Below are 242974 nucleotides of genomic sequence, written 5' to 3'. Positions count from 1 at the left end.
CTAATTAATATTTGTACTAAGAGACATGAAAAAGATCAATGCAAATCACAATTTGGTGGTAGCAGCTGCTGTCTGGCATGAGGCAAACACATTCATATATTAATTATAACTTTAAAAAAAAAAAAATTGAAGTCTCTAATTAATAACCTTGACACAGTATTTTCTGCAACAACCATATATTTACTGACAATGATATGATATCCACTATATATATATATATTCATGTGATTTGTTGTTATTCTATGTATTTTCTGATGGTTGGGATGCAAATATTGGAGTCGATATGGTATACATGTTCTTGGATTTTGATATGTTAATTAATTAGGTAAACCAAGATTTGCAGATAATTAAATAATTAATTAACTTCTGAAACATTAGTTACAAGCTCTGCAATTAGTGGGCAACCTGACATTGTTAAATAAATATTAATATGTTTGAGATTTATGAGCCAAAATTTATTATCTCCTTATTATTAATTATAGGAATTTGTTGTCATAAGCATGTTTTTCTATGGGAACGAGTTATGTTAATTATATATATAATATATAAAATAATTATGTTTTAAGATAGGTAGAGAGAAAATAAAAAACGTGTAGAGAATTATATGCACATTGGTCCATGTACAATGTGTGATGATATATAATTATCTGGCAATCATCTTGTTCATACCATAAGACTATATATTTTGTTGAAAGGAGAAGATTTGACAATTTCACAATACAATTCTTAACATTGCTCACGTGATTTTATATGTTTTATAAGTTTATCTTTTCACATTATTGTTTCTCTCCAACTCTCTTATTGCCTTTTTTTTTTTTTTAAAAAAAAAAAAATCCTTTCACATGCTTATTTTGCATTTGATAGAAATGAAGTTAGCATTTAAAGATAAGGAAACATATACCAATAACGTATTGGTTGAGGTGATAAGCAACTTCAATCCCCACAAGAACACAACTTTGATTTCTAGGAAACCTACTTCTTTGGAAGAGGAAAAAGCTTTTACATTTTACAGCTCGAGGGGGAACAATATATTTTAGCTCACTCCCAGATTGAGTCTAGAGAAATGTGTGTAAACTGTAAAAAAAAAGAAAAAAAAAAAAAAAAAAGAGGAACAAGATTGAATGTCTGTGGACTGAGACCGAGGAGTGAGTTTCTGATCCTGTTGTTCTGAAGCGTTTAGCCTGTAATTTTTATGAGAAGTTATTTTCAGCTGACTTTCAATTTTCTCCTACTGCTTTTAATAATATTATTTTCCCTCGTTTATCAAAAGATGCTATTGTTTCTTTGCAGAAGCCTGTCTCTAGGGAGGAGGTTTGGGCTGCGGTATCTAGTATGGGTTCCTTTAAGGCTCTTGAGCCTGATGGTTTTTAACCTTTATTTTTTAAAAAAATATTAGGATATAGTGGATGATGAGGTGGTGTCCTTTGTTTCTCATACTTTCACTTCTGGTATCATGGATCCTCAGATGGCTAAGGAGTTTATTATTTTTATTCCCAAGGTGTTTGTGCTGGAAGAGATTACTCAATTCAAGCCTATTACTTTGTGTAATGTGCTCTACAAAATTGTTATGAAGGTTCTTGCTTTGCGGGTTCGCCTTTTCATTGATAGTTTGATCAGTTGATAACATTATTATTTCTCAGGAGCTTCTTCATTCTTTTCGGCGCTCTAAGAGTAAGTCGGATCATTTTGCTCTGAAAGTTGATATGGAGAAAGCTTGTGACAGAGTTAATTGGGACTTTCTTCGATTTGTGTTGGTTTCTTTTGGCTTTCTTGGTTTGTGGGTTTCTTTGATTAAGAGTGCCTTGTCTCAGTCTTCTTTGGCCATTCTTTGGAATGGAAGCCCTTCGTCTTTCTTTTCACTAATGCGGGGTTTGCGGCAAGGTGATCCTTTTTCCCCCATTTGTTTGTGTTATGTGTGGAGGGACTTTCGTTATTGATTCATCAGCAGGTTGTCAAAAAGAGTTGGGTTCTTGTTCGTGCTTCCAAATGTGGCCCTCCTATTAGCCATCTGTTGTTTGCTGATGGCTTGATTATTTTTAGGAAAGCTTTAGTGTGGCAGGCTAAGGTGGTTCACGATGTGTTGGCTGACTTTTATAATGGTAGTGGTCAGAAGGCTAATTTGGCCAAATCTTGCATCTGTCTTTCTAAGTCTATTTCTCATGTTGTGCGGCTAAAATTCAACAGTTACTTAGGGTGGCGGTTGCCTCAGATTTGGGAAGGTACTTAGGTGTGCCTTTGTTGCATGGTCGCTCTTCCGTGTCTTAATATCAAAGTATTATTCAGAAGGTGGAGTCTCGGCTCGGTAATTGGAGTGCTCGATTGTTGAGTCCTGCAGGTAAGGGAGTTCTTATTAAAACTTCTATTTCTTCGTTACCTGTTTATGTTATGAATACTATGTGGTTGCCTTCTTTTATTTGTGGGACTTTTGATTGTTTAGCCCGTAATTTCTATTGGGGTTCTTCTGTGGAGCATCGTAAGATGCATTTGGTAGGTTGAAATTGTCTTATTAAGCCAAGGCGGTTTGGTGGGTTGGGATTTTGTAGTACCCATCTGTTTAATATAGTTTTGTTGGGTGAATTGGGTTGGAAGCTTTTTGTTAATGATTCAAGCCTTTGGGTTCAAGTTTTGTCTGAGGCATTCATTTCCTTCAGTTGTGGGAGTTTCTGATTTTAGTACGTGAAAAGGTATTGTTCGTAGCTTTAATATTTTGCAGTCTCATGATAGATGGCGAGTTGGGAATGGGCAGCAGATCAGTTTGTGGTATGATTTTTGGTTATTGATGGGTCATTTGGTGGACTTGTCGGAGACTATTGCAGGGGGTGAGGAGCATTTTAGGGTGGGTGTGCTTATTTAGAATGGTACCTGGGATTTTTTGGTGTTTCGTACCTTTCTTCCGGATGATATTAAATGCTTAATTCAGGCTGTTCCACTTCCTTTGGTGGCTGTTGTTCATGATGTTCCCTTATGGAATTTTTCTTCTAATGGTGTATTTTCTGTCAAAGCAACTTATTCTTCGTTGTTGTATGAGGAGTTATAGGCGGATTCTGGGGTTGGTTCCTTTTCTTGAATCTGGCATGTTGATGGTTTGCCTAAGTTAAGGCATTTTTTGTGGATGATTTTTCATCATCGGCTTCCTACTAATTCTTTCCATTTTTTGCGGGGTTTGGCTGCTTTCAATCATTGTGTCGTTGTGGTATTAGTAAGGAGTCTCTCTTACATCTTTTTCCGAATTGTGTTGTTATGCAGGCTTGGTGGCAGTAATGGCGTTAGCCTCCTAATTTTTTTTTTGTTTTGGCTGATGTTATTTTGTGGTTGTAGATGAATTTATCTTAATGCATGCCTTGGCCTTTTTGGTGTTTCTTGCATCATTGGTTTTTAGTTGGTATTTGGTGGGCTTAGAAAGGAAGAAATTTGCATGTTTTTCAAAATGTTGTTACTCCTTTATCTCAGTTAAACATATATATTTTTAAGGTTGCCTTGGATAATGGGTAATCCTCTGTGTCCTCTGTTGCGACTGTTAGCAGGTACAGACAGATTAGTGTTGCTTGGGAGCCTCCTCAGGAGGGGAGGGTTGGGTGAAGCTTAATTGTGATGGTAGTAGCTTTACTAACCCTGGTCTTACTAGTGGTGGTGGTTTGTTTTGTGATTTTAGGGAGAAATGGATTGGGGACTTTTCTCTCAATATTAGCCCCTCTTCGATTTTGATTAGAGAGTTGTCGGCTATTTGGGCAGGTCTTGTTATTGCCTGGAATCGTGGGTTCGATAGCTTATTGTGGAATCTAATTGTTTGGAGGTTGTGAGGTTAGTCCTTTCGGATTTACACCCTGCTCATCCTTTGGTAGCTATTGTCTTAGATATTCAGAGTTTTTTTTTTTCGTGATTGGCAGTGCTCTCTCCGTCATGTTTACCGGGAAGCCAATTTTGTAGCTGATCATCTGGTTAGGTTGGATCATTCTATCCCTTCCTTGTTATATATTTGAAATTCTAGTCTTGCTTTGTTATCTCTAATTGTTTGAGCTGATGCTTGCCGATTCAGTTTTTGAGATAAGTCTTTTCTTTTCTGCTACTTTATGTAACAAAAAAAAAAAAAAAACTGTAAAAAAAAAATCCCAAAAAAAAGGAGATAAATGGCTTGTCAAAGGCTATATTAGAAAATGAAAGGCGAGAAATTATATTTCTGTTCGGGCCCAATGTGCAACCCAATAAAACCCATGAAAGTACTTATAATAACCCGTTGGATTGATACCGGGGCCAGGTATGGAGCTTTGATACCAAGCCCAGTCAAAGCCTGCTTGCTCAAAAGAAACCTTCTCTTCGAGCTTTAACACGGTAACATCGTTAAACCCTAGACCTTGAAAGTTTCTGAACAGAAATCGGAATCAAAATCAAATGTCGGACAGGGAAGATTCCGATTCGGACGCACCTGAGGAGTTCACATCGGAGCAGGTTCTAACTTTCTCTTCTATAACTATTTTATTACGATCGGCTAAAACTTTTTCACTGCTTTCGTTGAAAAGAGCTCACATGGTATTTTCTGCTTTCAGGGAGTAAAGCAAGATGAAGAGATAAGAAAAGTTCAGAAAGAAAATAAAGCAAGGTAAGTTTTTTTGTGGAGAAATCATTATTATTGTTATTATTATTTTTTTTTTTTTTTGTGGAGAAATCATTCCTTTTCTAGATATTAATTATGGGTTTTTCTTTGAACTGAAGTTAAGGGGAGTGATTGCCTTCCCAATGTTAGAATTATGGATGAAAGTTTGTAAATTTCATTTGTGTTTGAAGTAAAGTATAGAAATGCTTGGTTAACAGCTCCACCTTTTCTTTTCTTGCTTTATTATTATTATTATTATTATTATTATTATTATTATTATTATTATTGGTGACATTATATTTCTCTCCTCTATTTGCTAGTGAGTTCTTGAAAATTTGGGACTTCTTTTAACAAATTACTAGATGACTTACTAGGCAACTGAGTAGTCTCCCTGAACCGCTATTAGTGTTATGTCTATATCTATTATCATTGCATTTTTTGGAATGTAGCTTCTGGATCTTGGCTATTTTAGTTGTTGGAGCTTTGAGGTTTCAAACATATTACTAATAGCACCTGCATTAGGTAAAACAAAATCATAGTAACACGACCATTCCATTCCTCTATTATTACTGTAAGGAGCTCAACAGTTTTTCTCTTGTAGAGTCCTATTTTTGCGAGCATAAGTGCTAAAAAAGGTCTGTTAAAGCCTCAAAGATAAGTAATTATGTCTGACTGGCAAAGTTCATGACGTGGTTAGATTTGTTAGGAAGACAACAGTAAACTCCAATCTCACCATGGAAGTGTCTGGAAGCTGAGAAAAATAATCTAGTTGGGGGGAATGAAGCTACAAGAGTCAACAAGACATCATTCATATAATCTGTGACTCCACAACTTTAACATGAAAGATACTAGAGAAAGGAATAAAAATTTGGATTGTCTATTTGCAGTTGACGCTCTGTTGTTGAGGTTGTATGCATGGTCAGGGATTGAATATTGTTCAGCTGAAACACTACCTAAGAAATAATGACATTTAAGAGGATTTAGCTTTTGTTTTCTGATTAATTATCTTGCAGGCAGCAAAGTATTCCTGCTCACATCAGAAGAACATAGAATTATATGTGAGCGAATATAGAAATGATCATTTGCACTAAAAATTTAACCTTAAGCATATTCCAAGAGCAGCATGCCATTTTTCACAAGTTATAGTACAATGCCTGCAAGTTGTAGCAGCAATCTTAGTCGTTATTGTTAGCTTGCTTTATTTTACTATTTTACCCTTTTAGTATTGTACTGACCAAAGTAGAATCCAGTTCAGTTATATGACACCTTGAAAGGCAATGTTATGCTTTCTTAAATATACTTTTATGCTTAGTTTGTTTTTCAGAAAACATTTTCTGCTTTCCAATATTTCAAGGTGCGTAGTAGAATGGTGAATGGATAATGTTGAAAAGGGAAGGACTGTGAAGTAATTTTTCAAACTTAACAAACTCATAAAGAGCCAATGGGGATAAAATTATGAGAGTTACATAGATTTATTCTTCTATTGCATGGATCACCCTTGGACATCCCTAGCTGTCACTATACATTGGCTGCTGCCAGTAACAAATACAATTTGTTATTAGTCTTATTTTTTCAATTTGTGCAAATGTCGCTTTCAATCTGTTGTAAATGGGTAAAAAATATGAAATTCTTAGAGATCCAAAATTTTGCAATCATAGATTTGTATTTATAAATAGAAGTGGTTCTTCAAATGCCATAAACAATTTCAAACTAATTTCAATGTCATACCCAAAAAATGAAATAAGTAATTATATATATATTGTTTTAAACATTCCATCTCCTGGTAAGTTATTATTTTGCAAACTAATGGACTCTTAGTTTTGCTTTCATGTGCATAAATTCATTGTAACAATTATGTTTACAAATGTGTTTACCTTCTGCTGTATAGAATTTCTCGTGAGGGTAAAGAACGTCGCAGATTATGGGCACAACGGAAAACAGCACGACCATCTAAAGTAGTAGATGAAAGTGTACAAGATGTAATGGAAACTGAAATGGAAAAGGAGCCTTTGGGTGCTGGGGAGATGCTTCCAAATGACATTGTACAACTGCTTGCAGCTCGTGAGAAGTATGCAACCACTCTTTTTTCTCTCTTTTCTCTCTCTCCCCGTCTGACATGCACTCTCAAATGCTGTTTGTTTAGCTTGCACTGGTGTTTTTTATCTTTGCTTTTAAGGATTTTAACCAAGAGGATTGTTTCCTCCAGGAAAGTTTTCTTATCAGACTCCGAAGATGAGAAGGTTGAGACAAAGCTTTCTGCAAGGAAGAAGAAGCCAAAAACTTCTGGGTAAGACTAAAGGAAAGGGAATTCTTGTAACATAACTTTTGAAATACTGTTAAAGCTAATTTTTTGGAATAGAATAATTATATTTTTGAATTGCTCTTTGCAGGATGGAAACTGTTATTTTGAAGGATTTGTCACCTCCTCCATGCTTACAGAACTCCTTGGAATTTCTGAGGAAAAAGAAAATGCAGGTTTCAAGATCATCTTCAGTTTTGAATAACTCCAATCAAGCACTCCGCCTCATTTCTACCTCTGGCGTATTAAGTAAGAAATGACAAGCTTTAGCATATTCCTGTTCACAAGTCGGTTGTGACAACAAACACCAGAAAGCCAATGCGAGACAACTACATTCATGGGAAAAAGGGATGAAATTGTATTTAATTGGAAAACGGGCCTTTATATGGTTAATCCTACATTGAATCTATAGTTAGATTATCTTTGCAGCTTTACAGAAGCGCATTTTTGTAGTGGATGAATTATTTTAAGGCTTTACTGGATTGGTTGTTGATTGTAATGAATGCCCATCATGAGTCTGTGATTGCATTATTGATTAGAAAATTTTGGAGTTGTGAACCTGTATCTTCTCATGAAATGGCCAATAGGCGCTTTAACTATAGATTCCCAAGTGAATCTAAAGTCAAGATTCACAAGTACAAGTCTATCAAAGGCACCACTACTTATAACTATTGGATTCCGACAATGTCTCCTGCTCTTATTCATCTCATTGGTACTAAAAAATAGATGCTTTTTTGTATTCTTTTTTCGTGGGATAAAGGAGTTTAATTATTTTTAGAAGTTAAAAGGAATCACCATATTCTGCATGGGAGTCTATTTCATTGGGAATTATTTAATATTTAGTGCATTGATGACTTAAAATAATGCATCCTGCAATCAAAATGTAACAAAACTTGAGTCAACAGTCGCTTGAAAATTTTTTGCCTACAACAAATTAGTATACGTAGATTTATAAACAGTCAATGAGAATCGTATTTTAAAGAAGTATTTATCAGAGAATTTTTGTTCATTTTCTCACTATTATATTAAGTTGCTAACCGAGTTTATACATTCAAAATATAGAAGATATCAAGATAATAATTGAATGATATGTGGCTGAAGCCATATGTATTTTGAGAATATCTCCTAATGCTTGATATGGCCCATAAAGCACATGAATTTGTCACTTTCTCCCTTGCTTGAAAGACCTAAAATTAACAATAATTAACCGGTTTTCTTTCTTTGCATAAATATATCCGATTAATTATTGTTCATGGAACCTTATTATTATTGAGATAATGAAATCAAATTCTTTTTTTATGAAAAAAAAGGCAATCTTCTACGTTATATAATATTTAAATTTGGAATTTAATACTACAAATGAAGCATAACATTCTCTTTATATTATAGCAAATTAAAAATCACTACATTTTTCTCCACAGAGATATAGTATTGATCATGATAAGTCTGGCATTAAGCATGGTGTTACAATGAAATTATCTAGTTAATTATATTTCTCAAAAAACAACAAGGAGACAGAAGTTCAAGGGGAAGAGAAAGCATCTTCAGGGTCCAACCACCTTTTATGCTCTGAGTCTGAGCTGCTCATAAAAGATTGAAAAGCATTCTTAACCTTGTTCAAGCTTCTATGGTGGCGGATGCGTTTAAGAATAACCTCTTTGTCTAAAGCCTTAGAAGAAGAGGAAGAAGAAGAAGATGATGTTGATTTTATGTAAAGCTGTTTGCTTATAGGACCAAGAAGCTGAGTCTGGTTATCACTGTCTTCTGAGGAGGATAGAGACTGCTGTGTTTGAGGAATCACAAAAGCCATTAATGAATTCTTGTTTGGAGAAGTGAAGAAGTGGGAACTGGGAAGCCATAGACAAATGGGTCTCATATATAAAGAGAAATTGATTGATAATGGTGAGTGGGCCATTAGCCATTTGTTTTTTAGATTAGTGGTTTGTTGGATAGTGGGTACTCCAAAATCAGTGGGTTTATATGAAACTTGTGCATGCATTTTTGGTAGGTGTAATAAGCAACTTTAGCTTTAGGTATTATATATTATTTTTTAGAATTAAAAATTTATTATTTTTAAATTTAGATTAGATTTAGCTATAATGTAATGTAACCTAATAAAATCAAAATGCATATACGTGTATATATGGTATAATGTAACCAGAAGTAGCCTCATTATTTTGGAATTTGAGTTAATAAATTGAAGTTTTTTTGAGAGTGATGAGTTTTTTGGGTTGATAATTTAATATTATTGAGGTGCTGGATTAATATTTCGAGATCTTATATCGTTTATGAAGTGTGTATATAAAATATATGAGTTAGTATACATCGTCGAAATTCTATAATTTTGATAAAAACGTATTTTTTATTTATTAAAATCTAATTAATAAAAAAAATATGAAAGGAAAACATTTTAGAATTGTCATGTGTTGTTGGATGTGAATCATGACAGCAATCCCCACTTTTTATTTATTTATTTTGGGATGGAAATGTGGCATTTGAAGGATTAGTGGGGAATTTAGATTCATATTCAAATGTTCTATAGTTGAATCCCAATATAACTAGGGGAGAATTGTATTTTATTAATCATTATATTTTAATTTTAATGGGCTTTTTGTGGATCACTAGGATGTTAATAGAATGCAATTTTTGTTTTCCTGCCCCCATAAACTTGAGATTGAAAAGTTATTTCCTCATCTTCCTCCTCTCTCTTTGCTTAAATTGCAATTTCCAAACCCAATTCTGAAGTCAAGTGCACAACTTTTTTTAGTACCAATGCTCCATGAACCAAGAATCCATGTGCTTGTGCTGCGAGCTTTCCAAATCCATTGTAAGAAATCTCTATCAAACCATAACAAAGATAAAAGATTTTTTTTTTTTTTTTTTTAAGGTTTTGATTATGTGAGTGCAATACTATGTACTGTGGTATTATACCAACTAGCAGCCAAAGCCTTTTTATGAGGGGCCAACAGAAAACTTTACATAAATATTAATTTTTTTTAATACATATATATCTACACTTAAATCGGAATAATATTGAGATAAAAATACTAGAAGCTTAGACAAATACTAAAATTTTAATATTTTGTCATCTTCGTCCATAGATACGTATTGGTCAGCAGACCAAAGAATACTCACTTTTTAAATATGAAAAAAATCTCCTCGCCCAGAATGAAAAACAAATTGGATAATGACAATTCTATGTAGAATGAATAAATCATTAATTTATTAATTCATGAAACTTGACTTAATTTGCCAGGATTCATTCTAATTGGAACCAGTTTACAGACATAAATGTGGACAAAACTCAATAGATATATAAAATAAAATAAACTCTAAAATCAATCGAAATAAATTTAATCTTGAAGAAGAGGAGAGCTTTATTTATTTTTAAATGAATAAATGTGGGGACAGCCTCATATGTCGGGAAGGTAACTTGATGTTGATGGTATTTTGAAGTACTAAAGTAGCAAGGCCCCAGCCCAAGCTAAAAACAATGGACGATTCATTAAGTTGAGGAATAAACCAGGGGCGCTCCTTTCGTACTGTCTTCTGTTTTTTAGTTGAAAACAGATGATAGAAACGTGACTTCGCAGCTGACCTAAATAATGTCACAGCTACTTTTTTTGGCGTTTCTACTGAAATATATAAACCGAGGCAAATTCAGTATTTCTCAATCCGCAGTTTCTACACTTGGATGATGTAAAATCCAACCTGATCTAGAATGCAAAATAGGTAGATTCATCCTCTGCAAATAAACTTTATCCACAAAGCATATTGCAAAATAACAATAATAAAATGACATTGATGGTGATAACTCATGACACGCTCACCAATTCGTGGATTTTGTATCAGAAATTGGCCGATTCTGGGAAATGTAGGAGAAAGAAAAATAATAGCAAACTGAATATAATAAATAAATAAACAACATCTATCATAGCGTTTCATTATTTGGTGTCACTTCTATCAAGAAAACTTAACAGATAACCACTGACAATTCGTCGGGCTATAGGATTAGGAATACCGCGACATAAACGCCCATCAATATATGCTAGAATGCCTGAAAACACAAACTTACCGATTCCCCATTTCCAGATGAACTTCACCTTGTGCTCCTGTTCACTGGTGTCTGCGGGGACTATAGCTCTATCATCTTCCACCTCTGTTTCTTTTTTCCACTTGATGTTAGCCACTAGCTTACCAGTTTGCTCTCTCAATATGCGTATTGCAAAACTCACAAACAGGTGCTCACACAATGTCATCAAAGTTGGTCCGATTTTCCATTCCTGTGGAGAAGATTTCACATTTAAGGACTCAGCAGTGCCAGAGTGATAAGCAAATGATAAGTTACATACCAATGTACATGCATAGGCCCTCCATCTCCCTTGAGGTGGGGCTGGTGTATTCATATTTGAACTTATAGTAGTAAGGTGAGATTATAAAGAGAAAGTTGGTAGATACATTTTCAGCGGTCACTTTCTTTCCAAAATCTCATGGCCGAAAATATACAGGCGAAAATTATCATATGCAGATTTAGACAGCAGTATATTAACATTGATGATCATGGACTTAACGAAATAATTAAACTGAAAGCCATAAGAAATGCAACTACTACAATTGGTTTTATGCACAATTCATTGGGTCAAAATTACCGACAAGATAGACATTTATTTACTGCAAGTTAGAAGTTTGGCTTTGGATGGCTATGTAGACTGAAGGACATCTGTATTTGTTATTTGGCTCTAAGCCAGTAGATCATCCAGTTTAAAGGTCAAAAATACGTCACTATAAAGGGATTCAATAACAAAAAATGTAATACAACAGGGTAAGTGAAGTTAAAAAGTTAAGGCCACTTACACTTTCTCCTCCAAGATGGCGCAAAGGGCGAGAAGAAACTGAAGAATCTCCTTTTAACAATGCCTTGTTTATAAGGAAACCCTTCACACGATCCATGATCTCATCTATGAGGGCACTGTTTGGGGGTAGGTTTTTGAGAAACACCTAAGTGAGCAAGTATAAATTAGTAAATAAAAAAAAATGTTATCATCAAAAAAGGATAGCACCAGCACTCGGAGCATAGGTAGTTTGAAAAATATTTGAGCATGTGATTTCCCAAATAGGAAAGGATAACTTGTAGCACATTCATCAAACCCATGATTTCACATCACAAAGGACTCGTGGCATTGGAATAAAGCAAAATCAGATTAGTATTATCAAATTAAGGTTTTAAGTTGCAGTTTCACAGTCTTATCAAATGTCAAATATTGATTCATCAGACAGGAGACTTTTGAGTTCTTACTCTTAGGCTAAGAGGGGAAATATGAAAGGAAAGGGAATAACTAAAGAAAATAATAAGGGAATGCTATTTTCCCTTGTTTAGGAAGAAGGAAAATAAGGACCGGAAGAGAAATAAAATTTGTTTCATTCCAAAATTCTCTCTGAATTGGAAGAAAAATAGAACAAACTATGACAATAAACTAGTGGAGGGAAAATAGTTTTATGTTCCTCCTATATCCAAACACAATGAAGAAACATAATTTCCTTTTCAAAATTTCCGTTTCCATCTTATTTTGCTTACTTAATCTCTCTTATTTCCTTTCCTCTCTAATCCAAACAAAGCATTAGGGGAAAAGTAATTTTCCCTTGAGAAATATAATATAACAAAAGGAGAAAGAAAAAGAACCATTGTTCATGCAAAGACTCATCAGAACACGCACCAATAAAGCATGACCAGGGTGAAATATAGACATTTTGATTATGGACGTAGTTATCCTGCAGAAAAATTATAAATATCCCCCTTCAATAATTACCTGATCATCTATCACTCTGACTCTCAGATACTCCTGCCTGTACATTGTGTCCAACATAGCTTGCAGGTAACCTTCAATATATAACTGCATATTCCAAACAACCAGTAGGACTAATTAAAAACATAAAAATAGTAGCATGTGCTCAATAAGGCCTTTAACAGTAAAATGCATATCAGAATACAAGAAAACTTCATTTTCCAATTGTAACTACTATTGGAAAAGGTGCTGCTTAATTTATAGATGTCACTTATACTCTCTCTGTGCACCAACACATTGATAGTTTACTAGCTTCATAATGAAGTGACTAATTCACACAAAGAATTTGTCTGCTATCTTCATCAACAAATAAAGGCATATCAAAACAAAAAGTGAAATTTCATACATCAATGAATTGCATGTCAAAGATAATTACCTCATCAATGCCAGGACTTCTATCAAGCTTGATCTTTCTGTCTGGGCCACCTTCCATCAGAGCAGTTCCCAGCAGTGATGGCTCCATAGCCAATTTCATTATTCCTTGGTGAAATCCACTCACCTTCATGATAAAATGCAAAGCAAAAATGTCAATGTTGAAAATTCCAGCATTAATCAAATACTTTTCTTTGTTTTTTTTAGCATTATTAGCATAAATATAACAATAATTCACAGGGAGAATATGATTAGTACCATTCCATCAAAACCACTTCTTTCTGCTCCCTTCACAATGGAGTCTGATATTTCAGTGACAGCAGCAAACAACACATTTGATCCCACAGTTCTCAACTGCCATGCAATTAATGTCGTTAGTGAGTGGCATGGGAACTTTTTCTTTAACTAAAAGAAATGCACAAAACATACAGTTTTTTCCAGATCCCCAAAGTAGCGTTTTGTGCCTGAGAACCCTTTACCACCAATAGTTTTACTGATGAACTTGAAGGTGTCTGTCCTTAACAAGCAGAAACAAAATCAAATAACAGAACCAAGGAAACAAATATAATTCAAGCATGGTACATTTAGATTAAAAGTCATCCATGCTCTCACAAACAGCTTATAAAAACAGAAAATTAGACAAAAAGACCACTGCCACCACCACCCAATGACAGTACAGTATCAATGTTGGTACCTTTATTTAAATTCTTTTGTGCATTGCATACGGCTTCACAGTAGAATTTGCTTTTACCTTTCATCGAAGAAAAATTTAGAGTTTTTGAAGAGATTATATGACTTAGTTGAGCTATTTGTGCATCCCTTGTGCAATAATAAAAGCTACACCAACCTAGACATATAGGATAAACTGCACTTCCCCATTATTTGTCAGTATTTTAAGAGACTGGATCTCAGGAAAAAGTGAAATGAGTTAAATGGGGAAAGCATTTTAATTCCCCAAATTTGGTTTCAACTTATTATCTTGATGACAGTTATTCTGATTGGCTATCATAATATAGTAGAACTTCCAATGTGGAAAGGGGAAACCAAAGCTCAATCTACAAATAAAAAAGTACATTGATATATTCTACGTTTGTAAAGAAGAAGAAATACTGCCAAATTATTACCTAATGTAAAGCCAGGAAGATTAAGCAACCCTCGAGAAGGGTCAAAGAAAACATCAAGAGAAGATGAAGCGAGGTCATCAAATATGGACACAAAAGCAGGTGGAAGCAAGGGACTTCCTTTTGCAATATAAATGGCCCTCATTGCATACCTGGATTATAGAGTGAATTTCAGAACACGCTTTAAAATTCTATTTATGTAAATGAAAACATATTTAGGAAGAGGCTTACCAGGAATAATGTTGTGCGCATCTGATGAATAATTCTCGCATGGTTATCAAAGCATGAGTAACCAGGACCCCGTTGAGCTCTACAACCATATTTTTTATGGGAGGAACCTACAGAAGAACAAGTAGGGAAACGAGAACTCATACAATGAAATCACCAATATAAGCTTTGAACATCTAAAATTACAAGGAGATTAAGTGCTTCTTTCACATTTATTGGAAAAAAATATTGAGAAAGAGTTCGTCACTGTTATGGCGCTGCTTGACTTAGGGTAGTGTTATTGCTATTTAGGGTGTTTTTATTTAGTTATTCAGTGTTTATCATGTTATTATCAGTTTCTTTGTTAGTGGCTATTAGTGGGGTGGTTAAGCAAGTAACTTATTGTAATGGGTAGTTATTAGTGGGTAGTGGGTAGTTTTAGCTTTACATTTAGTTTTTTAAAAGGCTGTTATATCAGGAAAAATGTAAGCAGAATTTTATGAAAAGGTTTCAAGTTCCTAAAACTCAGAGATTGTAGAATTCTCTCTTAATGAGCTCTAGGAGATTGCAGATTCTCTCTAAGTCTGTCACCATTGATAGAAGGAAGAAAACTCCTTCTAAGATACCCATCTCAAACCTGATCCCTAATTCAAAGACCCATAACTAGATCCAAATTTGGGACAGTAACATTTGGTATCAGAGCCTGGTTATGGGCGACTCTATTCAACAACAACTCAATAGAATTTTAACATTATTCCTAGAGGAGCAAGCTGCCAACAAAGTCCGACATGAAGCACTAAAATCCAAGTTAGATGCCCTCACCTGTGTTTTTTCTGATTTAAAACAACATCAACAATGGAAGGGAGCAGCCATAGTCAAGCACCGAAAGCAAAGGGTCCAATAGGTTCAGCCAGTCTAGAATCTCCTAGGGGCACTACAATTGTTTGGAAATTCACAAAGTTGGATGTTCTTGGACCACCTATGAGGAGTAATAATTTAGGAAAGTTGGCAAAATTGGAACAACCTAAAACTGCCGCAGAGCGAATAGTTTTCCAGCAAATGTTTCAAGTCTCAATAGTTGTGTGTACAGAAGATAGAGCGGAGCAAAAGAAAGAAATAATCAAACATCAATTGTTAGCACAATTAGAGGGTCTTGCTTGTGATTTGACAGCCTCTAAATGGGAAGGGCGTGGGAAGAAGCAATTCGAGAATGACATAGAGGAAACATTAGAAGAGATATTTGATCCAGGAATATTAATTAAATATAGAAGCACAATAAACAGCTCCTTATTTGCAGAATAATAGAGGGTGATAAGGATTTTGTTTGCATCGCATTTTCACAAGTTGAAGATTGCATGTCATCCATCCTTTGCGCTTGAGGACAAGCACTTTTTCAAGGGGTGTAATGTTATGGCGCTGCTTGACTTAGGGTAGTTTTACTGCTATTTAGGGTGTTTTTATTTAGTTATTCAGTGTTTATCATGTTATTATCAGTTTCTTTGTTAGTGGCTATTAGTGGGGTGGTTAAGCAAGTAACTTATTGTATTGGGTAGTTATTAGTGGGTAGTGGGTAGTTTTAGCTTTACATTTAGTTGTTTAAAAGGCTGTTATATCAGGAAAAATGTAAGCAGAATTTTATGAAAAGGTTTCGAGTTCCTAAAACTCAGAGATTTTAGAGTTCTCTCTTAATGAGCTCTAGGAGATTGCAGATTCTCTCTAAGTCTGTCACCATTGATAGAAGGAAGAAAACTCCTACTAAGATACCCATCTCAAACCTGATCCCCTAATTCAAAGACCCATAACTAGATCCAAATTTGGGACCGTAACAGTCACACCTTCACCACACTGTGCAGCAATGACCTTAGAGTCTCCTGAGCTGAATCATAGCTTGAATATGAATCTCCAGGGAGAAAGTTTGTAATAATCTGCAGGACATCGCAAACATAGGTCAGATTGCTACTAACAGACAAAAGTGAAAGTGAAAAAGCTTCTAAGGTAGACCAGAAAAGCATCAAACCTTTATTGGATGGACCTCAAAATGATCAAAGTAATACCGCTGACTTGGAGCACTCGAGTCACTGAGAGATGTTCGCCAAAATGAGGCAAGTCTTATTAAAGTCTCCTCATCAAGGTTCAGATCAATTGGCTGTGCAACAATTGAGTCAAAATTAGCTACAGAAGCCCATGCATGGATTCATTTATTAGTATCTAACTTGAGGTGTTTAGAAGCATATACAAAAACTATATTCCTCAGGCACCATAGGAATATCTAACTTGAGGTGCTTAGAAGCATATACAAAAACTATATTCCTCTGGCACCATAGAAAAAAAGCTAGAGCAATGCCTGATTGTACCTGCAGAATAATGGACAAGTATTTAACTTGTCTAACATTGGAGTTGTTTGAAAGAAGGATGAAGACAACTTTGAGTACAGGAACATTTGAGTCAATGGAGTCTAATTGATGTCTCCGAAGCACTGCTGCAAAAGGAGCACCAGTCCACTTCTGATCAATATTTAATGACTGCATTTAGTTTAAAAAGACACATTATCAGTATATGATTGTATGGAACTTCCTGCCCAATTCTTACTATAACATCTTCCACAATCAAAAGATCATATGCATATGCTATAGTCATTTTCCAATTCATTATTCATAAAAAATGCGAGATGTATAAAAGCTACTACCTGCAAACTAATCTGATTATATTTCTGCTGATCAGTAATGATAGAATCCAGATTGATGTTGCCAAGCCTTGCCACTATAAATGGTGTATAGCATGGTTCCTCATTGTTATCTAAATCCTTCACAAACAATAGCATTAGATCAACATAAAAATGAAGCCATTGCATCAGCCACTTCTTCAACTGATATTGCCAAGCTAGCCTCACATACAAAATAATTTTCACTGGGAAATCCATGGTGGTCTACTAATAAAAGAGAAACCAAATAAAGAAGCAAAATGAGATTAGTGACGAAATGCATAATGGGTAAAATTTGTGGATCTATAAAGAAGGTTCAGGAAAAACACCAAGGAATTAGATAAGAGAATGAGTTCCATTGACAGAATATCCATTGAGACTGACCTGCTTTCCATCTTCAAGTAGGTGGATTGCAAAATGATATACTCTTAGTTGGACTTTTGCACATGACTGAACCACTATGTTCTCTTTCTGACTGCTGGAAAACTCACAAATACGCAACACACGTGTGGGACCTTCTGCATATATTTCATACCCGATGTTTACAATATCCGTGCTTTTCAACTGACCAAAATAATCTTTTTGGTCTCTGGGCTTTTTGTCAGAAAGCGAAAGAGACGCCAACCCTCTGTGTTGTTTAAGTTTGCGAAAAGGTTTCCAAGCCCGCACCTTATCCAAGTTAATTTCACGTAATAGGTGCATATCTGCATGAAACATGTCAGTTATGTCATATTATTTAAAATATGCATGAGAAACCCACATGCTTAAATATATGAAAAGTGTATGGCATATAATGAGAAAGGTGAACCAACCAAAATGCCTAGGCTATTTTGTATTAAAGGTAAATGCAGCCCATTATAATTTCAATTATTAAATGAATCATTAATGATATTAACTAATTACTCCTAGGGCCCATATTTAACAATGGTACCATGGCATGGGACCAAAATCCATGCTGCATGAGGAACACTCTTGAGCGGGTTGTACCCTGATCAACCTGTGTCAGGCCATCCTACGCTTCTCAAGTTCCCCAGTTGCCACTTGAGAGGGAAGTGTCAGAATATGTGTGGGAATCCCACAAGTGTACAGTATATGATAAGGAAGGTGAACCAACCAAAAAGGCTTAAGCTGTTTTGTATTAAAGGTAAGTCCAACTCATTATAAACCCAATTATTAAATAAATTGTTAATAAATTTGACTAATTGCTCCTAGAGCCCAGTAACAATATCAATAACAATGAAGTTCCCAAAACCAGTATCTTATGATGGGGGATGGTTATTTTACACATTGACTTTGTTACATTTAATACTGTAGATTTAATGTGGGAAAATATTTTTCTATATTTGATTCATCAATAGGGACACATATATATACACATACAAGATATTATAAACCTATTTAGAATCTAACTCCTAATAGAGTTCTATTTACAACTAATCCTTAACACTCCCCCTCAAGTTGGAGCATAGATATTAATCATGCCTAACTTGTTACAAAGATAGTCAACCCGGGGTCCGTTTAAAGCTTTTGTAAAGATATCCCCTAACTGTTCACTTGTTTTAACGTGTCCTGTAGAGATAACACCTTGTTGTATCTTTTCACGAATGAAATGACAATCAATCTCGATATGTTTTGTTCGTTCATGGAATACTGGATTTGATGCAATGTGAAGAGCAGCTTGATTATCACACCATAACTTTGCAGGCAAGGATGACTTGAAGCCAATTTCCTCTAACAACTGACGAATCCAAATTAATTCACAAGCAGATTGTGCCATAGCTCGATATTCTGATTCAGCACTCGATCGTGAGACTACATTTTGTTTCTTGCTCCTCCATGATATCAAGTTTCCACCTACAAAGACACAATATCCTGAAGTTGATCTTCTATCAACCTTCGAACCTGCCCAATCCGCATCTGAAAAACATTCAATGTTCAAATGCCTATGATTACTGTAAAGCAGGCCACGACCTGGATTACCTTTCAAATAGCACAAAATCTGTCCTAAAGCTTTCCAATGGATAACAGTAGGAGAAGACATAAACTGGCTCAAGACGCTCACAGAGTAAGCAATATCTGGACGTGTTACGGTAAGATAATTCAATTTGCCCACTAACCTTCTATACATCTCAGGATCATCAAATAGCTCACCACCAATTGAAAGTTGCATATTTGGAGTCATTGGAGCACTGCATGGCTTGGCACCCAACTTTCCAGTTTCCTTCAGTAAGTCAAGGACATACTTCCTTTGAGATAAGAAGATGCCTCTCTTACACCTAGATACTTCAATACCCAAAAAATACTTCAACAGTCCTAAGTCTTTTGTCTGGAATTGGGTCTGGAGAAATGATTTGAGTGATGTAATGCCGGCTGAATCACTCCCTGTAATAACAATGTCATCAACATAAACCACAAGTAGAATCAAACCAGTCTTAGTACTTCTGAAAAATACAGAATGATCAGAAGTACTCTTCTGCATGCCAAATTGATGTACCACATTGCAAAATCTACCAAACCAAGCTCGAGGACTCTGTTTTAGGCCATAAAGAGATTTTCGAAGTTTACACACTTTACCCGACTGCCCCTGAGCAACAAAGCCTGGTGGTTGCTCCATGTAAACTTCCTCCTGAAGATCCCCATGAAGAAAGGCATTTTTAACGTCCAGCTGATGTAAAGGCCAGTCAAAAGTAGCTGCTAATGAAATAAATAAACGAACAGAAGACAATTTGGCAACAGGAGAAAAAGTATCAGAATAATCAAGGCCATAGATCTGAGAATAGCCCTTTGCAACTAATCGAGCCTTGAGACGAGCAACAGTCCCATCAGGATTCACTTTAACGGTGAAAACCCACTTACAACCAATAGCTTTCTTATCTGCCGGGAGAGGCACAAGATCCCAAGTACCATTAGTATCTAAGGCAGCCATCTCCTCTTTCATTGTTGCACACCAACCAGGATGAGACAAAGCTTGGACAACAGTTTTAGGAATAGAGACAGAGTCTAAGTTACTTACAAAACAACGAGATGAAGAAGAAAGATGATCATAACTAACAAAAGAGGAAATAGGGTAGGTACACTGGCGTTTACCTTTTCGAAGAGCAATGGGAAGGTCAAGGTCTGACTGGAGAGTGGATGGCACAGGCTCAGGTTGAGTGGAGAGAACCGGATCTTCTGTTGAAACGGCAGGTGGAGGAAGTGAGTCAAGAGTCCCTAGTCTCCTGGAATAAACCTGTTCAAAACGAGGGCGTGTAGATGCTGGTGCAGGAGTGGGCATAGGAGCAGCAGACACTGGAGTAGGAGCAGGAGCAAGGTCAGGAATACGAGCAGGAGCAGGAGATTTATGAACTTGCTGGATAGCATAGACTAAAAGGTCATCATCCTCCCCCTCACTCTTATGTATAGAAGAAGGAAAAAATGGAGTATTCTCAAAAAATGTGACATCTGCAGAAATAAGATAACGGTCAAGATCGGGAGAGAAACAACGATACCCTTTTTGATGCCGAGAATACCCAAGGAAAACACAACGAAGGGACTTTGGATCTAATTTGGAAACCTGTGGACGAACATCACGAACAAAACAAGTACAACCAAAAATACGAGGTTCAATGGGGAATAAAAGTTTAGAAGGAAACAAGACATTATAAGGAATTGCACCATTAAGCACAGAAGAAGGCATGCGATTAATCAAAAAACATGCAGTAGAGACAGCATCAGCCCAAAAATGTTTAGGGACCTTCATTTGGAATAAAAGTGCCCTAGCAACCTCAAGAAGATGTCGATTCTTTCTTTCTGCAACCCCATTTTGAGGAGTATCAACACAAGACGTTTGATGGAGAATACCATTTTGTGACATATAAGATTGGAAGGAACTAGATAGGTATTCTTTAGCATTATCACTGTGCAATATGCGAATAGAAGTATTAAATTGAGTTTTAATTTCAGCACAAAAAGAACAAAAAATAGAGAATATCTCAGAACGAGTTTTCATTAAAAATAACCAAGTAACACGAGAATAATCATCCACGAAAGTTACAAAATACCGAAAGCCAGTTTTAGAAATAACAAGACATGGACCCCAAACATCAGAATGAACTAACTCAAAAGGGGATGAAACCCGTTTATTGACTCGAGGAACTAAAGGTAAACGATGATGTTTGGCAAATTGACAAGATTCACATTCTAAACTTGATAAAGACTAAAACTGCGGACACAACTTCTTTAAAGTAGACAATGATGGATGACCCAAACGACAATGAACCTCAAGAGGAGATAGAGCACCAGCACAAGCCAGAGATAATGAAACGTGTTCATCCAGAAGATAAAGGCCACTAGACTCACGTCCTCTACCAATAATCCGCTTCGTCAAAAGATCCTGAAACACACAATAAGTAGGATAAAATTTGACACAACAATTCAGCATACGAGTAATTTTGCTAACAGATAATAGATTAAACGAAAAACGAGGCAAACAAAAAACAGAAGACAATGGAAGAGATGGAATGAGATTGGCAGTGCCAATACACTTGACAGGAGATGTGGACCCATCAGCTAGAGTAACATGACGATTAAATTGTTTAGGTTCTTTTAATGAGGATAAGAGACTAGGGTTACCTGTCATGTGATCTGTGCAACCTGAATCAATGACCCACTCTGATGAGGTAGACATAAGACAGGAAGGAGGAGTACCTGAGTTGGCAGCAGCAGCAATTGAGGAATCAGTAGACTTAGAGGAACGGTATCTAGAGAGCTCAGCATACTCCGCAGCAGAAATTGTTACATTGTTGTCAGAAGAAGTAACTGCATAATCTTGATGTGCCATATTTACCCTTGGTGGCTTATTTATTAGTTTCTTGCAATACCGTTTAGTGTGACCAGGTTCATGACAATAATGACAGATAAGAATGCTTGTCTCCCGAGTGATTGGTCCATTACCACGGTTATTTCCTCCTCTTCCTCTGTTCCTGGCTGTCTAGCTACTTGATTATGACTCACAAGGGCACTATTATCAGAAGGGGAAGGTGTATGAGAACCTTCAGTACGTAGCAATCTAGCAAAAGTCTCCTGAAGAGAGGTAACATCACTGCCTGAAAGAACTTGTGATTTGGCAGTTTCAAAAACTGGAGCAAGACCTGCAAGAAAACTCATCACAGCCATTTGTTCTCGCTGCGTTTGTTGAACCTTAACATCGGGACTAAAAGGCAATAAAACATTAAGTTCCTCGTAAATCTTTTTAAATTCCATGAAATAAGCTGTAAGGGGCATATCTCGCTGGTCAGCCTGATAAAATCCTTTGCAGACCTCATACATACGAGACAGATTACCTTTTCCCGAATACAAGAATTCAAGATATTCCATTAATTCTTTAACAAACTCACAATGATTGATTAATCCAACTACTTCACTGTCAATAGAATTGCGAATCAGTAGGAATAACTTAGCATCTTCCCTGAGCCAACGTTGCCTAGTGTCATCAGTTGGTGGATCATCAATTAGATGATCATCTTTTTCAACACTTCGCAAATAAATTCGAATTGTCTTACTCCAATCTAAATAATTATTTCCTTTCAATTTATGTTCTGTGATCTTATTCATTGCTGGGATCAATTCAGTAATAGTAGTTTTAGAATCTGTAGTTGGAGGATCCATTATTAATAAAAACTAAATCCCCTACCAGCAACGCAGAAACAGACACCAAAAAAATAGTCTTTCAATGCAAACAGGAGCGAAAGGTAACCTGAAACGCCAAATTGACAAAACTGAGTACGCCCCTACCAAAATGTCGCCGGATCCGAAAAACAACCACCTGAGTAGACTGCTGACAGAAAAACGAAGCCAGAACACAATTTCCGATCGCCGGAAACAGCTGGACGCGCCGCCACGCGCCGGCGCGTGGTACTGTAGCAGAATCTTGTATCGCCGCGTGAGGCCCCCGCGCAGGGAATCCGGTGACCGGATTCTGGGGAAAGACCGATCGGCAGCTGGAGCAACTCCTGGAGTGGGCGGTGAGACAAAAAAGTGACCCTAGAACAGTCACCAACACTGACAGCCACCACCTGCAGGAAATCCGGTGACCGGATTTTGAGGGAACGCCGGAATTTTCTATGCAAACGGCAAAAAATCAAGTTTAAAGAGCCACAGGCTCTGATACCATGTAGATTTAATGTGGGAAAATATTTTTCTATATTTGATTCATCAATAGGGACACATATATATACACATACAAGATACTATAAACCTATTTAGAATCTAACTCCTAATAGAGTTCTATTTACAACTCCTAATAGAGTTCTATTTACAACTAATCCTTAACAAATACAATGATAATTTGAAAACCAAGTTTCCTTTTGCACATCATTCTGGCGTTTACATCAAGAACACTGAATTGAAATGCTACTCTGCTAAAAGATATGGTTCCCTGATGCATTCCATGTTTTCATAGAAAAATTAGTGGTCAATAAATGATAAACTCTTGCAGGGTGGAGGAACTTAGCACCAGGTATTCCAGGAGAGAAACTCCAATATGGAAAATGTAATTGGACTTGTTGGGGACTCAATTACAGTTAAGAAAAAAGAAGGAACACTGAGTAGGTGATTACCATTTATTATAACAACCAGCTTATGTGGAAGAACCAAATCATCCCAGACATAATGAGCAACAGAGTCAGATCCAAGAACCTCTTGCTCTGATGAATCCTGGAAAATTCTCAACAACAAATTAGAATTGTTACACATAATAATTTGACATAAGAATGTCCAACTGGAACTCATAGATAGGATGAAGGGAATAACAGCACAACCTTTTGATAGTAAGTGAGAGATGCATCACGTAAATGATTCTCAATCCGATATGGTAGATTAACATTTGGCGGTTTATAAAAATGCAACCCAAGGCTGGAACCTTCTTCTATCACATGAACAGAAGCAAATTCTGTTGTGTTGTTACTCAAAGCTTGAACTGGATTTGATTGTTTCCTGAATTTCAGGAAAAAGCATCCCAGTGAAGCAATGCATAATGGCCCTGACCAGCCTGATTCAGAATCATTCAGTTGAAACTGTATATATACTGATGAAGTATCAATATCATGCCTATGCTTCCTGATGACATTCTCAAAAATACTGAATTCCTTGCTCTTGCCAATACAATTCTGCAGTCGTAGTATTTTTCTCTCTTTACTGTTGATGTAGCTCATGTGTGCCATTCCGTCCTTTTCAACAGGAAAGGTGGTGAAGGAGAGAAAAAGGAGTAAGAGCACAAGTTATGCAAACTCACCAAACAAGTTGAATGAAGCACATATCTGTAACTGAAAGAATACCTCCACATAGCATTGACGGATAGTGATAGTTTCCTCTGACTCATTATATATAACATGCCTTGGGGTCATAGTTACAATTTGTGATGGAACTTCCACCACACTTGACGATGGTCCAATAGAAACTCCAAACTTTGTTATAAATTTGAGCCCAGATTCTTCTATTATCTCTAAGCTTAGCTCTGAGACTCCTGATAAAGCATCCAAGTCTAACAGCACCTCAGATGAATGGTCCTCCAACAATTTGAGCTGCATCTTGTGGGATCTGGTAAATGAAATTTTAAAATCCTATGAGATGATATCAAAACCTATAAAATGTATATACAAGGATGAACTTGACAATTATATGGCACTAAAAAAGGTATATGTATCTTACTTTAAAAACCATGACCTTATCGAATTTGGGGGGCAAAATAAACCTAATTCAGGAGGAATGCTGGAACCAAGATTTCTGACCTCACCCCTGCAAATAGCCATTCTTATCACGAACACAAAGGACAAACAAACCATGCTTAAAAGGTTCATTTATCATGCTTGGTAAGTACCTAGACAGAGGCTTCTGATTAGGAGCGCAGAAAAAGAGGGGAAAATCGGTGTTATTTCTCAAGGAATATGGTGTAAAAATAGCAGCCTGAAAAGGTTAAATAGTTAGTTTTACACCAAGATGAAAAACCACAAATGAACAGCAATCCAACTTATTTTAAGTGCCCTTGGAACTAGTGCACATAAAAAAAACAGTGAAGTTCATGAAGCTGTAACAGCATAACAACCTCTAGTGTGCCTCTGAACCCACGAGACAATCTCAGCAATGCAAAGTACTTTCCACCACCAAAATCTAGATCAATCTCCAAACAGTGGACATCATTTTTGTTCTTAATTAACTTCTTGATCCAATCACCACTATTCACTGGTTTACAGCTTGATCTAACAGCAGTTAAAGTGATTGTAAAATATATTAAGGCAGGATTAGCATAAAAATCTGCTGTTGATCCACATGCTATAGTTGCTTCCTTTCCAATATTGTCACTAACAGAGGTGGTATGCAGAGCTGCACCAAGATAAAAGTAATGAGTAGTGCTATTGCAAACAGAAGAATGATTGCTGCAGAACATTTGTCATTACCTGTCTCAGTTAAAAGCACATGTATCTCTGAGTGCAATAAATTGGACACTCGTACTGTAGGAAGAAGAAAAATTTCCTTTTGCTCCTGTAGTGCTACTGCTGAATTTATACCTTCAGAAGAATCACTAGACTTATCAGGATGTATCATGGGAACATCTCTTCTAATGCTTTGAATCAGAAAATGCAGGTTGTTGATAGAAGCATCTTCAGATCTGAGAGTACAATATGCAGTGCTAAAGGAACATTTTATCGATTCAGCGGATAAAGCCCTTCGAACTTTATAGCTCAACTTATCAAAAATTCCAGAAAGACAAACCGCCTTTCCACCTTTTAGCTCATCTGACCATTCCACTGAAAGTGCTCTCTTGGAATTTGAAAGGTCATCTGATATTTCAGGTCTGAAAGAAAACAAGAAGTTACCTGCAATTCAGTTACCAAAAACATAAGTCCCAAGAAATGTCAGAGAAAGACAAATACACATATCAAGGTTTTCAATTGTGGCTGCAGTGTCAAACAAATTCTAAATGTCTCATTTGGTCCAACCATGTTTTTTTTTTTTTTTCCTTAGCTTGCAAATGAAGGGAGTATAAAGCATCATGGCAGAGATTAACAACTAAAAGTTATGGTACATTTTATGCTGGCCTTATATGGAAAGCACATCCCACCTGGATCTATGGACATGAGGTTTAGGCCGCCGAGCCTTGAGTTTTCCAAGACTTTAGAAATATATTTTCATATAACATTTAGTACTGAGGCGAAACAAACACTACATGGACAGACATTCTTGCAAACAAGTGTAGACTTGTAGCATGCCCTTCACTCAGTAAGAAGTGCTTTTCTCGTGCACTGGGCAAGACCAACAGTGGGGGTTTTACCAAAACAACACCAGCTAAGATTCAAGTTGGAGATTTTGCTTACACCTCCATCCCACCCCCAACATGTGTATATGATTCCAAATTATTGAGAATTTTACATCTATATTTTGTTTTTTTTTTCCCACCTTGAATAATCTGGTCCTTATCATTTATAATTATAAAATTCCTTACCCTTCAGAAATTATGATAAAGTATGACATACTTTAGTCCCTCGCCTTTTCGGGTGAGAAACTTTTATTTCCCATGTTTGCAAAAGAAATAATCATTTAATCCCTAAAAATTTGGACTACATGAGCAACAAATCAGACCTCAAGGACAAAGTAGTTAATCAAAAACTTAGGGACCATAGTGTATACCATTCTAAAACTCTAAATAGAGGAGTAGACTATAAGGAATATAAAAATTCAAGGACCATGTTTAATTTGAAAAGAAAAAGAAAAGACCAACTATCAATATTGCCTAAACTTAGAAAGGTTTTGTCATTTTCCAAAAATAATAATACTTGAAACGTATCCATAGAATGTTCAAATTGATTTCATTAAGCTGTGGAATTACCAATGCTTAAAGACATTAATGCCTTCTTTGATCCACCAGACAAATTTATAGCGTCAAATGTTGCCATGGAATCATCAATTGAATCCCCCTTCTTCAGCAACATAGAAGCAAATACATTCTCATCTTCTTGAGGTCGTCGGAATCGTAGCTCAACGGAGAATTCAGTTCCATTATGTATTCTGGTTAAAGGAGAAACGGCAATAGACAAACCATCCTATAAAAAATGAAAATATGAAATATCATCAAGATAGTTTTGTTTTTCAACCTAAGGAAATCAAGCAGCAACTGGGGAAAATACCTTAGATTTTCTTGAAATATCAACAATTACAAATGGTCCAGGGTAAGCTCTTGAATCTGTTCAAGGAAGAAAAATGTTAAATGCAACCCTTAGAATCTACAAGTTTTTCATAAGGTTATAAATTGACCAAATCAGGAAAAGGGAAAATTTGATTTCATTTTAGATAAGGATAATTACACCAAGAAAACATATTTTAATTAGGATTTTTATTTGAGTACTAACAAGTTTTATCTGGTATCATGTATATAATTAAAAAAAAATTGAGCACTGACAAAATTTTATTTGAGTACCAACAAAGCATCACTTTTATTTGACCATCAATCAAGAGTTGCTTTGATGGCAAATAACAATGCACAGTGGATGTCTACAAGCTGAAGCACCATATGGAGTTATGAACAAAATGTTAAGTGCTCCTGAGTAGGTCACATGGCACACAAGTGATGTTTAGAAATAAGGTTGAGCAGCAAATGACAAGCCTGTGAAGCTGCTAAATTGAAGGTCATTGATTTCACTTTGATTTGATATATTTTTTATATGAAGTGGCTTTAAGCATACAAGGAATTAGTCAGATCACAAAAGGGTTCAAACTAATAAATCTTAGAAGGATTCAATGATTTAAACTCAGTTACCAAAACCAAAAATCGCAACTTAACATGACCAACTTAAGCATCCTAATGGAATACAGTTTCAATAAACTGTCAAATTTTTAAGTTTTTTAAAAAATGAACCAGGTTTTGTCATAGTTTTAAATTGGTACTTTAATCTTAGTTTCTCTTATAGAACTTCTTCATTTCTACAGATTTTACTGTGCAAAAGAATATGGAGAAAAAGAAAAGAGTCCATTTGGATAGCAAGTCATTTCAAATGATTGAGTATCTGAAATTCGGTATCAGATATATTATTGGAATCGGAAACAATTTCTGAAGCGTCTGCATGACCCCAATCCCAGCCTGATTTTACCTGCTGGAGGTTGAAGATGAATAAGACTTCCGATGCTGTCCTACGTTGTAACAACTAAGCCTTAATTCCAAACTAGTTGGAGTCGGCTATATGAATCCTTTGCTTTCATTCCCACTCTATTTCAACACCCATTCTGCCTTCTGTTGACAGAAAAAATTAATAATTCTCCTTCTCCAACAGTTTACAGAGGTAATTTACTACTCTGTTAGTTCACAAAGTTAGTTAAGCATTTTAATCCATGTCAGATTGGATGCCCCGTTGATACCAAGTGACTAATATACTAGCACTAGAAAGGAAGGGTTGTTTGTGTATGCCACACATAAGCTTATCTGTTCCTTTATTTAATTTTTCAACTACTTGATTAAGAAAAAACTTTGTAGGACTTGGAAAGATATTCATAACAACTGCATTCCCTTATGCTCAAAATATCCCTTTTGAATATGACAAAAAAGGAAAGTCCTTTTTCTTTATAGATAAAATAAAATTATGTGAAGAAACTAGAAAGGCATCGATGACCCACAAAGAATAATTAATGCCCCATTGAGAGCTAACATACCTGAAACTGACACTATGCGTGTTCTCCAAGCAAGCGTTTGAGATTTTAAAAGAGAAAGATGTAGTGAAGAAGTTGAAAAAGATCCAAGATTAGAAAGTTGAACAGTAACAAATGGTGCACCTTCTGGAGGTTTGCTTGCTAATACAGGCTGCCTTTAAACCACAAAATAATCATAGGTTATTGATCAATCATATATTAATCCACAATACATATACACAAAAAACAGCATGCATGTAATTTTGGACATTGATAGATCACCTCCAGGAAAAAGATTTTTGGAAAAGATCAACATGAAAGTTCAAAAACCACTGATTTTCACATGAGATATGAAAGGGTTAATCACCAAAAAAATGTAATGAAATTTTCTCCAATTTGCAGTAATGGCCTATGCTTTAGGAATTCCCAGTTATATCCTATTGTTTTGTTGTTGGATGCAATCATGGATAAACCACCCGAATAATTGCATGTAAAATTACTTTCAGATGTAATCATTAGGTAAGGACATATCATCAAAAAGATAAACTTAGTGCACTGAATTTATTAGCATGTTTGCTCAATTTACTCCATTTATATTCTGAAATTCTGGAAATATGAATGAAGATGCTTCTGGCCTCCCTGGCAGTACATTCATAATCAACAATTGATCAGCCTCAGGGTGAGTTTGAATTAAGGAATTGATTACAAGATATAGTCATTCCACTACAAGCTAGGATTAAAGGGGACAATAACTAATTTTATATTCCAGTTTTCACCAAATGGAAAAAAAGGGGAAGAACATGCAGCTGTGGTAGCAAATTCACAAGATTATAATTTATTTGTACACATAAGTTACCTTAAAAATACAGAAGCAGACTGTTTTCTGGCTATTGTCACACTTTTGTTATCATAGAAATTGCAAAGAAGATTTAAACCTGTCTGATTTTCCACCTGCCATGAAAAAATAGTTGTAAAAAACTTTTTGCAATATGCTAGAGAAAATATCACTATAACATAACAGAAGAGGAGAGTTGACTAACAGAAGAAATGAAGGGAGATAGAACAATAATAGAGAGTGTAGGCTTTCGGTTGTCAATAACAAGTGTAGCTCATTAAAAAAGACACTTAGCAAATGCAACAGAAACTCTCTGCCTGAAATTAAAGTTTACTCAGATAGCATAAATAGCACCAACTCCAACAGTAAATGTTCAAAAGAATCTCTTGAAGAAACATATCAGATACCAACATGCTCTCTGGCAATGTTGAAGGTATTCCATAGTTGGATATGAATTTAACCTACTCTTTTTTTTTTTTTTTTTGGAAAAAAAAAAAAAAAGAAGGAAATTCCATCGTGACAAGCAGTCTCACTGGCCCTTAATTATCAGTCAAATAATAGGAGGTCCCAAGATTTCAAGCTCCAAAAGGGATTCTCTGATCTAATGGCATATTGAAATTGCCAATGTTCCAATGCTTAAGCAGAAAAAAAAAGAAGTGGTGAAAATAAGTATAAATTAGCACATGGAAATATTGCAAACAAAGACACAACAGAAATGGACAGGAGTGGGATAAGAAGTAACAAAGGAAGTACAAACCTTGCAGCAATTGGCCGATATCAAGGAGTTCCTCACTGAAAACGGACCAGCCAAGTTTAATTCCCCAATGACAAGAAGTAGTATATCCAGCGAAACCTCAGTTAGAGATATGTCCCACTGTCAAGAAGCCAAAATGTAACTTGTATATTGTGAGAACCAAACCAAAAAAATTGTCAGAGAAATTATTTTTTGCGCATATGATTATTGCTGACCTCCTTAGTTCTGCAATAGACATGAACTGGTACTCCACGATGAACAGTTTCCAAACTTAGAATCTGAGAACTTGAACGGTAGAATATACAAATTTTAACTGGGCGAACAAGTTCTCTCCTACAATGCACAGGAAAAAGGGAAATAAAATAGGTATTTTCCCAAACAGTAATCAGTTTTAATGTAAAAGGCAACTAAATAAGAACATCAAACTAGTTATACTAGTCTTCCCAGAATAAATACTCACCAAGAATTTCTTTGTGCATAAAAATAATATAGAGAAGCACATGATGTACTCATAACTCTGGTTTTATAAGACAGAATTTGAACATTGATTTCTGCACTTTTTATGCAACCACGAAGGAGAGGAAACCTGTCCTTTGAATCTTGAAGTTCATTAACAATGGTCAGATTCAAATTATCAATCTCAATTTGAACACAAGGGAGTTTTCCACTCTGATAAGAAGTTCTGTCCTCCTTCTGCACCCTAGAATGCAGGTTGACTCCAGAAGTCTCCAAAGAGTACCTATCTGAAGTAATAATATTGTGACTCAAAGTATGGTCCTGGAATAGTTTAAACTTGAAAGGATTTCCAGGCTTCCTGACAAATTCTGGAATCCCATCGATAAAAGCAACAGCACAGTCATTCTTCTTATTGATCAGGTAAAACTTATTCCTAACCAAATTATTATATGGCTCCAATTCAACATCACCCTTGTAGCTTTCAGGCTCATTAGAGAGTGCTCTCCAAAGAGACCATCTGTTATCATTTGTGCTGGAGATGTCAACAACAACTGACCCAGGACGATAATTCAATCTCAAGGGTTCACCAGAATCATTCTTGGCATGCAACGAGATCAAGGAGAACCATAAAACTGATGAACTCCATATTTTTTGTTTGTGGTGTTTGACCTACAAGTAAGTTAGAAAAGAGGTCATAAAGTAAAGTCCAAAGTGATGAATTCCAAACACTTAAGAATTCTTTTCCTTTTCAAATAGAACTATTGTCACAAGTGACAGTGAAATGCTTTTAGTATAATTCAGAAGCATCCCTGTTGTGGATCCCTTTGTGGGCCGATCCTATGTTAGGAAAGGCAATTAATTTTGGCTGTTGTTTAGGGCTTGGCTGTCACTTTAGGATTAGTATTTTAACTCAAGCTGTCTACTCTCCTTTAGTATAGGAGTTGCATTTCTCTCTATTTTTAAGGAGCCTAATTTATAGGTTTACTATTCATGTAGTAAGTCTAGTCCTATTTAAAGGACAGTCAGAATAATAAAAAGTGAAGTCAGAGTTCCACTCAAACACAGAGATCTGGAGCTCTCTCTCTAACGAAGTCCAAGGTTTTCAAGTTCCCTTTGAAGAGCTTGAGTTAATTATCACAATCGGTCGCAAGAAGAATCAGGACAAGGGGAAGTTAATAAATCGCCCTGTGACACGACCTATTCTCGTACTCTTAACAACCCCCCTCTTATTGAAGAGGGTAAGAGAGTGCACCGCACCACCTTAGAATCTTAGATCAGTCATGTAAATGTCACATTAGATTCTATACAAATTAAGCCAAATAGACACCTATTTACTATATTATGTTCAGAAATTACCATGTATGAACTAAAAATTTTGCCCCAGAATGTTATAACATCATGACAACATGGATTAGAATAAAGCTTCTTGAACAAACTAGAATTTCAACTACACAAATAACTGGACTTCTTCACCTTCTCACGAGATTGAATTTGAACAGAGAGAGAAACAAGTCATGTAATTAATATATAGCACATACATTAATTAACTACGTGAGGCAGCCATTTTGATACCATAAGACAGACCAAGAAGGATGGAAAACTAGAATTAAAGATCCATGATCTGCTTATGCAACATGGTGATGCCATGGAAAACAGAGCACAAAAGAAAGCACAAAGAGTATCTAGTCTCCAAAAGGTGTCCTGTTCTGCGACAGGATCAGGCATATTGAAATTTAGTTTCATAACACCCCTTTAAAGTCCAAAACTGATTCACCAGACCGGTTCCAACATTGGCTTGCACATGGTTATAAGGTTTATGGAAGAAAATCAAAAGTTGCCAAAGGTCATCAAATATCTTTGCACTTAAAAATGATACCCCCACAACCAAGAAAGAAGGTGCAGGGGTAATTGTTCCCAAACCTACTTTTATTTCTTCTGCAATCAATCAATCAATAAATGATTACAGATCAAAGGAGGGAACAGGGAACAGGGAACAGGGGACAGGGGAAAAAGTCATTTGCAAGGTCCATTGAAGTACAAAATTAAGCATCTGAAAAAGCCAAGATATGCAATACCTACAACATCAAGAAGTAAAGCTTTTAGTGACAACCACTGACGAAAGGAGATCTCCAAAATAATTAAACAGACATGTCACATTTACTAATGCAAAACCCCAAAGCCACTACTAAAAATATGCAAACTATTCCAATTAGTCTACCAGTGAAGTGTACAAAAATTACCATGTCTGCATGCTGTGCCAAGGTCTTCAGATAGATAACAATATACACACACTTGTAAATTCTTTAAGAATTTATGCTTCCCAAAACTCAAGGTTGATGTGTTGAATGAAAATAAAAGTAATGGTGTTTGCTTACCCTAAAAAGAGCCTTTTCTCCAACAAGAGAATAATGGATTACACCAACCAAAGTATAGTTGTTTTCTCCTTCAACTGCAAAGTACATGTGTTCATGCACATCTTGAATTGCCACAATTGCACCTACACATGTCAAGAACAAAGTTTATTTCAAGTTCCCCCAAAATTTGGGATAGAGACTATAGACTTCTTGAACATGCATACCATTAGGAACCATATCTTCTAATCTTTTCTCTGCTTGGTTACTGGACCAGCTCCTTTGTTTGAGATCATTGGTTCCCTTTTTGTTGTATCCACCAGAGAAGGATGGAACGATTGATGAAAACATCTGACATGGTAGCCAAAAACAAGGAACAAACATGCTTTACTGACGGGACTAGGAAAGCATCAACAGCATAAACAATTGACTAGCAAAGCATCCACGGCATGAAAAATTTAGCATAATACAGGCCTAGAAACTTTAAGAGAAAGAGAAGCAACTAAATCACTTACCAATATTTCAGATAGAGAAATTGTCATGTCAAAACCTGAAACAGAGCCATTGCCAATCCAAACGTGATCAAGTGGCAGGGGCCCATTCTTGGGCTTCGCAGCTGATATGGAAGCAACTAATTTATTCAATATATAATTCCGAGGATTTGCATGACTTCCATCCATATGATGAAATCCCACGGCAGGATCTCTGGCTGTAAAATGAGATGATGACTCATTTGACATGGCAGAAGAAAAATGAGGAAATTGATTTTCATTTTTGGCAGATTCTTGAAGGACTTGAGAAAAGATTGACATGCGAGAAAGTTCAAATGTGAACCTCCTTTGCACGTTTATTGATTCAAGCTTCACAAAGACATCAAGCTCAGTCACAAGTTCCTGAAAACCACCTGTACCAAATGACTATTATGTAAACACTATATACAGCAAAATTATCAAATTCAACAGAAAACAGGATGTATACCAGAATCATTTTCGATAAGGAGAATAAGAGAAAACTGAGAGACATCTACAGTGGAAGTCTCAGGCATTTCCCAGCAGGATTGTTGAGTTTCCTGTGGTATCTCTTGGACATCATGTTCAGCATTTTCAACTTGTTTGGCAGATATTTTTACAGTTGATAAAACACTTGTTAAACAATGAAGATACAAAGCAAAACACCGAGCAAATATCACCGATGCTGTAGTTTCAACAAACAGATGACCACCCTGCTCAACAGTATAATGTGTGATTCCCATTAGAAAACAGTAAAATGCTGTAGATAATATCATAATGTCTCACTTGTTCCCCTCAGCTGAATCTGGTGAAGTCAAGATTCATGTGCAGAAAATCCAAAAGCACAAAACTCATTGTGCAACATTGCAATCATGTAGAAAAGATAATAAAAAGTTTCCTCAACAAATAAATTAAAAAGGCATAAAAGAGATAAATCAGTTTCCAATTAACTAGAGATAAAAGTCAGCACCTGTATTCTCCAAGAGATTGTCTGAAGATCACCACCTACTGAAAGCAATGATGTAAACTTATTGACCTGCCGTGCCCCAATCACAACATTCTTTATTGAGTGCCTCCCAACAAATATTCCGCTCAGTGAAACATTTATAAGAATCCATTGGCTAGAGGTTGAAGCTGAGGTACTTGAAGCAAAACCCAAAGTATGAGACTGTGCACTTGAGGTTTCAGAATCAGTTATCAAATGGGAGTTCTCCTCAATATTTAATGAGTATGCATCACCACCCAAAGTAGAATTATTTAATGAGTTGCTCATCCTATCATGAGGATGGCCCAACCCCAAAGATAATGTGAAATTAGACAGAGATAATTCATATAACCAATAATTAGAGTGTCGCTGCAAATTTCTAACTACAAAGTGATCAAAACTTTTTCCCATGTGATCTCGATACCTAAATATAACGGACTGGATTCCTAACAAATCAAAGAGAACTTCCACTTTCCTTTCTTCATAAGACATATCCACACCAGCATGATGAACAGAAAACCATATTCCATAATCATGAAAATCATGTGCATACAATTTTTGATGACTAAAAGTATCAAATACTTTTTTCCAATTCTCCCCCTTGTCACATAATCTAGAATTCTGAAGAATCACATCCACCGTCTTGAAATGAAAGGTAGCATTAACTGAAAACAAAGTACTATTATAAATCAAAGGCGCTCCCTCTGCAGTACTCTCGTCATTGTCAGGTTTTGGCAACACCTTACTTTGCCTTATAAAATCTCGAGGAGGCATATAACCGATCTTGTGAAAGCTATCAAAAGCATAAGAAACCACTGAAAATAAATATGCAATGACCTGGACAAAACATAATATCATCAATTGATGAAAATAAACTAACATGTGCTAGAAACAAAGAGATCTCCATAAACTGGTTTTTTTAAGAAAAGAGAAAACGGAAAAAGAGAAGGAAAGAGGGGAGGGGAGTGATAACAAAGTGCAAAGAGTTTAAGTATAAAATTTTCCCACTCAACTTAATTGCTGCTATTTCAAAGAGAAAACAATGGGAAAACATAATATTAACCCAGGAATAGATATGGAAATTTTGGACTTATGCTTTTTCTTTGTCTGTCGCACTATAGAGTCTTTGGATGGAGAAATATGTGTGTATATTCAAAACTCAGAATTTGTCCTTTAGTTTGTTGAGGGAGGAAGTGGTACTTTTTGGCTTCTACACATGCACAGGCTTTCTAAGCTTTTAGAAGGTTCTCTTAAAATGTTATCCAACTTCTTGAGGCTGTTACTTTCTTTAGCTTGCGATTTCTCGTTTATAGTTGCCTTTGAAGTTATATAGGAATGGCATCAAAAGCATTATTATTGTAACCCTTGCTTTTGCCGTGTCAATGCATACTGCATTCTCGTTTTCCACCATATATCAAGGTGTGATCAAACACCAAACGTTTATCACTGTCATGTGGCAGATAATATTAGTTGAGAAAAACTGGTTATAAGGTAAAATTATGGCTGACATTCTACCAAAACTTAAAAATAGTGATTTTATTGAAATAAAAATATTCTTAATTTGGCACTAAATAAGCTGAAATTAAAGATAAGTCCAATGGCAATTGGTTGGCTAATTCATAAAAAGATTATTATATCATACAATTGAATTTGGTTTGCTATTAAATATTATGCAATTAGGATATACTTTTATCATCTGTTAATACTAAAAAAGATTTTGCAAAAATGCACAATGCTTTGGCTTGTTAGAATGAAATGTCAAAATATTTTCTACAGAGGACCTCAATCTGCTTTTCGTCAAATTCTAGTGGAAATATTTAGCAAGGAAACAAAGTCACAATCACCTGAAACAAAGCATGCAACTCATCCATATGTGAAATGACTGTAAATCCCGAAGCCCTCCCACACAAGGCTGCAGAGAAAGCCGTGATCGTACTACTAAATGAATGAACACACTCCCTGAAACAGGTGCAAAATTTGTTCTTCATCAAGATAGCATGCATAATTTTTCAGTAAAATATAGAGACATAAAGAAAAAGAACTTTTTACTTAAACAATTCCATAATTCCCAATATATCATCAACGTCAAGAACGTAGTGGAGGTAAGATGGGCAGTTGGTCAGATCTAGTATGGATCATACACGGACATAATAATAAAAGTAGAGAAGCTTTTGTGACCACTTTAAGTTATAAATGAAATAAGAAAATGTGTACCCAATAGAACGAAGGAACAAAACTGACAAGCATGAAGTTATCTAAGAGGTAAGTTATGACTTTCCAAAAGAGTAAGGAAAGAAATATCGTTCTGCAACATTAATGTATCTCCAAATAATAAAAGTTCAAAAAATGTAAACAACTCATGGAAGAACAGAAGAAAACAATCAAGAAAAGATAAAATCAAATCTTGAAAAGCATTCCCCATTTTACAACCTCATTATGCTCGCTTGTCAAGTTAATTACTTCACCCTTTGTATGCAAAGTATCAGGCTCAAAAGAGAATTGCGTGGCATATGACAAAAGAAATTAATGAATGAACAGTCTTCTTAGAAATGGTTGATAGCTATGATGGCTACAAGCTAGTTTAACTAGTAAATCTTTTGCATTGAAACTAGCAACTTTAGAACCCAATACACTCAGATTTAAGGTGGAAGGGACAATGGGTGAAGGACTACCTGCTGTTGACTAGCTCAGCAACTGATCAAAAACCAGGAAAAAATGTTCTTGCCCAAAAAATATGAGTGAAGAGTGAAAGGAAGATGCTCCTAAGGAAAAACATATGAATATTTACACCTCAAGCAACAAAAAAGATGAATGAAAGAGAAATTGGCACTGTAAAAGCAAGTTGTGAGAATTTATATTTGCAAAACCAAAACAGAAGCCCAAAATTATCCTACCTGAAAAATGACAACTGAAAAGCTATTGGCTTCAATATGAGAATCTGGCTCTCCTGTATGTCTGTCGAATCTCCCATGTAAATGTTCAAACCATTGACCCTCAGGTAAGACCTGAGTGAAACACAAATTTGAGAAGCATACTTCTCATTATCTGATTTAGGAATTTCAATTATCTTAGGCTCTCGCGACCTATGGCATTCTGTTTCTGCATCAGCAAATCCTGGCAATTGAGTTAATGCTAAATCAGATTTTGAAGTTGGCCGAACAACAGCCTCAATATTCTGGATATCAAATCCAAGGTTAATGTCATCCTGGCCAACTGTATAATGCATGTTTTTTTTCCCATTCTTCGACTCAATCTTTCTCATTGACATCTGGATGTGAGGACCAGTTATGAATACACCAAGTTGAATACTTTTCCCTGGAAGCATTCTAAGCAAGTTCAACTTCAGTCTAGTGACAAAGCCCTCGTATTTACCTTCCCAACTAAATTCTTCAGTGGTTGGAGTTGGATGTGAAAGAACACTTCCTCTTCCATTGTCCTCAGTCCATGTTAGAGCATGCTTTATCTGCCCAAGCAGGATAGCCATTGATATTACTGATAAATATCCCAGAGCTACATTTAATTTTCCTACTACCAAACAGCATTTCCAAAACCCAGGATCTGGACTCTTCGGGCCTGTATAAATCAATTTATTTTTTATCTCAAATAGAAGCCATGGCTTTTGCAAATACTCAATCTCATTCTCCTCATATTTGGTGTGAGCCCTCTTCCAAGCTGACCACATTTCTCCCAGCAAAATTTTTAAATGTGGACTACAAGCACTTTCAGCTTGACCCACAGCACTAGTTTCACTAGATTGTGAAGGGGAAAATATTTGTGCAGGCTCACCCCAAAGAACAGTTTTTAAATTATCAACCCTCCTACTTCGATTTCCTTTCACAGAACTAATATGATGTTTTAAACAGCTGTCCATGATTGTAGCCCCAATAACAGAAAATGACTTAACCTTTAACTGCCCACAGGAAATTGTCAAAGACTGTCCAAAAATTTCATCGACATACACTAATAATACTGCATCAATTGATAGACAGAAAGAGTGTACATCAGAATGAGGAATCCCAATGTTCAATTCCATTTTTTCATCAATATTCTGCATTTTGTTAGCTGGGGAAAGAGTGATTGAGATTTTTCCAAAGTTTAGCAAGAAACAATATTGTGGACAATGATCCTCAGAAATGATTCTCTTATGCCCATCAAACTTCTGTTCTTGAAGGAAAAACTTTATTGACAAGAAACCATGTACAATTAAGAGGAATATTCTGCATATAAATTTCCAAGTGATTACTAGAACTGAAAGGATTATGGAGAAAATTTTGAACCAACTATAGATGGAGGATTCCATATGACCAGATTGATCATGTTGAATGTTCAAAGCCGCTCTGTATCGGGCTACTCGCCGTGCCTGGGCAATCGCTTCCACTGGTAGCTCCTTCTCAATACGAGAAATCAACTCCCAATTGTGAGCAACTGAACTGAGATTGTCTCGGAAAATCTCAACAGCAGGCTTTTTCAATGTGTTGACTGTAGAATATCCAATGAAGGAAAGTAAATGCTCATAAGCATTGAGATAACGTAGCCACAGACAAACCAATTCAACTAAATTATGCAATGACAATCTGGGAGATGAAATCACATATCCTAATCTGTTTGCAGCTAGTCTCCAAAGATGTCTACCATTTCTGGTACCTTTTGATTTTTTTGATAGTAGATTTTCAAATGTTGACAAAACAAGGAGATCAAGTGGAGAAAATGAAATATTTAATTCTGGAACCAGGATACTGAATTCTGCCAGCTGAAGATCATTCAATTCAATGCATGACGATAAGTCTGTGGAAGTAACAAGAGAGTTCTTCATATTTTCCACCTCATATCCAATTCCAAAACCTCCAAAATTGATAACAATAGTAGTTTCTTTTACTGGATTAAAAATCGCACCAACAAATCCTCTGAGAATACATCCATGCTGAAAATACTGAGATTCACCATTAAACTCCTTTAGTTCAAGCAAACATACTAGGGCATCGTTTAAGATGGGAACTTGCACTTGCAGATTGGTACTAAATATCTGTAAATGGCAATGTTTGAGAACAAGGTTCAATAGCGAAGTTGTAAAACGATTTCTTGTGGGAGTGGAGACCAAGATCCTCTCCAGCACATTATGCAAGGCGCTACCCTAGTACATATACAACAAAGTTTCAGTAATTCACTCAAGTTTAGCCAATAATGTAACTAAAGAGGTCTTCAATCTTCACTTTCTCAATGTGCTTAGCAGAAGTAACTGTTAAAAATAAAAGCAAACATGTTTTCCATCTTATAGAGTTAATTTTAACCAATCAATTATTACCACATCTCATGTACTGACATTGCATACTATTATAACAGCTGACACAATCAAAATAACAATCATAATCTGTTAGCATTCAGTCTTTGGTACCAGCATTTATTGAATTGAATCCCATCGTCAGGCCATAGGCATAGTTTCTATAAACATAGTTCATGATCCAGAAACTTGAGCAAATGTACCATTATCTAAACAATATAAAAATACCTCAGGATCAATCTCAGCAACAGCCTTCTTTTTTTCCTCATAAACCTTCTCACTCGATTTCCTCGAGCGCATTGAACTGCTCTCCTTTTCTTCCCTGCCAAGAAAATAAACGAGCAAATGAACTAAAACTCAATCACAAGGAAAATGTAAACACATACAGTGGCAGTATTTTACTATTTTTTTTTACCCTGCCAGCAGAGTGACACTGAGGCCGCGAACTTCGATTTTGAAGGCAGGGACAGACCAGTTGGAGAAGCGAACACTAACCTCTTCAACACTGACCTCTTTGAAGGAGAAGCGAGAGGAATCGTCGAGGAGCCGATTAAGAGCAGAGGAATCAAAGCTAAGGTTCTTTGAGCTTATTCTAGAGTTTATGAGGCCTAATTCCAGTTCAAACTCCGGTTCCTCTAACAGCCATGGCTGCAAGAGTGACGCAATTCTCCGCCTGACTATGCCGTGGAAGAACATCGGCGAATTGGGCGATAGCTTCAAGTTGGGGAAAGGAATTGTGGTTTTGGCATTCGAAAATAATAATAATTGGTATCGAATCTTTCTCGAGAATCAAACGGGTAAGTCCTTTTTGCCCTAAGCTGCGATCGTGGAGTTTCTAAACATGATCACCGATTTTGGCAGACCCAGGCGCGGGAACTTAACTGACAAGCATGTATCACACGAATGCACACGCGTTGGTATACCGATAATTGTCTCATGGATATTTTTTTAGCTTCACTTCGCATGTCACATTTTTCCAAATCCTTTGCATGTCCTTAAGTTGTTATCGGAATAATATTCATCCATTGCGAATTATGCGTGGTGCTGTTAGTCTTCTCGAATTCTTTAAAACATTTAAAATAATAGATTTTTGAAACTACAATCTCGTAACTCATTTGTAAGTAAGAAAATTTTTTTTTTTTTTACATTTAAAATGATAGATTTTTGAAACTAGTAACTCCCTTGTAAGCAAACATTTTTCTTAAAATTACTATGCTCAATTTCAACTATAAGAAAATGTTTTCCTTAAATTAGTAGGCTTAAAATTTGCTTAATTGATGTCAATGTCTTTTATAAAATAAGAAATATATTTTTTAAAGTATATATTTATTTTAAAAATAAGTTATTTTCTGAAAAAAAAAAGCTATATTCACGTTCAATATTATTAGTTTTTTTTGCTATTAGTTTTTCTTTTTTAGAATGATGATAGGGAGAACAAATATTTTTTACCATCATCTTATTTTATTTATTTTGGATTTTAAGAATAAAATACATATAAATTTGTTAAAGCCAATCACGTGTGATTTGGCTTATTTACACATTTAAACTCTATCGACCATAAAATTTTCTAATTTATTAGTGAATTAAATAGAAGATTATCCCTAGTGCTACTATCAAGCCTCCTAATAAATAAAAAATAAATAGATTTGTGTTAATTAATAGTAAATAATAATCAATTTGAAGAACTTACAATTTTCTTCGGTGTAGCATGAAATATAGAGTAGGGAAATTTGTCATATTAATCTAAGAGGAAACACTTACCTATACGTGATGTGTCTCTTATATATAAAATTAATGAAAAATAAGTTTTTATTGTAATAAGAATATTTTTGACAATTCACTCGAAAAAAAATAAAAAATAATAATTTAGAACATATTTACTCATTGTATGGACTTATCAGTTTTGGTTCAAAGATGCTATTTAAGGGGAAAAAAAGAAAAAAAAATGAAAACACCCATAATGCCATACACTAGTCTTGTCCTAATCTAGTTATCATTAACAGAACCTTCTTCAAGTGGGATAGAGGCTTTCCTTCTTCAAGTGGGATTGGAGCTCTCCAATCTATTTATATAGTTTGGTCTATAAGGTTCTAAATTGTAAACAAATTAGAGCCTATTGAAGAAGTCAAAGGTCAGTTCACCTGTTTCTTCTCAATTCCATTTCCTTTTTCACCTTTTTTTTCTCCGTTCATTAAACCTTACCGCAGAGCCTTTACCGGTTTCTCCCATTACACACCCAAAAATAGGTTCAATACACATACACTATAAGTTAGTTCTACAGATCATATAATCCCTTTGCCAGCTTGTTGCCCCAATCTTTGGCCACCTCAGCCACGAGGAACATTGTTGTAACCCGTGAAAATTATTCAATCCACGTGGCATAACATCATCCCAAACCACAAGATGGTTAGTTTTGATTGATGATTACTGTCCTTAAAAAAAATTTTCCAGTAATATTAAAAATAATAACAAAATCTTTAATAATGGGTCGTTGGGTAGTTTCAGTGTCGTTTTTACCCAAAGACCATCTGTTCCCTTCTTTGGCTTTCTTGTTCTTTTCTTTACTTTCCGTTCCCTTCCTTTCCGGTTTCCCACTTTATTCCTTATTGTTATCTGTTACGGATTCAATTTTTAGTTTGCTGTATTGTTGTTCTTCGTTAACGTTGTTATTCAAGATTAATAGGAATATAAATTCTTCAATGAAGGGGACGACGATAAGGAAAAGAAACAAAGCAGCGGTTGATCGTTTATTCTCCCATCAGGAGAAAAGCGTCACCGGCCCCTGCAACTATGGACACCGTGTCATTAACTCAGAAGGTGACGGTTCCAATGTTTTAAGCGGCCAAGATTTTTCTTTCTTTGATTTCAACTTAGGTTCTTTTGCTAATGATTTTCCTTCATCCCCGCTAAGTAAGTCGCCATGGTCGTCTCATTTTAACCTAGACTTTGAAGGGAAAGAAAAAGAAAAAGGTGATCGCCAAATAATAAAAGTGATTTCTTCTAACGTGCTAATGGGGTCATTAATACGTGAAGAAGGACATGTATATTCAATGGCGGCTTCCGGCGATGTTTTATATACAGGTTCTGACAGCAAAAACATTCGGGTATGGAAAAACCAGAAGGAATTTTGTGGGTTTAAATCAAATAGCGGGTTGGTGAAAGCAATAGTAATAGCAGGAGGTAAAGTATTTACAGGACATCAAGATGGGAAAATTAGGGTATGGAATATATCATCCAAGAATCCAAAGATTCACAAACGAATTGGAACACTACCAAAATTTAAAGATTTTGTTAAAAGTTCAATAAAACCAAGTAATTACGTCGAAGTTAGACGCAATAAAAATAGAGTTTGGCTTAGACATTTTGATGCCATTTCATGTTTAAGCTTAAACGAAGATAAAACACTTCTTTACTCATCTTCTTGGGACAAGACATTCAAAGTATGGAGAATTTCAGACTTGAAATGCCTCGAATCAGTAATCGCTCACGATGATGCTATTAACTCTATTATAGCAGGATTTGATGGTTTAGTCTTTACAGGCTCAGCAGATGGAAAGATAAAAGTTTGGCGAAGAGAATTACTAGGGAAAGGAACAAAACATTTCTTTTCACAGACATTACTAAAACAAGAATATGCAGTTACAACAATGGCAGTAAACCCTGAAGCAACAATCATTTACAGTGGTTCATCAGATGGGTTAGTTAACTATTGGGAAAGGGAAAAAAATCTTTCACATGGCGGTGTTTTAAGAGGTCATAAATTAGCTGTTCTTTGTTTAGTAACAGCAGGAAGTCTTGTTTTTAGCGGATCAGCGGATATGGGAATTTGCGTTTGGCGAAGATTAGGGAGTGATCATGTATGTTTATCGTTGTTAAATGGACATACAGGACCTGTTAAGTGTTTGGCAGTAGTTGGGAAAGATCACGAATCAATCTCCGGCGGAAAACGTTGGATTTTATATAGCGGTAGTCTTGATAAATCGGTGAATATATGGCAGGTATTGGAAAATGCTCCACCTGTGGCTTGGAATGGGTGTGCTAGTTCCATGCCAGTATCTCTACCAGCAGCTCCAAGCACTAGTCATGAAAGAATGAGGCATTTAAGACATTAGAGATGGGAAAAAAAGGGCTTTTTTATTTTTTTAATTTCTTCCCTGTGATGGATACATGTGCATATGTGCTAGTCTTGCATGTCTTATTTTTACGAGGGATTGATGGTTCATCTTTGTGTAATTGTGACAGTGAGGGTAATTATTAATTAAACAGGGCAAATTGTAATGCATAGGGCATATGAGTAAGTGAATTGAATTTTTAACAAGATTGTTCGTGTTATTTCCTTTTTCATTGTCAAAGGTTGAATGCAAGGATGTGTGTGGCCAGCACGTTTTTTTATTTTTTATTTATATATGAGAGACAACTTTCGTGATATAAATGACTCAAAATTAATACCTTTTTCTGTTCATATTTTTCACAAGATGTAAAAAAATCATATTCAATAAATAAGTTTTTTATCTTTTGACCGACCAGTGAAAAGAGAAAATAAAAGTCTCGCCTTATTCATGAAGATAGATGGAACCATTTTAGCTTCAAAAGGGAAAAGAAATAGTATGAAAGGAAAAGATGTGAAAGATAGCGAATTATACAAGTTTATCTCTAAACTGCAAGAGAAAATTTTTTACATATAATATCATTTTAGTGGAAAATGAAATTACAAATAAAGGGACTCTTAACATATATATGAGAAAGTATCAGCATCAAAAGTCTAATTATTATGCATGTGTATTTGATATTTATTTGTAACTAGTTGGTAGAAGGTTTCTATCTTGACTTTTATAATTGGACTTAGAATAATCCACTGAGCTCAAGATGCCTATAGGAATCAGAAAAGATGACAAATAAAGAGAAACATGCAACAGTTATTATTATTATTTCAAAACTTTTAATTGGGAATCCATAGTTTTGTTATTCTTTAAATGGAATAAATCCCTAAACCATAATGCATGTACGAAGTTAAGGTTAGTTTTTTTTTTTTTTTGGATTAAAAAATTCCTAAATATCACTCTTTGCATCCACTATTTTTTTGTTTTGAAATTTTTACAAAAAGAATAAAAAAATAAATAGTATTTTCTGATTCACCCAATATATGTTATTAGTAGTGATTTGCAGTGTAGTTTCCTTTTATTTATAACAATAATTATCATATTAAAAATAGATAACGATAATAACATATATCGCACTACCCTTTTATTATTTAGTCATAAAATAAAAATCCATATTACTTGAATAAAAATTGATAAATCGACAACAAAAACGCATGATTTTTCTTAATTTCTATCCCAAAATTATGTTGAACTATTATCATGAGATAAAAATTAAAAAAAGAAGCATTTTAATTATAACTTTTAACTGTACAGTAACAAAATCCAGAACAAGCCGGTAAAAATGGTTCAGAAGTTGCAGTCCCTGATGGGTCAAAATACTAATCGTTATACTCCATATTTACTGTTCTCACGGAATCCTCGTGCTGTTGTTCATCTTCAATTCAAAGATAAACAAAACAAAGCAAATTCCCTGACACAACGTTGTGGTCCCCACCACGGTCCAAAATCCTATTTTATTTTATATATATATATATAATATATATAATATATATCCTCTGATTCCTCCACCAATGTAAAAAAGACAAAAGTTCCTGTCCCCACCATACACATGCCCCACCTTCACCTTTCATCCAACAACCCACCCAAAAAAACTTTTTTTTTTGAAATAAAAAATAAATCATCCTCCTTTGTAGATTTCGCTGTAATTAGTCCGTCTCCAAAGCTCCCTGTTTTTCTTTGCTGTCACTCCTCTTTCCTTTTCCTTTCTTCAATCCCATTTTCGTCCTTCCCAAACACACCCATCTTTTTTACTTTTTATTTATTTATTTTTAAATTTTCTATTTTCTCCAAGAATTTGTAAACCATTTTGTCTTCTCCTTGTTAGATACTTATAGCTACTTAGAAAACCAATATTTTCTTTGTCTCTTTTTGTTTAATTTTAAGCTTAAGCCAAACCCAATTTCCCTCTACTTCCAAGCAAACCCTTATTCCATTGCCTTTTTAGTTTCACATCTTTCTTTCTTCTCTTTTTCTCTCTTTTTATTCTTTTTTTTTTTTTATTACCTGTAAACAAACCATAGGTTACTCTTTACTGTTCATTTCTAGCTAGCTAGATGATTGAGCTATTTCCACTTTTGATTCAAATTTGAGCTTAAAGAAGCAATATAAAGTTACACGGCTTCTTCTCTTTAACCATGGTTCTTGAATTTAGGGTTGCAATTTAACGGTTCTTGGATTAAACAAGAAACAAAGTAAGTGAAAAAGAATGCCACCGGAGACCGAAGAGGGTGTTCAGTACTCCTTCGCTTTGGAATATAATGGCCCGCCGTTACCTTATGATATCCCACGCGCTGTTCCTATTAACGTCAACAAAATCCCGGTAGCCGCCGTCGTTTCTCAGCTTTCTCTCCCTGATAAACTCTCTTTGCCGGTCGTTAAACCGCTGTTACCTGCCGATCCAGGAAAAAACGTTTCTAAAGAGTTAAAATCTACCGTCTCTCAAAATGAACCGGCATCCGATGTAGCGCCGGCGACAGTTTCTCCGACTTCCGTTATCGAGAGAGCTACAGAGAGTAATCAAGATTGTGGATTATCCGGCGAGCTTAGTAGCTCAGGTGCGTTAGAGTTTTCTACTGGGCGTTATGGGTCGTCTTCTATTAGCAACGAGCTATCAACTGAGTTGATAAATGGGGCTAGAAGCTCCAGTACTACGGAGTTCTCTGATAGTTTTGATAATAAATCGCGGGAAAGTTCATCTAGATTGAGGGTTTCGCATGAATTAAATCAGGACTGGGGGTCAAATGAATCGGTTTTGAGCGTTGATTACCCGTCTTCGCGGGTTTCTAGTCTTAAAGCATCTGGGGAGTGTCATAACGAGATCAACGGGGATGTTAGGCGCGCTCAAGTTGTTACCTTTCGGGATGTTGAATCAGATAGTGGTGTTGGAGTTGGCGCTGTTGATGATAATGAAGAGTTTAGTGAGGAGGAGCAGAGGTTTGTGCGGGTTAAAAGAGAACCACAGAGTAAAGGAAAAAAAGGGACTTGTTATAGGTGTTTTAGGGGGAACAGGTTTACTGAGAAGGAAGTGTGCATTGTTTGTGATGCAAAGTATTGTGGTAATTGTGTGCTTAGAGCTATGGGTTCAATGCCTGAAGGAAGGAAATGTGTTACTTGTATTGGGTATCCCATTGATGAAACGAAAAGAGGGACTTTAGGGAAGTGTTCGAGAATGCTTAAGCGATTGCTGAATGATTTGGAGGTTAGGCAGATAATGAAGGCTGAGAAGTTGTGTGAGGCCAATCAGTTGCCTCCAGAATATATTTGTGTGAATGGAGTACCTCTTTGCCATGAGGAGTTGGTTGTTTTGCAAACTTGTCCAAACCCGCCAAAAAAACTGAAACCTGGAAACTATTGGTATGATAAAGTTTCTGGTCTTTGGGGAAAGGTGAATATAGTGTATAATTTTTAAGAATTACGTTTTTTTCACAATTCAATTCAGTTTCTTGTGGCACTATGGTGCTTGATTATTGTGTTAATTTAAATTTGATAGGAAGGACAGAAACCTTCCCAGATCGTAAGTCCTCATTTGAATGTTGGCGGTCCTATTAAGCCGAATGCTAGCAATGGAAACACACAAGTATACATCAATGGACGGGAGATCACAAAAGTAGAGCTTAGAATGTTGCAGGTTGGAGTTTATATGTTTGCCTCTTTTTGCTCCTTGCTCCTTTGAATGTTGATCTGAAGAGGTTATTAAGATTGTTTGGTTGAACGTTGCAGCTTGCAGGAGTTCAGTGTGCTGGAAACCCTCATTTTTGGGTGAATGAGGATGGGTCATACCAAGAAGAGGGGCAGAAGAACACCAAAGGTTACATTTGGGGCAAGGTATGGTGTATGTGTGAATGTGCTTCTTGAACTAGTTTTTCACTTTTCCAGTTTTATCTGTAACAGGTCATTCATTTATCTGTTAAACTAATTTTCAGGCAGGAATGAAACTAGTTTGCACTTTCTTATCACTTCCAGTTCCTTCTAAATCTTCCAGTTCTTCTGGAGAACAAGTTAACAGTGTATTAAGCAGAAGTGTTCCAGATTACCTTGAGCAGAGAACGCTTCTCAAGATTCTTCTAGTTGGATATAGTGGATCTGGGACCAGTACTATTTTTAAGCAGGTAGTTTGGTAAGGGAGACTTGGGGTGATACACTTGCAATTCTTCCTATTTTATTTGTACAATGGATGACCTGTCTTTGCTGAATTCCACGTATGGTTTCTGTTTACTTATTTCTGGCATTTTGAGGATTTCATAAGTTATTAGGTGCACATTTTTGCTGGGCTTCTCATAATGTACTACTTCATGTTTGAGAGGAAATTGTTATAAATGACCATTCTCTAAAATTCTAGCTTAGTATAATGGACCTGTGGATGCATATTGTTTGGGTTTGTCTTGGTTTGTTCAATTACTTCTTGGGGGAATATTGGTCTTAAGGTGTTACTTAATCTTTAAAATTTAGCGTGCATATGTTCTAACTGGGAGGTTAGGAACACAATAATATCATGCTTGATTTACTGAAATCTGAAATGTCTTTTTCCTTGAAGGCCAAGATTCTTTATAAACCTGTTCCTTTCACTGAGGATGAGCGCGAAAATATTAAAATGACAATTCAGAGCAATGTGTATGGGTATCTTGGTATACTCCTTGAGGGGCGTGACCGTTTTGAAGAAGAAAGTTTGGCAGAAATAAAGAAAGAGCATTCTGCTGATAAAGCTGACCCCAATGGTATGTATGCCTTATGAGTCTCTTCTATAGTTATATTATCTACCTTTTGACCTGTGCAGATGCGAACACATGCAGGCCTGTGTATACATATTTGAATGTGTCTATGCATTGAACACTTGATAATGTGTGGAATTGTTCATTGCATCCTTCCTCCTTTCTGATATGGACTTAACTTTAAATGGACTGAGCAATAGTGCTTATTTTTGCCTAAATTCAGTAATGAACTGGTTTATCTGTGGCTTAAGGTCTGCTAAGGACCTGAAACAAAAACTTGATTGATAACAGGGGCTACCGATTGCAAAACTATCTACTCAATTGGTCCTAGGCTTAAAGCGTTTTCGGATTGGCTTCTGAAGATTATGGTGTCAGGAAACTTGGAAGTGATTTTTCCAGCTGCGACTCGAGAATATGCACCATTGGTTGAAGAGTTGTGGAAGGATCCAGCCATTCAGGCTACATATAAGCGGAAAAATGAATTGGAAATGCTACCTAGTGTTGCTACTTATTTCTTAGAAAGGGTAAGATCATGTTTGAGGTTTCTTTGCTTGGTTAAATGGTGGTTATTTTTTATTATATCTATGCTTCTTTCATTGGGACCTGAAGTGCTTTTCCCCCAATATGATGGTAGTGAGTTGACTTTTTGTTTGACAGTGGTGTTGAAAAATTACCTAGAAAAGAGTAAAGGATTGTGATTTAAAGAGACTGAGACTCTGTAGAACACAGACTCCTTTTGCTTTGATCTTTTATGTTTACCTGAGTGTGTCATGCGTGTTGGTAGTATGTCATCAAAGGTCTAGAAGTTTTTGGGGTTTGTGATGTTGTCTTTGAAGCTGACTCTACTGAGCCAACTGCAGCTTGAGGTTGGGCCACATGACAATATTTGGGCTAAAGGATGTGGTTGATTAACTGTTAATGATCCGTTGTCAAACTGTCAAGTAGTATATTAATCTCAACCTACATTGCAGCAGCAATCTTCTTGTTTCTATTAAACTCATGTGGATGATGAAGTCTTGCTGTTGCTAAAAACAAATTTTCTTTCTCCACAGGCTATTGATATATTGAGAACGGATTATGAGCCCTCAGATTTGGATATCCTATATGCTGAGGGAGTTACTTCATCAAATGGGCTTGCTTGTTTGGATTTCTCATTTCCCCAGTCAGCATCTGATGATAAATTTGATGGTGATGATCAGCATGACTCTCTGCTCAGGTAGGCGCCACTGTTTGGTGCATGTTGCATGCATTTTATAAGAGAGGTGAATTAGATTTTGCTGGTCTATTGTGCAACTTGTATATGTGCAATGTTTGTGCTTCTGTGACAATATATGCTCATTTTCTGACGGATTAAAATTAGTGATTTGGTACAATATAATAAATGAATTTATCTTATTGTTGTTTAAAATGGTTTCTTTTGTCATATTTTTGTGCATTTCGTGTGGTTGTTCCTTAGGTACCAACTGATTAGTTTACATGCACGGGGACTTGGAGAGAACTGCAAGTGGCTTGAGATGTTTGAAGATGTTGGGATGGTCATTTTCTGTGTTGCATTGAGTGACTATGACCAGTATACAATTGACGGCAATGGGTGTTCTACTAACAAGATGTTGCTGAGCAGGAGATTCTTTGAGACAATTGTTACTCATCCCACATTTGATCAGATGGATTTTCTTTTGATACTAAACAAGTATGATCTGTTTGAGGAAAAGGTAGAACGGGTACCATTGACTCAGTGTGACTGGTTTGATGATTTCCATCCTGTGATCAGCCGTCATAGATCCAACAGCAACAGCAATAGCATCAATAGTAACCCTTCACTTGGTCAGCTGGGTTTCCACTACATTGCTGTCAAGTTCAAGAGGCTTTACGCAGCACTCACAGGAAAGAAGTTGTATGTTTCTATGGTTAAGGGGCTGGAACCTCGTAGTGTTGATGCAGCTCTTAAGTATGCAAGGGAGATTTTGAAGTGGGATGAAGAAAGACCTAACTTCAGTCTGAGCGAGTATTCATTTTATAGCACTGAGGCAAGTTCTTTTTCCCCTTAATTGGTAAATCAAGAAGAAAGGCTTGTAAATGGGTCCTATCTCCAACATTTTTCATTGCCAATGTACATATAATGGCATGTAAATGAACAAGTGAAGATGCTTCTTTTTCACAAGGCATTGCAGCTGTAGAATTCTCTTAAATCATCCAGGAGCTACCTCTATCACGCTGCTATAGTTTGTTTCCTAGATTGGCGCCACATAGTTAGGATTAAACATTATACAGTGAGGTAACCAATTGATATGGTGTTTTCTGTGTTATTTTACTTCTTTTGTACGATGCGTGTAGTTATTCTATCTTTGAAATGGGATTCAAATATTCATTTTGTAAGATAAGATTATATTACATTTGATCCAGGTGGGGTGCAGCTTATTTTGATCATGATCTGGCCTTCTCGGATGTGACATTTTTTGGTAGAATTGCAGTGCAGTTGACACCTCTAAATAGATTGAACTTTTATACCAAATTACTCTTTTTTGAGTTATGCAATGGTCCATTTGGCATTCAGGTTTAAATTTTCTTTTGGAAAGTATCATTTCAAAATCTCCTTAAAAAATTTATACAGTAAGTAAAAGGTTACTGACAAAATGAATATCAACACTTATTTGATCTGGAATATTTTATATACTGGATTCATCTTTCTTTTGCTGAATAGTAATATGATACAATCATACAACAAAAAACAAATAAGATAAGATTACAGGTGTTTATTTTTTTTTCTTTTACTTATTTCGGAAAACTGATCCCCAAAACTCCCCACTGGTCTAAGGAAGAGCCGCCTATAATTTTATAGGAGTATACCCGGATGTTTGATTGCTCAATCATCTACAAAGCTGTACCTAGCCTGCTCCTCTGCACTCAGCAATATGTTCTTTACAGCCCAGCCCAATTTTGACATTTGATCATCTAATGGAGATAAATTCCTTTCTGCTGATCGCTTGCTATCCTCAATCAGTTTAGTCCATTCCAGAACCGTGTCCGCAGGATCACTAGCCTCAAAGATGGTTTCCCACTTCAAAAGCAGGGCCTTTCGAACGTAGCAGGCCTACATCGTAACAAATATGAAAATTATTAATGCAATTGGATGTGGTAAGCAGTACGAAGACTTTTATCGGCCAAGTTCCTTTTACCTGCAACAATCCCATCATAATTTCAGCAGTGCCAGCCCCCTCGCGTAGACATAGAACTATACCTTGCTAGAAATTCAAGGGATAGGAGGAAAAAGCGTGAGTTGAGTATTACAGGAGAAGTGCTTCATAATCATAGAAAAATCCAGGATAAGATTTATATATGCATACTTGTTTAGCTCTTGCCGGACCTATGTAATAGTTCTCCATGCATATGAAGTAGTAATCCTCACCACTTAAAGACTGCATTGCCATCATTGACAACTCAGGCATTTGATCCTTGGTGCTTAAGCTCCCTATTCTAATGGGCCACATTTCTTTGCCTATCAAGAAATCAAGAATAGCTTAAGCTGCATTACTAATGATGCTAGGTTCAATAGCTGCTCAAATTAAAGATCTAGATCACAGCTGTGATACTTGGGAAAAATCTTACCTTTGCTCCGGAGAAAATCAATTCCTTCCTTTTTACTCACTTCTGCAGGTGAAGGCACATGCCCCAACTCAATCCATGAATTTAATATAATTTCAAGCCTATCCTGGATAGAGGGAAAAGGAGTTTGATGTAACGTCTTTTTATGAGAATATTCCTCCTGTGTGTTTTAAGAAACACACAAGAATACTAATGTAAATCTGCTGATATGCAACAGAGATGATTTTCATTTTTATCAAAACAATATAGCAACAAGCATACTGAAGCTTGGAATGCCAGTACCAGTATATCAAGCTCCTTACTGATCCCACTTGTAAAGAAAGTTGAGTGAGCTATACATACCTTAGTTAATGTTTGTAGATGAACATGCTTGAGTCCTTGATATATTCCAAAAAGGTCTATAGCTGAGAAAATGGGGTAAACAATAAATGGCAAACCTGCAAGCAACCTTGAATATGGACAAGAAGTTAGGAGTAGAAGATGGCATAAATTTCTGCAAACAATTCCATGAACACATCAAGCACAGGTTTGAATAGCAGAAAATGCTCTCTCCAGGAATTGAGGTCTATAATTTTATTTGAGTAATTTAAATCCCGCTTCTTTCATCATATGGCATGAAACAGGGAACTAAAATACAAGTAAACAGTGCTGAAAACCATCTACTGTTTTATTTGAATACCAAAGGTGTAAGTTCAACAACCCCCCCCCCCCCCCCCCCCCCCCCCCCCCCCGCGGGGGCGGGCCTCTTCTTTACCTCTGTTTTTCTCCTTTCCACAACACCCCCTTTCAACTTGTTAATTCCAATCTTTTTCCAACCAATTTTCAGAGCCCACAAGAAGGCAGAATTTTTTTTTGAATAATAATTAAAATTTCCCTTGATGGGATATGGAAAATTTGCCGCAGTTTTTATTTGGACTCGAGAAGTTCAAATCAAAATTTTGCAAGTTGATGAGATTGAAAATAAGAGATTTTTGGTTAAAGTACCTTTCGACGTCCATCCATTTTTACCTACAACATGCGCAAACAGAAGCGACATACATGCATCACGACATTAAGTATCATTAAATTGAAAAGAAAAATTGGATTTACAATGTGGACAGCTTACAAGAGGCAAAAGGGAAGGGGAAACTAATTTTTAATTGCTAAGCACAAAAGTTTCACCTAAGGGCATTACAAGAGAATGAGATTGAGGGGAAAACCTTTGGTTGTTCTTGAACAGCATATTCAAAAGTGCAGCAAGCATGAGGCCGAGGTTATCAAAGCATACTGTTTGTATCTGAAATCCATACAAATTATCAGGCTATGGTCCATATGAAAAAGGTATATAGACATGAGACACACAAAACACAAGCTAGGATAAATAAGAACCTGTGCTTTTGCTGAAAATTCACCAAGGTTATCTGCTACTGCAAAGCTTCGATGAACAGCAGACTGCATATGGAGCGATAAAATTAGCAAGCTACATCAAAGTATAAATCCTAATTTAAGTAATGGATTCTATGAAAATAATGATCAAACAGAAATAGAAACCATCCATCAATCTACACATAAAAGACAATAAACAAAAAAAAAAAAAGGACTACCCGATGCATGAAGCATCAATTCACAAGTGAGGCAAAAATTTCAATAACATTGTCAATGGTGGCCTAGGTTGAAATTATTCTGAGCCAATACTAGATTTCTGCAAGATTGGAACTTGAACTAAACGTACGCACCTTACAATCAAAGCTGTATTTGTACTACAACATTCAGGTACACAAACTCAAAATATCATGAATGCCTTGTGTTGAAACAGTCATGCCAACAAGAAATTAAAAATTAAGATAGCTTTATATAAAGGTGAATATGTTTTGTAATAAAATAATCTTACACCAGTTGCCAAGTAACAAGCAAGGCTTATTTGTTTCGCAATGTTGGCTATAGTTGCAAGAAGTAAGAAGTGCTGAGGAAATGCAGGAGTCAGAAGCTCCACTCCAATGCTCAAACTGAAGAGAACAGATGTTGAGAACCTAACTCTCTACATAGAAGACAATACAAAAAATATTATTGAAGCTGAAAATACAAACTCTCAGCAGTGTATTTTGCAGCTTAAGGATATTTTCCCAATGCCAAAAGATGGTGTTATTAGCTGCAGAACTTTCAGAAAATCAATGTGAATGAATAAAAAACAGGGTCTGAGAAAGCACAAGACAAAAATCTAATGGAGCTAGAAGCCATACCTTCAAATTGGTATCAAAGGCAGATGCCAAGCTAGCAGTATAGATACACCTACTCAGCCGTCCGAGCCCATCCTTTAAGACCCAGTTAAGAGCAGCTGCTGAAGGGAGGGAACGAGAATACCCAACCCCTATAGCCCGAAACATGGCCTACGACCGAATCATTCTCAATAAGTAATCACACAAACAGTAATACTTTCTCTAATCAGTCGGTCCAAAAATTTGTTTTATTAAGTTTTGAAATCTTGTTATCAATCAACCAACAAAAATTCACTAGCTTCATAAAAGAAATCAACTATCTATATGTTCATAATCACTGAATTCAATTTGAGCTTGTTACAGCTCACACTGCGCAACTTCATTGAACTTCTACGAAGAGAAAAATAGACAAAAGAAGAATCTTTTATGCATAGTTGCAAAATGCAATGTATACCTGAGTAGCAAGAACCTGTAACGCAGAGCTAAAAACGCGGTGCAAGAATTTCCATTTCACATAATCCATATAATTCTCAGGTACTTGCTTAGGAATGAAGAAATTCCTAACAGCCAAACTAGAAACCCGAAGCAAATTACGAAACCCATCTTCAAAATCAAGAGAAAACGACGTCACACCACCATCAACACTCACCAACGTCAAATTACTACCATCCCACATATACCTGGAGACTCGACCGGACTGCCTAAGTACCACCGGTAGACGCGCCGGCAAGATAGGTAGTTGTTTAGGTCCCTCATTTAGACCTTCTTCGGGCCCATAATTAATGGAGGTTCTAAGTGAACAGGTAAGGGTTATGGTTTTCGGTGACAATAATTTGAGCTTCCTCGAAATAGGTTTCCTGGATACAAGATGAAATTCTTGGGATTTCCATGGGAAATGGCATTGGCGAGAATTGGTAGGTGAATATAAAGTGGATTGCATGAAAAATATTACAACTTTGAAAGTACCAGAGTATTTCTTAACTTTTTCGCGCCAATATTGGTTTCTAGCTTCAAAAATTGTGAGCTTCAAGGATTAGAAGGATGTTAATGTTCGTAATACGCACATCGGTACAAGATAGAGAAGAGTGGGTGGTGGCGGAGGAAGGGAATTGAAGAGAGAAGATAACATAAAAGGTGAGTTGTGTGCGGCAGCGAGGCGAGCTGCACCCTCAGCCTTTGAAAGTGCAGAAGAACGTTTCCCCCTGTTCTCTTTTTCCACTTTATAAGACAATGGTCGATGTCGTTTTGTGCTATTAGTTCGTTAAGATAGGTCGTTTTGAGTACAAAAGTTGTGCGTCCAGTTCATGTATATTTTTCTTATAAGGCCTTGAGAAAATATAGATTAATAAATCTGATCAGTTACAAGTACTTAAGAATATAGTTAGAGCAATTTACAAAGCTTCCGTCTTCTATAGATCATAATAAGCTACTTGAAAGATAATACGTAGTGGAAAAACTCAAAAATTTATCCTTGTTACTACTAATCTGTGATGCAGAAAGGAACTATCTAACTGCCTCTATATCATCATCTTCAACCCCGAGGTTGTTCGAGTCCTTCGCTTCCTGCTCTATAGCTTTCACAACTTCAAAGAAGCGGCGTCTGGATGTTGGCAGCCTTGACAATGTCAAACAAAAGCCTTGCAACCTGATTTTAACATGTAAAGATTAGTTTTCATGCATAAACCAGAATTAACAAACAAAATCACATAGGACAGAAATGAAAACATTAGCAGTACCTTCTACTCATACCCTCCAACTGAGCTCTTTTAATCTTATCTTGTGGGGGGATGCCACCGTTTAGCCAAGATTCAGTTCTTGCTGCATCACCACCATAGAGGCAGTGCTTATAAAAATACAACTCCTCGGTTTTGTTTAAATTTAGACTTTTGATCTGTTCTTTCATGATACACATTGGCTCATAAAGCCAATCAAAAACTCGGCCTTCTGGTCTATTCAGATTTGTTATCTCAACGTTATCACCTGGACAAATGATCAGAGTTGAACTTTAATATTATTTCATGCCAGATCATGAATGGATAGAGAGGTTTGCATTTTGTAGACATAATTAATTTATAGATATCACCTTTTGGGAACCCAGTACTAAAACAATGCAGAGAAACTGAAGAACAAGAATGAAATTAGGAATAGAATATTGATTTTTTGGGATCATAAATCCAAGAATTTTCTCTTAAACATTTGTATAAAATGGACAGTCATCACATTAGCACATCACAAGTACAAATGGAGTTCTTACGAAGGATAAAGCCGCTGGAACTACTCTTAATGGAGTGGAGGAAGCACTCAAGAAATGCATATGCAGGAATTCCAATGTTGATGATACTCGATTTTGAGTTTCGCCAGGCATCCAGATCTGAAATTCCTATAGCTTCATCTCTAAGAAGCTGTTTCCCTATATCTTCAAATGATTTAAAGAAGCTATCCCATATCTGGTAAACGTAATATAGACAGAAACAACTAATTAAGCAACATGAAAACAAACGAAAAAAGAAGGTTTGAAGTAACATAGAGAGAGGAAGGAGAAGGGAACGAGAAAAATATGCAAAAAGAAAAGTATCTTAAGATACAAATAGCACCTATTGTGTTATCTCTCATTCCCTCTCTTTTTTGCACAAGAACATGAATACAATGTCAAATCGACAAAATTAAGAAGCACAATGCAAAATGTCTTAAAATGAAATCTTCAATGCTAATTTTTGTAGACTAAAATCATCCACATTCTTACCACTGCAGTCTTCAGTGTATTAACTCTGTCAGCAGGAGCCCTTATAAACGGTTCGCCAACACGAGCACCATCAAGCTGTTCCTGAAGTCTCGTCACTGGAAGTGGAAGCAGTGAAGAGATGGAAGTAACACGCTCACGATATTTGGGTCTGATTGCCAATAAAAGCAGAAGCAATCAAACAGTTTACTCTAAGCCTGTGAAATGAAAAATAATAAAATCCATTCCTATATTAGTATTTCAACAGCTGCATGTATACCTGGGGAAGCAGGAACCTTCTTTCAGGTAAAGCAAATCATTGGTGTACTCATCAAATACAGACACAGAAGCGATCACATAAAGCAATCCCCTCTTAGTAGATGTTTCCTAAAATGAACAAAAGTAAAATTCTATAAGAAACACACTGCAATAATCATACATGCAGGAGGAATTCAATGAAATTTCAAAAAGAAAAGACAGCAAGTATAATGTGCGAGCAAGATGTACCTGATATGCAATAATTGCAGCATAGCAGCCAAAACCAAAACTTGACAATATGCCTGCCAAAGTTGCCAGCAGAACCACAATAGGCCAGAACAGAATCCAAAAACCAGCAAAGGGAACACAAACGGTTTCAAAAAATGGCCCTGCCCTCCCAATAAGATCTTGTATCAACCGATGCCATCCTTTGAGCAGTAATATAGGCGCTTTGAACAAAACTATTAAAGTAATAATAGGCACATCAACCAAAATCCCTGAAATTGCTGCCACAATGCACCCAGGTATCTGAGTAACCCTATCAAAATACCAGGAAAGAGTGAATTCATTGTTCCATCAAAGTATGTAAGCTAAATATTTTTCTAGAATATCAAATACAAGATGCATGAAACTGAAAGATTAATACTTCAGTTCAATGGGTTCCTCCTCCTTTGACTTGAGCAGCTCATCCATAACAGAAAAGTACGAATGAAACGAAAAATCAGCAAAATCACGAACAACGGTGCAGGCTCCCCAAACACAAGTCCAAGTACCATCCTGTGAAGGTAATAATAGAACCAGTGACCCACATTGCATACTCAAATTCAAACAATTATTGGAATATCGAAGTAGAAAAGGCTATAAGAACATTACTGTAAAGCAGCTAAACAACTTCATGTGAATTGGACCTTCCTTGCTGATAGCCCTAAATGTCTCCATTATAGGCCAAATGAAACCATATCCAGCACCCATAATTGCACTCCCAGCAACTCCAACAACAGTCCATATTGCTATTGGTATTGGGACCAGAAAAATTAAGAGGCATTTCATATATGGGCCAAACTTCTTTGTTCTGTTTCGAGTTTTGAAAGAACAGAAAGAAAAAAACGGAAAAGGGTTGTTCTAGTGTCAATGCACAATGAAAATATTAAAAAAATGACCATATGCTCTTCAAAATATCATCATCTTTTACTGAAAACTGAAAAGAAAGAACAAGAAAATTACTTGATTAAGCAGTAGATACTCCAAACAAGATGAAGTGGCCATAATACTATAACAACAGCAGTATCTCCAAAAGCAATGACTAGAAACACAAAGGGACTGAAAATGGCACCTGTTTATATTGTTTCATGATTACTGACAACTGATAAAAGATTAACAATGATTCAGATATAATGAGCAGAGAAAGAAGGAAAATGGCTACCTTTGATCATTCCAAGAACGAATAGAAGCACAAAAACTGGAAGAAAGAAAATAAAGTAACAAAAATAGCTCAAGAGTCCCTTAGGAACTTCCATTTTCACTTTCAAGTTTACTGCATTTGAACAATACAAAAATAAATGCAGAATTCTCAATTATCTCCGATACTGCATTTGTTTAGGCTCTTGATTTGGTTGGAGAGAATGGGAAGCAAATAAAAGTGAAAAAAAAAAAGGATTTTATCAAAACCAAGCCTAATGGTGTGAACCAACTAAACCAATAATTTTTTGATGCTATCTTCCTTGCCTTTTCTTAGCAAACAAAAGGAAGCATAATGGAAGAGCAGATGTCACATGCCTACACTGTAAGCCTTTTTTTTTTTTTTTTCTCTCCTGATTTCTCAATCTTTATCAGTACGGAGAAAGACACAGAAAGCCGAAGCAAAGACCATGAAGCCAAGCCTTACTATAAAGAAAGAGAACTCAGTCAAAGATTGATTATTGCTGCACCCGGTTCTGAAAAAGCTAGATTTCACGAAGGCAAACCATAGAATCTCTACTCTGTAGCATGCAAGAGTAAGACAGATAACAGTCCCACGTCATTAAGGACAACATAGAAGTGGAGGGTCACTTTTCTGAAATGCTCCCTAGTTCCCACGTTGGAAAAAAAAGAAAATAAAATACTAAACCGGTCAAACCCAAATAAAGGATGCTATGGCATCTGTGGAAAGAAAAATTTATTGGTACGTATGCAAGTTCCAGTCAAACATCCCGCTTTCAGGCGACTGGAGTTAAAAATTCAGTATTAGTGTTTGACACACAGGTCAAAGTTGGAATCTTCATATGAGAAGATTTTGAAAGTAAGACATTCTTATTGGAATTGAAAACAATTTAAAATTTAAGTAAACAGTTAACAGAAAGGTTAAGGATAATCCAGGTCTTTAACGTGATACGTTTTCCGTTTACTTTCATGTATATTGATTTTACTTTAGGCAACCAAATATGCTAAAATTTGCCCCATCTATCTATGAGCTAGCAGCAATTCCTGAAATGTGGATAATGAACCGTCGGCTAGATGAATGAAACCATGGCTATTAAGAAACATAAATTAACTTAAGAGTAGGAGATGGAATTCTAGTAATTTCCTTAGTAATTAAAGATTATTCTTGAAACACCAGTTCAACAAAGAAGCTGTTCTTCCCAATATAGAACGTGCCCTGATGATATAAATAAGTTACATTCAAATTCAAACAAAGGGAGCTTACATAAGATAGGATTATAAACTTCATCAAAAACATCAAGACGGGTAAATATGATCAAAACTTGACCAGGAGAAAATAAGTCAAACGTCTGAAAATGAACTTCTATTCACTGTAGCTTCAAAGATACAGAAAGGAGCCCGTAACAAGACCAAAATCACACTTCCCAGGCAAAAGAATACGAGTCTTTTGCCATCCTTACTGATGATCAACGTCGGACCAGCTCTGATGCCTTCTTGGTCTGGGAGTCACCTGCTTTTTATCAATTACCACCTGTATTAGATTGCATAAGTTATTTTCTGTGGGCATCAACTCAAAAATTATCTTGTCCCCCATTGCCACATTGTGCTTCCTGTGAAAATCAAGCCATCCGTCATTAATTGTGATTCGGCCATCCTTCTTGTAATTGACTTTCACAGGCCATAACTTCCCCCTCTCATCACGAAGATTTGTATTTTCCTGCAGTTTAATTTTGTGTACTTTCAAAACTAACCTGTGAACATACTGCAACCAGGAACAGTTTCATAAGAAATACGCTATGCGGCAGGAAAAAAAAGGTTCTTCATGTCATGGGACTAAATTTAAAATAGCTAAGACAAATAATGGAGAAAGATCATGCAATGGCATCAATGAAGAAAGACAACCTACCAAATGAAAATGAGGTGAATAGGTAAATTGCAGCATATAATACAAGAAAAACTTACCACTTGATATAATGCGGTTCGAGTCATAAGTACCACAAAGTATGGATTTTTTGGTTTAACAAAGGCCGGTGCTTTATCCATTTTGCATTCTTGATCTGGATATTTTGTTACAGTAGAATGTCTCGATTTGAATTGATTTCCTCCAGATGAACATGTAGCTCGTCTCCATTTGGAAACACTTCCTCCAGATCGCCCTGTAAACATAAAAAATTCTAAAACAGTGTAGAAAGACAATAAAAGAAAAGAAGCAATGCTGCAATATTTTGATATATAAACCGTTAACAACAGTAACTGACTGATCTTCGAGTTCTTTCAGCTGCCATTTCTGAAAACTTCCGCTTGCAATCACTAGTAGACTGAGTTCTATTTTTCTCTTCTTCTATTTCTGTTTCTGTTTCCTCCTTCACATGAGTGCTAAACACTTTATTATCCTTAGGTTTTCTCTTTTTCAATCCATTTCTACCAAATACTTTGACATAAAATTCAGAATTCCCATTGTACTTGAAAAGAAGGAAGTCTGCATCAACTAAAGAGTGATGATGTACAAATTCTTGCCAACCTTTTCCAATAATCAATCCTGTTTCAGTCTTTTGTAAATGGACATCCCAAATCTTTCCAGTATAATCTTTAAGAGTAGCATTTTGGGATATAGTTTGATTCACTCGCATAACAAAAGCTGGAGGTAAGCTCTGAAACATTGAAATACTTGAAATATATAAGGATTGAATAATAAAGCAACAAAATCTTTAATTCAAATTATACTGAAGCAAAAAACTTTGTCAACATAGAGTACTACACAAGTAAAACCAATATCCAAATTATACATAAAGCCCAAACTAATTTCAATGTCATGGACTTGAAGCTCAGTTCCATTGAGTTATGACAAATCTAACAAATCATCAATCTCCTAAGTAATAAACCCACGTGACAAGACCCCACCAGAATCCATATTTCTATAATGAAAAATTATTCAACCCCCCCTATTTCTAGGAAAGGCTAAACTAAGGTAGAGGACATATGATGGATTCTTGAAATAACTAAACTAACAATCAATCACAAAATAGGGTTACACCACCCTTTTCCCAAGAGCTAAAACTAAATATTCCTTGTAGAACCACAATCACCCTTCCCCTATGAACACACACACCTCCAAAAAAAATAAATAAATAAAAAATACAACAGACAGGAAAAAGAAGGATAATTTTTTCACCGTGAAATCAGGGGTGGAGTTTTCTCCTCCAAAATCCGAAGGTTCATTAAGGGCTAAAGTCGCAAAAATCAAATGATCTCTTTGTCCAATTCTGGTACCTAAGATTATAAGTGGAATTGGAGAGTGATCGACGTTTTGATCCAAAACCAAGTAACAAGTGGGAATATATATGACACAAAAATGTAAAACTTAATATAATTGGATAAAGGTACATATGTTTTTGTTGTTTGTCAAAAATTAAAGTGTGCACATACATAAACCGAAAACAAAAGAAGAGAAAGAAAGAAAGAAGAGAGAGAAAGAACCAGTTTGCAGGAGCTGGAACTGGAGAGGAAAACTTTGAAGAACTCAATGGAAGAAGGGAGCTTTCTGCTAGCTTTCACCATATTTTTCAAAACCCTAAAATGTTTCTCCAATTCAAAGAAATCGAGTAGTATTTATGCAAAATTGGACTGGGAAACAGATTGATTTACCTCGAAAAGGTCATGAAAGAAGAGTTATTGTCCATTAATTCAGATGAAATTCGTCAACTTGGCGTGAGTATGAAAGTTATAACTTACAAGTCAACCAGCTGTACATGGCAACGAGTTTCTATGCAATGTACGTTACGTCTACGAGATTACGAGATAAAAGCACATTCTCAGCACTCTATACATGGAGCTGACAGTGAATAGAAAACTTGATGCTCCTAAATTGATTACATTACTGTATATTATCAAATTAAGGTTTATTATGTTTAATAATAAAAAATCATTTCATAGATTATTTAAAGTCCAATAAAAACTAATTTTCCAATAAATTATAAATAAAAAAATTATAATATGTATATATATATATATATATATATATGTTGTATAATTACCTCTTAATTAAAAGGATAAATTAATTACCTAATATGTAACCGCAGACAGGCATTAATTTATATTATTTCCAAATATTTTGTTGAGAGGAAAGACCTCAGATCATTTTAATTAATTATTAATTAATGAATGAATGAATGAAATATAACTAACATGATTCAAATTTAGAACAAAACGACATAGAATCACTTTTAATTAATTAGCAATTTGAACTCCTTATTCCTCTACCTTTTCCAGATTAATTAGATCAATAAAAGTCCAAAGATAGTACTATTTTACTGATAATAACATAATTAGTGACTATCTAAGACAAATACAGTTTAAAAAAAAAATTAATTTTCACTTATAGAAGTTGACACTCTCAGCACAAAGTTGCTCCTATCAATTAGTTTAAATCTGCAAACATCTCCCTCTTGCAGAGAATTTTCCCTTGCATATGATGCTGTCTGCAGAAAGTAAAATCTGAAGATCATACAGCAATAGTAAGCACAAAACAGCATTGAGAAATCTTCTGTATACACAAGTACTTACTAAGTTTCAACAAAATTTTATGTTCAGTCAAAATTAAACAGGATTGAAAATTGAAAATTGAAAAATGGTATTTCATTACGTTACAAACTTCAGAGAATGTAAGTGCCCTCATGCTCCAATTCCTGGTCTTCACCTGCATTACATGATTAACACAAGGATATAAATTTATCCCATTTCCTATTAGTAAGTTAAAGATAACCGAATATGGAAAGTTTCTTCCTTGATGGTAGAATAAGATTCAGTTTGATTTTTGTTTCTAAACATGGAAAGAACTATAACAGATTAGCATTCCTAGAGATAAATCATCACATTCAACTTCAGAAGCTCTAAAAATTAGTAACTTCAAATATAATCTTTTTTCCTTTGATCCATTCAAAGACACAAATATCACCATTTTCCAAGTAATTGTCTAGTGCATAATTTTTCCAGCCAGCAGACAGTTTTCTTCTTCCTCGACCTTCCTTAATGTAAGTAACTGTCTAAGTTTTTCCATTCAAAACTCGGAGGGTCAGATTACCTCCATCTTAATTGAAATATTTCTTGGAAAACCTTGTAGGCATGTTCTGCACATAGAATTTAACAAACATACAAATGCAGGAGAGATTTTCAAGTGAAGATTCTTTCTTTTTTCGACTAAATTGCATTGACTACAAATTTTTTGAAATTACCAATTTATAATAATCAGGAGGGAGATATGATGACCGCATAGGGATAAAAAAAATAAGGATTTTTGGAATTGAAATTTCTAGCTCTTTTAAGAGGATAAGCATTGCCATGTACTTTCAATGGTTTCACACTCTCATCAACCTTTATTTGCTGGCATTTCTTCCCAGAACAAATAACCCCATCACCTGGACATACAATTCAAATAAAGTGGTCAAGTTACAATCAGCAAAATCTTTTGAACAGTATAAATCATATAATTTCTTGATTTGATTCAAAAATTAGGGATTAATGACAGAAAAAGTCCAAATCTTTTCAAGAAATTATCGTTATTACCCAAATCTCCCGAAAGAGCTTACAAGATTAGATCAAAAGTTAAATATATAGACAGAAAATTATGGAAATTATACATATATCATCAAATTTTTGTCTGGAACGGCCTAAAGTGGCCTTTCTTTCAGATTTCTCTTTCCTTACTTGAGGTTTGTTTTGTGGGATCACGTTCAGTGGTTTTGATGGTCTTTGAGAATTTCCAATTACATCAATTTTCATCCTCTTACGAGGTGGAGAACAAGATGATTGTGATTTTCCTCTCTTTGTGGGTTTAGGAGAATTGACATCAATGCTTCAATAGGGACATCTTCAGTGGGTTCCTTAAATTTGAAGTCTTGATTAGGCCCTATATGATGGGTTATACAAAGTGAATAATCAATTTCTGTAGCAGTTTTGTCAAATATGACTATAGAAAACTGTGAATTCCCCTTGGACTCAAAAAGCATTAAGTGCCCATGTCTCATAGAGTACCCTTCAGCAAATTCCGGCCAACCATGTTGCAAGCAAATATCATCACGATCCTTAAATAATTCTACTTGCCACGAGGCACCATCTGCAGGAACCCTAAGAATTGCTGTGCTTGATAGTTCACTTCCATATTTTTCTCACAAAAGCCAGAGGGATCTTCCATTAAAAAAAAAAAAAAAAGTAAGGAAAAAAATAATTTAAGAACATGTACACACGTAATAAGAAGAACAGAACAAGATATACACATATATTGGCCTCAGTTATTGATCAAAGCCAAGATACGAGGAACACTTGGAGTACCCAATTGACCATAAATAGCAAAAGAAAAATTAAGCTTAAATAGCTTCATAGAGATGCAGGAAGCAGAATGGTGTCTCTATTTAACATAAATCCCAAAGAGAAAAAAGAAAAGTACAAACTTTCCTAAACAACACTGATACCCACACAGTATATACAAGAACAAGCTACAAACTTTTTCCTTAACAATAAACTCCTATAAACCCATTTCTTGAGTAAAAAAATCCCAAGAAAGAAAGAAAAGAGAAATACTTACAAGTTTTTTTATCACTGAGAGCTTGTTCAAGAGCTATCTTTAAAAAATGAACTGACTTTATTGTAAACAAAGAATGCTTGTGTCTCTGGACAAGAAGCCGTTGTAGGGGCTTTTGTCTTCTATAAGTTTCAAGTTCTATCTTAACGAGTGTCTAGCCACTATGTTCTAAGGATGGGAGCTTCGAGTGCAGAGTGGTTCTAGTTTTCACACACTTCCTGACTGATATAGGTACCATAACCAGAGTGCAGATTTCTGTTGCTTGCTAAAGTTGAAATGGGAAGGGGATGCTACCCTCACTGGTTTGTTCTCTCGTTCTGTCACCACCAATTTCTTTTTTCCTGTAAATAAAGAATTAAGAACTAAAAGACCAAAAAATATTGTATTATTATTAATTCAATTTCAAAACTGAGAAGCATCTTTCGCTTTTTGGTGATTGGCAAACGGGAAACTAAAAAACTGAGAAAAAAAAAATCTGTTGAAGAGGATTTTTTTTTTTTTTTTTCTCGTCAGACGAAATTTTATCCTTATTAAGTGGATTTTTCCTTGGATTTTCTTTTGCTTATTGTTTTTTTAATTTCAGTACTCAGCGAAATAACCTCCCCTTTGGGGACATTGGCACTCCAAAGGCAATGTTGTTGGCACTCCAAAGGCAATGTTGTTTTGAGTTGAAGCTCCATATTAAAAAAGATTTTGTGGTTTTAATCCTATAAAAAGAACTCTTAAAGCAATTTTAGGTTCACCTTTTCCTTTTTAGTACCCTGTGTTCTACGATTCCTTATTAATTCAAAATAAATGAGTCTATTCAAAAGGACCAAAAGCAATCTAGCTAATATGTGTTCAACTACAATGAAAAAACCAGAAGTAATAGCAGATGACCAGCTGTTTAATCGCTACATCTGAAAATGCATACATTCAGGACCCTACTCTCAATCAGCTCAAACACACAAACATCTCCTTTCTTCAAAGAATTTCCCCTTTCAAATGCAGTCCAACCAGCACCAAACTTGGTTAATCTCTTATCATAATAATTTAACAATCTCATATGCCAACATCTATCAGCAACTCTTAGTGTCAAATCCTCCACTTTATGCCAAAAATGCTCACGACTGAAGCTATTTGGTATAACCTGCACAGCATTGTATTTTAAAGCTTAATGCAATATATATTCCTATACACTATCAACATCAAAGCAAAACATTAGAAATTTATCTGTTTTAATTTAAAGTGAATGTGTTCAAAATGTACCACAGTACAACGCCTCAAACATTCTACATTCACAACAGACTTGAAGGATGGATACTTCGAAATGTACTTATTTGCAGCTTCGTGAGCTTTGGAAGTACGTGGGCATGAACCCCTTATCGCCTTCAGAAAAGAATTCTCTTTGGACAACCCTTTGTTGAAATTTCCTACATGAATTCAATTAAAAAAAGTATGAAAATTGTTTCTTGTCATAAATTTCTTTGGTCAAAGGTTTGATTCTCTGATTGCAAAATGATTTTCACTATAACTACTATGGGGCTTGAATTTATTTTCGAGTTAAGAGCTGACATATAAGGACATCATAAAAATTATGAAATAGGTTTAAGACATACCTCCAAAATCTCTCATGGAAGAATATGGATTCCCAATTGTGCTACCACTAGATGGGGAATCATGATTGCTAACTGCAGTATCTGTTGTCTTATTAGCTGCAACAGTTCTCATCTTCTTAGGAGACAGAGGACATGGACGTAGTGTTTCCCCCCCTCTTTTCAAGTTTGACGAGGGATAATTCAATATCTCAACAGAGCTGTTATCTTCATTTTCTTCCACCTTAGGCTCTTTGAGTTCTTCATCGAGATTCCGGTCTGCAGTACAGATCCTCGCGCATGGGTACTCTATCTCTGTTGCACTCTTATCAAATATGATTACATAGAAATGACAAGGTTGCTCATATTTAAAAACTAATAAGTGTCCACATTGTAAAGAATGATATTCTGCAAATTCTTGCCAACCCTTTTCTAACCAAACTTCATCATCACAATTCAACAGTTCTACTTGCCACGTAGCTCCACTGGGGACCTTAAGTGTCACTGGACTTGATAGACCATTACCATACTTCCTCAAAAATTTCTCTGGGATTTCCTATTTACCAAGATTAATGTATTCACAAAATTCATTAGAATATACAGAAAATGAAATGCATACCTGCATATACAAGCCAAAACATCTGCACACACTCAAAATTGTGATTTTGCAATCATAAACTTGAAATGCTTTTGAGCCTGTTATTTTATATTGGCTATTTGGCAAGCAACACAGCACATCTTAACTGCAATGGATTAGTCATTTGAGATTTTAGGAGTACATTTAAAGGTTAGCGTCTCTGTCCTCAAATATTATCAACATTAAAGTCACTACTACCATCCCTCTTTGGTCTAGTACATGTTTATAAATCAATAAAATTTCTTAAAACAACTAGAAATTTATTAAATGAACTCCTGGCCGTATTATATTTATGCAACATCATGGATAAGTCACATATGCCTCTTTTTCACTAGCACAAAATCTATTCAGTGGAAAAAAAAAAGTCAAAATATTTTATATTTACAAATAAAAATAATATTTAACTAATTATGGGCAGCTCAAAATCGTATTTCAAGTAACCCTTATGGAAGTATCGATCATAACCAAATTGAAGCAATTTATTGACATAAGTAACACCTATGGAAGTATCTCCCAATTTGCAACCATTCTAAAGATGTCTCTGCAAGAAATAAGCTTAACTGGTTCACCCTATCTGCTGAAGAAAGCATAACCTTTGTGTTTACTTTAGAACCCAAATAGCAATCCAAAGAAATTGAATCATAAAAGTTTTTATATTTATAATTATTTAATAAAAACGAGTCTGTTTACCTACAGTTTATGTTGGACCAAAGGTAAAGGTAAAGGTACCAAGAAACCCTCGACAAGAATGCCGTGAAAGAACACAAACATGAGAAATAACTTAATATTTTGAAGATTAAAGAGAAAATCAAGAAAGTAACCAAAGAAACAGAAAAGCTTACAAGTCTTCCATGGCGGATAACATCACCAAGAAGTATCTTGAGAAAGTGTGGTGAATTTTCCATAATAATGTTTCTTCAAGATCCCTAAGTGGGCTCGAGAAACTATCGCTAGGCTACTTCGATAGTATGACTGTATGCGAGCTACTTTACTTATTGGCTGGCAGTTTGTCTTAACAGTAACAGAGAAAGAGCATGGCAGAGCCAATTCTCCACGTGGCAGAGCAGTTTGACCTCACTGGTTTTGCTAAGGAAACCAAGACCGGTTCTAAAGCAGGATAGAACCTTGCAATTGCTCTTCGGCGCTTCTTAAAACGATTTTGGAAGCACTGATTTTAAATATTTTAACTAATTAGAAGACTAATATTTTTATAAGGAAATATAATTATTTAGTACATGGGATTTTATAAAATTAATTTTCTCATTTTCATATTAATATATTTTTATATATTACGTATTCTCGTGTTAATATATTTTTATATATTAAATATTTAATTCTGGACGTTTGGTTCCGTCTCGTTATCCGAAATTCATGTTTTTTGCCGTTAAAAGGGTATTAAAAGACAAAATTACCCTGGAGCAGAAAAAAAAAAAAAAAACAAAAGCACTCCTCATTCAAAGAAAACCTTAGCACAGATCTGATTTATGAAATGTAACTTATCAAAATATGCCCAAAAGAGATTTTTCTTCAGGAATCCAAAAGAGTTGATTTTGCAAATAATCCATAACTGAGAATTTTCATTTAGTTCCAAAGATTGAAAAACAAGTAAAATTGAGTTGATTTTTGAAATGTAATTTATTGAGTCAAACCCGTAAAAGATTCAAAATCAAAATCAGAATTTTTAGCAAGGTTTAAACCCCTAAAAAGAATAACAATTAGAAATATAAATTCATAATCATGATATTTAGGCAAAAGTTGCATTATAACCGATAATCAAAACAGAAAATTGCTTTGAAAGGAATTTAGAACTAAGATTAACTAAAGCTAACTGAGAATTAACATCCAATAGAATTGAAAATTCTCAAAATGAATAATTGGGTCCCAATTTACAAAAGAGTTCAGTAATAACATAATATCAATAAATAGCAATAGTGAGCCACAATAAACAACAACGAATAACAATGGTAGCAAAATTTTATGAACCAGCTGTAAATAAAAAAAAAAAAAAACAAATTGCAAGTGCCAGAAATTACAAAAAAAGTGAGCAAAATTACCAACAAAAAAAACCCAAAAAGAAATTAGAAAGAAAACTCACCTGAAGAATGAAAATAGGAGAAGAATGAGAGAGAGAAAACAAGACAATCGCAATAGAGAGAGGAAAAGTGACAATCGCTACTGTGAAGCCAAATAAGTTCCTTCTATGATTTTCGGCAAGAACTTGGTCGGCCAAAGTGGATTAGGTGAAGCATGTCACTGGTTTGAAAGAGAAATCGAAAAAGGAAAGGGTTCGAAATTCTAAAGACAATCGTTTTAGTAATCAACGAGTCGGCAGGTCCTACCGTCGGTGTTTGCTAGTTGATTGGCCGGAATTTGATAGAGAAGGTGGCCGTTGTTAGGAGTCTAGGAGGAGCGATTCCATACCGCAAATGAAGTAACTTGGTTTAAGTAATATCTAAATATTTTTTCCTTTTTTTTCTTTTTCATTAAGGGCATCTTTGTCATTAAAAAATTATCTTTTGTCCTTTATTTTGTCTTTTTGCGCTCTTTTAACGGCAAAAACAGTGGATTTTGGAGAGACGTTTTGATGAGACGGACTAATATACTAAAATATAAGGATAAGAAAATCAATTTTATAAAATTTTAGGGATTAAATAATTATTTTTTCTTTTTATAATTTATTATTATATATTATTGAACTAAAAAAAAGCTGAATTCTTAAAGATTTTATTGGAATATAGAATATTTACCTCATGCTTAATAGCATAATTAAGAAAACATTATTAATATTAGCTTCTAAGATTTTTTAGAAATATAGACAGTTTATAATATTATATAATAAATTAAAAATTAATAAAGAGTTATGTATTATAAAGATCAAGAACAATTGCATACAATAAGTACAGATAAGTTAAAAAAAAAAAAAGTTAATAATAAATGGTTGTTTACAATGTTTCTGATATGGGGGAATGGTTTCTGTCATTACGGCGGAGAGGTGATCGGAAGCAGGTTGAAGTGGCGGTGATGATTGCTTGGGAGATTTAGAACTCTAGAAACCGTGTTGTTTGGCTGCAGAAGGTAGGCAATCCATGCCAAATAATATGTACAGCAAATCAGTTCTTGGGAGAGTGGCAGGCCGCTCAAGTGGACTCAGTCTCTAACACAATCCCAGCTGGTGTTGTGGCGAGATGGCATCCGCTTCATGGTGGTTTGAAATGTAATGTAGATGCAGCATATAATGAGACAACTGGAATAGCAGGAATTGGTATGGTGTTGCGTGATTAGAATGGACAAATATGGTTGGAAGGTGTTTGTCTTTGGGTAGGGTGCAGAATGCTTTGTTAGCAGAAACAATGGGAATGCGTGAGGCATCAAGTTGGTTGAAGGAGAATACATTAACTCACAGTTAATAGTTGAAATAGATTGTTTGATGGTAAAGCTATCATTGGACAGTACTGTGCTGCTTAATTTCTTATTTTGCCCTTTCTAACAATGATTGTAAGTCACTTGCTACTGAATTTACATTATTGTCGTTTTCTCTTGTTAAAAAATAAGGATCCAAAGTCTGCCCATGAGTTACAAGTAAGCTCGAGCCACTGCTTTTATGTCTGGTTTGATGAAATAGGATGATGTGCCTCAATCTTTTATTCATGATGTACTGCTTTCTGATAGTAATAATATCTGAGCAGCAGTATTTTGTTAATAAATAAATGGTTATTTAAAGAAATTTTATTTATTTCCTTCACTGTTGATTTCTGTAAATTCATTTGTTACTGTATCTTTCCCATACGGTTATGCTTCAAGTTCAGCAACTCCATTCTTAACATGCCAATGACTTGGGATAGAGAAATTACATAACTAGTTACATTAACACCTATCGATCCAGTCAAAAGGACAAAAGACACTGCTCAATGTATGTGTCCAGCCATTACAAAATCCTTCCAAAAACACCAACAAGCAGAAGTGATAGTATCAATCACTTGACACATCTGAAAATGGAAACTTTCAGCAGTTTCTTCTCAATTAGCTCGAATATGCAAACATCTCCATCTCCCAGCAAATTTTCCTTTATAAATACAGGCCAACCAAAAGTAATTCTACCTGGCTTCCCTGGCGCTCTTTTGACAAACTTCACAGTCCACGATCTATCAGAAACCTGAAGCGTCAGACTGACTTGCTGACCTTGAACATAACTCCGACTGAAGCTAATCGGCACACCTGGATGAAGTTAAATGGAATACTATCATTATGAGAGGATAAAAAAAAAAAGAAGAAGAAAGATATAGAATCATGGATATATAATTCAGGTCAAAAACTAACATGAGAGTTAAATTTTTTAAAGAGAAAAGGAAACTTTGAAAGATATAGAATTATAGGTATAGTATGATTCACAATATATAATTGAGGTCAAAAGCTAACATGTTTTCTTCATTGACAAACTCAAAGAAAAATAAGAAACTTTTTTAAGGCACTTATGAAAGTATGCTTTTATGTATAAAGTAAAATATACTGATAGCCTACAAATAGAAGGGCAACGGGTATTCACAACAGCCTTGAAGAATGGATTTTCAGAGACGAAGTTGTTCACAGCTTCAAGAGCTGATGAAGTACTCGAACACGAACGCCTTTTAGCCTGTTGATCTTGCTTGAGATCCCCTAAATTAAATGAATAAATAAAGGTAAGAATCGGACAATTAGTATTATTTTCCAAAACCAGCTATGCAATGTTTAAGATAGCACATTCAGCTTTAAATTTCCTTTGTGAAAGTCAAGGTTCTTGGGTTTTAAATTGGTAAGGACTAAAATACAACAAATAATCAATACAACTATCAGAACAGCATGAAAATTTTGAAATGAGATTGTATTGGTTCAGAATAAATAATCAAAACATACCATGGCCATGAGCACTAGTACATGTAGGCAAGTTGCCAGACAATGAAATGTTTGGTGTTTTACTGGTTGAATCAATTCGTATCTTCTTCAGAGACTGATCATCCAATGCTTCAACAGAAATGTTCTCTTCATTTGCTTGTGCCTTTGCCTCTTGGAAGTCCCAATCATGCTTTGGCTCTGCAGCACAAACTCTATCATATGGATATTGTATCTCCACAGCACTCTTATCTAATATCACTACTTGGAAATTGGATTGTCCCATATATTGGAAAACTAATAGATATCCATATTCTAAGGAGTAGTATTTTGCAAATTCTCCCCAACCCTTTTCAAACCAAACCTCATCATCGCCCTTTAACAATTCTACTTTCCACACGGCACCACAAGGAACCTTAAGAATTGCAGGACTAGTCAAATCATTTCCATACTTTCTTATGAACTTCTTGGGAATACCCTGATTAAAATGACAATGAAGTTATCCACAAAATGCAGTAAAAGATATGAAAGTCACTGCTGCAAGCAAGCAAGGGTGTACGAACAAAAAATATGTCACTTTTTCTGATCAGGAGCACTTCTTTCATGCAATGGAATGATATTGTTATTCTGATCCCATTTAGGTTATTAAAGATTAGCATATACATAATGATTTCTGATTTGAGCAGTATATTTTAATTCGATCTTGGGCAAACATAATGGGTAGACCTCATGAGCACCCTTTATCTACCAAATCATCACAACTACAAATTACTTCAAATACAACAATGCTCAAAATCTTTACTGACTTCTTTAAGTGTCAACAAATGTAAGAATATTTGCAGTTATCCACCAAGTATATTGGCTTTTCTAGACTACATTGAAGCAAGGGATTTATGAATCATGATAACAATTTCATGATAGTGGCATTAAGTATAAAGTTCCATGCCTAATACATGTAATTGATGAAAGAATTAGGCTCTGTGAAAGTTGCAATCACAATTAAGAAACAAAATTTTAAGTGCTTAATTGACCCTAACAACCATTGTTATACATTCTGCTAACAACGATTAGTTACAAAAGAAAAAAACTATCATTTAGTCATATAGACTTCTAAGAACTTTGGTAAAGTTAAAGATTGGAATACAAAGCAATCAAAGCAATTTTGTAATTTTCAAAGCAAAATAAAAATATATGAATATTGCAAACATAATAAGGGAGAAATATATAGGAGTTTTATCATTTTTTCTTCAATCTCCAACCTTATTATTTGATTAAAATAATTAACTTCTTGTTGATTTTAGTGACTAGAAACAACAAAATCTAATTTTCCCCACTTGATTCCATTGAGCTCAGAAAAATACAAGATTCCCCTGTTTAATATTATTTTGTTTCGTAACTTTGCGCACAAGATTCTAAAACTGAAGCAAAGCTAAAACTTCACATCATTAATTAATAAAATAAAATAAAATATATTAAAATTGAAAAAAAAAATTAACATCAAGGGTTTTTTTTAATATATATTAGCTGCAAAAAGAGCAAATGCCCCCTCTTTCCGTCCACTCTTCCCGAAGTGAGCGAATTGCATTCTTCTGGTCGTGGTTCTTGCAGCTACCATGAAAGTTCAAATAAGCTTGGAAGCGCAGTTGGTGGCACTCGAAGACAACCCATAAAGAATTTGGATTTTCTCAAAAAGCAATATTCTTGTTTAGGATCCAACAGGATTCCAAAGAAATTGACATTCAGAAATACAAATTTGAACATATTTGACCAATCTTTGTCCAGTCAAACGTGAAGCAAGCAAGAAAACATGGAAAAATATGCATAAAAACTACCATGTTAATGTTACAAGTAACCAAGAAGAAGAAGAAGAAGAAGAAGAAGAAGAAGAAGAAGAAGAATCAAAAGAAACAAGAATGCTTACAAGCTTTCCCTCCCGTATAGCATTATCATGAACTATCTTAAAGAAATGTTCCCTCTTATCCATAGTCACTACTCTTTCAATTGCTTCCTTCAAGCTTTCTTTTTTTCTGGGTTTTTGCTGGAAAAACCTTCGATAGTCCTGGTTGCTCCTTCAGCTGTAGTTGCCGCGTTCGTACATATCGCAGTAGTCTTGCTAAAACCCTGAAAAGGTAGGGCTTAGCCCCTCTAAAGTCTAGAATAGATTGTTTTACACGCTAAGCCAAGCTAACTCCTTCTATAGTTATATCCTTTGGTCTCAGTCCGAGAATATAAAGGCTACCTTTTGGTTTCGGTGGGAGAATATAAAAACTCGGATTTTTATTAACTATTTACTACTAAGTATACGTGATTTAGTAAAATTAACTATTTAATCCCTATTTTGGAAAAATATATAAATGTCTTTATGTGATTTGTTTCTTTGCACTAATAAGTCTTTTTAGCTAAAATTTAATATTTTTTACCGTTAACCTTTTATAAGTTTTTCTGTTGTATATTTCCCATGCTAAAAGCAAAACTTTTTTTAAAAAAAATAAAATTGAAAGAGAATAGAATGCTAATAGTTTCAAAGTTATTGAAAAAAATTGTGACTGTTTTTACTAATATGTATATATATATATATATATATATATATATATATATATATATGGAGGGCTTTTCATTTTTTTTTCATCAAAAATTAATGACAAAATATAAAATGTGGGCGAAAGTATTAACGTTTAAATATTTTAAATTATATATATCCATTTGTTTATTTTTCAAAAATATGTGTTAAATAGTTAATTCATCAAACTAAAACAGCTGAACAATAATTATTTTATATATTTAATTTTTCAAAATCTACGAACAAAAATAGGAAAAAAAAAGAAAAGAAATTTAAATTTTCACTTTGCAATAACTAAAATTTCTCATTCGTTGTTACTGTTTTGGATAAAATTCAAAAGCGGACAAAAAAAAAAAAGTTAATGCTAAGCAACAGTCAAATAAATAAAAAAAATACTAATGATTTCAAATTACAAATCAATAAGAAAATTATAAAATAGCAAGCGCTTCTCAACTCGCAGAAGTGAGAAAGAACAGGCTGGAGAGAAAGGGACAATCTCGAGGACTGTAATTCTATTTTTCTATTTTCAAGTACATTTCAGCTCCATACTTATATATATGCCTGAGACTTCAACAGAAACATCGTTCTCAGTTTCTCTCTTGGAGGCTCATGATTTCACTCCACAGCGCAGATACTGTCATGGACACGTTATCTCTGAAGCACTCTTATCAAATATGACGCCACAGAAATGGCCATCACCTTCATATTTAGAAACTAATTAGACTTGAGTTTGAACAAATCTAACCCATCAAGAACACGGCTTTCTGAAACTAATTAAGTAATAGATTGATTATATGAATGGCACTTGTAAACTAGCAAGAAGGTTTCATTAACTGATGGTTTATATCAGTTCAGATTTAACTGATGACAGTGACTTAGCTGGTCCAGTTCTAACACCTCTGACTCCTTCTTTATGAATCTCAACTTCAATTAGATTACCCTTTTCTGCTATGAAGTGAAATACACAGGTGTCTCCTGTAGCTAGCTCATTAGCTCCATAGAACTGACTCCAACCCAAACCGAAGCGCACCTGGCATCCTCTTTGAACCACTAGTATGTTCACTTTAACTGGCCATGACCTTCCTTTTGGATCCTTCATTACAATTTCCTCCTTGCTAACAAGCTTTGTCTTGTTTGCAAAATCTTTAGGCATCACCTAGCAAATAAATAAACAAAGATTTTTTTTTTTTTTTGTTTTTTTTGAACTAAGTAGAGACAGAATATAAAGGTCAGATGAATATGAAAAAGTTACCAAATTGTATTTTTGGTACTTCTTCAACACTGCTACAAAATATGGATTCTTCCGCTTCAAAGATCTTATTGTTTCAGTTACTTTGTCTTTGTCTAAGAATGAAACCAAAAGAGTTTATTTCAAGAATTATATACTTTAAACTCCAAGAAAAACAGAAAATAATTAATCATTGATTAATTACCAGCTGTTCTTGCAGAAGCTTGAGGCGTCTTGAACCTACAGGGAAGAGGGCTGCCACGTCTTTTGAAACCTTGTTTCTTGATCTTGATTTCTTCTTCTGCAGAAGAAGCAGAGGATTGTGAACTATCATTGACCCTTTCATTATCAGAAGCTACTTTCACATCCTTCTCGCAGCCAGTTCTACCATAAATTACGACTTGAAAAGTTATCTCATCAACAAGATTGAAAACAAGAAAATCGCTCGTTTCTAAACCTTGATTTTTCACGAATGTATTCCATCCACGCTTGAAAAAGTAGCTATCGCCTTCGTTAACGATCGTTACCTCACAAGATTTTCCTTCGTTTGGCTTTAAAGTTGGTGCCTTGGGCATGATTTTCTTGAATTTTTTCACAAAAGCTGGTGGAATTTTCTGCCAAACATAAGAAGTTAATTCGATGCAGTAACTAATATAACAAAAAAAAAAAAAAAAGGAAGCAAAACCCAGATCATTTTTTCAACAATGTAAAGAAAACTTACAAGTTTCTCCATGAAATCACTAAGCAAAACCTTGAAGAAAGTAGGAACTTGCTTTGGCTTCCTAGCCATTTTTCTTTTAATGAAAACAATTGGCTAACAAGTTGTTGTAAGTTGATGCACAATATTCTTGGATTCTGCTTCTTATAGCCTTAAAGATTTTGCTTCTATTGTTTTGAAAATAAAGATGGCAATTGACATGTGAAAAGGCTGGTTCAAATCTTGAACTATAAAAAGAACTAGCTAGTACTAGAGCCACGCAGTAAATCATGGAAAAAAGTAAACGATGTAGAAACAAATATAGTTAAAGGGACAAATAGTTAATGGACTGATGGAAAATTGCCCCACTTCTCTGTATGGCAACTTCGCCCGTGGAAAGCACGATGGGCATTGACTGGACAGCAGCAAGGTCAGATATTATTTCTCTTTTTTTTCTATTTTGGACTAGCAAATTTAAGCTAATGTAAGTAGTTGCTGCTGACATTAATGGTGGTATGGAATCCATTATCAATCATTCAAACTTACTGTATGAGTTTTTTCTTTTACTGTATGACTTCCTGTATTATTGTAATTTCTCAAGTTAAGGAAGGATTTCGTTGTGATTGAATTCCTCAATTATAATGTTGTAATTTTCGTGTCTCTGCATTGCACTGCTTTACTGGAGAAAGTAAAAAAAAAAAAGTAATTTGAAACTTTTGCTCAGCCACTTCAAAACTACGAGATGGAGGGAGTAATAAAATAAAGATAAAGATAATTTTTTTAAAATGGCATCAGTTATTGGGTTGGTGACTTATACTAGGTAAGCAATTTCCCATAGGTGGGAACAGTAAAACTCTGTCCACTGCCCTCTGCTTAAACCCCAGAAAATTCCTCCGGACACGTCCAACAAAACCCCAGTTAAACCCCAAAATCATGCGCCACCTTCTAACGGCCGTCCGGCGTCGCCACCCTTTTATCGGCACATTCCTCCTTGTACGCCAATATAAACCGTCAAAACAACCGACCCCATCCGCCCCACCAAAACCTCCAAAACCGCCGCAGAAACCTAAATCCTTCACATTCCATGACGCCACATGGGAGGACCCATACAGCTGGATATCAAACTTGAATGACAAGGTGGCGATGCGCCACATGGACGTGTACATGGAGCAAGAGGAGAAGTATACAGAGGCCGTAATGTCTGATACTGAGAAGCTACAAAGTAAGCTCCAGTCTGAAATGGCCTCCAGGATGCAATTTCACCTCTCCACCCCTCCCATTCGCTGGGGCCCATGGTAAGTGTCGCCAAAGTACGTAACTTTGTTTGGCTGTTGACAATAGAAAAAAGGAACGATCTTTTTCGTTGTTTTTTTAATTATTTCAAGGTGGATTTAGGTTTTTCCTCGCCTCAGGTTATACTATCGAAGAGTTGAAGAAGGAAAGCAGTATCCTGTGCTATGTCGGAGATTGTTAAGCTTAAATGAGGAATTCATTTCTAATAAATCTCCTTTTGGTGGATTTGATTTTACTTCTGGGAAAAGAATTGAGCAGAAGCTGCTTGATTACAATCAAGAAGCAGAGAGATTTGGAGGTATTGAGAAAAAAAAAAAGAACGATGTTAACTTTTCTTTTTCCAATTTTTGAGGTTGTTTTGTTGATTTGAAATTGAACATTTTTTTGTATAGGCTATGCTTATGAAGAATTATCAGAAGTGTCACCTGATCATCGGTTTCTTGCATATACTATGTATGACAAGGACAATGACTGGTTTAGGTTATCTGTTAGGAATCTCAATTCTTGTGCACTGTGTAGTAAGCCTCAAGCAGATAGGGTTTCGAATTTGGCTTGGGCCAAGGATGGCCAGGCATTGATTTATGTTGTTACTGATCAGTATAAAAGGCCTTGCCGGTTAGTATTATATTGATGTTGTAACATTTCAATGTGCTTTATCTTGTTGTAATGTGTTTTCATGTATTTAACAAAATTGAGTTGAAGTTCTTTTCTTTTTTTCCACCAGGATATATTGTAGCATGATTGGATCGACTGATGAAGATGTTTTGCTTTTAGATGAACCCAACGATGATGTTTTCGTTAACATAAGAAACACAAAGGACTTTCAGTTTATAACTGTCAATACCTTTTCTACCACATCTTCAAAGGTATCATTTCCAGAATACTTTGTGGTGCACATTTAATACTGAAATTGATCTTTAGCTAAAATGGTATAACAATCATGACAATGTTTTAGGTCTTTCTGATAAATGCAGCTGATCCTTTGTCCGGTATGACATTAGTGTGGGAGTGTGAAGGTCAGGCCCACTGTATAATTGAACATCATCAGGGGTATCTTTATTTATTTACTGATGCTGCAAAGGAGGGCCAGTTGGTTGATCATCACTATCTTCTGTGTAGTCCTGTCAGCAGTTCTTCCAGTTCAAGAATATGGGAGGTAGGTATCCAACCCAAATCTCTCTACATGCATGTGCAATTATACCTTTCTGTGGTTCTCTTCCAACGAACCTCTTTCAGTTCATTATATTTTGGCACTATCTGTCTGCTGCATTCTCCTCTCTACCTTCCATTTCCACTAATTTCTAGATGCAACATTATTTCTTTTGCAACTTTCTTTAGTTAGTAATGGGCACATGGTTAATCAGCCCTTATATCTTCATGAATCCACTATCATTTATTGCAGAGTGTATTCAATGATGACCAAGATTTGATTGTTGAGGATGTTGATTTCTGTGATACACACTTGGTACTAATCATGAGGGAAGGTTGGAACTTTAGGCTTTGTTCAGTTCCTCTGCCTTTGCCTGCTGGGAAGGTGAGAAAACAAACATCATCATCTCGGCAAATCCATGAAGTTAACTAATGGTGGCCAACAGTTTCATTTGAGTATGTTCATATCATACTCTTGTGTTTTTCTCATCTGCGCTTCTCTTGTTGTTGCAGAAAGGTTTTAATCTGGAACAGCTTAGTCCCAGATTCCTTCCTCTTCCAAGATATGTTTCTCAAATTTCACCAGGACCAAATTATGACTACCATTCATCAATGATGCGCTTTACAATATCATCACCTGTGGTACAAGTCATTTTGGCCCTAACTTCAGTAAATGTTTTCTTTTAGCAACTTATATAATTCTAGTTTGCTGTATTGCTCAAGAATTTTTACATGGATCCTGCTCTAGATAATAGTTGCAAGATATGAATGGAAATGGGTTAAGTGAGTTACTTTTTCCTGTATTACAAAACACTCTACCTTTTCCTTTTCAGGTTGTATTTTTAGACCTCGGTCTGCTAGGATATTATTGTCAAATAAATAGATTTTATTTTTGTTCTATTGTTGCCCTCAGCTGATCAACTCAATTCATGTGGTTCAGAGGCTAAGGTTTAGAGTCCAAAGTTCTTTTTGTATATTGTGTGTCTTGGCTCTTCACTGCAAGCATTAGGGCCAGTTCTTTTGTCATGTGACCAGATATTCAATTACATAAGGAAAAACATTTAGTAATTTTTCTCACTTATTTGACTTATCATGTGTTTGTCTATGTGTGTATGTGTATTATTGCATGGGTGCTTTTTCCTCTATATTTTTGGTAAAAGTGTGCTTTTCTGGTTGAATCGTGACCCCCAAATTTCATACAGATGCCAGATGCTGTTGTTGATTATGACCTATCAAATGGGAAATGGAACATCATTCAACAACAAAATATGCTTTACGAAAGAACAAGAATTCTGTATGGTGCAGCCTCTTCTGTGAACATCACAGATAGCCCCTTGAAGGGTCAAAACTATGGCTCTTCCAATGAAGTGAAATCTCAAGATGATAACTTGTGGCATGACCTCTCTGAGTTTTATGCATGTGAACATCATAACGTTTCTTCATATGATGGGGTTTTGGTTCCTCTAACTGTTGTATACTCACACAAAAATAAATATGGAAATCAAAATCCTGGGTTACTTCACGGGCATGGAGCTTATGGTGAGTTACTCGATAAACGATGGCGTGGTGAGTTGAAAAGCCTTCTTGATCGTGGTTGGGTTATTGCATATGCCGATGTCAGGTTTGTTTCAACTATACCACTACCATCTGACTTTGTTTTTTTTTTTTTTGGCCACAGCTTGCTGTGTGTATGCAGTTGTTTGATTCATCTTATAAAATGATTTCTTTTGCTCACTCTATTTAAAAATTTGAATTTCTATAGGGTATTTGTGTGTTTACAACTTAACAAAACTGAATTTATTTGTATTTTTGCAGAGGAGGAGGTGGTCAGGGTAAGAAGTGGCATCATGATGGCAGACGCAGGAATAAACTTAATTCCATCAAAGATTATATATCCTGTGCCAAATTCCTAACTGAAAATAAAATTGTGGAAGAAAAAAAGCTTGCTGGATGGGGATATAGTGCTGGAGGACTTTTGGTTGCTGCAGCCATCAATTGTTGCCCGGATTCATTTCGTGCTGCAGTTTTGAAGGTATATATTAATCTCATAATCTCATAATCTGTATGTCTTTTTTGGTGTTTCTCATTTTTCTTTTTAATACCCTGATCATGTAAGTGTTCACTGCTTTTACTTGTCTTAGTTTCTCAAAATTTTAAATGAAGCAAACAGTAAGATGGAGGTTGTCATTTTTTTAATAATTAAAATAAAATATATATTCTCGATATACTCATTTCTATGTCTGTCCATATTCTTTATCTTTTCCAGGTCCCTTTTCTAGATCCAACCAACACTCTTCTCTATCCCATTTTACCGCTTACAGCAGCTGATTTCGGAGAGTTTGGATACCCTGGGGATATTGATGATTTTCATGCGATACTGGAATATTCTCCCTATGACAATATTCAGAAGGATGCTGTTTATCCTGCTATATTGATAACCTCATCTTTTAACACACGGTAATTTGCTAGCACACTTTACTGGCTATGCCTATAATTTGTACAAACACAGCTGATCATGAGTGAATGCAAACTAGTTGGATGGTGTTAAATTAAATCACAAACGACTTTTAGTAGACATTTTCTAAAACCTAAGGATAATGGAAATGCATGGGTCAACATATTAGAGAGTATTTGTAATTTTGAATAGTGGTTATGAAGTGTCAAATTGGTAGAACCTGAAATTGAGGCAGCGAGTCTATATTGTATATTGGAAACTTATTAACTGTTCTTTTGTGTTCTTTTATTCTATTATTTAACTTGACATGCTTTTTGCTTGATGATGATGATGATAGCATTTTTTTTTTTTTGGACGAGTCATATGCTTATGAATTTTGTGTTTGATGTATTTCAGATTTGGGGTTTGGGAAGCCGCAAAATGGGTTGCCCGAGTTCGTGAACACACTATTTATGAAACCAACCGTCCAGTACTCCTTAATTTAACAACAGAAATTGTGGAGGAAAACAGATATTTGCATTGCAAGGAGTCAGCAATGGAAACTGCATTTCTTATCAAGATGATCGAATCATGAGTTTGATTTTATTACATTGCGCTCCATAATCCGTCCTTGAATCTGTTTTTTGATCTTTTATGACAAGTAGCAGAAAAGGCTGTCTTCAAGATCTGATGCACCTTGGTTGCCAAGCAGGTTTTTCCCACTTAAAACATTACTTGGTGGTTATAGCATTTCATGAATTATGAAATCTGCTTGATGAGGACATATCGCTGATCTGTCCCATTTAGCTGGTTCAACTTGCCAAAGCAGCCAATAGAATTAGGACAGAAAAACTTTACACTGTTCACCAAATGTTGGTTATTTGTTGCTTTGCCATATTGATATTGCAAGTTAATTATTGTATATACATATGTCTATCTGATATGCTCATTATAAAATTTTGAAATGGAAGAAAACCTTTTGATAATAGCTTTTAAAATTTGGGAAGCTTCATAATGCATTTTTGCTCTTCTTTTGTTTTTGTGAGTACCATTTCCTTAATCTTGTGGATTAGGACATGCCAAATCTTAGAAATCTAATAGTTAATTATCCAATTAGGCTTCAAAATCTCTCATCGGTTGAAATAAGTCAAACGTGTCCCTATCACCAACCACCACATAAAGTTCCTTTTAGAAGACAATTTCCCCATAATGGCTCTCAAAGAAGTTTGTCAAACATGAAACCATTATTATTTCTCTTTTGTTATCTTTTTATATAGTACTGTAAGATTTTCCCATCTGAAATGGTGGAGTATTTTTGTAGTGAGGGGTAGGGGATCTCTTGTTTTGTATCCTTTCAAGGAAAAGCAGGTTTTGATCATCATTATTTGGCTTTAAAAAGAAATTTGCGTTGCCATGTCCAACCCAACTTTATGAAAAGGAAGCACTCAAGCTCTCATGGATTATGGTATAGATACATATACATCCATGAATATTTTTCATGGGAAACAAAACTCAATGGGTATGGCCCAATTATAGTAATTGCTCTGAGAAAAGATACCCTCAATGCCTTTGGATTAAGCCTAATATTGATGATGAGAATTTGCATTATACTAAAGGAATATATCTATTTTCTGTTTACATCAAATCACTGTTCATTGCGCATGATTTCTCTCCCTTACGCTTTGCTTTTCATATTTTAGAGGGAAAGTAGCTTATACTTTTCTTGAATTGAGATTTGTCACAAACAGAAAATTGGGTGTCTTCATGGCAAGAAAATGACACCAATTTTGGTTGAGGATTTCAAATTTGCTTCTTGGCCTAAGATATCAAGTTGTACGAAAGAATTAGAGAACATTTTTTAACCAGATTTGTGCAGTATTAAATCCAAATTCATCCAAAACAGAAAAGAGTTCCAAGTCCCTCCAATCTATCCAAACATGTCCATGTTCTGCTTTTTGTTTCCTTGTAGTTGGAGACAACCCCATCAAAGTGAAAAGGAAATTCTTGTACGACTAGTTGGGTTTTGTTCTAACAAGATAATAATTTTTCCTCGATTATCCACTGAAATTTAAAACATAAGAGTCAAATACTTCAGCCATGCAATTTCCAATATAAGCAAAAGCAGTGTTTCTGCCACTGAATTGTATTTATATAGACTACAACAGGCAAAATAAGGTCAAGATTTTTTACAGGAGCAAGAAATTTTGATTTTGTATAGGCCAAAAGCAGAACGTTTTGAGTGGTGAAGTCCCATCCATATAAGTCTGCTTCGAGGTCAACATAAATTTCCGAGATGATACAAATTCTAATGCCACCCTCTACAATAACCCAAAGGAGAAGGGAAAAAAGGATAAGGAAAAAAATCAAGCAAACAAGAATTAACAAATTCACCCGTTGAATCAAAGAGTCTCGAGGAAGAGCAAAAGGACCTGTGGCCATATCACCTTTGAGTGCTTCTCTGTAGCTTTTGATCTTCAGCTCTGACTCTCAGATTCGTACCCCAATTGATTTTCCATGTTCACAAAAATCCATTTGTTTCTTCTTGGAAATGTACTATTGATCGCCATCCCAAAACTCATGTATCTGACCCCTCTTCAACTGTTGGAAGACTACCCTCTTTGATAAAGGTTGGATTGAGAAACTTGGAAACAAAAGCCCATAATTTGTAAACATCTTCGAAGTTGGTAAGAAATCCCAGAGATGCAGTGACTACTTCCACCCTTATGAACCCACTTTTCCCACTATGGTGCCCATTTTCCATTGGCCTACATAGAGTAGTATCTTCAAGATTCATAGCACCACGCTGCTGTTTTGGGCTATCCAGTATTCGTATGTGACTAAGAAAACCAATGCCAAGGGAGATACCTTCTCTTTCTGCCAGCTTCTGAACAACTTCAGGATTTATCAGTCCCCGGTTTCTATCTCTAATGTTAAAAGCTACAGCTGCACCCCTTTCATATTTTATTTTTGGACCGTAAATGTGAACAAGATTTTCCGTTCTTTCCCCATCTGAAATGGGTAACCTTAGTTGAAGTAATGAGGTCACAAGCCAATTGATCAAAAATCGCAATCTGAGAGTGGTTTTATTGAGACCCAACATATTCACATGATCCAAGTGCCGACAAATTATCTCAGGTTCCCTCCTATCCCACTCTTGCCCATCACCATATTCGCCATCACTGGTGTACTCTTCATCATCTAGGCTGGTTACAGATACCTCTCCAGGCTCCAGAGTATGACTTAGCTGTTCTTTACGGTTGTCCTCCATGCTAAAGGACACTCTTCTTCCCCTGCTTGGATGTTCATTCTCTTCCAACCCAAAAAACCGACCACCTGCATATCTATTCCCTTCCCTTCTTCCCAACAATCTGAATTCACCTTCTGTTTCTCTTCTTATAGCACTCTCTTTCATGTCTGAGCCAATTGCAGAGGTTGAGCCATTTGCTAGGCCATTATGCACAGCAGATGAATTATTGAATTGGGATTTATATGTGTCAAAATTGGACAAAGAACCGGCTGAAAGTGCATTACTGGTTCCAGGTTCTTCCTCAATCTCATTAACATGAAGACGATTTGAAACCTTTTTACTATTTCGTGGAGTGTGGTTTGTTTCAGTGTACTGTTCTTCTTCTGGAACCTCCTTAACTCGATCCAATTCCTGTGAAACAGACATAACTGCAGCATCAAAAGAGAGCACATGGTGGTCATCATGTACCCCCTTGTCGTCATATAGTGGGCTGCCATATATCTTTGACGTTGGTTTTGGAGAGAGTCGTTTGTGATTCCTCTTGCCAGAAAACCAAAAAGGAGGCAGGGGAGAGGACAATTTCTGTTTGTTTAACTGACCTGCTGCATCTGATCCCAATGGACTTTGACCCAAATCAATCCAGAATGAGTTGTCTGATGATTCATCTTCACTAAATACCGGGCTTTTCATCACTTCCCCAACTGAAATACTCTCTGTTTCTTCAAATATGGTGCTTGTCCCATCCCTATCAGAACTGTTATCCTGTTCCATCTCAGTCTCAAAAACATCCCTCACCTGAGCAGATGTGAATGCACCAGAAAAGGCAGGCAACTGTGTCCCTGGACGAGTTTCTGTGGTTGTTTCAGCATTCCCAACAACTTCATCATCTTCAATGCAAACCAATCTGTCTAGACCATCAACAGAATCACTCAAATACAAAGGATATTCAGGTGTTATCTTTACCATTCCAGACCCTGTACTCCCAGACTGATTTTGAAGGCTTCCCATTACAGATTTCTTGATAAGAAGACATCCAAAACCGGTTGGGTCGTGCCCAAATACTCTGTAAAAGGAAGTAATAATAAAATCAGGCCGAAACAAGGACAGCCCAAGTGAATCCATATCTTTGGGACCCAATGAGCCAGCATCAAGCAAGACATGCCAATTGTTTTGCTGAGCAAGTGCCATCCATTGATATGAATACTTTGCCCCAGTAACTCTAGACTGCACTGGAAACACGAACAAGCCCGCTGCAGAATCCTTCTTCCGCCTCTTCTTACTTGAAATTTGTTTTCTCAAATCAGTAGAACATAATTTAAGAGTTGGCCATTTAAACCATGCACTATAAACTTTTGCACCCTTTTCTTTGGCACTTTGAACCATCCAACTCACAGACTGGCTCTCATAATCAAACATTGTCAACAACTTCTTATTAGTATGAAAAGGGTATGATTCTGCCAGCAATTTAAATGCAGACCCTCTACTCACAGTGAAAACAAGGCCATATTCATGCTCAGGGATATTCAAATAATCCATAATTCTGGCCTTTATGTCATATTCCACAGTGCCTTTCTCAGCACCACCATAAAGAGCATGGTTACTCAAATTTGCAGTTATTTCAGATAAGCTAAACGTAGAAGACTCCCAATAATGCAAAGTCTGAAGGTATGAAAAAAGCCCATATCCACAATAATCAAGGCATACCTTTGGAGACAAATGTGCATATTCATCCAACCTTAGCTGATCAACCTTCTCTGAAGACTGGTACTTTGGGTACATTGTGAGGAACTTGGAGAATGCCTCGTGGAGTTCAGGAATGGATTCTTCATTCTCAAATATGCGCTCTGCAGCTAAGGCTGTGGCACGCAAGAATTCGCGCTGGGCATTAAGTCTTGCTAAGGATCTTGATCTCCCAAGGCTCTCATCTTGGTTTCCAACTGACTCGGACTCCATATCTCGCGATTTGAAGAGAGACCCATCTTCAGATGCCTCTTCAAGAGCCTCTCTAAGCTTATTTTCTTGCAATTTTCGAAGAATTGATGGGTTTTTCCTGATTTCATGATTGGATTCAGACCCGTCTTTTTTCCTGCTCTTCTTGTCTAAGATTAGAGCAGCACAATGAGATATAGGCTTCCACAATGAAAGATGCATTAAAGCTTTTGACTTTACAACCAATCTAAGAAGAGAATCAAAAAATATAAACCCAAGACTCCAGAAAAACAGTTGGGTTCAGTTGAGTTCAGGCGTTTAGCCCACATACAAGGAACAGAGAAGGGTCCAGTTTCAAACCCTAGGTGCTAGCTATAACAAGAAAGAAAAAGGCCCGACTCTAAAACCAGATCAAGAGAGCTCTAAATTAAGATTTCTTCAACAAAGAACCTACAAAAATGAAAAAGAAATTTACAAAAACTCAGAACTAAAGAAGTCAGCTCAGCTTCAAAAAATTTTCAGGTGAAAAACCCATAGAAATCTACAACCCAGAATTGAAATGACTCAATTCAGTAAAGTCAAAAACCCATTAGAGTGAAAATTTAAACAAAGAAAACAAGTTTTTGAAGAGACCCAAGAAAGATAGAGAAAGAGAAACAGAGAGTCAAACCCTAGACACCAAAACCCAGATCCCCAAATTTTGCAGAGAAACTCGCATCAAGCAAGACACTAAGAAAGAAAATTGGATAAAAGGGTTTCACATAACCTAGTTACTGAGTTTTGAAAGAAACCCTTTAAATCCTTAAATGTGAATAGGAGTCAAGACTCCATTAGCACACCAGAGAGAGCTCAAAAAGAAACTCTCTTTCTTTAGTTTCTCTCTCTCTTCACTGCAGCACGAATAAAAGCAGGCAAAGGCAAAGCAAACCCCTCTCCATATCAAATGCTCATTTTACTTTGTGAATAGTAAATCCACAGCAAAGACAAACCAGTTTTTGATAACCCCACTTTGCTCTCTCTCTCTCTCTCTCTCTCTCTCTCTCTCTCTCTCACTCTCAATTGACTCTCTTTCCAGTTCCACAATCTTCCACTATAACCTCCCTTAACAAACAGTGAGAAGGACATTGACTTTTGCAAACCAAATGTAAGTCCTGTTAGTTTTTTTCTTTTCTTTTTTTTTTTTTTAACCCCTCTGCCTCTCTCTTTAATTAATTAATTAATTAATATTATTAAATTTATATATTTCCAATTAATATTCTATTTTTTTATATAATTTATGTGCTGTATGGGACCCGTCAGAACCTTTTCTACTATTGGCCATAGCTAAAAGTCAAATAATCTGCTAGCTCTCTTAAAAGCTGTTTTCTGTCCAACTTGGCACAAATGCAGTGAAAACCACCACCAAAGTCCAAAACCTCCAACCTGAATCTTGATTGTTAATCTCATTTTTTAAGTTTATTTAATTTAAAATTTGCCCAGACTAACCTGTAAATCACAGTTACTAAACTAATTTATTGCTTAAATATTTATTTTACAATGTAAATATAATTAATGAAGTGAGTATTTATTTAAAAATATAAAAAAAAGTTATTCAGGACATAAAACATTTTTTTATCATTTAAATTAAACAGTTATTTTTATCCGACGCTTCTAAAAAAAATGACAAAAAAAATTACAGTACAATTTATGTGGTTTGTAAAATACAACTAATTTATCTCTGTCTTTTAGAAAATAAACTATATGTTCTTATAGTTTATTTTCGTCAGATTACGAGGGCCTTTTATTCAATTTTTATATCTTTTCTGTTAAGTATCTTATGAAATTATCAAAATATCATTTTATTTTTAAAATCACAAGGACAAATCAATTGTATTTCTCAAACCATAGGGACTGCACTATAATTTTTTTTTTGTATAATATTTTAGTATATATCTTTTGACCTCTTTGTTTTCTTACTGATTTAACGAAAAAGATGCAAAAATTGAATGACTTAATAGTGCAACAGAAGCAAAATATAGGAACAAGTTATTATATTTTAAAAAAGACAATGATAGACTAGTTGAATTTCGCAAATGACAAAAATCATATTGTAATTTTTTCCATTTCTAATTTAAACATATATATAAACAATTATCAGCTAATCGTTACTGCAACACGTAACAGCTACTAAAATAGTTAATTAATATTATCAAACAACACATAACAACTACTAAAACAACTTATATTACTGAATAACTACTAAAACATATAATATTAGCCAAGGGACTCTAAAACTCAAACAAGAATCAAATAAGACGAGAAATTTTTGAATAATTTAGAAATTATAAGCATGAAATAGTGCTCTACATGCATTCAAGAATGTCTAACAATGGGAAGATGAGTATGAATGTTATATTTCCAATTTTAAAATCAAGCCATGAATGTTATACGTGTTTTGAGCTTTTGCCATACTCAGACAAGGTCCAAGAAATATAATTAACTTCTCAATTTTTTAGAAAAAAAAAAAAAGAAAAAGAAAACTTGATTGATGAGAAGATCAACGTGGATTAGTATTATTTTAATTTAATATTAATTCACATCTCATGAATCAATTTTACGACTATCACTATAAAACGACATAATAGTCAACTTCTAGATGTGAATGATTTATTAATTATAGAAAAAAAAATTCAATAATATAGTGTTTTGTTCACTATCAATGTTTGCTTCTTTTGTTTAATATATCCAAAAGATATTAACCTAATAAAATACATAATTCAACAACTCCCAACTGGTATATTCTGTTAAATTTGCAATTTTATTTTTTTTTTCCATTTAATTTTTAATTATCAAGTTGATATCTTAGATATACATCACTTTCTTTCTTTTTTTTTTAATTTTTATTTTCATAATTTATTTGCAATTCCCATAAGTTATAAATAAATTTAAAAGATAAACTTATGTCTTGGATTAAAAAATTCAATGGAGTGCTGAGGCAAAGACTGAACCTGAAGGGCACAGCTAACCCCTTAGCAGTTAGCAATAAAAATTATTTAATAAAAGAATTTTTTTTTTTTTTTTAATATCAAGAATTGCTTATATTAATGTTTGTGGGCATGACATGTGTATTAAAGATGTTAGGTGTTGTGGGGGCTCCTGTCCCTAATATGTTACAGTATTTTATCTGCATTGTTGAAAACCTGTTATATTGGTTAACGGTTGATAGGGTAAAAGAGTAAATTTGAATCATAAAATTTTCAATTTTAGAAATCCTTTTTTTTTTTTTCTATTAATACTTTATATTATTTTTTAGAAATTGAAATAAATCAAAACTGAGGAAGGGTTCCTTAGGATTCTAATATTATGAACTAGTAAAGCTCAAAACCCCAGAAAAGGCCGACTTGATAATTACAGTTTACTTTGTTATTTTAGAAAATTGACTAAACCCCACCACACTTTTTTTAAAGTTGGATCCACATATCGATGTTAATTAAACAGTTTAGTCCTGATTAAGTTGTTGATTATCCAAATAATTAAACAAATATATATTTTTTTTGTTTAAACCAGTTATTTTCCATTTTGTTCTTTCACTTTCCTATTTGAATTGAACCAATTTCTTCCCTTCAATTATTAAGAAAATGAAAATTGAATCTCAATTTTTCCAGATCTATTAGTAAAATTTTTAATTCTAGATCTAAGATAGTTTAATGATCGGGTTCATAAGTGTTTTTTTTTTTTTTTTTTTTTTGGTATGATCAAAAGATTTAATCCCTCTCAAGCCGTAGAATCTAAATGTTTTTGGCACTTTTAACTAAGTATCTCACTTTTACGCGAACTGAAGTCGCTAATCCCTTGACTAATATTTATTGGTATAAGTGTGATATTTTGATAGTGGGATACTAAATAAAGAACGGATAGACTTAGAATTAGTTGAACCGTAGTTGTTTCAAAAGACTTACATTTTATAGATATTACTGAAAATTTAACTATAAATAGGGAAAAAAATTGATTTTAGCTAATTTGGAATTAATATTCAATTATTGTTGTGGAAAAAAACAATTATAAGAAAATTGTCTCTCATGCAAATGAGAAACGAGAAATGACATTAAATTGGAAAAAGATAAAAAGAGTGCCATATTGACTAAAGTACAAATTGCTTAATCAACTAATCAAAGATAATTATATTAATTAATTCAATAGTCAAAATTATGACTTGAAAGAAACAAACAAAATGTGAAGTCAAAGAGATTCAAAATCCATGAAGGAGAGGAACATATACAAATACAAATACATATACATATACATATACATACTTATTCTGTCAAATCTTTTTCTATCTGATAAGAGATATACTGTTGCTTTCTTAGCGGCCAAACAAACAGGGCACTGAGAAATTCATCTCTGGACCTGCTATCAATTATCACATATGATTGACGTGGAGAGCACGTGCATCACTTTGGTTAGTCAACTTTGTTCCATTGTAAAGCTGAAATAACACTTTTTTTTTTTTTAAACATTAACGTTGGTGGAAGAAGTCAATTACGTAACAATAAGAACGATGAACTCAATCACGTAATAATAATAATACAAATCCGATTTTTAGAAGTAAACTTTGTAGAAAGATAAAAAAATTTTTACATTTGAATTAAATTACTAATAAATGCATATATTATTTTGTTCAATTCTCCTCTTCCTGAATATTAATATATATATATATGTAAAAATATGAAAATTTTAAATTTAATAATTTTTCTTTTTAATTAAAGTAATATTTTTCAAAATATTAAATGATAATATTGCATTACCAGTTTTGTAAAAGTTAAGAATTTAACTTTTACTGTGTCCCATTGTTTAAAAAAATTCCCAGTGTATTAAAGGAAAAAGGCCAGACTAACCTTGGTCAACACATAAAAAAAGGGCAAAGCAAGTGCAAGAATCATTTTTAGCATTCAAATATAGAACCCAATTGTCTTGATCGAGCATCTTATCGTTTTGCTCGTACACAGATTTGGGACCGAGTCCCTAATTGTCTTTGAAATTTTTTCCTTGAGTAAATAAATATTTTTTTACTCTTTCAAAAAAAAAAAATATATATATAGAACCCAATTGATAACAAAGCTCAAATCACAAGGCAAAGGAGTAGCAGCTAAGTGGTAAAGGGCTTCTTTAACAAGAAGACAAAAGAAGAAATGGCTTCTACTTCTGCATTGTCTCCCACTTTGCATGTCAATCAAATGATCAAATGTAAAATAAAAAAAAAAAAAAAAAAAAAATTAAGTAGCAGAAAGACTGGAAGACAAGACTAGCTTTGGCAAAGGTAAGTTTACCAGGAACTGCCTCATTTGAATTGAAAATAATGAGTAGCAGAAAATGATTTGATTGTCCTTTTCTTTTGTTATCGTTATTTTATTATGTCATTTCCTTTATTCTTGATTCTTCTTGTTGCTTTATTAATTTTTCTTCCCCAAGTTTCACTAGAAAGTGTGCAGGTGACTTTCCATTCTGAAATGGGAGCTACAATTTTTGGCATTTTATGGGAAGATGCCTTCAATGGCCATTTACCAAAAAATGTCATTATTAAACATACCTTGACAAAGAAATCAAACCCACTCTTTTAATTAAGTCCATGTATGCATAGTTTAGCGACACCAAGCTTCAATGATCAGAATTTTTGCACCAATGCATGAAAGTGCTATTATTATTCTGATATTATGGAGTCCCATTCTCCACAAAACAGATTTGATTGATTAATAGTGTGTAGGGCCATTTAAGGGTGTTGGTGGGCTATTTATGTGTAATGGGCTCAGTTTTGGGTTTGTACTATAGTATCTATTATTAGGATTTTCAGTTGGCAGATAAGGTCATTTAAGTAAATAATTACCCATAGCATATGTTATTGGTTCAAATCGTTATCCCCTCATTAATTAACTTGAAGATCACCAAGACTAAGATCCTGAAGTCTTTAATTCACACAGAAGGTACCTAAACATGAAGGGATTTCTCGCTACTTGAGAGCATTCAAGGAATGCTAATTTGCCAAAATGCAGCCTAATAAAACAAGGCCTGAAACCAAAATCTAGTGTAGTGTCTAAAAAAGTTCCCAACTCAGCCTACCTGACACACAAAATACAGAAACAAAAGAGCCCTTCATCTTCCTTTTGGTATCCCTGCTTGGCCTTCAATCTTCTAGCAAACTGTCTTCAGTTCATGTTGACTTCTGCTTCCGTCATTGAGGAGAGAGATACTGTTAAAAAGCTTGCACTATATCTGAATATTTTGCACATTTGCCATTGATAATTCACCATCATAGCCTTTGTTCACTCTACGCCTCTGTCTTAGTCTTCCACCAATACTGTCCAAATTTGGTTCAGTAGCTGCAGTCTTCTTCTTAAGCTTTGCACAACTCTCCACTTTAGAAGTACTATCAGCAATTTTGCCATCCCCAACATGCATTTCCTTCTCTTTCTTCACCTCCTGATTAGAGAGCAGATAGTTGTTTATAGACTGCTTGACATCAGAATTTTTCTCATTTATACCACTTAATTCTGAATCAAGATGGTCATTGGTTTTCAACTGTCCCAGCCTCAAGCTCTCAAGGATAGTATCATGCTCTGTAGATTGCAATTGCATTGCTTCCTCACTTTTAAGCTCATTCTCTCTTTTTCCTTCAAATATAGGCATTGACAATCCAAAATCGACATAAACTTCCTCATTGGTCTTTGTAGATACCATCTTCTCAGGCACTGCTTCACCATCCGGAACAAGGAGATTTCCACTGTAGGACGGTTGCTCTCTTTTCTCAATCTTTAAACCACTTTCTCTCTCATCTCTAAACATAGATTCTGGTAATCCAGGATGATAATGCTCCTCATTATTGACCTCTACAGATTCCATATTGTCATACCGTTCTTCACTGCCTGAAAAGGGTAATGACCTCTTTGTTTGACAGTTGCTGGCCAGAATTTTGCTATTCGGCTCAGTCGTAGTCTTTAACTCATCATGAATTGTCTCTTCATATTCAGGCATTAATGGCCTAATTTCTTCATTGGTAATCTTTGATGGCTTTTCCATCTCTGAAAAGGGCAGATACCTTTTCACTGAAACTTGATTGGCAGTCACCAATTCTTTTTCTACTGTATTTTGTGAGCGTCGGGTTTGGATCAGATAGTGTGCAACTGACTTGTAACCCAATCGTGATATCTACAAGATAAACAAAATGCTAAACTCAATTTATCTCCTGAAAAGTTGAGCCAGCTCTTCTTTTAGCAAAGAGTTTACCTTCTTGTAAAGAGGTCCGGTAGGAGCCCATCCTTTTGCTTGCCGGCAAAAACTGCAGTTGCAAATTCCACGACAGGGGGGACATATCCAATTTGGATTTTCTATTGCTTCCAGTACATGTTCTCCATATCTGCTTTCTCATAAAACAAAAGGCTTTAAAACATTAGATTATTTTAAAATTACAGTTAAAAAAGCTCATGAAAGTATCAAAATGCAAAGCAGATAAAAGCAAATGGAGAATCTTTCAAACAATTATACCTCATGTACAAACAATCTCCACAAAACTGTCCTTGGACCATCTTGCATTTGCTGCAGTGGGTACGATAACCAAGAGTTTTCTGCCTGTTAAAGACCCTTTCCTTCAGTTAATGATAGACACAGATACCATGAAGAGCACGACTTAAGAAGCCAAATGCATATAACATAACAGCTATATAATAAAGAAAAAGAAAGAGACTGAGGAAACTTCGTTCTGAATATGTATCTGTGTAATGCATTTTCAAGGTATTATGTCTAGCTGATTGTTGTCCTATATTAAAACTACCCGCCTCTGTTGCTATCACATGACCTCCAATTCACCGAACTATCATTATTTCTTCATTCAACTGTGATAACACAGTTGCTGGTCCAAACTTCAAAACTACTTCCACAGCCTTGCCAGGGCTGCTAAGCTAAGCCATTACCAACTTGGTCACCACTCTGCGTTACAAATCGTCTGCCTCATTCAATCCGGATAACACATATCAGCTCCAAAACCACAACTACATACTGATAGAATGAGGCACCTGCTAACAGCATCTAATTTCTCCATTATGTTCCACCTTCATCAATTCTCTTACATTTATAAGCAACTCAGTTAGTTACACGGATCATGGACAAGCATGCACATTTAAGTTTTTCAAATGCAAAGCATTTTTATGCTATGAGAATATAACAATAACAACTAAGCCTTAGTCCTAACTAGTTGGGGTCAGCTATATGAATACTTTGTTTCAAAATATCAGCTTTGATCAAATGAATATCAAATTATGCTATGAGAATACAACTTCTAAAACATATTACAGGCAAATGGCATGAAAAATTCTTGTTAGCAACTTCTAGATATAGCAGTTCTAGTGACAATACTTTGGCAAAGGCCGACAGACTACACAACAGGCGTTACGCATGCTTATGCAAACTAAGAGGATGTCAATCATAACCAGCAATTTTACACCATGATCAAGTCATGCACGCATTGTGGTATTTCCTTGTTAAATTAATATTTTTTTTATCACAGACCCTCAAATAATAATCTTTTATTGAAACCTCAAATAATAATCTTAGAACTCAATAATCAAGATCATTATCATACCTACGAGGTTAAAAAGTGGACTCACCTGCATTGATGGCAAGTCTTTCCCTTAACCTGATCATAAATCCGTTTTCCATCTTTTCCATACCCATCTACAAAAAATGTCCAGCTCCTGTCAGTACTTCCCAAAAGCTTCTCATGCTCTTCTGTGTAAACCTCTGGCTTTGAACCCACCTCTAGCCTCACATCTTCATCTTCCAATAAACCATCCTTCTTTGCTAACACCGCTTCCGAGTAGCTAACAGGAGTAGCATTGTGCAACCTAAAAAACCCCGCAAAGAAATTTAAAACGAGAACACTCAAATATTAATCAGTCAACAAAACTGAATATAAATAAATAAAATTGTCTAGATAATAAAATTAAAAAGACATTAGGCGTATAAAAGAAAACCCAGTCCATTAAAGATAAAAAGAAGCAAATCAATTGATCAATCAAGATTGGTATACAGAGATTATGACATTACCTAGAGGAGCGGCGAAGAGGTCCAGGTGACTTAAGAGGAGAGGGACGTTTTGCTGGTGACGGGTTATTTCTTTGGGTGCGTTTAGGAGCTGCAGAAGAGTTGAGCTTTTGAGATAGGTCAAAGAGACCAAGTTTCTGCATTCTTTCAAAGTTTGATTTGATTCTCTCTTCTCTTGATTTCTCATACAGTGACATTTTTGGGGTTTGATCATCGTTGATTTCTGGAGTAGGATTTCCGTTGCATTCTTCTGCAGATTGTGATTTTCTGGTTCCCATAGTTGGCAATCTCTGAGTTCTGTCTTTTTCTGTATGAAGACGGTAAGCTTCACTTCACTCTCTCAACGGTCGACTTTTGAGGTTAACATGGCAAGTGGGAGAGGGAAAAGGAAAGTTGGGCTGCGGACTTTCTAAATGACATTGAGGCCCTTCTACCAGTTACAAAAATTGATGAGCATGTCGTTTCGTCCAATGACCGCCTGAAAAATTCTTTTCAAAAGCGTACTGGGCCTTACCGTCCATATATGGGCCTTAGCCCAATATGAATATTTCAAGTTGACGCCTTCCTCACGACCTAACCCCAAGGATCTTCCTCCCCAGAACATTCTCAATTCAATTTTTTTTTTATTTTTTATAATTTCCGTATGCGTCACATTTATTAAATTAGTTCAATCTCTTTGAACTAGAAGAGAACCATTTTGCGTATAGAAAAAGCAAAATCATAACCTTCACAACACGCAGAGAAATTTGCACCAATGTTGATAAACTACCCATTTGAACATTTTCTTCTTTAATAGAGATAAATTAAAAGGTCATACCAAATTCAACAATCCAATAGAACAAGCTTGCAAGTTTCACCTATGGATTCTTTGTTTATCTTAAATACTCCTTTCTGCTGCATCTAGTTTCAGAACATCATAATCTTGTCCACTTTCAGAAATTTAGAAGCCATGGCCTTAAAGGTTACTCAAACCTTGGCCTTGTTGGTTGTTTTTGTTACTTTGAGTTTTAGATTTCAATATTGTAATGCAGCTGACTCTTCTGGATTGGGAGCTTCTTTTATTTTTGGTGATTCTCTAGTTGATGCTGGAAATAACAATTACCTACCAACTTTGTCTAAAGCAAATATCAAGCCTAATGGAATTGATTTTAAGGCTTCCGGCGGAAACCCAACCGGCCGGTACACCAATGGGAGAACCATTGGCGATATAATAGGTAAATCTAATTAATTTCGAGCTATGTTTTCTTATATTTGTTAATTGATTTATTGATAATTCGTTTACAATTCTTGTACTATAAGATCGACCATATACCAACTAGCTTATTGCTTAATTTTAATTTATGCATTTGTTTCATTTTTGTTTTAGGGGAAGAACTAGGGCAACCAAATTATGCTATTCCATTTCTAGCCCCAAATTCAACTGGGAAAGCAATACTGTATGGTGTCAATTATGCTTCAGGAGGAGGAGGGATTTTGAATGCAACTGGAAGACTATTTGTTAGCACTTAATAATTCCCATAATTATTTTTAAAAATCATTTACATAATTAATTATCTAATTGAATAATAACACATGAATAATATTGTTGCAGGTTAATAGGCTAAGTATGGACATTCAAATTGATTATTTCAACATTACCAGAAAACAATTTAATCAATTGTTAGGTCCAACAAAGGCAAAAGAATATATTAGGAGGAAATCCATCTTCTCCATCACCATCGGAGCAAATGATTTCCTGAACAATTATCTACTTCCAGTTTTATCTGTTGGTGCAAGAATCACTCAAAGTCCTGACGGTTTCATCGACGATATGCTCAGTCACTTAAGAGAACAGCTTACTGTAAGTAAATTTTAATTAGAATTAATTAAAATTGCGTTTCAATATGTTCATTTACTAACTCTTTGGTGGCCACAGAGATTATATAAATTGGATGCTCGAAAATTTGTAATTGGAAATGTCGGACCGATAGGTTGCATACCATACCAGAAGACTATAAATCAATTGAAAGAGAATGAATGTGTGGATTTGCCTAATAAGTTGGCAAATCAGTATAATGCTAGATTGAAAGATTTGCTGACTGAATTGAATGAGAATCTTCCTGGAGCTACCTTTGTTCATGCCAATGTCTATGATCTTGTCATGGAAGTCATCACGAATTATGATAAATATGGTGAGTTATATATATATATATATATATATATATATACAATTACGATAAATAATGACCTAATGCAAAAATTTGACCCTGTATTTTCGATGATTATCCTTGTGGCCTCCTAAATTTTACGAGGAACCCATCATGACCATACACTTTTACATTTCAATAATAATTATGCTACTCGCTAAAATAAAATACAGAAGAGTAGGTTTATAATTGAATTTTTTGCAAAGTTTACGGGCCACAAGTATAATTAACCAAAGTTTCAGGGTCAAATTTATATATTAGGCCGATAAATAATGAGATATGTGCATATGATTAGAGTTAACTGGATGTGAATATTTTTGCAGGGTTTACAACAGCAACAAGAGCTTGTTGTGGAAATGGAGGGCAATTTGCAGGGATAATTCCATGTGGACCTCAATCTAGTATGTGCGAGGATCGTTCCACGCATGTGTTTTGGGATCCTTACCATCCAAGTGAGGCTGCCAATCTTCTACTTGCCAAGCAATTGCTTGATGGAGAAAAAAAATACATTTCTCCTATGAATCTTAGGCAACTCAGAGATCTTTGATTTTCATTTTTCATGTGTAATGATTTTCTTTTATTGAGCAAAATCTAATTTCTTCCTCCATTAACAAGATTTTGCTCTATACCCTTTTTACCTTTTTCTTTTGTTTTCCTCTTCTTTGTTTCACATTTTCATTCTCCTTTCATGTTGCCTTGCAATATGGTTTGAGAGTACAATTTTAAACAAAAAAACTTAATAATTAATTTTTAATAGGGCCAAATTAAGGCTTGTCTCTTTGTGTTTGCATGTGCTCCGATCTACAAGTGTGATATTTGGCAATGAAGGGTACTACCGGGAGAAGAGATAGACCTAAACTATGTGAAAGGAAGTTATTCCAAATGACAGATTTAGATATGAATATTTCAGTATAGAGATAAATGATTCATATAATTAATCATAATTAATTAAAATCATATTAAGGGATTTAATTAGGTGATTAATTGAAACCAGAGCTAGCAAAATAGTTTACACCAAAATCAATTTTATCGCTAAGAAAGTAAAAATATTTAACAGAAATATAAATAATTATTGCTAAAAGATTAAGGTACCTAGGATTGTATCCACGGAATCTTAACTCGCTTTAAAAGATATATAATTAAAGAATTGACTCATAGAAATTTTGCATTGAGAAGATTTGAACTCATGACATTATGAGTCCTTCAATCTCTTACATGCACTTAGCTACTGTGCTATCCATGCAATTTCCTTTATTATTTATATTGCTTATTGCCATTAATATTTATATTAATATTTGAAAATAAAAATTATAGTATTATAAAATATTTTCACCCATGAAAATAATGGGAATTAAAGAGAAGGAATCAGAAACGAAGAAGAAGAAGCCAAAAAGAAAAAGAAAGAGCAGAACGAGGAAGAGAAAAAGAGAAGGGAAAATTGTCAGGTATTATGGACGACCGAATAAGCAGACAATGGGTGCTGACTGAGTGAGGAGGTTCAACAATGTTGTCTTGAAAGCGACACATGATATTGTCAAGTAGACATTTAGATGGCTACTGAGGCCGCGCGTGCCACTGTAAGAGAATCCCCACCTCCATCATCCACCGACACCTCAGGTCCTTCACTGACACCTGTCTCTGTTTACCGGACCCCACCTATCTCTTTCCCCTTCCTACTAGTCCTTGACTTCTTTTCTTCACTTAAATATCTATATACCAAAAAATTAAAAAAAAAAAAGATTTTAGGCGATAGAATTCCAATTTTTTAATTCTTAAAAAAAAAAAAAAAATCATTTTGGTTGGTTTTTATTTGTTTTGGTCCAATTGCAGTACAAATTCTGGTCTAGTATTGGTGAGGCAGAGCTTGTATTACTTGTTTAGGAAGAGAGATAAAAGGGTGAAAAAGACTTTTAACTTTTGTTGGAAAATTTAGTGAATCTACTTTTAGCATGAGTTAGTCTTCCTGTGATATCTGCTAATCTGTACTAGAATTTACAAGAGAGAACAAAAAAGAATTAAATTTATTTATTTTCCTGAATTTTTTGATAAAAAAATATAACCATAAAATATAAATATTCAAATTCTAAATTTTAAATTTCACGTTCTTTGAAAAAATTATTAAATTTATTTAAATTACAATAAATTATCGAGTAAATTGACTATATTGTTCTTAATTTAATACTAATTCTTTAAGAAACCATTATATTGAATTAATAATTATTGATAATATACAAATTGTAAATATGAAAAAAAATAAATTTTATTACTCATTGAAACCATAAATGTGACAAATATGTTAAAATAAATTATTTTCTTAAATGCGATAAACATTATGAAACGGAGAGCATTTGATCGGTGATATGTGAATCATGAATAATGTTAGGAGGTTGATTAGTAGTATGAACTTAGGGGAAATTAGTAGAATATTAAGTGAGTAGTTGATAGCTTGTGCATGTTAAGTTGAGAATTTAAGTGTTTAATTCAAGAAAATTAAGTAGAGGACAAGAGATTTATGTTACCATAAACGTGCTATTCAAAATGAAAAGACATGGACCTTCCATCCAATGACTTCAACGTTTGTTTATGCGTGCTTTGCATGGGTACCACACGCACCTATTAGAAAAATAACCTTATCCTGATCAAAATCAACGAAAATATAAATTTTTATTAAAATAATAATATTTTTGATTATATATTTTAAATATTTTTTTATTAGTGAAATAAAAATTTGGCCCTTAATATTTTTTTTAATATTCCTTTAACCAAATTTATCCCTCTTTACTATAAATCATACTCTGGTTGAAGATAATTTAATTAGGGCATTTTTTATTAAAAAAAAAAAAATTATTGTAGAAATAACAAGATCTTATAATGTTAATAAAAATTCTCATAATAATAAATTATATTGCCACAATCAATCATCTTGGAATGGAAGGATTCTTTTTCAAAAAAAACACACACACACACACACACATTGGAAGAGTTATATGCAAACATTGACTAATGACAACGACAGGTGTAACATAATGTGACATGAGGAGTACGTTTGAGTGGAATAACGTCCGTGGGATTTAACATTAACCAAAAGAAGAAAGGAATCGACGATGAGGATGGAAGGAGAGGAGAATAGTGTGTCCAAAGAAAGGAAACAGTGCTGTTTGGTAACGAGAACAGTGTAGCGAGAAATCCGGGAAGAGATTGGAGATGGGGCAGTACGGAGGAGGAATCTGATGCGGACATGACGCGTCCGAAATCAGAGGGAAGACCCAATTATTGCTTCCCACGCTGCCCCGACATCTATGATTCTGTCGGTCCTGTCCCACCTCAGACACCCCCTCCCTCTCTCTAATAACCACCGCTGCTACCACCACCTCCACGTCTATCACCACCACCACCGCTACCACAATCCATCAGTCCGTCTCACTCTCACATTCTTGGCTTCTTTTGCCGCTCAGCTTCTTCAAATTTTGGCTCTCTCTCTTTCTCAGTGCATTAGACATGATTCAACCTCAACTCACAGTATATCAAATTTTGAAGAATTTAATCAATCGAATTACATTCTTTTCCATAAAATAAAATTCATAATACGATCTACCAATAATGGTGAGTATTCGATTAATCAAATTGAATTAGCTCAATTTCGATTTAATTTAGTATATTTTTATGGCATTCAAATCTGAAATTAAATAATATAATAATCGATTCAAATAGAATTAAATTGATTTAATTCAATTATTTTAAACCAAATAAACAATTTTAAACTTAAAAATAAATTCGTTTAATTACGTATGGTAATCGAATTTCTAAAATAACAGATGAAAATAAGCATTGTGTTTGTGTGTCCATGGATTTATCTAATAATGGGTTTGAGAATGATTTAAAAGTGAATAAGTGTGTATAGGATCTTGCGTAGCCCACAAAAAATCTATGCATTTTTGTGTTGGAAGCATGGGTGTATGTATTTTTTGTATGTTCTTGTGATTAGTATATTAATCAATGAATTAATTAATTAATTAATGGCACAATCTATGCTTTGAAATTTATTAGTTTTAAATAGTCTATGCATGACTAGGGGAAGAAAAAGAAACTGATACTGACACATCAATTGCACAAATCTATTTCAAATGATTACACTTGTATGACAATTTTTTAATCTAAGTTGGAATTTCAGTCACATGGTGAAGAGATTGCTGTGAGCTGCAATCCACTAGTATTATTCATTAATCATATATTAAAAACATTATTTTTCTTCAATTTTATTTTAAGCATAGCCAACATTGGAATAAAAACTTTATATAATCCACCATAATGACTTTAGAATTAACGCTTAATTTATAATAAAAATTTAAGCATTTTCTATTGAGAATACTTCATAAAAAAATATAAACATTGAAACCGTCCATAAACTTAATTAATTTCTGTTTATTCTTAAAGGTAAAAGTTTTAATTTAACAAAATTTACATAGTGAAAGATCACACTCATAATCTAAATTACGACGATCGTCCTCGCAAATATCGTTTGATGCTGAAACTTCCCATTCAGGTTTGTTAAGATGGATTATTCTAGTCTGTAATTGGGAAGACTAGTACTGGTTGGTTAATTGATTAAGGACAATCTAATTCTAGTATATAAAAAGAATGGAAAAAGGGCAGGCTATCTGTCTCTTAGCATAATGGTTGTATTATTGGGATTTGGAATGTAGCTAGAGCTACCTTTGTTTGCTCCAAATTCTACTCAGTGCAATCCTTATCTAGAGCAGCCTCTCTCTTTCTAATTAATGGAAACAAAAACGAAGTGACATAATGTGTTTTCTTTTTGGTTTTTCTGTTTTACTTTCCTTCTCAACAATATGAAAATGAAATAAATATAACAAAATGTGTCCTTTTTTCTTTTTTTTTTTACTTGTATAAAATTAATTTGAAGAGTGTTATTGAAAAGGAAAAGTATTCATGTAATGCAATTCAGGAACATATTAGCAATTATGGTGATGTAGACAATAAGTTTTAAATTTAGAGTATTAGTTTGAAGAATAATTCTAATTATCACTTGGACTATAATTAGTGACCTATGGGCCCTTGTTTTGATCAATAATGCTAATGCCTCTACCTAACTTATCACATCCTTCCCCACCACCATAGAAAGATTAGTAGATAGATAGAGATAGATAGAAACTATCTATTCTAATTCTAAATGAAGAAATTAAAAAAAGAAAAATAGCAATATCATAAATTTAACTCTGAACTTTGACTGATGATTCTCTAGATTTTGAAAAAGTGTTGATTCGGTATCTTTCTTTTTCACATTTTATTTTATTAATGAATATAATTATTATTGAAATTTAAAAATTAAGGGAATTACAAGAATAATCGATGATACGAGATTCAAGAAATCAGAAGAATAATGAACAAACACATGGTCAAATTTATGCATTATCCTCTATATTTCAATTACCTTTTTTGCTTTTATCTATGCACATTCATACATACATACAAAACACGAGCCGCATACCCTAGCTGATTAATTAATAGCCGATCCATTCTGGAGCCGACTGAAATGTCGTGCCTAACAGAACACTGAAAAGCTGCACTCTCTCTCTCTTCTCATATATCCCTCAGAACTCGTTTCAGTGTCCTCCAGATTCTCTCTCTCTCTCCATAAAAGGCCCATCTCTGCTCTTTTGCCACCCACACAAACACAAACACAAACAATCCATACCCAATTCCACATTCTTCTTTGCTGTCCATTTTCTCAACTCTTTTAATCTTTATCTTCTTCTTTCTCGAATATTGATCATAACTAACCAAAAGCAAAGCAGAACAAAACAAAGAAGAACGAAACCTAAATTACCCACTTCCCATTTCCCAAAATGCCATCAGACTCTTCTTCCACTGAAACTAGAAGATTAACTAAACCCCATAACACAGGAGCTCCACCGCCAGACCAAGAACACCTTCCATGCCCGCGCTGCGATTCTACTAACACTAAGTTCTGCTATTACAACAACTATAATTTTTCCCAGCCTCGTCATTTCTGTAAGTCTTGTCGCCGTTACTGGACCCACGGCGGCACCCTTCGTGACATTCCGGTTGGTGGTGGCACTCGGAAAAATGCTAAAAGATCACGCACCACTTCTAGTGGTTGTACTGTAGTAGGTCCTATGACGGCCAACACAGGTGACCATAACCTTCCATTACCGGCTACACCAGTACTGGTCCCACTTATGGCCAATCAAGCAACTTCTATACAGTTTGGCTGCGGTGGCGGTGATGGGAAGGGTAATGTGTGTGGTTCTAGTGGTAATTCTACAGTATCTGGTAGCTTTACTTCTTTGTTGAATACTCAGGGCCCTGGATTTCTAGCATTGAGTGGGTTTGGGCTTGGACTTGGATCTGGGTTTGAAGATATGGGCTTTGGGCTTGCAAGAGGAGTCTGGCCTTTTCCCGGTGTAGGAGATGGTGGTGCTGGCGGTGTTGGTAGCAATGGCGGTTCTGCTGGAGGAATGAGTAACACGTGGCAATTTGAGAGTGGTGATAATGGATTTGTAGGTGGGGATTGCTTTTCTTGGCCAGATCTTGCTATTTCAACTCCAGGAAATGGTCTTAAATGAGATATTGTTCTTTTAGTAGTTCTTGTTTTTTCTCTGATGGGTTTAGACCCAATTCTAGGAAAAAAAAAAAAAAAAATTAAAGAACCTTGTTTGATGGGTTTAGTTAATTAATTACTACTTACTATTAAGTGTTGAGAAGATAATTAGGTTTGAAATTAGAAAGAAAAATATGTAACTTTTCTTTACTCTATTTCATGTGATTTTGTTAGTTTGATGTACCTCTTTTTGTGTAGTTTTCATATACATGCCACCCTTTAAATTCTCTTTTCCTCTCTAGCAAATTTTTAATACAAACTTTTTATTGAATGATTATGGACCGACTAATCTTAATTTAATATGAAATTCACATTTTCTTCTATTCATTTCATGAATGGGTACAAATGGAATTTCCCTTTTAGAGTTTGCAGCATATACTTCAATTTGTATTTAATATATAATAATTGACTGATTTGATTTTTGAGGCCCACATTTAAATTTTAATTCTTAGTATAATTTATAATGATTTGCTAGTTCAACATTAATTGAGTGCAATCATTCTCATTGCATAAGCATCACCCAATTTCTACTCTCCTATCCCAATGCATTACCTGCTCTACAGAATTCTGCAATTGAAGTTTCATATGCCAGGACCCACAGAGTTGGACCTCTAGAACCTCAGCCTAATGGTTAATCAAATTGCAAAAATTATATTTTCTTTTATTTTGCAATTATTAAAGGAGCATTTACATTAATTATGAGATAAAAAATTAATTATGGTGTCGCTTGGTGTTTATAATTAAATTTAACTTCAATTTTCATATCTTTTTCATTTAATCAGATATTTTGAATTCAAACCATGAAATTTAATTAGTAAAAAAATTATATATCTTATTAGACCATTTTTATCGTTGAAGATACAATTATTTTCTTACTCTCGTAACCTACTTGATACTTCGTTAGTAACAACGTTTGCATTTTTTATTGAAAGTGACATATTATCTTAATATAGGGTATATTAGAAAAATGCAAGTAAAATTTAATATTATTCTAATAATATTAATTGCTTTGCTTAATCTATGTAAAAATAAAAATAATAGTATCTTTTTAGGCCAAAGAGAGTAATATAATAAAAAAATTAAATTAAATAAGATAGTGTTATTTTTCTTTAACATAAAATAAAAAAGTTAAAGCCAAATCAAACTAAATTATATATGATAGACATTATATATAAAAGTACGAGGATATTGGGTTCCTAAAATGCGCCGCTAAATTTTCAAATTGACAAAAATATTATGGATCGAGAACTTTAATTTTATTGGTTAAAAAATAAATATAGTTTAATTTTAATTGTTTACGTTAATTTACTATTTGAATCTAAATTTTATTAAAAATTTTAATCTAATTTTAAATAGAAAATTTTCTAATTTAGTCTCATTTAAATTTGGATAAAAATAAAATAAAATATTATTATTTGGAAATTTTAATTTTATTGGTTAACTGATTTCCTATTATATAATGATTTGCTACATGTAAGGGGAAAAAAAAAAAAGGATTACGTTATATTAATCCTATTATACTACTTTCTACATTGAAGGAAAAAAAAACAACTGACTAATTTCTTTCTATTATATTCATACCTTCTATACGTGGGTATATATATATTCAAAAAAAAAAAATATAAATGAAGATATTATTAATATAAATTATTATTAATTATATATATATAGATTTTGTTTTATATATGAGTTTGAAAATTAGCTTGTTCGACTCAATTAGGACTATTAACTCGATTAGGAGTAAGAAATTAGCTTATTCTACAAATTATATGAAATCAATTATTTACATAAGCTAGTGTAAAAAAATTTATAGTGTTATCAAAATCCTTAATTATAGCGGTATATATAATAAATCCCTCTTAAATTTTAGGGTGTCACAATTTTTTTTTTAAAACTTATAGGTATTAATTTAGATATTTGGCTACATAATTAATTATTTCTTCTATATGTTTAGATTTTGATTTGATAGAATTAGAATAATAAGGAGATGACTACAATAAATTGAATTTTTTTAAAAGAAACCGAGCAAAGCTGAAATTTGTTTAGAACCAAATCAAACTAATTTAATTAAGCTTAGTTTGATTTACCTTTTTGATTTTTCCTTATTTTTTAAGATTTTTATAACTTAAATAGGTTTAAAAAAAAAAGAATTTTTGATTTTTCTGTGTACACTAAAATCAAACTGATAAATTTTAAAATCAAATTCATTTGATTCGATGGATTCAGTCTATTTTTTCAAACAGTGCTCAACCTAATCCAATCGATGAAATATGGTATGGATATAAAAATTTCCATTTAAAATTTTCAAGGAAAATTTCTTTTCCTAAGATAGCAGATATCTATTTACGTTAAATTATATATATATATATAATCAGTCCATCTTATATTGTCAAAATCATTGCAAATCATAAATTCATAACTAAGTGCTCGTTAAGATTTTCCATGGCTCGTCCTATCTTTAGCATTTTAGTAGCTTTTTTGCTTATTATCAAGTTCCATGATTTTGCTGGTATGTTATATTATTATTATTTTTCTGAAAAATACTATCATATTTGTTTATTATTATACTTTGTATAGATTTTTTTGAGTCTGTTGGGTAAAATTAACTGTTTAAGTGGTTAGTTATTAACTGTTTGAGTAGTCCTAAAACACTACAAGCTAAACATTAGATTAGTTATTTTTTTTATAAAACGCTGCCTTAACTTCTAAATGAATTGGTTACACAGTTTAAACAAAATTTTTTCATCCCTTACTTCTTATTAAGTTACCCAGTTTTTTCCGAATGCTAATTTTGTTGCCTGGTAAACCACCATTGGTGCTATGCAGGAGCAGAAATTGGTGTGACCTTCTCAAGACTAGCAGACAACTTTCCACCAGCACAAGTAGCTGTAAACTTTGCTGAATCGAAAGGCTTCAAAAGAATTCGTCTTTACAAGCCCCATCACGATGCTTTACAAGCATTGAAAGGTCAGGGCATACAAGTGATCTTAGGAGTTGGCGACGACGAAGTTGAAGCAGTAAGTAAATCCGCTGCACCGAAATGGGTCAAAGACAATGTTGTGCCATATGCAAATCAAATAACCATTATAGCCATAGCTATTGGACATGATCTAATCCCTAATAGTAAATTAGCAGTTTACGTTCTTCCTGCACTGCAAGCAATGAAAGAAGCACTGGAAGATCATGGGCTTACTCTTATTTCTGTAACAACGCCATTTACATTAAATACACTTCTTACACATTTTCCTCCATCCCATTCAACTTTTGATCCGCAAAAGATTTATCTTATTAAACCCATTATCAATTTCTTGGCAACTCACAGTCCTCTTCTTTTATGTGATATTTACCCTTATGAAGCTTATCTAATGGACTCTCACCTTGTTAGTTTAGATTATGCTTTGCTTAATAAGACAAATGTTGAGGTTCTAGATGGTCCATTCGAATATACCAATATGCTTGATGGTTTAGTAGATGCTTTTTACAGTGCAATTGAAAAACTTGAAGCAGGAACTGTTAAGATTGTTGTGAGTGAAACTGGGTGGCCGTTTTCTGAAAAAATATATGCTTCTGCTCAATATGCAAGAGCGTATGCTTCAAATGTGTTCAAACGGGGACAAGCAAATACAGGAACACCGAAGAAACCTTTTTGGGCATTGGACGTTTTTGAATATAACTTGTTTTTTCAAAATGATGCTCCTCTAGATAAGAAACCATATGCTTTATTTTACCCTAATATGTCTGCCATGTATTAGTTAGTTAGGGTTTGCATTGGATATTGTAAAATCTTGTCACTTTTTTATTTTATAACTTATTGTGTGTAAGAATAAATGTGAAATAATTTATATATTTTAAGATTTGCTGTTTGAAGTTTTCATATTTTCCAAATTCAGTTCAAAAACAATTCCTTACAAATTATATTTTGCCCACTCAAAATGTTAAAAATTAATATTTCACAGCATTTGTTTCAGCCCTTGAACTTTATTTTCTAATTTCACCCGACACTTGATAATGCATTTCTTTCTTTTTCTTTTCTTTTTTTTTAATTTTTTTTTGTTATTTGTGTATACTTATCAATGCTGGCTATAATGCAAAGTAAGAGTTCATTGAGATAATAAATATTTTCTATGTAGATTAGGTTAAAATCTATTGCATTTAAATTAAGAAAAACATTGCCTACTCCTTGCGTATATCCAGTTATCCATTCATATGCCAAATCAATTAAAAAAATGTTTTTGGCTGTAATGGGATGTTTTTGATCATTCATTGAAAAAAAAATGATAGAACAATAATAAATTAAAAAAATCTCTATTGATTGATTTGTGTACGATAAATATTTATTAGAGACTTAACTGTAATTTATATATAAGACCTAATTATATTTTGTGAACTAAATATTATATTGTGCATAGAATTTGATTACGATTATTTCTAATCATTCTTCGACACTCAATTGATGATCAATCACTCCAAAATAATTATTCAATTCGTATTTCAAACACTTATTTAATAAGGATTCCAACTACAACTTTAATCAATATCTTTCTACCAAACTCTCTACTCAGTTAGGCAATATCTACGCAATAGGCAACATAATATCTATTTAATTGGGATTATTTATTATTCTTTTACTAAGTTAAGAATCAAAGTGGTTATTTGAAATATCCCGAATTTTTATTTTCGAAACTTTCAAATTTAATTTAAACCAAAAATCGAAAATTTTTACTATGTGGACTGTAATTATAATACAGTTCCAAATTCGAGCCCAAACTTTCCGAATTGGCCCCAAGCCCAAAAGCAAATTATTCGAAATCTTCGATTTGAAAACACTTAAAATTTTTGAGAAATAATATGAAACTCCGGTAATTAATTTATGATGAATATATATATATATATATATATATATATATATATATATATATATATATATATATATATATTGTTTTATATATATATAGAAATCAACAAATTTCTATAAAATCAACAAAATAGTAAAATCTCACATGTTTAAACCTTACCAAATTTCTCAGTCAAGTAAAAAAGAATTTGTAAATAAATTAAAAGATCAATTAAGTAGACTTCATGTTAGTTCTGCGACTATTCGACAAATAGCTCCTGACACTCCTCAAGCATCTGTAAATATGATAGAAGAAAACACCAACTCTAATGTTAGTGAACCTGACTCAGAAAATATTAAACAATTTGAAATCAATCCTATAAATCATCATAGAGAAATAGTAAACAGAGCACCAGACTTAGGAATTATTGATAAACCTAATACTATATCTCAATTTAAATATAATGCTTCAACAATTTATGAATGGAACATAGATGGTTTAAGTGAATATAATATCTTAAGTATTTTACAACAAATGACAATGGCTGCAAATGCTTATAAAACACAGTCAATCATTTCTGATAAGGCTATAGCAGAAATCTTAATTGCTGGATTTACCGGCCAACTTAAAGGATGGTGGGATTATCATCTCACTGACCAACAACATTTAGAAATCCTAAATTCAATTCAAATAGATGATGAAGGTGAACCGATATATGATGAAAATGGTGAAGTAATTCAAGATGCAGTATCATCTTTAATTCTCACTATTTCACTTCATTTTATAGGAGATCCATCTCACTTAAAAGATAAAAATGCAGAGTTACTTAGTAATTTAAAATGTAAACATTTAGGTGATTTTCAACATTATAAAACGACTTTTCTCACTAGATTAATGTTAAGGGAAGACTCTAATCAAAGCTTTTGGAAAGAAAAGTTTTTAGCTGGATTACCTTATTTCTTGGGAGAAAAGATTAGAAATCAAATTAAACAACAACATGGTCAACCTATACCCTATAGTAAATTAACCTATGGACAATTAATTAGTATAATTCAAAAGGAAGGTTTACAAATATGTCATGATCTAAAACTTCAAAGAAAGATAAAATATGAAATGCAGAAAACTAAAAAAGAATTAGGATCTTTTTGTAAACAATTTGACTATAGTATAACTTCTCCACAGAAATGTGAGGGCCAATGTTCTAAAACAAATAAACCTAAAAAATATTATAGAAATAAATACTATAAAAAACAATATAGATCTACACCTAGTCAAGATAAATTTTATAGTAAAAAGAGAACAAAATCTTCTTATAGAAACAAAAATAAACAACCTTCTAAATCTACAACTAAAACTTCTTATAAAAATTTGACTTGTTACAATTGTGGTAAAAAAAGGCATACATCTAAATTTTGTAAATTTAATAAAAGATTACATGAATTAAATTTGGAAGATAATGTTTTAAATAAAATATATGAACTATATATTGATTCAGATTCTTCGGAATCTGAGATTAATGAAAGTGAAAATCAAATTGATGAATTAGGAACTACTACAAGTTCTTCCAGTTCATCAAAATTTTCTTTAAACATGTTATCTAAAGATCAAAGTAATTTATTAACAGTAGTTAATAGAATTGAAGATCAAGAAACTAGAGCTAAACTTCTTAAAAAACTAATAAAAAGTTTTGAAGACGAAGATGACATAAAAAATATTACTCCTAAAATTCAGTCTAACACTTATGATTTAACTTCCATTTTAAATAAAAATAAACCTAAAAAGGTCGATGCGGATGAATCTACTAAAGAATTATATAAAGAAATTAAGATGCTAAAAAATGAAGTAAAAGAATTAAAAACCCAACTTCAACAAAACTCTAAAAAAATAAAAATACTAGAATCTCAACTTATTTCTAGTTCTTCCTCAGAAGAAGACGAACCAGAAAATAATTTAAAAATAAATGAATTAGATGAAGATATAGACTGTAATTTTCTCAATTTATTACAAGAAATTACTTCACGAAAATATTTAGTAAAAATAAACATTCAAATAAATGATTTTATGATAGATGCAATTGCACTCTTTGACACAGGTGCAGATTTAAACTGTATAAAATCTGATCTAGTTCCTAAAAGATATTGGTTAAAAACTAGTGAAAAATTAAGTACAGCCAACAAATCTAAACTTGAAATTATAGGAAAAACAGATGCAATAATCATAGATCAAGCCTTAGAAATAAACACAGTATTTTTACTTTCACATCAGATAGATTATATGGTAATATTAGGCACTCCATTTATAAATCTCATCATACCATATTCAGTTAAAGAGGATTGTATTAAATTTAAAATAAAAAATTGCAAAGCTCAATTGGAATTTACGGAAAAACCTAAAAAGAAACAATTAAATTTGTTAAAAGCTCATTCTATTAAAATGTTAGAAATAAATTCTTTAATCAAATCTAAAGAAGAAGACTTAAAAGATTTGAAAAATAATGCATGTTTAAATAGAATTACAAACCAATTAAATTCTGATTATATCCAAAATAAAATCTCAACTCTAAAAAATTTTATGGAAAACAAATTATGTGCTGACCATCCAAATGCTTTTTGGGATCGTAAACAACACATAGTGGACTTACCATATGAAAACGATTTTGATGAAAAAACTATTAAAACTAAAGCTAGACCCATTCAGATGAGTCCTGAATTAATTGACCATTGTAAAAATGAAATTCAAGATTTACTTAATAAAAAATTAATTTCTAAATCTAGAAGTCCATGGTCTTGTGCAGCTTTTTATGTGAATAAAAACGCTGAAATAGAACGAGGTGCTCCCAGATTAGTAATAAATTATAAACCATTAAATACAGCTTTAAAATGGATTAGGTATCCTATTCCAAATAAAAAAGATCTATTAAAGCAACTCTATAATGCAAATATTTTTAGTAAATTTGATATGAAATCTGGCTATTGGCAGATTCAAATTGACCCTAACGACAGATATAAAACAACATTTACAGTTCCATTTGGTCAATACGAATGGAATGTAATGCCTTTTGGATTAAAAAATGCTCCTTCTGAATTTCAGAGGATCATGAATGATATTTTTAACCCATATTATAAATTTTGTATTGTTTATATTGATGATGTGCTTATATTTAGTACAACTCTAGAAGATCATTTTAAACATTTAAAAACATTTTGTATGATCATCGAGAAAAATGGCTTAGCATTGAGTAAAGCTAAAATGGATTTATTTAAAACTAAAATAAGATTTTTAGGACATCATATAGAACAAGGTAAGATTCAACCTATAGAAAGAGCACTAGTATTTGGTGAAAAATTTCCTGATGAAATTTCTAATAAACCCCAATTACAACGTTTTCTTGGTTGTTTAAATTATGTAATTGATTTTTATCCAAATTTAAATTGCATGATAAAACCTTTACATAATAGACTTTGTAAAAATGCTGGTCCTTGGACAACTCAGCATACTCAACTAGTAAAAAAGATAAAATCATTAGTAAAAGAAATCCCTTACTTATATATTCCTGATCCTAATGCTTTTAAAATTGTTGAAACTGATGCTTCTAATATTGGTTATGGCGGCATTTTAAAACAAAAAATTAATAGTAAAGAAAGAATAAACAAACTGATGCTTCTAATATTGGTGGTGGTGACCTTGCAACTTTCTGGGCGGTTTCACTTTTCCGTCCACCGGGCGGCGGCGGCGGCGGCGGTTCGGGATCGGCCGGCGAGACTCCGGCGAGACTTCAAAAGGCAGAATGCTCTCCTCTTCGTGCGGATCATGGAAATAAAATCCGATTTTCAATCGGTACATTGTAAGGCTTAATTGTCCATTTTTCGGTATAAGGTTTACAACTTGAATTAACTAATTAATTGGATATAAGATTAATTGAATTATTAAAAGTTGGGAGTTTTATGAAATTAAATTGCAATTTGTGAGTAAATCCCAAATTTAATGACTTAATGAATTAATCGAGTGTCAAGTGGATTAAATTGAATATTATAAAATGTAGTTCATGAATATTAGTTATAATATCGACTTTGAAATATGAAGTTTTGCTAATAATTATATACGTTAATTTTTGGAATTTAATAAGTATAAATTGGAGAAATTATAATGTAAGGTATAGATAAATAAAATTCATGATATTATGGAAATTAAAAACTTATTGGTGATAGAATTATCAAGTGCCTATGTATGGTGAATGACTAATAAGTGATGTTTATGGTGGACGGGATCGGTTAATGTGAGTTGCCCGATGGATGGGCCGTGTGTTGACATGTGAGAAATATAAAATTGAGTAGTATAGTTTATAAGGGAAATGCCGTCGAAATTTCGGTAAAACACTTAAGAAAACTCTTAAAAGATAGTACGATTAAAATTATTATCGTTATTAATATTATGTTGTCACCCGTATTATTATTATTATTAGTATTATTATGACTATCAGTATTTATAAGAACATTACTTAACGAATGACCAAACGTTTTATATAAAACTAATAACTTTGAAATAAATATATAAATGAGGAAAACCCAACATATATGCACATATAATAAATGAATTAAATGGCTGGTAACCAAAACTAATAAAAGAATGTGAAATATAAGTTTTCGAATTAAAATTTTTATTTAGAATTTTCTTGTTTATTTTAAAGGTTTATAAAATACCAAAATGCGAGGACAAAAGCTGGAAGCATGTGGCTAAAAAGGCAGTCCTTTTAAAGGACAATAAAGAACTGTGAGTAGTGTTAGATAACTAGTATCATCCGCCTGCATTCATGCATTCACAGCTAAATGTTATCATGCATTATTGCCATATTGTGATGCATTATTTGTTGATATTAAATATTGCTTGATTACTTGTGATGTGATATTGCTGTGCTTTGTGTGGAATTGGGATGAAGTGGGTCACCATGGGTTTGTGAGACTGAATCTGTTATATGGATCCTGATTCTGTTTCTGATACTGATTTTGATTTTGATTCTGTTATATGGATCCTGATTCTGATTTCTGTTAGCCGGGTAAATGGGAGATCGGCGCCCCCGTGTGCACCTACTGTTCTGATCTGTATGTTCTGGAAAACCACATGATGGCTTCTTGTTGTTGGCACCTGATAATCTAGATTTGATTGTAGCCCGCAGGGTGGCCTCCTGTTGTGAGCACTTGATGATCGAGATTGGATGGAGACCACCGAGTTGCCTCCTGTTGGTATTTTTTTTTTAAACAAAAAAAAAAAAAAAAGATAGTGAGACTGGAAAAATAATCAGAGGACCGACAGTGTGAGGATTATACCGGTCAGCCAGAATGGGGGATTGGCTCCCTGGTGCACATGTGAGTGGATGGGCCATGTGGGAGGACGGCTCATCGGGTTTCAGTGACTCCACTGACTAATTTCCACGTGATATGATTATATGAAGGTGATAATACTTGTGATTGCTGTTGTATTGCCATTTGTGTGACAAACTGCATGATCATAAACTTCAACAGTGACCAGATAAAAATATTTTAGCATCTGTGTGACTGTGTGGGGTGAGAGGGTTATCTAACCCTACTCATTGAGTTTGGCGCTCACCCCTGCCTACTTTTTTTTTTCCAGGTAATAGAAAGAAAGGAAAGCCCTATGGAGTTGAAATACTTATTATAGAAGACTTTTAATGATAGAAATAACGATGTGAATGTAAAGGTAGAGTTCCGCAATTGTATTCCAGTTGGTTTGTAAATAAATAATAAAAGTCCATATTACATATATGAACTGTATTTTGAATGCATATGTATAATAAGTAATGGGCCTGAATCCATAATTATGAATAGAATGTAAGATTTAAATAAGTTAGGCTTACTACGGGCTTTGGGGGCCTTAAGCCCACCCAAATCCTAGTGCCGGTCCGGCCACGGAAATGGTTCGTGACATTACTGACTTAAGAGCCGCTCTTTTCTCTCCCTTCTCCATCCATGTCTTACAGATTTCTATATCGGTGTATTATGGATAAATTTTTATGAATATATCACCTGTAAATGCTAGCTAAAATGCCAAGCAAGAGTTGATCGAGACTTTTCTATGTATTTTAGGTTAAAATCTATTGCATTTTGGCAGAAATAACAAGTTAATTAAGAAGAGGCTTCTAAGTTAAAAGAAAAGAATTGCCTACTCCCTAGTGTATATCCACTCACATTCTAAATCAATCAAAAAGATGTTTTTGACTGTAATGAGTTATTTCTGTCTATTCACTAAGAAAAATATAAAACAACAATAAATTAAAGAAAAACCTTTATTTTTTTAGAAGAAAGAAAATATCTATTAATTGATTTGTCGTACGAAATTATCTCATAGTGTAAGTATAGGCAAATTTTATCATATAAATTATAGGTCAAAACGATGAGATATTTTAAGGATACAACATCTCCTTTTGAAATTCACCACTTGGAAAAAATGAGATTCCCTCCCAAATTTCATTAATATGAAAATCTTTTTGTCTCTAATATGAATTTTTTTTATTATTTAAATATTTTTTATCGAAACCATTTTAATGATTCTTAACAAAATACTATATATTTGCTTACTTTTCACTAATCAGTGATTACATTCTATATTTGCACCAAAACCACTAAATCAATTACTTGTCTTAGTGAAATAGCCATTTGGTTATTTAAATATCTGTTGATATTGAAATCATTATTTATTCATTTGATTTTTCAACTTTTTATATTGCAGCGAAAACATCGATTGACATTATAGTTTTAGTGCAACAGACTCTCTATTATAACATGTAGTAAATAGTTTCCATTTTGAATCAAATTGGTAAATAGTTTTTGAAACAACATTATTTTTGTTAATGTCTTTATCAATGGCAAGTAAAAGTTGATTGAGATAATTTTTTTTTTTTTAAGTTAAAATCTATTGCATTTCAAAAAATAGCATTTTGTTATAAATAATAACAAAAAACGATGATATATAGCAAGGACATGAAATTTCCTTTTAACTCATCAGAATAAAAAAAACGAAAATGATTTTTCCTTCCCAAACTTTTTTTTTATATGTATATATAAAGTCGGTTCATCTTGTACTGTCAATATCATTACAAATCATAATCAAGTCCTTATGGTTATGACTCACTAGTGTATCTTTACCCTTTTAGCAGCATTTTTGCATAGTATTGAGCTCCATGACTTTGCAGGTATGATATATTATTTTTTTTTTTTTTTTTTTGCAAACTTAATTAACTGAATTTAACTACTTACAAACTATCATTTCTCTGTGCAGGAGCTCAAACTATTGGTGTTAACTTATGGCAGAGTTGCTGACAACCTTCCCCTTCCTCATCAAGTAATACTGTGTGCAAATCCAAGAACATTCAAAGAATTGAAAAACGAAACCTAAATTACCCACTTCCCATTTCCCAAAATGCCATCAGATTCTTCTTCCACGGCAACTAGAAGATTAACCAAACCCCATAACACAGGAGCTCCACCGGCAGACCAGGAACACCTTCCATGCCCGCGCTGCGATTCTACTAACACTAAGTTCTGCTATTACAACAACTATATTTTTTCCCAGCCTCGTCATTTCTGTAAGTCTTGTCGCCGTTACTGGACCCACGGCGGCACCCTTCGTGACATTCCGGTTGGTGGTGACACTCGGAAAAATGCTAAAAGATCACGCACCAGTTCTAGTGGTTTTACTGTAGTAGGTCCTATGACGGCCACCACAGGTAACCATAACCTTCCATTACCGGCTACACCAGTACTGGTCCCACTTATGGCCAATCAAGCAACGTCTATACAGTTTGGCTGCGGTGGCGGTGATGGGAAGGGTAATGTGAGTGGTTCTAGTGGTAATTCTACAGTATCGGGTAGCTTTACTTCTTTGTTGAATACTCAGGGCCCTGGGTTTCTAGCATTGAGTGGGTTTGGGCTTGGACTTGGATCTGCGTTTGAATATATGGGCTTTGGGCTTGCAAGAGGAGTCTGGCCTTTTCCCGGTGTAGGAGATGGTGGTGCTGGTGGTGTTGGTGGCAATGGCGGTTCTGCTGGAGGAATGAGTAACACGTGGCAATTTCCCTTTTATAGTTTGCAGTATATATTTCAATTTGTATTTAATATATAATAATTGACTGATTTGATTTTTGAGGCCCACATTTAAATTTTAATTCCTGGCAAAATTTATAATGATTTGCTAGTTCAACATTAATTGAGTGCAATCATTCTCATAGCATAAGCATCACCCAATTTCTACTCTCCTATCCCAATGCATTACCTGCTCTACAGATTTGCAGTTGGACCTCTAGAACCTCAGCCTAATGAATAATCAAATTGCAAAAATTATATTTTCTTTTATTTTGCAATTATTAAAGGGGCATTTACATTAATTATGAGATAAAAAATTAATTATGGTGTCGCTTGGACACACTCTACATTTATAATTAATTTTAACTTCAATTTTCATAAATTTTCGAATAGAAGAAGAGATGACAATGATTTTTTCTCTGTTAACTAAATATGTTAACTAAATATTTTAAGTTCTAACAACAGAATCTAATTAGTCAGAAAAAAAAAAATACTCTCTCTGTCTTATAAATATATATTTACTTTATCTTTTTTTTTAGACCACTTTTATCACTACAAAAAAAACGGCATTTTGTGACCGACCAATCGGTCGCAAAATGCCAAAAAATCGGTCGCTAAATCAATTAGAGACCGATTTGCGACGAATACTGTCGGTCGCAAATAATCGGTCGCAAATCAGTCGCAAATCGGTCGCAGAAGTTATTCCTAATTTTGAAGCGCGCAATTTTGCGACGGAATAAAACGTAGTCGCAAATCGATCGCAAAATCGGTCGCAAATCCGTAGTACATTAGTCGCAAACTGAAAAACAAACTCCCGAGAATTTTTAGCACTACAATTAGCGACTGTTTGTCCATAGATCGCAAATCGATCGCAAAATTGCGACTGATTTGAATCGATCGCAAATCGGCGATTTTTTTTGTAGTGTATCGTGGAAGATACAATTATTTTCTTACTCTCGTAACCTACCTGATACTTTGTTAGTAACAACGTTTGCATTTTTTATTGAAAGTGACATATTATCTTAATATAGGGTATGTTAGGAAAAATGAAAGTAAAATTTAATATTATTCTAATAATATTAATTGCATTGTTTAATCTATGTAAAAATAAAAATAATCGTATCTTTTTAGGCAAAGAGAGTAATATAATAAAAAAATTAAAATTAAGCTTGACATGTATACTAGAATGGATTAAATTAAATAAGATACTGTTATTTTTCTTTAACATTAAATAAAAAGTTAAGGCCAAATCAAACTAAATTATATATGATATATATTATATATAAAATACGAGGATAATGAGTTCCTAAAATGCGTCGCTAAATTTTCAAATTGACAAAAATATTATGGATCGAGAACTTTAATTTTGTTGGTTGAAAAATAAATATAGTTTAATTTTAATTGTTTACGTCAATTTGCTATTTGAATCTAAATTTTATTAAGAAGTTTAATCTAATTTTAAATAGAAAATTTTCTAATTTAGTTTCATGCAAATTTGGATAAAAATAAAATAAAATATTATTATTTAGAAATTTTAATTTAATTGCTTAACTAATTTCCTATTATATAATGATTTGCTATATGTAAGGGAGAAAAAAAAAAACGATTACGTTATATTAATCCTATTATACTACTTTCTACATTGAAGGAAAAAAAAAACAACTGACTAATTTCTTTCTGTTATATTCATACCTTCTATTCGTGGGTAATATATATATATATATATAAATATTAATATAAATATAGAAATTATTAATATAAATTATTATTAATTATTAATATAAAATTATATATATAAATATAGATATTATTAATATATATAGATTTTGTTTTAAAAATGAGTTTGAAAATTAGCTTATTCGACTCAATTAGGAATATTAACTCGATTAGGAGTAAGAAATTAGCTTATTCCACAAATTATATGAAATCAATTATTTACATAAGCTAGTGTGAAAAAATTTATAGTGTTATCAAAATCCTTAATTGTAGCGGTATATATGATAAATCCCTCTTAACTTTTAGGGTGTCACAGTTGTTTTTTTTTTTTTAATTTATAGGGATTAATTTAGATATTTGGCTACATAATTAATTATTTCTTCTATATGTTTAGATTTTGATTTGATAGAAATAGAATAATAATAAGGAGATGACTGCAATAAATTGAATTTTTTTTATAAAAAGAAACCGAGCAAAGCTGAAATTTGTTTAGAACCAAATCAAACTAATTTAATTAAGCTTAGTTTGATTTACCTTTTTGATTTTTCCTTATTTTTTAAGATTTTAAAACTTAAATAGTTAAAAAAAAAAAGAATTTTCGATTTTTCTGTATACACTAAAATTGAACTGATAAATTTTGAAATCAAATCCATTCGATTCGGTGAATTCAGTCTATTTTTTCAGATAGTTCTCAGCCTAATCCAAATGATGAAATATGGTATGAATATAAAAATTTCCATTTAAAATTCACAAGGAAAATTTCTTTTCCTAAGATAGCATATATCTATTTACGTTAATTTTTTTTTTAATCTATAAAATCAGTCCATCTTATATTGTCAAAATCATTGCAAATCATAGATTCATAACTAAGTGCTCGTTAAGATTATCTATGGCTCGTCCTATCTTTAGCATTTTAGCAGCTTTTTTGCTTATTATCGAGTTCCATGACTTTGTTGGTATGTTATATTATTATTTTTCTGAAAAATATTATCATATTTGATTATTATTATACTTTGTACAAGTTTTTAGGATTTGTTGGGCAAAATTAACTGTTTTAGTTGTATTTGATTGTTAGTTATTAACTGTTTGAGTAGTCCTAAAACATTACAAGTTAAATGTTAGATTGGTTAATTTTTTATAAAACGCTACCTTAACTTCTAAATTGAATTGGTTAGACAGTTTAAACAAAAGTTTTTCTTCCCTTACTTCTTATTTAAGTTACACAGTTTTTTCCAAATGCTAATTTTCTTGCCTGGTAAACCACCATTGGTGCGATGCAGGAGCAGAAATTGGTGTGACCTTCTCAAGACTAGCAGACAACTTTCCACCAGCACAAGTAGCTGTAAAATTTGCTAAATCGAAGGGCTTCAAAAGAATTCGTCTTTACAAGCCCCATCACGATGCGTTACAAGCACTGAAAGGTCAGGGCATACAAGTGATCTTAGGAGTTGGCGACGACGAAGTTGAAGCAGTAAGTAAATCCGCTGCACCGAAATGGGTCAAAGACAATGTTGTGCCATATGCAAATCAAATAACCATTATAGCCATAGCTATTGGACATGATCTAATCCCTAATAGTAAATTAGCAGTTTACGTTCTTCCAGCACTGCAAGCAATGAAAGAAGCACTGGTAGATCATGGGCTTCCTTTTATTTCTGTAACAACGCCATTTACATTAGATACACTTCTTACACATTTTCCTCCATCCCATTCAACTTTTGATCCAGAAAAGATTTATCTTATTAAACCCATTATCAATTTCTTGGCAACTCAAAGTCCTCTTCTTTTATGCGATATTTACCCTTATGAAACTTATCTAAGGGACTCTCACCTTGTCAGTTTAAATTATGCTTTGCTTAATAATACAAATGTTGAGGTTGTAGATGTTCCATTCGGATATACCAATATGCTTGATGGTTTAGTAGATGCTTTTTACAGTGCAATTGAAAAACTTGAAAACCTTGAAGCAGGAACTGTTAAGATTGTTGTGAGTGAAACTGGGTGGCCGTTTTCTGAAGAAATATATGCTTCTGCTCAATATGCAAGAACGTATGCTTCAAATGTGTTCAAACGGGGACAAGCAAATACAGGAACACCGAAGAAACCTTCTTGGGCATTGGATGTTTTTGAATATAACTTGTTTTTTCAAAATAATGCTCCTCTAGATAAGAAACCATATGCTTTATTTTACCCTAATATGTCTGCCATCTATTAGTTAATTAGGGTTTGCATTGGATATTGTAAAATCTTGTCACTTTTTTATTTTATAACTTATTGTGTGTAAGAATAAATGTGAAATAATTTATATATTTTAAGATTTGCTCTTTGAAGTTTTCATATTTTCCAAATTCAGTTCGAAAAGAATTCCTTACAAATTATATTTTGCCCACTCAAAATGTAAAAAATTAATATTTCACAGCATTTGTTTCAGCCCTTGAACTTTATTTTCTAATTTCACCCTGCACTTAATAATGCATGCATTTCTTTCTTTTTCTTTTCTCTCTCTCTTTTTTTTTTTTTTTTCCGTTATTTGTGTATACCTATCAATGCTGGCTATAATGCCAAGTAAGAGTTCATTGAGATAATAAATATTTTCTATGTAGATTAGGTTAAAATCTATTGCATTTTGGCAGAAATAACAAGTTAATTAAGAAGAGGCTTATAAATTAAGAAAAGAATTGCCTACTCCTCGCGTATATCCAGTTATTCGTTCATATGCCAAATCAATTAAACAAATGTTTTTGGCTGTAATGGGATATTTTTGATCATTCATTGAAAAAAAAAATGATAGAACAATAATAAATTAAAAAAACTTCTATTGATTGATTTGTGTATGATAAATATTTATTAGAGACTTAACTGTAATTTATATATAAGACCTAATTATATTTTATGAACTAAATATTATATTGTGCATAGAATTTGATTACGATTATTTCTAATCATTCGTCAACACTCAATTCATGATCAATCACTCCAAAATAATTATTCAATTGGTATTTCAAACACTTGTTTAATAAGGATTCCAACTACAACTTTAATCAATATCTTTCTACCAAACTCTCTACTCAGTTAGGCAATATCTACGCAATAGGCAACATAATATCTATTTAATTGGGATTATTTATTATTCTTTTACTGAGTTAAGAATCAAAGTGGTTACTGATCTAAGAGCCCCTCTTTTCTCTCCCTTCTCCATCCATGTCTTACAGATTTCTATATCGGTATATTATGGATAAATTTTTCTGAATATATCACCTGTAAATGCTGGCTAAAATGCCAAGCAAGAGTTGATTGAGACTTTTCTATGTATTTTAGGTTAAAATCTATTGCATTTTGGCAAAAATAACAAGTTAATTAAGAAGAAGCTTATAAGTTAAAGGAAAAGAATTGCCTACTCCCTAGTGTATATTCGCTCACATTCTAAATCAATCAAAAAGATGTTTTTGATTGCAATGAGGTATTTCTGACCATTCACTGAGAAAAATATAAAACAAGAATAAATTAAAGAAAAACCTTTATTTTTTTTTAGAAGAAAGAAAATCTCTATTAATTGATTTGTCGTACGAAATTATCTCATAGTGTAAGTATAGGCAAATTTTATCATATAAATTATAGGTCAAAACGATGAGATATTATAAGGATACAACATCTCCTTTTGAAATTCACCACTTGGAAAAAATGAGATTCCCTCCCAAATTTCATTAATATGAAAATCTTTTTGTCTCTAATATGAAATTTTTTTATTATTTAAATATTTTTTATTGAAACCATTTTAATGATTCTTAACAAAATACTATATATTTGCTTACTTTTCACCCATCAATGATTACATTCTATATTTGCACCAAGACCAACAAATCATTTGTTCGTCTTAGTGAAATAGCCATTTGATTATTTAAATATTTTTTGATATTAAAGTCATTGTTTATTCATTTGATTTTTCAACTTTTTGCATTGCAGTGAAATTACTGATTGACGAAGTAGTTTTAGTGCAACATTCTCTGTATTACAGCACACAGTAAATAGTTTCCATTTTGCATCAAATTGGAAAATAGTTTTTGAAACAACATTATTTTTGTTAATGTCTTTATTAATGGGAAGTAAAAGTTGATTTTTAGGTTAGAGTCTATTGCATTTCAAAAAATAGCATTTTGTTATAAATAATAACAAAAAACGATGATATATGGGAAGGACATAAAATTTCCTTTTAACTCATCAGAATAAAAAAAAGAAAATGATTTTTCCTTCCCAAACTTTTTTTTTATATGTATAGTATTGTCAGTCCATCTTGTATTGTCAATATCATTACAAATCATAATCAAGTTCTTATGGTTATGGTTCACTCTATCTTTAGCCTTTTAGCAGCATTTTTGCTTAGTATTGAGCTCCATGACTTTGCAGGTATGATATATTATTTATTTATTTATTTTTTGCAAACTTAATTAACTGAATTTAACTACTTATAAACTATCATTTCTCTGTGCAGGAGCTCAAACTATTGGTGTTAACTTATGGCAGAGTTGCTGACAACCTTCCCTTTCCTCATCAAGTAATACTGTGTTACAACAACTAAGTTCTGCTATTACAACAGCTATAATTTTTCCCAGCCTCGTCATTTCTGTAAGTCTTGTCGCCGTTACTGGACCCACGGCGGCACCCTTCGTGACATTCCGGTTGGTGGTGGCACTCGGAAAAATGCTAAAAGATCACGCACCACTTCTAGTGGTTGTACTGTAGTAGGTCCTATGACGGCCACCACAGGTGACCATAACCTTCCATTACCGGCTACACCAGTACTGGTCCCACTTATGGCCAATCAAGCAACGTCTATACAGTTTGGCTGCGGTGGCGGTGATGGGAAGGGTAATGTGTGTGGTTCTAGTGGTAATTCTACAGTATCTGGTAGCTTTACTTCTCTGTTGAATACTCAGGGTCCTGGATTTCTAGCATTGAGTGGGTTTGGGGTTGGACTTGGATCTGGGTTTGAAGATATGGGCTTTGGGCTTGCAAGAGGAGTCTGGCCTTTTCCCGGTGTAGGAGAAGGTGGTGCCGGTGGTGTTGGTAGCAATGGCGGTTCTGCTGGAGGAATGAGTAACACGTGGCAATTTGAGAGTGGTGATAATGGATTTGTAGGTGGGGATTGCTTTTCTTGGCCAGATCTTGCTATTTCAACCCCAGGAAATGGTCTTAAATGAGATATTGTTCTTTTAGTAGTTCTTGTTTTTTCTCTTATAGGTTTAGACTTAGACCCAATTCTAGGAAAAAAAAAAAAAAAAAAAAAAATTAAAGAACCTTGTTTGACGGGTTTAGTTAATTAATTACTACTTACTATTAAGTGTTGAGAAGATAATTAGGTTTGAAAATTTTAATACAGACTTTTTATTGAATGATTATGGACTGACTAATCTTAATTTAATATGAAATTGACATTTAAATTTTAATTCTTAGTATAATTTATAATGATTTGCTAGTTCAACATTAATTGAGTGCAATCATTCTCATTGCATAAGCATCACCCAATTTCTACTCTCCTATCCCAATGCATTACCTGCTCTACAGAATTCTTGAATTGAAGTTTCATATGCCAGGACCCACAGAGTTGGACCTCTAGAACCTCAGCCTAATGGTTAATCAAATTGCAAAAATTATATTTTCTTTTATTTTGCAATTATTAAAGGAGCATTTACATGAATTATGAGATAAAAAATTAATTATGGTGTTGCTTGCACACGCTCTACGTTTATAATTAAATTTAACTTTAATTTTCATATTTTTCGAATGGAAAATGAGATGACAATGATTTTTTTTTTCTCGTTTAACTAGATATTTTGAATCCAAACCGTGAAATCTAATTAGTAAAAAAAAAAAAAATACTCTCTCTATAGTACAAATATTATTCTAATAATATTAATTGCTTTTTTTAATCTATATAAAAATAAAAATAATCGTATCTTTTTAGGCCAAAGAGAGTAATATAATAAAAAAATTAAAATTAAGCTTGACATGTATACTAGAATGGATTAAATTAAATAAAATAGATTTATTTTTCTTTAACATTAACTAAAAAGTTAAGGCCAAATCAAACTAAATTATATATCATGTATATTATATATAAAAGTACCACGATATTGACAAAAATATTATGGATCGAGAACTTTAATTATATTGGTTGAAAAATAAATATAGTTTAATTTTAATTGTTTACGTTAATTTGCTATTTGAATCTAAATTTTATTAAAAAGTTTAATCTAATTTTAAATAGAAAATTTTCTAATTTAGTTTCATGCAAATTTGGATAAAAATAAAATAAAATATTATTATTTAGAAATTTTAATTTAATTGCTTAACTAATTTCCTATTATATAATGATTTGCTATATGTAAGGGAGAAAAAAAAAACGATTACGTTATATTAATCCTATTATACTACTTTCTACATTGAAGGAAAAAAAAAAAACTGACTAATTTCTTTCTATTATATTCATACCTTCTATATGTGGGTAATATATATATATATATATATATATATATATATATATATATATATATATATATATATATATATATATAGATTTTGTTTTAAAAATGAGTTTGAAAATTAGCTTATTCGACTCAATTAGGAATATTAACTCGATTAGGAGTAAGAAATTAGCTTATTCCACAAATTATATGAAATCAATTATTTACATAAGCTAGTGTAAAAAAATTTATAGTGTTATCAAAATCCTTAATTATAGCGGTATATATGATAAATCCCTCTTAAATTTTAGGGTGTCACAGTTGTTTTTTTTTTAATTTATAGGGATTAATTTAGATATTTGGCTACATAATTAATTATTTCTTCTATATGTTTAGATTTTGATTTGATAGAAATAGAATAATAATAAGGAGATGACTGCAATAAATTGAATTTTTTTTATAAAAAGAAACCGAGCAAAGCTGAAATTTGTTTAGAACCAAATCAAACTAATTTAATTAAGCTTAGTTTGATTTACCTTTTTGATTTTTCCTTATTTTTTAAGATTTTTAAAACTTAAATAGTTAAAAAAAAAAAAAAGAATTTTCGATTTTTCTGTATATACTAAAATTGAACTGATAAATTTTAAAATCAAATCTATTCGATTCGGTGAATTCAGTCTATTTTTTCAAATAGTGCTCAGCCTAATCCAAATGATGAAATATGGTATGAGTATAAAAATTTCCATTTAAAATTCACAAGGAAAATTTCTTTTCCTAAGATAGCAGATATCTGTTTACGTTAATTTTTTTATTTTATATCTATAAAATCAGTCCATCTTATATTGTCAAAATCATTGCAAATCAGAGATTCATAAGCTCGTTAAGATTCTCTATGGCTCGTCCTATCTTTAGCATTTTAGCAGCTTTTTTGCTTATTATCGAGTTCCATGACTTTGCTGGTATGTTATATTATTATTTTTCTGAAAAATATTATCATATTTGTTTATTATTATACTTTGTATAGGTTTTTAGGGTCTGTTGGGCAAAATTAACTGTTTTGGTAGTGTTTGATTGTCAGTTATTAACTGTTTGAGTAGTCCTAAAACACTACAAGCTAAACGTTAGATTGATTAATTTTTTATAAAATGCTACCTTAACTTTTAAATTGAATCGGTTACACGGTTTAAACAAAAGTTTTTCATCCCTTACTTCTTATTTAAGTTACACAGTTTTTTCCAAATGCTAATTTTGTTGCCTGGTAAACCACCATTGGTGCGATGCAGGAGCAGAAATTGGTGTGACCTTCTCAAGACTAGCAGACAACTTTCCACCAGCACAAGTAGCTGTAAAATTTGCTGAATCGAAAGGCTTCAAAAGAATTCGTCTTTACAAGCCCCATCACGATGCGTTACAAGCACTGAAAGGTCAGGGCATACAAGTGATCTTAGGAGTTGGCGACGACGAAGTTGAAGCAGTAAGTAAATACGCTGCAACGAAATGGGTCAAAGACAATGTTGTGCCATATGCAAATCAAATAACCATTATAGCCATAGCTATTGGACATGATCTAATCCCTGATAGTAAATTAGCAGTTTACGTTCTTCCTGCACTGCAAGCAATGAAAAAAGCACTGGTAGATCATGGGCTTCCTTTTATTTCTGTAACAACGCCATTTACATTAGATACACTTCTTACACATTTTCCTCCATCCCATTCAACTTTTGATCCAGAAAAGATTTATCTTATTAAACCCATTATCAATTTCTTGGCAACTCACAGTCCTCTTCTTTTATGTGATATTTACCCTTATGAAACTTATCTAATGGACTCTCACCTTGTCAGTTTAAATTATGCTTTGCTTAATAATACAAATGTTGAGGTTGTAGATGGTCCATTCGGATATACCAATATGCTTGATGGTTTAGTAGATGCTTTTTACAGTGCAATTGATAAACTTGAAGCAGGAACTGTTAAGATTGTTGTGAGTGAAACTGGGTGGCCGTTTTCCGAAGAAATATATGCTTCTGCTCAATATGCAAGAACGTATGCTTCAAATGTGTTCAAACGGGGACAAGCAAATACAGGAACACCGAAGAAACCTTCTTGGGCATTGGATGTTTTTGAATATAACTTGTTTTTTCAAGATAATGCTCCTCTAGATAAGAAACCATATGCTTTATTTTACCCTAATATGTCTGCCATATATTTTAATTAGGGTTTGTATTGGATATTGTAAAATCTTATCACTTTTTTATTTTATAACTTATTGTGTGTAAGAATAAATGTGAAATAATTTATATATTTTAAGATTTGCTGTCTGAAGTTTTCATATTTTCCAAATTCAGTTCAAAAAGAATTCCTTATAAAAAATATATTTTGCCCACTCAAAATGTAAAAAATTAATATTTCACAGCATTTGTTTCAGCCCTTGAACTTTATTTTCTAATTTCACCCTGCACTTGGTAATGCATTTCTTTCTTTTTCTTTTCTTTTTTTTTTTTGATTGAGATAATAAATATTTTCTATGTAGATTAGGTTAAAATCTATTGCATTTTGGCAGAAATAACAAGTTAATTAAGAGGAGGCTTATAAATTAGGAAAAAAATTGCCTACTCCTCGCGTATATCCAGTTATTTGTTCATAGTCAAAATCAATTGAAAAGATGTTTTTGGCTGTAATTAGATGTTTTTGACCACTCACTAAAAAAATAAAAACAATAATAAATTAAAAAAACCCTCTATTGATTGATTTAGGATATGATAAATATTTATTAGAAACTTAACTGTAATTTGTATATAAGACCTAATTATGTTTTATGAACCAAATATTATATTCTGCATAGAATTGGATTAGGATTATTTCTAATCATTCGTTGACACTCAATTGATGATCAATCACTCCAAAATAATTATTCAATTGGTATTTCAAATACTTATTTAATAAGGATTCCAACTACAACTTTAATCAATATCTTTCTATCAAACTCTCTACTCAGTTAGGCAATATCTACGCAGTAGGCAACATAATGTCTATTTAATTGGGATTATTTATTATTCTTTTACTGAGGTAAGAATCAAAGTGGTTACTGACCTAAGAGCCCCTCTTTTCTCTCCCTTCTCCATCCATGTCTTATAGATTTCTATATCGGTATATTATGGATAAATTTTTCTGAATATATCACCTGTAAATGCTAGCTAAAATGCCAAGCAAGAGTTGATTGAGACTTTTCTATATATTTTAGGTTAAAATCTATTGCATTTTGGCAGAAATAACAAGTTAATTAAGAAGAGACTTATAAGTTAAAAGAAAAGAATTGCCTGCTCTCTATTGTATATCAACTCACATTCTAAATCAATCAAAAAAATGTTTTTGATTGTAATGAGGTATTTCTGACTATTCACTGAGAAAAATATAAAATAACAATAAATTAAACAAAAACCTTTTTTTTAGAAGAAAGAAAACCTCTATTAATTGATTTGTCGTACGAAATTATCTCATAGTCTAAGTATAGGCAAATTTTATCATATAAATTATAGGTCAAAATGATAAGATATTATAAGGATACAACATCTCCTTTTGAAATTCACCACTTGAAAAAAATGAGATTCCCTCCCAAATTTCATTAATATGAAAATCTTTTTGTCTCTAATATGAAATTTTTTTATTATTTAAATATTTTTTATTGAAACCATTTTAATGATTCTTAACAAAATACTATATATTTGCTTACTTTTCACCGATCAGTGATTACATTCTATATTTGCACCAAGACGGCCAAATCAATTGTTTGTCTTAGTGAAATAGCTATTTGATTATTTAAATATTTTTTAATATTGAATTCATATTTATTCATTTGATTTTTCAATTTTTTGTATTGTAGTGAAACCACCAATTGACATTGTACTTTTAATGCAACATTCTCTCTATTATAACACGCAGTAAATAGTTTCCATTTTGAATCAAATTGGTAAATAGTTTTTGAAACAACATTATTTTTGTTAATGTTTTTATTAATGGCAAGTAAAAATTGATTGAGATAATTAATTTGTTTTAGGTTAGAATCTATTGCATTTCAAAAAACAGCATTTTGTTATAAACAATAAAAAAAAACGATGATATATGGGAAGGACATAAAATTTCCTTTTAACTCATCAGAATAAAAAAAAGAAAATGATTTTTCCTTCCCAAACTTTTTTTTTATATGTATATATAAAGTCAGTCCATCTTGCACTGTCAATATCATTACAAATCATAATCAAGTTCTTATGGTTATGGTTCACTCTATCTTTAGCCTTTTAGCAGCATTTTTGCTTAGTATTGAGCTCCATGACTTTGCAGGTATGATATATTATTTTTTTTCTTAAAATTATAATTACATTTTTTATTAATTAATCTTTGATATCTAAACTTGTAACCTCATAGCCATGAAGACCATTTCAATATCATATATTAAGCAAAAATTCATTGGTTTTTTGCAAACTTAATTAACTGAATTTAACTACTTACAAACTATCATTTCTCGTGCAGGAGCTCAAAATATTGGTGTTAGCTTATGGCAGAGTTGCTGACAACCTTCCCCTTCCTCATCAAGTAATACTGTGTGCAAATCCAAGAACATTCAAAGAATTCGCCTTTACGACCTGAATCCTGATGCTTTAAAAGTACTGGAAAATTCAGGAATACAAGTCATTCTTGGAGCTGTAGACAATGATCTTCCAACATTAGCCACAAATCCTACATTTGCCACAACTTGGGTACAAACCAATGTAGTCCCTTTTGCAGCAACAGTAAATTTTCGATGCATAGCAGTAGGAAATGAGCTATTTCCCAGTAATTTAGCATCTTCAGTCCTTCCTGCAATGCAAGCCTTACAAAATAATTGCAGCTAACCTGACAATTCCTATCTCAACTGCAATTTTCCAACAAACATTGTCAGTTTCTTACCCTCCATCAGCAGGATCCTGGAGTTCTGATGCATCTCCTTATATAATACCTGTAGCACAATTCCTGCAGGCTAACAAGTACCCTTTGTTATGCAATGTCTACACATATTTTTCATATCAAAGCGATCCTGAACACATTAGGCTCGATTATGCCCTTATAAATACTTCTGAAGTGACTGTGCAAGACGGGTCGTTGGGATATACAAATTTGCTGGATGCATCAATTGATGCCATTTATGCAGCACTTGAAAAAGTTGGAGCTAATGATGTTGAAATCATTGTAAGCGAAACAGGATGGCCTTCTGGAGGACCAGATTCTGCAACTACTATTAATGCACAAACTTATAATAATAATGTGATTGCTAGATTAGCCAACGTAGGAACTCCAAAAAGGCCAGGACAGGTGCTTGAGAGTTACATATTTGCTTTGTTTAATGAAGATCTCAATTCTGTTGGGATTGAGCAGCATTTTGGACTGTTTTATCTTAATTTGACAGAGGTCTATCCTGTTAATTTCTAGCTCAAGATTAAAACAACCAACATAGAAAAGATTGTTGTTGTTAGTTCTTATTGGCTAGATTTTAGATTATCAAATTGTACACAGTTTGTACGGCCCTTGAAATAGAAGAGAAGAACAAATCTTTAATAAAAGATGATTGAATGATCAGTGAGACATTTTTATCGAACATCATGTATGCAGAGTTATTAATCTGACTACTGCTGTATTCTGTTGTGGATGTTATATATTTATGCTGTTCAAATGGCTTAAGCAAATGATTATAATGTTCAAATGCTTATATTTTCTATCATATTAATTTCAAATTAGGTAGTTTATAATTTTTATTGTTTAAATGATATTTTAATGTTAAGAAATTTTTTTTTTTTTTGAAAATGAATGTTAAGAAATAGTTTAAAATATTAGAAGATATAAATAATTAAATGTTAACCAAATATAACAATTTTCATAAAAAAGATGTTATTTTTTATTTTTTATTTTTGAAATTCATCAGTTAAGTTAACAATTTCAAGGTCTTATAATTTTTTTTTTGAGAAAATTTCAAGTTCATATATTTTTTAAAAATATTTTAAAATAAACTTAAGTTCGGTTCAACATATTAAATTTATCGAGTGAGTTTTTCTCAAATTGGGCCTCAAATAACTAACAAGCAGTCCGGTCGGTTTGGTTCATTTACGACCCCAACTGCAAATAATTCTAAAATGTTTCTCTAATGAGCAAACATTTAGTGTTGCTCAGTAATTGCTACAAAATAGTCATCCAAAGGCGGGTCTTTTCCCTATTTCCCTCTCTAGGGTTTTAAATAGGGTTTTCAAATTTCTAAAACCCCCAAATCCAACTCAAACACACCAGATGCTGAAGCAAAAGCTACAACAAAACTCTTCTCCCCGACGAAAATTTTGAATCAAAATCGCAAATGTCGTTTGCATTTTCAACTCCCCAACAGCAACCCCAGTCACTGTTTCAGTCTCAGCCACAGCTCTTTCAACAAAGCAGCCCTCTTTTCCAGCAACCGCAACAGCAACAGCAGCAGCAGCAGCAATTCCTGCAGCAACAACAACAGCAACCGCAACAACAGCAGCAGCAGCAGCAGCAGCAATTGTATCTTTTCACTAATGAGAAGGCTCCTGCGAATTACAGCACCAAGTGGGCAGATCTCCACCCCGATTCCCAGAAACTTCTACTCCAGATTGAGTATGTTTCTTTTTAGATACTTTTTTTGTTTCTTTTTTGCATTTTCTATTTTGAGTAAGTTGCTTGTTTCCAAGAAAATGTGGGAAAGAAATAAGATTGTGGAATATTTGAGTAAGTTGAGGATTCGCTTTGTTGGCTTGGTAGAGATGGCATTGTTTTGTCTTCCTTTCCTTTTTTTGGAGACTGTGAACTACTTATAGTTAAAGTTTTCTATTTATTTCTTCTGCAAATGAGTAGCAAATGTAGCTTAGTGCTTGTCGACTTGATCAGGATTTTATAGATAAGTTGTATTTTGCATCACACATTTCAAGGAGCTGGTTGATTTGGGAGTCATGTCCCTTAGGCTATTCTGTTTGTACCACCAAAAATGTGGTTCTTGATTTTTTATTATTGTAATGCATTTTTTTTTTTTTCAAAACAATTTATTTGAAATTCGATTAATTTGATTGTTGGTTTTGGTTTGGATACGACTTTCTTTTTTTGTTTTTGTTTTTTATTTTTCTGAAGATGTTCATGATTTTCCTGTATAGGGAGCGGATACTGGAAGACAGGGATGAGAGCCAGAGGCTAGATCAGTGTAGTCGCCTTTATGATTCCTCAATATCTAATGAAGGGTTTGAATTTGATGCAGGTCGTGTAATTCAGGTACTTCTGTTTTCTATACCACTCATTGGTTTTTTCTGCATTGTGATAAGTGAATTGTATGTGTTTGTCTTTGATTTGTGTAATTTCTTTCTGCTTCTTCTTCTTCTTCTTCTTCTTCTTCTTCTTCTTCTGCTTGAATTTTGTTAGGTTTTTATTTTCTTTAACCCGGTTTTGTTAGTGCACCTGGCTATATCATTTATGGTCCATGTGTAATTCAAACCAAATGCTGGATAGAATTATTGGAAATTATAGTTGAGAAAGCAAGCAAGGCCATTTTTAAGTCCATTTTGTCGTATTCCTTTGTCTAATCATATATTGAATATTTATAGAGTTGAGATGGATGTACAGTGTGATATCGAACTTTTGCTACCTTTCATTTCTGCTTGGAGTCTGTGGTAAGAAGTTTTTTAGTTGATTTCCCAACTGCTAAATCACTTCATAACATGTGACGTGCACATAAGATTAAGGGGCACTGCGTCTGTGTGTATCAGAGATATATACTCTTTCACATTTCAAAGATAACTGTTCGATGGCAAAAGTCATTTTGTACTGTTAATTATGGTTGCTTCCTTGGTCATTTAACTACATGAGTGATACGTTTAAGCCATTAAACAGGAACTTGGTGGGATCAGTACTGCCATGGAAAGACAGAAGGCTTTACTACAGGAGCTTATGGTCAATGTTAAAGACATGCTGAGGAACACAGAGATGGCAGTACGTTCTTTTATGATTCTACGCCCTAGGTTCTTTCATCCGAATGCTGGAGGTGCTTCAAATGCCACTTCACCATCCCAGCCTTCTGGAGCTACAGGGACACCAGGGTCTAGTAGTCAACCAACATCTGCCTCCATTGTGCCAGTGTTTGATTTCTACAGTGGTGTCCCTAAAAAACCATCACCATTTTTACAGCAAACAGTTATCAGATTTGAAAAATATTTGGGTGAATGTCGCCAATGGATTGAAGAGTTAGAGCAACTTCTTCTCTTAGATTCGGGCAGGAACTCTTCTCACCCTGGATCCTCATTATTGCAGTCTCTTCCAAAAGTTATGTCAAATGTGCATGACTTTTTTGTTCATGTGGCTTCTAAGGTAAAACAAGATGATTCTTTAAGTCTCAATCTTTCATAATTTATGGCATCCCAAGTTGGTAATATCATATAACGAATTCTATTTTCCTACATTGGTTGTTTGCATTCTGTGCTCTGTAAGCTTACATGTGAGCACAAGGTTTTATCAGTGCTTATCATTGAATCTAATGTCTAACCTCTGGAAACAAATTCTCCAGTAACCAATAAGAATGGAGATGGATGTTTTTCTAACCTGTGGACAAAAAAGTTTCTTTTTCCTACTGTTACTAGATGGCTATAATGACATTTGTTTAAGTTCAGTTTACAGCTTGTCTGCACAAAGCTAAAACACTGATTTTTCTTGAATAAAAAAAGTTTGTAATGCAGTTGAAATACATATCATATAATGATTTGGATATACCCAAAATGCATATAAAAAAATTATTCACCACTTCAGTGATCATATTATTTGATGCTTCTTATTATTGGTAGAGTTATTCTCATTTAGTCTAGGTTCTTGGTTTTGATTTATGTCATGCAGGTTTTTCCTTGAACATGCACACACAAGCACATTGCATGCAAGAGCATGGAGTTAGTTTTTTAGGCTATGATTTTTTAATGGAGTTATTTCTTCATATTCCCTAGGTGGAGAGTATTCATCAATATATTGAATCTATGAAAACTGCCTATCTTGCTGATCAACGCCGTCGAGGGGATGTGAATGATCCATTCCTTGAGGCTGATCGACGGGAAACAGCAAAACAAGAAGCTGCTGCTAAGCGAGTACATCCAACTTTGCATTTGCCTGCAAGTTCACAGCCTTCAACACAAGTTGTTGGGTTGTTTGCAAGCTCTGCAACTCCTGGAGCATCAACTGCTCCACAGACATCTGCAGCAACAGTATCAACCTCTTCAGGAAGTGGGTTCTCTCTTTTCAGCACACCTTCTGCTGCAGCTGCTTCCCCTTTTTCATCATCTTCTCTATTTGCCACACCAGCAGCCTCTGCTCCAGTATCCTCCTTGTGGTCTTCTGCCACGCCACAGTCTTCATTGTTTGGTTCATCATCAGCATCATTTCTTGGTGCTGCTTCAACTCCCTCTCTGTTCAGTAGTGCTGCTACAGCTTTTGGTTCTACTGCTTCTGGTGGTGGTTCCCTATTTAGTACACCGTTTGCATCAGGTCATTCTCATCTTGTATATCAGCTTTTATTTTGCCCTTACACTAAAATTTTTGAGCAATGATGGCATATTTCCTGGCTGTACATTTGATTTTTTCCATGTTGCTCTTGGTATTTGGCAATGCCTTGTATTACTGGTGGTAAATTTTCTTTATCTCAAAAAATTTTATGAAAGAAAAAATGAAAATTCCCTTTGATTTTCTTAATAATTTTATATGATTCTGTTAATTATGGTTAATGTGCCTGTCTTTTGACCTCTCAATTACTTGGCATGCAATCCTTGGCTGCTGTAGCTTTCAGAGGTGGAAGCCATATGTTTTAGTTCCTAAATATTTTGAAAGCAGATGTTGTTTGGAAATCTCTATAAGTTTTTACTTATTGACTTCCATATGTATTATGTCATCAATACATGAAAATTTTGATCCAATCTGGATTATCAGTTTTTTTTGGGAATATTTTTATGCTGCTTGTCTGAATAATTTCTCAATTTTTTTCTAGGCGCTGCAACAGGATCTGGGGCTAGCTTCGGAACATCATCGGTGAGTAATTTGGATTTGCAGCTTTCTAATTTATTTCTCAAAGAATTAAGCTCTATCCTTTGTCTGCTAAATATTTTCCACCATAGATAATCTTGCAACTGTGTTCCTTTAGAAATTGGTCAAGTAGAGGGTGTTAGAAAAGCAAAATATATCTGATTTATAGAATGCTTAACCTTGTTCCCTTCGTTGATTTATGGAGTGGCCTACTGTAATGTTTCTCAAATTTTATCAATGAACTAATATTTCTTTTCTATTGCTTTTTCTATGCCCTTACAGAAACCAAGGCCAAAAACTCGAACTGCCCGGCGCTAGTCTCATTGGGTTGAAGTGATCAAAATATTACAGATGACTGCATATTTGCCTAACAATTTTCACAAAGATCCTTAAATTTCATGTCAGCCTTGATTTCTTTCCCCCAATATTGCCTTCTTTGCGGCTCCTTTTAATCTGAATACTCTCTCCGGGTCTAACAAAAAACAACTTCATGGTTCATATGCTGCTGCAACATAGCTTTCCAAATCAGAGTCATCCACTTGGGCCATCATAAAAGAGCTGCACGTTCTGTGTTCTTGTAACATTGTACAACACATTTTCAACGTTTGACGCTTTCAGATATATGTCCGAATAGAAATCTAACATGCTAAGACATCAAACATGTAGAATTTTTACCAATTGTTGCTTGGATTTTGCTTCCCTTGACTGTAAGTTTGATAATGTACTTGCAGCATTCAACTATTGAGCTTCCCATTTACTGATATTTTCACATTCCTTTTTTTTTTTTTCAAAAGAAAGCTTACTTTGAGGGGAAAGTGTTAGTTGATACCTTATAGGCAATCAATAACAATAACTATTTCGTTGTGAGTTGATACCTTGTATGTATACAATCTTTTTTCAGGAATCATTGCATTCAAGTTTACCATAAATGAACTTCAATTATGATTGGTTAAATTTACATAAACAAATTTCCGCCCGATGTATATAAAATATCAAACATGAAAACTCTTTATGAACGAATTGTACTAATGGAATGGATGAATTTCATTTTCACATGTTTCAAAGTACATCATTAACCAATTATTACATGCACGAAACATTTACAAATGAATATAACAAGCTAAACTGACAACTTTAAACAAGAGAGAGAACTAAGATAGGCAAACTGCTTTCCTCAAACGATGCAAAGTTACAATCAGTTTGATATTATTCATTTGATTTGCTTTTCATAGGTGTACAAGTGAGTTTCTTTGCTACTTCAGTGGCTATGAGCGCATAATCCAACCCTACAAAATCCAAGCTAATCTAACCTACATTTCAATGCTTTAGCTATTGAGCACAGAAACCTCAAATTAACTGCAGAGTGTTTATCTTCTGTGTGGTTTAATGCTAATCCTTCTCAGGCAGACTTGATGGCCTATGTAGAATATAGACTTGCATCAAATTCATATTCATTTGTAATTGATTTAATCATGTTTCCTTGTAGTTTATGTACTTCAGCTTGAGCTTCATCGGTCAATGGGTTTGATTGGTCGTCAGAAGAGAATACCTGAATATCACTCTTGGATTCAATCCAGCTTATTCCAGGGTCTTTTTCTAACATCAACCCTCTTATTTTCCTCCTCATTTCTGCAACATCATCCCATCTCTTAACAGAAGCATAAAGATTTGAAAGTAAAATATGTGTTGCACTATCTTGTGGATCTAACCTCAACACTTGTTCTGCTGCATGAACTCCTATTTCCATATTTCTTTCCTTGACACAAGAGCTTAGCAAAGTTCTCCATAGTTTTAAATGCTCTTCACTATAGGTTGTTTCAGTAATAAGATTTTCTGCCTCGTTTAGCAATCCTGCTCGACTTAATAAACTTACCATGCAGCTATAATGCTTAGGGCCAGCAGTAATTCCATTTTTCTTCATATAATTCCACAAGAACTTCCCTTTTTCAACCCAGCCACTATGGTTGCAAGCAGACAGTAGAGACAAAAATGTTACTTGATCTGGGCTTATACCACGCTCTAAGACTTCATTAAAGAGCATCATTGCCTCCTCTGCCATTCCGTGATGACTATATCCACCAATCATTGAATTCCAGCACTTCAAATCAGGATTGAGAACTTGGGAGAATATCAACTGTGCAGCTTGAAGATTGCCGTTTTTAGCATACATATCTACAAGACTTCCACAAACGGACATTTCAGCATCACAGCCTGTCTTAATAGCAAGGGTATGAATCGTTTGTCCTTGCTTCAAAGTTGCAAGATCAGCACAAGCACTTAATGCTCCACTAATAGCAAAACTATCACTCCTATGGCCTTCCTTGCACATTTTGCAAAATAATTTTATTGCAGTTTTCCCATCATCCGATCTGCAGTGACCCATAATCATTTCTGTCCACAGAACAACATCCTTATCTTTCATTAACTCGAAAACCCCTCGAGCAGATTCCGTGTCACTGTTTCTGAAATACATTGACAATAGTGCAGTTCCTATGAAGACACTCCGCTGCAACCCTGCTTTGGTAACTTGGGCATGGAGAGGTTGCCCATAATCAGTAGCTGGAAATTCACTAGTTGCAGAAATAACCGCAGTAAAAGTATACTGATCTGGTTTAGAAATAGACAGTCTAAGCAACTTGACCAACAGCTCCATAGCTTTCTTCCCCTCTCCATTTTTTGCACACCAGGAAATCATTGAATTCCATGAAACTAAACTTGGGTTCTCAATTCTATGAAAGACACTAAACACAGCTTTGGAGTCACCACAGCTGGAGTACATGTCGAGCAAGGCATTCTGCAAAGCTGGATCAGCTACTATATTTAAAACAATGACTTGGGCATGAATTACTCGTCCACAACTATAATCACCTGATTTACTAAAAGCATTCAATACCATAGAGTAAGTGAACTGGGTAGGAATAACACCAGACCTCACCATTGCACTGAATAGATGAAGCCCTTCCTGTATCCTATCATTCTTCAAGTTCCCAGATATCATAGAATTCCACAAAACAACATCCTTGTCCACTACATTTTCAAAAACCTTACACGAGGACTCCAAATCCCCACAATTTGAATAGGTTCCAAGCAATGACGTCTGAACGCAAACATCATTCACAAACCCAAATTTCAAAACTTGAGCATGAAGCAACGAGGCCAAAAGCCAATCCTCAAGCGAACAACACACTTGCAGTAAGCTTGTGAAGGTTGCTCCATTAGGCTTAAGGCCTTGAATTCCCATATCTGAAAGTAACTTAAAACTCAAAATCTCATAATTAGGATCTCTAGAATATGCTGCAATAAGAGCATTATAAGAGATGCTATTTCTTTGATGCATTTTGTCAAACAGCCGTTGCGCATCCAAACGAGAACCACAATGCGCATACATGGCAATGAGGTTGTTGTTGAGATATGGATGTTGTGCATAGCTAATGCAGGTTGTGGTGGTTAGAATTAGAGCGTGGAGTTGACGCGCTCTTTTAAGAGAGGTAACGGTGGTGCACTTCTTTATCAAATTCTGTAAAGAGACTTCACTGAAGGGTAGCATTAAAAGACCAGAATTCTGTTTCCACTTCACCCGCCAAAATTGAACAGCTTTTCAAAGACATCAATACGCACCGCTTTTACCATTTCTGAGGAACTGAAGGTTCAAACGCTACGTTTTATAGCCGTTTCGCAGCACCATCGCCCCCATTTTTGAAGCTTAAAGAGAAAATTTTCGCGGCAATAACCAGAACGAAAATGCCTAATGATTTGAAATTCTCTCGTCTTTGCAATCTAGTCAATGATTCTATTCATCCGTACACCGTAAGTTTCTTGAATAATCTTTTTTGTTTCAGGGTTCCCTTTTCTTGTTGAATTCAATATGTCATCCGTTTAAAAATCTTAGCTTCTAATGGATCTGCAGGAGGCGGAAGTGATTTCTTTAACCACAGGCAAGGAGAAGGATCTTCTAATCTCTCTCTCAGAGGTTTGGAGAGAAATTCAGCTTATGAAACAAGAACTTGATTATGATTCCGATGAAGCAAGTTTCTTTTCCCCTGTCTTTCTCTTTAGTTATTTTGAACTGAAATTTGGACTGGTTTGAATAATTTATTTATTTATTTTTGTAAATTTGTACCGTTGAACAGGAAGCGGCTTGTGAATCTGCTCGTGACAAGAAATTTTCTGGTGAATCAGAGCTGCATCATGAGGATCATAACTGTTTGTCCAAAATCCTAGCTGATTTAGTAAGCTTTCTCAAAGTTCTCATATTAGTTAATGGTAGTAGATGGAAGTTCAAAACCGAGTTTTAGCGTTAAAAGGGCACAGAGAGTGGATCATATGGGTTCTCTTGGTTAGTGCTATGTGTTAGTCCGAGGTGCATTTTAATGACAGTTATTTACATATTTTTGTTTGTAATGCAAATCTGCAAGACTTATATCTATACCGTGCTCTCTGCAATATGTTTTTGGTGTTAGATTCTTGCTCTTTTCTCTGCTGTTGTGTTGAAGCTGCTCAGTTGGTTGGCACTTTTTTAGTTACTGTTGTATCTACTCTTCCGAATTTGACTTTTTTCTGTACTTTGTTCTCTTTTATTCATTTGTTTATTTGTTTTGGCTTGCAGATATTTCTTTTGACAGTCGAGAGTCTATTTGTACATCATCTGGTGGGCAACATTCTTGTTGTCATTTCTGAGTTTTTGATGGCATCTGTAAGTTAATATTTACTTCCATGATGTTTTGTTGTTTGCAGCATGGGACTTTTATTGTGTTTCATTTTCTCGATAAACATTTTGCAGGCAAGTGAGTGGGAATCTTTCATTCATTCAATGTTCATTTGTATGGAGTTGGCAATTAGCAATGTGTCATCTCACTCTCTGGCAGCTTCAACTAATGGAGCTAGGGACTCAAATTGTGATTCGTCAAGTTTTGTTGTCTTAAAATCTAGACTGCAAAATGCTAACTGGTCTACAGCAGCTACAATTATTCGAGTTTTACGCAACACTTCAAAATATTTGAAGCAAGAGGATGATAACCAACTTCATAAAACATTCTTGGATTCTGTCAGTTCTTTTCTTTTGAATGTACCTTGGGATTTCATGGATCAGATCCAAGTTGGTCAGAGTGGTGGCACTAAAGGAAGCAATTCTGGGAATAGCCATTTTGTACGTACTATATTTAGAAATGTTGATCAGAAGGAGACAGAGGTTGTGTTTCTTGGCAATTTTATTCAGTTCCTCTGTTCATTGGTTGAGCAAAGCTGTGCTGTAGAAACTGAGATTGGTTCACAACATGATCATCCAGTTCTTTGTATAATCATCAGTTCTGTGCCTAAACTTTTCTGTTGGTGCCTTGGCGAGCAAAGGAACTGTGCTGAAATGCCCATCTCTCAGTACTTCAGGCATAAGTTGTTGGTAAGGATATGCCATAGCTATTTGCTTCATGCATGCAGAAAATGGAAAAAGTCTTTGGATATATTTCTTAGGACAGCCAGATTGATGTTTTTGAAAGTAATCTGGTTTGTTTAGACAACAGATATAACAGGAATAATCCCCAATAAATCTCCTCTATTTTATTGGTTAATAGGGTCTCTGTCATTTTTTTGAAATCACATAAATATTTCAGTATATGCATTAAATAATGATCCCACAGCCATTCAGTTGTCATATTTCTACATATCCATTTCAGTTACATTTGTATTCGCTGAAACATTTTTTGCAGATGTTGATGCTGAGGCTTAGTTATCAGACTTGTCTAGGTTGCTCCACTCTCATTTCATGGTTGCGACTTCTTAATAATTATTTCGAAGAGCTCTTGTGGAAACCCATAATCGAACTTGAGTTTGGTCAGGATGAATCCATTGAAGGTTCTCCATTTCTATTGAGTCTTTCTGATGGAGAAGTAAATGGAGTCAATTCTGATCACTTAAGAAGGTGGGCTATTCTCCTTTACCTGAGGTGTTGTTTTGGTTTGATCAGCTTGACAAGGGACAGTAATGAGCAATGCGCATGTGGTACTTGTAAATCTTACTTGACTTTCGACTCAGGCTCAGACCTGATTTGTTGTGGTAGAAAGAAAGGTTGCTTAGAGCTTTACAAATGGCTTCAAGGACATCTTCCAACTGACGTGTTTGTGGACCATGAAACTAATCTTGTAAAGTGTGTTGGCTTTGCCTTATCTTTTCTCCAGCTGTATATGCATGAGGTTTGTACTCAACCTTTCAGAAGCCAAGTGTGGTCAGCTCAACTCAACTAAACCTTAATCTTAATCTAGTTCTGGTCAGCAATGGTGATCATTTTCCTGAAATTTGCTCTGTTTACATATTTAGAAAGGTCTAGAGCTGCTCCCTTTACATAACTTTTCATATCACGTCATCCTAAGAATGCCCCATCTTTTTCTTTTTTCTCTCCTGCAGCTTCAGCTTGCTTGAACTTTTGTGCTGGTAATTTTTGATGGTCTATGCTTAATTGCAAACCATCTCCATCACCTCATTTTAACTTGTCTTCAATGCATGCCATTTTCACCTTCCTACTAATGTATTTTATCGAATTCTTCCTCTTCTATCTCTATACATGCTTCTTAATATCCTCATCCCTGTCTCCTAATTTTGTTCAAAATGTCCTACATCTTAAGGTTGTATTTATCTTGAAAGCGTACTCAACCTTGCGACTTACTTGCTTTAGATGCTACATGACTGGAGTTCATTTATTTTCCTATCACATACTCTCTTCTTAGACTTTCTACTCCATATACTTGTTTCCTTAATATACAGGATGATGTATTGTTCAAGGTGCTTTTACAACTGCTTAGCATTCAGTCCTGTTTAGATCAACTGTAAGCACAGAACACTCCAGTTAGCTATATATAGTTGTTAAATCTGAAATGTATTGCTTTGGGAGTATAATGTTGGGTTATACTTGTATGCAGGTCACAGGGAGGAAAATGGACATTTGAGGATGTTAAAGAAGATTTTGCTTTTCACTTTACAAGCATTTTTAATCCTGTATACCTGTTCCATCTATTCCTTGCAGAGGCAAGTCTTAAGCATTCAGAAAGTTTGATATTTATAAACCCCCAAATACTAACACAGACAAGCCTCTCCTGCCACAAGAATTGATCAAACAATAACAATTTCAATTTTGTTATTTGGGCTTAATGATCAAACTTTTACAACATTACTTAAGTGAATCTTCTTCTCCTGCAGTTGCATTATGATCACCAGGTGCTTCTTGATTACCTTATTTCTAAAGATACAGGAATCAGCTCTGCAGAATATCTTTTAAGGTTTGTCTTTGAGTCGCATTTGAGACATGCTAATCCTTTACCTTAACTTTTGAATGCTAAATTTTCAGCCAAGCTTGTTTCAAATTAAGAGGTTGGTTCTTATATATACTGGGTGCATTCAAACATTCTTGGCTTTATAATTTCTTGCCTAAGCTGCCTTCTTTTTCTCATTACAGGACTCTGGCATGTTTCTTATTTAGTTTTATTCACATTGTTCCTTGCAGGTGTTTGCGTATAGTGTGCAATTCGTGGCAGTTGTTTGTAACATTTTCCATGCATGAGAAAGTTGTAAATCATTCATCTTGCAAGAAAAGAAAAATGGTTTTGCATGGCTCTAATCTTCAAGTGGAAGCATCTTCTACACCAATAAAATACATTCCCTCAGCAGTTGAAGAGAAAACAAAGGAAGACTTTAAATATAGCCACAAGCATTGGAAAAACATAAGTCCTCTGTTCAAGAAAGCCGAAAATTGTTTGCTTTCATTAAAAGGTGTTATGGAGAATCTCCATCGAAAGAACTTGTTTCCATATAATCCTGAAGTTCTGTTGAAACGGTAATGTTATATTTTATTGTTATGCTTTTGTCTAATTAAGATCGAAGTTCTTTGTGCTTCCGCTAAAGGATTTATTTTTCACTACTATTTCCCGCATTAGCATAGTTTAGTAAGGAAGTCTTATTTTCATTTTAATCCTTTTTGCATTAATCTGGGAAAGGACTGCACTGCATAGTCCTTGAAAGCGGTCAAAACCCATTGGAAATTGCATTGATAGCTTCTAAAAGAGCATACCTCATTCCAAGTTTATTGAATGTCCCTGAGGACCTGAGATAACTCATTGGTAACTGCAGTTTCATTTGAAATTGTATCCATCCATGGCTTATAGTGCCAGACTTATTATTTATACATATAGAAGCATAATGTATCATGGTAATCTGTTTAAATAATATGGCTATAGGTTCAGTACTCTAGTCGGCAGTTCCTGAAGAACTACAATATGACAGTATATCCTTTTATGTAATAATTTGAAGACTGAATTTCGAGACAATTCTTTTATTGTGCTGCTCCTTAACTGTTAAAAAAATTAAAATTCTTTATTCATGGAATAACGTTCTAATGATTATTTCCTTTTGGCAGTTTAACAAAATTTCAGGAGCTATGTTTTGATTAAGAGAATATGGCTGTTCTTTTACTTCAGTTGCAGTAAATTTTGCATCTTTTGCTTTAAAATCAAATAGCAAATCAGAATCCTATTGCTCTAACCATTCTGGAGGCATCATGGTATAGAATACATGTAAAGCAAACTATTTACCAGAGTAGGTGGAAGGGCATGGCTGGAAGAGTGCTTCAGCACCTCTTGAGTTCATCAATCAAAATGGTTGAGGGGTACTTGTTAAGTAGTGTCAACCATTTGACAGTTTGATTGAAGCCCCGAGTAAAAACTAGCTGCCTGATGGGATTATGTGATCGACTAGAGGTAATTTGTGTCCTGTGTAATCTATTTGTTTCAAATGTTCTTTTCCTCATGGTAAAGGAGAAAATAATTGTGCCAGTTATTTGAAATTGGTTTTACTTTTCTGCTTATGCAGCACAACCATCCTTTTTTAGATTCCATCATGAAACTAAAAATTAGAAAAAAAAAAAAAAGAAAAAACTAACAGCAAAAGAACTCAGAAAAAAAAAAAAAATTCTCCACCATCTAGCATCAGTAATGGAGGATCAGAATCTCTATTATGTCTTCTCCCTCTAATTTTGGTCCAGCCTACCAGAACTACTTTGGATAAACCAGAATGATGAGATGAGAAGACAGTTTGCTTTGCTTTGCTCCTGAGGAACGTGGAGAGTGAATGGGTAAAGTGGAATGTTTTTGCAAGTGGAGACTTCTAGACACTTAATAAGACTTTTATTCTCAAACGAAGAAAGTGGAGATAGATTTTCTCATTCTTTCTAGCTGGGAATGCACCTTTTTCACCTTTTTTTTTTTTTTTTTCTCATTGAAAACAGAGATTGGAGGCATATATTCTCACTCTCTATTACTAATTTAATGACTCGACAAATTTGCCCTCATTTCTATTAAGCAAAAACAGTGGTTAGTGGACAGAAAAACGTAAAATTTGCTGAAGATATGTATTGTTCAAAGAGGTCACTTGTAGCAGTTCTCCCCAATTGAGGTGGTTCTTTTCTCTCTCCCACTGAATTCTTTCTAGATTTGTTGTATTATTTTTAATTTTCCATACGATTGGACAGCTGATTTATTCCCTTTTTTAATTAACTAGGATTTAATTTTGGCATCGTCAGCCATTTGAACAATCCTCCCCAACAGAGGTGATTCCTTTCTCTCACCCATTATGAATTATGTCTAAATTTATTTTATTATCTTGTTAATTAGGATTTAGTTTGACAACATGAAATAGCAATTAGCAAGGAGAAATATGGCAGACACATAATTTATGCTTAGAAGTGAAATATGTATGTGTTTGTTATAATGCAATTAAACACAAAGAATTCAGTTCTCAAAGTCATACTTAAAATAATTATAATTATATTTCTTAAAATTAAATATATTTACAGAGTTTTACGTTAAAAAACAATGGCTTCTTTTTCTTCTATTTTCAGCACAACAACTCTCCTTCCCAACTCTCTATCTAACACATTACTCTCTCCCATTTTCTTTGACAAACGTTGCTTTTATAATAGCAAAATACAAAATAGTCAATAATACTCGCTCTCCTAAAATTGATGAAATTTGTCTCTTTTGTTTTATTGCTAAAATTAAGCTTTTCCACAAGTTGGTATACCAGGCTCATAGCAGCATATGTGACATCACATCTCAACAAAAACATGGAAAAGTAATTTAAATTGGATGTTAAACACGTTTTAGTATTAAAAATTGTATTACTCGCCTCGATTTGGTACATTCGTTCTGATGAAATGAATCTACAAATTAATTGAGGTTGAGCAGTAAAGAATAAAAACTGGCATCAGAAGAAATTGTGTTGTTGTTTTCAGTTTATTCATATTCTTATGAAGATTATTGTGTCCCAAGTTTTTAAATAAGAGAATTTGTAAGAGTGTGAATGGAATTGGGTTGAATCAAATCATGTCAAATTATATCAGCCACTTTGTTTTTCAAAATTAGTGGCTTAAACGAATATTAGATGAAGAATTTAACTAAATATCTTCTTTCCCAAGGCATTATGGCCATTACAGCCCTTAATACGTGATGAGAAACAGCCAATACAATTTATACAACATTGATTCTTTGTGATTATAGCTGATACATCTCTAATTCTTGGTGATTTCCAATCGCCTGTATTATAATGGGGAATATTGTATTGGTAGTTTAACACGTAATTTCCATTAGATAATGGCCAACGCGTATCTGCTGAAATTAAAAAATTATCGTTACATTATTTTTTTAACTTGGAATATTCTTCAATTTTCCTGAAATATTGATTAGACAAGATATATGTATGCTCATTGCAGGAGGGGCTATCTCTACCATTTGCTATTTATGGCCAGCTTGTACTTTATATGATCAAGATGCTGCCAATCAAAGGTGGTTGATAGTACATGGAGGAGAAGAAGAGGCATTTTGTGTTAATCCACGGGGCCTGTCATGGAGCATGGTGTTGGTATAAGGTAGCAGCATTACTTAAATCAGCTGGTCACAAAGTTACAGCTTTGGACCTTGCCGCTTCTGGAGTACACACCAAACAGGCGAATGATATCTATTCATTCCTGGAATACTTTGAGCCATTTAATGAATTCATGACGTCTCTGCCACCAGAAGATAGAGTGATTCTAGTAGCACATAGTTTTGGTGGACTTGTTATATCTGTTGCAATGGAAAGGTTTCCTGAGAAAATTTCTGCCGGAGTATTTGCTGCAGCTTTAATGCCAGGTCCTGACCTCAATTGCATGGCTGTGAAAGAAGAGGTGCGATTTTCTCCCTCCTCAGTTGCCCTTTCTCTCTCTCTCTCTCTCACATACACACACGATACCCCACCCTTGGTTATCTCTGTAATCTAGAGGAAAAGAAGAAGGATGTGCTCTCAAATTGATAAAATCCTTGTAGCTATGAATATTTGCTAGTTTTCTTTGTTGCATATCATTTTGTTCAAGTATTAAATCCATCTTCTAATATATCATGCTTGAGAGAGCCAATGGACACAAAATTGGTTTTGTTTTGATAAATTTTCCTTGTCCATAAATTAAGGCTACCTATTTTTCCTTCTAGCTTTGATAATAATTCTGGATTATTTTATTATTTTCTTGCCCATAATCTAGTTTTGACGTGTGGTGATATCTACTTGTGAAAAATATACAGCTCAATAGACAACTCGGCTCCTTCATGGACTCACAATATACATTTGATGATGGGCCAAGCAGTCTCCCGACCTCTATACTTTTTGGTCCCAACATCACGGAAACCAAGTTGTACCAGCTCTCTCCACCTGAGGTAATAGCATTCTTTTTACCTACTATTGATTGTGTAAAAATATCATGCCATTCAATTAGATAGCTGATTTGTTCTTTTTATTTAATTAAGCAGGACCTAGTTCTAGCTAAACTCTTGATGAGACCTCACCCTCTCCGTGACAATGGAGCTACACAAAATGTAGTGCTCACTAAAGAGAAATATGGATCGGTTCCTCGAATTTTTCTTGTCTGCGACCAAGATTGCATGATAAAGGAGGATCAACAAAGGTGGATGATAAAAAACAATCCAACAGATGAGGTAATGGTTATCCCTGGTTCTGATCACATGGTCATGTTTTCGAAACCAAAAGAACTGTGCTTTTGCCTCCGGGAGGTTGCCAAGAAATACTTGTGAATTCACAATTGCCTGCAGGCACGTTTTGGTTTGCTGATGCAGCACAAAAAGGAAGGATAACCTGGAAAATAATGTAATTTTTATGTTAACCATTGTCTGATAATATTAGTTGAACTGCTCCCATTAATAGTGTTCTAAAAATGCAGTTTAATATCTTTTCCTTAATATGTCAAGATGATCTTACCTGATCAGTTTTCTAAATTCTATTCTACCATTCTGTCACTAGTGCTAGTTGATAATGTTGTTGAAGCTATTTACTTGAAGGAACTAACACTAACTGCAGAGGTGATTACTTAGGAAATGAGTTGGTGTTGTGTTACTTCTGCTTGTGCAAGACAATTCCCATGAATTCAAGTGCAACCAGAATTTAAGATTTTCTCTCTTAAAATTATAAACAACAATATCTAATTATTGAAACGAAATTACTGCACCTAAAACTAAGAAAGAACAGTCGGTGTACTTTGCTTCGCAATGAAGCTTGTAAACCAACTTTAGCATGGTTGTCATGATTGCTTGTGCAATCAGTGAGATCCTAAAACAAAGCTTTAAGCAGATCTTATTGGCTGTATGCAGTAAGGTGTGGTGGCAACAAAAATTCAAGGCATCGGTTTAACGCCTATGCTTGGTATTTTGCTTTTTTGTCTGGTTCGAGATCACTATCAAAAGATGTCCATTTAGAACTTGAAATTAAAGATTGTAGGCCCATTCTAATATATTTAGAATTTGAGAAATGTGAGAGCTTTTTGGACATATATGTATAGCGTCATCTTGGAAAAGCATAGATAGCTGGAATTCTGTGGATTGAATAAAGTCTGTTTTGTTTTTGCTCATTCTATATAGCAAGACTCAGCCAGACACAAGGAAAAGCAAAGTTGGTTGGACAGGATATGGAGGACAAGGAGCAGAGGCATTTTGTGTTGGTCCATGGAGCCTGTCATGGAGCATGGTGTTGGTATAAGGTTGCATCTTTGCTGAAATTGGCTGGTCACAAGGTTACAGCTTTGGACATGGCTTCATCTGGAAGAAACCCTAAGCAGGTGAAGGATGTACATTCTTTCTCTGAGTATTTTGAGCCATTAATGGAATTCATGACGTCTCTGCCAGCAGAAGAGAAGGTGATTCTTGTAGGTCACAGCATGGGTGGTCCTTGCATATCTGCTGCTATGGAAAGATTTCCTGAGAAAATTTCTGCTGGAGTATTTGCTGCAGCTTTTATGCCTGGCCCTGATCTCAGTTACTTGACTATAAAAGCAGAGGTACCATTGTCTCTATCTCTCACACAAGCACACGCATACCAAATTGGTTGGAATCCATGCAGTTATGCATATTTGCTTCTGGTTTAATCATGATTCTTGTGTTTCTAAATCATTTTTTTAATTCAAACTGTGTATTGATTTCCTTCAAGAACTGCAAAATTCTGGAATGGAACCATCTGTTCTGAGAAACCTTGAGAAGCAAACTAAATGACAAACAGTAATTTGACGAGTCGAGCAAGAAAAAAAGATGGTTAGACTATTAAGAAAGTGACAAGAGTGTGGCTTGTGGGTCTTTCACATTGAATTTATCGACACAGTTGTTTAGTTGCAATAGAATACGAGTGCTGGCCATTACTTGAAACTTACCTCCATTACCATGTCATTTTCTATCGAGTCAGTTCAGGACAAACAAAAACATTTCTTATCTAAGAACATCGTATTGCATACGTCTTTTTATCCTTTTTTTTTGTATACTGAGAATTCCACAGGAGTAGTGCCATTGATGATGGATCCAGAAATTTGTGTAGTTGGATGGCAAAAAGACACAGCAATTTTCCTAACCGGTGTAAACATGAAAGATAAGTGTGAAAAATAGGTTCATCTCCTTTGGACAATTATTTTTAGAAAAAAATGAAAAAAAAAGAGATTAAATTAAACTAAATTAACAAACTATCTATAACAGAAATTATTTTAAATTAACAAGTCAAAATATAAGTTTAATTTCAATTCAAATTTCACTAATTAATTAGTTTTGAACCTCATCAAAACAAATACAAAATCAAACCTCTGATATATATCTACTTCTGCAACAGTATGATAAACAAGTTAATGACTATCTAGACCCAGAACTAACTTTTGATGATGGACTAAACAACCCTCCAACTGGTTTTCTCTTCGGACCCAAGGGCTTGTCAACTTTCTTGTATCAGCTCTCCCCCAACGAGGTAATACCAATACACTCTGAACCTGCTATGTACTTCTCTTCTCTGTGTTATATATGAATTTTTATTCTGCTCTGTTCCGTTTCTTTAACTAAGCAGGATCTTGTTCTAGCTACACTCTGTATGAGACCTGTCCCTTGCCGTGATCTTGGAGGTATACAAAATGTGGTGATCACGAAAGAGAAATATGGATCTGTTCCTCGAATTTACGTTGTGTGTGATCAAGATAAGATAGTATCAGAAGACCTGCAGAGATGGATGATCAAGAACAATCCGACAGATGAGGTAAAGGTTATTAATGGTTCTGATCACATGCCAATGTTTTGTAAACCACAAGAGATGTCGTCCTGCCTCCTGGAGATTGCCAAGAAATATGTATGAACGAATAGAATAAAGCTTGCAAAATGAAGAATGTAATTTGGATGTTAAAGTAACATCTTTGAATAATATTATCAACTTATATATTGTTTGCTTCAAATTGACTGCAAATTGTAGTGTTAGCATTTGGTGAAAAGTATAAAAACATCTCATCATAAAAATTACTTAAATCATATGATATATTCATATAACTAATGACATGGACACAACATATATTTGATAATGGGCCCAACAACTCTCCAACCTCCCTATTATTTGGGCCTAGCTACATGTCAAGCCTATTGTATCAACCCTCACCACCTGGAGTAAGAATATTTTTAGTTTATATTAATTAATTTAATTACTATTCTTTCTTCAAAATTTTCTTGTTATTTTCATTCTTTTTCTTTTTTTTTTAAAAAAAAGGATTTAACATTTGCAATGATGTTAATAAGATCCTATCCTTTGCATGTTATTGCTGCTGTACAAAATGAAGCAGTATTAATATTAACCAAAGTAAAAAATATGGATCAGTTAGTAGAATTTTTATAGTGTGTGGCCAAGACAAGGTTTATAATGAGGAGTTGCAAAAATGGATGATCCAAAAAAATCCACCTAATGAGATGATGCTTATCTCTGATTCTGATCACATGCCAATGTTTTCAAAACCATTGGACTTTTGTTCTTGCCTTGAAGAGATTGCCAAGAGATACTTCTGAATCTTATTTATTAATTTGCTGCATATAATAATTGTATTCGAATGTATGTTTATGATCTTATTGTATCCTTAGTGCTGTGTACCAACTGATGTTAGCTATTGATTGCCAAGAAATACATATGAACTCGTCACATGCTTGTGTTGGGCTGCTTACATAATAGAAGAAAGCTTGCAAAATAAAGAATGTAATTGCGACGTTGAAGTAACATTTTTGAATTTCAGCAAATTATGTAGCAAATTAAGAAAAAAAAATTTTGGACTAGGGATACTTTCTAAATTTTAATTAACATTTTCTTTAATTGAAATAAATTGCACATTAAAAAAAATTCTTCTTTATCAACTAAGTATTGATTAAGGTAGTAAGCAATCTCAATCCTGCAAAGACAATAATACAATTTCGATCCCTACCTTTATGTATCTTTTCTCGTAAGTTCTGTTTAATCAGAACTTTTTGAGTTAATTAATTTAATATTATTGATTTATACCTAAAACATCCATAATTATTTTAATAATTATACCTAAAACATTGACAATGATTTCAAACTATACTGAAACATTTTAAACAAAAAAACCAAGATGTGGGCTCCTCCAAAACCTTTTTATAACCCGTAAATTATATTTGATCATCTCTTATCTCTCCTAAAAACTCTCTAAGAGATTATCTCTTATAGCCTCTGTCATAGTCCAATCCCAATTACGTTTCACTCACATAGTAACCAAATAGAAAACGGAGGAGATGAAGCAGAGGCATTTTGTGTTGGTATATGCAGCCTGTCATGGAGCTTGGTGTTAGTATAAAGTAGCTAGTCTTTTAAAATCAGCAGGTCACAAAGTTACAGCTCTAAACATGGCTGCATCTGGGGTCCATCCACAGCAAGTCAGTGAGATTCAATCAATATCAGAGTATTTTAAGCCGTTATTGGAATTCATGATGTCTTTACCACAAGAAGAGAAGGTGATTTTAGTAAGTCACAGTATTGGTGGTCTTAGCATATCTATTGCCATGGAAAGGTTTCCTGAGAAAATTTCAGCTGCAGGTTTTGCTTCAGCTATCATGCCAGGTCCTGACCTCAGTTATACTACTGCAAGAGAAAAGGCAAGTCTCTGCAATTATCGCGGATTTATCTTTGCATATTATGTTAAATTTATTTATTTAATTTTATTAAAATTGGGTCATACTTTATTAAAATTAATAGCATTTACCCTATTAATTCCATTTTGAATGCAATCAATTGGTAATATTATCTTTGGGAAAATGTGCAGTATAACAAGACAATTGATTACATGGACACACAATATATGTTTGATAATGGTCCCAACAACCCTCCAACCTCCCAATTATTTGGTCCTAACTGTATGTGAATCCAATTGTATCAACTGTCACCACCAGAAGTAAGAACATTATCTCCATTATATTTTATATTTAATTTAATTACTAATTTCCTTATTCTGCAGATTCTTTTTTCTTTTCTAAACAGAATCTAATGCTTTGCTATAAGATTAATAAATCTTACCTTAAAAATCCTACCTTTATTTTTATTTGTGATCTTTTGTATTTATTACTGTTATTATTTAACTTGGTTAAGATCGATAGTGTGGATCGCAAATGAGAGTGTTTTACCTACCAGTATGCCACATCCGATCCAAGCACGGTGACACGTGTGAAAAGACAAAAAAAAAAAAAAACAAAAATCTGACCAATGAAAAGAAAACTACTAAAAATAAATTGTAAAATATCAGAATAATGTCTTAATTAGGTAATGTAATAAAATCATTATGCTTCCATTACTGTTAACTTTTCTGCCTACCCTGTTTTAGACAACTATAAAAAGTTATAACAGATTACTGAAATTCTGTGGTTGAACTTGAAATAGAGAATGTAGATGCTTTGTCGCTCAATGTGTATATCAAAACTCAGCCAAACACAAGGGAAAGCAACGTTGGAGTGACAGGATATATCTATGGAGGACATGAAACAGAGGCATTTTGTGTTAGTCCATGGAGCCTGCCATGGAGCTTGGTGTTGGTATAAGGTTGTATCTCTGCTTCAATTAGCTGGTCACAAGGTTACAGCTTTGGACCTGAGTGCATCTGGAGTAAACCCTAAGCAGATGAAGGATCTACATTCTATCTCTGACTATTTTGATCCATTGATAGAATTCATGAGGTCTCTGCCGGAAGAAGAGAAGGTGATTATAGTAGGTCACAGCATGGGTGGCCTTAGCATATCTGCTGCGATGGAGAGATTTCCTGAGAAAATTTCTGCTGGAGTATTCGCTGCAGCTTTTATGCCTGGCCCTGATCTCAGTTACTTGGCTATAAAAGAAGAGGTACCATTCTCTCTCTCGTTCTCCCTGTGGCATTTTCATCTATATCATTTATGAACTTGTGCTTGCTACTCTTCCCTAAATCTGCATATTTTGCTTTTGGTGACTGACGATATCTATTTCTGCTAACAGTTTGATAAAGAAATTGATGATAAACAAGTGGGCGTAGAATTTATTTATGATAAAAAAATTGATGACAAATCTCCAATTGGATTTCAATTTGGACCCAAGTGCTTGTCAAATATGTTGTATCAGCTCTCCCCGAACGAGGTATACCATTCTCTTTTACCTGCTATTTGAGCTTGACAGTGACAATGATACCTAAGTGCCCCAACTTTATTCTATTCTGTTCCATTTCTTTGATTAAGCAGGATCTTGTTCTAGCTACATTCTGTTTGAGACCTTTCCCTCTCTGTGGAGGTACACCAAATGTGGTGATCTCCAAAGAGAAATATGGATCGGTTCCTCGAATTTACGTTGTGTGTGATCAAGATAAGATAATACCAGAAGGCCTGCAGAGGTGGATGATCAAAAACAATCCAACGGATGAGGTAAAGGTTATCAATGGTTCTGATCATATGGTCATGTTTTCCAAACCACAAGAACTTTGCTCTTGCCTTCAGGAGATTGCCATGAAATACATGTGAATTCCGCTGATGCACGATGGAAGATAAGAAATTAAGATTGCAAAATAAAGAATGTCATTGGGTGTTTTCCTAAATTAAGTGACATCTTTGAATAATATTACCAAACTGTTTTCTTCAATTTGATACACTAAACGAGTTGTAACTGAAATTTATTATTATTATTATTATTATTAAGATGCAATATCCTTTTCTAACCCATGAGCTGTCCTTCATCACCACTACTGTATTTATATCCCAATGTAATAATTTCTCTAATAGGTACGCATGGCTACTGGTTCGGTTCGAATTAGAATCGAATTGTACTTTAGATAAACCGAAATTGGCGGTTTAAAATTTTAAACTGGAATTGCAGTTTAAGGGCCGGTTAATGTTCATATGAACGTTAAAATATGAACTTGAACCGGCGGTTTCAATCCGGTTCGAACCGGATGTACAAACAAAATTGTAGCTTAAAATTTTTTATAAAAAAATTTATATCACTTGATTTGATTTATGGTGAAAAAAAGTACACAATGGTACATATTTTATAAAAAGTAGTGAAAAAAATACACATGATTTGACTTAATTTGTAGAAAATAGTGGTACATGAATAGTTAATTTGTAAAAAAAAAAAAAAGTGTATAAAAAAGGAGTTACATTTAATTCAAATAGTGTAACGGGTAATTTTTTAATATGATAGGTGACTTTTGATTTCCGGCTCATTAAGAGCGACTAGTAGCACCGATGACTATAATAAATTGTAATAATTGAGAGGTTATTTTTCATTGTAAAAAAAAAAAAGAATTACGTGGGTTTTGATTTCTTATAATTCCTAAAAGGATACGTAGGAAATTAAATTAAAAATTAAAAATTTTAATTTAATTCAAGCCCAAAATAAAAAAAAAATTATAATTTTTTATATTAGTGAATTAGCAAAATTTGTAAAAATTTAATGTAATAATAGTTATAAGTTAGTTAATAGAAGTTTTTCTTTTAAAATTTATAATAATTTATTTAGTTAATAAAGTTGAAATATTTTAAAATTATTATTTATTTATGAATATGGAATCAAAATTTTATTAAATTTTTAAAAAATATGTTTAATACCGGAACCGAATCGGAATCATAGTTTGAACCATCAGTTCGTCGAAACCGTGCAGAACCGGAACATGAGGTTCAAATGTCAGTTCCGGTTCAAAATTTTAAACATCTTGAACGGGCAATTTAGTGAACCGAAACTGGCAGTTCACTGAACCGGCCATGCCTACTAATAAGGACTAAATAGAAAATCGAGAACCAAAAACCTTCTCTATAACTGTATTGCACCTTCTAATTCTATCAAAAAAACAAGTTCCCACAATTTATGTTTTCAATATGATTTATAAAATAATATTCAATCGCAAACATCCTTTGATGTGATAAAATTTAAGTAAAGAAATAAAATAATAATTACATAATTCGATTTAGGAGTGTACATCCAAAAAACTACGGGGTGAGAAATGGACAATTCTATTTTAAACGGTATTAAATCGGAGCAAATCGAGCGAAATCAAAATTTTAACTAACTGGTTTGAAAAAAAAATAGTATTTACACCTTAAATTTCTTGGAATTATTTTTTTTACGCCTCTAATGGGATAAGATAAGCAGACAAACTTTCCTTTTCTCTATGGTCCAAATGGCATATTTTGGCATGTACAGCTGCTGAAAAACTAATCCAAAGATATAATTTAAAAAAAAAAAAATCTATTTGCGAACTGGAAATGCTCTACAATTCTCTCTCTGTTTCTCCTGAACCAATCTCTTTTGGTCTGAAGACAACAATCAATAGCCAAGAGAAAGTTTCCATTTTAAAAAACCCTAACAAATTCCAAAGATTTCCACCAGCCAAAGTAGCCTCTACGCAGAAGTTGCAGATTGCCGATGAAAAATTAAAGAAAAAAAGGCATTTTGTGCTAGTCCATGGAGCTTGTCATGGAGCTTGGTGCTGGTACAAAGTTTCAACTCTGTTAAAATTACAAGGTCATAGCGTTACAGCTCTAGATATGGCTGCTTCTGGTGTACATCCAAAGCAAGTACACGAGCTTCGCTCTTTCTCCGATTACTTTGAGCCATTATTGACATTCGTGGCGTCTCTGCCAGTAGAAGAGAAGGTGATTATAGTTGCTCATAGCATTAGTGGCATTGGACTTTCTATTGCTATGGAAAGGTTTCCTGAGAAAATTTCTGCTGGAGTCTTTGCTGCTGCTACCATGCCTGGTCCTGATTTTAGTTACAAAACTATAGCACAGAAGGTACTGTTTTGCTTATCTTTTGCTTAGATGATGGTGCTTCTTCTATATTGCAATTCTAGTACATTGGGATTTTGGCATAATTGTTGATTGATTGTAAAAATTTACAGTATTCCAAAGCATCCATGTCCTCCTCTATGGACACTCAATATATATTTGGAAATGGCCCTGATAATCCTCCAACTGCTGTGCTACTTGGCCCCAACTTTTTGGCATCCAACTATTACCGCTTTTCTTCACCTGAGGTAACAATCTCATATTCCACTTTTTGTAATTCAGTGTTTGTTAGATTACGTTAGCTATTTTAGTAGCCGTCAGTTTTTGACCTTAGTGATTTAATTAGCTGAATTTGGAGAAAAAAAAAATCGATATGGTTATAAAAAAATTTAATTAAAAGCTGAACATTATAGAGTTAAACATTTCATAAAAAAAACTCCTTCAAACTCTATAAACTATGTTCTTGAACGCTAAGATAGTTCAAACGCTAATTCATGGCCATGATAACCATTGCCTATTAATACTTCAAAATTCTAAATCGCTTTGTGGCGGGCATGTGTGTAAGATATATGAGTTATAACGTACTTTGTCAAAATTATCATGATTCTATTTGTTCGATCCTTATTTGATGTATGTGTTAAGTGTTCTCTCGTGCGAATTCTATTATAATAATTCAATAATTGGCTGTTTGATAATAAAAACAATTCATATAATTTTTATTTTTTGATGCAGAATTTGGCACTGGCAACATTGTTGCTGAGACCTTTTCCTGTGTATAGTAAACCAGCAGCTCAAAATGAAATTGTAATTACTAAAGAGAGGTTTGGATCTGTTAGTAGAATCTTCATAGTATGTGATGAAGAAAATGATGATGTGCAAAGATGGATGATTGAAAATAATCCTCCAGAGGAGGTAAAGGTAATATCTGGCTCTGATCATATGGTCATGTTTTCTAAACCTCAAGATTTGTGTTCTTGCCTACGTGAGATTGGAGATAAATATTATTGATTTTACCGTTTGTTGATATGTTATGAATAGGGAATTCTCTGTGCCTAACACACACAAATAAAATAAAAACAAAAATAATAAAAAGAAAAAGAAAAAATGATATTAAACGTTAGTTGGTTTGGTGCTTTCTTGACAACTACCTATTTGTCCTATCTAACTTAATTTATAGTGCAACCACTATTTTAAAAATATTAGGTTGAATTTGATTTTCAGTAGTGCATCTTCATGACATGTTGTTGTAATTAAATTGTTTAAAAATGTATTAGAACATAATAAACATAAATTATGGTAGGAATATTGTTAATAATTAGAATACCTAACAAGAAAAAATGTTTTATTGTAATTTTCTGTGAAATTTTGAAATTCCTAATGTTTATTGGATTGTTCATTAAAGAATTATCAACATTTTTTTTCTATCAGAATGGTCAAATGCAGGCTACACAATAGGAGTAGTCCTCCCCTTAACTTACCAAATTGGTGAAAATAACTGTAATCAAGAGAACTCGAACTCGAGACTTCTCACTCCTCACATAAATGAAAAGACCAACCATATCACCACCTAATTGGCCAAATTAATGCCTCATTGCTAGATATTGTTGAATATTATCTCATTATGCTATTTTCACAATGATAATTAATTAGTCCCATTGGATAGAAACATATTACATACTTACGAGTCTATTCAGTAAAATTAACTGTTTTTGATTGCTGTTAGCTGTTTTAGTATCGTTTAGCTGTTCGAGTAGCTAGCAGCTGTTTGAATAACTTTTCATAAATACTTAATTATATAGTTAATTTTTTTATAAAACGTTACGTTAACTTTTAAAAGATGGTTTAACATTATATTATCCAACACTATAAAAATAACATTTTAAAAGTTAAAAACTACTTAAAAAGTTATTGCGAAATACTACCTGCTTTTGCAGAATTTCACTAATAATGAAAATTTAAGTAGCTTGGATGATAATGAGCAGAGCTAAGGGGAGATAAGAATATTTTATAATAATAATTTGACCAAAAAGATATATTTAAGCAAATTTATGTGCCGTGTCTAGTAGATGTTGGGAGAGTTGCTGTGGCTTGGATGCCATTGGCATATGATCTGAACCGTTGATCTCAATAACATCTTGGATCCCACTGTACTGAATGACCCAGCGTTGGAAGTCCACTGGTACCACTTTGTCACCGTCGCAGATGATATAAACTCTCTTAACAGATCCATATTTTTCATTGGTCAACTTTTTGGCCTTAATTAAATCTGCTACGAAAAATGATGATGGTCTATATAAAATTTTCCCCAGCGCAAGATCCTTCAATTATGCATTAAAAAAAATCATTAAGATAATTAAATTGAGTATTAAATTATTAAAAATCATTAATCAAATATTATGATATAATGTAAAAATCTGCTCCTAATACTTAAAATCAAGTAATTAATGTAAATAAACTGCAATTCTATATGTACCTCAATGGGGCTTTGATCAAAGATCATAGAGGCCAAGAATTTGGGACCAAAGTGTACCCATGCAATTGGTTCAGAGCTCGTTTCTTCCCATGAAATTTGATTATCAACTCCTGCATCTTCTGGAGCTCTCTCATGTAGCTTATTATGAAAAAAGAAAAAAATAATAAAAATGATAATTCAGTGCATGAAATATCCCACATTAATGGATTTTAGATAAAAATGGTAACGGATTAGGTATCCGCTTAAAATGAACTATTGAATCCGTACGGATAGTAAAAATACTATCTAAATCTATTCTAAATCCACTTATTCACTATTTGAATTCGCTAATATCGGATTGAATTGAATCGGATACCCGTAGGTCGGGTAAAATTATCATCGCTAAGTTCCGGAACGACTGATGCATACAACCTTCTTCCTATTTTTGTTGAGAGATTGATCATACAAAAAAAGGAAATATTTACTCTGTTACATTATATAGTAGAACATACCTTCTCAAAAACATAGGATGGTTGGTGCAAGGTATCCGGCAAAACAGCTGTTACAAAAATAGCAACAGAAATCTTTTGTGGGTATTTCTCCATAGCTAAAGCTAAATTCATGCCTCCTAAGCTATGACCCACTAATATAACCTTCTCATTTTCTTCTAATAAGGCCATAAATTCCATTAGAGGCTCATTATACTCATTAAATGTATGAACCTCTTGGAATGCCTTACGGTGCATCCCTGAAGCTGCCATGTCTAGCACCGTGACTCGGTGGCCGTTCGCCTCAAGGCGTGGCTTGACCTTGTACCAAACCCAAGCTCCTCCTCCTGCACCATGGACTAGAACAAAATGCTTCCCAATTTTGTTAAATTCTGCCATTTATTCTTTTTCCCCTCTCTGAAAAATTATGTTGCACTAATTATCATTAGCCCTTAATATGCAAAGTCGACAGAAAGTTGACTTTGGATAATTAAGCTTATTAATACTGAATTTTCATTTTTTTTTTTTTAAGGTTAAGCTATTTGTATGTATCCACAACTTGACAGCAATAATTAATTAATAAAAAATTGATCAACGGTGTCCATTATAAGAATATAGACTAAAGAGATTAAACTTATAATATTAATCTGAAAATTGGTTAATAATTAATATGGTGTCGTCAATTTTAAATATATATATTGTACTGTATTGCATGTGACGTGATGTGAAATAATAGTTTATTAAACCAAGAAATTTAAATTATTTCTCAATGTATTGTCGGTTCATTGATTCAACAACGAATGGTTTTGCAAGAATCAGATTATAACCCTAGCTAGTAATAAGCCATGATATTATCTTACAAAAAAATATATTATTTTTCAAGAGCACGTAATGTATAAATTTTTGAAATTTAAGAATCAACTTTATGACTAGTATATTGATAAAAAGTTTTAGTCAAAATATGAGCTTTTACGTTGACTTGTCAACAAATTTAACGAATAAAAATATCGTTACGACTATAAAGAAAAGTCTTACATCATTGATAATAATACCCAACTCAGAATAATTGTTTCCTGGTGAGTAAAGGGCATAAATGACTGTTTGTGAATCACAAAACGTAGAACCCGGGCCTGCCATGTGAGCAATAGCCCAAGCCAAAGTACTTGTCAAAGCTGCTGTCTCAATCAAAGTGGAGTCACCATAAAGTGAGAAGCGTCCTGATCGTGTTGTAATAAAATTACCTTCTTGACATTCAAAAATAGCACCAAACCCAGACATTCTTTGATTTGCGATGCACCATCAATAAAACAAAACCATGAAGCCATATCTGTTGCAATTCTTGATGAAGCATGATGACCATGAAGTACTCTAGAGGACAGCCCATGAAAACATGTAAGGTCCGATTTTATCTTCTCCGACATGTCAACATTTATGTTTTGAATTCTATTTCCATAGGCTCTTCTATGTTTGGTATGGTTGCTGAGGATTGCAAAATTCTTAACCGTAGTAACGATATTATTATTAAGACACGTACTTTAGTTTAAGCATCTTATCGATATGCTAATCTCAAAAATTTAGATTCCATTCTTGATTGTATTCCGTCTTTATTTTTATAATAAAATTGGTATTACATTTCAGAAAGAAAAAATTCACACAAACTAGAAAAAAAATAGTTTTAAAAGGATTTTTATAATAAAGTTTTTAATCATGAGACTAACCACTTTCCAAAATTTCATGGAAATAGTTGAAAAGTATATTATTTGTTCTCCTCCTGACTTGCGTCTTAGCATTCCAAATGGTCATCGCTGGCGGCTGTCAACAATTCTTCTTCTAAATTGTACATATACACGTTTTATGATATCAACAATTTGGCTGATTAAAATTTAAATTAATTAACAACAATATCTAATGATACCAACACGATATTTTATGATAACAATGTCTAATGATAACAACACAATGTTTTATTATAATGACCCTAATTAATATTTAATAGTATTAGCATATAATAATATTAAACAAAGGCTCTCTAAATATTTTTACGCATGTTTATCAGCAATTTGAGAGAGACTGTTACACAGTTGCTGTGGTTTGCAAAACATGGGCATGTGATCTACTCCTTCCATCTTGATCACTTCTTCAACAGGATTATTTTCAATCATCCATTCTTGAAATTCTTTAGGTATTGCCTTGTCTTCTTCGCATCTAATATACACTTTTTTAACAGATCCATATCCTTCACTTGAGAATTTTTTTGCCATTGACAAATCATGTTGAAACAATGATGATGGCCTTGTCAAAGTCTTTGCCAACTCAAGATCCTTCAAGAAAATGCAAATTTTGAAATGTAATTAGATTTTTGGCCTTTTTAAAAGATATGGATAGAAGAAAACATGGACTCGTAACATAAAAACAAAAGAAAGAAAGAAAGATAAGACAGAAAGAAGAAGTACCTCTATCGGTGTCAGCTGATAGAGCTTGGAGGATAAGAATTTGGGGCCGAAAAACATTGTCGAAAGATGCGGTAAGGAGGTGCTATAGGGCAGGAATTGTGTGTCCAACCATGCCTCACTTGGGGTCCTTTCATTGTACTGTATTTAATCAAGAAACAAACGTACGATGAGCTCAAACATATACGAGAAACCTAGCTCTGGTTTTTGTTTTTTTTTTTTTTTTAAATCTTACTAAGATTGAAAATAAGATTTAGCTTCCTTTTTCAGAAAATTATGCAACAAGAATTTCTTGTCTGTCTAATGAACATGGGACAGAGAGTTAAAATCCTAACAGCTCCGACGCCTTCTAAACATGCCAATTAATGAAACACGTATACCTTTTGCAGGACAAATGATGGCTGGTGGACTGAATCCGGCAAGAAAGCAGTCAAGAAAACAGCAACAGAAATCTTTTCTGGAAATTTTTCCATTGCAAGAGCCAAATTCAGACCACCAAGGCTGTGACCAACAAGTATAACCCTTTCATCTGATTGGAGTGAAGCCAAAAACTCTAACAAAGGCTTTGAGTAATCACCAAAAGTCTGAATTTCTTGAATTGCCTTCATGTTGATGCCAGAAGCCGCCAGGTCAAGCGCCGTGACACGGTAGCCAGCGGATTCAAGACGTGGCTTCAACTTGTACCAGCACCAAGCTCCATGGCATGCACCGTGGACTAGAACAAAATGTTTTTGTTTCTTGGAACCTGCCATCTTTAATTGCTTAATGTGTGGTCTAAGATCGCCATTTTCCTTACATTTATAGTAATATGAAAGAAGGTGTTAACGAGAAAACTGTCAGGAAATTGTAAGTCCACTGTCTGAACATTTTCCACAAGGCAACAACTAGCTCTAATTAAATTTTCTTGATACAGTTTTATTAGTAAAAAATCAAAATTGAAAATTAGTTGGTGGGAGCTAGCTGTTGTTTGCTTTCCAAATTGAGAGGTGGGATTTGAAATTTCAAACATAGGAAACGTATCACCGACAACTCACAACAGTGAGTCAGTGACTAAAAAGTAAAAGTAATTGATTTTTGGAGGCAGTCAATTATTGAATTTCGAACAAAATTTGATTTGGGTAAGTAAGAATTGGACGTTATAGAAATTTCACATTGTCAGAAAAATTCAGGAAACTTCATTTCTATTTTTTTTTTTTTTTTCATATGTATTAGAATTATATTTTTTCAGTTCCAAAGAACAAAAATAGATTGAAATCACATAAAAATTTAAATAATATCAATATTTTTAATCATCTTCTTTAAATATTTTTATTTTCACTCAAATATAAATAATTATAATTCTTTCTAAAATTTATTTATCGGAAAAATTTGTTAATCAAAATATTAAATGTCGATTATCAAATGGCGTAGAGATTCTGAAAAAAGATTGTGAAGTATTTCATAATGTTTTATAAACATTTTGATTATTACTTTTTTCATTCCTTTTTTATTCTTTGTTTTTTTTTTTTTTAGTTATTGCAATATAATCAGGTCTAAATTGTTGGATGCAAGTCTCAAGATGTAATTATTAATCCGGAGAAAAAAATTTTAAAATATTTTTTAGATTAAATCACTCAAATTTATTTTATTATATGATTAGGAATAATTGCTCACAAAGTTCATCATATATCACTTAATTAGTCATTCCATCACGAGCCCTTTTTTTCATTCAATTTTGTTAAAATTACTCATCTTTTTTCTATTATTATTATTGCTAAATTCAATTTGATGTATATATATGAATCCAATGTTTTAAAACTATATTTAAAAGAAAATTAAAATTCCAACAGAAATTAATCAATGAAAAGTAATATGTTTCCTTCTCTGACTTATGACTTAGCGTTTCAAATGGTCATCACTGACGGCTGCCAACAATTTTTCTTTTTCTTCTTCTTCTTCTTCTTCTTCATTGTATACATACAAGTTCTTCAAGAACATATGCAATATTCAGTATTACTACAGCTAGAAAATTATTATAGGGGAGGGTGAAAAGTTAGATTACAGTAATTACTGAACCAAATCTTGACAAAAGTTAAATTAATAACAATATCTAATGATACCAACACAATCTTTTATTATAATGACCCTAATTAATATTTAATAGTATTAGCATATAATAATATTAAACAAAGGCTCTCTAAATATTTTTAAGCATGTTTATCAGCAATTTGAGAGAGACAGTTACACAGTTGCTATGGTTTGCAAAACGTGGGCATATGATCTACTCCTTCCATCTTGATCACTTCTTCAACAGGATTATTTTCAATCATCCATTCTTGAAATTCTTTAGGTATTGCCTTGTCTTCTTCGCATATAATATACACTTTTCTAACAGATCCATGTCCTTCACTTGAGAATTCTTTTGCCATTGACAAATCATGTTGAAACAATGATGGTGGTCTTGCCAAAATCTTTGCCAACTCAAGATCCTTCAAGAACATGCAAATTTTGAAATTCGATTAGATTTTTGTGGCCCTTTTATAAAGATATGAACAAAAGAAGACATAGACTCTTTAACATGAAAACAAAAGAAGGACAGAAAGAAAAAGGCCTCAATCGGTGTCAGCTGATAGAGCTTGGAGGATAAGAATTTTGGGACCAAAAAACATTGTCAAAAGATGTGGTTAAGAGCTGCTGTAGGGCTGAAATTGTTTGTCCAACCATGCCTCACTTGGGGTCCTTTCTTTGTACTGTACTTAAAGAAACAAACATGTGGTAATGAGCTCAAATTTTACTATCAAAAACAGAAAATGTCTCAACTTATTTATGGAGTTTGATACTCTATGTGGAGACTTCTGTCCAAAATTGGTAGTTAATGGCTTTCTCTTTAAAAATTAATTTCTCTCTTCCATAGTATTTTTCACGTTTAGAATTTCACGTCATTTAAAAAAATCATTAAATTTATCTAAGTTATAATAAATTATTGAATAAATTGACTATATTACATTTAATTTGATACTAATTGTCTAAGAAAATCATTAAATTGAAATAATAATTATTGGTCATATACAAAGGGTAAACATGGAAAAAATTTTAGTACTCCTTGAAATCACAAATGTGGCAAGTATTTTGAAATAAACTATTTTCTCAAATGTGATAAGTATTATGGAATGGAGATAGTATATAGTTGTGTTGACTTAGCCAATATATATATATATTTTTTTTGATATGCAAACAAACAAAATTTATTAAAATTAAAGATATCACGAAAAATTTAGTATTTTCAAGAATCTATCCCAAATCAATAATATTATGGTTAATATTAAAGTAGTAAAGTAAGTAGTTTAGTTATGTTTAGAGGAAAATAAGAGAAACAAGCTAATCCATTTTCCCATCAACTTATCTAGATTTTGCCCATGATGGAAACAACAAAAAATATTTTTTTCTTTTTACCATTTAGTGAGGAAAAAAAAAAGATAAATTGAAAACAATTTTAAAATTTTTTTATTATTAGTTTGGTCCATAAACGAGCCATAGACAATTGGATTTGTGGGTTTGTGATTACTTTGAATATAATAATAAAAATATTTTTATTGGTGATTTGGTACAGTGAAAAATGACATGTTCTGGGTATATCCATGATTAAAAAAGTGAACCACCCATAAATTGTATTCTAATTTAGTATTCATGGGAACTCTAATTAAGGGAGAAATTATCTATATCATTCTATCTCACTCTTTGTACAGTTAAAAGAAACAATTGATTAGTGCCTATCAATTGATTATTAGACCTGCTCTGTTTTATGCCCAAGCAAATTATGCAATAACAGTTATAGGATAGAGAGTTAATGTCCTAACATCTCCAGCACCTTCTACGCGTGCTAATTAAAGAAACACGTACCTTTTCCAAGACAAATGATGGCCGGTGTACTGAATCCGGCAAGAAAGCAGTCAAGAACACAGCAACAGAAATCTTTTCTGGAAAATTATCCAGAGCCAAATTCAGTCCACCAAACACTCTAACAAAGGCTTCGTGTAATCACCAAGAGTCTGAATTTCTTGAATTGCCTTCATGTGGACGCCAGAAGCCGCCAAGTCATTGGGCTGTGACACGGTGGCCAGCGGATTCAATGAGTGGCTTCAACTTGTACCAGCACCAGGGATTGTTTGGCCAAATCTTTCGAGAACTACCCATTTTACTAACATTTTTTCCAATTCCAAATCATATATTCAACAAACAATATATATTTAATTACATATATAATATATAAACACCATATAGGATCTTTTTCTTTTATAACTTTTTATGCCTATCACGAGTCAATTTTTCATGAAATCAATGGAAAATTATCAGCAATTTGAGTGAGACAGGGCGACAGTTGGGTCCTCCAATCTTGATCACTTCTTCAATACGATTATTTTCAATCATCATGTCTGAATGTATGTAGTCCCACATGGCTTTACAAGTAGCACATTTTACGTAGAAGGATAAGTGATTTGAAAGGGAAAGATGTATATATGTGGGCAGTGGAGATGGGCATTCATAATTTAGACATGTGCGATGTACTATTGAAAATAATAGTTGGGATTTCAAATCCCAGAGTTTGTCTCTCGTTGTGTCGGAGCTTAGCTCCCACCCTTTTGTAACCAAACGAAAAATTAATAGCTTTACAACCGCTTTGTGTCTCATACTCCATTGACAGTAGCTCTATCAGTTCTATTCCATTCTACACAGTATTCAATTTGATTTAATTACATTTAAAAAATTTCAATCTATTCTGTTTATATAGGTTCGATTAGATTTGAGACTAATTCTGACATCAGAGACAAACACCTAACTCCCTTTTTCTACATTAATTAATATTTGTAATATTGCATTCTCAATATCTTTAACCTTCTTTGGTTAAAATTGAGTGTTTTGAAAAAATCTGTCGTTTTGAATTTAGCTCTTGCTGGTCCAAAAAGAGTAGCGTGAATTAATAATTCATTTTCTTGAATATCGGCCAAAGAGAAGAAATTCTGCACTCACCTGTAAATGACAATGCTGATATCATCAAAACAGAACTCCCAACTCCAACACCAACAGGGAATCTATTGGTGTCCACTTGAAGAACTGACTGCCAAAAATTGAAAACCATATTGATTTTAATGAGTATAAATAAATTTTGTATTTTCATATTTAGTGTAAATAAAAATATTCACTTCATTTCTAAAAGCTAAATTTTATAGATTTAGTATAAATTTTATTGGTTAGGATAATTCTTGTGCGAATTACCTTTGGAAGAATTCTTCTTCTTTCTTTCGAAGTATCCTTTTTCTTTTAATAATTATCTAACTATAATTTTTAGTTTTTCAACTTAGAAAAAAAAAAAAAAGAGTAATTTCGAAATAAATGGAGATCCCGAAAAAAAAAATATAAAAACAATTTATTTTATCATTTCAAAATTATTATAATTTTTTTTATTATGACCCAATTAAAATTACTTTCCATGGGTAGAGAAATGCCCATGCCTCCATAACTATGACCCAGTAATATCACCTTCTCTTCTTCTTCTTCTTCTTCTTCTTCAGGCAAGGAGGCCACAAAGATCCAGAGCTGTGACTCTGTGACCAGATGCATGCCTTGAGCATCTCAACAATCTTGAACCAGCACCAGGCTCCATGGCAAATCCCATGAACCAAAACAAAGTGCTTTGATTTCTCCATTTTATTTCTCCGTATTTCTTGGTAGCATCCATGATTATATCACAGTTGGCCTCGCTGTCTGCAGATATAATTATTGTAGGGTAGGTCAAAATATGGCAGCCGTGTATTTTCTTTCCTTTTCACATGAAACACGACTTCCACAAATTTTTGGCCTTTTGTTATGAACTTACCTATGGTAGTCTTTTATTTCAAATACCTATTACATATCTCTCTCATGAATAAAAAAAAAAAAAACTATCAAATCATGAACAAGGAAAAGAAAAATGAAGGATATAATAATAAATAATATTCTAATTGCATCTCTGATACTTGACTGCAATTTCTTGGAAAATTTTGCATAGCTCTTGTGTTTTGGAGAGCATGACCATATGGTCAGCTCCATCAATAATTTTCACTTCATCAGCTGGGCTGTTTTCAATCATCCATTGCACGAATTCCTCTTTCATCACTCTATCTTCCTTGCACAATACAAAAACCCTTTTTATGGATCCATATTTGGCTTCACTTAGCAAAGATTCTTTGGCTAAATCTTCTAAGAAAAATTTGAAAGGCCTGATTACCATTTTAGCTAATTCCAAATCCTGCCGGAGATTAAAGAATTAATTACATATTATATGTATATATATGATTGTGAAATGCACATTTTACAGCTTTAGATACTTGCAAAATGCACATTTTATATTATAGCTTTAGATACTTGCCTCCGGTTGGCAGTTGTGATACATCATGCTTTCCAAATATTTAGGCCCAAAAATAGCTGAGATTAGTAGGTTTTCTTGGCCTTCCTGGAAATTTAATTGGCAATCTAAAAGTGATTCTGCTGGTGTTCTCTTGAAAAACTGTTTAACAAAAAGAAAACCCAAGAAAAATATATAATTGTATTAGTCTAATAGATTTTCAAGAATCCAAAAAAATTAATGAAAAAAGATCAAGAATATTTTACTTCTTGTACTAAAGTTGCAGGTGGATCAATAGAATTTGGCAAATATGCAGTTACAAAAACTGCAACCAAAATTTTCTCTGGAAAATTCTCCATTGCTAAAGACAAAGCAAGGCCGCCATAGCTATGACCAACTAAGATAACTTTTTCTTCTTGAGGAAGAGAAGCCATGAATTCGAATAATGGTTGAATATAATCAGAAAAGAAGCTGAGGCCTTCTATTTGCTTAGTGTTGATACCGGAAGCTCCAAGATCTAAAGGAGTAACTTGGAGGCCAGCTAATTTTAGAAGAGGCACAAGCTTGTACCAGCACCAAGCACCATGGCAAGATCCATGAACCAATACGAAGTGTTTCTTGTTAGTCTTCATTCCTAGCTAACTATTTTTATGTTGTCTAAAAGACTTGATCTTTTTTCTTCTTGATTAAAGTGGAATGATTTAACGGAGGTTAGAGGTTATTCGCTAGAAGTATATAAAATATATACAGAGGCCAGAGGCTAGAAGTATATATAAAATATGTTGAGTCTAATCTTCAATTTCACCTAATCTTTTAGAGCAGTAATAATTTTACTGTAAATTGACTTTTATACTCTGATCATCCTGAATTTGTCAGCCTAATGATATAAAGTTAGAGGTGTCAAGTTATTCATTGAATGAAGTAAAGTAGTAAACATAATGTTTTTTTTTTTTTTTCTCTCACTTTTTCTTCCTTTCTTAACTTTCAACCTCTTAGTGACCTTTCCATGTCAGGAATTCCTAACACTTTGTCACTATCAAACAGAACACATGGAGAGACTATTTTTTGTTTTACAATAGTTCCTTTCTTCCTTTTCTCTTCTTTCGAAAGATGTGTGAATATATTTCTCTAAAAGAATAAAAAAAAAAAAAATCAAAATTATCTGAAATATTAACAAAAATTAATCAACTGATATTCCAAGATTTGAAATTGAAACCACAAGAATAGAGAAATCCTCGTTAAGACCTTAATTAAAAATTTTGTGTTAAGTAAATTTGTCTGCAATATCCAATAAACATTGGCAAAGTTCTTTAGGCTTAGAGAGCATAACCATATGGGCAGCTTCACTAATAACTTTCACTTCATTTGGTGGGCTATTTGCAATCAACCACTTCTGAAATCCCTCCTTCATCACCACATCTCCTTCACAGAACACAAAAATCCGGTTTACCGATCCGAAATTCGCTTCGGTTAAATCAGACTCCTTACTCAAATCATCCCCAAAAACCCCAGTAGGTCTTACCAGCATTTTGCCTAACTCCAAGTCCTGTATCAATCATTAGCATCTCAATTTTTAGTAATTAAAATGCTGAAAAAGGCCTTTTTTTTTTTTTTGTAAATGATTGAAACACCATTTGGTATTAGGAAACTTTCCTCTTGTGGACATTGCAGATAGAGCATGTTGGTCAGGTACTCTGGCCCAAAGGAAGAGGAAGTTGGTGGGTTTTCTAGGCCATGGGTGAAATAGAGCCGACAATCATATAGGGATTCCACTGGAGACCACTTGAAGAACTGGTTTCAAAAGACAATTACTAATTTAGTCAAAACTACAAAAAAAACTACCTCAAAAGCTGTTGCCCAACATGTGCTACACGAAACTTGTATGATAGTGGTCAGCTTTCAAATTATCATCAATTGATATATGAGCAATTAATATCAAGAAATAATATCTTTTGACAAAACTCAATTATAATATCAAAACTATAGAAATATATCGGGAAATTTACTTCTCCTATGAGAGTTGCAGGTGGGTTTTTACAGTTAGGCATATATGCTGTGACAAAAACTGCTACCAAGATCTTCGCAGGAAATTTCTCCATAGCAAAAGAAATGCTAAACCCACCAAAGCTATGACCAACCAAAATAATCTTCTCATCTGAAGAAAGTGAGGCCATGACCTCCATTAGTGGTTTCACATATTCAGAAAAGGAGGTAACCTCTTCTAGTTTCTTAGGGTTGACCCCACAAGCACCAAGGTCCAAAGCAGTGACTTGGTGGCCATCTGACTTTAGCAAGTGCGCTATCTTGTACCAGCACCAAGCTCCATGACAAGCCCCATGAACCAAAATAAAGTGTTTCTTTCCCTTTTTCTCCATTTCTACTCTTAATTAATTGTGAGTTGGAATAATCTAACGAACAATTTTTATATTGGTCAATTTCCCATAGTTGCCAGCTAAAGATTTGTAAATTTAAAAAAAAAAAAAAGTTTACTTCATTATTTTATTTTATGATTCCATTTTCTTTTTGCTTTGATTCCTTTATTTTGACATTTTGTCTTATTTTGCGATCTCTACCCGTTAGCCACCATATTAATATTATTAATTTTTGTTTATTTATTGTGAAAACAAATGAGTCGAAACGACAGTAGGGTAAAAACTATTGGAATCGAGGAGATTAAATTCAAAACCTTTCACTCCTATCGAAAATGAAAATTTTAATTTTTCCACCACTTGATTGACAATATTATTAATTATTAGTATATGATATGATATAGTTGACCAGAAAAAAAAAATGCAATTCAAGAAGAAAAAAAATATATACTATATAATACAAAATGAGAGACTTTTCAAGATTTTTATTTCACAAATCCTAATCAATTATCTAACCCTGGCTTCATATGTAGAAATTTAATCATCTCTCATACTTTGTCAAAAAAAGCTAACTCAACTTGCTTACTAGTTTTATTTGTATAATCAACTGATTTGTTCTCTTCAACTCTTTCTTCTCTTAATATAATTAATACAAAATGAGTCTTAATTAGAAAAAAAATGTTATTAATATTATTGTGGAAAAAAGCAAATAATATCACTAATCGCATGTTATTTGCATAACATATGCTTTTCACTCTCAGCCTATTTACAGCAATTTCCTCCAACCATAGACAAAACCTCCTTAGGCTTCGAAAGCATGACCACGGCACCAGCTTTCTTAACTCTTAAGGTTCATATTCTTAATCAAACATCTTGCCTAGTTCGAGATCCTGCAAACCCACATCACTATATTTAATTAATTAATCTGAAAATGCTTTAATTGAGATTGAACAGAAAACGAATAGAATGAAGAAAACAGTATATTTCTTCTTGTATCATGGAGTCTGTACAATGAATACTATTTATATTTACAAGTGTGCTGTATTTGCTTACTCTAGAGCCTACTGTATTGTATACTGACTGTTGTAACAGAATCACAGCTGTACAATTTGGGTTAATGGGTTAGTTGGGTTTGTTACATGGGTTTGGGTTAAGTGAAACGGGTATGTGTATGGGTTTAATATAAATAGAAAATGTTGTGTTCTATTTTTAGGGTTTCTGCTTTTGATTAGGGCGGCGGCTTCTCGATTCTTCCTTCTTGCTTTGCTGCTGATGTTGGCCCTGGGGCTGTTCATACTCGTTCAGAGATAAACTTGGCTTTAATTAATTACTTGCCTCTGGTTTTGTGCGCTTGAAAATCTGTGATTGAAGAAGGAATCCTCTTATCTGTATTCTCCTCGCACATAAATATATTTCTTGTTCTGCAGATGCATTAATTAAATATTCTTCTTATTAACTTACGGAGGCACTTAACGGAGATGAGTGTATTATTTTCTTGAAATGTGGGTTCTTCATGGCTTTGGTTCGGTTGTCGAGAGCAACGGAAAAGATCAAAACGAGAGGAAATCTTTATTTCTTCTCCACAGCCAAACCTTTTTCTAAGCCATAGATTATCTCTTTCTTTTTTTATTTTTTCCTGGGTTTACGAAATGGTAGAAGTTCAGCTTCGGCAAGACTAACGACCCTGTCAACACAAAAGAAGTCTTCGTATCCCAAGAATTTCTCTAACAGGAAGCCAAATAGAAAATGGAGGAGATGAAGCAGAGGCATTTTGTGTTAGTACATGGAGCCGGTCTTGGAGCGTGGTGTTGGTATAAAGTAGCTACTCTTTTAAAATCAGCAGGTCACAAAGTTACAGCTCTAGACATGGCTGCATCTGGTGTTCATCCAAAGCAAGTCAGTGAGATTCAATCAATATCGGATTATTTTGAGCCGTTGATGGAATTCATGATGTCTTCACCACAAGAAGAGAAGGTGATTTTAGTTGGTCACAGTTTTGGTGGTCTTAGCATATCTATTGCCATGGAAAGGTTTCCGGAGAAAATTTCAGCTGCAATTTTTGCTTCAGCTATCATGCCAGGACCTGACCTCAGCTATACCAGTGCAAGAGAAAAGGTATGTCTATATTGTACAGAGATTAATTTCAGCATATTTTATTAAATTTATTCTTCAATCTTATTAAAAATAAATCATCCCCAATACTTAAAAAATATATATAAATATTCTTCTTAATTATAATTATATAAGTGGAAAAATCTGCAGTTTAGCAAGACATTTGATCCAATGGACACAAAATTTAAGTTTGATAATGGGCCCGACCACCCCCCAACCTCCCTATTATCTGGGCCTAACTGCTTGTCAACCCAATTGTATCAACTCTCACCGCCAGAAGTAAGAATATTATCTCCATTATATTTTATATTTTGTATAATTACTATTTTTCTGCTAAATTTTCTTACTCTTTACATTCTTTTTTCCTTTCTAAACAGGATCTAATGCTTGCAATGATGTTAATAAGACCTCATCCTTTGCATAATATTGCTGCTGTACAAAATGAAGCAGTGTTGACCAAGGAAAAGTTTGGATCAGTTAGTAGAATTTTTATAGTGTGTGGCCAAGATAAGGTTTACAGTGAAGATTTCCAAAGATGGATGGTCCAAAAAAATCCACCTAATGAGATTATGGTTATCTCTGATTCTGATCACATGCTCATGATTTCAAGACCACAGGACTTCTGTTCTTGCCTTGAAGACATTGCCAAGAAATACTTCTGAATCTTATTTATTTGTTGAATCATGTTTAGAGAATAATTTCATACAATTCTGTTTACATGTGGAAAATAACAATCAATAATAACTGATTTATTATCACTAAGCAAACATTTTTGGTATATAGAATTAGAATCAATCTAGTACATAAAAGGGCAACTTAAGCACCACAAGAGAAAAAACAAAATGGGTAAATGGGGGTCCCCAAAAAGATGCAAAAAGATAATATTTACAAAGATATGCAACTGAAAATGCACCTAGCTGTCGCTTTTTCTCAGATTCAAATCAAGCTTTGATCCCCGTGTAGCTTCCTTCTGCACAAGGCCACTAATATACAGGTATCAAGACAACATGAATAGAATAACCCCCTTGCCAAATCTTAGAGTTGATGAAATAGTTCAGGCGCCAATAATTGTAATCAGCTGAGCATGGTTGGATGCCCTGTCTGTAGCATCCTCTTAATCATGTCCATCCCAAATGCAGAATCCGATGAACTGAGTAATGGAAGTATAATGTTAACTCAGCAGTCTAATCATGAGCTTCAGAGAATTTTCCTAACAGAAAATAGCGACACAGCAATTTCTCATTAACAGAACAAGGACGTCAAGGGTAGTCAAACTACCATACTATGCAATTAGCACACAAACAACTTTAGCTTATTACTAAAGGTGAAACTAAATGCTGTGATTACAGGCTTAATACATCTCCCTAACGAGTCAACTTGCTAGCTCAACTAAAAACGGAGGTTAAATAGTTTTGGTTAGCAGGTAAAGAGTGGTAGTAGGTCTGCCTTTCAATCGTTACTTGTATGATTTGCTTGTTCATAACATACATTAGTCAGTGTCCCCTTGTATCCCATAATGATCTATTGGTCAAGTAAGTTTCGGGATGGCTTGGAAATTGAAAACTAAAACTTCTTTTAAGCCAGCAATCACGCAAGGAGAAAGATCCAGTGAGCAGAACATAAAAAGCCTAAGCATTAACCACGCTTCTGAAAAGCACAGACACTAGATGATGTTATAAATCCTACCATTCTCAGAAGCCTTTTCCAGGTCGGTTTTCTTGAAGGTAATCCAACAGTAATTTGGTGGCTATTGGCCATGTTATAACACTCGATTTCACTTCAAATTTCTAAGCCTCAAGCCAAATTAATGCCTCTTTTCATTCAACCACATGAAAAGCCATATTGATTTAGTTATGACTCTTTCAATGGCGCATCGCCATTGACTGTTCATCCCACGCACAAGATAGCATCTCAATAGCCCATCCCACCCACTGCCACCTCCATGTACGCATTATTACTTAATTATTTTAGGTATTGTGAAGCACTAGGTTACAATACTTTTACCATCAATTTATTGTTAATTGGCAATGTGTATTTACTTTATCAATTATGATGAAAATTACATTTCGATTTCAGATTTTGATATTTTATATATAGTTTTAAATGTACAGATATCATTTTTAATTGATTTGGAATCCTGAGAATATTGAATCTTATGATCAATTGATTCTTCATTAACAAATCATGATTTTGATTCACGCCTCGAATCTTGATTAGACAACAACGAACGACTGACACAAAATTTCCAACACCTAACTACTTTAACTTGGCCAGCAATCACAAAATTAACGAACTACCAACAAGCAAAAGCAGCAAACTTCTAAAGACTACCAAAAATGGCTTCATCCAACACAACATGCACTGTCAATTAACTTGACGCACCCAAGATTAATATGCATTACAAGGCGAGAACAGAATTAAGAATAACTGACCTCGGAATGGTAATTTCATAAGGAAAATATATGACACCGTCAGATATCGGGGGGACATGATCTTTTTTCTCATTCACAAATTTTATTATCTGGAACAAAACCTCACGAAGAGAGGCTTCAAGTGCTGCCCTACGAACACCCCTCTCCTCGGACACACTCTCTATAAGATAAAGTGAAAACATAAATATCAAAAGAAAATAAAGCAAGGAACTTTCGCTTTAAGATGGTTAAGCATGTGCAGCATAGATATTACCTTCTGGATCAACCGCTCCTTTAGAATGATGGGACTTTCCAGAATGTGCTTTTCGGTGTTGAGTCACATTCAAATTGACATACCACTGTTCCCAACAAAGCCGTTCAATTTTGTTTTTGAACCACGAAGGCTGTTTGCTTTTCACTTCATAAAAGGATAAGCATATCTGCATTGTAACTCAGACGTGAAAAACAAGACAAAAATCACATAAAATTACAAAATTGCTAATTCACCGAAAAGATCAAATGACGGTACATAAAACAATTATGAAAGTCAAACATTACCAATCATGGCTATGCACAAGATGAAGCATGCTAAAATATGCAAACACTGAAGTTTTGGTGCCATTGCGATGCTAAAAAATGCTTAACGATAAAAAAAGGGCTGAAATGCTAGTGTCCTTGCCATGTAGGAAATGCAGCATAACTCAAACGAACATCCTAATCTTGTTGGAGTCAGATTATATAAATTCTTTTGCATACAGTACAGCATACAACACCAAGTGCTAAACATATTCTGTAAAACATATGAGACTGAATATTACCACTCACTGTCACCATCACTTTCCAGCCCATGGATAAAAATCCATATACTAACAACCTAAATGCCGTGTTAACTTAAAAAGTATTTGGCAAAAATACCTGGCTTTTCTTATTCGGATGTTTCTCAACCCAACTTATGAATTGCTCAATCTTCTCATCTATTTTCTTTTCAACTTCGAAATCCCCACATTGCACCTATGCAACAAGAGAAAAAGACAGCAGTGACAAGAGACAAACATCAAAAGCTGTCAACACTAGAAATATGACATAAAAAGTGCACAATGACATCCATGTAAGCTGCACTTTCTCATCACTAGTACTCCTATCAACACATTATATTTGAGAAATACTATCATTTGAGAAACACTAATAACTGTTTCCACCTAACGATAATATCCAGCAAAGAAATTCTAGAATCACTTACATATGTAATGTCAAAGAGTTCCAGATCAATGTCCTTTGGACGGACAAGACCTAAAGCACGATGAAAGACAATTGTATGTAATATGCCTGCAATCCATTTCATCTAGTCAATTAAGAAATAATAAAAAAGATAAAACAGAAAATATAATGAACTACGTAACACAACAAAATGCCAACACTTATAGAAACCTAATCATCCAACTATCAGCCAAACTTCACCAATGCTTGTATAGAAAATTTAAATTGTCCAAGCATTCTTTTTCAATTCCCCGTCACTTGCAATCTTTTTTAGTCACTTAACCTCGTCAATTGAACTGAATTTTGAAGATTAAAAAGGTTTCAATGATGCGCAGCAACGACTCTCTTCAAAACCAACCTTGATTAAATATATTTTAGACCAAGCAACAAAGCAAACCAACAGTGACTACTCAAAAAGACATAAAAACTATATTATTAATGTCTCTTGAAAAATTCCAAATTTGGAAAGCCCAATTTCGAATTTTTTTTTTTTTTTTTTCACTTACAGCGTAGAACTTCTCGTATCTCAAAGTGCTCCACCTCCTACAAACGGTTCCCGATCAAAATCTCTAATTTAACAATGAATTGAAAGCATAAATATATAAATTGAAGATAAAAGTATAGATAGAGCTATGATTTACCAGTTCTTTCAGTTGGCAGATTTCGCAGTTCATGATGCTTTTTGTTTTAGAAAAAAAAAAAAAATGAACAAAGAAATATAATAGAGAAAACAGAACCCTAGAAGAGCTTCTTTAAGTGAACGGTATGGTAGTGACCTTCCCCTGATCGGAATGTTAAGCTCCAGCGTAATATTTATACAGCATCTGAATTGTCTTGAAAATTGAAACGTAGCTTCTTTTTAATTGTGGAAACGGTGACTTCCTTCTTTCCCCTTCTTTTGTTGTTTTATTTATTTATAATGGGTGTAGATTTTTAAATTTTTCAATAATACCATTTATTATTTTTCAATTGCCCCACTTGACTATATTGAGCTAAAAAGGTATATAAATTTGTAATGTTATAATTAGGGGGTGTAGAGCCGAGCCCGTTCAGTTCGGAAGCTATTCGAGCTCAGCTGGAAAAAAGTTCAAAAAATTTTGGCTCAAATCGAGCTTGAGCATAATGATATTTAATTTGAAAGCTCGTCGAGCTTTTATATATAAATATTATTATTTTTATTTTAAACTTACTTGAGCCTTGAATCTTATGATGAGTCTGAATTCAAAATTTTTCGAACTGAACTTGAATATCAAGTTGAGTTCTAGCCAAAAAAATATTTAGACTTGTTGATTTTCAAGCGAGATTTGAGTCTGGTCGATTCAAACTTGGCTCTGCTTGCTTACACCCCCTAATTGTAATATATTATGAGCTAGCTTTAGAGAAACTTCAAGGGATCCAATAAGCTCACGAACTAGTTCAATAAGTTACTAAAGGGCAACCGTAAATTGTACCCCTATTTATAGTTCCAAAAGTTAAAGATTAAATTGTTATTGTAAAAATTTAAGTATAACAAGGGGTTAAGTACCAATTAAGTCCCTAAGTTTTTTTTTTAATTGATTCAATAACATTCATGAGATTTTTGTTTGTCTAATTGATTTCTTAACTTATAATTTTGAGTAATTAAACTCAAACATGTCCAAAACTTAAATTGAAAGGTACATGCACATAAATTGAATCCAATAAAATATAAAAAAAATAATAAAACATCACATCTAATTATAACAGTGAAATCTCGTTTTTGTATGAACCTTTTAGAATTTCTAATTTAGGCACATTTAGCTTCGGTCTAGTGATTCCCTTTTTTTTTTTTTTCCAGTTTATGCTTACCTTTCTTTTTATTTTTTAAAATATACATTAAACAAAAGAAAATTAACTATTACAAAAGCTAAAATAAGAGACACGAACAATATTATAAAGCAATCAAGATTGAAGATCAACAGAATTTTGTTGAAGAACATGAAGATCCAGATTAGAATAATAGAATGCAATGGTTTACAAAATAATTATTAATTATTAATAATGAATTGATAATAAAGTACTGTTTACTACTAGTTGTTGATAATTGTTCTCAAATATAAAATTAAATAAATCAATATTTTCCCCAATTTCAATCATGATTGATTTGGTTCTAAATCATCCAGCTTCAAAGTTCAAGTATTGATTAATTTCAACACACACATCAATTACATAATATACACAAACTCATACCAAGTAGTGTTGAAAGACACTAAACTGCTACAAGCAAATGCTGAAAGATGTACAGTGTTCTTCTTTTGCTACCAAGGTTCCCTAGATTGTCCTTTCTCACTTGCATCATCAAAGCTAGAACCTGTGATCCAAAATTCTCTTTTCTGCCCATGACCCCAAAGCTCATAGCTTTCATCGACATCATTACCGAAATCACAATCAAAACCTACATCTTCAGACTTGAACACATTGTCAAAACCATCATCATAATCAACATCTGCTCCATTGTCATCAAATTCGTCACTACTGTCATCATCAGAATCTCTGATGTTACTGTTATTCATTACTGTACCATTTTTCCTCTCTCGTCTCATCCTCTTTGACTTGCTAACCAGCTTCATCAATTGATCCTTCATAGCAGAAACTTCATCTTTCTTCAAAAGCATACCCTTGTCATCATAGCCTTCAATTAAGAATACAGAATTCCTGAGGCCCTTCAAACTCACATAGAACAACTCGGGATGCCTTGCAATCATTCCCCTTAACTGGTTGGGAAGTCCAAATTCCTTTCTGAAATGTGTTAAATGATCAATTAAAGTTCTCCTTTCAACTGTCATCTCCAACACCTCTCTTATTACTGCACAGGCTCTCTTTTCTGCCAGAATTGACTTTTTAGAAAATTCTTCCAAAGAGGTCCTATAAGGACACACCTCTGGCAATTCTTCGAACTTGATCAGGAAATCTTGGTGACGTCTTTTCAAATTGTGCCCCTTACGAAGTGTCAGGTGCTTGAATTTCAAAGGTCTATCTACTATCAGACCAAGTGAAACATCAGGGCGAGATAAAGGAATAGCTAGTTGTGCATCCCATGATACAAGCTCAAGTGCACGGCCATAGGAAGTGTCAACAGTTTTGAATTTGTCTGGATGGTCATTGCAAAGGCGGGACCGAAAATTAGGGGGGAGGCCAAGGTCAGGTGCAAGGTGAACCAACTTTGATAAGATAAGCCTGCGATGGGAAGAGAGCATGAGAAGTTTCTGAAGTTTAGCAGCCAAGCTGTTGGAAATCGCTGATTGGAGTTTCAATTCTTCGGCAGCAAGTGCTGCTGCAGGTGGTGTTAAACGAACACATAATTGAGAGTATGGTTTTGTTGCATTAATTGGCAAAGGTGGTGTTGGGATTGAGAAGAGTTCAAAAATGGAAGGATATCGATGGATCATGGACCGGATAGAACGACGATCAGGGAGGGAAAGGTAGGATTTGCATTTTGAAAGAATGTGGAGTGGGATGTAGTGTTTTGGTTTAGAAAGTAGTAGTGTTTTAAGCTTTTGGACAAACCTAATCTTGTTTTGCCTTACAACGTGCCTGTCAAGCTTAGAATCACGAACTATTTTTAGAGACGAACAAGAGATTGAAAAAGAGATGTTACTGAGTTTTTTAACAGTTTGAAAATGATTGCTTGATACCTTAAAAGGATTGTAAGGTAGAAAGCTGGTCTTATTGGAGGAATAATGGTTTTGTAAAGGGAGAGATAGAGAAAGCGTCATTTTTCATAATTTCTCCATCATATCTGCTCCATTTCATAAAATCATCTTTTAGCAATCAAATTTATGATGTTTTCTGCTACCATAATTAAAGCATCAAATTTAAAGCATTATAAAAATATACAAACAAAGTCTCTTAGACTTTATAACAAACATATGGTGTGCGGGCTAGAAACAGATGCTTTTCACCGAAAATGGAACAGTATAAACAAATCAAACATACATCAAACTAGAAAAGTATAAATCTAATGTAACTATAAAATAGAAGTAGAGAAAAGTGAATTTCTAGAGCCTAAGCACAATGACTAAGAGGGATGTCATACTTGATAATTCCAGCATAAGCAAGATAATATATTACCTTAGAATGAGATATATGAGGCACGCCGGTGAAGTTACTCCGACCTGAATATTCAATTTTTAAATAGCCAGTGTAGCTTGCGGCTTAGATTTACAGTGTGATTGAACGATGGGAAGCTGAGTGAGGGTAAGGAAGGATTAAAGATGAAATGACAGCTCCAGATTTGGCGCTGTTAGTGACGAGGTCGTTTCTTCGAAGATGTTGGGACGTTGCATATGTTCGTCCAAAGACAAATTGTCGTTCGTATACGGTATGCGGCATACCGTATGTCTTGCTCGATAATATCAGACAAATAAAAGTAGCCTCTTTCTCACCTCTAAACGACCGCTCGTTTAAGCAAAAAAAAAAAAAGAGGAAATAAGAAGTTAAAGAGGATAAACGGCTCAAAGCGGGTAAAAGGCGAGCAACCGGCCATTGAAACGAGAAAAGGTAGGCAACAGAACGAAAACAGCAGCAGCAGCAGCCATGTCGTTCATGAGAGGAGATCTGCTAACGAGAACTAGAAAGCTCGTCAAGGGCTTGGCCAAGACCGAGCCTATTTGGCTTAAGGCCATGGAACAGTGAGTCTTTCTATTTTTCTTCCTTTCTATGATAAAAAGTTGCCATTGAATTTTTATTCATATCTAAATTCTTAACCCTTTTTCTCTCTTTTCCCGATTTGATTTCACCGATTAGGGCACCGCCTGCGACATTTCCTCGGGCGGATGGAAAAGTTCAGAAGATTAGTCTACCTGAGGATCCTTATATAAATAAGTTCTTCAAGAAGCATCCAGATGCCAAACTTGAAGATACTATCAAGTATGTATATTCTGTTCTGTTTACTATTATTGTTCTTTTTATGAGTTTTAATTTTATCTAGTCCAATTAAGGTTTTTTTTTTTTTTTTTTCAATGCTATTTTAGTTTTACAATGTGCCAAAGTTTCAGCTACTATAATCCTCAGTTTTACCTTACTAATTTCAATTTCATATGGGTATATGCTTTTGAGCTGTTGCTTGCTATTTTGAATTTAATAGTTTGGAATTTGTATTTTTCCCTATTGCAACAACTATTCTTGGATTTTCAGCCAATGTAGAGACACATTGTTTAGAATTGGAACTCTTAATTTGAGTTTGGAGTTTCCAACCCAGATCAGTTATTAGAGTACTTATTTGATTGTGTTGTTGGATGATGTCTGGGAATGATAGTTAGTATTATATGATGTTTTTGAAAGAAACTATTAAACTTTTGCATTTTATCATTTTGCTTTCTTCTGATAATTATTAACATTTTCAACTGCTGAGACTTGCTTGTTTTCTAACTCAGCTATACTTCGAAATTGACACTGCCTTATTTAGTATAGCTTCCACCAGACACTTTGAGATTTTGGCTCTGTCTGTCATCTACATAACAAAAATTAAATCAGAACAAAAAAGAGTTGAGCTTTCAACTATGCTTTATATCTGCCCAGGGTTTGTGGTTTTGATCCGTCTCCAGCACGTGTATTTGGTATGCGGGTGCTTGAATTGAAGGAGCAAGGAGTTCCTGAGGAGGAAGCTATGGCTTTAGCTAATGTACGTTTTTGTGGATTCTTGAGTTTTACTGTATCCATGAAAATGTCTATCATATTCCATTCTTTTTCCCTTGCCTAGTTTTAAATCTTTTATGATATTTTGGTGTTCAGATGGAATATGTGGAAGAGAGAAAGGCAAAAAAGAAGGCTTATGCACGATTGAAACAAATTGCTCATATTCAGGGCAAAAGACCTCCCCGTAATCCATATCCTAGTGCCATTAAAGAAATACAAGCTGAGGAGAGGAAGTTTGTTCATGACCGTTTCTTCAATCCCTCGACCCGGCAAATTGTTAACAGGCTGAAAGAAGAGAGGTTCGCTGAAATCCAGGACAGACAAAGAGGGGGCTGGTAATACTAGAGCGGCTTTATCTTTAGCTTCCTATAGCGTTGCTTGCAATAATTTATATGAGTTGGCGAGCGACAAGAGATATTATATCTGACTTTATGTTTTGCTTGATTAAATCTTTTTAGACTTGCATGTTTTACATCCCCCTCTCCCCTCCCCCCCCCCCCCCCCCAAACCACTGTTTTTTAGGGGGAAGTATTGGAATATCTTGTTGCTAGATTAGAAACAAGTTATCATGATCTTTTGTTAAACTGCTATTTGATTCTTTATTTCTTTTCGACATTTGCTTGTGCTGTTATACTGAAACTATTTCAAACCATGGATTTATACTAATAAATCCATGGTTTGAAATATAAATCCATGGTTTGAAATAGTTCCCTTTTTTAAATTGGCATGGATATAGTTATGGTAGCTTACTAGTTGGTACAATTTGAAGTTTTCCACATCTGAATCAGTTTACAACAGTCTCAACCAGAAATCAGTGGAAGTGAATATCACACTAAAATTCCCTACATGCACGGCTATTCAGTAGACCTCCATGCTAAATATTCATACAACTAAAGTTGCATGCGAAATTGGTGAACTAATGGAAATAATAATGGCTACTATAACCCATCATGACCATCAGTTCCCTTAATTCTAGAGTTTCAGAAGATTCTCAATTTTCTTTAACACACTGATTTATGGAGTTAGATTTCTTTCATCTGATTGAATTTAGATTTGGAAGACTAAGTTCTTTCCAACTTCTGCCTTGGGCTTGATGTGTTTTTCAGAAAGCATGGAGTAAAAAATTTGTGTTAAAGGATTTATAAGATAAAGGAAATCAACTCTTAACTTGATACTAATTTACAATTCCTTGTGAATTTGCTTACTGTGCTTGGGTGTTGCAACTATAAAAGTCATCTCCATGGATTTCTAAAATGGAAGTATATAGCAATTTTGATAGAGGTTGAAGGAGGTGGGAGGATTTTAATATCTCTTGAGAAGTGCTTGCTTCATAGTTCATGGTTTTGGTGGTCAAGTTCTTTGGACATCCAAAAATAGGAGAACTCCTAATTCGTTAAGGGCATAGCAATGAGTGGAAACATTAAACATGAGTTCAGAGGAAGTATCCAATGATGTGTAATAAGATTGTAATTTCATGGAAAGAGAAGTGCTTTTCTTTTTTTTTTTTTTTTTTTTTGCCTATTTTGCTGGAGAGTTGGTGCAAACTTCTTCTTGTTATCAAAATTTCTATGTTTCGTTTTTTAGACTTATCTAAGATTTTATGGCACTTCAAATTGAATTGATTACAGTTTTGTGGTTGTGTACATTTTAATACTTCATCAGGTATGCTATCACTGAGTATCGTACACCGGACCGGATAAACAGAAAAATAGAATCTTACTTTTATCAGTGACACACTAAGTGGATTCAACATGTTGTATCAGATAATTCCAATGGTGATTTTGGGCCTAACACAAAATTATGCATTCTCTCTGTGAAATAGATGTAGGATGAATAAGATCACATGGAGTATGCTCAATAGGTTCATAACCAAGTTTATTAATTAATACTTCTATTTTCTGTGCTATATTGCATGCTGAAAACTATTCAACATCTTCAGCATTCAGAATATTGATTGCTTCTAAGTGCGGGCTCTCTTGTCATGATGTTGTGACAAATCAAATTACATCTCTTCCTCTCTTGATATGAAGAAAAGACATAATTTACTTCAACCACATCTGCATTGACACCAATCCACTTTCTTGCCATAAGCTTCGTGATAAGAAAATGCCATAATTTGATAATGATAATAATGATCTTCATACTGATTTACTGAAAGGGGCCCTCTTGAGATTTTTTTTATTTGACCTAGCTGCGAGCTATAAAGTGCATATGCAAACGTTTACATGCCAAGTGCACTGTTCACAGTTTGCTCATTAAGGACTAATTGTTATTGATAGTGATTTTCTCTAGTTAGATAATTGTTTTCTGGATACTTCATAAAATTATGAGTTTGTTTGTTTGTATGTAGGATGTTAAATGAATGGATGTTCTGAGAGAGAGCCATTCTCTGTGGTCCATAGGGATTGTGAAATGTCAATGCAGTCACACTTGATTCATAGGAATAATAAATTTCCTTTTATCTGCAGACTGATTTTATCAATAATCTTAGTTATATACCTTTTGGTCCTTTTTTGCCATTGTACGTATTTAATAATTAGGCATTTAATAATTAGGCTCATTTTGGGTCGTAAGCATTCCCTTTTGACTTTCAAATTTAAGGGTTAGGCTCAGGTTGAATGATGCTTTATTCAGTCTGTCTTGCCTGGATGGCAATATCTGACTATTTTGCAATATTCTTGTATCACTGAATTTCATTTCTGCTTGATAATAACAATAGAAAATCTCTACCCTGAGTTGTACCCCATAGATATGTTTTAGGTTATTCTATGAACATTGTGTATTATTTTGTGATTTTGAAGATTGAATTATGGATTGGATAAGACAAATGCAAAATTATGATTTAACATCTTACTATTACTGATTTAGATTAAATTAGATCATGTAAACTACAAAAAGTCAAATTTTACTCCTATAATTCTATGATCCATGGTGCTGCGATTAAGATTGATGGATGGAGATGCCTCAACTCCTTTACAAGCACATTTGGTGATGGACAGTTAGAGTAAATTAATTTCCATATTCTACAATCCATATGTGTTATGATTAAAATGATGTATGGATAATACCTCTGCTACATCATCCTCTGCCATTCATTAGATGTGACTAATGTGAGGACTGATGGGGAGTGATAAAGGCATTTTTTTTTCTTTCTTAAGAAAAAATTGTTTGAGAAAATAGACGAAAAAGCCATGTGAGACAGTCCCCATTGGATTCCATTGGTAGCTTATCTCTTTAACAACTCTGATAGATTGCAAAAGGATCTCACTGGTCAATGTGATCATTTGTGTGTTCTTGACCGTTATTTTAACATATTTGATTGATGACTCTAGACATGATACAGTAGGTTTGAAGATGTGATGAACCTAGAACTGCTTGGCAAAGTGACAGAGAAGGTAATTGAAAGAATTGGGTGTCTTCATGGTCTCATAGCCTAGAACTGCTTGGCAAAGTGACAGAGAAGGTAATTGAAAGAATTGGGTGTCTTCATGGTCTCATAGCCTAGAACATGTATTTGTTTTATTTATTTATTTGAGAAATAGCAACCTAGGCCATTCAAGCCTCTAAAAAATAGAGTCTGGAGCAAGTTAAGATACTCAACAAGGGTTATATTCAAGGGACTTAAAAGTAAAAGGCTTTACTGGGTATACTGCTTATTTTTTTGTGAACTGCAATACTGTGTCAAGATTATTTGCTCAAATTTTAAATCCAGATGTGTTTGTACTAGTCAATAACAGAGTAAAGATCGCAAGTATGGCAAACAATGACGGGTCTTCCTAGAAGAGCAGGTCCAGTTTTGATGTTATTGAATTCCTTCCCGGTTAGTTATTGGTGTTTCTAAGTTGTTAAAACTCCTGTCATCTAGGATGCAGCCAGTACATTGAAGTTTAACTGTGTCCTAGTATGATTTGGATGCCGAAAATGAAGTGAATGCTTTTTTTTCACTTGATTTAAAACTCAGCTTATGCTGGATATAGTATTTCCTCTAGGCTTTTGATTGGTGGTCTTCACCTTTCTAATTCTTTCATGGTTTTGTGAACATTACCCCGATGATGATAGGTGGCAATGTTGCAGAAGCAAGAAATCTGGAATTCGACTCAAATGTTGAAGTTGAAACCTAACCATAAGCAGAAAACTTGGTGTAAGAGAAAAAATAGTTATCAATTAGTTTCAATATTATCATTTTGAAGTGAGAAATATGAATAGGCAAGAGATGGTAGGCCCATTCCAGTCAAAGAAATGAAATTTCGTAAATAGTGGAAATAGATTAGCATGAGAGCCAAATGAATTGCTAGATCATGTTGAGATCCACGTTAATGATCACATGGAAACTTGGTCCTCCATGTAATTCTGTCTTCTCTTGACATCAAAAATTAATGTGGGTTCCATATGTCATTGTGTTAAAGTTTCACCACCACTCAGATTTGTTTGTTTTTATTCTACAATTTGAACTATGCTGTGTTAATATACGTCTCTTGCATTACCATCTCATAAATTTTGTCATGTTTATCCATGTTCACATCATGGCAGGTACAATAGAAATGAAAATGACCTGCACATACTTTCAGGTGCCAACAAGAAGACCCTTGCCTTTATTCTATTTAGACTATGACCTGATCTTAGGTATTTGTATACTTAAAGATTAAAGTTTTCATTGTTCGTCCCTGTAAAGTTCCAGGTCCACTTTTCGACGCTTTGCTTTCCAATTGATTGTAGTTTTATGTTCATTGATGCCTAGATGTAAAAGGATTTATAAGACCATTAGCTCACTTGTTGCTTTAATTTACATCTGTTACATATAAATAATAAACAACTAACTCTTAGTCACAAATTAATAAGTGTGGCTATATGAATCTTTGCTACCTTGCATCTTGATATAACTGGTAAAATTCTTCTCAGTTGTTGAAAAAAATAAAATTAACAGAGCATTGGTGGCTATTGTCAATTACATACAGTCTACGCTCTGATATGAACTTTATACATGTGGTTGATGTTGTATATGGTTTCTGTGGGAAATTCCACAAATTATGCCGCTAACATCATTATGTGATGCCACGGAATGACAGAAGAAACTTAGGATATGGAACTTTCTTTTTCCTATGGGATGGAATTGTACTTGCCATCCTCTTGGGTCTAATATTTATTTTAATGAACTATATCTGATGATTTTGTTTTACTTCATTTTGAGAACTTGCTAAGTAAAAATAAACGCATTAGAATGTATACATTTTTGTTTTCATGCATATTGTAGAATCTCTAAATGATCAATGATCTTATCTTTTCCTCATTTTCTGGGCGGAGCATGGATATCCTTCAGGTATGATCTTATTTTAATTTTGGGTACTCTCAATATTCAGCAAATTTTTTTTTTTTTGTTCGTTTGCTAAAATTTTCACACCACAATAGAAAGACCCTGTTCTCACTTGGTCGAATTTTAGAAGAGATGCAGATTAACCCGACACTTAACTTGTATGCCATGACATCATAATGTTCAAATAATTTTGAGTAACATTCAAATTAGGATAATATTTGTATGATCATGAGAAAGGTGAAATACATAAAAAGTTTCTCCTACAGTTTCTTCTACATAAAACGTTACATGCAACATTTAATTTAGCTTAGAATGAATGTTCCATAGTAGAGTCTTTTGGTTCAACTATAGTTTATCTGGCATGGTTTCCAAGACATTCTTTTATATATGCTACATTATAGACAAACACATAGTACCCACTTTCTAATTTTATGGTTTCACTTCTTTTAAGAACATATATTTTGATTAATAAATCACATTCCACAGTGCAATTTCCCATAATGTTTGGGATCTTCAATGTAGATCGTTCTCACTAGAATGGTTTAATCACATGGAAACTGAACTTTGAATCTTATTAAAATGTAGCAAGTAAATATGTTAGTTTTATCACTGAAGCCTGCATAAAATGCAAACTTCCATAGAGAACCAAATCTATTCTTGGTAACAGATATTTTGGATTAGCATGGGAGTGTTTGTGGAGATGTCAGTTGAGAAATTCTCTGCCAACAAATTCATTATCTTCACCCAAACCTTTTGTAAGTCCACCTGCTCCAATAAGAAACAACCCACATGCCAACTTTGTCCACAGACATAATCTGTGTGCGACTGCAGGAAGGATTTTGTCCATCTTAGCTTTTGTCAGGTTGAAACTCTTCGTTGGAATTCCCATTGTAGGTGACCTATTGAGATCTATCTATTGTATCACTCAAGGTAGGGGACCCCTTCTTGCTATAGAATATAGTAATATATTAAGAACCATCCATTTTTCTCCTTTCAAATAGTAGTACCCTTGCTGTTTTTATACACTCTTTGATCAAATTGAATGCAAGATACAAAAATGTCCTGCATATGACACCCCTAAGGTTCTTCCAAACGAGATCCAAGGATCCCCAGAAATAGAGAATATCCAAACCCTAACAAACAAACTGAACCCTCCTCCTGGATGCTAGCTACTTATTGGAAATTTGAATATGAACAAAAGGGACATGCTTCTTGTGTTTGAATGATTGATTTGGACAATTATATGGTCTACACCATAAGAAAGGAGGACAATATTATCTGGTTATATAGTGCAATCCACTGACAATGCATGCTTGGGGTCCACACTCTATCTAATTAGCTATGAAAGACATCATGGTAGTGTTTAAGTGATTGATTATTTGTTTTACTTATAGTAAAAGAAATTAGAGTTTGAATTCTTCCCCTTTAAGAATTTATTTATGCCCATAACAGAATATTAGTGTACATAAATATATATATGGACCACATTATCACATTATTTGATTTCAAATAAGGAAATTGATGTGTGGTCCTTTGTAAAATAGGGGAAATCATCTACATGATAGTGCTAAAAACAGAATTCTTTTGGGCAGCTAGTTTTTTTTTATGATTAAGAATGTCTTATAGAATTGCTTGAATAGTGACAATCTTAGGTATGTAAATGAGTGAGACCCACCCAATTCCTACTATATGTCTAATCTAGTGATATTAGGGAATTTAACATTAATGAATGCATATATGCATACATCAAATCACTCACACATGTATTATCCATGGATTTAGTTAGGTTAGCCATTAGTTTTGTGCTGAGATAAGTGGAAATGAGATAGATATGAAAAGAAAAGAATCATTTTGAGAGAGAAAGGGAGTGGGTGAAGGTGCAAAATTTACCAATTTGCATTATTGATAATAATAATAATAATACAGAAAAATAAGGCAAGGAAGGAAGGAAGGTAGCCATCCCACTAGTAAAAAAGAAGTGAGAATGAGATTGAGAAACCCTAGAAAAAAAGTAGTATTGCCGCGTGAGGGGAAACATGAAGCGGGGCCCTCTTATACAATGTGGGGCTCTATCAAATGTCATGCATGGTTGTCATGTCATATCATTCCTATGCATGGGAATTGCTATTGCTATTGCTACCCACTCTCTTTCAATACTCACCGTTTTATTTGCTCACCACTAACTGTAACTAGCAATGGCGAAGCTAGAGTTTAAATTTAAGGGGCAAATACTTAAACATGTAAATTAGGCCATGAATGTGTGTTACAATTTACTGAAATGCCAGGTTTAATCCATGTTATGTTAAGTTATTTTTTTAATTTTTTTTTTTTAAGAGAAGCGGCAATTGTCCACCTTCTCATTAACGTGGCTTCGCTCATGGCAACTAGCATTCTTCACATATACGAGAATAAATTTTCTGTGATTGATTGAAAATATAATTCTATGAGCAAATTGATAAAATAAGAAAATTTTGTTTTACTTGTAAATACAATTTATTCATTATGCTTGAGATAACTAAATATTGCTTTTTTTTTAATATGAATTGTCAACATAGATAAAACTAATATCCAATATTAATACAATGGAATAGTCGGTCAAAGGCAGTCAACATTAATACAAGGAAAAAAAGGCAATCCACTGTACTTTTTTATATTTCTAAAATAATAATAATAATATCCTTTGCTTTCTATTCCTGTACTCAATGATAGTACGCAATAATTGAACCGTTAAATTCTAGAAAAAAAAAAAGAAATTAGGCGGGAAATAATAAATCATGTAAAAGAGAAAGCATTTGACAGTGACGTACCACGACATCGAGAGCCCCAGTTATCGAGGGAACTCCACCCACACAGAACCTTGACGGCGACTTGATTGGCATGCCCGTGACCTGCCCGCCAAAGTTTATGATAGGCTCATGTCGTTTTCCGCTGCCCGGCCGAATCAGATAAAGTCGGGCAGAGACTAGACCGTCCTGTTTCGGTCTTCGGACAAGTCTCGCGTTCCGGACGGCACGCGCGGTCAGGTACACATCTCTCCTCTCTGTTAAACTATATATGGTAGTTTTTTATTTTCTAAAATAAACAGGGAATAATTTTTTTCAAGAAAAACAGAAAATGATCAAGAAATAGGTAAGCGAAAGTGCTAAAATCCGGGGAAAATGTCGCCAGAAATATCATGATCTGGCTAAACAAAACATGGGTTTTCTTTTGCACTTCATTTTATCTGTCCTGTTCTGTTTTTCTGGTTGCTTCTGGTTTATTCCATGTGACATATGGGGCTCTCTCCTATTTTACACTTTAGTTCCCCAAGTACAGTGTCTTTGGAAAAGGTACACCCCAAGTATAGAGACATTACCTGAAACCCACTTCAAAAAGCATCTTATTTCTGCTATTAATTAATTTGAATCTTATCATCTAATGTTTAGTTATTAAAATTTAATTTGTTATTAGTGTGCTACTATTCAAGAAGTCAATATAATTGATCGGTCATGGAAAGATTCAAGTCTATCAGTCTTTTAGGATGCCTCACTAGCATAACGCACTGTTAAAATAGTGAATTGTTACTTTAGCAACCAACCCTAGCTATGAAGGGTAGGTTTGTTTCAAGTCAAAAGACCCAAGTACTTCATAAAAATTACTTTAAAGAAATCTATTTGTCTAGTTAATTCTAGCTAAATTGGTGCTTACCTAGCTAGGCACACCACATATTTGCTTCTCTCTTTGATTCTAAGATACTCATCCAACAACCAACCAACCAACTTTCTTGAATTAATTAAATTAATTCACACCAAAATAAGAGTTTCAAAAATAAATTATTTAACTTTGCATGTACTATCATTGAAGTATGTTCATGGACATCTTCATAACATCTGATTGTTTGAAGGGACAGTTTCTTTTCCTAGCTCTTCATGAAGATGAAAGAGAGAGAAAGAAAAAGAGAATTTGATTGGGTTTGAACATGACCGTTACTATGTTTTTAACAATAGAAAAATGACAGTACAGGATTGTAGTAATTAATTTAAACCCATGTAGGCCAGCAACTGTTAATTACTAATTAATTAGTTAATTGAGGCACTCATTGAGTCAATGACAGGTTTGAGGTAATGTGGACTTTACAATATAATTATATTTAATAATGGTTGGATAATTATAGAATATAAGTAATTATAAAACATTGGTCACTATATTATCTTGTAATGCAAGTGATAAAGTCACTAATTTCTATATATCCAATGGTGATTGACAAATGGTTCCACAAATATCAAACATGTAGACCCCTTCTTTCCCTCTCTCCCAACATCATATCATATCTCCTTCCATTTCTCTATCTTCTCTTATTATTCTTCGTCTGTCTTTACTTCCCATTTCACACAATGTGTATATATTTATCTGGTTCACACTGTCATTATGTATGTTTATCTGTGTGGCTGAACACATTCTTTGTCAATTCATGCTCCGAAACACCAACTTTTGGAGAAGCAAACAGATTTGGGAGATTATCAAATCGATTTGCTATTTGTCTTATGTGTCTGTTATTTGGTAAAATAGTGTTAAAACTTAGATGCTAAACTAATTAAGCATTTTGTGTATACACAGTTCAGAATTCAAAGTCTTTAACAAGGTCTCCTACCTAATTACTTTTGTACCTTTTATGAAGCTTCCTTATGAAATTCCATACACTGTGCGAACCCGTTAAGTCAATAAAGTAGTCAAATCCATACTCGTTTCTGTAAGAGTAAAGGTTTTTTGACCTCCAGCAAAATGCATTTTTTAGAGTTTGAATTTGTGTTTTTACTTTTATGAAAATTGAGGTCGTTTAATTCCCAACAAACCGTTGTTGATAGAAAATTTTTTTTGTTAGGTAGAAAAGAGCAGTAGATATTAGTATGATGATATGGGCACCACCTACCCATAAAGAGTTTGAGCACAAAATAAATATGTTTCCAATTTTTGGTCAATAATATTGTTAATTAAGGTTTAAAATATGGGTCTTAACCATGTGTAATTGATAGTGATTAGGGAATGTTCAAGCTATAGGTTGAATTGAATCCACACACCATATATATGAATAATGATTCATGTGTGAATGATTAGGGTTTGGATTTAAAATAACTCAATGTGAAGCACACGATGGTTATGATATCCTGATTCCTGCAAGTGTATGTGGGGAAGGCTAAATTGAAGCCATAAGTCTCGGGCAGTAGCTTTATAGTTGGGGGTGGAGCCATCGGCTTTACACGTATTTCCATGTGATTTCTCCTCTCCTAATGATGCTTCTTCAAAACAGCATCTTCTGCAACAAAAACACCAAGCTCCCAACAAATATTATTCTTTCAGAAAACTTGATTACTATAATCATTATAAATTCTCTGCTCTTTAATATATCTATATAAACATTAGTGCCAATCAAATTGTATTTTAGACATAATGAGACATCACTAGGAGGCCCCATTTTCTTACATTCACTAATCTAATTACAACATATAGTTTCACCAATGTTGGTCCTCCTGCCTTAATAATCCACAACAAGGAAAATGAAAAATTGATGCTTCTGAAATAATTGATTTAAAATGCTTAGATGGGAAGATATGAAATTCATCATGAACTTTAAGTAATATAGTTCTAATACATAAAGGGGAAGAAGATGATTCAGAAGTTGTGTTTCCATTTCCTGTTTTGTGGTTGCTATTAGACTCAGATGAAGAATTTAATTATAATTTCTTGAGACTGTAGTTTGAATATTAGGGTAATAATGGGGTCTTGTCAAATTTGATTTTTCATGAGAGAGAGTATATATAGGGATCAGAAGGGCATATTGGGAAATAGAGAAAAGACCATTTACTTCCTCTAAAATCCAAATGCAGCAAAATTCCAAATTAAAGAGCACTTTGTTGTTTTGTGATTATAATAATAAGTGGCTGCTTTCACACTGTATGTCTATATTAAAGCTTCAAATCATCTATCTCTATTCCTTTACACCCACAAACAACAAAGCCTTTCAATTGAACTTTCAAAGGCAAGCCGATATATGTCTTTCACCTCTCTCTCTCTCTCACTCTCTCTCTTTCACATTGATCATTGCATACTATAATACACAACAAAACCTACTTTCTTTCTTTTAGCTTTTCCACTAACTCAAAAAGACTCACCTTGCTTTGCTTTTCTTGTTTTGGATTGTTGTAGATCTTCAAAGAAGAAAAAATGATTCAAGAACTCCTAGGAAGTGCTGGCCTTATCGGAGGAGAGAGGAAAATTTCGATCCGTGGTACCATTTTAGAAGGAACACCTTCTCCTTCTCCTTCATTATCTCCTTCTTCTTCAACTACTACAACATCAACAACTTCCGCTGCTGCTCCTACTACTGCAACTGCTGCTAATAATTCAACTTCAGAAAACCTGAGATGCCCTCGATGTGATTCTTCAAACACTAAATTCTGCTATTACAACAACTATAACCTTACTCAGCCTCGCCACTTTTGCAAGACTTGTCGCCGGTATTGGACTAAAGGTGGCGCTCTTCGGAATGTTCCAATTGGAGGCGGATGTAGAAAAAACAAGAACACAACTGTATCCGCATCAGTTGGAAAGTCAAGCGCTAGTAAGATGAAAACTATGGTATCTGATATTGGAAGATCAAGTTTTGGAAATGGATTTGATCATCACGAACTTTCTTCAAGTCCAATTATGTGGGCTTCACCTCAAAATTCTCATCTTTTAACCTTATTGAGAGCTACCCATAATCCTAACCCTAGTTCCAATACACTATCGAATTCTCTTCCTGTGAAGGAGGAGGGTGTGATGGGAACCCACTTGCTAACTGAGCAAACAACCGCACTAAATCCTCGTACTCTTGGCTTGGACCCGCTTACCCAAGTCCCTTCTTTAGGTCTTTGCACCCCTTTTTGGAAAAACAGCCAAAACCAAGCTCAACAGCATCAACAGACAGCAGTTGGTGAAGCTCAAAATTCAGGAATACAAGAACTTTATCAGAGACTCAGATCATCAACCAATTATTATACTGATAATAACTCCCATGTAATTCTAAGCAATGTGGGTTCTTCTTCAACCTCAACATCTTCAACCATTTTGGAGTCTTCTCCTGTTGCTGGTGGTGAATTGGGTTATTGGAATCCAACATTTTCATGGTCTGATCTTCCAACAACCAACGGTGCATATCCTTGAGAACCCTTCTTCTCTACTTCATTTTTAATTTCTACTATTTTTTTTTATTTTCATTTTGTTTTCTTTAGTTCAGAGATTTCCTTCATTTTTCTAGGGTTGTTTGTTTGGATTGTGGTATATGGATATGGTAGCAGATTAGTCATCAGTTTCTTTTTGATGTTTATTAATTATGTATGTGTGTTTTGAGGTGTGTTTAACATTGTACCAAGAAGTGGTAGAAATGGAAAATATATATTAGCTTCTTGTAAGTTCCTCCTGAGCGATGAAAAATCTCTTCTAATCATATAATAATCTATTATAATACTTAAACCTTAGAACTTAGATTTGTGGGTATTTCTTGTATTCTATGAGAGTAAAATACATACTAAAAAATTCTCACATGACATGATTAAATATTTATCATCTTGGTTAACTCGAAAAAAAGAGTTTGGTGTTCCTTTTCATATATAGTGAGAGGAAGTGGTGGTGGAATGAGCTGTTGGGTGGAATATATATGAAGATTCGTTCATATTTATTTATTTATTTTTGTTACGAGAAAGTGATGAAAGAAAAGAGTAGTAAAAAGCAGCCTTTGGAAAGAGTCTCCTCAAACAGCAATTTGATTCTCGCAGTTGGGAAAAGGAATTCCATCTGCAGCTTTGTTGTCTGTCTGACGTTCTCTGCTTCTGATAAAGGATTTGCTTTCATTCCATTTTAATCAATAACATACCCATTTCTCTCTCTCCCTTCCCACATGAATGTCTGTCGTAGATAGCTTTAATTTGGAGTTTTAAGCATGTCACGCTTCTTCCAAATGATATTAATTAGGGTTTCTTAGCAAATCAAAATGGGTTTGATAAAGAAATATAATTTCATACAAAATGTTTTTTATGGATTAATAACCTTTATGGCTCTCAACACTTGAAGGTAGGTTTAAGGGTTGGGTTAGACACTACATTGGGAATTCATATTGATGCTTAATTAAATTTCTTCTTGGTTATTTTAGTTTTTGAATCGAATTCGAGTTTAATTTGAATTCTACAATTTTTTGAAATTTGATTAACTTATTAAATTTTCAATTGAATGAACTTAAATTTGTTCAGAGTTTTAACTGAATAGTCAAATGTAATTAATTTTTATTATAATATATAATTTTTTACCTCAATGTCCACATTCTAATTTCTTTTACTTTTTTTTTTTTTAAAATGCAAAGCCTTTCCTTTATTATTTATTTCATGTTAATTGATTTTATGAAATATTAAGTAAAAGGAAATACTTTCAATAAAATGATTAACAAAGTTATAACATATTTTTTACAACTTTATCTAAAAAATTGACCTAAAAATACAAAAATTCAGCCTAAAAACAGGGAAAATATACATTATCTAGCTAGAGCATAACATAATCAAGAGATATTTATTATTTTTTTTTTAATGAACACCTTATACATAATTTTTATTTGATTTGAAAAAAGAAAACAAGTTTATCCGGTGGAGCTTGTCCTGAGTAAGAGATTTACCATGGGAAATGAAGAAGGAAGTGCCAAAAAAAAAAAAAAAAAATCAGTTCTATTTTTAAAAATTTTTTGATGTGATAAGAGGATACAGTATAAAACATTACTCTTTCAACGTATAAGTTTTGCCAATAACATGTTGGTTGCTTAAGCGTTTTTAAATTTGATTTTCTAAAAATGTACTTACTGAGGGAGCGAAAAAATTTTTACGTAATACGGATTGAAAAAGAATTTATCCATAGTAAACTAATATCATGTTTTGTTTTTATTGATTAGGCTATGATTAAAATTCTAAAATTCTTATTACATATCTCATAATCTAGTAGATAATTAAATAAGATTTTTCTTCATATTGCACATTTTTTGCTTAACTATTATATTTACCGTAAATATGAATTGATATTTGCATCTCTCACATTTACCGACAATGTCGTCACAATATAGAAAGAGAAAAAAATTTAGAAAAACATCATAGATAAATCAAATATTAATCTTAGGGAAAATGTTTATTACAAAGTAACGTAACAGGATTCAATGTTGCACCATCTTCAACTCTTTAGGAAGAAACCTCGCACAAACAACAATGGAAAATTTCTCCTCTTCTTTCTTTTTCTTTTCACTCTTTTCCAACCCTAATTCCCCGATTAATTTTCCTCTTTTAACAGTAACAGTTACACCCTCGTAACTGGTTCAAGAAATCTCAAAAAAAAAAAAAAAAAAAAAAGGGAAAAAAAATAAATCAAAGATTAACCCTAGAAGTTACACAGAAATAAAACAAATATAATCTATTTCTATGGCCGTTTAGCCAAGCCACAGAACAATGCATTTTCAGGGATGTCAGTTTCAGTGTAAAGGCTGTGTTCATCATTCCAAACCCTAATATATAGTTGTTCCCCTAGATATCTCCTTGACCAGATTGCAGACCTCAAATTCCACATACCCTTGTTGTCCAATGACACAAGCACAGCACTCCAAGAATTGGGATACACCTATCATAAAAATAATTTTATAGCTTAAGTTAGTCTTCTTTTGTTTTAGCATTAAGGAAATAATATATTGGCTAGTTTTCATTCTTAGTTCAGAGCAAATGTCTTCGAATTACCTGAACAGTGTGTCTAGGAACGCCATCATTCAAATTATAAAGCTTCTTTCTCTTCCTCACATCAGGGGTCCATACACCAGAGCCATATCTGCAATTTTTAGAGAGAAAAATAATGAAAATGTTAATATTATTATTTGTTAAGCCAGAAAAAGAAGAGCTTGATAAAAGAATTAACAAAAGAAATTATCTATCAATCCCTGATAATCAAAAACTTTATCTTTGGCATAAGATTAGAGGTTCAAGTCCTAATAGTTTCCTTCTTTCTAAGAATTTACAATACATAATAAGAAAAAGAAAGGTAATATCCAATTAAAAATGAAATTAAGGATCACCTACCCAACAACATAGAAACTATATCCATCAAGATGCCAAGATTGGGTGGTTGTTTCTGTGTTCTGGAACACAATTTCAACAAAGTCATGAAGTGTTGTTCCAATAACAGGATTTCCGAGGACAGCTGAAGCATTAGTAGGTGCATCCTTGATTGAATTCAAGGTAAAGACACCAGGAATGTTAAACCAGTCAGCAAGCTTCAATGGGGTTTTTGGATCCACATAGGATATGCTGTTAACAGCATATCTTAGCTTGCCTCCAATCTTTGCTTCTGTATTAGCTAAAATAATTGTCCTCAATACTTTTATGGTTCCATAATGGAATGACCCTTGAGGGTTAGGCCTAGCTGCATTTGCAGTCAAATTCAACCTGCACCGAAATTTAGTAAAATCAGTATTAGTTCAAAATACATCTATAATTAAGAAAATTAATAATATGGTAGGGTTAGATGAGTACCTGATGGTCCTGGCTTGTTTCATAGACCAATGGATGTGATAAGTTGGGCCAATAGGCAATGGGAGAGAGGGTGGAGTTGTGGAGCCGGCGTACCGGAGAATTCCGGTAGTGGTGAGAATGGGCTTTGTGAAACGGGTAGAGGCAACAATATAGTAGTCTCTGGGCGAGCCATTTAATGTAACCAAAACAGCCACAGACTGACCAGGATGAACATCAAGTGACTCATACGCCTCTTGCAGAGTATGAGCTCCTTCAACTTCAACAAGGGTCATTGTGTGGCCTTGGATTCTGAAGTTGATTGAAGTTGCAATTCCCACATTTGAAACCCTAAACTTGTAAGTTTTCCCTAGAAAAATGAGAGAGAATATCAATTCGAATCTCTTAATAATCATAATATCATTTTCAGTTTATATTAATAAAATAAAAGATCAAATAAAAATAAACTAAAAATAAGGATCGTACCTCTATTTTGGAAGAACGGACTAATTTTTCAAAGTATGATAATAAATCTAAAGCTTGATTACATATCTCATAATGCAGAAGGTTATGGATTCAAATCCTAGTAATCTTTTTTTTTTTTTCGCTCTATGAATTTTCATTTTGCCGAAAAAAAAAAACAGTATATATATAAAAAAAAAAACTAGCTAGACATAATAAGAAAAGACTAGGAAAAACTTGATATTGTTAGCTGTTAACTACCTTTTTCACCAGTAAAGGTAGCACCTTTATTGATCCCATTAATAAGAAGAGCATCAGGGAGAGGAAGAGCAATGCCCTGGTCCAATTGCTGTTGCAATACCTGCAAATTAAATGGAATTTCTATCATTAGTACGTAATATATATTAGTTGTTTTCCCTAGGAAATTGGGGATTTTCGGTAACCAACCTTGAAATCAGTCTTGTACCAGTCACTGATAAGCAAGGTAAATTCTTCAACTGGAATTGGGTATGGAATTGCAATGACAGACCTAGATTGAACATTGAAAGCTCCAAATCCACCAGCAGCTCTTTGCAATCCAATTGAAGGGAAGTAGTTAAAAGTTCCAATTTGATCTTTATTTTGGAACTTGTATGTCCAATTTGAGTTCGAAGGAATTGGACAATTTGTTCCTAAAACTCCATCTTGCCATGTAGTCCTTCTTTGTTTAATCCCATTCCTAAAATTTCACACCAAAATGATTAATTTCAAAATCTAGATAATTGGACACACATCTCATTACTCGAGTTTTTGTCGCATAATATAAGAAGTTCGAACAAGAGATCCAATTTTGATATTATCTCTCTCTTTTATAAGAATTTGAAGTATACCAAAAAAAATCATAAGAAACAGCAAATATTTATTGCATTCAACACTAACCATGTAATGAGGAAAGGTTCATCCAATTTGTTAATCACATTAACAATTATATTGTCATTAGTAACAGCATCAATAGTTGGGCCAGGAAATTGTCCGTTAATAAGGATACCCTGCAACAATTATATAAGAAGATAAGGACAGGTCTCAAAAAAAGAAGAAGCATATGATAATGTTTATTCAGGGCTAATAACAATTTGAAAAGTGAAGTCTCACCCTTTGAGGAACACCAAGAGGAGAAATTGTTCCATATGTAACTGTCCATGTAAAATATCTATAGGGATCTTCTGCTTTTACCGAAATACCACTGAGCAAAACCAACAATCCAAAACAAAAATACAGCCTCATAATTGTAATGCCAAATTTCCCCCAATTTTCAAATATCTGCCACATAAAAAAGATAAATATTAGTTAAAATGATCAAACTCCAGAAAAGAAAATTTAGACAATAAACATTGAACTAAATTGAATACATTTTATATGTATATAATCACATAAAATTTATAGATATTAGCGAATCAATGCATGAAACATCGTATATATGTGGGGCCTGGAGAGATTTAATAAACTCAGCATTTCCTTTATTTTTTTATAAAAAGGTTATTTCTATGACTCAAACTCATAACCTCCAGATCATAAGTAAAGTAACTTTACCGTTATATATTAAAAACACCCTTAATTAAAATTCTATATTAACAATAATAATCTTAAATATCCTACGGAAGAAGTTTTATTTATGTAGTCAAACTATTGTAAATACTAATATCATATGTATACATCAGATCAAAGAAGCAAAAGCAAGTGAATTTTTTCAAAACCTTGAGAAGAGAAATTGTACCTAAGGGAATTGCAATGCAATGCAATACCCAGTTGAGAAAATGGTATTGAAAAGAAGAAATAAAGAGAAGAACATGCAAGAGTGGACTTAATCTTTACATGTATATATATATATATATATGAATTTAATAACTAAGCGGGTGCTAGCATATGCATAAACGAAAATCCAAATTCAATTGCGGCGCACTTCATGCTAATTCTTCCACAGCTCACTGCTTTGTGCTTATAAAAATACTATTAGTTGACTAGAATTTCTTGATACATTAAATCTTGTTATATTTCATTTCTTTAAAAGCAAAAACAGATCAGTCGGTGGTGGCGGGAAGGAACAAAGAAACGATCTAAAGAAGCGAAAGCGGCGGAGCCGAGTTCGGATCGACCATTAATGGCACTTCTTAGCTTTCTTTTTAAGTATTAATTAATTTACTATTGTCAAACAAAACGCGTAGAGACTCTTAAACAAGGAGATGTACTGTACAGTTTGGCCTGGATTTGCTCTTTTTTTTATTCTCATTTTTAGGGTTTCGAGAATTCACTTGCAGTTCCTTCTTCTTAACTAACTACTGCGTAGTTTTCTGCACTAGATTTCCTCGTTACTGCTTTATTTCCCGCCAGCGCTTGCCTACTTGCAGCTTTTTTTTTTTTCATTCCCATCGAGTATTAAGCAAACAAAGAGTTAATAAATACTTCTGGCCTAAATGCTATTGTAAACTACCTATCATCTATCAACATTGGAGTTAAAATCTTTTCTTTGAATTTTTAAAAAAGCAAGAACTTAAACGCAGGGGGTTAATTTTTATTGATAATATCTTTTAGAGCAATGGTTGTTAGCTCAAGTTGATCCGGAATTATCGAGGAGTAAATGTCCGGTTTATTCTCGTATAGCCATATAAAATGTCATTTATATCTCCATTCAAAATTGATAAATTTTAGAGAGATTTAAAATTTGTATTTAGTAAGTGGGTTACATTCCCTATGCTAGCGTTAATTATTTCCCTTTCATTTTTTTTTTTTAGTTTTATATATATATGACATATATATTTTTGCATCTCAAAAAAAAAAAAAAAATCCACCGTTTCATTACAATTTGTATATAAAAAATAATTCACTTGAAATTGATTTATTTGAAATTTATACCAGATATCGACAGTAAAACTCTAAACAGATTTGAATATAAATATTTAAACAAATTTATCGATATCCAACTTGATAAACTCTTTAACCTTTAACTCAAATTTATTCAAGGTTTAACTTAATAATAATAGGAATAAAAAGAATATTTCACATGAAGTCATAGTAAATTATTATTATTGTCTCTCCATCTCCAATAGAATTGCAATTATTTGTCGGAGTAGTAAATTTAAAAAAAAAGGTCAACTGAACTCAGATAGAAAGCATTCCAAGAATAGATCTATAGGAAACACAAAAGTATTAGTTGCACATGAAACGATGGCTGGCTGGCTGCTACTTAGACCACTTTAATTCCAACACATGTGAAATCTATTTCTTACTTCTTATCATGTGCTTATGATACATCTTATAGTTCATCAAATCTTTCAGCATTTCTGATATTTCTTCACTATTGGGTTATGCATACAATTCTGTCAATGCCATGATATGAATGTTGTCTCACTCTGGCACTGAGACTAGCAATGGAGTTTAAAATATTTACGCTTTGTGAAATTATAATAAAGAGAAGAATGTTAAAGAAAGAAATATTTCATAATTCGTTTCCTTAAACTTTAAACACTAGTACAAATAATTATGCCACTAAATACTATATTTTGACTATATCAAAACACTAAAAGCTATTTGAAAAACTATTACCGAGTAGCATTAAGCAATGAATATGATGCTATAAAAATAATAGTAAATGTATATTAAGTGAAAAAAATTCAAATTATTACAAAAATATAAAACAATCACAAGGTAATTCCTCAATGTGGATCCATCATTCAAGGAGACGAACCACAACTTGGGCCACCGTTTGAAGCCCAGTAGCCCATGGACTTTTTAGATTTGGAGATGAGCTACTGCTCAGATATGTGAAGAAAATTGTAGACCAGTCTTTGGAAAATTAACATTTTTGATCGACGTGTTGGGCGGAACCACAAACTACTTGATTTCTTTCATATCCTAGTGGATGCAGAACGACATGTTTGTAAACGACAATTATATAGAAGTCCGAAAGTGAAATTGGAGCTACAGGGACCAGCGCTCCGCGAACCACAAGACTTCCATTTGAACATTGGAATTTCTATAAACGACAAGTTACAATGAATTCTTGATGACCCTTTTTACTTACAAAATTAAATATCTCAGTACGTATAAGCACAAAAAAGATCATTTCGATTGTCGTTTTTGGGGAAAACACTGAAGAGGCTACGACGACTGAATTTTTTTTTTTTTTTTTTTAAATTCACAATGAGTATCCTCATTCTCTTTTTGATTATGCAACTAATTTCGTTTTAAAATTCACAGTCGCCCCTTTATCTATTTACCTATGTTTGTCTTTTGTAATCCAAATTGTATGGGAGAAAAGATTTATAGTTATAAACTAAAGTCTAGAACAGAAAAGAAAATTAACACAATCTTACATTCCATATAACCATCCTTAAATCCTAATATTACCTTCAAATACGTAAAAAGATTGCAAACCTTTCGAGGGCAAAAGAAAAATAAACCAATGACCATATACATATTTATGGGAAGCAAAATTTCTAAAACTTTTTTGAGATATACGACAAACATGTCAATCAAATTAATATGCCTCCTCTTTTCTATTCTCTGTTCTGTTTCCTCTTTTGTCAAACTCTCATGACTAGGAACAGATTAATTACTACTATTTGATTAGTTTGTTGAACTAAGAGTGTCGTCCAGCAGCTTTTCCGCAAAGTAGAACATTATTAGGAATATCATATTCATTAGCAAGACTATGTTCTGGAGTCCAGACCCTCAGATAGAGCTGCTGTCCAAGATACTGTCTCTCCCAGATTGCAGACCTCATGTTCCACATACCCTGGTTGTCCAGGGATACCAATATAGCCGTCCACGAGTTTGGATATACCTGCGAGAAAACAAATGCTCATCAAGAAATGAAAAACAGAAAATTTAAGACAATACAATCAACTGAAAATAGGTATTGGCTATTCTTGTTCTGCTTCTAGTGTTATAGCTAATTTGGAGCTCTGGACCAAGACAGTGGAGTTATCTTCAGGTCTGTTAGATAGCGAGTTCAAAACCCAATTGGCAGCTAATTAACTAAACAGAAAGATTTGAGTTCAAAACCCAATTGAAGGTGCTTTTCCTCACAAGGTGAGCTGATGTTGCAGGAAGAACTATGATATAACATGTTGTCCAGGCACACTACCTAAGTTTCGAAATCTACATCTAATTTTAGGCTGTGAATTTTTATTTCTCTCGTTTTTGAAATAATGCCTTGGCTGTTAGTCCTTAAGGAATGCTCTTCACATGTTCTTATGTTCACATTAGGAAAATAACTTCACTAGAATTTTGAACTACTTTACCTGAGCAGTATGTCTAGTCAGAGCATCAACTAGATTGTACATGCGTCTCTTGTTTTGTGTCCACTGGCCATTGCCATAACTGTAATTTTCACAATACGAATGATTAATGCCAAGTTAACTTGCTAAAATTGAAAGAAAATAAACAAAATGTTTTTGACTTACCCAACAACCCAAAAATCGTAACCATCAAGATGCCAAGATTGCATGGCATATTCATTATTTTGGAAAATGACTTCTACGAAATCATGGAGAGAGTTTGGAATAACAGAGGTAGCTATATATGCAGGACCACCAGAAGGAAGCGTTTGGATGGAGTCAACACTGAAGACTCCAGGGATATTGAAGTAGTCAGCAAGCTTCAAAGGGGTATCAGCATTAACGTAGGAGACCCTGTTAACTGCATACCGTTTCTTTCCATTAATTAAAGGTGCTGAATTGGCCAATACAATTGTCTTTGTTGGAATTATCTTTCCATAGTGATATGATCCTTGAGGGTTAGGTCTGGCTGCACTTGCTGTTAAATTCCACCTTCAAGCAAAAGAAGAATGAAATGATAAATAATTAAGTACACAAACATCAAATGATTCATGCCCAATATCTTATGAAGGCTAAGATTCAAAAGTTATTTCCAATAATCTATACCTGTAAGTTCTGGCTTGCCTCATAGACCAGTGATACTGACCTATTGGAGCAGCAGGCAAGGGTCCGGAGGCTGGGGTCTGAGAGTTTTTGTAATGCAACACTGCAGTTGCTGTGAGAACTTGCTTAGTAAAACGTGTAGAAGCAACAATGTAGTAGTCCTTTGGAGGCTGATTTAAGGTTACTAAGACGGCTACAGATTGTCCAACATGCACATCAAGAGAGTCATATATATTCTGAAGAGTGTGAGATCCTTCAACCTCAACTAGCTTCAGTGTATGGCCCTGAATCCTGAAGTTCAATGAAGTTGACAAACCTACATTCGAGATCCTGAACATATAGGTTTTACCTGAAGCACAAAGGAAAAATAATGTTGATATAAGATCTGAAATGTATATAAGGGACAAACATCCTTACATATTGAATATCTTTAAGAAGCCAAGAATGATGATATTTGCTGGGTCACCTTGATCACCGTTGAATGTAGTATGAGTCTGGCCATTTATAAGTACTCCATCTGGAAAGGGAAGAGATTTTCCTGAGTCTAAAGATTCTTGTAATGTCTGCGAAAAAAATGTACAAATTAGTACAGATGTGGGAGACATGAAAGATCAAAAAAGTCAGGGAATCACAGCACAGCAAAATCTTTGTTGGGGAAACACATATTCTCTTCACCTTGTGGTCAGTCGTGTACCAGTCACCAATAAGCAGAGTGAAATCTCCATCTGGGTTCGCAAAAGGGATTGGAATTTTGGGTCTTTCATAGACATTCAGCCCTCCATACCCTCCAGCAGCTCTGTGAAATAGAGTTGATGGGAAGTATGTGAAGGTCCCAATCTGATCCTTGGTTTGAAACTTATAAGTGTAGTTTGAGTTTGGAGGGATGGGACAGTTAGTACCCAGCACTCCATCTTGCCATGAGTTCTTCCTTTGTTTAATTCCATTCCTGGTTGTAAAACAATAGTAGAATGCATTCTTATTATGGAGTTGACCTCACTTAAACACGATCATATAATCAGATATGGAAAATAAATACGAATCCTCCAGCTAGCTAAACTTTTTCTTATATATAATCTTGTCCTTTTTGCTAGCAAAAATCAAAAAGGCAAAAGGAAAAAATTAGCAAGCTTACCAAGAGAGCACTAAAAATGCATATACTAGTCAAAAACTAACCAACAGATAACCAAGTTGGGCATTTTAAGTCGAGGGTTACTTTTAAAACCTAAGAACGTTGGAAATATTAAGCAGCTGAGTTAGGGAACACATTGATTATTTATTGTTTTATTCTTTTTTTTTCTTTTTAAAGAAAGAAAAAAAAATGAACTCTTTGTATCGTTTTTTTTCTCATATTCAACAGAATTCCGAAATAATGGATGTTACAACCACCATTTTTCTAAAAAAGACCAAATTGTTGATCTGGAAGGAAGATTGAAAATGTGATTTGCTATTTCCAAAAAATATATAATTTACACCAGTTTTCCTTCTTCCAAGTTTCAAACGCCTCTCTTTCTGAATCAGGAGGAACAATATGAGAGTCCCATTACATTTCCAAATTCAAAATAAAAGGCAATGCCAAAGCCAAGAATACAAACAGAAAAACTGCAGTAAAAGAAAGAAAAAAAACTCACCACGTCAAGAGGAAAGGCTGGTCAAGCTTGTTGATGAGATTAAGTATGATATTGTCATTAGTGACCACATCAAGTCTAGGACCAGGAAATTGGCCATTGATAAGAATAACCTTTCAACAATCATAAAAGATCAAAACTTTAGAAACTCAAAACAAGAAATCCAACATAAAATCAATCAAAAAACCAAAAACAAGCGCAAAATGCAAAACCAACCTGTTGGGGTTTACCAAGAGGTGAAATAGTCCCATAAGTCACAGTCCAAGTGTAATATCTATATGGGTCATCTGCATTGACTAAAGAAGCTCCCAAAACAACCAAAAGTCCAACGAATATATGCAGAAACAGTGCTTTTCCCATTGGATCTGCAAAAATCCCACTAAACCCAGTAGCTAAGAAAGTCAGTTAAGTGAAGTAGAATAAGGAAACATTAGTATCAAATACTCATAATAGAAACAGAGGAAACAACCAAGAAAGAATATTACCGGACTCGAGGGTCTTTCTATCAGACTTTTTGGGGTCACAATCCAAAGAAGGAATCAGTTGCAGTCTTAAATAGAGAACAGGGCGCGAAAAAGAGCTGCACTGGGTGAGTGTGAAATGTGGGTTGCACTCGCATAGAACAAGAGTATCTTTTTATTCATAAATAAATGAAATATGGGTTTGTTATTGGGCTCATATTCGGCGCAATTCACGCGTTTTCATGTCCATCAATAATTGCTTTAAACAAAAGTTATTTCTTGCAGCTGTAACTGGTTCTTTCTTTCTCTCCTTTTTTTTTTTTTTTTTTTTTTTTTTTTTGACCAACCTAACCACTAATTGAGCTTGATTTTTAGTTCAATTTTTTTTAATAGCTTGACTATTACTTCAAATTTTAAGTTAATCTCTTTAATTATCTACTTATTTGTTGTTCATTTCACGATTTTCAAAATGAAAAAGATTTACCTACTGGCTTTTGCAATAACCTTCTCAGTTCTTATTTAAGAAACAACAAGGATTCTTATTATGTTATTGCAAACTGATATGAGATGAAAAAGTCAAATGCTGTATTTTATTGAGCTTCTTAGCAGATCATGTGATGAACAAACACCCAAAATCCCACTTGGCTTCTGCCACCCTAAACCACTCAAACTGGTCATTATAAAATAACTTGCCAAAGTCAGTCCGTTTTTCCAGGATTCAAGATTCTGCTACTGGGGAATGGAAAGGAAGTTTCTTGAATTATTAATCTGTAAAATCCTGATTATTGAGTGGAGGTTCTTTCAGCCCAGTTTTTATCGGAGTTAACTAAAATACATCGAAAGGTTATCCATTTATTGTTTGAATTCTTGGAAAGAGGAGAAAATTCTGCAAGAAAAATGATGGGAGCCACGTGAAGTGTTGGTTAAGGAAGGTGTCTCGGGCATTTTGACTCTGAAACTACAAGAAGTAGCGAGAGTGGGAACCACAGTTAATTACGGTTGCGCGTGATCCATTAGTTATGCTGCCTAATTTGCGGTGGAATGAATGATAAGCACTTACTTATTTTGCCACGCATATGTCCTACCTACCGACCCACCACTTAATTAGCTTTTCATTCTTTTTCTTACAAATCTTTTCTACGAGGAAATAAAATGTCAAAATATTACTATTATTTATATAATAATCCTAAGTGACATTATTTATTTTTACTTTTAAAAAGCAAATTGTAAATCATGAGAAATATAATTAGGCATGAATTGTCAATGAACAATACTACGATACATGTAATTTATAGGTTGGAAACCATTTAATTTTTAACGAACTAAAGTGATTGAAACTGAAAAGATAAACCACCAAAATGATTATGATTATTATGCATTATGATGTTCGGTAATTAACAATAATTTTTTAATTTTTATCTTTTCATATATGTGCATGTGCTTGAGATTGCTTATTCACTAAGCATAAATACATTTAGTTAATTAATTTTTAACTTTTTTTCTCTCTGCTTTGTTTTTTATTTTTTGGCTTTTTAATATATATATATATATTTTTTACACTTCTTCTCAAATAAAAATTTATAGAAATTGTATTTTTTAACATTAAATAAAAATTGTTAATAAGTACATAGGATTAGTATAATTTAAATATTTGATATTTCCATTATCGACTATTCAATTAAGTAATATATAGGAGTAGCGTGACCTAAATGTTACTAAAAATAATTTTTGTCTCGTTTAAAATTAATAAAATTCATTGGAGTTATTAGAATTATACTCTTTAGGGCTGTTTGTGATGAATTTGATAAGAGGGTTAGGCAATTTCTTTGGATTAATGTGGGAGATCAGCATCATGTTCATCTTGTGAAATGGGAATGTGTTACTAAGCCTGTGGTTCAGGGTGGACTGAGAGATCGCACATGTCGTATGATGAATGATGCCTTTTTGACAAAGCTGGGTTGGAAATTACATTTCGACGATGGTGCTTTGTGGGCTGTGCTTTTACGAAATAAATATATGGCAGGTTTGTCTGGTTTGCATCATATGGTCTCACAGGCTAACTCTTCTAATCTTTGGTGAGGTATCACTCGGTCTGGGGTCACTCTACGGGAAGGTCTGTGTTGGGTGGTTGCTAATGGTAGGACATTTGATCTCTGGTACGATGATTGAGGGGGATTTGGCCCTCTTTCTCAGGTTGCGCATTCTGCTATCCCTGCTCAGCTTGTCTCTTTCTCATTGTCTTGATGGGGTCCCCATGGGTGGAGGTTGGAGTACGTTAGACCCTATATTGCATATCAATGTTGTTTGATGATAGAGGCTGTCCATTTGGATGATGATTTGCAGGCTATGGATAGTTTTGCATGGAAATGGACCTCGAATGGGGTGTTTAAGGTCGGTTCAGCTTATAGATATATGGGTAACTTTGGTATTTCTAATGGTAATTCTATATGGCATGCCTTGTGGAAAGTCAGGGTCCCACAACGTATCAAGGTTTTTATGTAGTTGGTGTCTCATGGCAAAGTGCTCACGAACTGTGAACAAGTTAGAAGGAATTTTACTACTGACTCTAGTTGTGGTTTGTGTGGTTCTGCGGCTCAATCAATTACCCATTTATTTCAGGATTGTATATTTGCTCAGGGGCTTTGGGAAAAGCTTATGACAGGGATCTCTTGGCGGCTTTTTCAGAGCTGGCATGTGGATGGGTGGTTTGTCCGGTTTCCTCAATTGGAGTTTGTATGTCCTGTTGCAGCTTCTCCTCACTAGCTTTTGTCTGTTACATGTTGGTAGACTTGGAAATGGAGAAATGAGGCTGTCTATCGAGGTCAGTATTATTCTTTGGATGCGAAATATTATTCTATTTCTTCCTATTTGGATAATATTTTATTTGCTTGGGATAAAAATGTGTGTTCTCTTCCTTCTTTACCTAAAACCATTAGGCATGTTGGATGGTCTTTTCCGAATTCAAAATGGGTGAAATTAAATGTGGATGGAGCTTCTAAGGGTAACCCGGGTAGAGGAGGTGGGGGTGAAGTTCTGTGTGATAGTGTTGGCAGGTGGTTGAAAGGTTTTATTGTACGGATGGGTACCTGTAATTCTATGTTTGTAGAGATCACTGTGTTGTTTTTTTTGTCTTGGGATGGCATGGGATGCTGGATATAGGAAGGTTGTTGTTAATATGGATTCAATGGCTGTTTTGCAAATGGTGTTGGGACACTCTGTGTTAAATGCTAGGTATTCCTCCTTGATTTTGCATATTAAAGACATGTTTCAAAGATCTTGGCAACTCCAGTTAAGCCGCTGCTTTCGAGAAGCGAACAGTAGCGGATGTCTAGCTAACATGGTAGTTTCTGCTGCAGTGCATTTTCAGTATTTTGATGTCCGATAGTTTCTGCTGCATTGCATTTTCAGTATTTTGATGTCCCCCCTGCTGAGGTTGTTGCTATTCTACGAGATGATATGTAGGGTATTACTCGGCCCAGACTAGTTGGTTCTAGTTAATTTTGTTTCTGGGTGTAAGCCCTCTTTTGTATAAAAAAAAATATGAGCCACTTTTTTTAGATAAATAGAGAAATAATCTAAAAAAATAACAATTATACCATCTTTCATCTTTCATAAGCCACAGTTGCTAGCAAGCCAAGCAGAAACGACATATCGCTTAACAGAACCCTACTAAAGGCAAGAGGGAAAGGGCGGCCGCGAGGGTGTTCTAGCTCCGATGTTCGTATGTGGGCGTGGGTGGTTGTAGACTGCTGAGTGGACTGTGGGCCAAACCGAAACAATTTACGACACGTCATCAAAGCAATCACCATAAAACGGTGTTACTGTTAATAATTTAACAATGTGTGAAATCAAAGAAACTGGATGAGCCTTTGTATCTCGTCTCTTGTGCATGACCAAAACTATGTGTCGTTTTAGCATCTTGCCACGAAGGCTATACGTCTATGACCTCCACGTTTCTTTACGCGTGTAGTGCTAAAAACAGAGTTTCTCCCTTTGGTGCACCAAAGAAACAATTTAACAGACTGGATTGTGACACTTGAAATTTAGATCGTCTTCTATCTTCAGTTCGATTACAGAAAATGTCTGATACTTCAAAATCTCTCTTGTTCTCTTCAGGTAATAATAAAAATGATAACACAAAATCCATTATGCACTCTTTAGCTAGCTTTTTACTCTGTTTCAAGTTTTAACTTCCTTCCCCTGTTTTTATTATTTGTTGTAGATACTGTAAGAGATATATTCCTGTGGCGGAGAAAGAAACTAAGCTTATTGATTCTTTTAGTGGCGACAGGAACCTGGGTTTTGTTCGATATCTATGAATTTAACTTTATTACTGTTGCTTCATGGATAGCCATGGTTATTATCTCTTCATTATTTATCTATGGCAACTTGGTTAGGCTTTTTCGCAAGTAAGCATATCCTTTTTCTCTCAAAATACCACCTTTTAAAAAATATATATATATATATTTAGAAAATTAATTGGTGACTTTGTTTTAGCTTAATTAGTTAATTAATTAATTTCAGAGAAGAACCAAATTTGTCTGGTCTGCAAGTTTCAGAGGGAACAGTGGTGGAGACAGCAAAGTCAGTGAAAGAAATGATTGAAAAAGGAATCAATTGGATGTTCTGTTTGAGTGTAGAGAGAGACGTATTAGTTTTCGTGCGAGTTGTGGCTTTGCTGTGGCTGCTTTCTTACGTGGGGAGCTTCTTTGATTTCTTAACACTTCTCTACATAGGTAACATAGATATGCATGTTTTCCCCTTTTTCTGGAAAAAGCCTAAAGTTAACAAGAGTGTATTTGCTTATATTGACAGGTACAGTGGTGGGGATGAGTGTTCCTCTGATTTATGTGAAGAATGAAGAAAGGATAAAGAAGTGTGGCGAGTGGATAAGGATGCAAGGAAAGAGATTTTATGAAATGGTGGATGAGAAAGTGTTGAACAAGGTGAAGAATAAGGTGGTTAAAGTTAAAGAGAAGGATAAAGACGAGGAAAAGGAGGAGAAGGAGAAGGAGAAGAAGGTTGAATAAATTAAAGTAGTGTCTTGCATTATTAAGAGAAAGGTGTAATGTTGTACATAATGTGTTGAAAGAGTAGCACTACAACATATATGTTATTTATGATCCTTGCTTTTTAAATTTCTCCATCAGTTATTTTAACATCTAACTTCAAGAAATTAAAATAAATATGACTGGACACTTGATATTATATACTTACATGTGGATGATTACTCGTAGGGAGATTAATTTTTTGGTTTCATTCTGATCTCACTGCGTAAGATAAGCTTATTTGAATTTGCAAGTTAAAATTTTATCTTGAATGACAACAGTAAACTGTTTCCGTTTGTTAAAGTTACAGCTACAGCTATTGATGCAAGTGTTGTTGACAATTTTTGGAGGTATTTTGTTAAAGTCATTTAGATTTTGTTGTATTTTGTTGAAATCAAGAGGTAGGAGAACTACCTTGCTTTTAGGTAGGTTTGGTGAACAACCTTCCTTGACTTATGGAAGGTTGGTGAACAAACTTTAGACTAGCTCTACTATAAATGTTTACATTATGCTGTAATGGAATTAATAAGAAATTAATTGTTTTCTTCACACTCACAAAATCTGCAGCTTTTTCTTTTTCTGCAGAATTTCCTTCTCTTCCTTAATTTTCTGCTCTTCTAAACCAACAAGTGGTATCAGAGCAACCTTGATCTCAAAGGGCTGTGTGTGTGTTTGAGTGAAAGTCATAGAGAAAGCCACCAAATAAACCAGAATTTGTGAAGTTTTTCTGTTTATTTGCTTTTCCTCAAATGGCTTCCAGCAGCATGTCTCTTTCACCACCTCATTTTAATGGGGAAAACTATCATGTTTGGGCTGTGAAGATGAGAGCTTATTTCAAGGGGCTTGCATTATGGCAGTATGTGGAGGAAAACAGAGTACCTCCACCTCTTAATCAAAATCCAACCCTTCAGCAGATTAGACAACATGAAGAAGAGGTTGCTAAGGCTCCAAAAGCTCTGTCCTATATCCATGCAGCTGTTGCAGATCCTATCTTCACCAAGATTATGACATGTGAGACAGCACATGAAGCTTGGGAGAAGTTAAAAATTGAGTATCATGGATCTGAAAAAACTAGACAGATGCAGATATTCAATTTAAGAAAAGAATTTGAAATGTTGAAAATGAAGGAAAATGAAAAGGTGAAAGATTATGTTGATAGAGTTATGAAAATTGTAAACCAAATTCGATTGTTGGGAGAAGAGTTAGAAGATAAGAGAATTGTGGAGAAAGTTATGGTGACTCTCCCTGAAAAATTTGAAGCCAAGATTTCTTCTCTTGAAGAAACTTGGGACATGTCACAAATATCCTTGAATGTGCTTTCAAATGCTCTACAAGCTGTAGAACAAAGAAAAGCTTATAGGGAAGAAGAAACCATTGGAGAGAAGGCTCTTGTTGTGACTCATAAAACAAAAATGCAAGAAGGAGGTTCAAGAGGCCAGCAAACTGACAGAAAACCAAAAATGAAGAAGAATTTCAGAAAAAATTGGAGGAAGGACAGATTTCCACCTTGTCCACATTGCAAAAAAACAAACCACACTGAGAACTACTGCTGGTTCAGACCTGGAGCTCAATGTAAGGTGTGTAAGCAATTTGGTCACACCGAGAAAGTTTGTTCTACAAACCAGAATCAGCAAACACAAGCCCATCATCATGCACAAGTCACCGAAAATTCTGAAAAGTATGAAGAACAACTATTTGCAGTAAATGAAATTGAAAAATGTGGTGTCTCAATTGAAGCTAAAGAAGCATGGCTTGTTGATAGTGGCTGCACTAACCACATGACACCAAACTTGGTGAATTTCGATAGCTTGGATACAACCTATTCTTCAAAAGTCAGACTTGGAGATGGTAGGCTTGTTGATGTCAAAGGCAAAGGAGATGTGATTGTACAAACTCCTTCAGGTACAAAGCTTGTTTCCGATGTTCTTTACGTACCGGAACTAAATCAAAGCTTGTTTTCGGTTGGTCAATTGCTGGATAAGAATTACAGTTTGCTATTTAAAGATAAAACTTGTGAAATAAGTGATCCTTCTGGCTCAAAGTTATTTGCTGTCAAAATGAAACGGAGAAGCTTTCCTCTAAATTTAAGAGACTTCAAAGAAGAATCTTGCTTGAGTCATAAAGAAGAATCTGATTTGTGGCATAAGAGACTTGGTCACACCAATCTCAATTCATTAAAATTGCTACAATCCAAGAAGTTAGTTGCTGATTTGCCATCTATAGTTGAAGAAGACAGCAGTATATGTGAAATATGTCAGTTAGGCAAACTCAGCCAAACACCATTTCCATCTGATCAAGCATGGAGAGCTTCTATGAAACTTGAATTAATACACACTGATGTGTGTGGCCCTATGAGTGTCTCATCTTACAATGGCAGCAAGTATTTTCTATTGTTTATTGATGACTACACCAGATTCTGCTGGGTATATTTCCTCCAATTCAAATCTGAAGTTTTCAAAATGTTCTTGAAGTTTAAATCAATGGTAGAGAATCAAGCTGGCTCCCCAATCAAGATTTTAAGATCTGATAATGGGGCTGAATTTACATCCAATCAATTCAAGCAATATTTGCAAGAAGCTGGCATTCACCATCAATTAACAGTAGCTTACACACCTCAACAAAATGGTGTAAGTGAAAGAAAGAATCGATCTGTGATGAATATGGCGAGATGTCTCTTGTTTGAGAAAAATCTACCCAAAGTTCTTTGGGCTGAAGCTGTAAACACTGTTGTATATCTTCAAAATCGGCTTCCAACCAAAGCTATTGATGGAAAAACTCCTTTCGAAAGCTGGTTTGGAGTTACACCATCGGTTGGTCATCTCAAAATCTTTGGAAGCATATGTTATTCATTTATTCCAAATGCAAAAAGAGGGAAATTGGATCAACGAGCTGAAAAAGGAATTTTAGTAGGCTACAGCAGTGAATCCAAAGCCTACAGAATTTTGAATCCTGTTACTAAACAGGTGTATGTCAGCAGGAGTGTCAAATTCGATGAGAAAGGTGAATGGGATTGGAGTAAAATGGAACCAGAAAATTCTAAATCAATTCTTGATTTTCAGCAAGAGCAAGAACTTCCAGTTGACAATGAAGAAGAATCAAATGAAGATGATTATGCAATTAGAGGAACTAGATCCCTAGAGGAAATTTACAGCAGATGTAATGTTGTCTCACTTGAACCAACTCAGGTGGATGAAGCCTTAAAATTGCCTGAGTGGAGAGCTGCCATAGAGGAGGAGTTGAAGATGATTATAAAGAACGAAACATGGATTTTAGTTCCTAGACCATTGAATAAGCAAGTAATTGGAACTAAATGGGTATTCAAATTGAAATTAAATTCTGATGGCTCCATCAATAAGCACAAAGCAAGATATGTTGTTAAAGGCTACGCTCAACAGCAAGGGGTTGATTTTACAGAAACCTTTGCACCAGTTGCAAGATTTGACACTATCAGATTGATTTTGGCACTAGCAGCAAGTGAAGGTTGGCAAGTCTTTCAATTGGATGTGAAATCAGCTTTCTTAAATGGTTCTTTGAAGGAAGAAGTGTATATTGAGCAGCCTGAAGGTTTTAATGATGGAAGCAATAGAGTGTGTTTGTTGAAGAAAGCACTCTATGGTTTAAAACAGGCCCCAAGGGCCTGGTATGCCAAGATTGATCATTACTTGCTGAATTTGGGTTTTAAACGAAGCTTGAATAAGGCAACACTTTACGTAACTCAACAAGGAAGTGATGTGCTTATCGTTTCTGTGTATGTTGACGATCTACTTGTCACAGGTAATAATTTACAATTAATTCAAGAATTCAGATTGAAGATGCAGCAGGTTTTTGAGATGAATGATCTTGGCTTAATGTGCTATTTCCTTGGGATTGAAATTGCTCAAGATGAGCAAGGGATTTTTATTTCACAAAAGAAATTTGCTTGGGAGCTGCTTAAAAGGTTTGAACTTAGCAAATGCAAACCAGTGAGTACACCTACAGCCCATGGAATAAAATTGCAAAAGGATGATGGTTCTCACTCTATAGATGCTTCAACTTATAGGAGCATGGTTGGTTCTTTGCTGTATTTATCTGTAACAAGACCAGATATCATGTTTGCAACAAATTTACTGTCGAGATTCATGAATTCTCCAACTGAAAACCATCTTACAGCAGCCAAACGAGTTCTGAGATATGTGCGAGGAACTGCTGAATTTGGTTTGTTTTATAGAAGATTAAATGGTGTGAAGTTGTTGGGGTTCTCAGACAGTGATTGGGCTGGTTCATTGGACGATATGAAGAGCACTACTGGTTTTTGTTTTTCACTTGGTTCTGCTGTCATTTGCTGGGAAACAAGAAAGCAAGCTTCAGTTGCTCAATCAACTGCAGAAGCAGAGTATGTTGCAGCATCTGCTGCTGTAAACCAAGCTATATGGTTGAGAAAGGTATTAGTTGATCTGAATTTTCAGCAAGAAAATCCAACTAAAATACTTTGTGACAACAAATCAGCTGTTGCTATGGTTAAAAATCCAATCTTCCATGGAAAAACCAAGCATATCAAAATCAAGTATCATGCAATTCGTGAAGCTGAAAAGGAAAATGAAATTCAGATTATTCATTGCAATTCTGAAGACCAAACAGCAGATATTTTCACCAAGGCATTGCAAAAACCAAGATTTGAATTTCTTAGGAATAGACTTGGTGTTTGTCTCAACTCTTGCATCAAGGAGGAGTGTTAAAGTTACAGCTACAGCTATTGATGCAAGTGTTGTTGACAATTTTTGGAGGTATTTTGTTAAAGTCATTTAGATCTTGTTGTATTTTGTTGAAATCAAGAGGTAGGTGAACTACCTTGCTTTTAGGTAGGTTTGGTGAACAACCTTCCTTGACTTATGGAAGGTTGGTGAACAAACTTTAGACTAGCTCTACTATAAATGTTTACATTATGCTGTAATGGAATTAATAAGAAATTAATTGTTTTCTTCACACTCACAAAATCTGCAGCTTTTTCTTTTTCTGCAGAATTTCCTTCTCTTCCTTAATTTTCTGCTCTTCTAAACCAACACCGTTCATAAACTTTTTCCGTTTATATATATTCATACATCAAAATAGAGAAGTTTGAACATTAAAATTGAAATTATCCCTATAGTAACCAGTATAAATTAATAGTAATTACTTGGAAATTTGAATAGTTAGTCGAGTCTTGGTCGTCGTGTGTTTTCTCGGACGCTGCATATGTCAAAGGCTCTGCAACTTGCGGAGAGGAGTTTGGCCAGGTCCCTTGTTCCATTTCAAGCATTTTTTATGTGATCAAATTTAGATGCTAGACCACCATCATAAACTGAAGTGAAAATTATAATGGGAGTTTTTGAAGAGGCTTGTTTAGGGGCCGTTTTAGGAGCTTTGCTCCAGGCAATTATAGCTGCAAAAGAAAGAGCAGATTTCTTCAAGAAAACCCTTGAACACCTCGAAACAACGGTTAAGAATGTCGAAACAATTATTCGTGAAATTCTTAAGTTAGAAAATGTTCCTGCTGGTACTTGCAATCAGTTCTTGCAGGAGTTAGATGAGCAAAGGTTCTTGTTGAAATGTATGCAGATGTCAAGAAATGGAAACTGCTCAAGAAACGGAAAGTCAAGAAACTGATACTAGAAGTGGTTGCCTCTCTTGAAAGGTTTATGAAGTATGATTTTCAGGCTGAACAATTGCGGTATGTTGCAATTGTTGACAAAGATACTGCCGAAGTAGACAAAGAAATTGCTGAAATTACAGAAAAATGGATCATGTAATTGCACGGTTCGAGGGAATGGGTAGTGGTGCAACCAGCGGAGAAGAATCAGATCCTGAGGGTGCAACAGATCAATAGAAACCATCAAACCCAGAGTCAACTGGAGTCAACACACCCAGAGACAACTGAGAGTCAACACAGACCATCATTTGAACCCCATTGGGAAGGCAGAAGAAAATGCATAGACATGCGCTTCCCGCGCCATCATGTTCAGGAATAGTTTTACTTTGTTCTACAATTTAGTTGGTTTTGTTTTTAGATTTAGGTTTTAGTCCTTGTTTTGTAATTCTTTGGACCCGAAGGGGTGCCCTAAGTTTGCTTTTCTGGTCATCAACTTATGGTTAATCTGTATCTGCACAAACAGACATTAAATTTCGTCTTATAACTTGTAAAAGACTTCGGTATACAATACGGTCAAGACAGCATCCTATCAAAACTCTTCCACAATTGTTCACAATCCATTTCAGAGAATCTGACAGGATATCACGGTACATTATTAGTCAATCACAAGCCCTTTACAGAATCCAATCCAAGTTGGTAAGTAATAATTTTTTTATCAAAAAGCAAGGAGATTTTCCTCCAAGCTTCTGTTTTTTTGGAACTAAACCTTTAGTATCTCTGAGGGAAAAGAAGCATTTTCATCTTCGAAGGCTTGGACTTCTCTTTCAGACATTTTTGCACAGCTAGTCTTGTTAATCAGTAACAAACTCAAAAAGCACCGCATTCTCCTGCATCTAGTGGACGCACCCATGCAAAATCAACACACAAGTCATGTTAAATGACCCCTTTGGTTCTCTACCTTATCCACCGATTTAGTTCAGTGCAAGGTTAAAGAAGGTTCTGCAGAAAATGGCTGAAAGCCAAAAGATTTGCTTCCCATGATCTTCTATGGCTCCCCACACAACCCTTAATAAATTTCTTCGCGTCTGAATCACCAAAAGTCCCCACAAGAACAATTTCCATCCTCGAAACAATGGAATCTATTTGAATCCCGGACAATTATTTTTCTATTAGTGATCTTTGAGATAAACTTAATTGCAGTGTGGCAGTCTACACAAGTTCTTAAATTCTTAAATACTTTTATAGGTGTTCCTTGTGAAGTAGCAATAATTCCAAAAGCTACTGCAAGCTTCTCACTGTGGTAAGAAAGATTTTCCTCCTTCTGTTCCTCCTCCACATCATGCAGCACAAAATTCGTGTCAGGAACAAACCCTTCTTCTTTCATCTTTTTAGAAAGCTTCCCTAGAAATTCGTGTATATCTTTGGATCTTGGATGGGAAGTATCTCCCACTAAGAAAACATGTACCTCTCTCTTAATCTCAATCCAACTCAAACCCGGTTTCTTTACCACACCGCGTTCATCCATAGTTTTTCTGATCTTTGCTACTTCACTCCACATACCAGCAGTGGCGTAGATATTAGCCATTGTAACATAAGTGGCAGGATTCTCGGGTTCTATTTCAAATAATGCTTCTGCTGCCCTTTTTGCCAGTTTAAGATTTCCGTGGATTCTACAACCACCCAACAAGGAAGCCCAAAGAAACTTATCAGGCTGCATGGGCATTTTATTAATAATATTTTCAGCTTCTTCAAATCGACCAGATCGAGCCAATAAATCAATTATACAAGCATAATGATCAGCAGTATGGGTCAATCCATACTTCTCATTTATTAAGTGAAAATATTGAAGCCCCTTGTCAACTAATCCAGCATGAACACAGGCGGAAAGAACACCAACAAAAGTTATGTGATCAGGCTGCGTCCCTGATTTTAGTAGCAACTCAAAGTACAAAAGGGCCTCACCAGGATGACCATTCTGAGCATACCCAGTAATCAAGGAAGTCCATGAAACCAAATCTGGCTGGGGCGTCCCTTTGAAAACCCTTTCTGCATTTACCATATTCCCACACTTAGAATACATGTGAACAAGTGCACTTGCTCCAAAAGAGAATGGGTCAAAGCAAATTCTAATCATGTGCCCATGAACTTGCTTACCAATCTCCTCTACACTGACATCGGCACACGCATTTAAAACCCCAGCAAATGTAAAATCATTAGGCCTCATCCCTGACCTCAACAACTCAGCAAACAAATCAAACCCTTCTTCTTTCCTACCATCCTCAAAGTACCTATCAATCATTGCTGTCCAAGTAACAATATCCCTGTTCACCATCTTATCAAAAATGTACCTTGCTTCTTCTATGCTACCACATTTACCGTACATATCAGACAAAGCACTCCAAACCACCTCATCTGAATCCAACCCAGTTCTCATTATATAACCATGAATCTCTCTCCCAATTCTCAAACACGGAGTCGCAGCTGCCGCGGCAAGAGCACTCGAAACTGTAAACTTATTTGATCTTGAATTCTCACACGTATTCATCATTCTATACAATTCCAAAGCCTTATTTGGCTTATCATGGCGCACATAACCAGAAATCATTGCAGTCCAAGAAAAATTGTCCCTCTCAGGCATTTTATCAAACAGTTTTCTTGCTTCCTCGAGTAACCCCATTTTGGCATAACCAGAAATCAAAACATTCCATGAGCACAAGTCCCTTTCATTCATTTCATCGAACAGCTTCTGGGCATTCGACAAACCACCATTTTTTGCGTACATATCAAGCAGTCGATTAGATATAACTAGACCAGGCATAAACCCAGATATTTTAATGTGCTGATGAACCTTTTTCCCTTCTTCAAGAGCCCGGTTATGGAGGCAAGACTGTATAAGAGTCGAGTAAATAGGAGCCGAAGGTCTATCTATTTGATTGAGCACCTGTATTGCTTCTTTTAAGCGTTTTTGTTGGCACAAAACATCAATGGCTTCTTTGAATCTCCCATCCTTGCATAAGGAATTTATAAGGCTATCTTTTGAGTTTACTTTGAAGAAAGATTTTTGACTAAAAGACTTATGGGGCTGGGCTTGAGTAGAAGAGTAAGGAGATTTAAAGATTTTGTTTGGGAGTAACGGAGAAGGAGATCGAGAGAATTTCCGGTTTAGAAATCTCATGGTTTTGGAGGGAACAGGAGCGGCACGAAAAAGGGTTGGATATTTATGCTTTGCACCCAGGTTAGACTAACGACAAGTTGTTTCACCGTCGTTTTTAGGGGAAGCAACCATCTAAATCTGAATCGTTCAACGCAAGCAACGTTATCCAAAATAAACGACATATTGTTAAATTATACATGGACCGATTGTCGTTTTTGGGAATTATAATTCATTGAAATCTTTTATTGACGAAATAACACTGGGGCTACACAATAGAGGTAGTCTCCTCTTGGCTCAGCAAATAACTCAGGGGGGAACTCAAAAATAAGTGAGAAAACCACAACAGAGGTAGCCTCCTCTGTTAAATTATACATGGACCGATTGTCGTTTTCGGGAATTATAATTCATTGAAATTTTTTATTCACAATAAACGACATATTGTTAAATTATACATGGACCGATTGTCGTTATCCAAAATAAACGACATATTGTTAAATTATACATGGACCGATTGTCGTTTTCGGGAATTATAATTCATTGGAATCTTTTATTGACAAAATAACACTGGGGCTACACAACAGAGGTAGCCTCCTCTTGGCTCAGAAAATAACTGTGGGGGGAACTAAAAAATAAGTGAGAAAACCAATCAGATTGACAAGAGTATCATATTTATTGATATTACTTAAATAACATTTACTAATTCCTTCCACTTTTCAGGGCATTAATATGTAAATATATTATAGAAAAATTTGTTGGTTTCTTAATAAATCAATACATAGACATCTATCTTCTTGTCATTATCCAATAGACATTGACAAGCACATATCCTTATTTGCAGGATATGATTTGGTGTGCCTGAAAAAGAGTCAAGAAAAGAATACAATAATGAAAAGGATGAGGACGAAGGTTGGAAATTATTAAGAAAACAGAGATTGAAGAGAATACAATGATTCTCTCTATCCAAGAAAAGAAAGAGAGTAATTACTTCCTTTTGCCTGGAATATGTTCTGTAATTCCCTCTCTTTCTCTCCATTGCTTTTTCTTTCAATTAATTTATGCTATATTCAACTAATTAATCTATTACATTAACTTTCTTAACAAAACACGACAACATTAGAAACTAATCCAAAACATAAAATACCTGATGTGGATATGCAATCTCCAGTAATGCTTATGCGATTCCTAACACTGTTTGTATCACCTGTTGTCATGGTTTCTCTTATAAGAGTAAGCAAATTTTACTGGATAGATACATAGAGAGAGAGCACATTGAAAAAATAAGTGTACTCTAAACATATAGGAGGAGAATTTGTGATTACTGATAGATATACACAAGCTGTATATTTATGTATAAATAAGATAGGTTACAGAGCATAAATGTAATACACAAAATAAATTCTAACCTATATATTCAGCCTCTTGAGAAGATCAATGCAATTTTATACCCTATTCTTCTTGATTAGTCTTCAATATTCTCCTCTCATTCTCATTTGTTTTTTCTATCCTCTCCATCATTGAGTGGTGCAAGCTTTTTATGAGTGCTTTGCACCTTCTGGACAGAAAAATCTTTGATGTTCATGGTTACATTTAAGGACTCAAGTTCTTCGCAAGCTTCTTTTACCATTCTATCATCAATATCTTTGACATTTTATAGGTCTAGAGATACATGCGCTGGTATAGGAATTGCAGAGGATCACCTGTCTTCTTAATTGGACTTAACGGCTCAATCTTTTTGTGGATGTGTTTCACCTCCTCCTCATAAATATCTTTACCGTTCAACAAATCTGGAGGCCCGACCTTCTTTCGATTATCTTTCAAATCTTCACGAATATCTGTAACCATGTATGAATTAAGAGGAACAATCACAGTTTTATTCTTGGTTGGCTTCGAGGGTTAAAATTTTTCACTAGCGCCTTTCACGTCCTCATGAATACCTTTGGCCTTCAATGGCTGAAGATCAGGCATGAACAGTTCCATTGTCGTGTTGTCTGTGTGTATTTTCTTGGTTGAGTCTGGGGGCTCCAACTTTGAACTAGTGTCTTTCACCCCTTCATGAAAATCATTTACCTTTGTGGTCTCAAGAGGCACACGAGTATCTTTCACCTCCTCAGAACTATCACTGTCTTCTTGTTTTCTTAATATTGACTTTTCTGCAGAAACAGGCTGTGAGTTCCCTTCATCCAAAGAAGATGGAATTTTATCTTTCATTGCCTTGTCATGAAGGTCTGTAAGCATGACCTTCATGTCTTTCACATCTTCATGAATCTCTTTCACCTCTCTGTACGTCTCCATCATAACAATATCATAAAATCTCTTAAGCGAATTATCCAACTCAGTAAGCTCTTTCATGTAACGAGGCTTCGTGAAGCAACTGCAACAATTTGTTTCTGATGAGCACTTAAGAAGAAGCTCCTCCCCTTCCTTTATTTGCTTCCAAACTGTCTGTATTTCCTGATTTCCCCGAGCTAGCATTTTGTTTAGCTCTTCAATTCTTTTACTACTTGGATTTATTGACCTTATCCTTGACTCTATGCTCTGCAGCATAGAATCATACATATCTGATCTCCTCTTTACTTCCACCACAGCTTTTAACAACTTCCCTAATACCACTTCCACAGCAACATCAATAAGAATCAACATCGCTAATCTTCAATTTGAGTTCTCAGCTCTGCAAATTTCACTACATTGATCTGCAACTATATAAATAGATTCCTTCATTTTGTTCATAACTTAAACAAGGTAAAGCATTAATTTAACTATTTTGGCTTCTAAAGTTGATGAACCAACACACCAGGTTCTTTTCTTGTTAGACACCCAAGAATTAAAGTAAGCAAATATCCTAGTTAATTTCTACACTATATTTTTGTAAACTTAACAAGAAGCGGATGGAAGAAAAGAACCTGGATGTTCTCTTTATAAAGTAAAGCTAATATTAATTTAAAAGATTGAACAGCGGCTCATGAGAGCTTTACTGGAGTAGAAACTGGAGTAGAAACTGCACTTATGTTAAAGACTGGATTGACTTACCTAATGCGGGTTTATGGCTCAACACATGGATTAAATCAAAATTTTTGTTGAGACAAAAACACTTTAACCTGAACAAAAAAAGATAAATTATGAAATATTTTTAAATAATTATTATTTTTCTTGGTTTGGTATAGAGGTGAGGACGATAGACCCGTCTATTCAAGCATAATCCGTTAAAAACGACTTAACGCATTTTAAACTCATTTATGGACTAAGTCAATAAAAATAAAACTTTTAAAAAATTATTTTTATTTTATACTTTTGTTTATAATATATATTCATAAATATTTTCATTTAAATAAAAATTTTTATTTTTATTGATTTAATTCATACGTGGAGCCATGAGTCCGAAATACACGATTCAATCTCAATGCATAATTTTACTCTTGCTTTCGTTTTTTATTCCTTCCCCACTCCTAAATTTTCAAGCGCCTCTGAAGCTGCCAAAGATTTATTCAGGGGCCTTTTTAAGTTGACAGAAACCAAATTAACAATATCCAAACACTAATGTTGATTAAGGAACTTCAGCCTTATGGGCTTTTGGATAACCGCAGCCCAGATCTAGGTGTCAACCATGTTACAATGTGAACGGGCGCACGTACGAATCTGTTATAAATGGAAATCCTATCTTCCACGGAATGACGTAATATTATTGTCTGTAAACAAACGTAATAATGTTTTTACTTTTGAGTAAGCTATTTTCATTTTCAGACACTAATTATTGAACTTGTAACTAACTAAACTACCAGTCATGCGACCACCAAAGAAATTATAGAGATCATTAGATCAAAAGAAACTAATTTTATTACCTATGGCCCACCATTTTTTTAAAAAAAAAAGTTTTTGTTCAGTGTTCATAAAAGCTATCCAGGAGGACGACGACTTTGTTTGTTAACGGAGTTAACACGACGAAGTCTTTCACCTTTAGCTATTGGTCCGTAAGCAAGAACCTTCCTCGTCAATTACTTTTGCTTACACTTTTTAACCCAGAAAATATTATTCTTTTTCATTCAACAAAGAGATCGAATAGTTTTATACGCGAAATGAGTGAAAGAGAGTGTCTAAGTTCAATCATCACAAAAACAAAAAGAATGAGCGAAAGATTTCCATTTCCCAAACTAGTCAAACCCATAAATTGTTTCCCCTATATTGATTTGATTCCTAAATTGTAGTTTTGCAAGATCCAGCTTGAAATTTTTTTTTTTTTCCTTTTTCCTGCTGAAGAGAAAAATGGAAGCTTCAACGATCTCATCAGCAGCTCTAGGAGCTGGATTGGAGATAGTTTTTGGAAATTTTATTAGAATTATTTTAGAGGTACGAAGAGGCAATGCTCTGTTTAGAAAAACATTGGAAGATCTTGAAGATTTGCTGCAGTCGTTTTTGCTCAGTATCAGAAGAATCGATTCATTAAATAGAGAGTTTGATCGACCGGGAGAAATTGATGGGTTAAAAGATTTGATCAAGAAAGGTGAAGCTTTAGTAATTAAATGTTCAAAAATCCACAAGTATAATTATGTCTTGAAGCCTTTTTATATCAAGAAATTAACGAAGTTGGAGGAGTCTATTCGTAGGTATCATACTACCACTTTACAATTACAGCAATCTGCAGATATAAAAGAGGGTCTGTTTGAAGTAAAGGTACTTAGTACAAAGTTCAGCAGTTTAGGTATTGGAGCATATAGTGGTGGGAATGTTGGTGGTATATCCGGTAAGAGTGGTTTTGTAGGTGTGTGTTCACCTCCTGGGCTTAAGATTAAGCCAGTTGGGTTAGAGATTCCACTGAAAGATTTGAAAGAAAAGCTGCTTAAACAACTGCAAGTGATTGTTGTATCTGCTCCTGGAGGATGTGGGAAGTCCACATTGGCTAAGGCGCTATGTCATGATTCCGATGTTAATGGTACCTATTTATTCCTTATTTTGGTTGATTTTACCTTTTTCTTTCCCTTTCTTTTTGTCAGTTAATTTGGTTTTGAACTTTTGATTGGGCTTCAAACTTGCAACCTCTCAACCTTGAGACGACATTAATACAACTGAACCGAAGCTCATTGGTATTCGTTTTTTTTTTTTTTTAGTTGTGATGGGTGCATTAGTTTGTAGTTTTGATCTTGTGAGAATTATTTGTTAATCATCCGTGGTATTAATGGTTGCTGCAGTCATTAGTTGATATATTCTGATGCTATCTTTATTGAACTTTAGAACATTTATGTTTTGTTAAATAAATCAGTCATTGCTCATTAGGGTTAGAGGGAAAGGTGGTGATTCTATTAGATTGAAATACAAGCAGAAATACTGTTTATATCACTGCAAGAATTGCCTGTTTTGCAACGATTGAGATAATAATTAAGCAAATTTAAGGTTTTCTATACAAAGTGTTCAGCCTCTATGGCTGTCAGATAATGTTTTAGGCTCAATTGACCATTCATTTGTTGGAAATTCTTGGAAGAGTGATGAGGGAAATGTAACCTACGGTTTTGTGTCCTTCGAGATTAGGATTTGGGTGTTCGCCTATAGTCTTTCTTGCATTATATTTTCTTTACGTGAAATGCTATATATAGAATTCCAAAACATTCAATATTTTTATATGGGATTATGCCAATGAACAGACAAATACAAGAGCAATATCTTCTTTGTGGTCGTCTCAAAATCACCCAACCTGATGGTTATTGTACAAAGGCTATTCCATCATCTGAATCAGATGGAGCCTGATTTTTTAAGTGAGGAAGATGCTCTTAACCAATTGGAAAATTTGCTCAGGTCCATAGGACCAGATCCTATACTGTTGGTCCTTGATGATGTTTGGTCTGGAGCAGAACCGCTTGTTGAGAAGCTGACATTCCCAATACCAGGTTACAAGATTTTGGTGACATCAAGATTCGAATTTCCACGGTTCGGTTCTAGTTATAAATTGCGAACATTAAGTGATGCAGATGCCATAACTCTTTTTCATGACCTAGCATTCCTCTCAGATGGGAACTCATACAGACCAAATGAAGATGTAATTAATAAGGTGCTTCACTAGCTTTGTGGCTGTGGATTACTTATTTCAATTTCATTTTTCACTTTTTATGTGAAGCATCACAAAATCAAGTGTGTAAGACAAGGAGAATTATTAACTTCTTTCCGAAGGAACAGTGACTGCTAGTTATATAACTTTTTATATATATATATATATATATATATATATATATATATATATATATATATAACTGGCTATTATTGCTCTTACAAAGTAGAAAGAGCAAATAATTTTTACTCTTGGCATTGAATAACAGATAGTGGAAGTGTGTAAGGGATTCCCACTGGCCATTTCGGTGGTTGGAAAATCATTATGTGGAAAGTCTTCTGCTGAATGGAGCAAGAGAATTAAGGAATGTTCTAGAGCTGCTTCTGTGATTGCTAACTTCGAGGTTGAGCTGCTTAATTGTCTTCAAACCAGTGTTGATGCCTTGAATGATAATGCTGCAGCGAAGGAGTGTTACAAGGATCTAGGTTCCTTTCCTGAAGATCAAAAGATTCCTGCTTCTACACTTGTTGATATGTGGGTCGAAAGGCATAACCTTGATGAAGATGACGCCATTGCTAATGTCTATGAACTCTCTAACCGAAATCTACTTGAACTTGTACTTACAAGGTATGCTAGCCAGCAATGTTAGTTGTTCATGATAGTTTTTTATGCCCAAAAGAAGTTCGAATTTGTCCCACAGCCAAGTAGCGGAGCCAGGGGGAGTAAAAGAAAAAAATTTTAAAAATTAAGCGGGGCCCAAACAAAAAATATTTTGGAGCTAGGGTGCAGGGCCACCCCTGCCTCTGCCTCTGCATGGCTTCATCATCTTCCAATGTTGACAACCTTAAATATACTATTTTCCTCTGATGGATTTTTTGATCAAATTAAACGATTATGATATGCATGGCAGCAACTATTTTGATAAGCAATGAGTTTGTTTCTAAGCATTCAATTTCTGTCATTTGCCAGGAAAGATGCATGTGAAGATTACGTCTTTCTTAATGTAAAGCAGCATGATATACTAAGAGAGCTGGCTATCATACAAAGTAACACCGGAAGCTTTGAGCAAAGAAAGAGGCTATTTATAGACATAACTGGAAATAAATTTCCTGAGTGGTGGGTGGCACAAAGGCACCTATTTATCAGGGCCAAGCTCTTATCTATCTGCACAGGTTAATAATTTCCGTACCTATTTCCTAATCATATAGAGTCAAACACACACACACACACAAATCGGAAGTACACATTTTTAATTTTGTTCTCCACACCTTCATTCGGTAACCTTGCTTGCAGATGAAATGTTCTCATCAAGTTGGTACAGCATGGAAGCTCCTGAAGTTGAGGTTTTAGTTCTACATTTGCAGACAAAGAACTACACCTTGCCATTGTTCATGGGAGGAATGGATAAGCTGAAGGTTCTAATAGTTGCAAATTATGGTTTCTTTCCTGCTGTAATGAGCAATTTCCAGCTTGTTGGTTCTTTACTCAATCTAAAGAGAATCAGATTGGAAAAGGTTTCACTTCCATCATTTTTCTTGAGTTCGGTGCAGTTGGAGAAGCTAGAAAAGATATCATTAGTTATGTGTAACATTGGTCAAGCTTTCAGTAATTCCACCATCTGTATGCCTAATGTAGTGGAGATTAACATTGATTACTGCAGTGACGTGGAGGAATTACCTGATGGATTCTGCAATCTGGTACGACTGAAAAAGCTCAGCATCACCAATTGCCATAAACTGTTAGCACTGCCAGAAGAAATTGGTAACTTGGTGAATTTGGAGGTGCTAAGACTTAATTCCTGCATCGATTTGTTAGAGTTGCCAGAAACAATTGGAGGGCTTCATAATTTAAGAATTCTTGACATATCTGAATGTTTGAGCCTAAAAAAATTACCAGAACAGATTGGTGATTTGAATAATTTAAGAAAGCTCCACATGATTGATTGCTCAAGGTGTGAATTGCCATGGTCTGTTGCGGACCTTGTCGACCTAGAGGAGGTGACAGGTGATGAAGAAACAACAAATTCATGGAAAGACTGGGAAACTTTCCTTCCAAATCTGAAAATAAAGGTGCATAAAGATATCAACATAGATTGGCTTCCTAATTTTTGTTGATTCTCCGGTCTTTCCTCAGGCAAAAACAAGTGCTATTTGTAGCTTCTTTTCTTTTTTTACTGTTAGCAACAGCAAGTTCCCTGTAAAGGGAAAGAATGTCTTTGGGTAAGTACCCAATTCATTTTCTTGTGACAATTTGAAGGATCAAGAGCAACTTGCTTGTAACTTGCTAGAAATCTAAAGCTAACGTCTGGCTGGACTCTAATAGGGATTAACAGTGTATAAGTCTAGCCTTAGAAGCAAATTAGAATAAATTTACTAGTGTTTATCATTTATGCCAATGCTAAGATATTGACATTGACTGTTGTCAAAGTAAGTTCATAATTGACTGGATTTTGGATTATAATGTAATCAAATATGTTTTACATTATGGATTATCAAACAATCAATTTGCTCATTGACTCTGTTGTCAGTACATGCAGACCACTGACAAATTTACACTATGAACCACTGATGGCCTAATTTTTTTCCAAGAATCGTTCTCACCATATTCTTTTGGAAAGGCTCAATTTGAGCTGAATTTTGAAGCAATCTGTAATTTATCTAAAATTTAATTTTTTTATATTATCAAAGAGTGTAGAAAAAAGAAGTTAAAGAAAAGCTCAAGCTTTTTGGAGTAAAGGTTTGATATCTCTTGTCATTTTCCATTTTCTTTGCATGAGAATTGTGTGGTGTGTTGCTAATAAGACAATATTGCTTCATGTTGAGTGGGAGGACTGGTAATGGTGAGAAAACAGGGGAGAAACAGGGGAGGTATTGAATAAATGAAGTAAATAGTGAGTTTATGCTGAAACAGGTTTTGCTGGAAATTTTACCAGTAACTTCATCTTGATTTTGACCCTATTTAGTGATGGAATTAGGAAGTGTCATAGAAGAGTTATTTGTTCCTCTGTGTGTTAGCTTTATTTGGGTTTTTGAATCATCCAAATCGGAGTTGTATATTGAGAGATATGACCAAAAGAGTACAGACTGTGCAGGCTGGAAAACGCGCGCGCGAATTGCATGACGAGCTCGCGTTGCCTTCTCGTGCTCGCGAATTTGAACTACGCGCTCGCGACTTTCACCTGAAACTCTCTGACTCTCATTTGGCACTTCTCGCGCTCGCGACTTGGCCCTTGGCCTGCAAGCGCTCGCGATCTTCCTCGCGCGCTCGCGAATTTGGCCTGGGAACTCACTGTCTCTCATTTTGCACTCTACGCGCTCGCGACTTTCAAGTACGCGCTCGCGACTTGTGCCCGATAACTCACTGTCTCTCATTTTGCACTCTACGCGCTCGCGACTTGTGTTTTCATGCATTTTTGGACTTCTTTTTCAATGCAATTGGATTCCTTTGCTCAACTTGTATGCCTCCAATCATTTTACTACAAAAATACAACATTAAATCATGTATCAAAACAACATGCAAGCATGCAAATGATGTGAAATCAAATAAACATTATGATTTATGAAGTTATGAACTATGAATATGATGTTGTGTTATATTATTGACATACCAACATTAGGCTCCATTGAGGTTAGGCAGAAACCATGTAGATAAGGCTATGTCGCGACATAGAATAGCAGATCTGCACCCCATAGAGTTTGATACTCCGGCTACAGGCCGTTGAGTGGATATGATTATATATGGGCCATAGCAGCCAAGTCATACAGTTTCATCCAGTTTCATACAGTTTTTCTTATCACTTCGGTTTCACTATAACCTTATGGAGCCATCCAGATATCTTGACATAACATTGAATGAATCATACAGTATTATAAACAGTACGAAAGATAATCAAGGTATAAGGAAAGGATCATGCTATATGTGCTTATATGTTTAATTTATCCATATGCAATTACATGCTTATTTCTATCTATGTATGTGCTTAATTGTTTCTTTATATGTTGAGATATCCACTGAGCTTTATTTGCTCAGCGAGTTACCTGTTTAACTCGCAGGTTTTGAGTTTGGACCGTAGAGAGTCAGCTTGCAACTGCTGCAGTTCATCTGTAGAAGACTCAGTCTTCAGGGTAGCTACTCATTTGGATGTGTACCTTTTGTCTACCCTTTTTATGGCATGTACAGGGCACACAGTTGGGCCCATTTCATTTTGACATTAGTATCATGTCTTGTAAATATAAATTACATTATTTTTGTAAACAACACATCAGCATGATATTATATTCAGTATACATTATGACATCAGCATGACAAGACATAAAGTCAACCAGTTTGTAGCGTCTCGGTTCGGTTCATTCGAGTTAACAGGTGGACCGGGAAGGGATGTTACAAATTTTGGTATCAGAGCCCTAGGTTTAGTTTCCCCGGGCTTGCATGCATAAGTCAGTATAGTGTACATACCATGACTACCCTGATGAACTAAGCAGTTGTTGTTCTTTTAGGAGGATGTCACAAGAAGGTGAGAGTGAGTCACACGCCTCCAGAGCAATGGAAGGTGAGGCTCCAGTAACACCAGGTCAAGCCCGAGCAGTGGAGGGTGAGGCTCCAATAGCACCAGGTCAAGAGGTATTGTTAAAGCAACTTGCAGATACTTTTCGACAGATTGCAGGGGTGATACCTCAAGCACCAATAGTAGTTGAAAGAGAAAGAAAGCCCCCACTAGAGAAGCTTTGGAAATATGGGGCGAAAGAATTCAGTGCTAACAAGGATGATAGTCCAGAAATAGCTGAGTATTGGTTAGATGGGACATCGAGAGTTCTGGAACAATTACAATGTACACCAGAGGACAAGTTGGTTTGTGCCACATCATTGCTCATAGATGAGGCATATACATGGTGGACTACTGTTCAGCAGCGGGTATCAGCAGAGCAGCGTACATGGCAATTCTTCTTGGATGAATTCAAGAAAAAGTTCATTACAGAGGCTTACCTAGATGCAAGGAGGAAAGAATTCTTATATCTGAGGCAGAACAGAATGTCAGTTGCCGAATATGAGAGAGAATTCACCAGGCTCAGCAGATATGGTAAGGGGATAGTGACTACAGAGGCCGAAAGGTGTAAAAAGTTTCAGGAAGGCCTGAACGATGAGATTCAAATGGGAGTGGTAGCTTCCAGATTCAGAGAGTTCTCAGCTTTGGTAGAGGCAGCTCAGGAGATAGAGCGAATTCAGGCCAGTCAGCGTACCAGACGCCAGCGGTCTCAGCAGAGGAGAGACCAAACTCAGAGTGCACCCAGTACCTATCAGTCAGAAAGCAAGAGATTCAGAGGTGCTAGTAGTTCAGCTAGTTCTAGACCTTCCTTTAGCCAAGGCGCAGCTAGGGGTGCTAACACTCCAGCGGTATCAGTTGTGGCTAGTTCTACTGGTGGTAGTCGAGGTTCAGGCAGAGGAACTAGTAGAGGCACCAGTAGAGGTGCAGAGCCAGCTGGTTATACTTTTCCACCTTGTGAGCATTGTGGCAGACGGCATGGTGGAGATTGTTGGTTGGTGACTGGTAAATGTTGGATATGCGGAGCATCAGACCATCAGAAGAAGGATTGTCCGAAGAGGGCAAAGGTTCCTACACAGTTCATAGCAGGCAGAGGTAGAGGTGAGAGCTCCGGAGGGCAGAGACAGCAGTCAGAGACTGTGGACAGACCCGATACTAGAGGTCCAGCCAGGGTCTATGCGATGCGAACCAGGGAAGATGAGGAAGCTCCAGATGTAATAGTTGGTGAGTTTTCTTTATGTGATCATACAGTTTCTTCTTTAATTGATCCTGGATCCTCTCATTCATACATTAGTGTACCTAAACCTTGGGTTAAAGGGTTAGAAGTTGCACATGTGAGTCAGGGTATGTTAGTTACTAATCCATTAGGAGATGTAGTACAAACTCATAAAGTGGTCGAAGGATGTCCAATTGTTATTCATGGAAAAGAGTTTCCAGGAGATCTGATGGAGTTGCCATTTAGAGAATTTGATGTTATTCTGGGTATGGATTGGCTATCCAGACATCAGGCTATAATTGATTGTGCAAAGAAAAGGGTGACATTATATACCACAGCAGGGGAAGAGATTACAGTAGTCGGGAAGCGGCGAGATTTTCTGGGTAATGTGATATCAGCCATGGTAGCAAAGAGATTAATTCAGAAAGGTTGTGAAGCATACTTGATATGTGCATTACAAGCAGAGAAAGAACAGTCAGAAGTGCAAGACATACCAACAGTGTGTGATTATCCAGATGTATTTCCAGAAGAGTTACCAGGGTTACCACCAAGGAGGGAAGTGGAGTTTACCATAGATGTCTATCCTGGAGCAGCACCAGTATCAGTTGCACCTTACAGAATGGCACCAGCAGAGCTAAAAGAGTTAAAGATTCAGCTACAGGAGTTATTGGATAAAGGCTTTATCAGACCCAGTGTATCACCTTGGGGAGCACCGGTATTATTTGTAAAGAAGAAAGATGGATCATTCAGACTGTGCATTGACTACAGACAACTGAACAAACTGACAATCAAGAATAAGTATCCATTGCCTCGAATCGATGATTTGTTTGATCAGCTAAAAGGTGCAGGTATGTTTTCTAAGATCGACCTTAGGTCGGGATACCATCAGCTGCGGATAAAGGAAGAAGATATCTCCAAGACAGCATTCAGGACCCGATACGGTCATTATGAATTTTTAGTAATGCCATTTGGTCTTACAAATGCACCAGCGGTTTTCATGGATCTCATGAACCACGTGTTTCATTCATATCTGGATCAGTTTGTGGTGGTGTTTATAGATGACATTTTGGTCTACTCCAGAGACAAGGTCGAACATGATAAACATTTGCGGATTGTACTCCAGACACTGAGGGATAAACAGCTGTATGCCAAGCTCAGTAAGTGTGAGTTTTGGCTGGAAGAAGTTTCTTTTTTAGGACATGTGGTGTCATCGGAGGGTATCAGAGTGGATCCTCATAAGATTGAAGCTATTGTTGATTGGAGACCACCCAGAAATGTCACAAAAGTTCGAAGTTTTCTGGGTTTAGCAGGCTATTACAGAAGGTTTGTAAAGGGATTCTCCATCATTGCATCACCTTTAACAAGATTATTGAAGAAAGCAGTTGTATTCCAATGGGATAATAGATGTCAGCAGAGTTTTGATACTTTGAAGAAAAAGTTGACTGAAGTACCAGTGTTGACTCAGCCAGTGTCAGGTAAAGACTTTGAGATTTACAGTGATGCTTCTCATATTGGGTTAGGATGTGTACTCATGCAAGACAGAAAAGTGGTAGCTTATGTCTCCAGACAGTTGAAGCCACATGAATTGAATTATCCGACCCATGATTTAGAATTGGCAGCCATTGTTCTAGCATTCAAAGTATGGCGGCATTATCTGTACGGTGAAAAGTGTTACATTTACACAGATCATCAGAGTTTAAAGTATTTACCGACACAGAAAGATTTGAATTCAAGACAACGGAAGTGGATGCAGCTTTTGGCTAATTATGATTATGTCATTAATTATCATCCGGGCAAAGCTAATGTGGTAGCTGATGCCCTTAGCCGGAAATCATTGTTTGCTTTGAGAGCAATGAGAATTAGCATGGAGTTGCAACAGCAGGGAGTTATTCTAGCACAGATGCAAGTACAGCCATCTTGGGTTCAGGAAGTTGCAGAGGCACAGAAGAAAGATGCACAAACAGCACTATGGGTGAAACAAGTACAGGAAGATCATGGTGGGAAATTCAGATTGGATAATAGTGGAGTCTTATTCTATGAAGACAGAGTTGTTGTACCACAGATAGGGGAGCTTAGACAAAAGATTCTGCATGAAGCTCATAACAGTCCATATACAATGCATCCCGGTAGTACCAAGATGTATCAAGATTTGAAGAAAGGCTATTGGTGGCCGGGCATAAAGAAAGATATCGGAAATGTTGTAACAAGATGTTTAACATGTCAACAAGTAAAAGCAGAGCATCAACTGCCAGCTAGGTTGCTTCATCCAATAACAGTGCCAACATGGAAGTGGGATCAGATCACGATGGATTTTGTTACTGGATTACCTCAGACGCAGCGGAAGCATGATGCAGTATGGGTGATCGTGGACATATTAACTAAGTCCGCACACTTCCTACCAGTTCGGATGGACTATTCTCTGGACAAGTTAGCAGCCATTTATGTTAGAGAAATAGTTCGACTACATGGAGTTCCATCATCCATTATATCTGACCGTGATCCAAGGTTTACATCGAAATTTTAGGGTAAACTGCAGGAAGCATTAGGGACGAAATTGCATTTCAGCACTGCATTTCATCCTCAAACAGATGGCCAATCAGAGAGAGTCATTCAAATCCTGGAAGACATGATGAGATCATGTGTGATAGAATTTGAAGGCAGTTGGGACAGATATGTACCTCTCATGGAGTTTGCCTACAACAACAGCTACCAATCGAGCATTAAAATGGCACCATATGAAGCATTGTATGGTAGACAATGTAGGACACCTGTGTGTTGGACAGAACTGAGTGAGAAGAAGATTTTGGGTCCAGATTTGGTTAGAGAAACAGAAGAGAAAGTGGACATCATCAGAAAACGGCTGAAAGAAGCAAGAGATCGACAGAAGTCTTATGCTGATTTAAAGAGAAAGGATATTGAGTACTCGGTCGGTGATAAGGTATTTCTGAAAGTTTCACCATGGAAAAAGATCCTAAGGTTTGGACGAAAGGGGAAGCTTAGCCCTAGGTTCATTGGTCCATACGAGATTGTTGAACGTGTAGGACCATTAGCCTATCGCCTAGCGTTACCTTCAATCTTAGATCGGATTCATAATGTCTTTCATGTATCAATGTTAAGGAGGTATCGATCAGACCCATCGCACGTGTTATCAGCAGAAGAGATTGAAATTCAGCCGGATCTCACTTATGAAGAAGAACCAATTCAGATCTTAGCCAGAGAAATTAAAGAATTGCGGAACAAGAAAATAGCATTGGTAAAAGTTCTTTGGAGGAATCATAAGACAGAAGAAGCAACTTGGGAATCTGAAGACACCATGCGACGACAGTATCCGCAATTGTTCACAACAGGTAAACTTCGGGACGAAGTTTTTATTTAGGAGGGGAGAATTGTGACATCCTACCGAGTCGAGTCTTAGCATTGAGTCGAGTCTTGCATAGAGTCGTGTTGAACCAAACCCGGTTGGGGTAGAATGGGGTATAAGTGGACTTACTTGAATGAGAGAAAAAGATCAAAGCATATGGGTGAGTATTTATTTGCATTAAAAGAGTAAGCTTAGGTAGTAAGTGATAGCCTTTTTCTAATTGAGGTACCAGTTAGGAAGTTTTACATAAAAATCCCTTGATATTGTGATGGCCTACCCGTGATTATCACTTCACTTTCCCATTTTCATGTTTATCTTCATCTTCTTCCTTTCTTCCTTTTTCCATCCATTTTCATGGTAGTTTAAGATAACCTCAATTTTCTCCAAGTAAGTAAAATTTCTTGAAGCTTTATATTATTCAACCTCTAAGTGAGCTATATTGTAGATAATTTATAAGAATTCTGATTTATAGGTGAAGGGAGTTCAAAGAGTGTAGAAAAAAGAAGTTAAAGAAAAGCTCAAGCTTTTTGGAGTAAAGGTTTGATATCTCTTGTCATTTTCCATTTTCTTTGCATGAGAATTGTGTGGTGTGTTGCTAATAAGACAATATTGCTTCATGTTGAGTGGGAGGACTGGTAATGGTGAGAAAACAGGGGAGAAACAGGGGAGGTATTGAATAAATGAAGTAAATAGTGAGTTTATGCTGAAACAGGTTTTGCTGGAAATTTTACTAGTAACTTCATCTTGATTTTGACCCTATTTAGTGATGGAATTAGGAAGTGTCATAGAAGAGTTATTTTTTCCTCTGTGTGTTAGCTTTATTTGGGTTTTTGAATCATCCAAATCGGAGTTGTATATTAAGAGATATGACCAAAAGAGTACAGATTGTGCAGGCTGGAAAACGCGCGCGCGAATTTGGCCTGGGAACTCACTGTCTCTCATTTTGCACTCTACGCGCTCGCGACTTTCAAGTACTCACTCGCGACTTGTGCCCGATAACTCACTGTCTCTCATTTTGCACTCTACGCGCTCGCGACTTTGCAAGGCGCGCTCGCGACTTGTGTTTTCATGCACTTTTGGACTTCTTTTTCAATGCAATTGGATTCCTTTGCTCAACTTGTATGCCTCCAATCATTTTACTACAAAAATACAACATTAAATCATGTATCAAAACAACATGCAAGCATGCAAATGATGTGAAATCAAATAAACATTATGATTTATGAAGTTATGAACTATGAATATGATGTTGTGTTATATTATTGACATACCAACATTAGGCTCCATTGAGGTTAGGCAGAAACCATGTAGATAAGGCTATGTCGCGACATAGAATAGCAGATCTGCACCCCATAGAGTTTGATACTCCGGCTACAGGCCGTTGAGTGGATATGATTATATATGGGCCATAGCAGCCAAGTCATACAGTTTCATCCAGTTTCATACAGTTTTTCTTATCACTTCGGTTTCACTATAACCTTATGGAGCCATCCAGATATCTTGACATAACATTCAATGAATCATACAGTATTATAAACAGTACGAAAGATAAGCAAGGTATAAGGAAAGGATCATGCTATATGTGCTTATATGTTTAATTTATCCATATGCAATTACATGCTTATTTCTATCTATGTATGTGCTTAATTGTTTCTTTATATGTTGAGATATCCACTGAGCTTTATTTGCTCAGCGAGTTACCTGTTTAACTCGCAGGTTTTGAGTTTGGACCGTAGAGAGTCAGCTTGCAACTACTGCAGTTCATCTGTAGAAGACTCAGTCTTCAAGGTAGCTACTCATTTGGATGTGTACCTTTTGTCTACCCTTTTTATGGCATGTACAGGGCACACAGTTGGGCCCATTTCATTTTGACATTAGTATCATGTCTTGTAAATATAAATTACATTATTTTTGTAAACAACACATCAGCATGATATTATATTCAGTATACATTATGACATCAGCATGACAAGACATAAAGTCAACCAGTTTGTAGCGTCTCGGTTCGGTTCATTCGGGTTAACAGGTGGACCGGGAAGGGATGTTACATTTACGAGGAACTTAATGTTTTATTGCCTTTTAGTCCCAATGTTAAGGTTCAATAGACGCATCAAGAACAAATGACTGTGATGAGTTTTCTTGCCGGTCTTGCACCAAGAACAAATGGCTGTAACGAGTTTTCTTGCCGTTCGTGCTCCAATTTTTGAAACTGCCAAATCACAAGTTCTTTCAGACAATGATGTTACCTCTCTTCAAGAGACTTTTGCTAGATTACTACGTACTGAAGGTTCTCACACGCCTTCCCTTTCTGATAATAGTGTCCTTGTGAGTCGTAATCAGGTAGCTAGACAGCCACATCCTTCCCTTGACTCAAAAATAACTGTGGTGGAAAAAACTCGAAAATAAGTGAGAAGACCAATCAGACCGAGAAGAGTATCATATTTGTTGATATTACTTAAATAACATTTACTAATTCCTTCCACTTTTCAGGGCATAATATGTAAATATATTATAGAAAAGTTTGTTGGTTTCTTAATGACTCGACACATAGATATCTTTCTTCTTCTCATTATCCAATAGACATTGACAAGCATATATCCTTATTTGCAGGATGTGATTTGGTGTGCCTGAAAAAGAACCAAGAAAACAATACAATAATGAAAAGGATGAGGACGAAGGTTGGAAATTATTAAGAAAATAGAGATTGAAGAGAATACAATGATTCTCTCTATCCAAGAAAAGAAAGAGAGTAATTACTTCCTTTTGCCTGGAATATGTTCTGTACTTCCCTCTCTTTCTAACACTGTTTGTATCACCTGTTATCATGGTTTCTCTTATAAGACTAAACAAATTTTACTAGATAGATACATAGAGAGAGAGCACATTGAAAAAACAAGTGTACTCTAAACATATAGGAGGAGAATTTGTGATTACTAATAGATATACACAAGCTGTATATTTATGTATAAATAAGATAGGTTACAGAGCATAAATGTAATACACAAAATAAATTCTAACCTATATATTCAGCCTCTTGAGAAGATCAATGCAATTTTATATCCTATTCTTCTTGATTAGTCTTCAATATTCTCCTCCATTCTCATTTGTTTTTTCTATCCTCTCCATCATTGAGTGGTGCAAGCTTTTTATGAGTGCTTTGCACCTTGTGGACAGAAAAATCTTTGATCTTCTTGGTTATATTTAAGGACTCAATTTCTTTGCAAGCTTCTTTTACCTTTCTATCATCAATATCTTTGACATTTTGTAGGCCTAGAGATACATGCGCTGGTATAGGAATTGCAGAAGGATCACCTGTCTTCTTAATTGGACTTGAGGGCTCAATCTTTTTATGGGTGTGTTTCACCTCCTCCTCATAAATATCTTTACCGTTCAACAAATCTGGACGCACGATCGACCTTCTTTCTGAAAGTGTTTGAGGATTTGGAATTCTTGATGATTTGTATTGATGTACAAGACCCTTTAAATAGGGAGAATACAAACAGAATATGGAAAGAAATTACAGAGATTAATTACAGGAAATTAATTGTAATCTGTTCCTAAATCAGAGGAATGATCTGTGGAGATATCATCGGCTAAGACTCCCCCGCAGTTTGAGCGGGCGGAGGACAGACGCTCAAGCTGGATCGAAATGACTGGAACAACTGTCGAGATAGGCCTTTGGTGAAGATGTCAACATATTGAAAAACAGATGGGACATGTGAGACCCGAATGTGGCCTATTCGAACTTTCTCCCTTACAAAGTGTATGTCGATCTCAATGTGTTTTGTGCGTTGATGCTGGACAGGATTGTCAGACATATACACTGCAGAAACATTGTCACAGTATACGACGGAGGCCTGCTGAAGTGGGAGGTGTAATTCCAGAAGTAAATTGCGAAGCCAGGTGGTCTCTGCAACAGCATTGGCTACTCCTCTATATTCTGCCTCTGCACTAGACCGTGAGATAGTAGGCTGCCGTTTTGAAGACCATGAAATCAAATTATCACCAAGGAAAACACAGTAGCCACTAGTTGATCTTCTGGAGTCTGGGCATCCACCCCAATCTGCGTCTGAGTATGCTACCAAGGTAAGTGTATTTGTCTTGCCAATTCTTATACCGTAGTCAACTGTGCCTTGTAAATATCGGATTATTCTTTTGAGAAAGGCATAGTGTGGATCCCGCGGTTCATGCATGAAGAGGCATATTTGTTGAACAGCATATGATATATTTGGGCGTGTGAATGTGAGATACTGTAATGCGCCAGCAAGACTGAGGTATAATGTTGGATCATGGAAGAGAGGTCCATCAGAAGCACTCAGTTTTGATGATAGATCGACTGGTGTGGCACACGGTTTGCAAGAGGACATTGATGCTCTGGAGATGATATCCTTTGTGTATTGAGACTGATCCAAAAATAACCCACCAGATGTCCGTGTCATTTTGATTCCCAGGAAATGATGCATCCGGCCCAAATCTGTCATTGCAAACTCTCGTGAGAGCATGCGGATAATATTCTGTAATAACTCATTAGAAGAGGCAGTGAGCACTATATCATCAACATACAGAAGTAAATAAGCAAGCTGATTGCCCTTTGAGAAAATGAATAGGGAATTGTCACACACACTGCTGCGAAACCCATGAGACAGCAGATGGGTTGCAAATCTGGTGTACCATGCCCGTGGCGCCTGTTTGAGCCCATAAAGGGATTTTTTCAATCTGCACACAAAATGAGGGTGTCTTCTATCTGTGAAACCCGGGGGTTGATGCATAAAAACAGTTTCATTTAAATGCCCATGTAAAAACGCGTTTTTGACATCCAACTGGTGTATTGGCCAAGAACGGGAAACTGCAATGGATAACACAGTCCGTATAGTAGCGGGTTTCACTACGGGACTAAAAGTATCGTCACAGTCAATGCCCACCGTTTGAGATTTGCCATTTACCACCAAACGTGCTTTGTACCTTTGAAGTGACCCATCTGATTTAAATTTGTGACGAAAAAGCCACATACACCGAATGACCGGTCGGTCAGGAGGGCGAGGCACGAGTTCCCATGTATCATTTTCCTGCAAAGCACGAAACTCAGCCTGCATAGTATTTAACCAATGAGGGTCAGAAAAAGCTTTTGCATAAGAGGTGGGTATTGGTGAAATTGAGGTGGTCATAAGGGCATGGCGAGCTTTGGAGCAGGTGGTCATTGGATGGGTATTCTGTGCGGGTTTTGATACAGCGGTGGTCTGAGTGTTGGGATTTTGTGAGACAGGTGCAGCAGTGTGTGGGGGTGCTGTAGCATTGGTCACTGGGTTAAGGGGCTGTTGTTTATGGCGGCGGGTGTATATTATGGGGTAAGGAGAGATTGGACGTTTTTGGGTTTGGGTGGTGTTTGGTGTTGGGTGAGGTTGTATAAACTGAAATCCTGGTGGTGGTTGTTCATCAAGAAATGTGTATGTTTTGGGTGGAGTTGGAATGGTGTATGGGAAAGTTTGTTCATCAAAGGTTACATGTCGTGATATGTGGATCTTCCCGGTTGTAGGGTCAAAGCATCGGTATCCCCTAAAATCTGGAGGGTATCCAAGGAAGATGCATCTAACGGATCTTGGGTGTAATTTGTGGGGTTGGGTTGCAGAGGTATTGGGATAACAAGCACACCCGAACACACGTAAGTGATCGTATGTCGGGTGGCGGAGATATAAGGCAAAAGTGGGTGTGAAATAATTGAGAAGTTTGGTTAGAAGGATGTTATGGAGATAGGCGGCAGTGTGAAGTGCTTCAACCCAAAACATAGGTGGTAATTGAGCATGGATGAGGAGTGAGCGGATGATGTCGTTGAGACGACGAATCATGCGTTCAGCCCGACCATTTTGGGAAGATGTTTGGGGGCATGAAAAACGGAATAACAGACCATGTTGTTGGGCAAAAATTTTGAAGTTATGGTTGTCAAATTCTCCCCCCAAGTCACATTGAAAAGTTTTGATATTACGGTTGAATTGGGTGGCTATGAGTTTATGGAATTTAGTAAAGGTGGTGAAAGTTTCAGATTTGAACTTGAGAGGGTATACCCACACATAATTGGAAAAATTATCAATTAGCACCATGTAGTATTTATATCCAGATTTGGTTGGAATAGGGGAGGTCCACAAGTCATAGTGTATTATATCAAATGGTGAGAAAGTAAAGGAATTTGACTCATAAAAAGGTAATCGTTTGCTATTAGATAAATGACAAGAATTGCAAAAAAATAAATGCTTGTTCTTATTACAAGGAAGACCAAACTGTTTGGTTAAAACATCTAAAACTTATGTGCCAGGGTGACCGAGGCGATCATGCCAAGGTAAATTTGGAGATGTGATTGAACAAGCTTGTGGTGGTAGGGTTGGTGGAGTGACAGGATAGAGATCTCCGGTACTATTGTGGCGGGAAAGGAGCTGTCCCGTTTTGAGGTCCTTCAAAGAGAAACCAAAAGGGTCAAATTCAACAGAAATATTGTTATCACGTGTAAAACGGCGGACAGATAATTAATTTTTAATGATATGTGGGCTGTAAAGTATGTTTGGGAGGATGTATGTATGGTTAAGGATGGGAAGGTAACCTGTTCCTGAGCCCTCAATTGGTAAATAGTGTCCGTTGCCGACTAAAAGTTTAGTGTTAACAGGAAAAGAGTCAAGGTTGCGAATCATACCTCGGTTGTCAGTGACATGACGTTCTGCCCCTGTATCCATGATCAGATTTGGATTTGTGTAGTTGAGTTGCATCGTGTTATAAGCTTGGCTGAGATTGGAAGGACTTAAAGCATCATATCCAGTATGCGGTGGAGGGGGATATGGTGGTGCTGGGCCGTATGGCTGCTGTTCTGAATAAGCGGCATAATGGGCAGTGGGTGTTTTTGAAATTTGATTTGGTGGCCATGGAGTTTGTGTTGGGTAGGGACAAGGTGGAGTGTTCCACCAAGCCCATTTTGGGTAGGTTTGATTGGCGGACTGATGTGTTATAGCCCAAGGAGTCCCCGTAGAGTTTCCCCTATAGCCGCGTCCTCTGCCGCTGCCACGTCTGCCTCAACCACGGCCTCTATAATTGGAGTGGTAAGAACTGTTGTGAGGCTGATTGTTTTCAGGTTGTTGAGTTGCGGCCGGCTGGGTTTGGTTTGTCTGCGTGGTTGGAGCGACAAGGACAGAGGTGGTTTGTTGTCGTGCAGCCTGGCGAATGACCTCATCATTCAACATAGTTCGTGCAAGGTCCCAGTCTGCGT

At 34.5% G+C, this 242974-nt stretch overlaps 38 protein-coding genes and 8 pseudogenes across 61 annotated transcripts; 25 read left to right on the top strand and 21 right to left on the bottom strand.

The window, feature by feature from the left end:
* Positions 1–4260: 4260 nt before the first annotated feature.
* On the top strand, positions 4261–7433 carry LOC105639628 (UDP-N-acetylmuramoyl-L-alanyl-D-glutamate-2, 6-diaminopimelate ligase). The gene is made up of 5 exons (XM_012223741.4): positions 4261–4446; positions 4545–4597; positions 6480–6659; positions 6798–6878; positions 6982–7433. Exons 1-5 carry the CDS (start codon positions 4390–4392, stop codon positions 7148–7150), a joined length of 540 nt encoding a protein of 179 aa, XP_012079131.1. The 5' UTR covers positions 4261–4389; the 3' UTR covers positions 7151–7433.
* Positions 7434–10780: 3347 nt separating this feature from the next.
* On the bottom strand, positions 10781–40923 carry LOC105639629 (vacuolar protein sorting-associated protein, putative (DUF1162)). 9 transcript variants are annotated; one of them, XM_037638273.2, is made up of 36 exons: positions 40370–40905; positions 40183–40276; positions 37571–39807; positions 36521–36635; positions 34662–35513; positions 34161–34404; positions 33698–34086; positions 33410–33533; positions 33207–33328; positions 30836–31500; positions 30591–30708; positions 30379–30495; positions 29643–29737; positions 28811–28962; positions 27295–27350; positions 26997–27210; positions 25567–25986; positions 25215–25492; positions 24990–25075; positions 24821–24907; positions 24448–24709; positions 23932–24339; positions 23731–23827; positions 17519–17838; positions 17120–17359; positions 16788–16955; positions 16451–16579; positions 16269–16358; positions 14458–14564; positions 14230–14378; positions 13535–13617; positions 13364–13459; positions 13110–13232; positions 12698–12781; positions 11745–11888; positions 10781–11173 (listed from the first exon to the last, which is right to left on the bottom strand). In XM_037638273.2, exons 1-36 carry the CDS (start codon positions 40648–40650, stop codon positions 10835–10837), a joined length of 9585 nt encoding a protein of 3194 aa, XP_037494201.1. In that variant the 5' UTR covers positions 40651–40905; the 3' UTR covers positions 10781–10834. The 9 variants fall into 9 exon arrangements, 4 of the variants coding, with proteins under 4 accessions (XP_037494201.1, XP_020537290.1, XP_037494237.1 ...); XM_020681631.3 differs by having other exon boundaries at positions 17120–17236; positions 40370–40904; XM_037638309.2 differs by having other exon boundaries at positions 40450–40584.
* Positions 21339–23724, bottom strand: LOC149497923 (uncharacterized; annotated as a pseudogene). The gene is made up of 2 exons (XR_016320214.1): positions 21821–23724; positions 21339–21506 (listed from the first exon to the last, which is right to left on the bottom strand). The product of XR_016320214.1 is annotated as an uncharacterized LOC149497923 (transcript).
* Positions 40924–42282: 1359 nt separating the features above from the next.
* Positions 42283–44290, top strand: LOC105639958 (protein JINGUBANG). The gene has a single exon (XM_012224164.3). It carries the CDS (start codon positions 42375–42377, stop codon positions 44064–44066), a length of 1692 nt encoding a protein of 563 aa, XP_012079554.2. The 5' UTR covers positions 42283–42374; the 3' UTR covers positions 44067–44290.
* Positions 44291–45756: 1466 nt separating this feature from the next.
* On the top strand, positions 45757–51250 carry XLG1 (extra-large G-protein 1). Its single transcript, XM_012223744.4, has 8 exons — positions 45757–47499; positions 47605–47742; positions 47835–47939; positions 48038–48223; positions 48649–48829; positions 49115–49347; positions 49876–50039; positions 50280–51250. The coding sequence occupies exons 1-8, from the start codon at positions 46321–46323 to the stop codon at positions 50869–50871; spliced, it is 2778 nt and encodes a 925-aa protein (XP_012079134.1). The 5' UTR covers positions 45757–46320; the 3' UTR covers positions 50872–51250.
* Positions 51251–51470: 220 nt separating this feature from the next.
* On the bottom strand, positions 51471–55830 carry RUS4 (root UVB sensitive protein (Protein of unknown function, DUF647)). Its single transcript, XM_012223745.4, has 10 exons — positions 55076–55830; positions 54646–54792; positions 54297–54443; positions 53795–53857; positions 53626–53702; positions 52769–52874; positions 52430–52532; positions 52168–52319; positions 52000–52065; positions 51471–51914 (listed from the first exon to the last, which is right to left on the bottom strand). The coding sequence occupies exons 1-10, from the start codon at positions 55559–55561 to the stop codon at positions 51687–51689; spliced, it is 1575 nt and encodes a 524-aa protein (XP_012079135.1). The 5' UTR covers positions 55562–55830; the 3' UTR covers positions 51471–51686.
* A 143-nt stretch (positions 55831–55973) lies between these two features.
* Positions 55974–59400, bottom strand: LOC105639959 (putative membrane protein At3g27390). The gene is made up of 10 exons (XM_012224166.4): positions 59022–59400; positions 58823–58931; positions 58472–58670; positions 58245–58375; positions 57848–58136; positions 57621–57727; positions 57365–57512; positions 56876–57068; positions 56358–56601; positions 55974–56266 (listed from the first exon to the last, which is right to left on the bottom strand). Exons 1-10 carry the CDS (start codon positions 59113–59115, stop codon positions 56125–56127), a joined length of 1656 nt encoding a protein of 551 aa, XP_012079556.1. The 5' UTR covers positions 59116–59400; the 3' UTR covers positions 55974–56124.
* Positions 59401–60148: 748 nt separating this feature from the next.
* Positions 60149–62873, bottom strand: LOC105639632 (putative B3 domain-containing protein At5g66980). 5 transcript variants are annotated; one of them, XM_020681665.3, is made up of 5 exons: positions 62663–62873; positions 62495–62588; positions 61272–61668; positions 60980–61173; positions 60149–60734 (listed from the first exon to the last, which is right to left on the bottom strand). In XM_020681665.3, exons 1-5 carry the CDS (start codon positions 62695–62697, stop codon positions 60474–60476), a joined length of 981 nt encoding a protein of 326 aa, XP_020537324.1. In that variant the 5' UTR covers positions 62698–62873; the 3' UTR covers positions 60149–60473. The 5 variants fall into 5 exon arrangements, with proteins under 5 accessions (XP_020537324.1, XP_020537323.1, XP_020537326.1 ...); XM_020681664.3 differs by having other exon boundaries at positions 60149–60779; positions 62663–62868; XM_020681667.3 differs by adding an exon at positions 62190–62287 and having other exon boundaries at positions 60149–60779; positions 62495–62866.
* A 403-nt stretch (positions 62874–63276) lies between these two features.
* LOC149497922 (B3 domain-containing transcription factor VRN1-like) lies at positions 63277–65181 on the bottom strand (annotated as a pseudogene).
* A 1191-nt stretch (positions 65182–66372) lies between these two features.
* Positions 66373–74853, bottom strand: LOC105639633 (putative B3 domain-containing protein Os03g0621600). The gene is made up of 8 exons (XM_089719312.1): positions 74593–74853; positions 72696–73149; positions 72324–72458; positions 71783–72020; positions 69901–70042; positions 67193–67724; positions 66843–67006; positions 66373–66723 (listed from the first exon to the last, which is right to left on the bottom strand). The coding sequence occupies exons 1-8, from the start codon at positions 74653–74655 to the stop codon at positions 66481–66483; spliced, it is 1971 nt and encodes a 656-aa protein (XP_089575438.1). The 5' UTR covers positions 74656–74853; the 3' UTR covers positions 66373–66480.
* A 736-nt stretch (positions 74854–75589) lies between these two features.
* Positions 75590–77415, bottom strand: LOC105639634 (putative B3 domain-containing protein Os04g0347400). Of its 2 annotated transcripts, XM_012223749.4 has the most exons (5): positions 77181–77415; positions 76917–77073; positions 76665–76760; positions 76484–76575; positions 75590–76387 (listed from the first exon to the last, which is right to left on the bottom strand). In XM_012223749.4, exons 1-5 carry the CDS (start codon positions 77247–77249, stop codon positions 76073–76075), a joined length of 729 nt encoding a protein of 242 aa, XP_012079139.1. In that variant the 5' UTR covers positions 77250–77415; the 3' UTR covers positions 75590–76072. The 2 variants fall into 2 exon arrangements, with proteins under 2 accessions (XP_012079139.1, XP_012079138.1); XM_012223748.4 differs by having other exon boundaries at positions 76665–77073; positions 77181–77414.
* A 515-nt stretch (positions 77416–77930) lies between these two features.
* On the top strand, positions 77931–83051 carry LOC105639635 (Prolyl oligopeptidase family protein). 2 transcript variants are annotated; one of them, XM_012223750.4, is made up of 11 exons: positions 77931–78451; positions 78569–78747; positions 78842–79064; positions 79174–79315; positions 79405–79605; positions 79852–79983; positions 80112–80240; positions 80801–81219; positions 81414–81630; positions 81865–82055; positions 82450–83051. In XM_012223750.4, exons 1-11 carry the CDS (start codon positions 78090–78092, stop codon positions 82625–82627), a joined length of 2373 nt encoding a protein of 790 aa, XP_012079140.1. In that variant the 5' UTR covers positions 77931–78089; the 3' UTR covers positions 82628–83051. The 2 variants fall into 2 exon arrangements, with proteins under 2 accessions (XP_012079140.1, XP_012079141.1); XM_012223751.3 differs by having other exon boundaries at positions 78314–78451; positions 78552–78747.
* A 1093-nt stretch (positions 83052–84144) lies between these two features.
* Positions 84145–88292, bottom strand: LOC105639637 (Pyridoxal phosphate (PLP)-dependent transferases superfamily protein). Its single transcript, XM_012223752.4, has one exon. It carries the CDS (start codon positions 87428–87430, stop codon positions 84608–84610), a length of 2823 nt encoding a protein of 940 aa, XP_012079142.1. The 5' UTR covers positions 87431–88292; the 3' UTR covers positions 84145–84607.
* A 4819-nt stretch (positions 88293–93111) lies between these two features.
* LOC105639638 (uncharacterized) lies at positions 93112–96686 on the bottom strand. Its single transcript, XM_012223754.4, has 5 exons — positions 96281–96686; positions 95842–96078; positions 94724–94807; positions 94466–94595; positions 93112–94387 (listed from the first exon to the last, which is right to left on the bottom strand). The coding sequence occupies exons 1-5, from the start codon at positions 96553–96555 to the stop codon at positions 93449–93451; spliced, it is 1665 nt and encodes a 554-aa protein (XP_012079144.1). The 5' UTR covers positions 96556–96686; the 3' UTR covers positions 93112–93448.
* A 344-nt stretch (positions 96687–97030) lies between these two features.
* Positions 97031–99241, top strand: LOC105639639 (GDSL-like Lipase/Acylhydrolase superfamily protein). Its single transcript, XM_012223756.4, has 5 exons — positions 97031–97491; positions 97644–97774; positions 97869–98117; positions 98193–98448; positions 98787–99241. Exons 1-5 carry the CDS (start codon positions 97227–97229, stop codon positions 99008–99010), a joined length of 1125 nt encoding a protein of 374 aa, XP_012079146.1. The 5' UTR covers positions 97031–97226; the 3' UTR covers positions 99011–99241.
* A 4827-nt stretch (positions 99242–104068) lies between these two features.
* On the top strand, positions 104069–105287 carry OBP1 (OBF binding protein 1). Its single transcript, NM_001308810.1, is given in 1 exon segment — positions 104069–105287. A coding segment is annotated over 1 exon segment (741 nt). The 5' UTR covers positions 104069–104330; the 3' UTR covers positions 105072–105287.
* Positions 105288–107548: 2261 nt separating this feature from the next.
* LOC105639961 (glucan endo-1,3-beta-glucosidase) lies at positions 107549–108858 on the top strand. Its single transcript, XM_089719311.1, has 2 exons — positions 107549–107615; positions 107933–108858. The coding sequence occupies exons 1-2, from the start codon at positions 107549–107551 to the stop codon at positions 108856–108858; spliced, it is 993 nt and encodes a 330-aa protein (XP_089575437.1).
* An 8200-nt stretch (positions 108859–117058) lies between these two features.
* Positions 117059–118114, top strand: LOC119369151 (dof zinc finger protein DOF3.4 pseudogene; annotated as a pseudogene). Its single transcript, XR_016320124.1, has 2 exons — positions 117059–117148; positions 117235–118114. The product of XR_016320124.1 is annotated as a dof zinc finger protein DOF3.4 pseudogene (transcript).
* A 2528-nt stretch (positions 118115–120642) lies between these two features.
* LOC149497921 (glucan endo-1,3-beta-glucosidase-like) lies at positions 120643–121968 on the top strand. The gene is made up of 2 exons (XM_089719310.1): positions 120643–120709; positions 121034–121968. The coding sequence occupies exons 1-2, from the start codon at positions 120643–120645 to the stop codon at positions 121966–121968; spliced, it is 1002 nt and encodes a 333-aa protein (XP_089575436.1).
* A 2275-nt stretch (positions 121969–124243) lies between these two features.
* Positions 124244–125143, top strand: LOC119369228 (dof zinc finger protein DOF3.4 pseudogene; annotated as a pseudogene).
* A 1963-nt stretch (positions 125144–127106) lies between these two features.
* Positions 127107–128429, top strand: LOC119369152 (glucan endo-1,3-beta-glucosidase-like). The gene is made up of 2 exons (XM_089719309.1): positions 127107–127173; positions 127498–128429. The coding sequence occupies exons 1-2, from the start codon at positions 127107–127109 to the stop codon at positions 128427–128429; spliced, it is 999 nt and encodes a 332-aa protein (XP_089575435.1).
* A 2056-nt stretch (positions 128430–130485) lies between these two features.
* LOC105639965 (glucan endo-1,3-beta-glucosidase-like) lies at positions 130486–131677 on the top strand (annotated as a pseudogene).
* Positions 131678–132375: 698 nt separating this feature from the next.
* On the top strand, positions 132376–137054 carry LOC105639643 (hydroxyproline-rich glycoprotein family protein). The gene is made up of 6 exons (XM_012223759.4): positions 132376–132868; positions 133399–133513; positions 134129–134602; positions 135226–135760; positions 136257–136297; positions 136574–137054. The coding sequence occupies exons 1-6, from the start codon at positions 132591–132593 to the stop codon at positions 136607–136609; spliced, it is 1479 nt and encodes a 492-aa protein (XP_012079149.1). The 5' UTR covers positions 132376–132590; the 3' UTR covers positions 136610–137054.
* A 389-nt stretch (positions 137055–137443) lies between these two features.
* On the bottom strand, positions 137444–139838 carry LOC105639967 (Pentatricopeptide repeat (PPR) superfamily protein). The gene has a single exon (XM_012224172.4). It carries the CDS (start codon positions 139836–139838, stop codon positions 137709–137711), a length of 2130 nt encoding a protein of 709 aa, XP_012079562.3. The 3' UTR covers positions 137444–137708.
* Positions 139839–139964: 126 nt separating this feature from the next.
* LOC105639968 (golgin) lies at positions 139965–144828 on the top strand. 2 transcript variants are annotated; one of them, XM_037635504.2, is made up of 11 exons: positions 139965–140098; positions 140199–140315; positions 140422–140520; positions 140898–140984; positions 141072–141686; positions 141994–142476; positions 143045–143106; positions 143200–143305; positions 143477–143556; positions 143781–144110; positions 144690–144828. In XM_037635504.2, exons 1-11 carry the CDS (start codon positions 140033–140035, stop codon positions 144721–144723), a joined length of 2079 nt encoding a protein of 692 aa, XP_037491432.1. In that variant the 5' UTR covers positions 139965–140032; the 3' UTR covers positions 144724–144828. The 2 variants fall into 2 exon arrangements, with proteins under 2 accessions (XP_037491432.1, XP_020537280.2); XM_020681621.3 differs by having other exon boundaries at positions 140181–140315.
* A 2297-nt stretch (positions 144829–147125) lies between these two features.
* Positions 147126–148590, top strand: LOC149497920 (methyl jasmonate esterase 1-like). Its single transcript, XM_089718933.1, has 3 exons — positions 147126–147491; positions 147883–148014; positions 148108–148590. Exons 1-3 carry the CDS (start codon positions 147126–147128, stop codon positions 148387–148389), a joined length of 780 nt encoding a protein of 259 aa, XP_089575059.1. The 3' UTR covers positions 148390–148590.
* On the top strand, positions 148152–151064 carry LOC105639644 (methyl jasmonate esterase 1). Of its 2 annotated transcripts, none has more exons than XM_012223760.3 (4): positions 148152–148293; positions 149230–149645; positions 150458–150589; positions 150686–151064. In XM_012223760.3, the coding sequence occupies exons 2-4, from the start codon at positions 149277–149279 to the stop codon at positions 150965–150967; spliced, it is 783 nt and encodes a 260-aa protein (XP_012079150.1). In that variant the 5' UTR covers positions 148152–148293; positions 149230–149276; the 3' UTR covers positions 150968–151064. The 2 variants fall into 2 exon arrangements, with proteins under 2 accessions (XP_012079150.1, XP_020537284.1); XM_020681625.3 differs by lacking the exon at positions 148152–148293 and adding an exon at positions 148322–148462.
* Positions 151065–152508: 1444 nt separating this feature from the next.
* Positions 152509–153023, top strand: LOC105639969 (methyl jasmonate esterase 1 pseudogene; annotated as a pseudogene).
* A 463-nt stretch (positions 153024–153486) lies between these two features.
* On the top strand, positions 153487–154829 carry LOC105639646 (methyl jasmonate esterase 1). The gene is made up of 3 exons (XM_012223764.4): positions 153487–153991; positions 154121–154258; positions 154360–154829. Exons 1-3 carry the CDS (start codon positions 153623–153625, stop codon positions 154633–154635), a joined length of 783 nt encoding a protein of 260 aa, XP_012079154.1. The 5' UTR covers positions 153487–153622; the 3' UTR covers positions 154636–154829.
* Positions 154830–156309: 1480 nt separating this feature from the next.
* Positions 156310–157918, top strand: LOC105639647 (methyl jasmonate esterase 1). Its single transcript, XM_012223765.3, has 3 exons — positions 156310–156906; positions 157014–157148; positions 157633–157918. Exons 1-3 carry the CDS (start codon positions 156376–156378, stop codon positions 157906–157908), a joined length of 942 nt encoding a protein of 313 aa, XP_012079155.3. The 5' UTR covers positions 156310–156375; the 3' UTR covers positions 157909–157918.
* Positions 157919–158872: 954 nt separating this feature from the next.
* On the bottom strand, positions 158873–160260 carry LOC105639970 (salicylic acid-binding protein 2-like). Its single transcript, XM_012224176.4, has 3 exons — positions 159865–160260; positions 159374–159511; positions 158873–159218 (listed from the first exon to the last, which is right to left on the bottom strand). The coding sequence occupies exons 1-3, from the start codon at positions 160237–160239 to the stop codon at positions 158937–158939; spliced, it is 795 nt and encodes a 264-aa protein (XP_012079566.1). The 5' UTR covers positions 160240–160260; the 3' UTR covers positions 158873–158936.
* A 1489-nt stretch (positions 160261–161749) lies between these two features.
* Positions 161750–163175, bottom strand: LOC105639648 (salicylic acid-binding protein 2). Its single transcript, XM_012223766.4, has 3 exons — positions 162671–163175; positions 162294–162431; positions 161750–162161 (listed from the first exon to the last, which is right to left on the bottom strand). Exons 1-3 carry the CDS (start codon positions 163040–163042, stop codon positions 161880–161882), a joined length of 792 nt encoding a protein of 263 aa, XP_012079156.1. The 5' UTR covers positions 163043–163175; the 3' UTR covers positions 161750–161879.
* A 1208-nt stretch (positions 163176–164383) lies between these two features.
* LOC105639649 (putative inactive methylesterase 20) lies at positions 164384–168079 on the bottom strand (annotated as a pseudogene). The gene is made up of 3 exons (XR_016320170.1): positions 167906–168079; positions 166170–166412; positions 164384–164758 (listed from the first exon to the last, which is right to left on the bottom strand). The product of XR_016320170.1 is annotated as a putative inactive methylesterase 20 (transcript).
* A 148-nt stretch (positions 168080–168227) lies between these two features.
* On the bottom strand, positions 168228–169406 carry LOC105639971 (methylesterase 10). The gene is made up of 3 exons (XM_012224177.4): positions 168918–169406; positions 168676–168813; positions 168228–168555 (listed from the first exon to the last, which is right to left on the bottom strand). The coding sequence occupies exons 1-3, from the start codon at positions 169281–169283 to the stop codon at positions 168265–168267; spliced, it is 795 nt and encodes a 264-aa protein (XP_012079567.1). The 5' UTR covers positions 169284–169406; the 3' UTR covers positions 168228–168264.
* A 147-nt stretch (positions 169407–169553) lies between these two features.
* On the bottom strand, positions 169554–171026 carry LOC105639972 (norfluorocurarine synthase 2). Its single transcript, XM_037635150.2, has 3 exons — positions 170658–171026; positions 170281–170442; positions 169554–170197 (listed from the first exon to the last, which is right to left on the bottom strand). Exons 1-3 carry the CDS (start codon positions 171024–171026, stop codon positions 169916–169918), a joined length of 813 nt encoding a protein of 270 aa, XP_037491078.1. The 3' UTR covers positions 169554–169915.
* Positions 171027–171983: 957 nt separating this feature from the next.
* Positions 171984–173899, top strand: LOC105639651 (methyl jasmonate esterase 1). Of its 2 annotated transcripts, XM_012223769.4 has the most exons (3): positions 172013–173135; positions 173283–173411; positions 173510–173899. In XM_012223769.4, the coding sequence occupies exons 1-3, from the start codon at positions 172767–172769 to the stop codon at positions 173792–173794; spliced, it is 783 nt and encodes a 260-aa protein (XP_012079159.1). In that variant the 5' UTR covers positions 172013–172766; the 3' UTR covers positions 173795–173899. The 2 variants fall into 2 exon arrangements, with proteins under 2 accessions (XP_012079160.1, XP_012079159.1); XM_012223770.4 differs by lacking the exon at positions 173283–173411 and having other exon boundaries at positions 171984–173135.
* On the bottom strand, positions 173861–177707 carry LOC105639650 (meiotically up-regulated protein). Of its 2 annotated transcripts, none has more exons than XM_012223768.4 (7): positions 177442–177707; positions 177307–177343; positions 176784–176869; positions 176459–176554; positions 175818–175983; positions 175565–175724; positions 173861–174342 (listed from the first exon to the last, which is right to left on the bottom strand). In XM_012223768.4, exons 1-7 carry the CDS (start codon positions 177472–177474, stop codon positions 174330–174332), a joined length of 591 nt encoding a protein of 196 aa, XP_012079158.1. In that variant the 5' UTR covers positions 177475–177707; the 3' UTR covers positions 173861–174329. The 2 variants fall into 2 exon arrangements, with proteins under 2 accessions (XP_012079158.1, XP_012079157.1); XM_012223767.4 differs by having other exon boundaries at positions 173861–174282; positions 177442–177706.
* Positions 177708–178895: 1188 nt separating this feature from the next.
* On the bottom strand, positions 178896–181139 carry EMB1692 (Ubiquitin carboxyl-terminal hydrolase family protein). Of its 2 annotated transcripts, XM_020681622.3 has the most exons (3): positions 180890–181139; positions 180454–180557; positions 178896–180360 (listed from the first exon to the last, which is right to left on the bottom strand). In XM_020681622.3, exons 2-3 carry the CDS (start codon positions 180532–180534, stop codon positions 179077–179079), a joined length of 1365 nt encoding a protein of 454 aa, XP_020537281.1. In that variant the 5' UTR covers positions 180535–180557; positions 180890–181139; the 3' UTR covers positions 178896–179076. The 2 variants fall into 2 exon arrangements, with proteins under 2 accessions (XP_020537281.1, XP_012079161.1); XM_012223771.4 differs by having other exon boundaries at positions 178896–180557.
* A 127-nt stretch (positions 181140–181266) lies between these two features.
* Positions 181267–183070, top strand: LOC105639653 (uncharacterized). Its single transcript, XM_012223773.4, has 4 exons — positions 181267–181449; positions 181565–181687; positions 182339–182441; positions 182552–183070. The coding sequence occupies exons 1-4, from the start codon at positions 181355–181357 to the stop codon at positions 182792–182794; spliced, it is 564 nt and encodes a 187-aa protein (XP_012079163.1). The 5' UTR covers positions 181267–181354; the 3' UTR covers positions 182795–183070.
* A 7521-nt stretch (positions 183071–190591) lies between these two features.
* Positions 190592–195196, top strand: LOC105639655 (uncharacterized). 2 transcript variants are annotated; one of them, XM_020681623.3, is made up of 2 exons: positions 190592–190789; positions 193950–195196. In XM_020681623.3, exon 2 carries the CDS (start codon positions 193968–193970, stop codon positions 194946–194948), a length of 981 nt encoding a protein of 326 aa, XP_020537282.1. In that variant the 5' UTR covers positions 190592–190789; positions 193950–193967; the 3' UTR covers positions 194949–195196. The 2 variants fall into 2 exon arrangements, with proteins under 2 accessions (XP_020537282.1, XP_012079164.1); XM_012223774.4 differs by lacking the exon at positions 190592–190789 and adding an exon at positions 193639–193782.
* Positions 195197–196912: 1716 nt separating this feature from the next.
* LOC105639656 (L-ascorbate oxidase homolog) lies at positions 196913–200600 on the bottom strand. The gene is made up of 9 exons (XM_020681536.3): positions 200523–200600; positions 199901–200068; positions 199688–199797; positions 199217–199487; positions 199031–199130; positions 198332–198677; positions 197879–198244; positions 197543–197630; positions 196913–197429 (listed from the first exon to the last, which is right to left on the bottom strand). Exons 2-9 carry the CDS (start codon positions 200030–200032, stop codon positions 197232–197234), a joined length of 1611 nt encoding a protein of 536 aa, XP_020537195.1. The 5' UTR covers positions 200033–200068; positions 200523–200600; the 3' UTR covers positions 196913–197231.
* A 2493-nt stretch (positions 200601–203093) lies between these two features.
* Positions 203094–206957, bottom strand: LOC105639657 (L-ascorbate oxidase homolog). Its single transcript, XM_012223776.4, has 9 exons — positions 206798–206957; positions 206529–206691; positions 206316–206425; positions 205363–205633; positions 205154–205250; positions 204691–205036; positions 204211–204576; positions 204049–204127; positions 203094–203588 (listed from the first exon to the last, which is right to left on the bottom strand). Exons 2-9 carry the CDS (start codon positions 206670–206672, stop codon positions 203385–203387), a joined length of 1617 nt encoding a protein of 538 aa, XP_012079166.1. The 5' UTR covers positions 206673–206691; positions 206798–206957; the 3' UTR covers positions 203094–203384.
* A 3779-nt stretch (positions 206958–210736) lies between these two features.
* On the top strand, positions 210737–211911 carry RTNLB13 (Reticulan like protein B13). The gene is made up of 4 exons (XM_012223778.3): positions 210737–210889; positions 210996–211182; positions 211298–211509; positions 211589–211911. Exons 1-4 carry the CDS (start codon positions 210853–210855, stop codon positions 211801–211803), a joined length of 651 nt encoding a protein of 216 aa, XP_012079168.1. The 5' UTR covers positions 210737–210852; the 3' UTR covers positions 211804–211911.
* A 5026-nt stretch (positions 211912–216937) lies between these two features.
* LOC149497919 (RPW8-like protein 3) lies at positions 216938–217817 on the top strand (annotated as a pseudogene).
* Positions 217818–217948: 131 nt separating this feature from the next.
* Positions 217949–220661, bottom strand: LOC105639659 (Pentatricopeptide repeat (PPR) superfamily protein). The gene has a single exon (XM_012223779.4). The coding sequence runs from the start codon at positions 220599–220601 to the stop codon at positions 218517–218519; it is 2085 nt and encodes a 694-aa protein (XP_012079169.1). The 5' UTR covers positions 220602–220661; the 3' UTR covers positions 217949–218516.
* A 3851-nt stretch (positions 220662–224512) lies between these two features.
* Positions 224513–229122, top strand: LOC149497918 (putative disease resistance protein At5g66900). Its single transcript, XM_089719463.1, has 5 exons — positions 224513–225504; positions 226211–226614; positions 226880–227238; positions 227581–227783; positions 227905–229122. Exons 1-5 carry the CDS (start codon positions 224838–224840, stop codon positions 228723–228725), a joined length of 2454 nt encoding a protein of 817 aa, XP_089575589.1. The 5' UTR covers positions 224513–224837; the 3' UTR covers positions 228726–229122.
* Positions 229123–242974: the final 13852 nt, after the last annotated feature.

The sequence above is a fragment of the Jatropha curcas genome, chromosome 3, assembly GCF_041381405.1.
Source record: "Jatropha curcas cultivar XTBG-Jc1 chromosome 3, XTBG_Jcur_1.0, whole genome shotgun sequence".
NCBI classification, from domain to species: domain Eukaryota; kingdom Viridiplantae; phylum Streptophyta; class Magnoliopsida; order Malpighiales; family Euphorbiaceae; genus Jatropha; species Jatropha curcas.
This window is presented reverse-complemented; position numbering and strand designations above follow the sequence as displayed.

Bases quoted from the DNA above. Each gene is read 5' to 3' on its own strand.
- LOC105639628 (XM_012223741.4), top strand. From the start codon at position 4,390: ATGTCGGACAGGGAAGATTCCGATTCGGACGCACCTGAGGAGTTCACA. The intron at 4,447-4,544 runs GTTCTAACTTTC...TTCTGCTTTCAG, and splicing joins AGGAGTTCACATCGGAGCAG to GGAGTAAAGCAAGATGAAGA. The intron at 4,598-6,479 runs GTAAGTTTTTTT...TCTGCTGTATAG, and splicing joins CAGAAAGAAAATAAAGCAAG to AATTTCTCGTGAGGGTAAAG.
- LOC105639629 (XM_037638273.2), bottom strand. From the start codon at position 40,650: ATGTTCTTCCACGGCATAGTCAGGCGGAGAATTGCGTCACTCTTGCAG. The intron at 27,351-28,810 runs GTATGTTAGCTC...TTCCTTGAACAG, and splicing joins ACGCATAGTGTCAGTTTCAG to ATTCAAGAGCTTACCCTGGA. The intron at 25,987-26,996 runs GTAATTCCACAG...ACTGAATTGCAG, and splicing joins ATTAATGTCTTTAAGCATTG to GTAACTTCTTGTTTTCTTTC.
- LOC105639958 (XM_012224164.3), top strand. From the start codon at position 42,375: ATGATTACTGTCCTTAAAAAAAATTTTCCAGTAATATTAAAAATAATA.
- XLG1 (XM_012223744.4), top strand. From the start codon at position 46,321: ATGCCACCGGAGACCGAAGAGGGTGTTCAGTACTCCTTCGCTTTGGAA. The intron at 47,743-47,834 runs GTTGGAGTTTAT...TGAACGTTGCAG, and splicing joins TAGAGCTTAGAATGTTGCAG to CTTGCAGGAGTTCAGTGTGC. The intron at 48,224-48,648 runs GTAGTTTGGTAA...TTTTCCTTGAAG, and splicing joins CCAGTACTATTTTTAAGCAG to GCCAAGATTCTTTATAAACC.
- RUS4 (XM_012223745.4), bottom strand. From the start codon at position 55,561: ATGCAATCCACTTTATATTCACCTACCAATTCTCGCCAATGCCATTTC. The intron at 53,703-53,794 runs GTTCTTATTTAT...TATGGATTTCAG, and splicing joins AATTTTCAGCAAAAGCACAG to ATACAAACAGTATGCTTTGA. The intron at 52,875-53,625 runs GTTTTCCCCTCA...TCCATATTCAAG, and splicing joins CTGTTCAAGAACAACCAAAG to GTTGCTTGCAGGTTTGCCAT.
- LOC105639959 (XM_012224166.4), bottom strand. From the start codon at position 59,115: ATGGAAGTTCCTAAGGGACTCTTGAGCTATTTTTGTTACTTTATTTTC. The intron at 58,671-58,822 runs GTAATTTTCTTG...AACTCGAAACAG, and splicing joins AGTATCTACTGCTTAATCAA to AACAAAGAAGTTTGGCCCAT. The intron at 56,602-56,875 runs GTAAGAACTCCA...TCATTTGTCCAG, and splicing joins TTCCAGCGGCTTTATCCTTC to GTGATAACGTTGAGATAACA.
- LOC105639632 (XM_020681664.3), bottom strand. From the start codon at position 62,697: ATGGACAATAACTCTTCTTTCATGACCTTTTCGAG. The intron at 61,669-62,494 runs GTTCTTTCTCTC...TCAATGTTTCAG, and splicing joins GTTCCAGCTCCTGCAAACTG to AGCTTACCTCCAGCTTTTGT. The intron at 61,174-61,271 runs GTTACTGTTGTT...TTATGTTTACAG, and splicing joins AAGAACTCGAAGATCAGTCA to GGCGATCTGGAGGAAGTGTT.
- LOC105639633 (XM_089719312.1), bottom strand. From the start codon at position 74,655: ATGGATAAGAGGGAACATTTCTTTAAGATAGTTCATGATAATGCTATA. The intron at 72,021-72,323 runs GTAGGCTATCAG...AACTTCATCCAG, and splicing joins TACCCGTTGCCCTTCTATTT to GTGTGCCGATTAGCTTCAGT. The intron at 70,043-71,782 runs GTGATTGATACT...ATGCTTCACCTA, and splicing joins TCCATTTTCAGATGTGTCAA to ATCCACTTTGGCCGACCAAG.
- LOC105639634 (XM_012223748.4), bottom strand. From the start codon at position 77,249: ATGGCTAGGAAGCCAAAGCAAGTTCCTACTTTCTTCAAGGTTTTGCTT. The intron at 77,074-77,180 runs GTAAGTTTTCTT...TATGTTTGGCAG, and splicing joins GTGATTTCATGGAGAAACTT to AAAATTCCACCAGCTTTTGT. The intron at 76,388-76,483 runs GTAACTTTTTCA...TTTATTTGCTAG, and splicing joins AGTACCAAAAATACAATTTG to GTGATGCCTAAAGATTTTGC.
- LOC105639635 (XM_012223750.4), top strand. From the start codon at position 78,090: ATGCGCCACCTTCTAACGGCCGTCCGGCGTCGCCACCCTTTTATCGGC. The intron at 79,984-80,111 runs GTGAGAAAACAA...TTGTTGTTGCAG, and splicing joins TGCCTTTGCCTGCTGGGAAG to AAAGGTTTTAATCTGGAACA. The intron at 82,056-82,449 runs GTAATTTGCTAG...GATGTATTTCAG, and splicing joins ACCTCATCTTTTAACACACG to ATTTGGGGTTTGGGAAGCCG.
- LOC105639637 (XM_012223752.4), bottom strand. From the start codon at position 87,430: ATGCATCTTTCATTGTGGAAGCCTATATCTCATTGTGCTGCTCTAATC.
- LOC105639638 (XM_012223754.4), bottom strand. From the start codon at position 96,555: ATGGGAACCAGAAAATCACAATCTGCAGAAGAATGCAACGGAAATCCT. The intron at 96,079-96,280 runs GTAATGTCATAA...GGGGTTTTTTAG, and splicing joins CCTCTTCGCCGCTCCTCTAG to GTTGCACAATGCTACTCCTG. The intron at 94,388-94,465 runs GTAAACTCTTTG...TTTATCTTGTAG, and splicing joins CCGGACCTCTTTACAAGAAG to ATATCACGATTGGGTTACAA.
- LOC105639639 (XM_012223756.4), top strand. From the start codon at position 97,227: ATGGCCTTAAAGGTTACTCAAACCTTGGCCTTGTTGGTTGTTTTTGTT. The intron at 97,775-97,868 runs GTTAGCACTTAA...ATATTGTTGCAG, and splicing joins ATGCAACTGGAAGACTATTT to GTTAATAGGCTAAGTATGGA. The intron at 98,449-98,786 runs GTGAGTTATATA...ATATTTTTGCAG, and splicing joins CACGAATTATGATAAATATG to GGTTTACAACAGCAACAAGA.
- LOC105639961 (XM_089719311.1), top strand. From the start codon at position 107,549: ATGGCTCGTCCTATCTTTAGCATTTTAGTAGCTTTTTTGCTTATTATC. The intron at 107,616-107,932 runs GTATGTTATATT...GGTGCTATGCAG, and splicing joins CAAGTTCCATGATTTTGCTG to GAGCAGAAATTGGTGTGACC.
- LOC149497921 (XM_089719310.1), top strand. From the start codon at position 120,643: ATGGCTCGTCCTATCTTTAGCATTTTAGCAGCTTTTTTGCTTATTATC. The intron at 120,710-121,033 runs GTATGTTATATT...GGTGCGATGCAG, and splicing joins CGAGTTCCATGACTTTGTTG to GAGCAGAAATTGGTGTGACC.
- LOC119369152 (XM_089719309.1), top strand. From the start codon at position 127,107: ATGGCTCGTCCTATCTTTAGCATTTTAGCAGCTTTTTTGCTTATTATC. The intron at 127,174-127,497 runs GTATGTTATATT...GGTGCGATGCAG, and splicing joins CGAGTTCCATGACTTTGCTG to GAGCAGAAATTGGTGTGACC.
- LOC105639643 (XM_012223759.4), top strand. From the start codon at position 132,591: ATGTCGTTTGCATTTTCAACTCCCCAACAGCAACCCCAGTCACTGTTT. The intron at 134,603-135,225 runs GTAAAACAAGAT...CATATTCCCTAG, and splicing joins TTGTTCATGTGGCTTCTAAG to GTGGAGAGTATTCATCAATA. The intron at 135,761-136,256 runs GTCATTCTCATC...ATTTTTTTCTAG, and splicing joins TAGTACACCGTTTGCATCAG to GCGCTGCAACAGGATCTGGG.
- LOC105639967 (XM_012224172.4), bottom strand. From the start codon at position 139,838: ATGCTACCCTTCAGTGAAGTCTCTTTACAGAATTTGATAAAGAAGTGC.
- LOC105639968 (XM_020681621.3), top strand. From the start codon at position 140,033: ATGCCTAATGATTTGAAATTCTCTCGTCTTTGCAATCTAGTCAATGAT. The intron at 140,521-140,897 runs GTAAGCTTTCTC...TTTGGCTTGCAG, and splicing joins CCAAAATCCTAGCTGATTTA to ATATTTCTTTTGACAGTCGA. The intron at 142,477-143,044 runs GTTTGTACTCAA...CTTAATATACAG, and splicing joins TCCAGCTGTATATGCATGAG to GATGATGTATTGTTCAAGGT.
- LOC149497920 (XM_089718933.1), top strand. From the start codon at position 147,126: ATGGAGGAGAAGAAGAGGCATTTTGTGTTAATCCACGGGGCCTGTCAT. The intron at 147,492-147,882 runs GTGCGATTTTCT...AAAAATATACAG, and splicing joins GCATGGCTGTGAAAGAAGAG to CTCAATAGACAACTCGGCTC. The intron at 148,015-148,107 runs GTAATAGCATTC...TTAATTAAGCAG, and splicing joins ACCAGCTCTCTCCACCTGAG to GACCTAGTTCTAGCTAAACT.
- LOC105639644 (XM_012223760.3), top strand. From the start codon at position 149,277: ATGGAGGACAAGGAGCAGAGGCATTTTGTGTTGGTCCATGGAGCCTGT. The intron at 149,646-150,457 runs GTACCATTGTCT...CTTCTGCAACAG, and splicing joins ACTTGACTATAAAAGCAGAG to TATGATAAACAAGTTAATGA. The intron at 150,590-150,685 runs GTAATACCAATA...TTAACTAAGCAG, and splicing joins ATCAGCTCTCCCCCAACGAG to GATCTTGTTCTAGCTACACT.
- LOC105639646 (XM_012223764.4), top strand. From the start codon at position 153,623: ATGGAGGACATGAAACAGAGGCATTTTGTGTTAGTCCATGGAGCCTGC. The intron at 153,992-154,120 runs GTACCATTCTCT...TTCTGCTAACAG, and splicing joins ACTTGGCTATAAAAGAAGAG to TTTGATAAAGAAATTGATGA. The intron at 154,259-154,359 runs GTATACCATTCT...TTGATTAAGCAG, and splicing joins ATCAGCTCTCCCCGAACGAG to GATCTTGTTCTAGCTACATT.
- LOC105639647 (XM_012223765.3), top strand. From the start codon at position 156,376: ATGCTCTACAATTCTCTCTCTGTTTCTCCTGAACCAATCTCTTTTGGT. The intron at 156,907-157,013 runs GTACTGTTTTGC...AAAAATTTACAG, and splicing joins ACAAAACTATAGCACAGAAG to TATTCCAAAGCATCCATGTC. The intron at 157,149-157,632 runs GTAACAATCTCA...TTTTTGATGCAG, and splicing joins ACCGCTTTTCTTCACCTGAG to AATTTGGCACTGGCAACATT.
- LOC105639970 (XM_012224176.4), bottom strand. From the start codon at position 160,239: ATGGCAGAATTTAACAAAATTGGGAAGCATTTTGTTCTAGTCCATGGT. The intron at 159,512-159,864 runs GTATGTTCTACT...TTTCATAATAAG, and splicing joins CATCCTATGTTTTTGAGAAG to CTACATGAGAGAGCTCCAGA. The intron at 159,219-159,373 runs GTACATATAGAA...GCATAATTGAAG, and splicing joins TTGATCAAAGCCCCATTGAG to GATCTTGCGCTGGGGAAAAT.
- LOC105639648 (XM_012223766.4), bottom strand. From the start codon at position 163,042: ATGGCAGGTTCCAAGAAACAAAAACATTTTGTTCTAGTCCACGGTGCA. The intron at 162,432-162,670 runs GTATACGTGTTT...GATTAAATACAG, and splicing joins CATCATTTGTCCTGCAAAAG to TACAATGAAAGGACCCCAAG. The intron at 162,162-162,293 runs GTACTTCTTCTT...ATTTTCTTGAAG, and splicing joins ATCAGCTGACACCGATAGAG to GATCTTGAGTTGGCAAAGAC.
- LOC105639971 (XM_012224177.4), bottom strand. From the start codon at position 169,283: ATGAAGACTAACAAGAAACACTTCGTATTGGTTCATGGATCTTGCCAT. The intron at 168,814-168,917 runs GTAAAATATTCT...TTTGTTAAACAG, and splicing joins CTGCAACTTTAGTACAAGAA to TTTTTCAAGAGAACACCAGC. The intron at 168,556-168,675 runs GCAAGTATCTAA...AATCTCCGGCAG, and splicing joins ATCACAACTGCCAACCGGAG to GATTTGGAATTAGCTAAAAT.
- LOC105639972 (XM_037635150.2), bottom strand. From the start codon at position 171,026: ATGGAGAAAAAGGGAAAGAAACACTTTATTTTGGTTCATGGGGCTTGT. The intron at 170,443-170,657 runs GTAAATTTCCCG...TTTTGAAACCAG, and splicing joins CTGCAACTCTCATAGGAGAA to TTCTTCAAGTGGTCTCCAGT. The intron at 170,198-170,280 runs GTTTCAATCATT...TGATTGATACAG, and splicing joins GTTTCCTAATACCAAATGGT to GACTTGGAGTTAGGCAAAAT.
- LOC105639651 (XM_012223769.4), top strand. From the start codon at position 172,767: ATGGAGGAGATGAAGCAGAGGCATTTTGTGTTAGTACATGGAGCCGGT. The intron at 173,136-173,282 runs GTATGTCTATAT...AAAAATCTGCAG, and splicing joins ATACCAGTGCAAGAGAAAAG to TTTAGCAAGACATTTGATCC. The intron at 173,412-173,509 runs GTAAGAATATTA...CTTTCTAAACAG, and splicing joins ATCAACTCTCACCGCCAGAA to GATCTAATGCTTGCAATGAT.
- LOC105639650 (XM_012223767.4), bottom strand. From the start codon at position 177,474: ATGAACTGCGAAATCTGCCAACTGAAAGAACTG. The intron at 177,344-177,441 runs GTAAATCATAGC...AACCGTTTGTAG, and splicing joins TCTGCCAACTGAAAGAACTG to GAGGTGGAGCACTTTGAGAT. The intron at 174,283-175,564 runs GTCAGTTATTCT...TCCATTACTCAG, and splicing joins TATGAAATTACCATTCCGAG to TTCATCGGATTCTGCATTTG.
- EMB1692 (XM_012223771.4), bottom strand. From the start codon at position 180,534: ATGACGCTTTCTCTATCTCTCCCTTTACAAAACCATTATTCCTCCAAT.
- LOC105639653 (XM_012223773.4), top strand. From the start codon at position 181,355: ATGTCGTTCATGAGAGGAGATCTGCTAACGAGAACTAGAAAGCTCGTC. The intron at 181,450-181,564 runs GTGAGTCTTTCT...TTCACCGATTAG, and splicing joins TGGCTTAAGGCCATGGAACA to GGCACCGCCTGCGACATTTC. The intron at 182,442-182,551 runs GTACGTTTTTGT...TTTGGTGTTCAG, and splicing joins AAGCTATGGCTTTAGCTAAT to ATGGAATATGTGGAAGAGAG.
- LOC105639655 (XM_020681623.3), top strand. From the start codon at position 193,968: ATGATTCAAGAACTCCTAGGAAGTGCTGGCCTTATCGGAGGAGAGAGG.
- LOC105639656 (XM_020681536.3), bottom strand. From the start codon at position 200,032: ATGAGGCTGTATTTTTGTTTTGGATTGTTGGTTTTGCTCAGTGGTATT. The intron at 198,678-199,030 runs GTAGTTAACAGC...TCATTTTTCTAG, and splicing joins TACCTTTACTGGTGAAAAAG to GGAAAACTTACAAGTTTAGG. The intron at 197,631-197,878 runs GTAGGTGATCCT...TAAAAATTGCAG, and splicing joins TATAGTTTCTATGTTGTTGG to ATATGGCTCTGGTGTATGGA.
- LOC105639657 (XM_012223776.4), bottom strand. From the start codon at position 206,672: ATGGGAAAAGCACTGTTTCTGCATATATTCGTTGGACTTTTGGTTGTT. The intron at 205,251-205,362 runs GTGAAGAGAATA...TTTTTTTCGCAG, and splicing joins GGTACACGACTGACCACAAG to ACATTACAAGAATCTTTAGA. The intron at 204,577-204,690 runs GTATAGATTATT...TTTTGCTTGAAG, and splicing joins AGGCAAGCCAGAACTTACAG to GTGGAATTTAACAGCAAGTG.
- RTNLB13 (XM_012223778.3), top strand. From the start codon at position 210,853: ATGTCTGATACTTCAAAATCTCTCTTGTTCTCTTCAG. The intron at 211,183-211,297 runs GTAAGCATATCC...AATTAATTTCAG, and splicing joins TTGGTTAGGCTTTTTCGCAA to AGAAGAACCAAATTTGTCTG. The intron at 211,510-211,588 runs GTAACATAGATA...TTATATTGACAG, and splicing joins CTTAACACTTCTCTACATAG to GTACAGTGGTGGGGATGAGT.
- LOC105639659 (XM_012223779.4), bottom strand. From the start codon at position 220,601: ATGAGATTTCTAAACCGGAAATTCTCTCGATCTCCTTCTCCGTTACTC.
- LOC149497918 (XM_089719463.1), top strand. From the start codon at position 224,838: ATGGAAGCTTCAACGATCTCATCAGCAGCTCTAGGAGCTGGATTGGAG. The intron at 226,615-226,879 runs GTGCTTCACTAG...ATTGAATAACAG, and splicing joins ATGAAGATGTAATTAATAAG to ATAGTGGAAGTGTGTAAGGG. The intron at 227,239-227,580 runs GTATGCTAGCCA...GTCATTTGCCAG, and splicing joins CTTGAACTTGTACTTACAAG to GAAAGATGCATGTGAAGATT.